Source organism: Drosophila biarmipes, chromosome 2L, assembly GCF_025231255.1.
Source record: "Drosophila biarmipes strain raj3 chromosome 2L, RU_DBia_V1.1, whole genome shotgun sequence".
Taxonomy (NCBI): Eukaryota; Metazoa; Arthropoda; class Insecta; order Diptera; family Drosophilidae; genus Drosophila; species Drosophila biarmipes.
In genome coordinates this window covers 10,475,458-10,716,142 of record NC_066612.1, presented here as the reverse complement: position 1 = coordinate 10,716,142, position 240,685 = coordinate 10,475,458, and the positions used below count along the sequence as shown (strand labels likewise).

At 43.5% G+C, this 240,685-nt stretch overlaps 34 protein-coding genes and 1 long non-coding RNA gene across 45 annotated transcripts; 18 read left to right on the top strand and 17 right to left on the bottom strand.

The window, feature by feature from the left end:
* Positions 1-10,087: 10,087 nt before the first annotated feature.
* LOC108032750 (transmembrane 9 superfamily member 4) lies at positions 10,088-12,909 on the top strand. The gene is made up of 6 exons (XM_017106740.3): positions 10,088-10,257; positions 10,374-11,608; positions 11,668-11,895; positions 11,961-12,144; positions 12,212-12,350; positions 12,408-12,909. The coding sequence occupies exons 1-6, from the start codon at positions 10,252-10,254 to the stop codon at positions 12,506-12,508; spliced, it is 1,893 nt and encodes a 630-aa protein (XP_016962229.1). The 5' UTR covers positions 10,088-10,251; the 3' UTR covers positions 12,509-12,909.
* A 51-nt stretch (positions 12,910-12,960) lies between these two features.
* On the top strand, positions 12,961-13,357 carry LOC127010625 (uncharacterized). Its single transcript, XM_050884877.1, has 2 exons — positions 12,961-13,092; positions 13,145-13,357. The coding sequence occupies exons 1-2, from the start codon at positions 13,018-13,020 to the stop codon at positions 13,301-13,303; spliced, it is 234 nt and encodes a 77-aa protein (XP_050740834.1). The 5' UTR covers positions 12,961-13,017; the 3' UTR covers positions 13,304-13,357.
* Position 13,358: 1 nt separating this feature from the next.
* Positions 13,359-20,556, bottom strand: LOC108032697 (uncharacterized). 4 transcript variants are annotated; one of them, XR_007763352.1, is made up of 8 exons: positions 20,040-20,556; positions 17,560-17,611; positions 15,510-15,568; positions 15,290-15,446; positions 14,567-14,904; positions 14,356-14,507; positions 13,929-14,304; positions 13,359-13,866 (listed from the first exon to the last, which is right to left on the bottom strand). XR_007763352.1 is itself a non-coding variant. In XM_050884876.1 (7 exons), exons 1-7 carry the CDS (start codon positions 20,125-20,127, stop codon positions 14,095-14,097), a joined length of 1,056 nt encoding a protein of 351 aa, XP_050740833.1. In that variant the 5' UTR covers positions 20,128-20,556; the 3' UTR covers positions 13,359-14,094. The 4 variants fall into 4 exon arrangements, 3 of the variants coding, with proteins under 3 accessions (XP_050740833.1, XP_016962164.1, XP_016962165.1); XM_050884876.1 differs by having other exon boundaries at positions 13,359-14,304; XM_017106675.3 differs by having other exon boundaries at positions 13,359-14,285; positions 20,040-20,555.
* A 907-nt stretch (positions 20,557-21,463) lies between these two features.
* Positions 21,464-23,431, top strand: LOC108032592 (mitogen-activated protein kinase p38b). The gene is made up of 2 exons (XM_017106505.3): positions 21,464-21,578; positions 21,683-23,431. Exon 2 carries the CDS (start codon positions 21,809-21,811, stop codon positions 22,904-22,906), a length of 1,098 nt encoding a protein of 365 aa, XP_016961994.1. The 5' UTR covers positions 21,464-21,578; positions 21,683-21,808; the 3' UTR covers positions 22,907-23,431.
* On the bottom strand, positions 23,037-24,309 carry LOC108032593 (protein FRA10AC1 homolog). The gene is made up of 2 exons (XM_017106506.3): positions 23,825-24,309; positions 23,037-23,767 (listed from the first exon to the last, which is right to left on the bottom strand). The coding sequence occupies exons 1-2, from the start codon at positions 24,263-24,265 to the stop codon at positions 23,426-23,428; spliced, it is 783 nt and encodes a 260-aa protein (XP_016961995.1). The 5' UTR covers positions 24,266-24,309; the 3' UTR covers positions 23,037-23,425.
* Positions 24,310-24,634: 325 nt separating this feature from the next.
* Positions 24,635-31,770, top strand: LOC108032591 (phospholipid-transporting ATPase ABCA3). 2 transcript variants are annotated; one of them, XM_017106503.3, is made up of 15 exons: positions 24,641-25,085; positions 25,268-25,391; positions 25,888-26,088; positions 26,161-26,631; positions 26,691-26,843; positions 26,912-27,090; positions 27,456-27,672; positions 27,734-28,034; positions 28,093-28,405; positions 28,471-28,622; positions 28,676-28,859; positions 28,975-29,212; positions 29,273-29,896; positions 29,956-30,955; positions 31,018-31,770. In XM_017106503.3, exons 1-15 carry the CDS (start codon positions 24,903-24,905, stop codon positions 31,466-31,468), a joined length of 4,791 nt encoding a protein of 1,596 aa, XP_016961992.1. In that variant the 5' UTR covers positions 24,641-24,902; the 3' UTR covers positions 31,469-31,770. The 2 variants fall into 2 exon arrangements, with proteins under 2 accessions (XP_016961993.1, XP_016961992.1); XM_017106504.3 differs by lacking the exons at positions 27,456-27,672; positions 27,734-28,034; positions 28,093-28,405; ... (4 more) ...; positions 29,956-30,955; positions 31,018-31,770 and adding an exon at positions 27,323-27,400 and having other exon boundaries at positions 24,635-25,085.
* A 228-nt stretch (positions 31,771-31,998) lies between these two features.
* LOC108032821 (uncharacterized) lies at positions 31,999-34,448 on the top strand. Its single transcript, XM_017106836.3, has 3 exons — positions 31,999-32,202; positions 32,261-32,641; positions 32,714-34,448. The coding sequence occupies exons 1-3, from the start codon at positions 32,066-32,068 to the stop codon at positions 34,203-34,205; spliced, it is 2,010 nt and encodes a 669-aa protein (XP_016962325.1). The 5' UTR covers positions 31,999-32,065; the 3' UTR covers positions 34,206-34,448.
* A 318-nt stretch (positions 34,449-34,766) lies between these two features.
* LOC108032624 (brefeldin A-inhibited guanine nucleotide-exchange protein 1) lies at positions 34,767-40,944 on the top strand. The gene is made up of 3 exons (XM_017106562.3): positions 34,767-35,853; positions 36,222-40,264; positions 40,331-40,944. Exons 1-3 carry the CDS (start codon positions 35,073-35,075, stop codon positions 40,466-40,468), a joined length of 4,962 nt encoding a protein of 1,653 aa, XP_016962051.1. The 5' UTR covers positions 34,767-35,072; the 3' UTR covers positions 40,469-40,944.
* A 4,584-nt stretch (positions 40,945-45,528) lies between these two features.
* Positions 45,529-51,655, top strand: LOC108032702 (carbonic anhydrase). The gene is made up of 3 exons (XM_017106680.3): positions 45,529-45,796; positions 50,468-50,626; positions 50,698-51,655. The coding sequence occupies exons 1-3, from the start codon at positions 45,763-45,765 to the stop codon at positions 51,315-51,317; spliced, it is 813 nt and encodes a 270-aa protein (XP_016962169.1). The 5' UTR covers positions 45,529-45,762; the 3' UTR covers positions 51,318-51,655.
* Positions 51,642-53,214, bottom strand: LOC108032703 (tRNA-specific adenosine deaminase 1). Its single transcript, XM_017106681.3, has 2 exons — positions 52,298-53,214; positions 51,642-52,237 (listed from the first exon to the last, which is right to left on the bottom strand). The coding sequence occupies exons 1-2, from the start codon at positions 53,167-53,169 to the stop codon at positions 51,925-51,927; spliced, it is 1,185 nt and encodes a 394-aa protein (XP_016962170.1). The 5' UTR covers positions 53,170-53,214; the 3' UTR covers positions 51,642-51,924.
* A 61-nt stretch (positions 53,215-53,275) lies between these two features.
* On the top strand, positions 53,276-54,431 carry LOC108032428 (STING ER exit protein). Its single transcript, XM_017106250.3, has 4 exons — positions 53,276-53,496; positions 53,566-53,720; positions 53,783-54,088; positions 54,209-54,431. The coding sequence occupies exons 1-4, from the start codon at positions 53,376-53,378 to the stop codon at positions 54,362-54,364; spliced, it is 738 nt and encodes a 245-aa protein (XP_016961739.1). The 5' UTR covers positions 53,276-53,375; the 3' UTR covers positions 54,365-54,431.
* On the bottom strand, positions 54,393-55,069 carry LOC108032465 (uncharacterized). The gene has a single exon (XM_017106290.3). The coding sequence runs from the start codon at positions 54,996-54,998 to the stop codon at positions 54,477-54,479; it is 522 nt and encodes a 173-aa protein (XP_016961779.1). The 5' UTR covers positions 54,999-55,069; the 3' UTR covers positions 54,393-54,476.
* A 911-nt stretch (positions 55,070-55,980) lies between these two features.
* On the bottom strand, positions 55,981-58,443 carry LOC108032392 (probable cytochrome P450 28a5). Its single transcript, XM_017106213.3, has 6 exons — positions 58,119-58,443; positions 57,652-57,898; positions 57,480-57,584; positions 56,861-57,410; positions 56,527-56,793; positions 55,981-56,448 (listed from the first exon to the last, which is right to left on the bottom strand). The coding sequence occupies exons 1-6, from the start codon at positions 58,304-58,306 to the stop codon at positions 56,285-56,287; spliced, it is 1,521 nt and encodes a 506-aa protein (XP_016961702.1). The 5' UTR covers positions 58,307-58,443; the 3' UTR covers positions 55,981-56,284.
* Positions 58,444-60,097: 1,654 nt separating this feature from the next.
* On the top strand, positions 60,098-65,963 carry LOC108032638 (protein son of sevenless). The gene is made up of 7 exons (XM_017106583.3): positions 60,098-61,468; positions 61,521-61,878; positions 61,941-62,863; positions 62,930-63,778; positions 63,876-64,748; positions 64,817-65,438; positions 65,499-65,963. The coding sequence occupies exons 1-7, from the start codon at positions 60,392-60,394 to the stop codon at positions 65,540-65,542; spliced, it is 4,746 nt and encodes a 1,581-aa protein (XP_016962072.1). The 5' UTR covers positions 60,098-60,391; the 3' UTR covers positions 65,543-65,963.
* Positions 65,964-67,409: 1,446 nt separating this feature from the next.
* LOC108032640 (cysteine sulfinic acid decarboxylase) lies at positions 67,410-70,332 on the top strand. The gene is made up of 3 exons (XM_017106586.3): positions 67,410-68,306; positions 69,122-69,489; positions 69,557-70,332. Exons 1-3 carry the CDS (start codon positions 67,584-67,586, stop codon positions 70,152-70,154), a joined length of 1,689 nt encoding a protein of 562 aa, XP_016962075.1. The 5' UTR covers positions 67,410-67,583; the 3' UTR covers positions 70,155-70,332.
* On the bottom strand, positions 70,306-74,305 carry LOC108032639 (DNA polymerase subunit gamma-1, mitochondrial). Its single transcript, XM_017106585.3, has 3 exons — positions 72,215-74,305; positions 71,339-72,161; positions 70,306-71,272 (listed from the first exon to the last, which is right to left on the bottom strand). The coding sequence occupies exons 1-3, from the start codon at positions 74,166-74,168 to the stop codon at positions 70,609-70,611; spliced, it is 3,441 nt and encodes a 1,146-aa protein (XP_016962074.1). The 5' UTR covers positions 74,169-74,305; the 3' UTR covers positions 70,306-70,608.
* Positions 74,306-74,493: 188 nt separating this feature from the next.
* Positions 74,494-76,342, bottom strand: LOC108032661 (actin-related protein 2/3 complex subunit 1A-B). Its single transcript, XM_017106622.3, has 3 exons — positions 76,232-76,342; positions 75,883-76,165; positions 74,494-75,820 (listed from the first exon to the last, which is right to left on the bottom strand). Exons 2-3 carry the CDS (start codon positions 75,953-75,955, stop codon positions 74,760-74,762), a joined length of 1,134 nt encoding a protein of 377 aa, XP_016962111.1. The 5' UTR covers positions 75,956-76,165; positions 76,232-76,342; the 3' UTR covers positions 74,494-74,759.
* Positions 76,343-76,375: 33 nt separating this feature from the next.
* On the top strand, positions 76,376-78,100 carry LOC108032660 (origin recognition complex subunit 5). The gene is made up of 2 exons (XM_017106621.3): positions 76,376-77,651; positions 77,716-78,100. The coding sequence occupies exons 1-2, from the start codon at positions 76,557-76,559 to the stop codon at positions 77,998-78,000; spliced, it is 1,380 nt and encodes a 459-aa protein (XP_016962110.1). The 5' UTR covers positions 76,376-76,556; the 3' UTR covers positions 78,001-78,100.
* LOC108032662 (DNA polymerase subunit gamma-2, mitochondrial) lies at positions 77,998-79,151 on the bottom strand. Its single transcript, XM_017106623.3, has 2 exons — positions 78,461-79,151; positions 77,998-78,406 (listed from the first exon to the last, which is right to left on the bottom strand). The coding sequence occupies exons 1-2, from the start codon at positions 79,149-79,151 to the stop codon at positions 78,012-78,014; spliced, it is 1,086 nt and encodes a 361-aa protein (XP_016962112.1). The 3' UTR covers positions 77,998-78,011.
* LOC108032664 (glutamyl-tRNA(Gln) amidotransferase subunit C, mitochondrial) lies at positions 79,148-79,730 on the bottom strand. The gene has a single exon (XM_017106624.3). It carries the CDS (start codon positions 79,592-79,594, stop codon positions 79,148-79,150), a length of 447 nt encoding a protein of 148 aa, XP_016962113.1. The 5' UTR covers positions 79,595-79,730.
* Positions 79,731-79,793: 63 nt separating this feature from the next.
* LOC108032796 (DNA-directed RNA polymerase II subunit RPB3) lies at positions 79,794-80,854 on the top strand. The gene has a single exon (XM_017106802.3). The coding sequence runs from the start codon at positions 79,950-79,952 to the stop codon at positions 80,775-80,777; it is 828 nt and encodes a 275-aa protein (XP_016962291.1). The 5' UTR covers positions 79,794-79,949; the 3' UTR covers positions 80,778-80,854.
* LOC108032797 (probable 28S ribosomal protein S23, mitochondrial) lies at positions 80,773-81,596 on the bottom strand. The gene is made up of 3 exons (XM_017106803.2): positions 81,461-81,596; positions 81,244-81,405; positions 80,773-81,183 (listed from the first exon to the last, which is right to left on the bottom strand). Exons 1-3 carry the CDS (start codon positions 81,502-81,504, stop codon positions 80,820-80,822), a joined length of 570 nt encoding a protein of 189 aa, XP_016962292.1. The 5' UTR covers positions 81,505-81,596; the 3' UTR covers positions 80,773-80,819.
* Positions 81,597-82,243: 647 nt separating this feature from the next.
* Positions 82,244-138,021, top strand: LOC108032546 (centaurin-gamma-1A). Of its 3 annotated transcripts, none has more exons than XM_017106423.3 (8): positions 82,244-83,038; positions 130,283-130,515; positions 134,262-134,403; positions 134,564-134,698; positions 134,763-136,037; positions 136,101-136,218; positions 136,284-136,659; positions 136,725-138,021. In XM_017106423.3, the coding sequence occupies exons 1-8, from the start codon at positions 82,687-82,689 to the stop codon at positions 137,046-137,048; spliced, it is 2,955 nt and encodes a 984-aa protein (XP_016961912.1). In that variant the 5' UTR covers positions 82,244-82,686; the 3' UTR covers positions 137,049-138,021. The 3 variants fall into 3 exon arrangements, with proteins under 3 accessions (XP_016961912.1, XP_016961913.1, XP_050740949.1); XM_017106424.3 differs by lacking the exon at positions 82,244-83,038 and adding an exon at positions 118,150-118,840; XM_050884992.1 differs by lacking the exons at positions 82,244-83,038; positions 130,283-130,515 and adding an exon at positions 133,502-133,661.
* LOC108032553 (uncharacterized) lies at positions 87,673-88,417 on the bottom strand. The gene is made up of 3 exons (XM_017106431.3): positions 88,311-88,417; positions 87,969-88,247; positions 87,673-87,903 (listed from the first exon to the last, which is right to left on the bottom strand). The coding sequence occupies exons 1-3, from the start codon at positions 88,347-88,349 to the stop codon at positions 87,703-87,705; spliced, it is 519 nt and encodes a 172-aa protein (XP_016961920.1). The 5' UTR covers positions 88,350-88,417; the 3' UTR covers positions 87,673-87,702.
* LOC108032552 (uncharacterized) lies at positions 89,800-90,670 on the bottom strand. The gene is made up of 2 exons (XM_017106430.3): positions 90,557-90,670; positions 89,800-90,496 (listed from the first exon to the last, which is right to left on the bottom strand). The coding sequence occupies exons 1-2, from the start codon at positions 90,633-90,635 to the stop codon at positions 89,841-89,843; spliced, it is 735 nt and encodes a 244-aa protein (XP_016961919.1). The 5' UTR covers positions 90,636-90,670; the 3' UTR covers positions 89,800-89,840.
* LOC108032550 (uncharacterized) lies at positions 91,340-92,283 on the bottom strand. The gene is made up of 2 exons (XM_017106427.3): positions 92,142-92,283; positions 91,340-92,086 (listed from the first exon to the last, which is right to left on the bottom strand). Exons 1-2 carry the CDS (start codon positions 92,209-92,211, stop codon positions 91,380-91,382), a joined length of 777 nt encoding a protein of 258 aa, XP_016961916.1. The 5' UTR covers positions 92,212-92,283; the 3' UTR covers positions 91,340-91,379.
* Positions 93,691-94,778, top strand: LOC108032549 (uncharacterized). The gene is made up of 3 exons (XM_017106426.3): positions 93,691-93,846; positions 93,914-94,079; positions 94,137-94,778. Exons 1-3 carry the CDS (start codon positions 93,741-93,743, stop codon positions 94,726-94,728), a joined length of 864 nt encoding a protein of 287 aa, XP_016961915.1. The 5' UTR covers positions 93,691-93,740; the 3' UTR covers positions 94,729-94,778.
* LOC108032547 (uncharacterized) lies at positions 94,915-96,182 on the top strand. The gene is made up of 2 exons (XM_017106425.3): positions 94,915-95,085; positions 95,392-96,182. The coding sequence occupies exons 1-2, from the start codon at positions 94,941-94,943 to the stop codon at positions 96,138-96,140; spliced, it is 894 nt and encodes a 297-aa protein (XP_016961914.1). The 5' UTR covers positions 94,915-94,940; the 3' UTR covers positions 96,141-96,182.
* On the top strand, positions 96,559-97,596 carry LOC108032551 (uncharacterized). The gene is made up of 2 exons (XM_017106428.3): positions 96,559-96,764; positions 96,833-97,596. The coding sequence occupies exons 1-2, from the start codon at positions 96,565-96,567 to the stop codon at positions 97,383-97,385; spliced, it is 753 nt and encodes a 250-aa protein (XP_016961917.1). The 5' UTR covers positions 96,559-96,564; the 3' UTR covers positions 97,386-97,596.
* A 189-nt stretch (positions 138,022-138,210) lies between the features above and the next one.
* LOC108032609 (nonsense-mediated mRNA decay factor SMG5) lies at positions 138,211-144,026 on the bottom strand. Its single transcript, XM_017106539.3, has 6 exons — positions 143,834-144,026; positions 143,173-143,331; positions 141,386-143,028; positions 139,961-141,319; positions 139,499-139,657; positions 138,211-139,425 (listed from the first exon to the last, which is right to left on the bottom strand). The coding sequence occupies exons 2-6, from the start codon at positions 143,310-143,312 to the stop codon at positions 139,184-139,186; spliced, it is 3,543 nt and encodes a 1,180-aa protein (XP_016962028.1). The 5' UTR covers positions 143,313-143,331; positions 143,834-144,026; the 3' UTR covers positions 138,211-139,183.
* Positions 144,027-145,788: 1,762 nt separating this feature from the next.
* Positions 145,789-149,692, top strand: LOC108032610 (angiotensin-converting enzyme). Of its 2 annotated transcripts, none has more exons than XM_017106541.3 (7): positions 145,789-145,859; positions 146,639-147,262; positions 147,829-148,192; positions 148,523-149,089; positions 149,157-149,297; positions 149,362-149,534; positions 149,597-149,692. In XM_017106541.3, exons 2-7 carry the CDS (start codon positions 146,677-146,679, stop codon positions 149,611-149,613), a joined length of 1,848 nt encoding a protein of 615 aa, XP_016962030.1. In that variant the 5' UTR covers positions 145,789-145,859; positions 146,639-146,676; the 3' UTR covers positions 149,614-149,692. The 2 variants fall into 2 exon arrangements, with proteins under 2 accessions (XP_016962030.1, XP_016962029.1); XM_017106540.3 differs by having other exon boundaries at positions 145,794-145,859; positions 146,661-147,262.
* A 725-nt stretch (positions 149,693-150,417) lies between these two features.
* LOC108032447 (mucin-2) lies at positions 150,418-151,877 on the bottom strand. Its single transcript, XM_050884982.1, has 2 exons — positions 151,872-151,877; positions 150,418-151,818 (listed from the first exon to the last, which is right to left on the bottom strand). Exons 1-2 carry the CDS (start codon positions 151,875-151,877, stop codon positions 150,418-150,420), a joined length of 1,407 nt encoding a protein of 468 aa, XP_050740939.1.
* Positions 151,878-158,870: 6,993 nt separating this feature from the next.
* On the bottom strand, positions 158,871-176,452 carry LOC108032754 (protein split ends). The gene is made up of 7 exons (XM_017106744.3): positions 175,988-176,452; positions 162,770-163,187; positions 162,569-162,708; positions 160,174-162,369; positions 159,943-160,080; positions 159,673-159,880; positions 158,871-159,611 (listed from the first exon to the last, which is right to left on the bottom strand). Exons 1-7 carry the CDS (start codon positions 176,087-176,089, stop codon positions 159,301-159,303), a joined length of 3,513 nt encoding a protein of 1,170 aa, XP_016962233.1. The 5' UTR covers positions 176,090-176,452; the 3' UTR covers positions 158,871-159,300.
* Positions 176,453-180,713: 4,261 nt separating this feature from the next.
* Positions 180,714-232,627, bottom strand: LOC108032629 (dual specificity tyrosine-phosphorylation-regulated kinase 2). 4 transcript variants are annotated; one of them, XM_017106569.3, is made up of 10 exons: positions 232,164-232,627; positions 220,590-220,653; positions 215,772-215,819; positions 195,154-195,365; positions 194,354-194,711; positions 193,111-193,283; positions 192,766-193,043; positions 185,709-185,847; positions 185,473-185,644; positions 180,714-183,453 (listed from the first exon to the last, which is right to left on the bottom strand). In XM_017106569.3, exons 4-10 carry the CDS (start codon positions 195,175-195,177, stop codon positions 182,441-182,443), a joined length of 2,157 nt encoding a protein of 718 aa, XP_016962058.1. In that variant the 5' UTR covers positions 195,178-195,365; positions 215,772-215,819; positions 220,590-220,653; positions 232,164-232,627; the 3' UTR covers positions 180,714-182,440. The 4 variants fall into 4 exon arrangements, with proteins under 4 accessions (XP_016962058.1, XP_043949888.1, XP_050740951.1 ...); XM_044093953.2 differs by lacking the exon at positions 232,164-232,627 and adding an exon at positions 228,137-228,181; XM_050884994.1 differs by lacking the exon at positions 215,772-215,819.
* LOC127010647 (uncharacterized) lies at positions 226,201-226,811 on the top strand. The gene is made up of 2 exons (XR_007763373.1): positions 226,201-226,500; positions 226,556-226,811. It is a non-coding gene; the product is annotated as an uncharacterized LOC127010647 (long non-coding RNA).
* Positions 232,628-240,685: the final 8,058 nt, after the last annotated feature.

Below are 240,685 nucleotides of genomic sequence, written 5' to 3'. Positions count from 1 at the left end.
CTGTTTCAGGCATAAAAGTCACTGCCGTAAGCCTAATTATGTTGTGCCACGAGTATTTTGTTGTTGAAAATCTTCTTTACGCCATTTAAAGTGGACGGGGTTGTAATATCTGATTTAATTTTGCATTAATTAGCCGTCATTCAGATTAAAGCACACTTTCGTAGGCAGAGGAAATATAATGCCTATTTAACTTAAGAGATTAGGCAAAGTTACATTTTTCATTGGTTTCATTAACTTGGAAGTACGACAGTTCATTTTTTATTGCATACTTTTAGACACCTTTACAAGACTAAAGATTTGGAAAGAGCGAGTATCTGCTTTTACACATTTTAAAATGCAATTATGTACATGAAAATCCCAACAAAGAAAGGGAGTAGTTGGCTTTTTATTTGGGTCACCATCAGATCAAAGGCAAAAGCCGAACTGCGGCCACATCCGCCGAAAAGCGGACTCTGAACTAGGCTAAATCGCCGCAATCCGCTGGTCGGTGGCCATTGATTTTCCCTCCATGTTTTGTGACCGATTTCCATGTAGCTCGTTTGCCATAATTAACGTACAAATCGTTTTACGCAACAAACGGAAAACTCATATCTATAATACCATGCGATGTTTTTTCCCCCGCAGTTTTCTGTCAATTTAATTACAATTTATTCGCCATTTTACTGGGCGAGCGACCAGAACAGGCATTTCGCATGTTGTGTGGTCAGCGCTTTGGCACATTGTTTAATTTATTTTAAACATATTTTGTTTTGTGGCAATTATTCGTGGAAATTCCACCCGATTCAGCCCCCATTTCCGAGTGGTTTGATTTGTGTCGTGGTTTCACGTTTGGTTTATCTGATTTTCATTGGTGAATGCAAAAAGATTCAATTTTCATTTTGGCGACCAAATAAATACAGATATTATTCTAACAGATCGATTTAGTGCCAAGCAAATGGAAAGTGCAAACAAATAAATACGAATGCTTTTATAAAAGCACGTAAATATAAATTATAAGTGAACTCAAAAGTATTTTGTTTAAGACATTTAGAAACAGATATTTCAACAGCATTGTTACTAAACAAATACCACATTTTAGTAGTTGAGGATTACTTACCTTTGGTATACGAGTATTATGTAGATTGACTGACCACACCTCAATTGCATATATAAGCAATTGAAACATTAAACATCATTGTAGTTCATATAATATTACAAAAGATATACTTGGCAAAGGAAATTACTCTATTAATATATAATGTAATCACAACGTACCCTCACTCAGTTCCTCGCTATAAAACCATAACTTCTGACCCTTAAGCACAAAAATAACATTCACACAATTTAACTGGCATAATGCCCATTGCAAAAGTTGGTATAGAACAGCTCAGCAGAGTAGTTCTGAATGCCACTACGTCTGGAGGCCTGTATTATATGCATATATCCATGCCAGAATCATCATAAACATAAATATACTTTACGAGGGCCTCTCGCCCGTCACTTTGAGACTTTGACGAACTGTCACAAACAAAACTATATATAAAAGGGAACTACAACAACTTTATGGCCACAGGACCTCGAAAAACTGTAAAACTGTTGCTGTCATTTCAAATTTATGCGACTTTTGTGACCAACTGTACCCACATGGGTCCTGGCCACGTCCTGCTGCAATTCCTTTCCGCCAGCCAGCCAGCCACGTTTATGATATGGCGATGGTGCAAATAGTTTGCTAATTTTTCCTTTTCGGAAATTAGAGCATAAACTTTTGCTGTTGCCGCTCTTAAAACTTGCAGCTCGCTGGCCCGCACCCAAAAGCGATACATTTACACAGCACAAGATTGGGGAATCTATTTATTAAAATATTTTCTTGCACACAAATAAAACTATTGAGTATATATATGGAACATATGGCTAAATGGCCCCAACTTGTAAATTTCAATTTTAGTTTTCATCATGAAATAATTACTCTTACAAAAACTTACTATGTTATTGTAGTTTTACTTTTAAATAAGAACCAGTATAACAACGATATACTTATCTCCATTTTGAATAAGTGCTAGCATTATTTTATAGTTTACAACTATCCGTATTCATCAACATTACCCATATTATTTGTTTTTGTGTATAAGCATGTCGATAAGATTCACTACATGTTTTAAATAGGACTGGAAAAGTCTTCAAAACTAAGTCGGGCTAATAACTAATAGATAAGGTTTTATTACATTTTTTAGGAACTTTTTTTTAATGTAGAAACGATAAAAATTACATAAATTCAATTCCTAAAAATCTTTTTATTTATAAATAGACATTTTTATTTTTTTTAAATTGTTATTTCAATGACTTAAGTTTCTCTCTGTGCTGGGGCACATGCACATATGGTATACCAAAAACCAACACGCTTAACACTTTGCCATAAGAATCGCAGCTGCAGCTTCAACACCAACACCAACAACTTCAGTAACACCAACAACTAGAACAACTTCAACAACAGGGGCAGCCAAAGCAATTTATTTGGTTTTCGTTAAAAGTTTCCCTTTTTTTGGTTTGGTTTATTATTAACACCACACGCATAAGAGATATGTACGTATATGTAGGGAAAGTGCTGGGTTGCTGGGGGTACGAAGAGGGGTATTTCAGTGGAGGAAAGTTGCTCTCCTTTGGGGCTATTGTTGTTGCACTTTGGCTCCGTCTCAAAGTAAAAGTTATGAGTTCGCCAGCAAAGTTTTTGGTTGCAGCACGCTTGTTTTTGTTGCCAGGCACTTGGCAGGAAGCTTTAATTACAGTTAAGCTTAAAATCATGTGCAAAACTTGTTTAATTGTTATCAATGTCAGGTTGTGGCCCGAAATTGGGAACCAGATACTAGTTGTGTGATCGCCTAAACTTCGGAACACTTAGGTTCTTAAAGAAAAAGCTTCACCATAAAAGTAAAGAGTTCTTTAAATAGATATATCTTTGTTGTTCTTATTTGAAAATGTTCTTTTTTTTAAATAATAATTTTAGTTATTGTTTTATTTAACACAGCAAACATATTTCGCTTGGTTCCATTTGAAATATCTTATTTGAAAATACAAAAAAGCTATATAGTTATCATCTCTTTTTTTTAAAGAAAAACCATAGCTAAGAGTTTTAAAAAATTAATATAATGGTGTAGTTTGTGGTATTATTTTTGATCTGATTTTAAAGCCCATGCTTATGCGGGCATAACTTATTTACGACTTAAATAGTATGCTTGCTTTTTTTAAACAACTCTTTTATTGATTCGAATGACCATGCATAATATTAGCCAAATTCATGCAATTTTCAGCGCCAAAAGGAATGACTTCGGTGAATTTAACATTCAACGTGCCTTGGCAGGAATGTGCATCCTATCCATATGTACATACATATTTCCACGTCTCGGGCTCGCGGTCACGAATGATGATCAGCCAATATGGATACAATTTTTATGGCAATCGACCGGCGAGAGTGAGTGTGTGTGTGGCAACAAAATAAATTTGAATTGTCCTTTTTCATATTTGCACACCGCGGAACAACAGCTTTAAGAGCAACAGTGCGGGCGGGCACAATGCGCATCGCAATGTGCATGCAAAATGCGCGATATGCATTCACGGGAAATTGGCATTTGTGTTACTTTATTATTTTTCATTCGGCATACCGGCAATATTTTTTCGGCTGTTATTGACCAGAAGTGGCTGAAATTTGTATGCTTCGCCCTCTTTTCACGCCCGACGGGAGAAATAAATTAATAATTGGCGAAACTCAATCAAAAGGCTGCGCATTCCGAAATAACAATAATACCAATGCACGGTAAAATATATCGAAAAAAAGTTTTTGAAGATTGAACTATGAAAAATATAGATTTTTTAATACCACTTTACAATTGTTTTATTATTTACACTTTAGAATGGAATACATATTTTTAAATTAATTGTGTTGCACTAAGAATGATACATTAAAGTTAATTTAGATTGATAGGTCAATGTAAATTTCGTACCAAATTAAATATATCTTGATAATAAATCCTGTTAAAATTATTATACAAATTGTTTTTTTCAGTGCCCACCTGCTGCAAGCACGCATAAAATTTAATAATATAAGGGTGTACTAAGTGGATTCGTCTGTTACGCCCTGTATGCAACAGTTTGTGGCCAATCCACCGATTCCTCCAGCAGGTTGGAGGCGATCAGCCAAGTTCGCACAGCACAACAAACTTTGGCACACTTTAAACTTTAAACACACTCAATTAGATAAAATAAAATGTTTAGCTAACTTTTATACTGGCCCTGCCCTGCAGTTCGTGGGGATCAGGACACAGCTTGACCCAACGGGCCAACTTTTTGACTAGCTGAAAATGTTTGAAAAGCAGCAAAAAAATCCCAACAAAATTGTGAAAAAAGAGAGCACAAAGTTTTCTACAACTTTTGGCAATTATCTTGTGAGCCAAGTCGGTCCATAATCATACAGCCTATGCCTGGTTTGTGTATGTGTATCTATGAGTTATTCGCCATCTATCTGTTGGTATCCCAGCCTGTTTTGGCCACTGCAGCCTGTCAACAACAAAATGGCCAACAGCTGCAGTTGATGCCAACTGTTTTTGTTATTTTCTGATGGACAGCAAAACAAAACTCTCGATGGCTGGGTAAACATTTACACAACGAGTATTTTTTAAAGCCCATTTTGTAATCCCTCCCCGCCGCCAGTGCGACTTTAATTGTGCCAATAATGTGTTGGCCCTAATCCTTTAAGTGCTCTTCAGAAGGCAGTCAGCCAGAGTTGGTTTTTCGCTTGCCTTTGGTATTAAACACTTTGGAAAAGCTCTGAGCTGCCGCTTAATATGCGAGTGCGACAAATAGGCTTGAGTGCAAACAGTATTTTAACTTTAAACGTAATATTTTACACATTAAAGCCTTCGAACATAGTAAGCGTATTATGGAAAGCCTCTTAGCCACTGATTTTTAGCTTGTTTAATAAATATGATCTCATGCAAGGTGTATTTAAATAGCAAACTGTTATTTCTTAAGCATTTTTAATACAAAAGATACTAAAAATGTTATATAATACTTAAAATATTGTTATAAACACTTAAAAATTTTCAATAATATTATTTGATGTTACAGATAACCACACTGCATTATTTAAATAAATAAACTTTGCAAACAATATTTTAAAGTATTATACATTTGTGTTTAACAATAGAGTCAATATTTTAGATTTACTAAAATTTACAAAACTAAATAAGACTTCATAAATAGGCTTTATGTATTGTGAAAAAAAAACATTACAATATGCATAGTTTATTTATTACATAAAAATATTTATTTTAGCTTTTTAAAATTGTGAACAATATAGATTCAACCTACAAGTGCTTGGAATATTTTAAGAGAGCGTCCTTTCGAACATTTCTCTTTGACTGGAAACTTTCACTGCGCGACAAAGAGAGTCAACTTGGGGTTCATTTTCGAACATAAACATCAGGAGGCACAAACACCAGCAGAGCCCATGGGGCCAAAAGACATGGCCAAAAGGTGCATCCAAAGCGCATAAATAACAACAACTGGAAGATAGACTGGCCCGGCAGGCAGGTGACGAAAGTAGCAATATTGTCGTAGGTAAAGGGTGAAACGGGGAGGTAAATTGGGTCACCGTGGCGTATGCTTAATGTCTTTGCCACCGGCTTTAATGAGCCCTAGCTTGCATTTTTTTCTGGCACGCACCTTGAGGACTCTGGGGGCAGGATTAAGAGGACTAAAAGCGAAAAGAACAGCCCGGGATGCCGGCAGATTCTAATCAAAGAAAGTAAGTGTCTGAGCGCTATCAAAAGAGAAATATACCATCTAAGAGGCTGCTTACTGCTTGGCGTATTTGCTCGACTCGGCACTCTTCTTCGCCTTTTTTTCCTTTTTTTTTGCTAACAAGTTTCTTACGCTATGACTTGGCCCGGCTTATACAGTCAACTTTTGTTATGCCCTGGCAAAAGGAGAAAAAAGCGCAGGGGGCAGGCAAAAAATGCAAAGGAGCGAGAGGAGTCGCATAAAAACTTGTTGAGATTTATCTTGCCACACGCGAAGAGCGCTGCAAGTTCCGCACTCGAGCACCTCCGCCGCCAGCCAACCGTCATCTAACTGCATTAGACTGCGTTTCTGCGTTTCTGCTGTTCGGCTGCTCGGCTGCTCCTGGCGTTGCATATTCACGGCGCATATGCCAGTTTATTTATGGTCCTGCCAGCGCCCTGGCAGCGAGCATTTAAGCGCCTTAAAGTAGGCAACGCCGCAGCTCCTTGCCACTTGTTGTGGCGCATGTCCTTGCCACAGCCTGATGCGTTGCATGGCTTACATTATGAAAATCCGTGGCTGCAACGACCCTCCACGGACTGAGTGGATACAATAACGAGCTTGAGTCCGGGGCAAGGAGCTGTAGATGCCAGTCATTAGACCAACCATGTGGGTCAGCGATTTTATTTTAGCAAGCTCTAGGGATGCAGGACGATTCTCTAACTTATACCTGTCTGCGAAAACGGGTTTAGCAAATATAAATAATAAACATTTAAATTGATCATATATTAAAGATTATACCATAAGTATATATATTTACTCTATTTTAGTATCCTGTTTAAATTAAAGGAATGCAGATGGCCCCGTTCATTATCCATATTCTGTATATTTCCTCAGTTTCATAAAGGGTATAAAAGGGTATAAAGGGTAGTAAATGCAACGCTCTATGTTTCTCATTTTTAGGAATTTTTTAATTAAACAAGTTTGAAGAGCCTAGAATCAAGCACTTAAAAAATTGCGCACAAACCAACAGAGGTCAGTTGTCCAATAAGCCACACGACGAAAACAATTGAGCACAAACAAAAACCCAACAATGTGCAAATGCAGAAACCAAAATCATATAAATACAATTCAAAACGGAATTTGGCAAACCATGCGTTTAAATATTTGCTATTATTAAGCGTACAGCACCGCTGCGATATTTGAAATCTATTGTGGGCAAACAAAAGAACCAGAACCATTTCCAACGCAACGAACGAGGATTGCATGCAATGTAAAGAGATTTGTTTAGAACAAATATCAAACTATATTCAAATATACCTACTCTGCCCTTTTTATTAACTTAACAGGTAAAAATATATATAGCCAACAATAAAATTGTAGAGTATTTTTCTGACTGAAGGATCTATTTTTATGCAAAAACCTATATTTACGTTAGTCAAACTTTTCTATTTTACAGGCTTAGGTAAAAAAAAAATTTTTAATGTAAATAAAAATTAATAAATAAAAAATGTTATTTTTAGGCAAATCTGTTGAACAATTTTAGATTAAGCTGTTATAAATATGAAATGTATTCTGCCTTAAATAGTTATTTTCGTAAACCCCATATTTAGTTCTAAAGAACTATTTTTTTTATAAGTTTATATAAAAAAAATCAAATGGAAATGAGGCATAAAAAATATTTATAAAAATCTAAAATAAAACAAAACAAAACAATCATTTTTCCAACCTTAAGGTATTGGTTTATTCTTTGTTAAGCGAAAACGACAATCCTCTGTTCCGAACGAAGGACACTGAAAATGGTGTCAAACAACTGTTGAGTGTGGACAGCACGGATGCGTTTAGCCCAGCAGTTTGTATTTGTTGCCATTCAAATAACCGGAAGCGATACAATGAATCCGCAACAGGACCAGCAGGGCAAAACAACAGTCTAAAATCAGCAAATGCAAAGCGGAAGGCGAAACAGCACAAATGGAACGAGCAGAACGAATGGAGCTGCCCCAGTTGAGGAGAAGCCGAGCTAAACTATCAATAACACTTAAAAGCTTTTTCAAATATTTTCCGTTCGCCTTGTTCTTTGTCTATTTGCCGCATTCTGTGTGCATTTGTAAGTTTTTGGCGCACCATATTTATTGTTTTCCCTTATTTATTACTGCAAATGTTTTTTGCTCGCCCCCCGTCTCTCGGTATATTTAAAAATGCAATTTAGCTCGTGCTGAAATGAAGAATAGGCCACGCTGGGGAGCGGAAGACCAATGTCATGATATATTTGCCGAGCAGCATAAGTATTTCAATATTTATTGATAAATATAGGTATGTGTATTAAGCGTTGCATTTTTAGTTCATGCGAACTATTTGCTCTTCGGGGAGAAAGTCATTGGGGAGCTAGCCTGATTTTCAATGTGCGGGATTTATTATTTATTGAAAGAACTTTTTAATATCTACTAGGGAAAAATATGATGCAGATAAAATGGTACAGCTTTCAACTGGTGAAGGCGATAAGAACTATGACATGTTTTTAGTAAACAATTTCAACTTGCTCGTTTAAACTTTCATTTCATCAAAAAATAAGCAGCATTCGAATCCCGTTTTAAGCCTCAAAAGCATAACAATCATAAAGATATTTAATAAACTTTTCCACATTTAATTAATATATAAATGCAACGCAATTACTTTCCCCACAAAGGCAAAAGCCGCCCGTAAGTTTAATTAGTGTTAATGGTAACAAATAGCATTTAAATAAAAACGACGGAAAAAGTACGAAAGTTTCAGCTTTAAAGGTTTAAAAAACTGTTCAAAAGCAGAAAGTTGGTACAAAAAAACACACTGTTTATAGTAAAACTGCTTTATCACAGTCAAAAAGTAATTTCCATTTAAAACGTCCTAAGTAATGTAAATTCGGTCAACAAAAGCAACAAAATATTTATCTAAAACTTAAAATCTCCTGAGAAAAGAAACTTATTATTTGTATGCAAATATTAACAAATTGATTATTATTATTGTTATTAAAAAAGTGAATCACATACATAACACATACACCAATAAAACAGAGCTTAAATTTAACTTATTATAATTGTCTTGTTGTATTGATAGATCTTTTCATCCTAAAAAACGACTTAGTAAGTACTTATAACACCTCTCAAATCGTGCATAATTTTACCTTTAACCAAAATCCATTTGGACGTTTCAAAGGATGCGTCAGCATGTAGCCCTGCTGGCAAACTATTGCAGTCCTTTGAATGCTTAGTACGCTCATGTGCACACATGGGGGATTTTACAGATATATCTTTTGTGGCAGGGTGCCTCTGCCAGACATTTTATCTGACCGAGCGGGTCAAGCATCAGTTCATTTTATTGACATAAATGTTTATGTTTATTTGTCTGTGTTTAAGCATTACTGTTTATTGTATTGTTGATCCTGCCAGCGCCGCTGTTGCTTTTGTGCCCATAAAAGCAATATCAACATGGTGCAAATACACAAAAGTCAAAATTTTACAAGTGTTCGTAGGGTGCTTCACCTAAAAAAAATGGTTTGTTTGCCCATAAGTGGGCACGGATAATGAGATTTTAAAATGGATTTAATTAGTGGATTTGTTGTCACAGTTTAAAAGCGTATTATTATTTCAATTCATAAACGTTTTTTACTTATGCCCATATAACACATGTTTAAATTAATTTCAGGCTTATTTAAAAATGTAATAGAGATCTATTGTAAACACATAAACTTTATAATGTATCTATTTATACTACCACATTTTTGGTCAGTTAGTTTATAATCTATTTCTATTCTATTTTTGTTATTGTAAGTTTCCAAACATTAAAAGTATCAGAACTATTTCCGGGCTTATACCCTTAATAATTAACATTATTTCTAAATTTTTTAAAATAATTTTATAACTACGTACATAGGTAAATATTAATAAGCTAATGGCCAGTAGTTTTATTAAGCTTTTGATTCCTTGAATGGGTTAAAAGCTACTCCTTTTTAAAGCTTTTAAAGCTACATTTTTGTTCAAAACCTTAATTGACTATCAAAAGTAAATAGATACTCAATTATTTAAGGTAAAATAACATATTATTAACTTTTACGAAAATTTACGTATAAATTTGTGTTATAAGGAAGATGTCAATTTAGGGATGAATATTTTTATGGATTCCGTTAATACTTATTATTAAGCTTTACTGATTTTCAATTGCTTAAACTAAAAATTAATTTAAAATATTTTTTAAGGTTGTTCCCCTGCTTGAATGATCGCGCCTCTTTAGCATTAATCGATATTTTCTCTTATCGATAGTCGATTATTGGTGTGACCGTTCCAGCGCCACGACTTTGCCAGCACCAGAAGTCTGAAGATTCGGGGAGAAGAAGAAGGAGAATTGCCAGCAGGGAGACGCAGAAACTATAAATTATATACACCCGAATATATAGTTTCCTGCGGAATTGCAGTCACCAAGGGTCCAGCGGGTAACCTTTTCCAGCACTCCCGAACACGTCACACAATGCAGGTGAGTGTGGCAAGACCCGGAGCAGCTGCGCTAGCAGAGGGACACGCCAGCAATTGGATTACAAAGCAGGATTGGATGGCTAGACCAGGATGTAACCACCTCTCCTTCTCTTGCAGAACGGCTCTGTGGCTAGGCTATGGCTGGCGACAGTGCTGCTGGTGGGCCTCGTCCTGGTGGCCGAATGCTTCTACGTGCCCGGCGTGGCGCCGGTCGAGTTCGTCCAGGACCAGAAGATCGACGTGAAGGCGGTGAAGATGACCAGCAGCCGCACCCAGCTGCCCTATCAGTACTACTCCCTCAAGTTCTGCTATCCCAAGAATGGCACGCTCATCTTCAAGTCGGAGAATCTGGGCGAGGTGCTGCGCGGCGACCGGATCGTCAACACACCCTACGAGGTGCGGATGAATCAGCAGGTCAACTGCCGCCTGCTGTGCAACCAGAAGGACAGGCCGCTCACCTGGAGCAAGGAGGACTCCGCTCTGGTGGCGGAGCGCATTCAGCACGAGTACTTCGTGCATTTGCTCGTGGACAACTTGCCGGTGGCCACGCGCATCGTCAGCGTTAACAATCCCGAGGAAGTGACCTACGAGCACGGCTACCGGCTGGGCCAGGTGGACGGCGATAACATCTACATCAACAACCACCTGAAGTTCATTCTGTCCTACCACATGCACTCGAAGGACAAGTACCGAGTGGTTGGCTTCGAGGTGGAAACGGTGTCGGTCAGTCACAAGGAGCTCAAGTTCCATGGGGATACGTGCAATTTCCCAGACAGCGCCCGGCCGCAGCTGGTCAATCCCAACGGGGAGACGCAGCTGTACTTCACCTACTCTGTGGAGTGGAAGGAGTCCAAGGTGAGCTGGGCCTCGCGCTGGGACATCTACCTTGGCATGCGCGACGTCCAGATCCATTGGTTCAGTATTATCAACTCGCTGGTGGTGGTCTTCTTCCTCTCTGGGATTCTCACCATGATCATGATCCGAACCCTACGTCGGGATATCGCTCGCTACAATACGGACGACAACATTGAGGATACGCTGGAGGAGACTGGCTGGAAACTGGTCCACGGCGATGTGTTCCGTCCACCCAAGAATACTAGACTGTTTTCCGCGATTATTGGCAGCGGCATTCAGATCTTCTTCATGGCCCTGATCACCATCTTCTTCGCTATGTTGGGCATGCTGTCGCCTTCGTCGCGTGGCGCCCTCATGACGTCGGGCATCTTTATGTACGTCTTCATGGGCACCATTGCAGGATACTATGCGGCGCGACTCTACAAGACTATGAAGGGTCGCGAGTGGAAGCGGGCAGCCTTCCTCACCGCCACCCTCTATCCGGGCATTGTATTTGGGTGAGCTGAGCTGAGCTATCGCATGTTCCAAAGCTAATCGGTTATTGATTTTCCCGCAGCACTGGATTCTTTTTGAACTTCTTCATCTGGGACAAGTCGTCTAGCGGTGCCGTGCCGTTTACCACCATGATCTCGCTGCTGCTGCTCTGGTTTGGTATCTCGGTGCCCCTGGTATACCTGGGCTTCTATCTGGGCTACCGCAAGCAGCCGTACCAGCACCCAGTGCGCACCAACATGATTCCGCGGCAAGTGCCCACGCAGCACTGGTACATGAATGCGATCTTGAGGTGAGCAGACTTCTTTCACTGCATCCCACTTTGCTAATCTAATTCCAACCGCATTGCGATTGCAGCACTCTGATGGCTGGCATTCTGCCCTTCGGCGCCGTCTTTATTGAGCTCTTCTTTGTGTTCACGGCCATCTGGCAGAATCAGTTCTACTACCTGTTCGGCTTTCTTTTCCTGGTGTTCTGCATCTTGGTGGTTAGCTGTGCTCAGATCTCCATAGTTATGACATACTTTCAGCTGTGTGGCGAGGTGAGATTTTTTCCTGTCCTTAAACAAGGTGAATCTTTAATAATTCAATGATATTTATTAATTATAGGACTACCGCTGGTGGTGGCGCAGCTTTATTGTTTCTGGCGGCTCGGCCGTCTACGTGCTCTTTTATAGCATCTTCTACTTTTTCACTAAGCTGGAGATAACCGAGTTTATACCCACGCTGCTCTACTTGGGCTACACGGGTAAGATCTATTGGAAATCATGGTACATCTTATGTTGATAACCTATTTTTAACACAGGTCTCATGGTGCTTACTTTCTGGCTGCTGACCGGCTCGATTGGCTTCTTCGCCGCCTACGTTTTCATTCTGAGAATCTACGGAGCTGTGAAGATCGACTAAGCTGTGTGTCACCCACTCGCCACGCTGTACACCAAACTATCCTTGCAATATCATTCGATCATAACTATATTTATAGAGCAACTGTACCAAGTCTCGTCCAGCTGCGGAAATCTAAACCAACAGAAAACGAAACTAACAAAAACTCGACGACTCAGCCAAGTGAGCTAACTTTCCCTTCTTGTCCCAGCTTCAAAGAGCACCCATTGAGTAACCACTTACTAAGTCAAAACACGATATTCAGCATGTATGTCTTGACCCCTCGGAGTGGCTCGATCTGCGAGAGCGTTGCGTTTTAGAATCAATCTAGAAATGCCTAATTTATAAATGTATGTAAAGAATCTAATCTAAGCAACTGATATAAAACAAACAAAAATCAAATAAACTAAGCTTAATGTACGACACCTGCAGGTGTGAGTTTCTTAGCGGGAAGGCGAGTTATCATAGCACACTTTGATTTTCACCTCAGTTGCATTTTGGTTTTGCTTCGCGGTAGTTCACCGCACCTTATAATGTTTCGCTTGGTGATCTTTATCCTGCTACTAATAGCATTCTTCTGTCGCCTAAGTTTTCAAATAAATCAACAAGTAAGCTTCCTTTTTTGCTAATTACTTAAACCTCACTATATTTTCCCTTCAGAGACAAAGACAGACTGTAAAGGCACGTCTAATGTCCAACATAAGCATGTCGCTCTATTGGTTGTTCCAAGGTTTCATACCATTTGATATAATCAAAAACGAAAAGGAGTGGGATGAAATCATAGGTGCTGAAGAGGTCGAAATATTCGCTTGGGATTAATATTTAAATTAATGATAAATGATTAATATATTAACAGACTGCCCAAGTGAAACGCTTTTATTTCTTAGTAACAATTACATTTACTTGCAGATTATTAATTTAATTGGTACACATAATTGCTTTTAGTATTTTACACATATTAGGTTTAAAACGTTGTGAAGTTGTCTATATTCAATCGTATACACGTTTATCATATGGGTGCTGACCAGAGCAAGTGGTGCCCATTGCTCATTAGTTTAGTTCGTCTATTTTCGCTGATTAAGTAGGTTTTCGAAGCAAAAGTGAGGTCATCACAATGAACGAAGACAACTTTTACAGTGACAAAGAAGTAGGGCTACTTCCAAAGGGCTCGTTATAAGTTTGGCAAGAGATACTAAGTTTCCGGGACCGTCACTTCCTGCTCCATAAAACCTGATTAAGTTACTACAATGCACATTTTATTTTAGGCTGGCTAGGAATGTCGAATCTGCTCGTCGACCGATTCCAAGTAGGCACAAACTAAGGATGGTAGAAGAAGTTATTAGGTGTACATTCCTTTATCATTCCTGGCACAACACATATTGCTAGAGAGGGTTGTAAGATTACTTAGGAAATAGATTAGAGTCGGGAACAACCAAACAGTTACTGTACTCTCCCTCCTCCTCCTCCTCATCCTGATCCTCCGTCTCCTCCTTCTGACGCGGATCACCATCTTGCGGGCTCATCTGCGGATCTCTGGATCCCCGGATCTCTGTGGAAAAGTGCGCTTTGACATGGTTGCGAATCGGTTTACCTCGTGGGGTTCCGATTCTTTAAACGCTAGCGATTCCGCTTGGTCTTGCGACTAACATTGCCCTCGATGATGATCTGATGGCATGCAAAGTAAAGACATTTGAATTGGAGTATGGAGATGGAAAGGGTGACGCTAGTCGAATTGAATGAAGTCGGTTAGATTGCTTCTCATCCAGTTGGATGAGTCTATAGTATAGGGACACTTGAATTGCTGGGAGCGGGGAGGAGGTCTGGTGTTAGGATGGGTTAGATTGGGGTTACTCCAGCACCGGCTGCTCTACCTGAAGGATCTGGCTGGCCTCGAAGGCGGTACCGGGCAGCAGGATTACGGGCGAGGTCACGTTGCCCGCCTCCACGCACAGCATGTTGGGGAACTCGTCGTCCCCGAAGTCGCTCATCTCGCGCGATCGGTCGATCCAAGGATTCCAGATGACTGAAGCGTATGGTATATAGGATATAGGATGTTATATTTTGTAAACCATATTTACTCACCCGTGTCGGGAAAATTGTACTTGTGCAGTCTCATCTTACGGCCGGACACCACGTTCGTTATGACGTGCTCCTGTGGCGTGTGCTGGTAGATCCTATCGGTCCACTCGTTGACCGTGACCACCTCGCGTCCCTCCTGGTAGAGCGCGTTCTCGCGCGTCTTATCGATGAAGTGGCAGCCCTGGAGACCCGTGATCTGACACCGGCGCACGTCGGGCACCTTTAGGTAGGTGTGCAGCAGCATGTTGAACGTGAAGCTCAGCTCCTTGCTGGGATTGTAGACGCCGATGTGGAAGTGCAGCTCCTTTTCGCGCAGGATCAGCCGGTAGGTGATGCGGAACCTTCAAGGGAAGCGGATTTAGTCGGGTCGTAGTTTGAAAATGTATGTTTCTGATGTTCTAAACTGTTGGTAAATCCATTAAAATTAGTTTATGTAGATATGTTCTTACAACCTTAAATAGTTCACAGTTTTAAGATCTATGAGAAACCATTATAAGGGAGGGATTTTAAAAATTGCAAAAAGCATAATTAAAAAAAAGAAAGGTTTGAAGTCTTTAAAAATTGGTACTGTCCTTTGCTGAGACAACTTTTACCATATCATAGTGTTTTATCTATTAAATTCCATTATAATAGAGTACTCGTAAGAGGTATTACCCTTGTTATATTAAATAATTATTTATAAAACACCAAATATCATACTTTTATAGGTATTTTAGTAAGACCTACTGATAGTTCCAGATGGACCGCGTGAAGTCGTTGTCCATCAGCGAGAATATGGCCTCCACATCGCCATTGTGCAGCCTGTCTGGCGGTCTCTCCAGATGCCACCTCGTAATCCTCGCAAATCCATGTTGGGGTCCGAAGGACCAGGCACCAAACTGAGCTGTAGTTGTGGGAACACATTAGCTGAGGGCCAGGAAAAGCTCCTGGATCTGGGCAAACTTACGGAAGACAAAGGGAATCCCGCCACGTATCGCCTTCTTGCCATCGAACGAGGCCAGTTTGCTGGGGAAGACGAGATGGTGGAAGGGAAGGGCTCGATTAATTCGGTTAGACGCTACTCGAAAATATGCCAGCCATAAAAACGCTTGCAGACTGAGACAGACATTCAGAAATTCAGAAATGCTATTAGCAGAAAAAAGTGTCTGGCGAAATGCTCCTTGCCCCCTTTTTGTGCCTTGTTTTTCTCCTGTCGCTGAGGATGACGTTGCCCCGAGCTGGGACCTGCCTTGGGTTTCGTCTCAGCTAATTTGCCGACGCATCCATCAAGCAGCTCCTGCTGCCCCCGGATCTACCTAAGCTGCTGATTCCGTTTGTCCTCCACTCGCTGTGCATCATTTGTAAACGCTTTCAGCTGTGGAACGCATTTGACATGGCAATTTTCATTAATATTCAGGAGATTTCAGTTCGGGATTTGACGCCAACGGGGAATTACCGAAAGCACTTGAAATAGTTTCAAATATATTTTAGAACACTGGGGATATCAACAGAACATTTAGTTTTTTACATTTATCAGGGATCGTTCGTATTTTATACTAAGAGAGGAACTTAATCCTTAAGATTTTAGATTTAAAACCTTTTCTTTGGGAATGAGTAAATGACCTTTGTTTTTTTTAAATAAATGTTGAAACAGGATTTGTATTTTCTTGTTAAACTGCGGTATGTATTTTGTAACTTATTTTAATTTGACTGTAATTTTATCAATAACTTCTCAAAATGTATGGATGCACATAATGAATTAAAATATATATCATATAATATCTTAAATTTAATAAACTTTAATACGTTGACACAGAGATTTCTGTCGTTTTTATCCGATTTAAAATTGTTCTTGAAAATTGAAAGACATTTTTTGAGTTCAAAAAGTTCTCAATGAGCTGCAATCAGGTTGAATTGGTTCTTGAATAGTTGTTTTAGTTAAATACATTTGAGTGCGTGATAAAATTAATTTAATAAATTTAAAAACTCAACAACTTTTTAAATATAAACATATTTATTTACGACTGAAATATTCAGTGCTTTAAGTGCCTTCATCTTGAGCTTCTCTATTCCCGCCTATTTCTAAATAAAGTTGCTTAAAGCAGGCAAATAATTAATTTGGTTTGCACTTCCTCGCCTTATCCGTGACCACTGCCAGTTTTTAGTGGGTTTCCGAATGCCGAATGACTGGTGGCCACAAAAACCGTCGAAAACTTTCCGGCAGACGGAGCAAAAAAGAAGTTAGGACCGACCGCCGACGACGAGGGCCCAACACACTCGACTGGTACTTCGTGCTCTGTGCCTGTGTGGGAGCTGGCCAGGAACCCGGCAATTGGCCAGGAGCTGATGGGCCGCGAACCACTGTGCGGCCAAGTGTGGAGGGCTGCCCATGTTGTGGGGATTTATCGATCTAGCTGGCCGCGCCAAAAACTCCATTCATAAAAACTTGCACATTGTTTTGCCACAGGGGGGGGTCGTGGGGCGAAAGCAGGGGAAGCCCCGAACAGAACAGCACAGGAGAGCGCCGCAGTAGGCAGCAACAGGGCGAAAAAAACGGCCATCAATGGAGGCAGCTCCTCCTGGTGCAAGTGCAATGGCTCCTAGCCCCCAAGAGGGGGCCATCCCCCCTAACCGCCGCCCCTGTGTTTTTGTGTTTTTGCCATTCGGTCGCTTTTGGTTCGGTTCGCTGGTTCGACGCCTGGAACCGCTCGGTCCCGACGTGTTTTTTGTTGGGTGTCATACAAAAACATTTTGCCGCCAAACAGAATGGCTAAGGCTGCTCCTGCCCAACCTGTCAGCCCCCATCCCCCCCTCCACCTCTGGGCGACCCCCTTCTCTCTGCCGCCGCCACTGGAAACTTTGCGAATCACTTTTTTGGTTGCATGAGCAACCAACGCAAACGCACAGCCCACCGTGGACTTGCGTAAGTTTGGGCTTAAAGTTCGGCCGACGTGGCGTATGAGCGATGCTTAAAGGGTACTGGGCAGTAACTAGCCGAGCAAGTTCGGTCCACTCACCTGACAAACAACTGCTCCTGATTGTTTACCCGCCAGGACACGACTGTGGCACCTGCAAACAGAAGGTAGGCAAATAATTGGCTTCGTTCAAAAGGTATTTGCAAAAAGTTGTAGGTGTACAAAAGTGATGGAATGCGATATATGTACAGATTATTATTATTATTGGTATGGGAACCAGGCTTCAAATAACAAGTTTAATTTTTTTTAAAACACATTTACAAATTCCCAAAGAGAATTGTTGTAGAGTGTAACATCCTCTGGTAAGTTCCCGGTAAATTAAACTGCCTTTTATTGTTTTTTATTATTATTGGTAACAAAACCATGTTTAAAATAATAAGTTTTACATTTTTGTGGTATTATTTAATAAAATAAGCAAGTAAAAATATAATTTTCTACAAAAAAACATGAATCTATAATCCTATTTTACGCTGCAGGTAATTCAAGCTCACTCGTGAGTTAAACTTATAATTATTTGTATTTAAAAGTGGGATATTATCTAAAATAAATCTATATCCATCAAGAGTAGAAAGATTTTTATAGAAGATCAATCTAATCTAGCACTTACTTATATATATATACAAAAGTAAGGAAATATTCATTATATATCAACATAATTTATATAATTTTTAGATATAATAAGATATTTTAGATATTTAGATGATTAGTAGATATTATTGGTAAAAACCTGAAAATGGTTCCGTACTTTCTGAAATATTCATTATATATCAACATAATTTATATAATTTTTAGATATTATAAGTTATTTTAGATATTTAGATGATTAGTAGATATTATTGGTAAAAACCTGAAAATGGTTCCGTACTTTCTGAGCTTTTACATCAAAGAATGTACTTTAATACCTAATCTTAGCTATCACTTAGCAAATATGAAGATTTCCATTAGGGATCCATTTAATAATATATTATTATTTATATATATTACAAAGGAAAACCTGAAGCAGTTTCCGCAACTTCCGAGCCCGTACATCAATGAATGAATTTTAAGCTGGATCAACTGTGGGAACACCACAAAAACAAGCGGCAAAGCCAAGTACATGACGCACACACTTCTAACCCACATGGCCGACACACACAGTCTTGAGCAACTGGCCTGCAAGTAAACTGGCTGAGAGCGAATCTCTGGCACAGCTAAAGACTGGGATATGGGTATGGTTACGGCTGCGGTACGGGCTCGTGGATATATGGATCTGGGCATGACGATGGCCTACGGCCAATGGGTGGGTGAGCACTTGGCCGCGTGGGAGGAGCTGCTGCTGTTCCCCAAATCTCGTTCCGTTGGCCCCAATGCAAGAGCCGCAGGTCTGATACTTTGACTATTATGACTGGAAACACTTCATGTAAAGTTTAGTTTGAGCGCACTCGAGAACTAATAATTAACAGCGTTCGAGTTACATGTGATAAGATACACTGGAAACAATCAGTCTAAGAACTAGTTATTTGTTAATTTAAATTTTTAATTATTTATTCAATTTGATTTAATGTTCCACTAAGAACTATATCTCTTAAACAAGATTGCATTAAAGTGAACCAAACCTTTTTCACCTACTTAAAAGGAGGATACAATTTTCTAGTTGACTATTCCTAATGACAAAGTAAGATTGTAAAAAATATATTATGTTCTGAATGCTCTTTCAATTCAAAAATCATGAGGATGTTCTAACATATTCTTGTTTCTTTCATATTCTTACAATATTTTCTATAAGAAACACCCGCTAGTTCCTAGTTTTAACCACTCCCTTAGAGAACTCTTTCGATTTGGGTACACCATTTTTTTGGGTGTACGATCCGCTGTCTGTGGCAAACGCTGTTGTGTCTCTGGCTGTCTGACTGTCTGACTGTTGCTCAAACGGCTGCGACTTGGAAACTAACGTGGGCAGGCCAGACACAGGCAGTCGTAATTGTTGAAAGTACGCTGGGTGCCAGCACACATAGGTGCTCGTAGAGAGGGGCCTGTATACTCGAACACCCGTATATAAGGCCATACATATACGAAACGCCTAATCGAAATGTGCTGCGAGTAGGAGCCCCATCGGCTGGGCTGGAAATGGAGCTCCCAGCTCTGAGCTGGTCCCAAACCGAACCGAACTGATCTCCGCCAAACGGTTGGAGCACAGACACATATGACGCTGAAGTGCCGCCCCCCGATCTTGGCTGATAAGATAGCCCCAGGCGCGCTGGCTGGTGCGTAGAACGCCGAAAGGTAAAAGCAAGGTTGTTTCGAGAGCACAGTGATAACCTGCAGAGGTCGCGAATCGGTCAGTTTAGGGGGCGAAACGGGTTTCGATTTCGGAAACTCCCGGGGAACGAAAGTCCAAGCTAATCATCCGCTAAAAATAACGCCACCAAACTTTGGCGAAGACTGCAAAAACTGTTGTTCTCCTTAATTATGATTAATTGAGGGTTCGTTTTGCTGTTTTTTCTTTTCTTTTCGTTTGATTATATTTTATTCGTTCGGCTCACCGTGCAAGTTGATGGTACAGGTAGTGTTGTTACCCCGATCTAGCACAACAACACTCGTGGCAGCCATTGCGGCCGCCGTCGTGGCCATTTTCGTTCAGATCGTTACGCGGCAGAGGTGTATCCGGTGGATCGCCGGAGATCCTGTGAGTTTGTGGGCGTGTGGGGGAGCGCTAGGGTGTTTGTTCCCCAAAAAAATACGAAAAAACTGTTGCTCCGTGGCACTTAAAGCAAGGCGATCTGGTTTCCTACTCGAAAACTGGCGTCGATTGAACTTTAATTTGCGCATTTACATAATGTTTGCAAAAATTATTCTGCACACAAAGCACCGCACTCACACAGGCGGCCGCTCATGCACACTCACACACACGCGGCACACACTCGCACGCACAGAGCGCAGCTTGAGTTTTTGTCAATGAACAAATACGTATGGAAAAAACTCGTGCAAAAAACGTTGGAGCGAAGGGCGTCGCAATCCGTACTTTGGATGTAGCGCCAACGACGACCGACGAGCGATTGAAACAAAACCAGCTTATGCCAACTGACCGCCTTCTGTTACCGGGCGATGTTGAGCTCTGGGAGAAGATATAACTTTATGGTCGACGGACTGATGGTCTTCCTGGGCTTTGGATTTTATACATACCAGCCACTTTTAGTGAAAATATCAGATAAATACATAGATATCGGTATTGTCGGAAAAAAAAGCTCATTAAACTATCTTAAAAAAAAATAATATTAACAATTTAGTATTTAAGTTAGTCTTATCATAAGGGAACATTTCGGGAACAGTAATTACAATAAATAAAATAAAATAAAAATAAGCCATTTCAGTTCAGCATTTTATTTTCACTATGATTTTAAAATTTTTATACTATTCTCAAAACTAATAATATTTCTCAAAACTAATAATTTTTGTATTATTATTATTTAATATTATAAAAGTAAAAAAAATAATTATTATTAATTTTTAATAGTGATTCTTTATTCAATTTTAAGATAAAACATACTGATTACAGTCTGTAAAAAAAAGTATATTTATATTTGTATTTTAAGCATTACTAATTGTATAAATAATTATAATGAAAATATTAATCATAACACTGCAAGAAAAGCTATTTTTTGATGTTATTACGACTTGAAAAACTTAAAATTAGTAAATAGTTGTTAAGTTAATACATTAATTATTTACTCCAAAATTAAAAAGCATTTGTCAAAAGCTAATAAATCTGAAAATAACAAGAATAAATTCCACAAATAAACATTTGCAATCTTAACAATCTGCAATCCGATAAATACAATCCAAACGTATCTTTGGGATACGCTCTGGACGGTACTACGCAGGAGCTTTGCAAATTTAACCGTTGCCCCGATGGACTTCGAGTTCGGCAGGGCAAGAGCTTAAAATAATCATGTTAACGCATAAACGAGCAACAGCTGATTGGAAATCGGCCCCACTGCGGCTATCGATAACCGGAGCAGCGTTGTTGTCCAATCAGAAAAAGTGTAGGCGCAGTGGATTAGCATAAATAAAATCCCAGAGATGTAAGTTACAGCCTGCCCAGGCAGATACAAATGCATCTGTGGGAAAGCACTTGCACTGGGCTACGTTTTCCACTAATCCCCCACAACGATTACTCATTCCGCAGCAATGTTGAGGCCGCGCAGTGCGAAACTGAGATAACAAATCCCACGAGCAAGAAGAAGAGCCGAAAAAGAGCCAGAGGATTAATAACATTAGAGACTAGCAACTGAGCAAAAGCAATAGCAACGCAATGTCGCGCAAAATGGCCAAGTTCTACAAGCTGGACATCAACCGCACCGAGTGGGAGATACCGGAGACGTACCAGAACCTCCAGCCAGTGGGACAGGGAGCCTACGGGCAGGTGTGCAAGGCCGTGGTCCGCGGCACGAGCACCAAGGTGGCCATCAAGAAGCTGGCCCGGCCCTTCCAGTCGGCCGTCCACGCCAAGAGAACGTATCGGGAGCTCCGGCTGCTGAAGCACATGGACCACGAGAACGTCATCGGTCTGCTGGACGTCTTTCATCCCGGACAGCCCGCCGACTCCTTGGAACAATTTCAACAGGTCTACATGGTGACCCACTTGATGGACGCCGATCTGAACAACATCATACGCACCCAGAAGCTGTCCGACGACCACGTTCAGTTCCTGATCTACCAGATCCTGCGCGGTCTGAAGTACATCCACAGCGCCGGGGTCATCCATCGCGACCTGAAGCCCTCGAACATCGCGGTGAACGAGGACTGCGAGCTGCGCATCCTGGACTTTGGGCTGGCGCGTCCCGCGGAGAGCGAGATGACCGGGTACGTGGCCACGCGATGGTACCGGGCGCCCGAGATCATGCTGAATTGGATGCACTACAACCAGACGGTGGACATTTGGTCTGTGGGCTGTATAATGGCAGAGTTGCTGACCGGGCGCACCCTCTTCCCCGGCACCGACCACATCCATCAGTTGAACCTGATCATGGAGGTGCTGGGCACGCCGGCCGACGAGTTCATGAGCCGCATCTCCTCGGAGAGTGCCCGGAACTATATCCGCTCACTGCCCGTGATGCCGCGCCGCAACTTCCGCGACCTCTTCCGCGGCGCCAATCCGCTGGCCATCGATCTGCTAGAGAAGATGCTGGAACTGGACGCCGACAAGCGCATCACGGCAGAGCAGGCGCTGGCCCATCCGTACATGGAGAAGTACCACGATCCGACCGACGAGCAGACCGCCGCGCTCTACGACCAGAGCTTCGAGGAGAACGAGCTGCCGGTGGAGAAGTGGCGGGAGATGGTCTTCACCGAGGTGACAGCCTTCAAGCCCACGGCCGCCTTCGCCGAGCTACTGCCCAAGGAGCAGTAATCCCGGCCGCTGTCCCTGTCCGTTCAATGATGCTATACATACATTTAGATCAGTCTTCTTTACGCCTAGTTCAAGCGGATGTGCTCAGTCGTGATTTCCCTACTCGTCGAGTGTAAACAATCGGAGGGTATTTATTGTAGAGCGATTTATATTTAGAAACGCTTCAGTGGCTGGTTTTAAACAATTTGTTTTGACCGCAGGGGCGCACGTAAACGTAAGGTGAAAATGTATTTTCGAACCTCCGATTCGCATTCGATGAATACAAAAATTGCGGCTGAACTAGGTGCATGCATATAATGTAGCGATTCGGAAATGTTTCCACAGATCAATCAGTCACAGCCTTAATGTCCAGTTCAACTTTAGATTTGGTGTCGGTCTTAGCACGCAGTTCTTGTGAATAATCCTGTAAATGTGAGTGTACATGTACATCCTAGTCCGTAAGCGAACGCATCTCGCGGCCAGTAACTATAAAAAGAGCACTAGTGTCTACGTTGAATCCAAATAAATGTGCTATGTATTTTAAAAGAGGAGATCCTCTAGATAGCGCTCGAACTCCTGCTCCCTGGAGGTTTGCTCCTGGCCGAGGTCGGGCTGTTGCTGCCAGATCTGATAGTCAGCCGGGCTCTGTTCCGTTGTGGGCTCCTCGTTGGTTTCTGGCTGGGACTCGGAAGCGGATTTTCCAGCCTCCTCGTCGTCTTCGTCTTCGTTCTCTGAGGAACTCTCCTGCTCGACATCCAGCCGGCGACGCTTTCGTTTTCGTTCAGCCCTGCGTTCCTCCTTGGCCCTCCTTCGCTGCTTCTTGTACTCCCTCTTCTTGGTGCGGTAGTTAAGCTGCTCCGTGTGCGTGGGACAAAGGCGCACCTAAAGATTACGTGGATTTATCAGTGACTCCAGGCAAGGTTACCTGTTCAAACCCACTTTAACCAGCGCATTCAGGGGCGCTCCCTTTTCGATGTATTTGAAGTTCACCTCCCAGCTGCGGAGATTCTCCCGCTCGCCGCAGTGCCGACTGCCGCACTGGAACTGTCCGGTTCCGGTGACCACCTCCTGCTCCGTTCGCCAGCGCAGGGCTATCTTGTTCTCCTTGTACCGCGACAGATCGGCAATGCAGTACTCCTTGAACAGCTTCTTGTAGTAGCGCAGGGCCAGCCGCTGCTCCCAGCTGAGGGAATCGGTGTCCGTCTCCTCATCATCCCAGAGGAAGCGGTGGTTCTCCCGTATCACATCGATGTCCCGCTTGTGGCGGCGGGACTCCGCCTCCGCCGGCGAGTTGAGCACGTAATGGTTGAGTATATAGTTGTGTCGCTCCTTTGCGGTCAGACTGTTCAGATTCACGGGGAATAATTGCGAGCCGCTCATTGTTATTGTTAAACAAAAATTCGATTGCCGGGGAGGGCCTATCGATATATCGACAGATATGCTGTTACTTTGTCATTTTTAAGGCTAGATTTTTAGCGGGATTTATTTTATCTAGGTCAGGCAGTATTAATAATCTGCACAGCTTGTTTTGCAGTCTTCCCTTCCACTTTTAAAGTGCAGTTCGATTTATGGTAACTGCAAAAGTATATGGCATTATTTCATCTGATTATATTTCAATGCACATATTGTTGAGTCCTAAAATTGTTCAACAAGAAGTTCTTTTTTTGGTAGCTACATAGCTAAACTCAGCCTTAGCTATACTTTTTACATATTTTTTCTATCGTTATCACTGATGCTTGGGATGAAGTGTACTCTGTGCAATATATAGAATGCATTAAATCAGAATGCGGTCATTTGTACCCTGTTGATCGCATTGCAATCGCTATTGCGCTTTCACATACATAAAATACACATATTTCCTGTTCCCCGAGGGGATGGCGGTTGCCATGACCATTTTTCGATAAGTTTTGCGGACAAACACTTGGCATTCGGCACATCACAAGCTACAGTTGACGCCTCGTCGCAACAAAGCGGAGTGAAAAGAGTAAAAGTTGGGGAAAGCTGTCGCGAATCAGAAATGGCCTGCAGCTGCAGCCCGCTGTTCTTTGTCTTTCTGCGCAAGAATCTGCTCTATCTGCGATGCAACTTTCTGCCGCTCTTCTGGATCTGCTTCGGATTCTGCGGGGTCCTCACCGCCTATCTGCACTGGTCGACCAAGCCCGGGCAGCTGCAGATGGAGGAGTTCGAGCCCAAGAATGAGGTGAGCTTGCATGAATGAATGGATTGGTCACACGCCCGTGTAAGCGGCGCACACGTAAGTGCGAAGTAACCCCATATCTACATCGAACGTATTTTGTGTAGTGCTATCTGCACTTTATATAAACAAGCACGCACCCATGACCGCAATTGAGCGCTAATCTAATTATTATCACCCTCTGGTAGATGGCGCTCAAGGAATCGTACTTCCCCGGAAACGAACAGGACTACATATACTATGCACCCGCATCCTCGAATGTGGAGGCCATCGTGGACCTCCTGCGGATGGATCTCGGCATAATACCAGACCGTGAGTGCCAAAACCAATAGATGATTATTTATAATTACAAAAAATATTCTATAGTACTTTATAACCTTTTCATATTTATATATTTAAAACAAGTATATTTAATTTTAAGACATTTTATAACGCCAAAACGTAGGTGCCAAAACCGATAGATGATCATTTATAATTACAATAATATTCCATAGTACTTTATTATCACTTTTTATATTTATATACTTAAAACAAATATATTTAATTTTAAAAAACTCGTCAGTCAAAAATATTATTTACATATGTAACGCCAGCTTAAAGATAAGTTCTCAAAGGGTGGAGCTACATTTTAATGATAAATATTTAAAAAATATATAAAAACTGTTTTTAAAATATTTTACATTGCTATGTCTCTCTTATTTAAATGACATTTTTAAAACATGTACATTTTAGTTGTTTACCTTCTCTGCGAAGGCCTTAAAGTGACCTTAAAATATCGCCTAATGACAGGAATTACTTTCTTTCCCAGGACTGCGGGCCTACAACAACAGTTTCGAGATGCAGCTGGACATGGAGCAGCAGTGCCGGGCCAACTGCTTCGCCATCAACTTCGACCAGATGCCAAACCAGGGCTCTGGCGGAAAGTTTCGATACAGCCTGAGCTCGAACCAGATGCGGATTTCGCCCAGGAAGCGCTACGTGAACGATGAGGAGATCAATCATCAGAAAGGTGCGTCTTATAATTGTCCTTTGTTTCCGTTTAACGAACCCGCGCTTTCTTTCTTTCATGCTTCTTTATCAGACGATGATGACTACATTCGAGCCGGTTTCCTGACCTTACAGCACATTTTGGACAAGCAGTACATGAAGTACCAAGGGCTGCGTACGAACTATGAAATACTGGTTAGCTCGATGCCAAATCTTGAGGTTATAAGTATGGATAGCCATCGCCTGACGTACTTTGGCACCTTGTGCAGCATCCTGTTCAATGTGGTCCTACTGAGCACCTTTGTGGTGCCCTTCGTGGAGGAGAAGCAGAACGGACTGAAGGAGTTTCTCAACCTGGTCACGCCCATGAGTTTCCTCAACGGCCTCACCTTCTTTCTCATCCGCCTCGTGTGCTATGCTGCGTTGGTTCTCATTATCCTTGTCGTTGCCTATTTGTACAAAGCCCTGGGGCTGATCTGCTTCGCTTATGTGGCGGTGTTATTTCTGCTTTACATAGTGTCCACCATGTCGTACGCATATCTGATCTCTGTTTGTTTCCACTCAGGTAAAAGCTTGTTCTTGATCGTGTTTATATTTACTATTTATTTCTTGTAAACATTGCAGTTTTCTATGCTAAGATTGGCGGCCTGGTGATGCTGATCATTCCCTATGTGTTCTCCTTTGTCCGGAGCTGGGCCACATCGCTGGCCTTTGTCTTCTTCAGCACCAATGCTTTTCTGGAGGGGTTGGACATTTTCCAGACCTTCTCTAACAAGCGTAAGATTTTCGTTTAGTAGCACAGGCTGTAACTATGTGCTGTATCTGCTACCTTGCTTTCCTTGTAGATCGCGAATTTGGGGCTGCTGATCTGTTTCGCGAAATCAAATACGATTCCTCCAGGATGTTTTGGGTCTATGCTGTTCTCGTTTTCCAATCCCTTTTGTACGCCCTGCTTTACAACTACTTGGGTTGTGTGTTTCCTGGCCCTGGCGGACTAAAGCGTCCTATTTTTTTTTTCCTAGATGTAAGTACCTGGCATAAAAAGTGTTGAATATCGGTCTCGGTTTGGACATGCGTTTCGGTACTTACAATTTTCTCTATTTTTATTGATTGATTTCGTTGTTCGGTAATCTTCGGGCTTATAAGGTTATGTTGGTTATAATTTTTAGTTCATTATTGTTTCTAGTTTACCTCGTTTATTTGCGTATAAAAATCATACTTTTTCGTACTCGCCAGATTTCCCTATTTAATTTCAGTAACTTTATCGTTTACGGTTGCACAAATCGCTTAACGTCGGGCGCGCCTCTCGGTTTCGTGTACGGTTCGAGTTATTGGTACGTTCTTCTGCCGGATTTTTTCCCCATTTTAAACCTTAATTTTCATTTTCAGCCCAAGACCTACCAAAAACGACAACGCAATGAGTACACCACTGCACCCCGCGGCACCCAGGCCATCATAATCACCGAGTTGTGCAAGAAGTTCCAGACAAGTAAGCGCGAAACGCTTATTTCGGACAACCTAAATATGACAATCAACAACAAGGAGATTACAGTCCTACTGGGCCACAATGGGGCCGGCAAAACCACAATGATGAACATGATAATGGGTGGGCAACACGCCATACCCCCTTCTTTGGGACATGATAACTGATGGTCTTACTTTTGCAGGATTGGTGCCCAAGGACTCGGGCAAGATAACTGTGTGCAGTGAGCGCGATGTGGCCTCCTATCGCCACCTGATTGGCTTCTGTCCGCAGCACAGCGTCTTCATGAGCTACATGACCTGTCACCAGCACCTGGAGTTCTTTGCCCAGCTGCGTGGAGCTCGTCGCTCCGATGCCCGTGTCTGGGCAGATGAGAAGCTACGTAAACTTGGACTAAACGAGAAGCGGGATGAATTCGGAAAGAATTTGTCGGGAGGCATGAAGAGACGCCTGTCGCTGGGCATCGCCATTGCCGGAAACACCAAGTAAGTCTTAAACTTTATTGTGGATAATCAAGCTAATGATCATTTTCTAAACTCATAGAATTGTAATCCTTGACGAGCCCTCGTCGGGATTGGACATTAACTCGCGCCGTGAGCTGTGGGACATCCTTTTGAGACTGCGCAAGGAGAAGGCCATTCTAGTCACCACCCACTACATGGAGGAGGCCGAGGTGCTGGGGGATACCATCTGCATCCTGGCCAATGGCAAGCTTCAGAGCATTGGGTCTCCTTTGCAACTGAAACGCAAATCGGGCATCGGCTACCGCTTAAAACTGGAAGTCAACGATTTTACGTATCGCGAAAACGAAATAATGGAAATAATACACAAATTTGTACCAACAGCCAGGGTCTTGGTGGGTTTCTATACACATTTAATACATTTACAGCTTGTACTTAAGTTCTGATAAACCTCAAATAGAATGTGGTGAAGCCCACTGTGTACATTTGCCTGCCGTATGCCTACAAAAAGTGCTTCGCGGAAATGCTACACAAACTGGAGACGAAAACTAATCAGCTCGGCATAAGTACAATTTCCATGACCGACACTTCCCTGGAGGATGTTTTCCTAAGGTATATATTCCTGATCCTATGTTATAATATGAAAACTAATTGGTGGCTTGCAGTTGTGCCGGGGAGCAGGATCAAGTGGACACCCCAGATGGCTCCAGAAATGATGCACCTCTACTGCCCCCCTACAAACGATTGGCCAGTCACCCGCTGCAGCCCAGTCTTCTTCAACTTTGGATGGCGGTCTTCTATAAAAAGCTGACCTTTATCACCAACGAGTGGCTATATTCTCTGATAATGGTATGCATTGTACAGTCGTAATATACAACTGTTTACTTTGAACAGCGATAAGAGTGCAATTTATTGTATTAACACTCTATATTATATTTTCCCATTTTCTCCCCTCCTCCGCCAGCTTTCCATTCCATTTGTTTGCGTTTGCGGGGCCTTGCTTGTGATGCACGCCATGTCCATAGTAGAGAACGAGGAGGCCCTGCCGCTGAAGCTCAGCCAGATGGGCACGGGCATTGTTTACATTCACAATCCGACGGGCCACCATGGTCAGGTGGAGCAGCAGCTGCGTCAGCAGATCGAGCTGAGCGGCATCGCGGTGAAAACACTGCAGCTGCGTGGGAGTAATGATGTAAAAAATGGTGAGTGTTCCATGTCGTGCTGAAAATTATAATGGTTTTACGTATACTTGTGTTCCCTAGAATCTCTCGACTTGCAACGTGACAACTTGGCTGAATACTTGGAGCAGGTGATTGGCATCATCGACATGTACGGCGGTGGGCGTGGCACCGCGGACACGCCAACCATTGAGATCTTTTACTCGGGAAATCGCTACCACAGCTCGGTGGAGCTCATCAACCTGGTGGACTCCGCAATGCTGAAGCTGGAGCGTCAGGAGGCGGACATTGATACGACCTACGTGCCCATCCGTCGTTTTATTAGCGATATAAGTCCCTCGCGCCTGGAGTACTACGCGGTCATTGTGTCCGTGGGCATGTTCTTCTTCATGTTCTACTTCATCTCGCTGCCGTTCCGGGAATACGCCAATGGATTCCGCCAACTGCAGACCATGTCGCGGTTTACCTACTGGCTATCTCATTTTGCTTTCGATACGCTGCTTCTGGTCTTTGTCTGCGTCGCACTCTTCCTTCTGCAATACTTGGTCATGCCCGCCGAGCTCTACTCCGTGGGGGATCTTAAGGTCATTGTACTGAGCATCTTCTTCTACTGCTGCAGCTATCTTCCCATTCTGTACGCCCTGGGCAACAACTTCAAGTCCATATCGACGATATCCACCTATCTGCTGTTGATGCTGATCGTGTCGGGTAATATTTTCCAGTTAAACTAATCTCACCGAATGCTAAAATACGTTAGATTCTTTCAGCCATTGCCCCACTGATCACCTCCAGCAATGCGGCGGCTATGAAACTGCACGAGACAAAGATCGCCTTCCTCTGCTTTCTGCCGGACTTCAATCTGAACCACCAGTTGCGCGTCATTAACGAGAACTTCATTGCCCGTCGTCGCTCTGGACTGGTCAAGAACCTCCTCTGCGAGGAAACCTTCTTTGTCTATGCCAGCGCCGTGTGTTTCCTGGTCATGGCATTCTTTACCATCGTCTTGGAGCACAAGTATCTGCGCCAGCGAATACACAATGGCATCTGGTACTGGTCGTTACCGCTAAAAAAGGACAACTCGACTGCTACCCACCCCGGCACTCCGCTGTCGGAGATTGATGATTGCGCAAAGGAGGAGAAGCGTGTTAAGGAGCTGATCAAGACCCCATCGACGGATTATCCGCTGATTGTGAGTAATCTCCGCAAGCGCTACCGGGACACGGTGGCTGTGGACGGACTGAGCTTTGCAGCCGAACGGGGAGAATGCTTCGGTCTCTTGGGTGTCAATGGAGCGGGCAAGACAAGCACATTCCAGATGATAGCAGCCAATTTGCCGCTGGATAGCGGCAGCATACGCATCGATGGCATTGAAATTCGGCAGGATGAGGTGGCATATCGCCATTGTTTTGGTTACTGCCCGCAGTACGATGCCCTAAACAAGTTCATGACCGCCGAGCAGTGCCTGCACTACATGGCATTGCTTCGAGGGCTGAGCAACGTAACCGAGGGGCCAACCAGCGTCAAGGAAAACGTCAAGTACTGGCTGGAGAAAATGCATCTGACCAAGTATCAGCAGGTGCAAGTACGCCACTATTCTGGCGGCACAAAGCGCAAGCTTCTGGCGGCAATGGCCATGATTGGAGCCCCCTCATTGGTGCTCCTGGACGAACCCACCACCGGCGTTGATCCCATCTCGAGGCGGTTCCTCTGGCAGTGCATCAAGGACTTTCAGGGGCAGGGCCGCACAGTAGTGCTCACGTCGCATAGGTAAGAAAAACCTTTTCGGCTCTATTCAGATTTTAAAGTATACATTTTTACCTTTCGGACAGCATGGACGAATGTGAAGAGCTGTGCAATCGCTTGGCCATCATGGCCCATGGCAAGTTCAAGTGCCTGAACAATATCTGCGCCCTTAAGCGATTGAGCGGCTTCACCATCAAACTTAAAATGAAGGAGGACACCGAAACGGAGGAGAATGTTGGCACAATCACAGGCACACTGAAACTGCAATTTACGGGCCTGGAACTGCGTGAGAACCATGCCGGCACCCTCACCTACTTCGTAGGCACCCAGGAGAACGTGGTCCTCTGGTCGGACGTGTTCAAGATAGCTGAGGACTATCTGGGCGATCGGTTAAGCGACCTCGTGGCGGACTATTCGGTGAACGAGTGCACCCTGGAGGATATTTTTCTCAAGTACGAGAAGGAGTCAAAGTCACAGGCAGTGTCACGACAAACTTCGGAGCAACGAAGTCCCCTGTCTGGAAGGGACTACGTTTGAGGTCGCGGGTAGCAATATCACTAATAACGAGTACAAGACTGCCGTCGTGGGGATAGGGCACGCCATTTCCGCGACACCATCTACCATCTGTATAAATTCCACTTAACACTTATCTAGATCAGTATTCATTTCGACTAAGAATCTCCTTTCCTTTAGAGGGCTTTCCTCTCGACGGCGGTCGATTGTGCTTGGGGGCTGTCGGCAGGATCATTGAACTTAACATATGTATTTAATATTAAATATAAAAATCAAAATAATAAACAAGACATTTTGAAATAAATAATAAATAATTTTTAAGATAATACTAGTTCCATCTTCAAATAAGTGTTTCTCATATAACTAGTAAAAAAATGAATTTTTTAATAAATTTTAAATTTACGCGGTCAATATTTTTAGTATACTTCGAAAATCCGACTTCAAAAATACTAAAAAGTCCTTAGCCGAGATGTTTTTAAAGCAAGCCAGCTGAAAACGGAACGTGTAGAGGGGCCCTAGGCGTTAGTCTAATAATGTTTGGCGGGACTGGTTCCCAGCACCTGGCCACATTAATCCGGCTACAAAATATTTTATTATTGTTAGTTTATCCTTTTTCCAATAATGTCGCGTAGTAAAATATGGAAGTACTACGACAAGTTGGACCGAAATTCTGCCCTCTGTCAGCTGTGCGAGAAGATCATCAAGACGTGCGGCAACACGTCCAACCTGATGAAGCACATGAAGACCCATCCGCTAGTGTAAGTGGAAAGGCTCTGAAACCTAAGGCTCCTTTTCTTAATTCCCCCTAAATTACAGAGATCTCTTCGACGACGATACGGCGGTAGTGCGAGGCATTTACAAGCGACGCGTGCAGGAAGACCACAAGCGGAGGATGAGAAAGTCGCTGCCCTACAAGGAGGAAAGCTCCGATTTCCACAGCGAACTGCTGTTCAAGGCGACCAGGGAGGCGGGCGATATCATTGAAGTGGAGGCTCATGGACTGGCCAAACCCGCTCTGGAGCAGCACATCTCCGTGCAGAGCGTCGATTATGCTTGGGTCACTCCGGAGGCAGCAGTTGCTGGAACAGAAACCGTCAGCGCCGAGGACATCATCGAATTTGAGCCGAAGGAAGAGTCCGACGAGCCAGATAGAACTTCAATCCACCAGGAGCATGCTGTACGAATGCCCGAAGCTGAGTAAGCCATAAGTATAATTTTTATTCTTAAGCATTTCGGGAACTAAATAGAGCTAATGTTTTTCTTTTGCAGCAACTTAAACTTGGAAGCACCCGTGCCGATCCTGCATTCCTTCCATCAGCACCTAGCCTTTTTCATCTGCCGTGATCGTCAGCCTCTGCAGGTTCTTCAGGGCGAGGGATTCCAGCACCTGTTGAAGGTACTTTGTCCCACCTACAAGCCACCAAGTGTGGCTGAACTGGAGGGCATCATCTGCCGAGAGGCTGAACTCCAGAGGTCCAAGCTCCGGCGCCAGTTGGCCGCCACCCACTCGCTCAGCCTCAGTTGCTCCATGCACACAAAAGTCGAGGGTCAAAGCTGGCTTGAACTGGTGGTCCACTTTCTGGAAGGACGGCAGCGAATCTCACGAACGCTTTCTGTGCAGAGTCTTCATGATCCCTTAACATCCAGCCAAGTAGTGGACCGCATGGAGCGCGTGTGTCAGCGCTTCGACATTTTAAAGTCCAAAATCTCCTGCGTGACAACGCGGAGCAGTAGCCTACTGGAGGAAGCGGTGACCTCGTTTCTTGGCGCCCAACATCATGTGCCATGCTTTGCCAACCACTTGAACACTGTCTTGGATGTAGTGATGAAGCGACCCGAGATCAGTGGCTTGTGTGAGAAGGTGCGCCTGTATGTGGAGTCCACCCTGGACTCTGGAAATCACTACTCACAGTACAAGCTCCAGCTGGATGCCATTCAGCGACCCCTTACCACCTATGATATGCTAGACCTGTATCTGAAACATGCGTCCGCTCATTTGGAAGAGCCTCTTCCGCTTTCCCCTGCGGAGATTGATCTGTGCCAGCAGTTGCTGGATTTGCTAAGACCCTTGACCAGCTCCATGCGCGAGCTTAGTCGAATGCATTATCCGGTGGCCAGCACAGCCCTGCCCATTGCCCACACCCTGATCAACGAACTGAAGCAGGAGAAGAGCGCGCAGCACCAAGTGATCCAGGAGATACGTATGTTCATGGTGCAGCAGATGGAGGAGAACTTCGAGGGCTTAGAGAAGAACATAGCCGTGGCCATGGCCAGTCTGCTGGACCCGCGGTTCCGGAACATTCCCTTCCAGACTGGGGCCCTGGTGGCCCAATACATGACGCAGCTGTACGACATGATGCAGGCGCATGTGGAAAGCGGAGAGGCAGTTGTCGGCGAAGATCCTGTGAGCCATGACAACTTCGACGTGTGGGCGGCTTACAAATCCTTCTCCCTCGAGAAGCAACGCCTTATTAATGGAAGTAATGGCGCCGATGCCGACGATGAGATAGCCACCTATTTTTGCGCTGGTCTGAGCACCCTGCAGGCGGAACCCATTCAGATCTGGCAGGAGCTATCGCCAGCTCATCCCTTCTTGCACAACGTGGCACAAAGGTACCTTCACATTCCATCCACCGCAGAGCCGCCGACACGACTCTTCACTGGCGAAGGAGCTGCGGTGACGGAGCATTTCGCCAAGCTGAACGCCATGGATGACGTCCTCTTCTTGGCAGATGTTCCGAAAAAAGATTGGAATTTATAGCACAGCCAAGTCCTAGTCAATTCTCAGCATAGTTGTAGCATTTATTGTTTCCCCTTTTTGGGGAATTTTTTTTTAATTTAAAATTCTTTATGAAGAACTAGTTTTTTGTCTTTACCTTTAAATGAAATTCTTGGATTTTTATTTTAAAGTTATTTTCCAAAAGTATATTTGCTATGGATTATGTACATTGTATTTACATTCCCTTAGCTCTTTAATATAATCTAACGACAATTGAAATTAAAATTGTTTTGTTTTTATATAAAAAGCTACAAACAAAATTTAAACTTGGCCCTAACATTAACCACACAGTTCGGCGGGTGCTTTAAATGCTTCAGATTGCTTTTTAATTTATATTATTGTGTAGAAAATCAAAAATTTTACAAGAAATTAAATTTTATTAGATTTTGAATACAATTTTTGTTATCACCAGGAACCGTTACCGGTTCAAAAATTGGTGGTACCAGTCAGTGGAAAGTGATAAGATAAAAATACTACATACTGAAAAATACCAGACACCTTCTAACACTGGCGACAGCCCAGTAATTTTCCCTTTCACGGTCATACTTCTGATGACGTTTTTTCGCATTGTATTTTGAAGCGTATTTTAATGTGGAAAAACTGAGAGATTTGCAACATGCAAACGGCCACGACACGCTAAAAACACGCCGAGTGCCGCCAGACGACAAACCAACCGAGAGGAGCACTCCGCGCAGCTGGCGGAGCACCCAGAAGGCAGCAGCGAAAGTTGCGTGGCTGTCGTTTCCGGAGCGTTGGGCAGAGGAGAATCCGGGGGAGGAGGAGCAGCAGTAGGAGGAGGCTTAGAAACCCACCCAGCGGAGGCGACCTTGGGAGTGGCAGCGGCCCAATATGCACAACAACTCCACGAAGACCAAGGAAATGTTCATCGTGCGTGCTCTAGAGAAGATCCTTGCCGACAAGGACATACGGCGCTCCCACCACTCGCAGCTGAAGAAGTCCTGCGACTCGGCGCTGGAGCAGATCAAGGCGGAGCTGATCAGCGCCGGCCAGATCGCGGAGGGCAACGAGCTTCCCTGCGCCGCACTCCCGCTGCCCAAGAATGATGCCTCGAGCATCATTAATGCGGAGACCTACTTCCTGCCCTTCGAGCTGGCCTGCAAGAGTCGCTCGCCCAGGATCGTGGTCACCGCTCTGGACTGCCTGCAGAAGCTTATCGCCTATGGCCATTTGACGGGCTCCATTCAGGACTCTGCGAATCCCGGACACCTGCTCATCGACCGCATTGTTGTGACCATCTACGGCTGCTTCAATGGACCCCAGACCGATGAGGGTGTCCAGCTGCAGATCATTAAGGCGCTGCTCACGGTGGTCACCTCGCAGCATGTGGAGATCCATGAGTTCACGCTGCTCCAGGCCGTGCGCACCTGCTACGACATCTACCTGTCCAGCAAGAACCTGGTCAACCAGACCACTGCCCGTGCCACGCTCACCCAGATGCTGAACGTGATCTTTGCCCGCATGGAGAACCAAGTGTACGAGCTACCACCTCCCAGTTCCAACCCCATCAACGGCAGCATCCACTCGGAAGACTGCAACGGCTCTGGAGAGGAGTCGCTGGGGGATTCCGACGAAGTCATAGCCTCGGAGCTGCTGGCGGAGATCATATCAGGTGCGTGGCACTCGTTGGAGAAGGTTTGATTGGCAGTTACAATGTTGCTCGTAAAACAAGAATGTTTTATGGTATTTTTAATCTATATTTGGATTTTAATCTAAAACAAATCTAGTAAATATTTCAATTTAGATTGATTTTCCAATCTTTAACAATTTAAAGAGCAATTTTGCATGTTGGTAGGAAATTTTTTAATTTGATCAAACCGCTGTACACTTTTTTCTCTACCCTGTCGCCTACGACAGCATTTTATTGTCTTCCATATGAGTCAGCATAGTAATTTCCACGATAAGGTGCAACATTAGCCGCCACTCCTCCCACCTACCCATTAATCATTGCGCAACAATATTGACGATTTCGTATTTCAGCCGCCTACAATGAGGCCATGAAGGATCAGGAATCGGTGGGGGAGCCCGAGCCCACAGTGAACGGAAACGATTACTCCTCGCACTCGGACCACGACAGTGTAGAGCTGCACAGCGAGAATGACGCAGTGGTCACCGCCAAGTTCACGCACATCCTGCAGAAAGATGCTTTTCTCGTCTTCCGGGCGCTCTGCAAGCTATCGATGAAGCCCCTGCCGGAGGGTCATCCGGATCCCAAGTCGCACGAGCTGCGCTCCAAGGTGCTGTCCTTGCATCTGCTGCTGCTCATCCTCCAGAATGCCGGGCCCGTCTTCCGTTCCAACGAGATGTTCATCATGGCCATCAAGCAGTACCTTTGCGTGGCCCTGTCCAACAACGGAGTGAGCCTGGTACCGGAGGTCTTCGAGCTGTCGCTCTCCATCTTTGTGGCTCTGCTATCAAACTTCAAGGTGCATCTGAAGCGTCAAATCGAGGTCTTCTTCAAGGAGATCTTCCTCAACATTCTGGAGGCCAATTCGAGCAGCTTCGAGCACAAGTGGATGGTGATCCAAGCATTGACACGGATCTGTGCCGATGCCCAGTCCGTGGTGGATATTTATGTGAACTACGATTGCGACTTTTCGGCGGCTAATCTTTTTGAGAGACTTGTCAACGATCTTTCGAAGATTGCCCAGGGTCGCCAGGCCCTCGAGCTGGGCGCCAATCCGATGCAGGAGAAATCTATGCGCATTCGCGGTCTGGAGTGTCTCGTTTCCATTCTGAAGTGCATGGTGGAGTGGAGCAAGGACTTGTATGTGAATCCCAACATGCCCGTTCCCGCACTGCAAGTGCAGTCGCCTACAACCACGGATCAGGATCAGGCGGACACCACTATTCAGACCATGCACAGCGGATCTAGCCACAGCCTAAACTCGAATCAGGAGCAGCTGCAGGACCTTCCAGAGGCGCTGGAGGAGCGCAAGATGCGAAAAGAGGTGATGGAAACTGGCATCGAATTATTCAACCGCAAGCCGCAGAAAGGAGTGCAGTTCCTGCAGGAAAAGCAGCTGCTGGGCGCCACATGCCAAGACATTGCACGTTGGCTCCACGAGGACGAACGATTGGACAAGACAGTGATTGGTAATTACTTGGGTGAGAACGACGACCACTCCAAGGAGGTGATGTGTGCCTACATCGATGCCTTTGACTTCCGTCAACTAGAGGTGGTGGCCGCGTTGAGAATTCTCCTCGAGGAGTTCCGGCTGCCAGGCGAAGCACAGAAAATTGATCGACTGATGGAGAAGTTCGCCAGCAGGTACTGCGAATGCAATCCCCAGAATCAGCTATTCCAAAGTGCCGACACCGTTTACGTGCTGGCATTCAGCATCATCATGTTGACCACGGATCTCCATTCGCCGCAGGTCAAGCACAAGATGACCAAGGAGCAATATATCAAAATGAACCGCGGCATCAGCGACAGCAAGTCAGATTTGCCCGAGGAGTACTTGTCCTCCATCTACGACGAGATTTCCGAGCACGAGATCAAGATGAAGAATAACTCCGGTATGCTTCAACAGCCGAAACCCACTGGCAAGCAGCCCTTCATCACGGAGAAGCGTCGAAAGCTGTTGTGGAACATGGAGATGGAGGTCATCTCCCTAACGGCCACCAACCTTATGCAGTCAGTGTCGCACGTCAAGTCGCCTTTCACCTCAGCAAAGCATCTGGAACATGTGCGTCCCATGTTCAAAATGGCTTGGACACCTTTTCTGGCCGCCTTCTCGGTGGGTCTTCAGGACTGCGATGATCCGGAGATTGCTACCCTCTGCTTGGATGGAATCCGTTGCGCCATTCGAATCGCGTGCATCTTCCACATGTCCCTGGAGCGGGATGCTTACGTGCAAGCCCTGGCGAGGTTCACTCTTCTAAACGCTAACTCGCCCATCAACGAGATGAAGGCCAAGAATATCGACACCATCAAAACGCTAATCATGGTGGCCCACACGGATGGCAATTATCTGGGCAGCAGTTGGCTGGATATAGTGAAGTGCATTAGCCAGCTTGAGCTGGCACAATTAATTGGTACTGGTGTGCGGCCCCAGTTCCTTTCCGGGGCACAGACCACACTCAAGGATTCGCTTAATCCCAGCGTGAAGGAGCACATCGGCGAGACGAGCAGCCAGAGCGTGGTAGTCGCTGTCGATCGTATATTCACCGGCTCCATGCGACTGGATGGTGATGCAATCGTGGACTTTGTAAAGGCCCTATGCCAGGTGTCTGTGGATGAACTGCAGCAGCAGCAGCCAAGGATGTTCTCCCTGCAGAAGATAGTGGAAATCAGTTACTACAATATGGAGCGTATTCGTCTGCAATGGTCACGTATTTGGCAAGTGCTGGGCGAGCACTTTAATGCGGTCGGATGCAACAGCAACGAGGAAATCTCCTTCTTCGCCCTGGACTCACTGCGTCAGCTGTCGATGAAGTTCATGGAGAAAGGCGAGTTTAGTAACTTCCGCTTCCAGAAGGACTTCCTGCGTCCCTTTGAGCACATAATGAAGAAAAACGCCTCGCCGGCCATACGAGACATGGTGGTGCGCTGCATCGCCCAGATGGTGAACTCACAAGCGCATAACATCCGATCTGGCTGGAAGAACATCTTCAGCATTTTCCACCTGGCAGCAGGAGATCACGAGGAGCCTATTGTGGAGCTGGCCTTCCAGACAACGGGCAAGATCATTGGTGATTTATATCAGCGTCAGTTCGCCATCATGGTGGACTCGTTCCAGGACGCGGTCAAGTGTCTGTCAGAGTTCGCCACCGCCAGGTTCCCGGACACCAGCATGGAAGCCATACGGCTGGTGCGCACTTGCGCCCAGTGCGTCCACGAGGCGCCGCAACTATTCGCGGAGCATGCCGGCATGGAGAACGATGCCTCGGTGGCGGAGGAGGATCGAGTGTGGGTGCGCGGATGGTTCCCCATGCTGTTCTCGCTTTCCTGCGTGGTTAATCGCTGCAAACTGGATGTGCGCACGCGCGCCTTGACCGTGCTCTTTGAGATTGTGAAGACGTACGGAGAGAGCTTTAAGCCCAACTGGTGGAAGGATCTGTTCAATGTGATCTTCCGCATCTTTGACAACATGAAGTTGCCCGAGCACGTCACCGAGAAGTCCGAGTGGATGACCACCACATGCAATCACGCCTTGTACGCTATCATTGATGTCTTCACGCAGTACTTTGATGTTCTGGGACACTTGCTGCTGGAGGAACTCTTCGCCCAGTTGCACTGGTGTGTCCAGCAAAGCAATGAGCAGTTGGCGCGATCTGGCACCAACTGCCTGGAGAACCTCGTCATTTCGAACGGCTTTAAGTTTAACGAGTCCACCTGGGACAAGACGTGTCAGTGCATCCTGGACATCTTCAACGCCACGTTGCCACAGGATCTGCTCAGTTGGCGCCCGAAAGCACATTCCAGTAATAATGTCCCCCAGGAGCACAACCACTTCGAGGCGCTACACATCCGTTGCGTGGTGCAGCTCGAGTTGATACAAACCATGGACAACATTGTCTTCTTCCCGGCGACGTCGCGGAAGGAGGACGCCGAAACCCTGGCCCAGGCGGCTGCTGATTTAACGGGCGGAAGGAACGGATCGCAATCGCAGCTGCTTGAGTGCCAGCGGGAGGAGCAGGGAATGTATGGCTATCTAAGGACCCGCCAGCTGCTCACCCTGGCCGACTGCCTGATGCAGTCACATCGATTCGCCAAGCGCTTCAACGCCGATCACGATCAGCGCAGTCTGCTGTGGCGGGCAGGGTTCAAGGGTTCGGTGAAGCCGAATCTGCTGAAGCAGGAGACCTCTTCACTGGCCTGCGTCCTGCGCATCTTCTTCAAGATGTACGGCGATGAGAACAGACGCAGCGACTGGCCGGGCATCGAACAGGAGCTGGTGCAGGTGTGCAAGGAGGCACTGGGCTACTATCTGAGTTTGCAGAGCGAGGCTCACCGAGATGCCTGGACATCGCTGCTGCTGCTCATCCTGACGCGCCTGCTCAAGATGTCTGATGCTAGGGTGAGTTCATTAATTGGATTCTCGTAGTGGGTGTACAATGTTAATGCTTACCATTTTCCCTTTCAGTTCGCCACCCACGTGTCCAACTACTACAGCCTGCTCTGCGAGATGATGTGCTTCGACCTCAAGCCCGAACTGAGAAGTGTCCTTAGGCGCGTGTTCATGCGCATCGGTCCAGTATTCAATATAATGAGCGTTAAATAGTCGCGGAGGAGCCTCAGCCACCTGGCTAGCTGACTCGGCCATGTTAATAGATCGATCCTCCCGAAACCCCCCTCAAATCGTAGTTCATAGAGCACCTTTGGTTCCCTCGGCTTTGTTGTTATGTTGGCACTTTATCATACATACAAGTACATATATTTTTATTATATTTATAAACAATACATAGGCAGAGTGTAATGTTTATTAGGTTTAACAAGAAATGTTGTTGTTTTTATATATACGCATACCCGTGGGTATGCTATGTAAGGCTTTAATGTGTGCGTGTGATTAGTTTCCTTCAGTTACGAATTTGGATTTGGTTTTCCCCGGTGTAACCACACTTTAACATTCACCTATTATCGTTTAGCGTGTAGGTTAATATCGATTAAACCAGCATTATGTGAAGCCTGTATATTGCTAGTGTTAATTTAAATCAAAATCTATATAAATATTTATTTCAAATATACAATATAACTCTATTACCAATGCTGGTTGCGACTCATTGATTCTGGTGGACCCATCATGCATATTAAGATCAAGTGCAGGGCATGCGATCCTATAGGTATGTGGCTTCGTTGAAATAATAAAAAATCCATCTCTCGGTTCTAAATTACCCAATTTATATTTGGCTTTTTGCCTCAATAGCAATTGAGTTTTTAAGATTGGATGCTCATTCTTTTGCTGTTTCTGAGCAAATGTCCATTGTTTTGGCAGCAGATTTATGGCATTTTTATTATATCAGCGAAATGTGCGACGAATTTGTTTAAATGATTTTTATTTGCTCGATTTCGACAGAAAAAATTGGACTTGGAAAGGCAGTGCATTTTTGTATCGAAGAACCCGCGAATGATTTGATTAATACAAATTAGCATATAATAAAAATCAGCAGTCTAATGTTTGCCTGCGAATTTATTTTTAAGAAGGAAAAAAACATACCATTCTAAATTTGTTAAATAAATATTTACAAAATTAAAAAAAATTGTATTATTTTTAAATTTACAAGGATATACCTTCTGTGCTTATAAGGAGCGTGTCTAAACACAATAAATAAATTGTATGTTTAACTATCTCTGTTACCCAATCATTGCTAATTTAGATGCTAATTAATTTCCGCGATAAACTCAGGTTATGTCTTTGGCGACACCTCCATTTTGATGGCCTTTAAAAGCAGTTTTCGCTGCAGCGAATGAGTTTTATACCTTGTTTGAGCAAGAGAGCCATTGGAATATTCCAAGCCAAGTTTATCGCTTTGTTTTTGCCAAAAATTCGTACCTCAGTCGGTGTCCGCATGACACGGAGTGATACTTTTCGTGCTGCTTTGTTTGTTCGCCGGTTAAACAAATCGATTAACACGCACCGAATGCAAAATGCCCGAAACCGAGACGAACGGGTAGGAATCAATGGGGCTTTGTGCGGAAAAGAGTACTGGGCAAAGCCACTCGTATGTACTGAAAGTGTGAGCTGGAAATTCTAAGCCACATGCTAATTGATCTCGTTAATATGTCAATTCCAGTGGAAACTTAATCACGCTCTCGATTTCTGATTCGATTTGCGAGGTATCACATTGGTAGGTGCTAATTGGGGGCGCTTACGTCCGGAGGAAGACAAATATTTTGTATGGAGAGAGTATCTCTATAAGTTCGCCCCCCCATATCCCAAAAATCTGCGCCGAATCCCAGTTGAGCCAACTACAAACTGGAGTTCAAGATCTGCGCAAAGCACGCAGTCAGCTTCTTTATATGCCCTATAAAACAGAATTATGGCGCCCAACAGTTGCTGGCAAAACAGAATAAAACGAAATCCTTAGCCACGCGTGTTACCAGCCCAGAAATAATTACGACATAAAGCTGAGCCAATTATGAAAGACATAAAGTAGACTAAGAATGCCAGATTTTGGACCTGGCTCATCGGGTCGCTCCCAAAAGTTCCTTATCGAGGCAGCTGGTTAGCTAGCAAAAGCAATGTTTGGTGTCACTGAGAAAGTTCACGACTTTCCACATTTGCCTTGAAAGTTGGTTGAACTGTCTGAAAGTTTTTCTATATCAGAGACAATTAGTCATGATGAGATTAGGCTTATCTAAGTAAATAATCCCCCAACTTTTGGGTAAATATTTATATCTACTACTGTTCTTCTTGGTGTTTTGGCTTTCTTTCTTCGGGATTCTTTTTGTAGCATCATTGTGGCTTGTGGCTTTCCCTAAGGGAACTACTTGACATGTCTAGAGGGTTGAAATGGGTTATAGGATTACTTTAAAGAATAGACAAAGTTTGACCACAGTTCAATAAAAATCACATGTGTTTAATAAAAGGAAATGTTATATGGAATTGGGTTGGTCTGCCACTAATTAAAACATAAAAGTTATGGATCTATAAATAATTTCAATTGGGAAGCCTTAAAAAATATATATCTTAGCCCAATAGATCATTAAAGTTTATTGAACAGTCGGAATACCCAATCTTGCAATCTTCATCATTTAGTGATTCCAAAACTCAATTACAACTACGCTTGGTGCAAACCAATTTAGACCAGCTCTGGAAATGCTTCTTGCTGCTTCGTTTCGTTTCGTTCTGATCTGCTCCTTCTCCAATTCAATTAGAGCGATCTAAGTGGGCCCCTTGCCGACCCAAAACTTTGCTGTCACATGGGCTCAGTTAATGCCCATTAACAATAATTACTCGACCTTGGAGTGGGCTGTCAGAGCGGGAGCTTAAATCAAATTCCCTCCAGATACATTCCCATTTCCATTTCCATTTTTGCAAAAGCGCCGAGCGCAATGCCAAAGGCGGAAGCGAGCGACTAGGAACTGCACGTGAGATGGGGTCGATGAGACGATTGGGGGTGGTGGCTATGGCCGGGGGTCTCGGGGGGCGGGGCCCACAGCAGAGCGCTGCAAAGCGCAAATAATAATGCATGGCTAATTAGAAAACAAGCTCGGTACAGGGAAAAGTGGGCGATAAGATTTAAGCCAAGTGCAAACAAATAAGATTTCACACGCGCCGCATTAATTGCGCATACGCAGTGTGGGCCCGGGGGGAGAACAGATAGCCCTGATCGAAGTCGCAGAGGATAACTAAGTTTACCCAGCCACCCAGGGCAGTGTTAGATTCTGCAGCCCATTTAGCCTATTGTGCAACGCAGGGAGAGCACAAAAACAAAGGCGGCACAGACTGGGAATTAGTGACAAATTTTGTGCTTAACTCGCTGAAGTGGCTTCGTGCTATGCGGTGACTGTGCCCAATGTACTAATGGAATAACATGAGCGCGTTGATGGAAATTATGGATCCCTTCGCCCCTGACCAGATCCGTCCGAAGCCACCTTCCCTCCCAACCAAGTCGCATGCAGAGAGAGAGAGCGGGCCCAGTTCCCCTGAAAAGTGCTGCGATTAGACCGGACCCATCCCCATTTCCCCCGCCACGATCCGTCGAATATATTGAGATATATGTGTACACTGTACGAATATGTAGATCTGTGTGCGTTGTCGAGCGCGCGATCGCGATCACGCTTTAAGTCCCACAGCACCAACAAAAACAATGCACAAAAGTTCAACAACAAAACCGAAAAAAAGAAAATTGCCGCATGTATGGGGCAATTTACAAAATGTCTACGCACAGTGGAAGCAGTGGGAGGTCTCTAAAAGTGAAAAACGCGAATTCTTCAGCACTTAGAAATCATTTCGATTTTATATGTATTAAACATCTTATGGTATCATATTATCACTGAGAATGTTTTAGACACAGATCAAAGCTAGACTAAAAACGCAAATTCTTGAGTATTTGAAGATTTTTAAGATTTAATTATTTACTAAATATCCTTATTCTTCCTATCATACCTATGCTCATTTTAACAATATATCGTATGATTAGACTTAATAACAATCTTAGAAATCATGCTGTTGTGAGATTGTTTTAAGCACAGATCTAAACTGAACTAAAAACTCGAATTCTTCAGTATTTGAAGATTATGTATTAAATATCCTTATTCGTCCATTAATCCTATATCATATTATTAGACTTAATAACAATCATATAAAACATGCTGATGTAAGATTGTTTTGAGCACAGATCTAAACTGAACGAAAAACGGGAATTCTTCAGGATTCATAAAAGTATTCGATTTTATTATGTATTAAACATTCTAAAATTTTTCCCGAAAATGCTTGAGTTCTTTAAAGGAATATATCATTTAATCATACTTAGTAAGCATATATAACACACTTTTGTAAGACTGTTTGTACAGTGCACACCAATCTAAGCGTAACTAAAAACACAAATTCTTTAGCATTTTAAATTTTTTCGATTTTATTTTGTATTAAATATCATTATTCTTCCTGGGAGCCTAGGTTCTTTACAATCATTTATCATATAATCAGTCTCAATAATAATCATACTGTTGTAAAACTGTTTTGCTTACTGCCTAACCCACTGTAGTTACACAACATCAAGTTTCAGACTTCTTAAATAGATATAGTTAATAAGTGGAGTACTTAGCTTTAATTAAAAAATGTATTCAATATCAAGCACCCGAAGATTGTGTAACTATCTATCTATCTACCTAACAGTTCGTTCCACTGAGAACTCCCAGGAATTGATCGATCTGCTCGACAGTAATCGATTAATGTTTTGCATTGTTGCCTTTCCTTACACTTCCGCTTTCTGACCACCGATCGCGTCCAGCACCCAATGCAGAGCCAAGGTCAGGCGGCTGGGTAGTGCAAAAAATAAAAAAACATTAGTGGACGGTGGACGGTGGAGTGTTTGGAATCGAACTCATTACGTATGCGCCCCATTGTGCGGACTCAAGTGCGGCCAAACTAAACTATTGAACCCGGCGGCGCTGTCAACGGTTCTAATGACGCCGCAGTCGTACCGCTCGCCCGCCTCCCCCTCCCCCTCTGGGGGGTTAAACAGTAGTTAAGTTCAGCGGCTCGGCGACTTTCACGCTCTCCGGCTCTCTCGCAAGGTGCGTGCTGTCCGCCTCGCAGTCGCGGCGCTGTCCCGCCGCCGCCGCCGCCGCCGCCGCTGCTCCAGGCGGCAGCGCTGCCCGCGACTGCCCGTCAGTCTACACTCGGCGGACTAACCCAACAGTCGGCGTTCCAACCCGCTGCGCGATTCTACTACTCGGAGATTCCACCGATTCCACCGAGTCCACCCTCCTCCCACAGTGCCTATAAAGCGAGCCGGGCGATCCCCAGCGAAAGTCAGACGCGTGCCACCTTCCGCGAGTGCAACACCCATATCCCAGTGTCCTTCAGGATCCCCCATAGGAAATAGAAAGCCAACCCCAGCAAAAATCAAGATGAGCCACCACTGGGGATACACCGAAGAGAACGGTAAGCTCTCGGCATGGTTCGAGCTTGTTTGTTTTGGCTTTTGGCAGCCTCCGGATTCCGGTTCCCGCTCTCGGTTTGTTTACCAGTCTCGTCTGGCCTTACGCCTCTAATCAGACATCGCCGTCTGCGGCGGTTCCGATTTTTGACTCACTTGCACACGCCGCGCATGCGTGTCTGCATAACCAGCTTTTCACTCCCCCTCCGAAGGGGGACTTGCACCTCTCTTATATCTCAAATCCTATGTATCTTTGGGCTGTCTGTGAGGAATTTTAACCATTTTGTTTTTATGACAAACTCGATCTATCTGGAAGTAAGCGTCACGTTCCCGAATCAGACAGCGGAGCCATTAAACGATAAGATATTGGCCAGATATAGACGCCACAAGCCTTAGCCTTGCCCAATAAAATGGCAAAACACCAAAAACAAGCCGGCTATCAGAGAAAGGTGTGAGTAAACCCTTAATAAATAGCCAATTAGTCAGATAATTCGGCGCAGAACGACGCTCTTCCCAGATTTGCCTTATCACAAAGGGCTTAGATTGCGGAGTAGGGTATTAGTGCGGCGGTAAGGCCGCGTCGGTTGCACAATGCTGTGAATTTAGATGCCCTGCACTTCGATTTCATGCCTCATAAGCTGAATCGCGCAAACAGACTTGGACATTACTCATGCATAATGGGCCTTAATTAACAGGCAGGGGAGCGGGTTTCGCGCGGCTATGGATCGGGGAGTTTCGCACGAGCTGGGTCTCGTGATCCGGTGCTTCCCACTGCCCCGCCAGTGGCCGGCGGAGGCAACCGCCTCGACTGGCAAACTAGTTCTCCGATCGATCGATTGTCTCGCCTTGTCTTCGCTGTGGGCTTCTGAGCACCCGGTGCCCCCCGCTCTTTGCCGCTCCGAAGGCTAGTCAAGTGCATGTTCTTCGTCCGCTAAGGACGCCGAGCAGACCGGTTCCAATGTCTTGGGCGTTATTTCCACACCATACAGCACCAATAACTAGAATATATAATATGCCACATATCAATTCAGAAAATTCAGAAAAAAACCTCGATTTTTGACAATTTCAATTGATTTGCTTAACTGCTTGTGATTGCTCTGATTGATTCGATGCCGATACTGATAGGTTGCGATTTTCCCGCGCCGCCCTGGTAACTTTCCAGCGCAAGAAGCGCCTTATCAGCCAGCTCTCCTCCTCCAGAGCCGAGAAACTCTGCGCCCCGCTCGTACATTCGTATTTTTAGCGGAGATTGTGCGATCAGTGCAGCCATCCAGCCATCCAGCCATCCAGCCATCCTTATCGGGGCGCACAGGTTGAGCCTAACCCCTGGGCACTGTCGGAACTGTCTGAATGGTGAGCGACACGCTTCCATCTGGACTCGGTAGATTACAACTCGCGTGTTTAGACGCGGAGATCAGTCAAGTGTCCCTCCATATCGCCTGAATAGATCGCCGGTGTCGTAACACCGCTTTTGGTTCCCCTACTTCTAAGGTCTGTATCTTTATGGAGAGCGAAATGATAAACCCATTTTTGGCAAACAAATGAATGAGTGTATCATTAGACTGTCATGGCCGCAATGATCGATGGCTTTATAATGTTCTAAAATTATATATTTCGGGTGACTTATCGGTTTCTCAGTAAGATCCAAGTTACTTGGGGTGCTTTTAGGCAAGGAAAGGTGTGTACCTAGAGCAACCATATATTTGGTTGCATCATCAAATGAACAGATAAAATCCAGGCCCCTTCATTAAGGCCAATATTTATTGGAGGGAAATCGGAAAATAGAACTGCGAAAACCATTTCTCACGCCAGGTAATCGTCAGTTTGATATTATTTTTGGCCAGCCATATTGGTATGCCATTCGCCTTGTCAACTCAGATATTTTATTGGGCGCCTGAAGAAAATTACTCGGATGATATCTGATTTTAAAAATGTACCCATAAGTAAGTGTTACTATATATGGATAGGAAATTTTCTCGGAAACACTTTAAAGTTTGGGATGTCGAGCGGGGCCTTTCATTAGGCCGCAATGCAGTTCGGTTAAGTACCCATTCCGCTTCCCCGACTTTATGGCAATTCAATTATTCCATTCGCGGTTTATTGTCACCATTTCTCACATGCAAACAAATAATTACAGGCAGAAATTTTAGCAGGTGATTGAGGGCTGGACGGGCGGCCCTTAGATAAACGCTGTGGAGGTGCCAGGCAGCCCAAGGGTAGGGCCATTTCTGGGGCTTCTTTCGGCCAAGGTGGAGGGTAAAAATAGAAGGGGTTGCTGCTTTTGGCCCGCTCAATTGAGTGGCTATAAAAAGCAATATGGCCCGGAGACAAGTGCCCCGGACTGCAGGCAGTTATATATCACCAGATACTGACTCAGAAATTCGTAATTCCGAGGTGGGGGCACTTTCCCCAAACCGGTCTGGGCCAGCACTTCCTTACGATCGTCCCCGGGAAAGGCACAAAACACGCGACACACTCATGCCTCCCTGCAGTTCGGACGATTCCCCTGTAGATATTATCATGCAAACCCCGCTTAGAATCGCTCAGCTCGTAAATTCGTAAATGCTAATTGCTAAATTTTATTTTGTCGTGTTTTTAAAGCCTTTTCGGGGCTGTCGTAACGAGCATTTCTTTATTCGTCTCTCGGGCCTTATATAAGCTCTTTCCTTATTTTAATTTTGAAATGTTTTTTGTTTCAAGATGAATACAATGTAGTTTTGTTCTGTTCTCTGGTTCATCGGGTTTTTGTGGAAAATGGGGAAACTGAGACTGCATTGCTTAGGGAAAATGCTAAATAGTTCCTAGAACTAAACGTTTCCGGAACAAGTTCTAGCAGACAGCTTTGGGTTTTTGCTTTTCCGTTTGCAGTAATTCAATTAAAAAATCGTTTCGATTTTATCACAGCATTAATGGTCACAATTAAGCTGTTTTCTGTGTTTTGTGATCTAAATTGAAACGAAATTGGCTGGGAAACGATGATATATGGTCTGGGGAGTGTGCGAAAGATAAGCTTGCCGTTAGTAAATGGCAGAGTTGAATGGGTGGAACAAAGGCCGTTTGATCAGCTTTTAGGGATCCGCTGTGTTTGAGCAAGTGCTCCGTTTCCTAGTATTTGTTTACTTTCTCTTACTTTTTCCAGTCTGCCAATTGTTATCACAGGCACTGCTAAAACGCCGCCGCCGCCAGGTGATCTTAAAGTATTTACAGCCAATGTCAGCAGCAAACTTGTTGGGCAAACAAAGACCTCAAGCCTGGACATTTAAATGAACAAAAGCCACCGCATTTCATATATGTTGATTTATATAAGTCTCCGAGCTTGGTGATATCTTTACTTGATGATTATAAAAGGCAGAGTGTTAAGTATGGCCGGAGCTGTGCGCCTGCCTGCTAAGTTATGAAAGGATCGTGCAGCGCCACTCTTCTCCAGCCATTGTGTGCCCCACACGGCGTATACGTGACTTTCATACGACATGTGGGCCCATGCCTCTTGGCAGTCACATGCATAAACCGTTTGCACCGAGATGGCGAGCAAAGAACTTGATTCCAGCTCCGATAAATGATAAATGCACTGCACCTGACTTTGCTATTCACTATCAGTTTTATGGCGGACTTTGGGAGTCGCTGAAATAAATATGGGAAGCTACAAAGCGGCTGACACCTTGAGCTCGGTGATCTATCAAATGACAAATGAGGCTTTGGCTCGGTGTCTTCGGGTTCGATAAGGCTGCCCGCTAGCCATCTAGCCAGCTAATATCACTGCAGTGGGGGTTCATTGCTATTTTTTTCGCTCTGGTTTAGACTAACAATAACAACCCCACCCCAGGCCCAAGTCAGCCCCCAGCTCTGCGGTTAATCTGCAGCGATCCTATCACATGACTCTTGGGCGTGCGGTCTTCGGAGTGATTCCACTGGCACGTGACGTGGTTCTCTGTGCCAATGTTTGCCCTGACTTTGCACACCACCGCCAGTAATTAAAAAGAGTCCATCGTAAAATGCAGCAAACAGGGGAGCAGCAAATACTTGTATTGCCTCAGCGGGTTGGTCAGATAAAGGCCTATGCAAATATTATTACTCCCAGTTGAGCAAACGATTACGCTGGCGACATGTTCCTAAGTAAATAGCAGTATATATCATGCCATAAATATGTTAAATATCTTGAAAAGTAAATATCTTCCCATTCTTAGGTTTAAATGAAAAGCCAACTCAAGATAACGAACCCTTTACTTCAGTTATATAGTAATAAACACACCTTAAATAAATGATTTATTACAAAAATGTAATAATGCAATATAAAAAAAGCTTTATTGTAGCATTACTCTTGACCTTTCTTGGTAGGATTGTTAAAGAACTTTGTTATTTACAGATAAATTATACTGAAGTACTCCTGGATTGCAAATGATTGAAATAAATTATTGAGTTTTGCCTAAGATCAATTAGCTTTGACAATAGTTTGATAGCTTTCTTGGGGATTAATCAAACGCCTCCATCAAGATTTGACTGGCTAGCCTAATGAGATATAAATTACCCCCAAAGGAACCTCGAATGAATTGATTTTACTTGATTTATTGTTTCTTATCGACGGATTAGCACGTGCCTAAGGCGGTTAATTTGGGAGAACAACCTAATGAGTTTACTGGCTGTGTACTTACCCGCCCCTTTCAATGTTCGTCTTTCAGGACCCGCCCACTGGGCCAAGGACTACCCACAGGCGTCGGGACATCGCCAGTCACCCGTGGACATCACTCCCTCCAGCGCCAAGAAGGGCAGCGACCTGAAGGTTGCTCCGCTCAAGTGGAAGTATGTGCCAGAGCACACCAAGAGCCTGGTCAATCCTGGTAAGGAATCTCAATCTTCCGCACCCGAATGTTCAAATGTGTTTACAATGAGTGATGGTTACTCATTCCAGGATACTGCTGGCGCGTGGATGTGAACGGCGCTGAGTCGGAGCTGACTGGCGGACCCCTGGGCGATCAGATCTTCAAGCTGGAGCAGTTCCACTGCCACTGGGGCTGCACGGACTCCAAGGGCTCCGAGCACACCGTCGATGGAGTGTCCTATGCCGGCGAACTGCACCTGGTGCACTGGAACACCACCAAGTACAAGTCTTTTGGCGAGGCAGCCGCCGCTCCCGATGGCCTGGCCGTCCTGGGCGTGTTCCTGCAGGCTGGCGATCACCACGCCGAGCTGGACAAGGTCAGCAGCCTGCTGCAGTTCGTGCTGCACAAGGGCGACCGCGTCACCCTGCCCCAGGGCTGTGATCCCGGCAAGCTGCTGCCCGATGTGCACACCTACTGGACCTACGAGGGTTCTCTGACCACGCCGCCCTGCTCTGAGTGCGTCATCTGGATCGTGTTCAAGACGCCCATCGAGGTGTCCGATGACCAGCTGAACGCCATGCGCAATCTCAACGCTTACGACGTGAAGGAGGAGTGCCCCTGCAACGAGTTCAACGGCAAGGTCATCAACAACTTCCGCCCTCCGTTGCCGCTGGGCAAGCGTGAGCTGCGCGAGATCGGGGGCCACTAAGTCCCGTAGGAATATGGTCGCCACTCCTTGGATAGTCAACGGATTCGAGTCGTATAATTAGTTGTTCGCACCCACATATCACATCCGTACGCCTCGAGCTGGAGCGGCTCATCCCACTGTTCAATTCTCGTCTTTAGTTCGTACTCCCTGCAAGCATACCTCCTACATGTGCATCCGTATCCGTATTCGCATCAGTGGATGTGTAGCTGTAACCTTAATTGTAATCGTACGTCTGTTCGTTTGTTTGTTCGTTAAACGTTTGCAAAATGACAATTAGATTAATGTTATTATGGTATTATAAACTAAATATAACACGCTTAGATGTTGCATATGATGAACCAGTTGCCCTTTAATTCGATGGCAAGGGGTTGCTTTACAGAAATTGTACTTTCATGCAACACTTCCTTTGGTTTTGATCGCCTTTAAAACGATATCCTTTGTGATGTCCTTTTTTCAAAATGGATAATTGGAGTGAGACATCAGCGGATTTATTTTTACCATTGCTTATTAAGATCGCCTTCCAATCCAATGGAATATTGATTGCAGCTCTTAAGCCAAGAAGTCACCAGCATATAAACATTTATTGTTTCACCCTCATTAGTCGCTGTCATTCATTGGGTACTGAAGAAAAGTTCAGCAATTCAGGCGGCTTTTTGGTCCATTGAAGGAAGTATTTAGCTTTTACTTGACGCCATGCCAACTGGTAATCTTCGGCCAATTCCTTACAAGCGGCATATGTCAACAGATCAATATCTGATAGGTTTTGATCAAACTTTTCGCTGAGCTTCGGATTGAATCTGAGTAGCTCCTTAAAAGTGAGGAACAGCTTGTACTTGCTGATTGCCAACGCAGCTTGTGGCGTGTTCACCTTTTTTTTGGTCACCCCCTGACGCTTTCCGTTTACAGAAATTTCATAGGGTCTGGAAATGATATAATTATTATGTTTTCAAGGTATATTATACGATTTATTAAGAACTTACCTTAAGACCTCCGGCACTTGGGACCAAGCCAAGCCAGTGGGCGAGGGTTGCCAGTCGGAGCGTTGCGAAAACTCAAAGGATACGCTAGAATCTATGCGTATCTGTGATTTTTGAGGCTGGAACCGCAGATTTTCGAAGGACTTGTTTTCCCAACGCTTAAAGATGGCTCTTTCTAGCGATTCCAGTTGCGCATCGGCACAACAAAAGTTCAGACTGCTGAAGTAAATGGGTTTGGAGATCAGGGAATCCAGTAGGGCACCCTGCACACCTAACACATTCCATCGGGCCATCTTATCGCTACAGGACATTGATAGGGTGCGCTCTCCACGACCTGGTTTGGTTCGCAAAGCTCCGGGTGTCTGCTGCATAGGATCGTTGTTCAAGTCACCCATTAACTTGGCGCCGGTATAGACCATGTCGGCTCCCTCATCCAATCGCTGGCGCTTGGCCAGTTGCTCTGATTCTCCTTCATTCTGGATGCACGCATCTCCGCAGGGCGTCTGAGTGCTCAGAAAGTGGAACTCCACGTGCTCATCCATGTCGTAGCTCCTAAGCTTACTGTTCCAGTGGAAGATCCTCTCCTGCTTCAGCTCCTGGTACAAGAAGCGGAGGAAGGCTCGACGGGCCAACACCTCGGCGTGGGAATCGTTGAGGACGAGACCACGGGAACAAAGTTTGGATTGCCCTATGCACTTGGTTCCGCATCCAAGGGCCACCAGTTGACTGGCCCCCGTTTGCCGGTTGAACTCTACTATGCCCGCCAAAACGGTCCATTGATTAGCAGAGGGTTTTCCTGTCTTTGGCAAGGACTCGAATTTTTGGAAACACAGCTCGGCGATATCCTGAACAGACGGTTTGTTTCTATCACACATTTTTGTTTATTTTCCCAAGGCACGAACCGATAACTTTGGTAATCGAGTGCAGCAATATATTGGCCCGTATTTACCGATAAATTCTGTTATCGAATGCAGAAATCAATTGCGGTATTTAAGTATTTCTTGCAACATATGTTTGTTGGCTTTGAATCGGAATTACAAATTATTTTGTAAACAAAAAGTAAACTTGGGATAATTGAACCATGCCCAAAGTAGTATCTCGATCGATTGTCTGCTCGGATACCAAGGACCAGGAGGAGTACAATGAGGAGAAGCCGCTGAACATATACTACTGCCTGTGCAACAAGATGGCTTTGATTCTGGGTAAGATTAGGTGGAACACCATTTCATAAAGTGAGGTTTCACAGATTCGAGTAATACCACTATTCACAGACTGCACTCTGGACCAGTTGCCCCTTCGGGAGGTGGACAACGCCCGCGTGATAAATGCCAACGACCATGCCAACAAACTCACCTACAACCCCACTCCAAAGATGATCTACATTAGGCGGAAAAGCAGGGGCATTGAGAAGCAGTACCGCTATAAGGTGAGCCACCCGCTCAGTATGCTCCAAATATAACATATTGTACATTGCTTACGATCCTCCAGTGCCGCAGCTGCAATCTCCCGCTGTACTACCGCCACAGCCCCGACTCCCATGTGACCTTTGTCATGTTCAACGCCCTGGTCCGCAACAAGGGCGAGAGTCCCCTCACCCAACTGCTGAACTCCGAGGCCTTGGGCAGTGCCAAAACATCGGCTGCCAAGCCAACACCTTCCACAGGCCCCGATGACTCGGGCATAGTGGATGCCAGTGGCAAGAAGGTCATGGTCACCAGGCACACCAAGAACATGGGCAAGTTCAGCTCGGTCACGGTGTCCACCATCGACGAGGAGGAGGACGAAATCGAGGCGGTAAGCTGATCACCGAAGTTCGTTGTAAATGGTGCACTGGCCTTCCTTAGAATCTAAAAGGACCTTTTCATCATTTACAAAAGGCTAACATTATTAATTTATTTTTTTATTTACTCTCAGCGCGAGATTGCCGACAGCTATGCGAACAATGCAAGGATCATCGAGAAGCAGCTGCAGCGTAAGGGCGGAAAGCTGAGCGACGTGGGTATCAAAAGCAAAACAGAGGAGGCACCACCGCCCCAGAAAAAGCAACGCGGAACGCTGCTGGAAAGATAATTTCCTTGCTCTTTTCAAATACAAACAATTAGTACAGGATTGTACTTATTATTAATTTCAACTTAAACACCTTGAATGCTACCTCTTCCTTGGAAAACGTTTACTATTTTAGTTATAGCACACGCAAATACCTCGGCCACTTTCTATTCCGTCCTTTGGGAAGCAAGCAGGGATGCTGCTCAAACAACTTTTGAAGTCTACTCTCGGCGTGTTCGTGATTGAAAACCGAATCCTTGACAAGGCCGCATTGGGGACACAAGTTGTACTGCGATTCGGACTCCTTAATTTTGGCGGGTCGCATTAGGGTCTCGAGAACTTGCTTCATCCGGCTGGTGGTACGTGGCGAGTTGTGCATATCTGTGAGGGGACGGCGGCTGCGTTTCGGAGTGGAGGGGCCCTGCTTTACGACTGCCTTTTGCTTGCCCCTGACCAAATCAAGGGCTCGATCCGCCCGAGCTTTGGCCAGCTGCAATTCGAAAGGCGTCTTGGGAAGGCTAAGGATATAATCGCTCCAATGATCGCGCAGCTGCTTCATTGCCTCCTCGTCCAGTAATAAGCTGGAGCGGTTGGATGCCGTGGGATCCAGCTCTGAACTCTTGATGCTGTTATTTTTAAAGGACATTTTTACAGACATTTTGTGGAAATCAGATTATTACACACTGAAAATTTAACAACAAACTGATTGCCTATACGTGGCGTGAAAATCCCATCCCAAGTTATAATTTATAAACATAAAATTAAAATAAAGAAAAAATAAGGAAACTAAAATCCTATTTTAAGTATTCTTTGGGACGGCTTACACTTTTTATACCAGTTACTCATAGAGTAAAAGGGTATACTAGATTCGTCGCAAAGTATGTAGCAGGCAGAGGAAGCGTTTCCGAACCCATAAAGTATCTATATTTTTGATCAGGATCACTAGCCGAGTCCGTCTGTCCGTATGAACGCTTAGATCTAGGAAATTATAAGAGCTAGAAACGCTAGACTTGGCATGCAGATTCCTGGGCTTTCTGCGCACGTTTGTTGTGCATTGTGGCACGTGTTGTGCCACGCCCACTCTAACGCCCAAAATATGCGAAACAAGCTACTTGTAAAATGCCCGGCCTATTATATAGTAATTGATCGAAGCAGTTCGGATCAGCTCATTTGCTGTTACCGTTCAAGATAAATAAATGAAACAATACTTTCAGTTTCGTATATTATTTTTATTATTAATCGTATGTTATTATTATTAATAATCGAATATTGTTAATATTTTATGTGTAATAATGTAATAATGATAAATGAATAGTGAAATTTAAAAGATGGCCTCGAATTTAGTTTTTATAAACAGTGTTTTAATTATGTTGATTGGTCAAATAACAACATCTCAACGAACTAAGGGTAGTGGCAATCGAACCTTCAACATACTAAAGTTTTGATATCAAAGTTTGTAACGAAAAGTGTTCTTAAATTTGACTAAATAAATACCCTTTGTAAATGTCTAAAATCTACCCACCAAAAAAATTTATTTAAACTTCTTACAATGGGATTTTATATTGCAATGCGCCGAATGAGATATTGTATACTTTTTTGGAATGGAATCCCCAGTGATATAAAGAAGTTAACAATATATATATATACAACAAAATCGGTTTTATTTGAAAAACAAAAATGTTTAGTTATTTAGACAATTTCAAATTAAACATTTATTTTATATTTAGCAAGAACATATGTGTTAATGATTATTTATGATACAAGTCGAGTGGATCTGGATAAGTAAAGTATTTGATCTGGTGCAATTTTACCTTGGGATTACTTATGGAATTGGAGTAAGGTTTTAAAATATCAAACTATGGATTTTTAAGCTAAAGTAAACTTTCCCACTTCTAGGGTTTTGATTTCCAAGATATCAGGGCTCGTACGGACGGGCGTGACTATCTAGAGTTTTTCCAAGTCCAACCAAATGCCGCCGTGCAGAGTAATGAAGAATTGGACTGGATCGAACTGATTGTCCTGGCGGGTTTTGGGGTTTATCTTTACGTTGAACTTTGAGATCAGTTCCACAATGGCTGCCTTGATCTGGGCTGTGGCAAATCGCATTCCTAGAAAGGACATATAAAATGAAGTAATTAATTATGTTATAAATTATGTGCCATAGAATCCTATTTTTAATCACTTACCAATGCACACGCGAGGCCCGTCTCCGAAGCCCATGTAGACACCCCGCTCCCTGAACGTTTTCACCGCATCGGGCTCCATGAAGCGTTCCGGCTGGAAGGACTGGGGATCGGGAAAGAACTCCTCATCCACCATGAAGGAGTAGTGGGGTATGACAACGGTGGTGCCCTTCTCCACCACGAAGTTGGGGCCGTCCCTGTTGGGCAGCTCGATGGATTCGGTGCATAGCTTGTTGGACGTGAAGGCGGGCGGGAAGAGGCGGATGGTTTCTGCAAGTGCACGGAGATCCAAGTACTTATAAACACGAACTATGGCCGCAGGCAGGACTAGACTCACCCTGCAGACACGCGTCCAAGTAAGGCAAGTTGTTGAGCTTGTCGAAGTCAACGAAGCCGTCCTGCAAGTGGGCGCGGATCTCCTCGCGTAGCAGCTCCTGGGCCCGCGCATTGCGTCCCAGGTTGAGGAGCATGTGGGCCAGCACCGTGGCCGTCGTCTCGAATCCGTCCAGCAGGAAGGTCATGGAATAGGCCAGCAACTGGCGGTTGTCCAGCTGCTGCCTCTCGCCGAGCTGCAGGATGTAGTCCAGGAAGTCGGACCTCTCGAAGTGCTCGCCGCCAGCCGATTGCTGGGCGCGACGGGCCTCCACGGCGCTGGCCATCAGGTCGAGGAAGAAGCGTTCCACCTTGAGCGGTATGAAGCGCAGTTTGAGCAAGTTGCTCAGCGACGGAAAGGTGCTGGTCAGCATGAAGAAGAGCACGAAGGTCAGGGGCTGGTTGAACAGGTCCTTGGTGTTCGCCAGTATGGGGGTGGGCTTGTCCGAAAAGCTTTCGGCGCTCAGGCCCAGGACGCAGTCGGTGACCGTTTCCGAGGTGAAGCAGAGACTCATCTGTGGGCAGCGGAGTAAAATTAAAAATTAAATTAAATTAAATTACAAATATTTGTATATTTATCTCACATGCTTGGCATTGATGCCCTCGGGGGAGCCCAGTCGCAGTTGCCTTTCCACCCACTCGCTCAGCTTCTGGCACACCTTCTTCGTCACCGGGTAGACAGTCTTCACCTGGGAAGGTACAAGGAGCATTCATTTATAGACGATCTGCGCGCCTGTGGATGATGCACTGCCTCACCCGTCCCAAGGTCAGACCAGGAGTCACGTCGGCCCGCCTGCTCTTCCACTTCTCGCCGGTTAGCGTCAACGGGTTGTTGGCGAAAATAAAGTCGCTCCTCTCATCCACGGTCTTGGACAGCTCGTTGTCGTGGAAGTTCGAGAAGTTGGACACCAGTACGCGTCGCGCCAGTTGGGGATTCAGCACCAGCAGCTGTGGAGTTCGGGAGCCAAAAATGCCCACGGCGTCGTACTTGTGCTTGTACTGCCTAAGAATAGCAGGTTAGTTAGGGCAAATTACTAAATAAATTTAAAAATATATAATAATATAAAAATAAAAAATATTATAATAGATTATATTAATCTTAGATTTTAAGTATATCTTTGTTACATAATAGAATTCTGTTTATGTAGTTTGTGGTAATAAAACAGAGAATAATTTTTCACACCTCTGGTAATTTAAACTAAAACACCTAAGGTGAATCCTACCTGTAGATGTCGGTCAGGTCGTAGATGGCATGTCGCCTCATGGCGAACATGTTGGGGTAGTTGCCGCACAGAAGCTGCGGCTTGGGACCCGGCACGCCCCGCTTTCTCCAGTAGTCGTGGTTCCACACCAGAACAGCGTACAGCAGTGCCGCCGCCAAGAAAACCAGGATCAAGGTAAGCAGAAGCATTCTCCACTCCGTTGGACTCTGCCCTCGCACGCGAAGAACTCCGTGTGGCGTCTGCAGCAGTCCCAGAAGCGGAGCTCTATTTGTACCTGCCGTCGGATGCGATCCTCAATCCCCGGTAGGAGATTGTCAAATGGGTTGATCCAGCAGAAAGCTTTGCTGGTCGTAGGGCAAGCGACAGTGGGATAGCAGGTTGCTCCAAATACTACTTCCATATTTTTGATAAGAGCCAGGCAGTATTGCAGCGGTCAATCGCCGTATCATTTGTTTGGTGGCGGAAAACATTTGGTGGCGAAATAGGCCAAACAAAGCTTTTGTGCACTTGAAGAAATTGCACGTTTTTGGAAGGTATAAGTAAAGTTGAGGGGCCTTTAAAAAACTAGTACCTGTATTAAGATAGTTGAGCTAGTTAGTTTAGTTAGTTAGTTTGAAATGAATTGATATGTCTAGCATTAAGGTGGTCAGCCTTGGGTGACGAAATTCATTAAAGAAAGCTTTTTACATTTACAAAAATTTCTTTTGTCGAATTTCCCGTGTTCTTTACACAAATTTGTATCTATTGGAATTTGTATACCTTGCAGAGGGTATAATGGTTTCAGTCAGAAGTTTGCAACGCAGTGGAGGAAACGTATATACATATATATTCTAGATCATTAATAGACGAGACGATCTAACCATGTCTGTCTGTCTGTCCGTCCGTCTGTCCGTCCGTTTTGAAGCTTTCAGGCTGAAATATTCCCAAAAGACTTCATTCTCTTGCAGGTGGTATATAAGTCGGAAACAGCCAGATTGAACCATGTCTTATATCTCCCATACGAATAATGGAAAAAATATTTTTAAAAAATTATATATTTGGTGTTTTTTAACAAATAAACTTCTACGCTTGGAAACTTGTATAATTAGTTTTTAATTCCGAATTATATTTAATTAAAATCGAACGACTATATCATATAGCTGTCATAGGAAAGATGGGAAAAGGGTGGGAAACTAATATGAAGCAAATTACAGTTTTGACTTTTTTTTATTTTTTAATAATAATAAATTAAATTTAGGTAAATAATTTTAATAATTATGAGTATCTATTGGGGGTTTCTGATCCTATTCCAGATTGATTTGAACTGCACATTAATTTGCAATTGACTTTCGGATGTCCGTCTGCAAGGACTGTACATATATGTAAGCTATAAGTTTCTCCGCGATGTCCTCTAGAAGGAGTTTTTATGATTTTAGAAAAAATGACTATTTAGTTTAACAAATCTTGGTTAGATCATCAGAAACATGGCTTTGCTTCGCAATATGATCGATGACAGCAATGGTAACATTTCTAGCATCAAGTCGTCATTGAACTATTTAGTCTGACATCCATATAAAATCAAAGAAATTATTGCAATTGTATATATAATTTCATGAAAAACATTATTTTAGCTGCCCAGGAATTCCACAGTTAAGCACTGGCATGAAATCATCGCGCAGCCAGTGATGATTTTGATCAGTGATGAATCGCAGGAACTGCCTATGTGAAAATCATCATTACTTTTATTTAAAGCAGCGCTGATTGGACACTCTGTTAAGATGCCTAAAAAGCGATGAAGAGTACTGCAGAGCAGATGTTAAATCTTAACAGTGACACTTAACATAGTACACGCTTCTGGCATAGCAGATACACCCACCCGACGGCCGGTACACAACCCCGACGTTTCAGCGTGACCGTTTTTGTATATGTAACTAGGGGAAATGGTATTAAATGGTATTTTTCTGAGCGGCGGACTGTGTGTGTATCGGTAATTCCGTGGTAATTCCACACTGAAGAAGATACATATTCTGATCTGAAAACAAGTGCTTAAAACAGCAAATTGCAAACGAACGGCTGCCGAGCCGAAAAAGAGCATAGAACGCGTCTCGAGTGTGTGCGATTGAGTGTGTGACTGCCATGCGAGGCTCGCCCGGGTGATCCGGCTGTGCCAGGTGCCGAGGTTCCAGGTTCCGCTCCACTCCACTCCACTCGTCGCTCGACCAATACAAACAACGGGCGGGGAGGCGGGGGCAAGGCGGCCAACGAAGGTGCTCCACTGTTCCACGGCGCACAGGATGTTCTCGGGACCCAGCGGCCATGCCCACACCATTAGCTACGGGGGCGGGATCGGTCTGGGCGGCGGAGCCAGCGGAGGTGCTGGCTCCCACGGCGGAAGCGGAGGTGCTGGCATCGGCGGAGGGGGCGTGGCTGGGCTGCAGGACTGCGATGGCTATGACTTCACCAAGTGCGAGAACGCGGCCAGGTGGAGGGGATTGTTTACGCCCTCGCTGAAGAAGGTGCTCGAGCAAGTGCATCCACGGGTAACCGCCAAGGAGGATGCCCTGCTGTATGTGGAGAAACTCTGCCTCCGGCTGCTGGCCATGCTGTGCGCCAAGCCGCTGCCTCACTCCGTCCAGGATGTGGAGGAGAAGGTCAACAAGTCCTTCCCGGCGCCCATCGACCAGTGGGCCCTCAATGAGGCCAAGGAGGTGATCAACTCGAAGAAACGCAAGTCGGTCCTGCCCACGGAACGTGTGCACACGCTGCTCCAGAAGGATGTGCTGCAGTACAAGATCGACAGCTCCGTGTCCGCCTTCTTGGTGGCCGTGCTCGAGTACATCTCCGCCGACATCCTCAAGATGGCCGGCGACTATGTGATCAAGATCGCCCACTGCGAGATTACCAAGGAGGACATCGAGGTGGTGATGAACGCCGACCGCGTTCTGATGGACATGCTCAACCAGAGCGAGGCCCACATCCTGCCAAGCCCGCTGTCACTGCCCGCCCAAAGGGCGAGTGCCACCTACGAGGAGACGGTCAAGGAGCTGATCCACGACGAGAAGCAGTACCAACGCGACCTGCACATGATCATACGCGTCTTTCGCGAGGAGCTGGTGAAGATTGTGTCGGATCCACGGGAACTGGAACCGATTTTCTCCAACATCATGGATATTTACGAGGTGACGGTGACTCTGCTCGGCTCCCTCGAGGACGTGATTGAGATGTCCCAGGAGCAGAGTGCCCCCTGCGTGGGCAGCTGCTTTGAGGAACTGGCCGAGGCCGAGGAGTTCGACGTGTACAAGAAGTACGCTCATGATGTTACTTCACAGGCCGCCTGGGATGCCCTCAGCAACCTCCTTTCCAAGCCAGGGGTAAGTTTGCATCTTTCCACCTGAGAATCTCCACTAAAATCTCTTTACTTAGGCCTCATCCCTGACAACGGCTGGCCACGGCTTCCGCGATGCTGTGAAGTACTATCTGCCCAAGCTGCTCCTGGTGCCCATTTGCCATGCCTTCGTTTATTTTGACTACATTAAGCATCTCAAGGATCTCAGCTCGTCGCAGGACGACATCGAGAGCTTCGAACAGGTCCAGGGCTTGTTGCATCCACTGCACTGCGATCTCGAGAAGGTCATGGCGAACCTTTCCAAGGACCGACTGGTCCCCGTCAGCGGCCGAGTTCGCCGCCAACTGGCCATCGAGCGGACGCGGGAGCTGCAAATGAAAGTGGAGCACTGGGAGGACAAGGACGTGGGTCAAAACTGCAATGAATTTATTCGCGGTATTTAGCAAAAAAGATCTATGTATTTATCGTAATACTTAACAAAATGTTTTTGTTTGCAGAGGATTCGCTGAGCAAGCTGGGTTCGGGCAAACGAATCTGGAGCGAGCGCAAGGTATTCCTCTTCGACGGTCTCATGGTGCTGTGCAAGGCAAACACCAAGAAGCAAACACCATCGGCAGGAGCAACGGCCTACGACTACCGCCTGAAGGAGAAGTACTTTATGCGGCGCGTTGATATCAACGACCGGCCGGACAGCGACGATCTGAAGAACAGCTTCGAGCTGGTTTCCAGGATGCAGCCGCCCATTGTTCTGACGGCCAAGAATGCTCAGCACAAGCACGATTGGATGGCGGACCTGCTGATGGTGATCACAAAGTCGATGCTAGACCGACATTTAGACAGCATATTGCAAGACATCGAGCGCAAGCACCCGCTGCGCATGCCCAGCCCGGAGATCTACAAGTTTGCGGTGCCGGACAGCGGGGACAATATCGTTTTGGAGGAGCGCGAAAGCGCAGGAGTACCGATGATCAAGGGGGCGACGCTGTGCAAACTGATTGAGCGCCTAACCTATCACATCTACGCCGATCCGACCTTCGTGCGCACCTTCCTCACCACATATCGTTACTTCTGCTCGCCCCAGCAACTGCTGCAGCTGCTGGTGGAACGCTTTAACATACCGGATCCTAGCTTGGTCTATCAGGACACCGGCGCGACAGGTGCCGGAGGAATCGGCGGCGTTGGCGGTGACAAAGAGCACAAGAACACGCATCGCGAGGACTGGAAGCGCTACCGCAAGGAGTACGTGCAACCAGTGCAGTTCCGAGTGCTCAATGTGCTGCGTCATTGGGTGGATCATCATTTCTACGATTTCGAGAAGGATCCCATGCTTCTGGAGAAGCTGCTCAACTTTCTGGAGCACGTGAATGGCAAATCGATGCGCAAGTGGGTGGATTCGGTGCTAAAGATTGTTCAGAGAAAGGTGAGTCATCTAATATAAGCAAAATGTTGATTTTAATAATATTTCTTGCTTTCGAATTCCTTGCAGAACGAACAGGAGAAAAGCAATAAGAAGATTGTATACGCCTATGGCCACGATCCGCCGCCCATTGAGCATCACCTGAGTGTCCCCAATGACGAGATTACGCTCCTCACCCTGCACCCACTGGAGCTGGCACGCCAGCTCACCTTGCTGGAGTTCGAGATGTACAAGAATGTGAAACCCTCGGAGCTTGTCGGTTCGCCCTGGACGAAAAAGGACAAGGAGGTGAAGAGCCCAAATTTACTGAAAATCATGAAGCACACCACAAACGTGACCCGCTGGATTGAGAAATCCATTACCGAGGCGGAGAACTACGAGGAGCGTCTGGCAATCATGCAAAGAGCCATCGAAGTGATGATGGTGATGCTGGAATTGAACAACTTTAATGGTATCCTGTCGATTGTTGCGGCGATGGGCACGGCATCAGTGTATCGACTACGGTGGACATTCCAGGGTCTACCAGAGCGCTACAGAAAATTCCTGGAAGAATGCCGCGAACTAAGTGACGATCATCTTAAAAAGTATCAGGAACGATTGCGATCTATCAATCCGCCTTGTGTGCCATTTTTTGGTCGCTACTTGACCAACATACTACACTTGGAAGAGGGTAATCCAGACCTGCTGGCCAACACGGAGCTAATCAACTTCTCAAAACGACGGAAAGTGGCCGAGATTATTGGCGAAATCCAACAGTACCAGAACCAGCCATACTGCCTCAACGAGGAGTCCACCATTCGACAATTCTTTGAGCAACTGGATCCGTTCAACGGCATGTCCGATAAGCAGATGTCTGACTATCTCTATAACGAAAGCCTGCGCATTGAGCCTAGGGGCTGCAAGACGGTACCCAAATTTGTAAGTGTCTCAGTTGGTGGTTTACCATTAGAATACAGATAATTTTTTAATCATAATTTCACAATTCATATAACAAATTGTTCATTTCCCCCTCTAGCCCCGCAAATGGCCGCACATTCCGCTCAAATCGCCGGGCATCAAACCGCGTCGCCAGAATCAGACCAACAGCAGCAGCAAGGTGTCCAACAACACCTCGTCAGCCGCGGCGGCAGCATCGTCGACGGCCACCACAATAGCCACAGCTGCTGCTCCATCTGCGCACCCGGCCAGCACAGTGGATCCGTTGACAGCGACGTCTGGAAGTCTGGCCGGCGAACAAAGTCCGCAGCACAATCCGCACGCGTTCTCCGTCTTCGCCCCTGTCATCATTCCCGGAAGGAATACTAGCAGCTGGAGTGGAACGCCACAGCACACTCGCACGGATCAGAGCAACGGGGAGGTTTCGGTGCCGGCGCCACATCTCCCTCGGAAACCGGGCGCACATGTTTGGGCAAACAACGCGGCACTGGCCAATGCGTCAACGATGGATGTGTTCAGTCCAGCGCTGCCCGAGCACCTTCCGCCTCAGTCGCTTCCGGACAGCAATCCATTTAGCATGTCGGACACGGATGCCCCACCCTCGCCGCTGCCCAAGCTAGTGGTCAGTCCGCGACATGAGACCGGCAGTCGATCACCATTCCATGGGCGACCGCAGTACAGCCCGACGCATAGCATTGCCAGTACGGTGACTCTCACGGGGATGGCTGGAGCGGCTATGACCGGGGAGGAGTTCTGCTCGGGCGGTTTCTACTTCAACAGCGCCCACCAGGGACAACCTGCGGCAGTGCCCATCTCGCCGCATGTCAACGTCCCGACGGCCTCCAACCTGGAGTACCGAGCAGTGCCGCCACCACTGCCACCGCGACGCAAGGAGCGTACGGAGAGCTGTGCGGACATGGCGCAAAAGCGACAGGCGCCGGACGCACCAACAGTAAGTCTTCCTGCGTTTATTTGCCTCCCAAAATATGCGTTACTTAACCATTTTATTCGACCCTACAGCTACCCCCGCGTGATGGCGAACTCAGTCCGCCCCCTATACCGCCACGGCTCAACCATTCCATGGGCATGAGCTACTTGCGCCACAGCCACGGCAAGAGCAAGGAGTTTGTGGGCAAGAGCAGTCTGCTCCTGCCCAACACCAGCAGTATTATGATACGCCGCAACTCGGCGATCGAGAAGCGGGCAGCGGCAGTTACCCAGCAGCCGGAGCCGGCGACGGGTGGTTCCATTAGCACAACGCTAGTGACAGTGTCGCAGGCGGTGCCAACTGATGAACAGCCGCCGCAATCGATCTCGCCCGCTGCTAGCTCCTCGACGACCACATCACCGCTGACACCCGCCACGCCCATGTCCCCGAACATTCCCAGCCATCCGGTGGAGAGCACGTCGAGCAGCTATGCCCACCAACTGCGAATGCGGCAGCAGCAGACGCATCCGGCGATCTACTCGCAGCACCATCATGCTCCCCATCTGCCGCACCATCACCACCAGCACCAGCATTCGAATCCGACGCAATCGCGCTCGTCCCCGAAGGAGTTCTTTCCGATTGCCACGAGCCTCGAGGGCACGCCCAAACTTCCACCAAAACCTAGTCTAAGCGCTAACTTCTACAACAATCCAGGTGAGTAGGAGCCGCAAATTCTCCTCTGAGCCAAATCCTAACCAAGTTTCTTACATTCAGATAAAGGTACGATGTTTCTTTACCCAAGTACAAACCAAGAATAATTTAAATTGCCTGGCGATGTGATAGGACAAACAACTACGAGTATGATCCGTAAGATTCAGAGTTGAGAGTACTGCCGGCGTGCAGAGATATATGAGGGGAGCGTGAGATATAGACGTAGGCACAGTTTATGTATTCTAGTTGGCATACATATGCCTATTTGGACCGAGTTGGATCTGATGAATTTTATTATTCGAAACTGATTAAGGAAGGTAAAACGAGGCAGAACACACACTCTCATTTACACACAGGAAGCACAGCATATACATACACGCGAATGCAGACACACAGAAACCAACAAGAAATGCAAAAGAGAAATTATGTTATTATATAATTACTATTATAAATATTTGTAAATATCGAGAACATTGTATTGATCGTAGAACGTAAAACAATAAAATATAACCCTATTGTTAGACAGTCGCCGATGTGTTTGATGGTTATGATAGGGTTTCCTATTATATTATCGAATATCAAGGTAATCTGATGGGTTTCTTGGATTTACAACTAAGCCTAGAACCGGTTGTGTTATCAAGGCCTCTCTAATGCAGACGTTCTTTCTTCAATTGCCCACCAATTTCAGAGACTTCATGCTTTTTTATAGGCCCAATGACCTTAGGCAAACCGCAACACCTCCGATTGGGAGCTATTAAACACCTGGCATATCCAGCAATGTAGCCACCATTAACATATATTGCTAATTAGTTTCGGTAGGAAAGAAAAACTAGAGCGACTGTAGAGGCGCGCTAATTGTTGAGTCGCTGCATTAGGTGCAATTAAATTGGAAACACACAAGACTACACCTGGGTTTACTTTCGCTTTTCTAACGTCATGATCGTTGAGCAAATGCTTCCTGAAATTTGGGGCTGATCGCTGGAACAGGTTTTTGTTTTTGAATTATTTTTGTATATGCTGGACACACGCCCCTTATTGCCAAGATATTGGCGCAGTAATGGGTGCATCCGATAAATCCCCCCAGTTGGCCCAGCACAAACCCCAAAACCGATGTGTCACTCTTAAAACGAACCGATTCGGATCTTCGGTAAAGCACCGCGTCGGTCCGGTTGCCAAGGTGAATAAACCGCCGAAAAACGTCACGAGTGCATCGAAGGAATCTCTGGGGGCATAATGGAGGGAAACCAAATCGGTTGAGCAATCTCTCATACGTCCTATGAAAACACTTCGATATATCATTGCAGACATTTGGGAAATTTCCGTTGAATGATCACTTTTATTTATAGAGCGCCGTGCACTCCATACCCTATAGCCAAGGCCATTGGCCAGAAGAGTTAGGGGTCTAGAACACGATGGTAATTTCGCTTTTCTTCCAAACTTGACCAACATAAGGAGGTGGCAATTATCGGAAGCTGGGCGACGACCGACGACCTACACCAACTTGTTTCCCCGGTATCACGTTTCAGTTGCGCAATTTGCACAACAATTGGCCAAAGAATTATTCAATGAATTTGCATTTAATGCATACTTGATTGCGGCTAATGAGAGAGAAACCCCCACGGAAAATTGCTGGAGAAGATTGTGGCAGCCGGCGGCGAGCGAGACCTCTGCGCATAATCATTTCCACATAATTGTATTACATGAGCATATCAATTAGCCAGCCAATTACCAGCAATATCTCGCCCTTCTCCGCCGGCGATTCGGCTGACTCTGGGATCCGAGTGGATCGGGGAAATCCCTGCCCAGAGAGAGCGCTCTGCGCTGGGACACCAGGTGGTCCGGCCAGAACGCAGCCACGAGAGATCGCTCGAGACCCGAGCGGAGCGGCATTGTCTTTATGTAAGCGGCGTTCGGTCTCGGATTCTGAATCGCCGAGTCGTCGAGCCGCTTTTATAAAAGCAGCAACAACAGCGCCAGTTCATTCAGTTCGCCAGCAGATCATTCAGAATCATTGTCAAGTGCAACGCCGCAGCCGCAGCAGCAGCCACAGGACCAGGAACACCAGCAACATCCACCAATCGCACAGAGCACACACCACAGTGCTAGCCAAGTCTTCTACAGTATAAACAGCAGACGAGAGCCAACAAAATGCTGGCCAGCGAGAACTTTCCCACACATCACTTCAAGGAATCTATATTTAAGCCCTACAGTACGGGCGGCGATGATTTGGCAGCGGTTAACTCATTGGCGGCGACCACGTCGTCAGCGAGTGATTCCGCCTCCGCAGTCGCATTCGAGACGGCCAGCAAAATGTTGGCCACCAATGGCAGTAGCAGCATCACGGATCTGAAGGATGATCTGTCCAGCTTTGTGGCCAGCCACCCGGCGGCCGAGTTCGAGGGCTTCATCCGGGCCTGCGTGGACGAGATCATCAAGTTGGCCGTCTTCCAGGGCACCAATCGCGCCTCCAAGGTTGTGGAATGGCACGAGCCAGCCGAGCTGCGTCAGCTCTTTGACTTCCAGCTGCGGGAGAAGGGTGAGTCGCAGGACAAGCTGCGCGAGCTCCTGCGGGAGACCATCCGATTCTCGGTCAAGACGGGCCACCCGTACTTCATCAATCAGTTGTACTCGGGCGTGGATCCGTACGCCCTGGTGGGCCAGTGGCTGACCGATGCCCTCAATCCCAGCGTGTACACGTACGAGGTGGCTCCACTGTTCACCCTGATGGAGGAGCAAGTGCTGGCCGAGATGCGACGCATCGTGGGCTTCCCCAACGGCGGCCAGGGCGATGGCATCTTCTGTCCTGGCGGCTCGATAGCCAACGGTTATGCAATCAGCTGCGCCCGCTACAGACACTCGCCCGAGTCCAAGGTGAGTGCCCGATCGGAGCCGAGTGGTTCACCGCCAGTCCACGCGGAAGTCCAACCCGCTTCCACCGTGTGCCAAGTGACGGGCGCCACAGTGCAGGCCCAAACGTTAGGCATGCCTGTCATATGTAAGAGCAAGTGAAACCGAAAGTTCCCAAAGACATAATAGTGATGATGAAAGAATCAAAATATAAACATGTTCTACGAATTGCTTATAATAGTGCTGATTAAACCCAAGTGAAAGTGAAGTTCTGATAGGTTTTAGTTCCTGATCCTTGCAATCCTTAGGCAAGAGATAGTTTTCCAAAAGAAACTTTAAGAAATATTGATTTCGAGTGTGAAATTAGCTGAAGTGAAGTGAATAATATATGGTCGTAAAATATAAAAATATTTCTTATAATATAACCAGCTGAAATAACTTGAAGATCGGTCCAAAAAAGAGGCGAAATAAAGCAAATGATAAATTTCCTGAGCAATAGAATATCAAGATGGATGCATTTAGGGATTTCAAACTGAGCTAGATAATGAAATTTTCTTATTGAGGTACAACACAAAATGTATTCTTTATATGTCAGTCTTCTAGTAAATCACATTTTTAACAAAGCTATTATTTTACTGATGTTATAGTTTAACCAATTTCGCAAGTTCGCATCAAATAGTTAGTGTATAGTAACTTTTTTAAACGTTCGCTTCTCATCATTCAATAAAATACAGATGTCATAAAATTTTTTTAACTTTTGTATGCGTTATTCTTAATAATTTAAAAAAAAAGTAAAAGTAAATAAGTAAAATCCCTACCTTCACTGCTTTAATCTCCAGAAAAGCGGACTTTTCAACGCTAAGCCCTTGATCATCTTCACCTCTGAGGATGCCCACTACTCGGTGGAGAAGCTGGCCATGTTCATGGGCTTCGGCAGCGAGCATGTGCGCAAGATAGCCACCAACGAGGTGGGCAAGATGCGCCTGAGCGACCTGGAGGATCAGGTGAAGCTGTGCCTGGAGAACAACTGGCAGCCCCTGATGGTCTCGGCCACGGCCGGCACCACTGTGCTGGGCGCCTTCGATGATCTGGCCGGGATCTCGGAGATCTGCAAGAAGTACAACATGTGGATGCACGTGGATGCGGCTTGGGGTGGCGGTGCCCTCATGTCCAAGAAGTATCGCCATCTGCTCAGTGGCATAGAACGGTGAGTTTAATCTTCAGGCAGATTTTGGGTGCAGGAGTTGATGATGGGTTTGTTTTTATCCCGGCAGCGCCGATTCGGTGACTTGGAATCCGCACAAGCTGCTGGCCGCCTCACAGCAGTGCTCCACCTTCCTGACGCGCCATCAACAGGTGTTGGCCCAGTGCCACTCGACCAATGCGACCTATCTGTTCCAGAAGGACAAGTTCTATGACACCTCCTTCGACACCGGCGACAAGCACATCCAGTGCGGTCGGCGCGCGGATGTCTTCAAGTTCTGGTTCATGTGGAAGGCCAAGGGCACCCAGGGACTGGAGGCGCATGTCGAGAAGGTCTTCCGCATGGCCGAGTTCTTCACCGCCAAGGTGAGGGAGCGCCCTGGGTTCGAGCTGGTCCTCGAGAGCCCCGAGTGCACCAACATCAGCTTCTGGTATGTACCGCCCGGTCTGCGGAAAATGGAGCGCAACCGGGAGTTCTACGACCGGCTGCACAAGGTGGCGCCGAAGGTGAAGGAGGGCATGATCAAGAAGGGCTCCATGATGATCACGTACCAGCCGCTGCGTCAGTTGCCCAACTTCTTCCGCCTGGTGCTGCAGAACTCCTGTTTGGAGGAGGCGGACATGACCTACTTCCTGGACGAGATCGAGTCGCTGGCCCAGAATTTGTAAAGCGAAGCGAAAGTATGTTATGAGGTTAAGTGTTGACAACATTCTTCTTAGGCTTACGCCGACTATATATTCTAGTGTATGGTTAACTCTCACGTTTGTATATTTTTTTCGGATGTTAAGTATTACCTAAAACAAAGAACAAAAATACATATTTATAGGTCATTTGATTTAGACTAAATGATCGTCTTTTATTGGAAACTGGAAAATAACTAACAGGTCAACAACATTAACTTAGGCAATGGATTAATTCAATGAGGGAGATGGTATCTACAAGATATCATAAGATAAAGGAATCTGTCTGAAGTTCAGATTACTCTTTTGAAACAAATGAAATCCTTTTCTCCTTAGCGGGAAACTTTCTCATCTAACCATTTTAAAATTTAATCTTAGTTGTCTTACAAAGCACTTAAGAGGAACTCGTAACCATACTTAACTTAATCACATCCGAATCTCTTCAAAGCTCACTCTGTTTAATCCAAGACCACTGGCTGACATCATTACCGCCGGCCTTCTCGATTGCCTCCGCCACGCTCAGGCTCTGACCCGGTTGAACCCCATAGCCGATGCGCAGGCCATGCGGATTCGAGGGTGTCTTGCAATCCATGGTGCACTCCTTGCGCAGCACCGTATCCACTTCCACGGACGAAAAGAAGGCCACCGACATGGGCAGATCCTTAAGTCCAATGCGGGAAACGCAAAAGGACCGCGTCATTAGATTGGTGATGTGCATGGCCAGCGCGGCCTTGGGCGACAGCTCCTCCTTCACCAAGTAGCGCAACTCGTCGTGGAAGCTCAGGCAGAAACGAACGTGCGGCCCCATCAGCCATCGCATGCTGACCAGCATCAGGTGAAGGAAGTCCACGGCTCCACTTTGCACTACCCAGTTAATGCGAGTGGGCAGGAAACGTTGCTCCTGATCGGGGCCGACATCCGCCTCCAATGCCCGACTCAGGCGTCCTCCCAGAAATGGCGTTTGCGGCTGGGCCCCCGTGGCTATCTCCTCCAAACGATTGAACATGGCGCTCTCGGTGCCACCCTGCCAGTTGGGACGATGGAATACCTCGGAAGTGGAGCGATTGCGCTGGATGGCGAGACGGGAAGCCTCGTAGCTGCTGTATCTGTATAAGATGGTGGAGCAATTTTAATGTCACCTTATTGAAGTGGGTTTTGTTTATAATACATACGCCCTGTCCTCCAGTTCGTCGTGGAACTCCTCTCGCAGCCGATACACCCGCTTGCCCTTGGTGATGGAGAACATTTTCATAGCTTTCGCCTTGGCCTCGGAAGCACTGAATGTGGGATTGAACTGGCGAAGCAGTGTCTCCGCAAACAGCTGTCCAGCTCCGTAGATCCGGGCATAGTTAATAACCTTGGCATGATCTCGGGAAATGCCGACTGCCTTTGCGGTGATGGAGTGCATGTCGCTGCCATTGGATTTACTACCACTGAGAGTCATCCAGCCAAAGGGCGTGGCCCCATGCTCACCACAGGCATAGGCATCGCCCAGCACGGAAGCGATCCACAGTTCTTGCGAGTCGACATCGGCACCTACCAGTCTGTAGCCCGGCGGAGCCTGTACCATTGAACGCAGCTCCGATCCCAGTCGATCAGGCCGCGAGTTAGAGGCCGTCATCCATGTGGGCTCCATGGCACGACGTGTCAATGTGCCACAGGCCACAACCTGGGGACATATGGCTCCGTAGGACAAGTGCTGGACATTTTCCCCAGAGAGTTCCTTAGGCAATTGGTGGCCATCCAACCAAACCACCATCTGGCCCATGATCCTATCGCGATTGTTCCGCCAGTACGACATCATGCGAGCAATTTCGATGACTCGGGCAGCAGCTTGACAGGCAGGATCTCCGCTGCTCAGGACGTTTTCGGAGAACTTATTAAGGAAGTCTCTGGACAGAGGGTTCCCCACGCGGAAGGAGGGTCCATTCTTGTGGGGCAGCTTGAGGAAGAAGCAGCAATCCTCCAGAACCTTGTTACACCAGACTCCAGAACCTTAAACAGAAGTAAATTAGCTTCCTAGCAAGGTACTATTTTCCAAAACTCACCTTGGTACTGCGTCTCCAGACGTTGCTGTTTCTGAGACAACTTTTTGTAGTGCTCCCGCTTTCCCAGATGCTGTTCCACCTGACCGGGGAGCATATCAAAGGCCAGATCACTCTCTGCCTTTGAGGCGCACTGCCGAGCAAACTCCGGCACTGGGCAACGGGCCAAGAGTTCAGCCATGGGCAGGCGATCTACTCCTTCCGCATCGCTGCGAAAGGGAACCAGGAAACCCCATCCTTGTTCCCTCTCGTAGTGCAGTGGATATCCCTCCCAGCAGAGGGAGAGCAGCTTTGGGGCTATTTGCATGCCGGTGCTGATCTCAGTGGCTCCCGGGGACCACGACTCTTCCTCGTCCTCCAGGATTTCGTCGTTCTTCTTGCTCGGTGGCTTGCGGCACAGTTTGCGATACCATAGGGGATAGCCGGGAAGCAGTGGTCTTCGAGCTGGGAGCAGAGACTTTTGATCGTAGAGGTGCTGGAACTTGGCTTGCGGGCGACGCTGCTCTGCGGTATTTCCAGGATCTTTGCGCTCCTCCCTTGGCAAAGGCTTGCGTTTCGGCGGCTGTTTTAACTTCAACTCCTGTACACTCCAGTCCTCGTCCCACAACCAGAGATTCTGCCGATACTGATCGTCTAGCAGTAGGGAACAGGCTTCCTCTGCTCTGCGCCCCAAATGATACTTGGCCTCGATGCTCAGATCCTCGTACGTTAGCTGCGCCTCACGGATGTAACGCTCCCAGTTGGAATTCACGGGCAAATAGGCGGAGCCCATCTCCAACATGCCAGCCAGCGATGCAGGATGCGGAAATCTCTCGGCGTACAAGGGATATAGGACTTGTAGCACCCGATGCGTGGCCTCCACATCGCCAGCGCAGTAGTTGGTCAGGGACTGGAAGCTCTGGCGCACTTGATCGAGAGTTCCCTCCACAAAAATGTTCCTAGGCTCCTTGGAGAGTGGCTCTCCGCCGCAATACAGACGATGTACCTCCACCAAACTGTTGAGGGAGCTCTGCTCAAGCCACCCCAGATCCTCGGGAGCCGGCTCCTTCTTGGACTTGAGCATGGCTCGCTGGTAGCTGGTCACTCCACTGACGCACATGTGCAGCGACATGGTGTCCACGAATCGGGTGCCCGTGTCCTCGATCAAATACTGCTCTTTGAGGCGGGCTCTGTCATAGGACACATTGTGACCGACTACCAGACCGGGTCCATTGGTGCCCAGAGGTATCAGTTCATCGGTGGAGTAGTGAGGTCGCTCGAAGTCCGTGTCCACATCCAGAGGCTCCGCCTTCGCAATACTCAAGCGGTGTTTCGTGAGCTTAGGACTCACCCAGGAGTACCATCTCTTGGTGCTGACGGCAGTGGCCAAAACAGGAGCGTGTCCTTCGCTGACGCACACCTCCACATCGAAGATGAGTCCCTTTTCCAGTGGCTGATCCACTGGGGTAGCTGTTCCATCATTGGGATCGTATGCTGTCCAACCGGCAAAGAACGCCCATCGTTTAGGGCGCTTTGGTAGCTCCTGGCACTGGACCAGAGGGAGGAGGAGCTCCTCGTACGGCTGCACTTGCTCTTTGGCTATGTTAAGAAAGTGCTCCTCGATATTGGCGCCCCTCAAGGGAGGCAGTTTCAGCTGGACATCCGGAACAGGAGCACTGCTTTCGATATCGACGCCGTGCCGGCGCAACTCATCCTTGAACACCTTGGCGGAGGCCACCTGCTGCTCCGAAATGCTTCTGGGTGATTGGGGGAATAGCTGCGCATGCAGGTTTCGCGAGATCATCTGCACCCTGACCAGATTCTCAGCATATTCCGATTGCCCCTCAACATTCTCCGGCTTCTTTGGTTTGTTTACCTTTGGCAGAGGCTTCACCCGGCGATAGATCTTCACGTTGCTGCTGGCATAGTGCTCCCGGGCGACCCTGCTGGCGTACTTTCTAATCAGGTGAAGCTGCATCCTAGTTTATCCGGAAGAAACATCCTTTCGAGCAAAACAAGTCCAGCCGGTGGCCACTCACTCCTCCAAAATACTGCCGGAAACTTGGGTATTTTTATGCGCCTGCGCGGCGGTCACATTGAAATATTTTCGAAACTCATTTCCGTTAAAATCAAAATATGTTTTTGAAATTTAAATAAAAACATAGTTTGGGCGCATAATACCTAACTTATTTTTAGCAAGATGATATGAGAATAGAGTATAATAAATGTTTGGAGCGCCACAAAATGTTTAAATAATGTTTACCTCACTAAAAAATATCTAAATATTAAATAACAGCCCTGAATTTGATTTTGGCGAATAAAAACATTTTATTCAGTTTGCTATAAAGGTGAAACACTTTAAAACACACACACAGACTTTCGGAACCATTATGGAAGTGGGGGAAAAGTACAATCTCTTCGGTTAATTTATGTAAAAAGGCTTTCGCACGGTACAGAACAATGGGAAAAGCGATTTTGGAAAACATTTTGGCAAATACTGCGCTCCTGGCCAGGCCAACACACTCGCTAACAGACAATAACACGTAACGCTGGACCGTTGCGGGCCGAACTAGATCTGCAGATTGCGCATGCCTCCGTTGATGCCGCCCTGCTCCACGTTCCAGATGACCAGCTGCCCGTCGACGCCTGAGGTGGACACCTTGGTGGCGCTGTCCTTGTCGCCGGCGTACAACCGCACGCTGGTGATGGCGTTCTGGTGGATCGAGTCGACCACCGTGTCCGTGTTCTCCGTGCGCATGTTGCGGTCCATCGACTGGAAGATCCTCATGGCGGTGATGCCGCTCGACTCCTTCTTCTGCGACTTGTCTAGTTTGCCACTCAGCACCAGCTTTCCGTCGCCAGTCAGGCTATACAGCAGTGGCACGCAGCTGTAGCCGGCCACGACGACGGATGTGGGCGAAACCCACTCGCAGGACAGGAAGGGCAGATAGCCGGTGCGGCAGCGAATGACCGTGTTGCCATTGGTGGCGTCCGCGATGCTCACACAGCTGTCGTGGCCCACCCAGCAAACCTTATTGCCGTCGCTGGAGAAGCTCACGCTGTTGATCCAACCACCGCCAGAGGTCTGCGAGTTCCGGAACTCGGCCATCATCTGGCCAAGGGGCTTACGGTTGCCCCACGGCGTCGGCGTGGGCGGCTCCTCAATGTCCTTGATAAAGGCCGAGAAGACGCGCACCTTGTAATCCGTCGAGCCGGCCAACAGCAGGACGTTGTTTGGATGCCAGTCCAGCGACGTGACCGTCGAGCGGATCGGCTTCTTGATGTGCTTAGACACCCACCAGTCGTTCTCCGACTCGAAGTAGCACACAGAGATCAATCGGGCGCCCGATCCTACGGCGAACTTGTTCTCCGCCGGCGACCACTTGACGCAGGTGGCCGCTCGGTTGATGCGCAGCAGCACCAGCGTCGGCTTCCACTTGCCATCCTCGCCCTGCGTCCAGACATAGGCGTTCCGGTCGGCGGCACAGCTCACGATCCGGTTGGTATTCTTGGCCCAGTCGATGCCCATGACGCGCAGATCGTGCTGGTTGAGCACGTCCGCCAGCTTCCAGTCGCTGCCCTCCCGGCTGTATATGTGGATCTCATGGTTGTTGGGCGATAAGGCAATCTCTGCGGGGTGGGTGAGGTGGGTGAGTCACAGAGTTCCGGGTGAGTAATGTGCGGGCACTTACGGGTACGGTCCTTGTTCCACGCGTGGCAGGTGATGGAGGCCAGCGAGGTGCCAAAGGTGTAGGTCTCGGCCATCGTGGGTGGCTAAATGCGCTCGGAATGCAGTGTGTTCGTCCAACCACACACGTAGCTGCTTCGGTTTGGTTCGCCGGATTTCGGACTTCACTTCGCTGGGGACCAAGTGGGCGTTGTTTCCGCTGGCTGCGCTTCGCTCTCGTTTTAATCGCGGACTCTGGGCCGTCAACACGATTAAGCAGGCGTTGCTAGGATGGATTCTGGGTTTCCCTGGGCAGAAGGAGCAGAGCGTTATGGAAAAAACTCTTTGGAAAAGTAATGCACAAAATTAATCACCCGAAATTAGAGCTGGAACAAAAATCGATGATTGATAAATCGATATGTGTTTCAATCGCTGAAGGTCTATCGAAATAATACCAGAAAAGTACCAAAAGTAGTAGATAAATATACCACAGCTGATCGTTTGGCGCCCTTTTCTCTGGTCATACTGAACTGCGCTTGTAAACAATTTTGCATTAACAAATTGGGTCTTAATTATATCAGGGAATCAAAAGTTAAGCCTTAAAATAAATTGGCCTTGTTTAAATACACTTAGCAATTGCCTCTGCGGAAGGCCGGCCAAATAATAGCATTCTACATACAAAGGAAGCACCAATTTTCAATGGAATCCATTTGCTCCTCCTTGGAAACTTTGTTTCCCTGTCGGGAGGCGGCTATTGGCACCTTGGGCGAACTGATAGGAGACTCCAGGGAGGCCTATCCCGCGGCCATTTACCTATTCGGACACAGTGGAACCGGGAAAACTGCTCTGACCAGAGCTTTCCTTAGAGAATGCGCGAAAAAGCAAAAGGTCCGGACCGCACATTTGAATGCCATCGAGTGCTACACCACGAAGATCATGTTGGAGATCCTGCTTGATTCGCTGGCACCGGAGCAAGGCGATTCCCTTAAGGCGGACAACATGCTGGATTTCGTGGAGCAACTGCGAGGCTGGCATAGCGCTTCGTATTCAAAGTCCTTTCTCATCGCCGTGGATAATGCCGAACGCTTGCGAGACATGGATGCCAATGTGCTGCCCGTTCTCCTCCAGCTGCAGCAGCTAACTAGCCTCAATCTGTGCGTTATCCTCCTCTCCCAACTTCCCTTCGAGAAGTTTTACAACAAGACCGGCCTGAGTGAGGTAATCAGTTTGCATTTGGCCCAGTACAACAAGGCGGAAACGCAGCGCATTCTGGGATCCGACTTCGCCCAGGTGCGCAGTCAGTTACTGAATCAGTTTGGCCAAGATAGCAAACGCCTGGAGATTTGCAAGGAAGCCGTGACGGAGGAATTCTACAACAACTACCTGAATCTCTTTCTCAGCGTCTTTTACAAAGCCTGTCGCGATGTTCCGGAGCTCCAGTTGACGGCCAGGAAGTGCCTATCCATTTACCTAGAACCCGTACTGGATGGCTCTGTGGAGCCCACGGATGTGTCTCGACTTTGGCGACATATAGCCGGCCCTCTGCGTTCCGCGCTTACTCAGATTTATATGCGTATAGAGAAGCCGCCGGAGGAGGCTGACGATTTAGCCGCCATTGAGGATCAAAGCGTTCGCAAGCTGGCGCAGTCGCTGGAGCTTCCCTACTATGCCAAATACCTGCTGATCGCGGCCTTTCTGGCCAGCCACAATGCCGCCAATCAGGACAAGCGGTTGTTCGTCAAGCATCACGGCAAGCAGCGCAAGCGGATGCAGACGGTCAACGCCAAAGCCAATGTGGGTTCAAGTCAGCAAGGATCTCGTTTTGCACCTTAGTTTTAACTTTACCAACCCTTTGCAGACCTCGGACAAAATGTCCACCACGCTGGGACCTAAATCCTTCAGCATCGACCGATTGCTGGCCATTTTCTACGCCATTCTCGAGGAGAAAGTCGGGCTGACCTGCAATCTGCTCTCCCAGATCTCAACGCTAGTGCACCTCAAGCTGCTCAGCTTCGTCTCCGGCGAACAGAATATCATGGACGGCTCTGCTCGGCTGCAGTGCACCATTGGGCTGGAGTTTGTCTTGCAGATTGGTAAGGTGGTGGGCTTCAATGTACGCCAGTATCTCTGCGACTTTATGTAGCTCGGTTGTTTTTAGTTTTTAAATATATTTAATAAATAGTCCGGTACATCGCTTATGTGTATGGTCTCCGCCAGTCTGGTGTCCCGGCTGCGCAACTGCATCAGTCCGTTCTTCAGCGTTTTTTCGTTTAAAACTAGTGTATAGGGTACGCCCAGCATATCCGATTCCAGCAGGTGTTCAGCTAGGTGAGCAGCATCCTTGGTCGAAGCAAATCCACTGCCTTGACAGAGTCGCAGACCCGCGTGGTTGATAACATGCTTAAGGTGCAGGCAAAGATCGGCTAAGTCCTCCGACAGCTCGGAATCGCTTTCTACACAGGCAATTCCACATTGGTACGGCGCCAGGAGACGATGCAACAACAGGGATTGCTCATTTCGACCATGATCACAGCCATCCAAGAGAAGAGCTAAGATATAAAGTTCATATAGTGATGTTCAAAGAGTTAATAATTAAGACCTACAGCAGGTGGCAGTTTCCAGCTCAATCACAGATCTTATGACAGTCGGCTGCACAGACTCTCCCGTTCGCGCATCGGGGAGAAGGAAGTCTTTGTCGTCCTCCATCCTTACCAGACTGAGGTGCTCCACGGTCACTTCTCCCGCTTCCGCGTAGCTCGATCGAATGTCGATGGCTTGATAGTTTTTAGGATTGAGCTCCTCGCCCACATCGCAGGGAACAATGCGGTAGCGACTGGGGTTCGACGAGAGCCGCATCCACCAGATCTTGCTCTCGCGCTGCATGTTGTAAAAGTGCTCCAGAGCGCGATGTGGTTCCACTAGGAAGTCTGTGGTTAGGAGTACCGAAGGCGACTTTATCTCGAAGAGTGGATTGCCAGGGCCAGAGGAGCACGAGCTCTGGTGCTTGATTAGAGTGGGGCATTTGGCCTTCCGCGGATGATCTTTAAGGAGTCTTCGAAAATTCGTTAGGAATTGCTGGCTTTGGGGGAAGGAAAAACGATGCTGGTTGGATGTGGAACTGGATTCGCTGGAGTCCCCCAAGTAAGCAGCCAGAGGACGCAGTCGCAGCCAGTGCTGTTGTAGCAAGTTAGCATATTCCCTCCCATGAGAGAGTAGTTCCAATTTGTTGTCGTCCTGACTGCGAAAGAAGCCAGCGGAGGCCAGAGACTTGAAGCACCGTTGTATCCGGCTCATTGCTCAAGCGGAATGTTGCCCGGCGGTGAGACGTAGTAGTCCTCGTCCGTAACCTTGGCGTTTCGGAGCACCTCCGCCCGGCAGTCGCCCTCGGTCACCTGGTCGTTGCGTAACTGGAGCTGCTGCTGCTCCAGCACCGTGTACAGTGGACGCACGTGCTCCGTGTCGATGTGGGCTATCTTGTCCGCGAACTGGATGCTGCTCTTGAGAGTGGCCAATGCCCGTTCGCTATCCAGATTCACCAGGGACAGCCGCTCCAGCAATTGTATGGTTTTCGTGTCGATCTCGATCTCGGAGGAGCTGGTGTCGGGGAACTGCGTATCCACTGGCGTCTGAGGCACCTTGGTGGGATGCGTCAGCTGCTTAAAGTCCAATTTGGAGGCCTTTTCATTCGCTTTTGTTGCTACTTTGCAATAAAAACGTTTACTAAACAGGCGCAACATTTTTACAGGCTGACATTAGTGATGGAACTAATGATTCTTATTGAAAAGTAGCAATAATTTGTATTTTTTAATGGTCTGGTTTCCTTAAGTAAACTTTTTGAATTTTGTTATTTTAAAACTAACTCTAAAATAATTTTTAGTAACATATGCACATTTGACTTAAAATTTATAACATAAACAGATATTTTCGTGTATAATCAGTTAGATATACAGACTTGCCAGCACTGGCTAAGGACAGGAATCGATATCGCCTGACTTAACGCCGGCTGTTATCGCCGCACTCCCATCACTGCTTCTCGGCGAGCATTTTCGCCTCTCTGTGGTTTTTCTTTTACTTTACCAATATAAAGCCACAATGCCGTACGCCAACCAGCCGTCCGTGCAAATAACCGAGCTGACCGACGACAACGTAAAGTTCGTGTTGGAGGACACGGAGCTGAGCGTGGCCAATAGCCTGCGGCGCGTGTTCATCGCAGAGACGCCGACGCTGGCCATCGACTGGGTGCAACTGGAGGCCAACTCCACGGTGCTCTCGGACGAGTTCCTGGCCCACCGCATCGGCCTGATCCCGCTGATCTCCGACGACGTGGTCGAGCGGTTGCAGTACACACGCGACTGCATCTGCCTGGACTTCTGCCCCGAGTGCAGCGTGGAGTTCACCCTGGACGTGAAGTGCAGCGAGGAGCAGACTCGCCACGTGACCACCGCCGATCTTAAGTCGAGCAACGCCAAGGTCCTGCCGGTGACGTCGCGCAACCAAGGTGAGGAGGACAACGAGTACGGCGAGAGCAACGACGAGATCCTGATCATCAAGCTGCGAAAGGGCCAGGAGCTGAAGCTGCGTGCCTACGCCAAGAAGGGATTCGGCAAGGAGCACGCCAAGTGGAACCCCACGGCGGGCGTGTGCTTCGAGTACGACCCGGACAACTCCATGCGACACACTCTGTACCCCAAACCAGATGAGTGGCCCAAGAGCGAGCACACCGAGCTGGAGGACGATCAGTACGAGGCGCCCTACAATTGGGAGGCCAAGCCAAACAAGTTCTTCTTCAACGTCGAATCATCTGGCGCCCTTAAGCCCGAGAACATTGTGGTCATGGGTGTGCAGGTGCTGAAGAACAAACTTTCCAACCTGCAAACGCAGCTCAGCCACGAATCCCAGAACGACGCACTGGCCGTTTGATACATAACAAGTTTATTTTTAAGTTTATAAAAGATTGTACGCCTAATCCTTGAACAAGCTGTCTATGTTAATGCCCACGCCAGCGTCCTTTTTTGCTTTGGGTGAAGCAGGAGAAGATGGCGACTTGGCCGGCTGGCTTTCCACAACCTCCTTAAAGTCGCTCAGTAGCTGGGTCTTTGATTCGGCGTCCTGCTCGGGCAGGGAATCCTCCGGGGAGGCCTCCAGTCGGGATTGCTGGCGCTGCTCGGCCAGAAGGTCCAAAGCGGTCTCGTAGATCCTTTGCTCATCCAGGGCGCCCTGTTTCTTCAAGTCCTGGTAGATCTGCACAAACTGCTGCGACTGCGTGCTGCGCTTATGATCAAACAGAGATATCGTTTCCTGTGGCCTATTTTGCTTATGCAGCTTCCTGTCACGATATATAGAAACATTAGTAATTGGCAAAGCCGGCACTTAGTTGGTTACATACGCTCGCACCACATCCTCAGCATAGAATATGTTGCGCACTGGGATCTCGGGAGCGGGTCTGTCGAATCGGGGCTCCAGCTTCGGCGGAAAGGCGGCGTAAACATCGTACCAAATGGGTTTATCCTCTGTTTTCATGGCCCCACCACGAAGCAGACCCTGAACTCTGCAAAAAATCAGGTGTTTAGAGCAGGAATGGTGCTTAGCAAATGGTCTAGTACCTGGTGAAGATGGTGCCGATCTTTTCCAGCCTACTTTGAGCCATTTTAACAAAGTTTTAATTGATTTTAAGGGAATTTTTAACAAATTACGATTACGACATGCGTTGTATGAGCTTATCGATAATCAGATGGTTTGAAATCGATAGCATTAGGGTTGCCAAGGAAAGCATTTGCTTATCATTTAAAACGGTAGTGTTGTTAAACATGTGGATAAAAGCTAAAGTATTTGAACTCAATGTATTAAAAATAGATCATACATTTTTAATGAACTTAAAAATGAGAATGGCTTCTCTTAGTGAACCTCCATTTTTAAGCACAGGAATTTTCACCAAAATGAGAAATGTTTTAACTGTGATTACCCAAAATTTTAAAAATAAAAGTTAATTATAATTTTATAAATATATATTTCAATTCTTAGTATTTTGTGTACAGTTTATAAAGTTTGAATTAATGAGTTTATATCTTAAACCCTATAGCAACTACAAATATTTGGTATATACGTAACTGAGGGATTTTCGTACTTGGCGTTTTTGGCATTTTCTAGTAAGTTAAGTGTACAGTGCTCACTCGTTAAGGGTAAAAGAATTTAAAATGTGGTAAAAACATGTTGTCTATTGTCATGCCTACACGAAATACTATCTAAAAAGTGACTTTACTTTGACGACCTAACATAACATTATTTTTAAATTTACCAAGTACTTTAAGTGCTAGAAGGTTTGCTCTCCCGGGTGACCACTGTTTCTGCTCTCTCGCTCGGTTTGTTGTGCCTTGTAGCTACATACTTCTACATACTCGGCTGCGCTAGACTTAAATTCTCGCACTTTTCTGTTGGTTTCGTAGTAAATGTTCGCTGTTCGCTCTTAAATCAAAGCAAAACAATCGGAAAAAACGAGAAAAAACACCTAATTGGAAAACAAATCGAATAAAGTTAAAATGCCATCATATTGTGCCCTTTAACATCGTAAACAAAAGTGTTTTGATTGTTTGTGCAGGTGCAAAATCGATCTGGTGAACTGAAAACTGCCCCCGAAATCGGCCGAGTTAGCGCATTATTGCCCCGATTGTTGTTATTGGAAAATGTTGTGCGCTTGGGAAAATTGTGCCATCGCTTCTTCGTAGTGTGTGCGTGCGCGTGTGTTAGTGCGTGTGTGTGTGTGTCGCGTGTGTGTGCCAGTAAATTAAGTTAATTAAAAACTTAGCTAACTCTCGGTTTTGCCGCCCCCGCCATGAGTAACTACCATCCACACGCGCTGTCGCATCCGCATCCGCAGCAGGTCCAGAATCAGCTGCTCAATCCTCTCCAGAACCAGTTGCCGCCCCCGCAGCGGCACAACCATGCCACGCCCACCCCCGGGGCAGCCTCCGCCTCCGGAGCCTCATCGTCGTCATCGGCATCCGTCCTGATGGCCCATCCTCCCCAGCCGCTCATCAGCAACTCGCTGGCCATCCGCCAGGAGATCCAGCGATTCGAGAGCGTCCACCCATCGATCTATGCCATATACGATATGATCGATCTGCTGCCGCTGGCCGATGCCCGGATAGCCCAGTCCATCCGAGATCATGTGGTCTGCATTGAAGGTGAGTGCCTCTATAAGTAGGACTACTCTTAATTAAGATGAGCTATCCTTTACCTCTGAAGTTCTCTACAGAACTCCTACTTCGCGTTATAGAGCGCTTTTAGATATAGAATTTTGAATGTATGACTATATTGATTGGCTTTTATGGCAACACATTTCTCGCCAATCAGAGTGCTCTTATTTATCCACCTGTTTATACTACCTTTTGCATACAATATAGATGGAAAAATGTTCTATTAAACGCCCTTAAACTGTTTTTAATACTTTTATGATACCATTTTGAATCATGAAGATTTATCTACACATAATATACACATGATAGGATTTGCCATAATATTTCTTATATCTTTTTGCTCTTCCTCAACTTAACATACAGATATCCAAAAAAATCTATAAGGTGTTTATAAATTGATTACAAAAGTTTAACACAAGTGTTTTAAAAACATGTAATATCAATAAGTTATAGCTTTGAATGTTTGTAAATGGAATTCTAATAAACAATCTATAGAATTTTATTTTTTATCATTCGCCTTTTATAAAAGCGACTCATAACACACTCATGCTATGAATACTTTAAGTGACAATCAATTCACATATCAGCACTTTATTATTATACTGAGCATTACAAATTCTCGTGTGGTAAGCTCTAGCTTTGCATTTAATTCAAGTGTAGATGGTTTTCAGAGGCGTGTCTCTGAAAACATTAGCGAATAAATTTGCTATACAAGCAGAGATATAGATTTCGAAGTCGGGAAATGGTAGGGAGGCATGACTTTGGGAGGACTGACTGGAACTCTTTGAATGCCAGGTCGGGAAGGAGGGAACGGGAATCCTTTGATTAAACATGTTTATCGCGGCAATTGTATCCACACCTCCATTGTTGTTCCTTATCGGCAGCGTCTGGACTTGTGGTCGCCTTTGTTGGGAGTGCTTTATGCTAATCTCTGGCCGAAAATCTATGAGGCAACCTCATCATCAACCCCCGTGCGAGGGGATTATTGTTGCCAAAATGCCCATTCAAGCGGACCGGGGCCCATTGAAAGTGTTGTCGCTCGGGCCGTTCCGTTGTTGTTCTGTTCCCCGGGAGAAAGAGCCTCGCTTTTTGTTTAAAACAAGCTTTTCTGCCCAATTTCCAGCGTTTACGTGTGTGCCCGGTGTGTCGGTGTGTGCATGCGGGGCCTGAAATTTGATGCCCTCTTCCTCTTTGTGGCAGCCACCAAAACTGAAAACAGAAAACCGTTCACGAAATCAAACCCGAAAACCGGTTCCGAAATGGTTTATTAGAAAATCTCTTGCAGAGGCAGCAACAACAAAAGGCTCACCAAAAATGTAAACAAAATTGTCAGAGCCAGAGGCAGCGGCAGAGGCCTCATGCTCATGAATACACCGTGCCGTGGAGCACATTCTGTATCGTGCAAACCAGATATGAAACCCGAGAATACGATCTCGTAAACCGTCTTGCACGCGACTTTCTTATTGGCATTGACCCGCAACACGAGCATTTTCGATCGACTGGGAATATATACTCGTATATCTAACTAAACAGAGTACCGAATACCGATTCTAATTCGCTGTCAGCGTGATGAATGATGTTTTCGTTGGACTCGTATTGCCGTCTTCCCGTTCCAAATGCTTATTTATACGCCTCGCTAACGGTCTCTAGCGAATCGAGAAGGTCAAAAGTATCTTTGGGTGCTCTCTGTTCGTTAACCCCTTGCGATTGATGTCGCCTCTATAAAGTTTATGATATAAAGAAGAGCAGCTTATCGTTAACAGATAAAAGGTTTAAGGAGTAATAAGCCTGAGGACAGAATCGACATCCTCTCAAAACTCGTTATCGTTTTTGGTCAAGAACTTGAACTAAATGGTTACATTCATATTTTTGTAGCTGGTGACTCATTTATATCAGTTCGAGTTTTAATCCACATTTGAGTGCTCGAAAAGTCAACGAACTTTGGCAAATCAAAGTTTATGCATAAGTTACAGCTTTAAGTATGTTATTTTGGGGGATTCCTGAAATGAGTGTGATTTTAAATAAATCAGTGATAAAAGGAACTGTGCACATGCTTGATTTTGATGTTTCTAGGAAGAGGGTTAAGGTCTCGGTATTTATAGACGAATTTCAGCAACAATAGATGCTCAGATATTTGTGTAATCTGATGGCTACATGTGCCAGCTAAAATTAGCATATGAAGCTACGAATTGGGATCTATAAACAATAGACATGCTGTGCATTCAGATTCGCTTCCACTATTCTTTCGGATGCGGCGGAACATAAATAGTAAATTGATTACACGATATCAGCATATCAATGGCGATATTACTACAAATTGATAATTGCATTGGGGGGTGTTTAATAGCCGCTGGACATAAATAACCCACCTGGAATGCTCGTTCGCCTTTCCGCGGTGTTTACCCAAACACAAAGGCGTGTTGTCTGTTTGTTTGTAAATAGCCAAGTAATAGTCGGCCCTACATACAACAAAAAACAGGCGCAATAACAACAGTCAACTGAAATGCCGCTGGCGGCAGTGAAAAACAAATTTCCTCTCTTATCTCAAATGGCTTGCGACTCCCCATTAAAGCGATTGCAATTAGCCCCAAACGAAGTTTTGTCGGTCTACCCTTTCGAAGAGAGGGTCCACTTCTTCGTTCTCAAGATGACCCATCTTTCTATTCATTATGTTGTCATTTAAATATTAATTCTTTAATAATTTAATAATGACACTAAGAGTGGAATTCTTAGCTGATTTTTTAACGTTCCCGACCCAGTTATTCATGGGTTCCTTCTGATTTTTAACTATTTCGCACTTGATTATGATCTAATAACTTGGTGTTGTAGAATACCCTCACCTATAGAGTATTTTTTGATAGGTTTTTATAGTTTTTTATTTATTTGTTGCCATTAGCGTTCTTATCTTCCTCTGACTTTAATTGCGTTGCCATTGTCAATAAACTCATTCATTAATATTTTAAAGGTATAACTGCTGGCTTACTTAATAATAGAGCTTCCTTATCTTGCTCTGAATATTTATAGCTTGGAGCTGAAAGCTCAGACAGGTTAATCGAAACTTTGGTACCTGCCCTCCTATTTTAAACTGAACAATCTCATCTCAACTTGTGACCTCTTATCTGTCGGCGGTTTAGCTCGCTGTCTTTATTGCCTTTTCGCTTTGGGCAACGTTTGTTTATGTTCTTTTAATTGTTAAATAATATTGACAGGCGGACTTTTGAGGGAACTGTTTGCCACTGTCATTGGCATTACCTTTTCCTTTTTATTCACATTTTTCTCGTATTTTTGAATTTCTGTTTGATACGGCTTTTTGTCTGTGTCATTCGGAAGTGGAAATTGTTTGCGTCGATACGCTCGAGAGCGTGACATGGAGATGCCATTGGGGCCACAAGTACATGTATTAACCCACACAAACATGCTGCCGGTACACTGGAGAAAAATAACACTTAAAGCCTGACTTAATCATTAGCTGTTGAATTAAATAATATATAATATAATATAGCTGGTGAACTGATGTTTTTTAGTTCAATAATAAAACTTGTTTAACAAGTTGGTTTAAAATCCGTATTAAATAATAACATGTTATTATATTAAAATAAATAATAACTTATATATAAATCAGACCCTAAACCTAATTTTTTCTCCAGAAGAGTATGAAAATGAATATTTTAAAATATGTTTTTATCTTAACAAAAGAAAAACGTTGTATAAATTTAAATTAAAAGGAGGATTTTTTTTTATATCATTAAACTTGCAAAACTCCGGGTAAAAAATGCATAACAAAAGATTACGCATTTAAATGTCCAGATTTTTTATAAGTTCTTTGAAATCTGTTAGGAAAAATGGTTCTGATAGGTTTTTGAAAATTGAATAAAATCCAATCGAACTCAATGATATTTTTCTCAGTGCGCAAGAGCGGATTGTCAAATATCAGCGACACATGTGCAACCGGCGGAGTGGAAGGCATGCGTGTCCGTCGTCTGCCCCTTCCACACTGCCATCCCCCGCTGTTCCCCGCCTCTTAACCCATCAAGTACCCGTTTATTTTTAAGGCAAATTGCATTAAAAATATCTTGCACTTTGCTTGCATTTGCTATTTCAATTGCAATTGCACAACACCTGGTTGTTGCTGTTATTCCGCAAAATTATTTGCGTTCTCAATTGACAGCAAAAAATCGAGACAAAAGAAATGCCAAATCGGAAGAGTTTTTGCGTTTTTGCAATTAAGTCATAATATCTCCCAATTTGGTTGTCGCTTGTCGAATGATTCACGAATTCGTGATGGGTGTATAGGAATTTATCATTTCGTTTGACTGCAGGCGTCTCCATTGTAATACACTGGGTAAAAAAAAACTAAAAAGCACTTTAAAGTATAAGATAAATAAACAAAGAGATAAAACGATCTGAAGAGCCCTACGGTTTTGTTTAACAACTGAAATGAACCCAAAATAATCTGTGATAATGGTTTGCGGAAAGCCGTTAAAGCTTGAAATTTCCGCTATTTCCAGCACAATATTTCTTCCAAAAAAAGTATGTCAAACCAAAACTTAAATTTGGAAATTAAAGTGTGTCGATTCTTTATGGTTTGCGGGCATAATTAATATGCGAAATAAGATATACAGTTTGATTAAGTCACTATTGGTTTATTGTATTTACGACTGAACACCGTTCGATAAGCCATTACCAACTACTTTACCGCTGAGCTTGGCCATTTTCCAGAAGTAATCAGCCACATCGGTTACGAACTTGGTGGATATGTCCTGCAGTTTTTGACCAGTAAGCAGGGTCTTGTATTGCGAGTCCGTGAGACCAGTCTCGGTTTCCCTGTTCAGTAGTAAGGGGGAGTCCTTGAACTGCAAATACGATTTGTAAGATTTAAGTTGATATTTAATTCAAATAAAATAACCAAGAACATTACCTCTTCGAAGACGCCCATCCACACTTGATCCTTTTTGTCCAAATCCTTCTCAGCAATGGCCTGATTTAGGCGTGTAATATAAACACTAATGTCCTGGAATCGCTTTGTTTGCGGATTCAGAGCGGTCTTCACCTCGGTGAAGTAGGCAATCTGAGAACGGAACAGGGAATCCAGCAGGTGGACTGTCTCATCCTTGGCCTGCCTCTCCAAATCCCTTTGCAATGAATCATTGGAACTAAGCAGTTCAGGACTAGTTGGTTTAGCAGTCGCTACGTAAAGCTTAAAAATAAAGTATTTTGTTGTATTAACTCATTCTAAGTGAGGCTTTTTAGCTTTTCTCACCTGAACCAACAAAAGCAAAGGAATGTATTTCAGCAGCATTTTCAAGAGAATATGTATTTCAAACCTCCGAGCTGAATGAATGGTATTTTTAAACTAATTGAAAATAATCATCTTGCTTTTATTGGCAGTGGGATGTTCGAAACACTCGGCTAGGTGATAAGCTCCCGAGGGTTTCTCTTGCCTGGGATTTTCGTAGTGCTCTCTGATCGCTCTATTGATAATAATCTTTTCCCCAGCGATTTTGAGAAATCCAAGTCGTTCAAATTGCGACTTAGCTAACATTTTAAAGGCACGTTTTTGGAAACAGGGAGAGTATATTTCTGAATGATCTATCTTTTTTGTCAAGGCCTGTCTAGCTGCCTGGGTGGTATAGCATTCGCATGATTCCATTATCAGCTAGCTAACAAACATTGGTACAACCTTGCCAAGGGTATGGTTATAAAAACATATATAAGTTGGCAATACACAAAACAAATATTTGTTTGTGATCATCATTTAATATATTGAATTATTTTAAAAAATGTATTGTTCTTTTGAGATTTTTTTATTAAAATAAAAGTGCATTTTTTACATAAAAAATTATATATTATTATTTTTTTAAGTATAACAAAATTTAATAAAAGTAATCTTGAATAAGATGGGCACAATTTAAAATTGAATTCGGGATTTATTGAAAATAGTTTAATACTTAACATTTTTTTTTATAAATACTAATCGGTCAACGAACCCTTTCAAAATTCTACATTTTCTTCTTTGTAACATTAAATTTAAGACCTTTTATAAAAATTAAACACCAAAAAGTATGCAGCATCATTTAAAAATTTCTCCTCTTATAGAACTCAGCCCTAAGTCAGGCAACAAAACTCTGTTTTTTTTTATTTAATTAACATCTTTATTTAATATAATCCAGGAACAGATCTAATTAAAGCCTTTAACCTAAATGTTTTCTTAAGTAAATAATCTCTTAATTATAAATTATAATTAGTTTTCAACTTGGTATATAGGAGTAGCTCAAATTACGACTAGTTTCAAGTAAATAATATATTCATATTAGTCTCTTAGGAGCAGCCCAAAACTCTGTTAAACTTAAAACAACTCAAATTTTATGTAGCCAAAAAGTATGCCACAGTTTTAATGATAAGAAATTTAGGAACAAGGGATTACAAAGTTAACACCCTATTAAAGGCGAAAAATATTGAGTAGCATGACAAAAAATTGTGTTCCAGTAGTAATAATATATTATAAATTTATAACCTTTGCAAATATACCAAAAAAATCTATAATTGGCAGAGGTGCTTTATAAAACGTGAACCGCTAGTTGCTCTAATCAATTTCAGCCAAAGGAAATGCTATTATAAGCTTAATCTGTGTGATTAGATTAATCAAATTGGTGGAGTGTTTTTGCGTGTTTTCCACCTGCTCAGTAATAAACCGATCGCACAGGGTTTATGGCTCCCACGTTTTTAACCACCGCCAATTGGATGCAGTATTTAAATTGAAAAATACAGTCTACTTTATTGAGCAATATTATTAGTTTCCTCCCGTAATAATAGCAATGATATCACTCAAAGTCCGATCTCCGATCAGTTCGTTGCAAATGGGAGTGACCTGCTCATTGATCCAGGAGGCCACGAAGTCCGTGTTGTCGTTGATCGTCAGGGTGACGAACTCCTCGACGACCTCGTTCAGTTTGCGGTTGAAGATGCGGTACTTGGACAGGTTCTCGATCTGCGAGTTGACATTGCCCACCGACACGTAGATCAGGATATCCTTCACGCGCAGCTGGGAACTGAGGACACCCAGCGAGTAGTTGATCCTGCCCTGAATGTTCAGATTCTCGAGGGCAAAGAAGGCGCCACCATTGCGCTGCACGCGATAGCCGCTGCCCATGTCCAGGTCGTAGTTGGTGGTGGCATTTACGCTGGGAAACAAGAACTCAAAGCTAAGACGACTCCTGAGCACTTCCATGCGCATTGAGATGACCTCGTACTGATCGAGGCCCTGCAGCACAAAGTCTTCGACCCCAAGGGTGCCACTGAACTCGCCGGAGTTGAAATTGAGGGCCCTTTGGGCCAACTTCATGGGGGCCATCACGGGAATTCCATACTGAGGGCTTCCATTTTGCAGGACTCCCCTAAAAGCCTCCACTCCTTCCAATATCACGCTGGAAAATGAGCGGTCCTGGGCTGTAAACAGATACGGGATTACTAACTTCTCGAAGTTTAGCTATTGGCTTAAAACCTCACCTGACAGAGATTCGGCCACTTCGGCAGCCTGACAGCTGCCCAGAGCCAAGATAAGTGCAATCAGGAACACAGACTTCATATTTAAGCACTGCACACTAGTTAGCCCCTTCAGCAAACGAAAACCACTAGTCGAAGCTTAGCGAAGCCATTCCTCTTATATAGGGATACGTCCATTGAGATAAACTATCTGTACACCGAAAAAAAATGTAGTGATTGGGGTTGATTTTAATGATTTTGTTGAAACCAAACTGTAATTGGTTTACAAATTTTATTTCCCTATATATTTATATAAAAATAACAACAAATATTACCATAAAGAGATTTATATTTAATAACAAATAATTTCAAATTTATAGATTTAATCAAAAATATTAGGGGTATTCCTATCCCCCCTAAAAATATTGCCTTCAACGTTCTAAAAATTGTATAAAATAGCTTTATGAAATAATCAACTTTATCAAGCGATCAAAATATTTTGTCAACATAATTAGGCTCTTAAGAACCCAAAGGTCTATTAAGTACCCATCATTTTGACTATTATTTATGTTAGGGCCCAAATTTTGTTTCGGTGTCTCTGAAGTAGCCTCATTAATCGGCAAATAATTTGGCAAAGTGTTTTATGGCAGATAAGACACAACTTGAGATTAGACCGCCTTTGAAATAGTACGTTAAATGATAGGTGTTGTAAATATTTAGGTTTATTAAAACTTTACTTAACTATATGGTTAGATGCATATAACCCGCTGGAAAACCCCCCGCAAGCAAAAAAGGCCAGATGACGAATTCTTGATTCAAAACGGTTGTTTAATGACCGGCGATTTGTTTACCACTCGAACTCGGGGGGAATGCACACCTCCTTCTCACCGCCCTCACCACCGGCGCCGGAGATGACATCGGCAATGCTGATCTCGTCCAGAACGCTGTTGACCGCGGGCAGGGCAATGCTCTCGATGGTGTCGGCAAGCAGATCCTCGTTCTCATTGATGGCCAGCTCCACGGCCTCGGCGAGGTATTCGTTCATCTTCTCGTTGATGGTGCCATCGCCCAGGATGCCCTCGATCTCGGAGTCGACCTCACCCAAGTGGGTGCGCACCTCCAGGGACTTGAGCTTCAGGTTGCCGCTGAGCATGCCCAGGGAGTACTTGAGGGTGCCCCAGATAACCATATCCTTGATGGCGAACTTGGCGTGACCGGCACCGATCAACTTGATGGTGAATCCGTACTTCTTCAGCAGCACACTCAGATCGTACTGGGTGTCCACGTTGACGTCGCGGAAGGTGAACTTGTAGGTGACCTTGCTGGTCAGGGCGTTGACCTTCATCTCATCGATGTCGAAGTCATTCAGACCATTTAGGCGGAAGTGGTCGATGGTTCCCTCGGCCTTCAGCACACTGGTGTCGATGTTGACATTCTGGTGGTCAATTCGGAGAGGCGCCAATGGCGGAACGCCGAGCCCGGCGAAGCCACAGGGCATCTGCTCCTGGACTCCCTCGATCACATCCACAATCGTGCTGGAGATCGAGTGGGTATCTGGGGTATGGATCACATAAATAACTGAGCAAAACCCATCATCTGGAGTACTCACCAATGGGCTCGCCCACGGAAGCCGCACTGGCAACGGCCACAACAGCCAACAGAGCCACGAAGATTTTCATTTTTGCTTTGACAAAGAGTCCTACCAACTGATCGTAGTACCCACGGTATTTATACTACTCAGACTTCGGGTCGCACGAGCAGCTTTTTATAGACGATCCACCGTACAGGTGGGGTGGTGATAAGGGGCATTCGCACCCGAGAACGATTTGATTAGCCACCGCGCATTCGATCGATGGCCTATTGCTGTCTTATCTGGGCCAGCGATTTCCCGGTTGGCGCATTTTTTAATTTTCATGATTAGTTATATATACATTGGGGTACTTATCCCGAGGAAATGTGCAGATCTGCAGGGGGATAACAAACTATCTATTTCGCTCAAACAAAAACATACCCTGATCAAAGTCTGTTTGGGGTGTGTCCCGATTGGAAATGGTTCATCGTTGAATTATAATAGTGTTTGGTTTGGTAAAGCCTTTTTGAAGATTATTTTCGAACAAGTCTGTTAGTCTGTTTCCAAGCCAAGTAATCTCAGACACTTTTCGGCTATATAACATTGTTTCAAATTAATATTTGTTTGCCGATTCTATGGTACTTAAAAGCTATCTTTAATTGCAAGGTGTGATTCTTTAATAATCTTCCATTCTTATTTAGTTTAAGGACACACAGGTGTTCGGAGCAAATAAGAATATTTTTGAGGTATCAGTACCGAGGTCATGCAGGTGTTAGATCTGAAGAAAAATTATTTTGAATAGAACCTGATAGTGACAAACGCTCATAAGTTTGTTTTGTATTGAAATAATCCGTGCACTTCTGTGAATCTAAAGTCTGCTTAAAGTTAGATTTTTGATTTACAATCTGTTTTCGAGTGTGTTGAGTGATTTATTGCCTATAAGTCCAATGCCTTATTTAAAGGACTTACTGTTGGATCTATTATTAAAAACCATACCAGACGGTCACGACCAGATGGCTAGCCAAATACTCTCTAAATGAATTATGGGCCCTAAAGTTTCCGCCAGTCCTAGCCCAACACAACGATATAATAGCGATTAGGCACCTGGGCTAGCTCGTAATATAAAATCTTAATCAAAGCGGTAATAAATTACTTTATGAGAAGCCTTAAAGGTTTTGAAGAGTACCAATCAAGTCTATGAAGCTTCGATGACAACTGGCTTTACCCCCAATCGAGTGATTGAAATCAGTCAACAAGGTAATCCGCGGACACCTGCATTGACGCAGTTTTACCCCCGGTAGTCTGGTTATTTGCCTATAATCCCGGCAAAGATAGCCTATATATGTTTGGAAAATGATTTTGACACTCGATTGGCCAATTGGCCGTCGAGATTAGGCCAAAACAAGGCACTTGAGCGATACAAGTGTGCATTTTGCTTTGTGTTCTGACAAACCAATTGCCGAGTGATTCGGAAGCCTATCATGAATCGCGTGTTACGAGCATTTCAGCTAATCAGTACAAGACGATTAGCATGTGTGAACCCGGCTAAGTGATTCCCGCCTCCTTGCCCACCCAAGTGCCCAAGTTTTGCTATAAAAGCCAGTGACTTGCTGTGAGAATTAACAAGGTGGCCATACAATGAAAGCTATCGTTTGTGTTTTTGTGGCCCTTGTGGCCTGTGTAGCAGCCTACGACATCCAGCTGCTCAGCGAGGAGCAGTGGAACCAGCTGGTGGAGCGTAATCGTAAGTGCTGCAAAGCCATGTCTTCACCAGTTAATCCCCTAATTAAGATATAATCCCCCGCAAATAGCTGCCAAGCCCGATACTCAGGGTCTGATCTTGAATGGATCGGCCAAGAAGGCCATCAAGGGTCTGATTAACCAAATGCCCTGCGGCTGGCCCCAGTATGGAATCCCCCCACTGGCCCCCTATACCAATGCTGATCTGCGCATCCATTTGGCCGAGTCGGTGGTCGAGTGAGTATCAGAATTTATAGAACCAAATCTATCATACTATCTAATTTGCATCCTTAGTTCCCTCTTGCAGTTCCTCCGCTTCCGCTTCGATGGCCTGGAGAACATGGAGATCAAGCAGCTGAAGATCAGCTACACCTTCAGCAAGAAGGTCAAGTTCCACATTAAACTACCCCTGCTGAAGGCCAGCGCCCACTACTTGGACACCGATACCCTGGTGGACATGCTGAAGCAACTGGGATTGTCGGTGCGCTACGAGAGCTCGGGTCCGCTGTCCTTCAGCCTGGAGGATCTGTCGATTCAGGGCGAGTTCAAGTACAAGATGCCCTTCATCTTCGGCTCCATCAAGATCTACAAGTTCAGCTGTGTGGTCGGCCTGGGTGGTGTGTCCTCGAACATAGGCGGAGTCATGGGAAGCGGAAGGATCAACGAGTACATCAACGAAATGATCGACAAGGAGGTGCCGGCCTTCATCAATGGCAACCAGAAGCAGATCAGCGCCAAGATCGAGGAGATCTTTGTGCCGCTGGTGAATGCTCATCTTACGGGTCACAAGATCTGGTATCTGTTCAGCCTGCTGAGCGCCACCACTGGCACCTGCAATCCCACTCCCGCCCCCTGGCTGGCCGTGGAGTCCAGGAAGATAGACTAGGGCGGACAAACACCACCACCATCATCATGAATAAAAAGCAATTCAAGCGAGTCCACCATCTACGTTTTAATTAGTCCCCCATTCTGCCTGCTATCTCCGCTCAGTATCACCTTTTCGGCCTTATCGTCCGGGATGGATTCCGGTATATAAGACTCTGGCCGGGGGTTAGTCAATTCAGTAGCAAGTCTAGTTGCTAAAAGCCACAATCGAGTATGCGTTTCCTGGTAGTCTTGGCCTGCCTGGTGGCCGTCTGTGCCGCCGGCACTCTGCCCAACAGGGTGGAGCAGCGTCTTCTGGAGCTGGCGGATCAGAATGGTGACATCGATCTGTTCGCGGAGCCCCAGGAGGGTGTTGAAGGTGAGACTAGGTCGAGATGTAGGGAAATTTGTACAGTAAATGATAATAAATAATATTCACACTAAACTTATGAAAAAAGTAATCAAAACTAAATGTATATTTAGTAACTTTTACAATTGATTCAAGTTTTATAATAAACATTTTTTTTTAAGATATTGTATTTCCAAGATAGACGGTAATCAAATAAATAAATACAGTTTATAGTCAAATGTAAATTTAAAGTTGGTTCACAAGATTAATTTTAGAAGTATTAAAGTTTTACCATTAACAAGAGATACTGACTTAAATTCGAAAACCATTTATTAGTTGCCCCCCAGTTCATTGTGTCCTGGCAGGCGCGTCGCTTCATCCGCAAGCTCCAGAAGCAGATGGAGTGCGGATGGCCCCAGTACGGCATTCCAGTGCTGGCCCCTCTGCGCATCAACGAGATTGACCTGGACTTCAAGAAGGGCATCTTCGAGACCGTGAACAACGTGTTCCACCTCAAGATCGCCGGACTGGATGACTTCAAGATCAATAAGTTCAAGCTGAACGTGATCACCAGCAAGGTGACCTTTGACTTCATCTTCAAAAATATCGACACCACCGCCCAGAAGTACAGCACCGACACCCTGATCGATGCCCTGCGCCAGTTGGGTCTGTCCGTGGAGTACGAGGGATCCGGAGAGCTGTTGTTCGACCTGGTCAACCTGCGCATTGCCGGCACCCTGAAGTACAAGCTGCCCATGCTGTGGGGCTCGGCCAAGATCACCTCGCTGAAGACCACCATCTCGCTGGAGTCCGTCACCTCGGACATCTCCGGATTCATGGGCAACGGCCAGATCAACCGCGCCATCAACAGCCAGCTGGAGAACATCGTGGTGAAGGCCATCAATGGCAACCAGGATACCATTTCCGAGACCATTGAGAATGCCATCGTGCCGCGAGTGAACAAGGCGCTCAAGGGCAAGGACTTCTGGACCGTCGTGGACCTGATCCTGTCCAGCAGCGATGGTGAGAGCGAGGACGATCCGATTGTCGTCGATTGCGATCCCGCTGCCGATCCCTGGGCCTAAGTTCAGAGGCGGAAGTGAATAAACACTGGTCGATATCATCAATTCTTGGTCTACTTTTGGGGGTTCTATTTTTTCTGGGGCTACCATCATTTGAGTTCCATTTCCTGCCCCCGATTTCGATATTTTTATAGAAATATTGGTATCAAAAAGCTACGAATTTTGATGGGACAGATCAATTATAAATCCCACTTCCCAGCAATTATAATATTTCTTTAAGTATTATCGCATAGATTTTATTTTTAAATATGGTTACATTTTTTATTCCAAACGAATTTGGGAACACACAAGTTTATCTCCTTTGCACCTGGCTAATCCAATCTTATCGATTTTTGCCACTTAAGTGGCTAATCGTTATTGCTGATTAGTACCTGAAAAAACTACCTGGTTCTGTTGAATCATTAGTAGTTTCCATTTGGCATTCGTGATGAGAGCTTCCTGTGCAGTTTTTGTGGCCCTTCTTTGCTGCTCCTTGGGCTCCGCCAAGCTTTTCGATGATGAGCTGCGCGAACTGACGGAGTTTGTGCGTTTGCAGATGCGATGTGGTTATCCGGCCAGAGGGGTTCCCATTTTGGCCCCGGCTCAGATAGCTTTCCAGGAAATCGCCATTGGCACCGAGAACTTTGGGTAATTAAATCAATGATGTACAAATGAGTTTAGCAATTCATTTCAATATTTAAAATATTAAACCCTAGTTGCAATGGAAACTTCACTGAACTGATTATTGAGGGACTTGATGGCTACGAGTTCTCCAAGCTGGAGTGGAGCAACATTTTGCATACCATTAAGTTTGACATTAACTTCCCCAAGATTTCCCTGAAAAGTTCGAACTATAAACTAAATCTCCTGGCTCGCCTGTTTGGCGGCGACATCTCCCTGTGGGGCGATGGTGTCTTCAATCTGGAGCTGATCAACTTCCGAGCTAATGGCAGCTTTGTGATTCGCCCAAAGTCGTCCACCAGTGGGGTGTACGTAAAAAGCTGGAAGGTCGACTGGGAGTTGGAGGAGGCCAAGTCGCAGACCACGGGCTTTATGAACAGCCGCCTGTACACCAAATTCGTCAATGACATGATCAAGGAATATCTGGATATCTTGATCAACGACAATCCCACGGAAGTTTCCCAGTTTATGGAGGAGCTCATTGTGCCGCCGATGAACCTAGTGCTGGATAATGTAGCCTGGTACGAGATTACCGCTATCATTTTGGGCCTGGTCGAGGGCATTCTGCCGGTGGAGCCAATTTGCTGAAGTGCTGCCGTCGAGGAAGTCGACTGCCAGGTGTTTCAAGTGATTAAATGTGAATAAATAGCTTAGACAACAGTTGATAACAAATTAATGGGAATTATTTCTGGTATTTTTGGCTCTTGACTGGTTGTACTTCTGTACATTTACTAAGAAAAGTCTTGTAATTATATAGTTCTGAAGAAGTTATATAAAATATAGAGGTTTATACTTTTAACCTTTCCCTGCTTGTCTTTCATTACAATCTTTAAATTATATATTTTCTTTATTTGGGGTTCACTTGAATATTTACGAGAGATTCTGTATAGTTGCAGCCTTTATTTATATTCTTTATTCTAAAAGCATAATCTTTTGAATAACCCACTTTCTAATTATAATAAAGTACTAATAAGTAATTTCATCTTGATTTCTATTTGCAGGTAAGCTCGATTAGATTTCCCGTTTATTGGCAGTGAGTATATGAAATATTCCTGGCCTTCATCATTAATTTCTATTTTTGGGGACCTCCATTTGGTGCTCTAATCGTTTCGACCATAAATTAATGTTGATCTTTGTGCGTTGAGGGGAGGCGAAAGCAAAGTCCATAATCGGATTGGGAAATGTGGAAAAACGCTGCCGAGCAGCACCAGTAGGACATCTCAATCGCCGGGCTCGAACCGAAGCACGAGTCCTCTCGCAGCAGGACATCGACGGGTGGTCCTGCGAGTTTCGGTCCAACACTTTCTAGGCTCAGATTTGCGAGTGGCTTTGCCAGCAGCTGTTTTTCTCTTTTTATACATCCTTTCACAGATTTCGTCGGGGTTATTTTTTAGATTGCGGTCTAATGTCATCATTTGTTGTTAATTAGTTCAGAGTTCTGTCGAGCGTCTCCTTGATCTCTGGCCCTCTCTAAAACTCTATTTTATTCCAAACTCTCGCTTTCTTTCGCCGCAATGGAATTCGTTTTGGCTCATTTCATTTGCAATTTACGAGCCATCTTTCTTCCTGTCTTTTTCCTATTTCGGGGCACACCTTGCGTCTCCTCGAGAGAGATTGTCATAATGCAAAAATAAACAAAAAGCCGTTGTGGGTTTTTGTCACGAGTACGTGCTCAGTGCCCATCTGTGAGATGTCCTGCTGTTTGCGGCATTGTCTTGAAGGAAGTTTTACGACCTACCGGACAGTCTGTTGCATTGTGCATTGTCCTTGCCGACCAACAGACTTTTTGGCCACAATCCGAACCCAAGGCAGCCAAGCCAGAGGAAGGAGCAGAAACTGCATGGGAAAAGCAAGCCAACCCAACCCCATCCCGTCCATTTGTTGACATTTACGAGGCAATTTTCCAAAAGCCATTAAATTCCTTTAGCTGAATATACCGCCAACCCGACCCACTGCTCGGGGCAGCTCGTTGGCCTAGTTTGATTAGCCTCGATTTGTGTATGACCACAAAGAATCTACTGAACTCATCTCATCCTCAATGGGAGACACTTAAGTGTGGGTTTTTGCATATGCCATCGGCTCCCTGGGTGGCTGCTCGAGGATCTCTGCTGGAGGCATGGAAATGTTCTCAAAAGATCTCAAGCATCCATTATCGGCAGCTCATAAAGGAAGGAGCTCATGGGTTGCTCTTGGATTTAAGTTACCTTTTCTGACCTGAATGTAGTGAATTTAAAATTTAAAAATAACTTATTCTGAAAGAACATAGAACATTCAAAGGAATTTTAAAGTTACAAAATCAACAAGGCATTCGAATTTCCAAAAGGGAAAAAAATCCATTTTAGGTGTATTAGGATTTAAATCTTTTATTTACTTTAAAGAGCTTTAGGATTTTCTATATGTTTAGATATTGTTGAATTGCTGGCTTATCTTTTTAATTAGTTTATTCTTCCTTAACTTTTTTGGGCTCTTTTAAGTGTTCAAGATAATTAGTTGGTATCCCTTTCATAGTTTCATCTTGCCTTTTTAACCAACCCCTTGAAGCGAGTTTTACCACTTAACTGGCTCGTAAAATCCCCTCTTTGAAGTGGCCCACCTCTTTGGATCCCACCTTAGAGCAACTTTAATTGCCTACGCTTGTTTTTGGGCCTTCTAAGGGCTTTCAGGCCGCAGCTCACCTGCTACCACCAGTTCAGCCACAAGGCTAATTGAAAGAGCGAGTGCAAAGCTTTGCTTTTCATTTTCCACACTGGTGAAAGACGTAAATATTTGCATTCTGGGCCACCCCCTTTGCGCCAAGGATTGAGTGCCAGAAATTGGGGTTAATTTAAAATTTATGATGCCCTGAATTGTTGAACACTCGAATTAGGATTCATTAGAGAGCCAGTTCTGAAGGGGGCAAATAAATCATAGAGACTCGGGACGACCGAGATAAGATACAAAATGGGTTGCGACAGAAGGTCGGGCCTCCATATGGAACATCCTTTTGTTTACTCAACGAAACTGACGTCGTTGTTTTCCCTCTTGTTGCGCATTAAATGGGTTTTAATTTGAAACGTAGTAAGATCGCGACTTTCCTCGTCCTTTGCCCTCTCCTTTTTTCGCGGCAATTGTCCTGGCCAAGTCAACGGTGAAAACGAGATGAGAAAATTCAAAATACCTAGCGCAGAGATTCGCTGTAATTGAGCATCGCAATTTCCTGAAAATCGCACGCGAAGAAAAGGTGCGCTGTCCTGTAAATGAACAACCGCCACCGTAAAAAAAGAAATATAGGAGCAGGAAAGGATGCGGCAGAAGGTTGTGCAAGGATGCGGCTCGGTTTCGTGCGCCTTACTTTTTATTTTTTCAATTAAGGTTGACATGCCCCTGCGAGTGTACTCATCTCGAATTTGTTTCATGGGCCCAGTCAAGCTGAAAATTGCGCATTTGCCGCGAGTTGCAGATGGGTTGCCATGGAACTTCGTCCTGCAGGCCTGTCGAAAGTTTTGCCTAACAGGATTACATCCTCAACTTGCAGTCTGTTGCCTGCCTCGTCTGCAACTTGGGCTTATCTGCCTGCTTAAGTCCCACCTCACTCGGTCTCCTGAGATGCTGGGAGTGATGGAAATCAATCAATTTGTTGCTCTGCTGGCTGCTCTAATTGAGAAATTCCTTGACACTGGGATGCGGAGGGTCTTAATCAATTAAACACCCAAGGGGAGAGCAAGTTTCTGAGGCTAAATATTAAGTTTACTGCATTAAATAAACTTTAATATAAGTCCTTTGAAAGCAAACTGGAAAATCTGCAGGGAAATGTTTAGCAAACTGTCATAAAATAACCATTTTTGTTATAAGGTTTATTCAAAATTATTACAAAATTTTTATTATATTCTGAATTGTTAGCATTTTTATTTATATTATTTAAGAGATATATATCATTCTAACATTTAGTTACCCATTATCATTCTCGAACCACGTATTTTTATATCGACTGCATATCAACGTATCGTATCACTTCCATATCTGCTGGTACCGCTAATGAAGCCGGCCCACATGTGCGGAGCTCTACTCTTTCGCACTCCGGCTTTCCATCAATCAATCAATCAGTGATTTCAATTACACTCCTTAATCCTGGCCTGGCACGCACAAGGAGGCACTCGCAAACACTGAATATGACTTATTGGCATATTGACAGCTGTCAAACCAAGAAATGCAGACACTTGCAGTTGGTTGCGATTGTGATTCCTATACCAAAGCGATTCCATATCCAAATCAGATCTCGGGCAAGCTGCTAGATTAACATGACAAAGGGGGAGGTGTCCTGGCGTTCTCCTTTCGGGTCCTACCACCATCTGAAGTTCCAGCAATGGACAGCTGTTGCAGGGCAAACTCTCGTATCTTTGATGTGACACTTTTGTCAAATGTTTACACCTTTAACCCTTTGGCGCCATTGTCTTACAAGACCTGGGGTTAAGACCCTCGAGCAGGAAAACGCTACAAAGTACAATCTGTGTTCGAATTGTTTACGATGCTTTGTTAATTTTATGTTTCATTAGGGGCATTTGTTAGGATTTTATGGGATTGGAAAAATAACTTGCAATGAGAATTGTTGAATGCGAAAGGTATGTAGAGCAGCAGACCTATATGAGTATCCTTCAGATAATTTCAGTGGAAGGAACTTTAAGAAACTATAAAAAATTTGTTTCATTTCCTTTGTTTCATCATCAAAGTATTATTTTTGGTATTTAATAGTATTCCTGTGAAAATTAATGTTCCCAAGCGAGTTCCATATCCCAAGTTTGCCAAACTCATTTGCAATATCACGCAGCCATGACGAAATAGAGTTATCCTCGCATGTCAGCAGCTTTGGCAACAATCTCAAACCTAGCCCGAGTCATTCATCAAAATTATGTCAAATCATGCAAGCGGCTGTAAAAAATTCCCGAAAATCCTCCACGAGGATAAACAAAAAATTGATGAAAAAAAAAGGAAAGCCGAAAATGCTAATGAAAATCAATGCAAAAGTGCACAAATATTCGTGCAACCGCCAAGACATCGACTCATCAGCCACGGCGCATGCGCAGCTGCCTCGGGACGACCGGGCACGCCGCACACATGAAGCTGTCATGTTTCTGGGCAGGCCTCACCGCAGTCGTACCCATCCCCATCCTCGACCGACAGACAACAATTACAATATCCCTCCGCCCAACTGCAACGTCATTCCTTGTCCTCGTCCTCTGGACTCTTCATATTTTCCTTGCGGCTGCCTTCAGCTGATTTGCATTTTTAATCTCATAAGGATGTGCTGCCAGGCATTGTCCTGCGAATTGTGATGTATTTTTTTTCCACCGTGCGGTTACTCAAGCTGCAAGCCAAGATGGAAAAAAATTGTAAGACAGCTAGGAAGGAAAAAAAAAGCCCCCTGGCAGGGTCTTCCCTTCTGATCTACATATGTTTAATCCTGGATTTCTGACACGACAGACGAATAGCTGTCCGTCCTGTCCGGGATTGTGTGAGAGTGTCTGTAATCCTCGCCGTCTTGGGACGCCTCATCCCGTCACGTTACGCTTGAATAATTAGAAGTAATTAAAGTTCCTTTCACTGCACTATTCCCAGTTTAGCTTTCGTGTTGTCGGGATTAGGAGTCAAGCCGATTCCTCGCCAGCATCTAATGTCTGCCGACAGATCCTGCGGATGCTGAGGAAGTATAGTACATGGCCGCGGAATCACATCTGCGAGGTGTGAAAGGAAGTTTGAGCAACGAATTTAATTGAATTTTCTGTGGGTACACTGATTTCTAATTAAATTGTACTTTTCTTTATAAAGAAAAAAAAATTTCATTCACTTTTTATTACGGTTTTAAGAAAAAAACTTAAGCACTGAACGTTACTTTCGCTGTATAGGTAGGTATTCATCACCAAAAATGTATATATATTATAATTTTCTTTGTTCAAATTTTGTCTTTGTTGATAACTTGAGAACATTTTAACTTTCATTTTAAAATGATCAAGTTTCCTTTATTAAGATTTGTATTACTTCTTTAATTCTTTCTGAAATATATTGAGATAGATGATCAATACTTTTTACCCATTTCGATACGTCTAATTGCTCTCCTTAATGACCCTTTGATGCCCTTGATCTCAGATATTTTTTGTGGTTGTGGTTGATTACTCATCTCGCCATCAGATTTCAGGAGTTTAACTTTGTATTGTGTCACTGAAGTTTCCATTACGAGCGAGTAGTCTTCAAGGGTTTTGTAATCCTTTGCGGTTGGTTGTAGCTGATCCGATTACGCTTCGCCCAAGACAAAACGGTAATCGATCTGTTTTATCTCCGCAGGGGGATGAGGACAATCCAAAAGAAAGGAAATAAATCATACAAAACTTAACAAAATCGATCGGCGAGATGACAACACAAATTATGTGAAAGTAATTTCTTAGATGAGAGCACATGGATAAAAGATACAAAGAAACCGCACTAAGAAGCAAAAAGTATGGGTAAAAAATCAAAAGACAGCTCGGAAAATATAGAAACTGTTTCCGAATGTCATCAAACTTCGATCAATTTGCGGTTTCGGATATGATTTATTTGAAACGGTTCGGTGGTTTGCACTTGAGTGTTGCACTCCTGGCCCAGGACCAAGGATCATTAATCATCCTTCATGTGTCGAGTTTTTGGCTAATGATGGGGATCTTTTCTCTTTTTGGCACTAATGGAGTGGACAGGCAGGCAAAAAATGTTCGAACACGGATCAGGGTGCTGGTAAATGCAGACCATTAATGGGCAAATTTTGGTCAATGGATTGAACTTACATTCACGGGGTTCACAGTTTAGTGTGGATTTGATCATCATTAATCACGCAACGAGAGCTATGGTATTGCAAATTCGCAAGGATGGAGTTCATTGTTAGGATATGCAGAATGGAAGATGAAAATTTAAATTAAAATGAATATCTTCCTGGATGGGTGTCTTTCTTGCATATTATTTGGAATATCAGAAAATATTTAAATACATTAATTTACTGGAGATCTATTTTCCATAATATCTACTTACATTCATGGAATTCATAGTTAAGTGTGGATTGAATCATCATTAATCACGCAATGATAGCTATAGTAGTACAAGGATGGATTTTATTAGAGTATTCAGAATGAAAGATGGACATTTGATCAGGTAAAATTCCATTTTTTATTCCATATCTTAAAGGAAATCCATTTTACACTCCATTTGCACGTATTTAAAATATCAGCTAAAAACATTACATTTAAAATAAGATAAGTGAGATTTATTTTTTTAGTACTTAATTATGGGTTTTCCCATAAATTATCTTTCATATATTTCATCCTTAAAGAAATATTCCCTAACCCTTTCCTATTACCACAAATTACGATAATTCATACCTATCCTGAGGTCCCGAAATGTAAATATTCCGCCTCTAGATCAGATCTCGGTTATTATGCGTTTGAGATCGACAAAGTTTGCTCAAATTGACTGGGTGGAGTTGTCGCTCTTTCCCCTATAAAGTGCAGATCCTTAGAGCGTTTAGCAGTGGGAAGTCTTGAAAAAGGTCTTGGGTTCAAGTTTTTTCGTCCTATCCCCTTCTTAACCCACGGCGACCGCCAACTGTGCGAGGGCACAATTATTAGCACTTAGGCGACACATTCAGGCCTACTCCTCGTCCTGCGGCACTGTGGCCTGGATGCTCCTTCCTTCCACCGATCCTGTTCCGGTTCTGCAATCCAGTTCCCCTGCCCGCGAGGGGGCACAACCCTTAAGGCAGCAGCACAAGTGTCGATGACACTTGGAGGGATTTTTCGGTTGCCGCTCACCGCAGCCATTGCAACGCTGCAAGGTAGCGTTGGGCAGAAGCCAGAAGGTAAAGGGGTTCTCGTCCTGGCACGTCCTGGCAAACACTTAAGCCAAAGTTAAACGCTTCGAGTGCTGTATTTTTGTTTTTGTTTGCGTGTTTGTTTCCCCCTTAGCTTGCTCTGTTTTCTTCAATGTATGTAGGTATAAATTCTTTTTTGTTGCTTAAGCCACAGCAGGAGATGTCTTCGTCCTTTGGCTGGGTATTTCGATTCATTTTTTTTTGTGTTACGTTGCCGAGCCAAAACCTAAATCAATACGAACTCCGTTTTAATTCGCTTAAATTGCCGGCAGGACATGTCCCGGGGATGCTGCTTTGTGCGAAATCCCGAAAGGATTGCTTCCTTCGGCTGCGCGATTGTTTGCCCCGCTGTTGTCACAGCTCTAAGCGCTTTAATTTTGATTGCATTCGATTTGTTGCTGCTCTTGTTTTCGGCTACCCACCCGTTCCCCCGAATGTTTGCACAACTCTTTGACAAATTCACAGGCTCGTACAGGGACTGGGATCTGGTATCCCCTTCCACCGGCTCTCACATCCTTCGGCATCCTTGGCCTGCGCCTTCGGGCGATTTTCGCAATCTTCTTGCGGGCCCAGAAAAAAGGAAAAGGATTAACTATTTAGGTTTTTATGTCCGTGTCAAGGAAGTAGTCTGCCTTTGGATTCCCTCCCGGCAGTTCCTGTTCCCAGTCGTCCTGACAACGACTGCAGTTGAGGCTGCAAATGTTTTCCCATTTTGCAACGAGCTCATTTCATTTACAATTCTCTTGGACGGATTCTGTTTTTTTGGAGTCCTAAAAACGGCAGTGGTGCCTGTGTGATGGACAGCTCACAATGGGTTTTCGGTTGGGAACGTTCTGTTGGGAGTGTATTTTTGGGGGTTTAAGTTGGATTTTGCGGGTTTCTGCGGGTTACAATGGTTCTTAAGTTACAAGAAGATAAAAAGGAATTAACTAAGTTTATTTATGTAATTTATGTAAAGAGAACGAATAAAGGCGGCAGGTTCTTAACAAATTTGTCAGAAATTACTAACTTATTGTTGGATTATGTTCTTCCAAAAATTGTGTTATAATAAGCATCCATAACTTATGTAAAGTGGCTAAACGAATATTTCATTAAGAAGATATTTCCTTACTAACTTAGTGCTGAACTCTCCCAAGTCCTGAATAAAAACTAAGACTTTACCTTACTTTATGATCTTGGCACCCTTACCTCTATTCCTACAAAAACGTTAGAGTTCTACGCCCAATAATACCAAATCGATCGTCACAGATCTTCAAATTGATCTAAGCCAATTACACAGACAGCTGAGTGAGCCTGGGCGATTGTGGCTGTCTCGTAAATCAGAGCAGAAGGTGTGAGATGAGGGACAAAAGCCCAGACGCGTTAAAGCTAATTTGTTCTGACGTCGCCTGCGACGTGACGGGATTGCTGATTCCCTATTCCGGCGATGGAGGATGCAGGATGGAAGATGGAAGAGTTCCATCTTTTATGTGTGTCAGGGCATTGTGAGCTGCGCTTTGAACAGGCGACAGTTTTGCGAAAACAAACCGCCGACCCACTTTGGCTCACAATGGATATGCAGCAGGAGGCAGGATAAAGAGGAGCATCTCGGCATCGGCTTCAATGCAGGGCAAAACTCATTTAGTGGCTGGCTGCCGTTGATGCTGATGTTGATGTGTTTACTGTGTTATCCTTTTTATGCAGTCGGTAAACGGGGGCAGAGCCCACTTCTGGCCCACATGGCACATAATGGAGGAGCTGCACAGCACATGGCGATTTCTCATTTGGCACAGACGACGTTCCATCAAATGTAGGTCGTTCCCTGGAAGGAAGGGGAAACTGTCGCACATTGTTGCCTTTTGCCGCTGATAGATTACGCCTGCCGCAGGTCATTCGAGCAGCGCTTTTGTGTGTGCGCAGGTGGCAAATCCCGGCCAGGATCCTAAGTCGCAGCACAAACCAAACGCTGACAGGCGACTAATTACTTGGCAGAGCAGAGCTAAAGGGATTTCAGCAGCATCAACAGGATCAAATTCCGAAAATGGCAAACGCTACGGAATTTCCCGCATTCGGACAAGTCCATGAATGACAGTCGTCGCATGTTGTTCTACCTTTTATTTGCGATTTTTTTTTTACTGTTCGTAGCTCGGCCTACCTGCCAGGACATAAATCCTGGCCTGACATTCTGTCAACGTGAATGTGGAAAATTCTTCTGGCCTGCCAACGTAGGCCAAAATAGAGCACGCCCTGTTTTGGAAACTCGAAACGAAAAATTGCAAAGCAAAAACATTGAATCGATTGGGTTTAACGGGGTTTAAGGACTCACCAGAGATTAAAGGTCTTAAAACAAACATTGTTTAGATAAGCTATTGCGAAAAATATATGAACCAAATATTTGAAAAATATCTGAAACTCAAACTACTACTAATAGTATACATAGTTTAGTGTAAACTCCAATTTTAACTCTGTATAAAATACTATGGTAATATTTCTTTGTATTGTATTTCCTGTTGTTATACAACTTAACTGAACATTATATCCATTTCTAGACCTCATAAAATTCCCCTATATTAACTTCGTTCGGTACCACATTCCTCGCATTTTTATAGACCTTATAAAGACCATGAACTCCTTGTTTGCCCAACGCTTAAACTTCTGATCTACTTAGCGCTCTGTTTGGAACCCCTCTTAAAGTTAATACAATCATTTCGATTCCCCCTGTCAGAGTAATCCGAAATGCATGCAAATGAGACCGAAGTGCAATTGACAAATGGCATTAGCCCTTGATGACCATTAAGTCCACTCAACGGTCAGTTGAGTAATCAATCAAACTCTCTGAAACCGACTTGTTCGTCAACCCCTCGTAACTTGCGCTGGACATGACCGTTGGTCAACTGGCTGCAACCCCGAAAAGCGTGCTGCACTTAAACTGTCTGCGCCTGCGCGTCGCTTAAAATCCCGCACAGGATACGCGGCGCAGGACACGCGACTCGCGCAGTTCATTAAAATAAATGCAAGCCTTGTAATGAGGAAAATGCACCGTAATGAAATTAATGCGAGCACGCAAGGTCCAACATAAAGGAGAGCTATGGCGGGGGTTATGTGTAGTACAGCCAAAGGACTTTAGGGCCATGGTGCATTGATAGGGGAGAGACTGGACTGCCCGCTGCTCAGGCATGTGCAATGCTCGCCGATCGCGAGTCGAAATGCCCATCATCCCTCCGAACCACTGGGCATTTGTCAAGTGCCGCGCTATTTTTTGCACCTTGACTCGAACGGCCCGCATAATTGGAACATTTTCGCAAAAATGTTACCACTCAGCGTGCAGAAAGTGCACTCATTAGTTCTAGTTTGTTTAGCCAGGACAATGCTTCCGGCATATGTGTATGCAAAAAAAAAAAAAGGGAATTCGTATTATAAACGGGAGCATTGAGCATATTGCGGTCTATGGAACGTGCCGGTTGTATAAAAATGTGGGCTTTACCCATTAAAACCCGAAAAAAATCTACTAAATAATAAGCCCACACATAGGGCACGCGGAAATATGGTGACCAGCTTAGACAATCAAGGTGTCAAATAAAAATGTCAAGTTTATGGACCACGCGGCGATCGCCACTAATCTGTCAACAAAGGTGAGTCGAGGCATTTCCGGTTTCCGCGCCGAGGTTAGCTCCGATCAACCCCTTTTTGTGTGCCAGTGTGAGTTTCTATGGGTGTGTGTGTACCGCTGTTGCGTGTCCTTGCTTCGGACCGACTGACTGACTTACTGACCGGCGGACGGCAGGACACGGCGATACGCCCCGACAGGAGGAGGACAGGAGTCCTTTGGTCGGCTGTCATAATTAAAATATGACGCGTGTCTCGTGCGCAGGACAATTGCACCGCGGGTATGTTGGTGCTGGTATGTCCTGGCAGTTGCCTCTCCATTCGACACGCAAGCCAACAGCCACAGAAGCCGTCTGCCGACCTGGTCAATGCTTCCAAATATGAATATGGTCGGGCAGACTCACATACACATGCTTTTGGTAGGACCCACGGGTCAGTCATTGTCCTGCAACTGGAACAACTGCAGCAAATCGCTTTTAGCATGCGCCAATTATACAGATTGTAAACGGAAATTGCCTCAAATCAGAATTATTGCCTAGAAAATAGCTGAAGAAATTGTACCTTTTTGTAAACGGAGCCGAAGAATGTCATGGATGCATATGGAGCCATATGTATGCGGCAAAGGACAAAGTTGATGGCGGTAATTTAGATGTCGCCCGACTTGGCATACCAGAGGTAGACCGGGGTTTGGATAGGTCATAATTGGACTTGCAAATGAGGTGTGATTCATAAAATGTATACGAGGTTGAAATGGACAGCTAAGCATGTCCAGGAAGTCAATGGAAACCTCACTCATGTTGATTTAAACTATTTCTTGAAGTACATTTTCATAATCCCAAGGCAGTACATAACCGAAAGATAATAAATGTAATATTTTTGGAGATCCCAAACTTTGACCGTGGGGATTAAACATTAATAATAATCATCCTCTTAGCAAGCTAACAAGTTAGAACCTGCTACTTTATCCCAACTGTACGTGACCGAACCACAAGCATTAAATGTAGCCACATCCCATTAAAGCGTGCCAGAAATATCTGCGAGATAATGTTTCTCATGGCACACTTTTGGGACATAAACAATTAGTTTGCATAATGCGTGTTTTACTTACCAATCGAGCAGGACAAAGGACCTCCTCGCCCTGGTCAACAGCAGCTGTAGTAATCATAACAAACCCAAAATGGCCTATCCGTGGACTCATCTGCATACGCTTTTTTTATCCATCACTTTCACCGGCACTTTCCACACCAGCAGACCAGCGATGAGATGCTTTCCAGCCAACAGCTGCCGACCCAAATACCATATAACCCATAAGGCATAATCCCACCACCCATCCAGGCCCTTTGAAGTAGGTGACGTTTGGGCAAACATTAAAAGGGAAACGGAGTGATGGAATCGGGTTGGACGGATGCTGGGCAGTTCTAATGATGATGCTTTTCCATAACTGCCCTGCGGTGGACATGAAATTTCATAACATCAAGATATGAGTTTTGAATTATCTCACATCGCCCGAAAGGGATGAGCTGGGCGATGGAACGTGTCTCTTTGATAAGAAAAAAAAAGTGGAAAATAAATAATTCCGAGGCAAAAACGTGCACTGCATTTGATAAGGATAAGCTGCGAGTTAGGGGTGTTCCAACCCTTCCCTTGCTAATGAGCACACTTGAGCGAGTCACGGCTGCATTGTTTGCCCAGTCCGCTAATGAAGAGCGTTTTGGTACTGGTACTGATATCCGTTTGCAGGACTTTCATTGTCCTTCGGCGACAAAAGCGACGCATGTCCATCAAGTTAAATCACGCAAAACGACTGAAAGCGGGGGTTGCTAGCCATCCGGGGCACCGAATCCGAATCCGAATCCCAAAACCAGAACTCAACCCGCTCATCCAGTGGTCCTTTGTCCCGAACCAGGATACTTACCCTAACTTTCCGGCGGACAGCTTTAAATGATGTTTTTCTGTTGGTGTTTGGCTGCATTTTTAATGCCGTGTAAACTTTATTGTTTAATTGCCTTTTTTGTGGGTTTTTTCGTCCTCCCTTGGCGATTCCACTTTCAATTTCAATTATTGTAATTACGCCGCGAGGGAATTTGTGCGTTTCGTGGATATAATTAACTAATTTCCAGCGATTTGTCAGTGGAACCCACAATTATGCATTAGGATGACGGGGCGAAAAGGGACACGCGTCATGTGTCCCGCGGACGGTAGCAGGGAAAACCTTTCTTGTGGTAGTTTTTCTCCTCCTTTTTTAGGGGTAAAAGTATCAATTGCATGTCTTTTTTTTAGTTTGGGATCTCTGGTATCGCAAAACCTTATCGCATGTCCGAGAAGTCAACTGAAAAGCCGCAAGATGAATGTCCTGGCTTAGGGGGTTGCATAATACTCCTCAGATGTCCCGCAAGATCTTGACAGTGAATAATTCTACGCAGAAATGATCCCCCGATCGCAGGCCTCGTTCCTCTCGGCTGTTTGATTGATTTGGCAAACAAATTTCCAGCATTTTTGGCACTGAAAATTCCACTTTCTGGCCTGGGGTTTTCGCATGAAAAATGGCTTTCCTTTTGGCAGAAATTGAAATTTTTCTTTTTTCGGGCAATTTGTTTGCAATTTTCATTGTTGATTTAGGTTACTGCGGGGTGGCTACGGAAAATGGTAAATCGGCAATGGTTTTCTTCTCGAATGCCGGATATTGAATAATTTACTGGAATTTATTATAGCCCAAAGATTCCCATGAGTTAAATACATTTTTTCTTCTTTTTGCAGGTAAGCTCGATTGCATCAATTACTTACTCAGAGACTCGAGGATTTTAAGTCACCGCGTGACTCACATCACTTATGAATTTGCAACCGACTTTCTTAAATTCTGATATCATTGCTTGAGCTGACTCAAAGGTTGTATTTATTGTGTGAAATCACCCATTATCCATAGACAATTTTACTTACATAAATTCTGAGGCAAAAATTATATTTGTAAGACAGCCGCAACAAATCCTCTGAGAACTACGAAACACGAAAAGAAGTGAACAACTTGGGATACTTTAGTGCTCTGGTAATGCGATCATAAAACCGTCATCTGATCTCACAACACCACATAAAAAACCCTGAAGGAAAGAAGAGAATTCGCATCAAAATGTCAGAATCATTTTTTCAATATTAAATTTTGCACGCCTTTAAGAATCTCACCCCAAGATTGCCAATCGGAACCTTGAAAGATCTGCCGAAAAGGATTTTCCGTTCCACCCCTCAAAATTATTGGGCCAAAAAAATAATAAAAGAAGAGGGAAATTCAATTTATGTCCTAAAATATTGGAAACATTTTTATTTGATCTTCTTTCTTGCGAAATTCTTACCCCTACTTAGTTCGCTTCCCATTTGAACTTTGACCGTGTCCTGGAGAAGAAAAATCACTCGAGCGTGCCCTGATTTCGGTTTGGCCCACCAAGATCTGGCAGAGAAACACCCTGAAAAAACTATACATGTGAAATTTTAATTAATTTTCTTGCGATCGACATTCGAACTGGGAACTATTTGTTGCCTAAAAGTAGAAAAGAGAAAGGTCATTCATATGGGATAGCTTATTTAATAGTTTATAGTATGTTCTATAGATGTTCTAAAGAATGAAAATGAGTTCGCTACCGTCAATTACAGTTGCACTATAAATAGAACCAGTAACAAAGGGAAAGATCACGAAGTACTAAAAACAATGACATTTATCCAAAGAATTTTAAGCGAATTAAATGCCTTACCCTGTGCTCTCTATGCATATTCATGTAACCCAATTCGTTAAACTCCATTACCATTGGCCATATTCAATTATCATATTCGCATCTAATTTTAGAAGCCTCTTTTGGAAACGAGTATGATGTATCGCATATCGCGTCTTACACAATATACTTCAATATTTAGCCCCCTAAAGAGCTCAACAAACAGTATTTGAAAGACATTTCGCGGCCTGAAACAATTGTGATGCGTTATTTACAGAAATAAAATAAACAGAAAATAAGTAAAAATACAGAGCAAATACAAGGGCCAAAGCACAGCAGTCCCCCAGTTCTCCTCACCCACTGACCCTGAATAAGAATACAATTTATGGTCACCCCCTTTCCACACCTCCACTACATGATTTCAGTATTTCAGTTCAGTCGAGTTCAGTTTCTGGCCACTTGCGTCAGCTGTGCTCTTGCCGAATTTACGTATGTAAATAATTGCATCTGCATATGAAAGCGAAAATAATTTAATTGTTTCAAGAAACGCCAGAATAAAAACAGGAACACACTCACTTGCAGTTTATAATTATATTTCTTGATATTTCGCCATGAATTGGCAGCGGGTCGCTTTTGTCCCCTCTTGGGGAAAGTCGCCGCGAGGCGAAAAGCAGAGCGAAAAAAGCAAACGAGGAAAATTATATTTAATATTTGAATGGAGTTTACTTCAAACGGGAGCGCCTAAAATGAATACCCTACGGAGTTTTGGAATCCCTTAAAATTTGAGAGATTTTTCGACATTTTTACATACTTTTAAAAGGTATTTCTTTCTTTCTTTCTTTCTTTCAAAACGTTTACGTTTATCTTATTTCAAAAGTATTTCCTTGAAATAAAAATCCAATTAAATATTTTTAACATACCAATAATTTATAATGTAGAAATACACAGACTTAAGGTTTTTTTTTATTTTTAAAAGCAACTTAAAGTATACAACATATACAACTTTATTTTCAAGAACATTTCCTTACTTCTAAGAGTATCTGCTGCTTCCACTTTTACATCTTGGTACTTCTTTAAAAATATTTTTTGGAGCTGCAAATTGAATTTGGCTGCCTTTCGCCTCGGGCAACTCCCCAACTAAGTTTTCCTTCTTTTCGCATAAGAGCTCCTGGAGTTGCGGAGCTGGGAACGAAGTTTAGGGGCTGGCGCAAAGATACAGATGATGGTGCTCCACCAAAGCTCCCTCGTCTTCTTCCCCACCGTTCCAACGGTACTTAACATATTTGCATTAACAAGCGGCCTCTCATACAGATGCACAGGTACAGATACAGATACAGATACTTGTACATTCGAAATGTACATGTTTTTTTAGGTATTCGGTATTCATATGTCTGCACTTGATGGAGCAGGGTTTTGGGATTTGGGGGCAGGCCATTAAAATTATTGATTTTCTGCCGTCTGCAATTCTGCCCTTTGGCCAACTCAGTTAACCCGCCAGTCCCCGCAAAGTCCCCCATTTGCCGCCACATTTAAATTAATCAACTCAATTTGCGTAAAAGTGCAATATGAAGAGAGGAGCGACAACGGCGAACGTTGATTATATCAGAAGAGACGGGCAGCGATGCCAACTTGAACGAAGGGGGAAGTTATCCGTACTTTTTCCTCCACACTTCATCGCCCCGTAACTCTTCTTACCCTAATAATTATGTCATGTTTCAGGAAAAATCGCCGTGCTCCTGTTCCCTGGGCAATTTCATGGATCTCAGAAAATGTTCGCTAATGTTTCTTTCACGCTTCATTATTAGGGCTCGTAAAAAATTGGCAAATGCAGGAACTTGCCAAAACCTCGAGGAATATTTTCGAGGAAATTATGAATTATTAATTATGGCAAGGGTTTTCGCAGAGGGAGACAGGACAGCCTCCACTTCACCCCTTTTGCGGCCCATGTCCAATGTGTAAGCGCATTTGGGCGTGAGAACTAATTCGCTTGTAATTGCAGCCAAGGAAAATGGAAAACGTGAGGTCTAACCCCAGGGTTAAAAACTGTAAATGACTTTCCATGCGAATTATGAAAATTATGAATACGAAATTAGTTTTGGATGATGAGTATTGAATGTAATTTTGCAAGAGATCCGCAGTAGCTGAGACTTTTGTAATCCCTTCTTGTAATTGTCTTCAGCCTTTTATAAAAACTATTTTTAGCTTAGTCAACATTTTAATTCAGTTAGGTTATAGCGAAGCATTTTATTTATGTCTCTGGGTAGGGAATATTACGCATGAACTGGCGAAATATTTTGGAATAAATCATGAATCATATTTTCGCCCCCGCAAAGACATGTGTGAACCGACTGCTGACCCACTAAAAAAATCGCTCGTAAAACATTTATTTCCATTGCAAATGAGGCATAGTTTCCTCCCTTTTTGTTTTGAAATCTTCTTCCTTTTTTGCATAGCCATCAGAATATTAAACATAATCAAATAACGTTCAAATGCGCTCAGCTAAATCAAATAAATGGGTTGTCATACATCATGACAAATCGTATGCTTCCGCCTCCAACCCTCTGAGGACCTTTTCTTTTTGGGATGGGAGGGTGTCAAAGTCACCACAATGAACTTTGCTAAGCCCGGCAAATATTGGCCCAACAAGCTCCGAGTGGGTGGACTACTGCAAAGTATCAAATTTCAGTGCAGGGGTGCAGGATTCGTGGTTGGCCACTGCCACGGAGGGAAGTCTAATTTGTTTGCAGCAGGGTAGTAGTTTACAGTTCTCTAAAGGGGGTTTTTATCCTCTGGAAATAGTTGCCAAACTATAGATTTTTGATAAAAAAAGGAGTCGTTCTATTACGAAAACAAATCTGGTTGTATTGTATCTAAAATATTTTGTATCTTTTATTATATAATATAGCAGTAAGCATAGTTTTAATAAAAGAAGTCTTAATAATTAATTTATGAATTTTTTAAAATTAATACAATACTCCAAAGTTCAATTCAAATGTATTTTTTAGAGGAATCCCTTAAAACCACGACTACACCCTTGACCGAAACATTTGCAGGCAATTAAAAGCACTAACGAATTGCTCTTGTGTGAAAGGGGATCTGGGCAGGAGTTGGAGGAACCAGGAACACCCTAAAGCCACATCGACCTTAGCACCCTCAGGTTATAATTAGCCCTCGGTGTTTTTTCAGAGGGGGTGCACAAGTTAGCACTAGATTGAAAGTTTTTAACCCTTAAAGCACAAATAGCAGTTTTATTAACGTCATTAAAGTTACTTTTTTTTGGTCTTTTTATCTCGATGATTTCATTCCGGGCGATGGCAAACCGAGCTGAACTGGGACAATTGAAATGGAAAGTGTCGCACATGCCGAAGGGCAGACTGTGACCCACCCACAAGTGCAACCCCCTGGCGTATACTGTGCGTGGCTTCGTGCAACATTCTTCAATGAAATCTGGGCAAGTCGTCGACTCCGGGGGAAAGCCTCGCGGGGTGCGACCCAGACGGGCGCTCCCTTTTGCCTGCCGCGTCTTGTGCCGCAGGTTGATTAGAAATTCCATTAAAATTCCATAAAAAAGAATGTACGTACAGTAGCTGCCGCACCCAGCTCCTGCTTTCATTACACTTATAAACATAACTAAATAACTTTAAGGGTTTGTGTTTGACGAAATAGTAAGGTTTTTTGATACTTACTTTATTATATATACAAGGCTTTAAACGTTATCAAATCGGTTGTTTTATAGTTAGTAAAATCAGAACTTAATAAAAAGATTAAATATATTTTAATAGTAAGTTGTATTACTTTTATTTGACAATAAACTTTTTCGTGAACAGCTACTTCTCATAAAGCATAGATTTCATATCACAACTAAAGTTCCTTTCCTTTTTTATGATTTTTAAGTTAGTTTTTTCTCAGTGCCTAGTTTTCCTCCGAGGGTGGTTTGTATCTGAAGAACCCACCCATCCCCAAGTTCCTCTGGAAGCGCATGCAATGGCTGTGCCTCCCCCTTCGGTTTACTTCTCTAACTCCCACTTCCTCCGCTGATTTGTATTTCAATGTCGCTTGCCGTCGATGTCGTCTAATTAAGTCGCAAAGTGTGTCCCTGCTTGGGATTCGGATCGGGTTGGTTAGTCGGTTGGTTGTTGGTTGGATGGTTGAATGGCTGCTCCGCTTCTCTAAGGTCCCCGTAAAGTGCGGAGTGTGGCCCCGATAAGTGAGTCGAGCAAAAGTGGCGAGCGTGTCCAATTATCGAGCATATAATGCAGTTCACGTGTCGCTGGCTGCTTTCGGGATTCGCGTTTTGTTTGAGATGTAATCTGAAAGCGAACTGCAGTTTGTTGTTCAACAAAAGGTAATAATTTATATGGCTTTATCGCGCAGTTCGCTTAGCTTCAGCTAAACTGGGGCAGCAAAGATGATCTTGGTATTGAGATAAAACGACCCTGGCCTTGGGTATTTCATGGGATTTGGGCTTAGTTTGGGGTATTAAATAAGGAAGTAAAGCTAGTTATATAACAAACATTTTATATCAATTATGCAAATCAGTCTGCACCACTAATTCGACAATTCGCACTCGATTGCACTTACACGTTTAATACCTGTACCTCACTGGCAGCCTCCTCTAAATTTCAATTTGCACCTTGTGCACTCGGCCATTGCATAAAGCAACAATCGACAAATTATTGTGCATGATAAAATACTGCGAGCACATGTTGCCCATGAATCCCCGCCAGCATCTCGCTCGATAGGAAGTGAATTCGCATCATAACAACAACAACAACAAGGCGGGGACCCCCAGCGGCCCACTAACCGAAACCCCAACTAAAAACAATAACCACAGAGCGCTGTCTGCACAGTTTCCACGGGGCGGAAGTTGGAGGGGGCGGTGGCGTTGGGAGGTGGGAGTGCACAGGTCTGCCAGCAGTTTCCCCCGGGCGGTGTTATCTCCGTCTTCATCATCATCCAAATGTTTATTATTGCATTTTGATTTCCGTATGATGTTTTCCTTATAGCTACTCTTCTGCGTCACTACTTTCTCTTCGGCGCTCTCTTCTGCGTCATCATCCCCAAAGTGGAAAAGCAGTCCCCTCTCTCTTAAAAACTTTACATAGCTCTGCAGAACCAGAGCTATTGATATTGATCCTATATTATTTTACACCGCCTATCTGGGATTTTATTACCGGCAATTATTTACTTTTCTTGGTCTTATCTGCGAATAACCCCTACGATAATTAAGCGTGTAAGCAAGCATTTATTTTTGCCAGCGCTGAATCAGTCACAAATTGCGCTGCAGCCAAATTAAATTGCGGCTTTTTATAAATTTATACACGGTATTTGTTGATGACAAGGTATACTGGATTTCGTTTTGCAATTTTACAATTGTATTAGAGATAGGAATCTTTAAAGTGGTATAAAAAAAATCTGCTTTACGATTTTTATATTTTCTAGGTATGTTTGTTCTTAAAACCAGTTTAAAAAAATTTAAATATTTATGCTAGAAATTATAGAAATAGGAAAACTGGACCCAAAGAAAAAACAGAATTTTTAGAGACAGCATTGAAATTGAATTGTATGAAGTCAATACCTTAAAATATGATTTCTGTTGAATAGTGGAGGTCTTGAACTTGATGATTTTTTTGTTTCTCAAATTAATACTAAATTTCATTTTTAAAGCATTTATTTCATACTCCTCCTATCGACACCAAATGGATACTCAATATTTTAGAACATGACTATTTACTATAACTTTAATATGACTATTTGTTTCAGTGTAGAACTTTGAGCTGCCATTTAGTGCATCAAAAAATATATTTTCATAGTCTATTAATCTTTACTAAAAACAGTAAAATTGTATTTTTATAACAATTATTATCCACCTACAAATGTTATGCCGAGTGTTAAGTTTTTAAGAGACAATTTGGTTCCTAATTTATAAAAAGTTTCGGAAACTATAAAACGCATCAACAAGCGACGCAAAGTCCCTGGGTGGCTTCCGGAAGCATAGGTATTATGTTTCGAGTGCCAGCAACAAGCGGACGGGGATCTCGAGTTTGGAGTGGGAACTTACCTGCTGATTACCTCTGCAGCTGCTAACAGCACGTGGCAACAGCAACAGCTGCTGTTGGCTAACAGAGCCCTGTTATGCGTTAACCCTCCACCAGCTCGCTGGGGTGAGAGCCCCTCGACGCTGTCTCTCGCACTCAGTTGTGTTTCGACCAGCACTCGATGTAGACGTATTCGACGGATACTCGATTCGCCAGTTTTATCTGCGTGTTAGGGCCCTCGCGTAACTTTTCGCGTAATATTTTCGGCTTGACAATTTTTTGGATACTTGATGAAATAACGTCATCCCGCAGTTGTGCAAATACCGCAAATAAACAAGTATATAAACCCAAAGTTTTTGTGGTTCCGATGCAAAGTGGCCAAATGTGTTAGTCATACAGTTTATTTATGTGCAAAAATGCAAATTCAAACTCACAAGACCAAACAAGTTGCTAAAATGTGGCAGAGGAAGCCAATAAGTGCAAATAAAAATAAATAAATAAGGGAAGCGCGGCGAGGCAGGGCACACAAAAAGGATTACACCAGGCAAATAAGACTGAAGCGGCGTAAAAATAGCAAAAACGCAAAAACACTTTTCATTGCCAACACGCGCAAAAAAGCAGCAACAAATAGAAAAGAGGGCCTAGAAAAGCCGCCAAGGGAGAAAAGCAACAGTTGGAGCAGCAGAATGTTGGCGGTTAAGAACTTCTTCCTGCCCGAGAGGGCCAAAGCTCCGGAGACTCCGCAGCGATTCTCCCGGATGCCGGAAGCCTTTCTTCGCTCCATCCGAAGAAGATCTCTGAGGGTTAAGAGGGCCAAGAGCCTGGTGGTGCCCGATCGCAGCGAGAAACGTAAATCAGGTGAGGTACAGTGTCGATGTAAAGCGACCAATATGGGAAACAAGGGGTTAAGGCTCACAATATCATTAAAAGATATCCTAAAAAATAATGTTTAAATTCTGGGATGTCTAGACCTTTCAGAAAACCTTCCACTTAAACTAAAACCTTTAAGTATTTAAAGTATACCTCACTTGCTCTATGCTAGACCTCATAAAAAAGTAATTTATACTTAACACCACTCAACAGATTTTCCCACAGTCCCACCTTAAGTACTCCCCTTTTGCAGACCTTGCCACCCAATCACCTTCAACCATTTCTCACACATTTATTTCGCCACTCACTAGCCATTAAAATATTTGATAATTAGTTTATTTTAGCTTAAAAATCATTTAAGTTTTTATGCAATTTCGTTAATTACATCAGTCGAAACAAGAAAAATCCTAAAGCGATGGCCTTGCGCAAGCCTAATTATTAAAATTTAATGTGCAACTGTCGAAATAACTTTTTGTTTAACTCCAGTAAAGTGCACAAAAAAATAGAGAGAAAAAAGTTACAACCTTTTGAATATGGCACATCGCGTGTCATGTGTCAAAGTGTGAGGCAAACTTTGGGTGTTGTAAGCAGCCACAACGAAAATAATGCAATTTGGCATAGTTTCACTCCGATACTTCCTCAGTTCCGACTCAAGCTGTGGGCTTTATTATGCCAAGTTATGACAGCATTAAGTCTTACTTTTCAAGCTCTTTTGCATGAAAATTGCATGTAAACAAAAGTTTGCCAAACTTCTTTGTTTCTCTCAAAAGCTGGCGGAGTGAAAGGTCGATAAAAAGTAGAGAGCGAAAGTAAGGGAGTTAATATAGAAAAAAGGGAAGTTCATTTGGGGGAAGGTCTGCGAATCAGTGCTTTGTAACACTGACTCGCATTCGGATTGTTCGACATTGACTCTACCAGTAGCCGTGACAACCGAGCGAGGAAAGTTTGTCTACCTCTCGCTGTGGCACTTAGCATGCAATTATCGATTCTCGAAAATGCGGGTCGGTCCAAGAAGCCAAACGAAGGTGGCATTGACACGTTGCAATCAATGCCACTTAATGACGTCAGTGGGAGGCAGGATGGGTGGAAGGTGCCAAGTGCTGGGGCGTTGCGATGTCCCCGCCTTATCGCGGACATCAGTCGGGTGGCTTGTTAGGTATCCACCTCTTCGAGGGGCTTAAAGATGGGATACAAGCTAAAGAACCGACAAGAAGCTGGTTCGTTCTTGGGGCTTTAAGAATATGTGTCAACTGGTTCTGCCGCCAGAGATCTGGGCGAGAGATTATATTGATTGATCTGTACGAGATTATCGATGGTTACACTCTAATACATCATCTGTTCAGGCCATGAATCACAGCGAGTGCATATATAAACTCTTCTCTGTTGGACTGGTCTTAAGTAAATATTTATGCAAATTTTATGGTGAAATGCTTAACTTTTAATGTCTTACAATACGGAATCTGCCTATGATTCTAGGAAACTTTCCAAGCTTTTTATACAGCTTGCATCATAGTTTTTTGCGATGGCTCATCAATATCGAAATCTCTTCGTCATGACTTCTAGTAAAACCTGCCTCTCCCCGTTCCCTGAAATAAAAAACGCATACCTTGGGTAACATTAAGTTAAATTCTATCCCTTTGCCGATCATTTGCTATTTTCAACGCTATACCATTATTTCTTTGCTTCATTGCAATTTTTCATGCTGCAACGCATTCTTGCATGTGTGCAGATATTTTTTCCCTGATCGCCTCATTAATTTCCACTCAAATTGCAAATTCCATTCGGAATCCCATTACTGTAGAGTGTTTCAGCTTGTGTTCTATTCTTCGATGTGTGTTTTTGCTGCCCCTATTGGAGCCTCAAGTCGCGCCACGTATTGATAAGATAAGAAGTGGACGGTCTAGCCTATATGCATGATTTATAAATAAGTTAAATGTGTTGCTATTTACTTCCGTTCATTCACTCTGTTTAATTAAAAAGAGTCTCTATCCCATCCCCCGCCAACTGATAGGTTGGGTTGACCGAGATAAGTTACCTGAGATCCAGAGATACTCAAGCCCAGGTGCTCCAATTTCCTATTCAACAGACACTTCTTTGACTTTTAAAGACCTTGACAGGCTTTCGGTTTCGATATTGTTTGCTCAGGAATACCGAAGTATCACGTCAAACGTTGGACATATCTCTATATCCAAAGTTATATGGGGGACTAGCCAATTTCATAGACGCATTTTATGACGATCACCTCACAATCTGTTCCACGCAACACTTTGTTTTGTATATTTTTTTATTTGTTTGGCTCTTTTTTTCCTGTTTTTGTATACTTAAACTTTTTATTTCTTTAGCCGCTCGTGCACTCAACGCTTAAACAAGATAAATAAAGAGTCAACAACAAGAGCGAAATAATACGCTCAACACATTTTGTGCGAAAGGCAAATATAGCCAGCAAAATTTAGAATATTTCAACGAAAATAAGAAGCCAGAACACATACGATTAAAATTAAAACGCAATTGTATTTGCTGGGGGCAAACATGAGTGTGCGAATGGGTTTCGGTAGCTATACACAGCCCCACATCCAAGCGAGTAGTATCTGCATATTGTATCTACGCGGAGATGGCAATCATTTTGATGAGATCATGGCACGATAGCTCTGCGACTGGGACAAATGACCCCAACTAGCGTGTAGATTTTTGTGGGAAAATATAGTGGCTCGGTTTAATCTGGTTAAAGAAAGTATTTAATTGTTTTTGAACAATTTTTGATACTCAGCCCACTTGTTGACCTTTGCAAAGAGCCACAGAGATGCGGAAACTCTCACGCGTGCCCTTAATTAGTCCCCGCAAGTTGTGAGTTTTATGAGTGATGAAGTCGCAGTCGCAGCATTTGCCAGTTGAATTAACGACCTGCCCACATTAATTAACCAAACGCCCACCAAGCGAACATAGATCAGTATTTGGCCAGCCTTAAAAGGAAGTACTTTTGGTTTTATCGCTGATTTTGGTCAGAACAACAAGTTGAGTCATCGGCGCATGGCTTGGCTTATACTTATTGTTCGAGGTGTCACTCTTAGATGGTGTCAATCTTGGAGAGACTCTCGATCGGGAGTTCATCGATCGGTTCTACGGCCGGCCATCCATTAATCATTCGCCACTTCACGGTCGCCGACTTGGGATGCTTGTCTCTATATGGTCCCCTCTCTAAATGGTGCCGCAACGCACGCGCCACCTTTAAACTCTTGGTAAAATGCACCTTTTCTTTTTTGGTATCTTTTTAACGGCCCTACACGCCTTATAATTATCTTACCAATTTTCCTCTTTATTTTCCACATTGTCTCTGAAAAGTGAAACCTTACGCTAACGTGTAATTAATGAAATTTTATGATCTCTCGCAGTAATCATAAAAATATGATAATTTCATAGCGTATATTGTTTATGATGTCTCTATCTTGGATGATAATATCGTATTATTAATAGTTGAAATTTGAGGCATTTCTTACTCGCAGCAAGTCATGGTTGAGGCAGATGGAAATGTATTTCTTTAATTTACCAAATGATGAGTTTTGTAATTTCTTAAAGACAAAGTGCTTAGGGCATTTACTGGCTTTGTCTTTTCATTTTTTAGCTTCCCAGAGATCATTTCAACTGGAACCCCATAAAACACTTCATATTTCTCCCCCACTTCTCCTCCAGCTAATTTCGAGTATCAATTTAATTTGTTGATCTAAGCCTGGGAAAAGTAAAACATACACAGAAGCTGTCGACCATGACGAAGGGCATCCAATCCTAGAAAACTTTTAAAAGAAAATATTCCCAGCTAAACTCTAGAAACTATTCAAATTTATTTCGACACTTCTTCCAGCAACAGCCTGAAATAAATTTGCGTATTTTCAATTAAATCATATGAAGACCCCTGCCTCAAGGAGACCTGTCAAATGCCAAAGAAAAGCGGGGGAAATTTGAATGCATTTGCCTGTAATGAGAAAATAGCTGGAAAAATATGCAAATTAGATGAAAACCGACACGTTTAAAACGCCGCTTCCGCCTCAAACAGTGGGACACTTGTTGGGAAAACAAAAATACCCATCCAACCACCACCGAAATGCGTCAATCGTCGGTGGAGTTTTCTCCCCAAATAGAGTTGGGTTAGGAAAGTCGGCAGGTTTATTGGTCAAACTCCGCTCAGAATGCAAAGTGTATCTGGTATCTGAACGAAGCGATCGAAAATTGAATTTTGAATAGCATAGGCTGACCATAGAGGGATTGCATTTTCGTTTTGCTTTGCGCGGCCCTTTGTTTTCATTACAAATCCCCAAAGCCCCGTCGAAACCTACGCTTTGCTATATGGTTTTTCCTATATGGCGAACGCATTCAGCGGCGGAAGTTCTTATTTAGGTTTGCTTCCCGCTCCGCTTCAATCTAAGGTTTAATGCCCATTGAAATTCTAATGTGGCGTTGACACCGCCAAATTGTTGATGGCGATGGGGCGCTCCCTTCTGGCTGCACACAACGATTATAATAAAATTCCAACATAATTTTTACAATGGCAATTCCAAGGCTCACATGATCATTAAGTTGGGCTTTGTGCGGCCCAATTTGGGAGGAGTGCCCTTCATTATTGCATTGATTTCCTTTCGACTTGGCTGAAAGTTCAGTCACACTCAAGTGATTCTCTTCTCGGAAACTTACATGAGTCTTACATAACCGGTTCGGGCTTGTATCTCCTTCGTTTTTTCGTATTTTTTGTATTTTCCTCATCTTATTCGCATTTTCGGTTGCTTTGTGGGTAGTTATGATCTGTCTGCTGCTGCTGGAAACTTATCTCAACACTGGCCTGCAGTTTGCTGCGGGTTTTCTCGTAAGATTACAATCGTAAGAGTCATAAAGTATACATTTTAATTAAAGGTTTGATATGTGGGATAGGGCTGTAAAAAGGTGTTTAAAGGGTGAGGATATTGGAGATAAGAATTGGGTTGTGGCTTGGAATCTAAGGGTATGTCAAGGTTAGCTTAGAGAATACCTTGGAACTATGAGAAAAGATTGCACTGACATGCAATAAGAGCCTATACTGCAGATTCTGACAAAGTTTACTAGAACTATTTGGCAAACTTTCACGACCGTTTGGCGCACTTTAGCTAGAAGTTTTTCCTAAAACTTTACCCTGCTGGCGAGTGTAATTCAATAGCCTTCCCATACGGAGTATTGCATTGGCGTCTGACTGATAGCAGTGAGTTTCCACCGGTTGGTGTATCTTGGCAGAAACACCAACAACAGCTAATGGCCAGCAAGTCGTTGAACCGCAAAAAGACAGTGGGACAAGGAGACTCGGATCGCTGGCACCCACGGGTACAAACTCTTTCGCCACAAACTAAGAAGAATTTAATTCAGTTCTGGCAGCCCGAGAAAATGCTGGAATAGTGCCACATCTTTGCGAACGCACACGATGTCTGCTTAGGTGACACTCTCTCGAGCAACGAAAAACACCCATAAATAAGATTGTAATGGATGGCAGCCTCGTGCGAACAATGGTCATCATAATTTTTTCATGTGCTCTGGAAAGAAAAGATGTAAACGAGCTGCTCGGACAATGGCAGATGAGATGAGATTTCTGGGTAACTGGCCAGGAGGAAAACTACCGCTAAGCAGGCTGCCAGGGCCAGGAGCGGGGAATAGCTCGTGTAGAACGAGGAAAAGTAAAAGTAAGCAATTTAATAATTTGTTGCGCCTGAGCGACTGGGAAAGCGGAAAAGAAAAGGAAAAAGTCAGCTGGTCAGTTGGTCAGTGGCCGAAGATCGTAGCTCGAAGATCGCAGTGGATCGTGGAGTATTATTGGCCAGCTGCCTCTGCTCTAATGAGGCGCCTGACCATTCCGAATCGATTTAATTGAAGTCGAATTTATGGGACACAAATGGCATACGGAAATCTGCTTGCCACATTTGTATTTTTAGCGAAGACCCAACCGCAAACGGGAAAACCTCAAAATCGCAGGACAATCAAATGCTCATCATTGACAATCTCACCGCATAAATATTAAACACAAATACGATTCCAATTTTATATTATTTGATTTTATGACCGACCATCAGCCCGGGGAGCAGCTGACAATAATAACAGGAATCCCAGGAAAAATCCCATTTCCCACTGCACTTTCCTTTCATTTTTTCGATGCTTTCTTCCCCAGATTTTCGCCGGTCCATTGTCTTCGGGACTGACACTTCATAAATATGTCATATTTAATAGAGTACAGTGAGCTACCGAGGAAACGGCAAGGAGAGAGTATGTGAAAGAAGCCACCACCCGGAGAAAGGTGTCCTGCGCTGTCCTTGGGCGCTCTCACTTGCCTTCCCCCGGGCCATTGTCAACTTTGATTGACTCGCACGAGCTCAAAAGATCCTTCAGCCGGGTGTCCTTTTTTTGCGCTGTTCTTGATTGAAAAAAATCATATTTGGGGTGGAGAAAATATTTTTTAAGGGACAAATTAAAAGAAAAAATATCGTTTTTCCCCGATCATTGTAAGATGATCTTGGGACAGAGTCATGTCGTAAATTTGACATTTAATCGTCTTGGGATGGGAAGGGAAAAATTTACATTTCCCCAAACTCTCCATAGAGGTCGGGGAAATTCGTCACGATTCAATTCTTATTTAGTAAGCCCATTGAGTAAGGTTAAAATATCCGCTCTGATGTCATAAACAAGATTCACCCAATTCAAATGAAAAGTTTACGCTGCAGATTAGATTGCCTTTGATAAGATTGGGTTGAGAAAATAAAAGAACTCGAAGAATAAGAACGCATATTTCAATTATGACGAAGTTATTCCTCAGCAAAAGAAGGCGCAATATCACTAAAAAGTACTTTGTTATGATGTTAGGACAAGTAATGAATTTTTTAGAAACTATTTTTCCATTTAAAAAGCTAATTAAATTAAATTGCTTTCGGTTTTCGAGTGCATAACTAGCTAATTGCTCTACAACCTCAACTTGCTGTTTGGGAAATTGATTTTACAAATACTTTCGGACTGATAAGACATTACTGTGTACTCTGCACTCCCCTCATTATGGGCTTTTCTCTGTCGAACGATAAGAAATCATAGCTTACTTCTTTATTTGCTTTCTGTTATTATTTTTTATTTTATTACTGCCGCGTGTTTTGCAATTTACTCTTCGTGTGCTGGCATGATAAATGAGTTTCCACACAAGAAACCAATTCAATTCGGCCCCAAAGCTGATAAACGACCCAAAAAGTAACAAAAAGCGTCAACAAAGAAGTCGTCATGTCTATGTATATATTTTTTTTGGTGAAAATAAGAACAAGTTTGGCGAGGAGTAAAAATGGAGTATGGAGATCTGAAGAACTGGCATGAGGATGCTTTATTACCTGAGCGCATAAATCCTTCAGCCAATGACAGCATCCTAAGCAGAGCATCCTTAAGGGATCGTTTAACCCTTTCCCTGGCCGCGGGGCGTGGTCTTTTGAGGGTATGCTTAACCTTCAACTGTGTTTGGACAGTGAATTGAATGAAATTGCTCCTCAATCTAATTTATCAAAATCCCGCACATGTTCCATGCCGAAAGAACGACGAGAATGAGGCAGATCTTCCCATTTACCCATTGGCCGCCATCTGCTCGTCTGCTTGTTTGGATGTTCGCGCATTTGCTAATGATCCGTGAATTTCTGTGTCAATTTGAATTGTTTGTTTTTATTGTTTTATTCCGCCCCCCAAGAGGGAATATTCATACGGATATATATGTGCCTGCACGTGACACTGGGGGAATGCCTAGTACACATTTGACAGATACAGTTTCAGGTACACACCCATCCCATGCCGTACTATACCTTCGTTTTCCATCCCATCTCGGGTTGCGTGACGCTGATGATGATGCCCCAGGGCGAACCTTGAGGTGTCGCAATCATTCGTGCAGAACTTCTCTATGGGTCTCCTCTCCAAAACAGACAACAGTTGGACGAGTGGGTTACTTACCCCTCAGGTGTACAAGTTATTGTTTTGTTTGTTGTGACTGGTAATTAATCGGTAGAGGTAACTGTTTGCCGTAGTTTGTGGGAGTGTTAGGCAAATAATTTGTTTACAAAAGTTCAGGTTTATGGCGCGGTAAATGATTTATTAGGAAAATAAATACGTGATTTTATACCTCTTTTCCCAAACATTTTAGAACATATTATCTCTTAACCTTTCCAACTGCCTCTCCCTTTACTTATTCCCCATTTTAGTTACCTTTTCCTGTCTGCAGCATCCTCCTCCTCTGGTAATCTTGTTTGTGCCATCGCCCTTTTTGCCTTCGAATCATTTGTGGGCTTTGCTAATTTTCTTTGCCTTTGTTGGCCCTGCTCGGGCAGGGGATCAGCAGGAATCGGAAAAGAAAACCATTCTTGTGCAGGCTACTTTTTGCTGGTTGCTGCCAGCAACTTTGCCACCAGTCGCCGTGATCTTCTTTCACCGATCTCTGGGCAAACACAAACGGCGAGCGGGACAAAAAGAAAGTAAATCTCGTTTTTGGAGCAGATGTGCAGAAACGCCAACACCAAGAACAGTCGGGAAGAACAGGAAGAAAGAGGGAATCAAGGAGAGATATATGTATAATAGAGAGGGGGGATCCTGAGATTTATGGCCTGTTGTCCTCCAGATCTCCGGGACTGGACACTGTCGACACGGTCAGCCTACCTAAATATTTTCATAGGTTTTCGTGGGCCAATGCAAATAAGCCACTCGGATCCAAGGGATCCCAACTCGTATCCCAAATATCTGGCTATTCATATTTCTATGAAGGGCGAGGCAAATGGTAAAATATTCCTTTATTTTGGTTATGGCTTATTAAAATCACATTATTTGACCATTAACGGGCATGCCCAAAGTATCAAAACATCCATGAACTGTTTGCCATTTGTGGGATCTAATTAGCGTAAACTGAGGATCGGGGTTGCTTTAAACTGCACTCAAGGTTGGACATGGCAGCTGGTTACATGGTTTTAAGGTTTTACTATTCATATTCAATGATTACACTAAGCCCAGTTGATGTTTTTATCAATTTTCTGGTGGTTTTATGGTGTTGCCAACCATTTGCGGTCATCTTTCAGCTGTATTTGAGTCAAAGGATGGTCGTAAAATCGTATAGGCGATGACATTTCTAACTGCTCCTGGCTGTGGCTACCGTAAACAACTGAATGGCTATAAACATTTTTACGACATTCCGCCGACAATCCTTGGCGCCTCCTGGTCAAATAGAACTGAGGCATACATTTTTCTGGGATGCCTGGCACGCTTCTGGGTGATAAAACTCGGCCTGGTTATTCGGTTGGGTTCAGTTCGGTTACAGCTGCTGTCAGTCATAAAACTAAGCTATCTATATCTTCAAGTTTTGGGTCATAAGGTCACCTGGTGTGCTGTTGGGAAAACATGTTTCCGAGGAGGCTCTCTCCTCTCCGAAAGAAAGGCTGGAAAGGGAAATGAATATTTCATATTGTTCGCTAATTAAAATGCTTAACCCACATCAAGAGCTGTAAGTCCCAAGCCTTCTTATCGCCTCAATGGCAAGAGTGTATAAACACAAACAAACAGAGCTCACACAAAAATAAAGGCAAAACAAATCCCGACCGAAGTGAAAAACCCCTTCGACCAACAAACACGGACACTTTCTCTCCCCTCCGATTTTTGTCGCGGCCCAGAACAAGAAATGCAAATGGAAAAGCCTACGAAATCGAATGTCTTTCGGGTTCCAGCTAGTTTGCATACGTAATTACTTCGGGAATTTTGACAACGATGGCGACATTTGACATGAGTTTGAGTTACGATCCCAACGAGCGATAAAGATAGGATGGTAGTTACAGCGAAGGAAAGGGTTGCCCCGAGGCTGGCGGTTTGAACTTCACACATAAGCCGATCGCCCTGGATCCCTAGTCCCAGGCCGATCGCTATTCCAAACCCTCAGGTGAGACAGTTAACCCCCAGCCCAGTGTCAGACATTTGACATCATTAGTCAAACTTAAAGACGCATTTGTAACTGGCTTGTAACTCCTAAGCGCTTTAGGCTAATGACGAGCCATTAATTAGGCGGGATTGCCCGAGATGTGGCCGGCAATTTGTTACAATTCGAAAGAAACTCCGGGAACCAGTCCACACCGCCATCTTTGATCCGAAAACCATTTCCATTATTCTCCTCCCGGGGCGGAAAAAAAGGCATGCAAATTGCAAAACCGCGCTAATTTTTTACTGCCCATATCGCTTTCAATTGGTCTCAACAGTTCTCTTGCCGGGATTTATTTCGGTGTTTCCAGTATTATATAACAAAAGGCATATTTATTTCGTTTTAATTTGTAATTTTGCGCTCTGGTCAGCAAGGCAAGAGTGCAAACCAGTTGAACTTGTCTGCTCTGGCTGTCCATTTCCACAGCCATCGCCTTGAGACGATTAACAAGCGGCAGGAAAACAAGTTCCCAGCCCTGCGACAAACCCTTGAGACCATATCCATGTCCATGTCCATGGCCATGTCCCTGTCGTTTTCGCTGTCGTTGTCCAGCGGCAGAAGTCCTCGGTGTTTACTTAAGCAACTCTTAACAACTCATAATAGAGCAATTTTCACGTATCCCTCTGCCTGGATCCAGTAAATCATCATTGCCGAGCGAGCGGGAAGCAACCATTCAACTGGTCAGCCATTGTCACTCCTTCTACCCTAAGTTCCCTGGCAATCTGGGTTGCATGAAAGGAGTACGCCACCCGAGAACCCCCTCTTCCCGAAGTGAAATCGATCGTGGGCACTTGGAAATCTAATGGCTCGGGCATGGGTGGCCCTCTCTGCTCTTGGGAAAAGATTTATGGTGGCACCTTAATGGTGTTTTCATTCCGGGCTTAGAAGATAGTTCAACTTGGGCGTGATGTGTGTACACAGAGGTCCTCTGTAGAATCTGCAAAAGCTCAACAGCTGGCCTGGCTTGATATCAAGTTGCCAGGCATTTCAATTAGCTACCCATTTATGGACCATTTCGTAGCCTTGAAGCCCCGAATACCTTAAGTCTGATGGAGTGACTGCGACTTGACAATGAGCTAATTTAAATCAGAAAAGTGTTCGAGCAAACTGACAACTTAAAGGTTCCCTTTACCAAAAAGCAACAGACAATTGCCGAAAATTGAAAAGGAAGCTTCCTGGCAAACATTTGGGCTGTCAATCAAGCGGGAAGGCTAAACATACGCTCGAAGGATGATGTATGTGTTCCCTGCCGAAGGATACATTTGCATAATGATGGGAGGATGGGTTCTCGAGAGCGGGAAACTTTTGGCCGCGACATGTAGGTCAAAGGAAACGGGTTCGTCCCTGCCAAGGGAGATCGCTAATTACGCTGCGTGAACTTGTTTTTTTGTCTCTTAAAATATAACAAACTGAAAGTAAAACCGTTTGGCTAATGACGATTTGATGTTTTCTTACAGATTCCTTTGTGAACAGCCAGGAGTGGACGATTTCCCGATCGGTGCCAGACTTGAGGCTGGGAATCGTGGGTTCCCTGAACTCGGGAAAGTCGGCCCTGGTGCATCGCTACCTCACGGGATCCTACATGCAGGAGGAGTCGCCCGAGGGCGGTCGCTTCAAGAAGGAGGTCTTCATCGATGGCCAGAGCTACTTGCTGCTCATTCGCGACGAGGGTGGAGCTCCCGAAATGCAGGTAAGCCAACTCCTTGGGGTTTGCTTTTTACTCACGGCTGTTCCCCAATGCCTTGAAATATTCATGGGAATGGTAAAATGATGTATTTGCCGGGGGTAGCACTTTGACGGGAAAGTTTCCTGTGCCGTAGACAAATAAATTTTCCCTTATCATCTTGTAAATATTTGAATTGAGGTCAACGTGGGATCAACTGGGAGAAATTCTGGGGGTTGTTGCTGGGCTAAGTTGCCCTCTACTGGGTTTTTATTTATCAATATAATGTGATTGAAACGCTGAGAACTCGAGCCCAGAACTTTCCTTTGTGGCTCGCAGTCATATTCACAGTTCCTGGCAACCAATTACCCAAGTTTGGGCCACTCCACTTTCCTTTAGTAGCAATTTTCCTCTCTTTTTGCGCCAAAGTTTGCCTTGACTGGACGTTGGGGAGTTGGAGTTTGGCCGGGTCACCAGGCATGAGTCAACGGCAATCGAACTCCGACCTTTGGCAGCCGAGACTTTGTCGCAATGCCAGATAAGCGATTACAACGTGTCTAGTTTTTGCTGGTAGTTGGCCATTATGTCAGAACGTGATGCAGCATCCTCGGCAGCGTCATCATCTCCTGGCCGACGGCCAGGACTCGATGGACCCCAGAGCAAAATACTCGTGCACAAAACACACAATGCCGGCGAGCTCTCAGTAGATTGCCAACCCTTGGGCAATCAAAAAGTTCCTCCAGCCCCCCGGATTCGCAACCGAATGCAATTGAATTCGTCTTTTGTCAATACGTATATGTATTTATACCCGAGATTGGGTAGCGTAATTAAAGGCAACTTAACCACGGGCTATTTACATTTGAACACGGGGCCTTGACTCATTGATTCCCCCGAGGCCTCTGCGGCTCAAGGAGCTTTTGTTCGGCCCTCGGCTTTGATATATGTATGTGCAAGTTGTACTTTCGCATTTGCATTTTCGCAATTGCAATTTTCGCTACCCCCGAACCCCTGCTCTCGATGGCCAAAGTTCCCCAGGCCCTGTGCGCCTGCGGCTTAAAGGGTGAAAGTGAGGATTATAAATTTTAAGCTGCTTTTGCTTTTCACTAGTCTCTCTCGTTTTTTATTTGCGGTTCTATTTACAGGACTTTCGGATGGCGTAGGGCGGGGTGGTCTAGCCGTAGCTAGGGGGTTGCTTAGAAAAAATGTGCCTGACACGCGACCCTCGAAATCCCAATAATATCCCTATAATCCTCGCTTTAGCCCCGCTGACTGACAGTCTTTCACTATTTGCCATATCCCGTTGTTAGCGATTCTTATTCAAATTTGCTTTTTTTATTTTCATTCTTTTTAATTATAAGTTTGGAGAATTTTCGCAAGTCAAGCAGATGATTGACCTAAATTATCGTCGGGATGAATAACAAAGGATTATGGCTTAAAAGGTTCCAGGGAACAGTTGGCTGGGAACGGTTTGGGAGTAACTGTTTTAGAGTCACTGCGTTTTGAGGGAACACTTTGAAGCTAGCAAAGTTTGACATTACCATGATTACAGTTTGAGAGCCACTTGGAGTGACACATTCCATAAAGAATGTTTTCCACTTCACTGCTCTATATTCTCGCGTAATGCAACTTTCTCCCGATGCATATTACACAATCGCTGCATGTCAAACTGTCAATCAGCCCTTTCACTTCAGTGCACAAAACTCCAGTGGAACACCCACTTTCGATTCTTTCGTAATTCTTTCCAATTCACAAAATCAACTAATTCTATACCACTTTCCTTGGCCATCTCGTGTCAGTCACATCTTTATGGAACATAATAAACCCATATTTCACAGGCGAAATAACCCTCATTTGTGTCGGACTCGGCACAGAAGTTACGCCAAAAGTAACCGAAACAGGGGGAACCCACCCAGAATGGGAACCACCCGGAAAGTCCCACCCTCGCAGGAAAAGCAGTCGCCCGACTTTGGATGAAATCACTCATTCAATGGTCGACTCGTCGCCACTCTGTCGCATTTGTAGTTGCTTTTTTCGGTCTCCCCAGCGAAGGATATCATTACCATAAACGAGACGCGAGACGACGACAAGAGCGACAACAATATTGCATACGACCAGGAATGGTCGATTTCTTATTGTTACAGCCAGCGAAAAGGGGGCTGTACACTCGCGGCCAGGGAGTTAGGAAAATTTGCTGGAATAAAATGTTTATTATTATAAGTAGATGTGGATTATACGTAAAATATCTATTATGATTATGATTAATATAAAAATTTGATTCAGTTAATAAAAACAAAAAAAATCTTGAAAACACGGATTTAAAAAAATATTTCACATGTAAATCGATGTCTAGTTTTAATAGCTTTTATAGTTAAAATTTAAAAATGTTTAAAATTGTATTTTAAAAAATTCCACACCTTTTACTGCTAAGATAATGAAAATACCTTAAAAACCGTTTAGTATTATGTATCATATTTATGATATTTCATTTGAAGACTGCCTTAAAAGTAGTTAAATAAAATAGCTATAATACAAATAGCTTCAGAAGACTTTCAAGGATACTTTTAAAATATTAATTTAACTCTAAAAATTGTATAGTAAATATTAGCATTTTACTATTTTGTTGACCCTCGATGTCCTGCTTACATCTGCAGTTGTTTTTCTTCGTCATCAGCATACACATGTGCAGTGAGGACCCCCACCACACACACACACACCCCCCCTATCGAGTATCTGTGTGAGCTCGAGCCTTTCGTCGCCATTTGGTGCAACTTTTTTGCGCTGCTGCTTCGTTTTTGCTTTCCTGTTTCCTCTGCATACATTTTCACAACAAATCATAAAAAGTGGCAATGATGGCGGCGCCAAGGGGTGCCGGGGGTGGCTTTTTTGGGGGGCAGCCAGCCCAACCACCCACCACAACACAACACAATGCACACAGCAACACAGACACAGTCACAGGCACAGACACAGGCACAGACGAGTGTCCTCGTTGCCAGGACATTCTAGCAGCCAGTTGTTTGTCGACTGGCGTCGCGTGCGGGCGGCTTTTTTTCACTACTGCTGGCGGACTGCTGCTCCTGTCACACAGGATAACAGGCTAACCACCGGAGTCGAAAGCCCCAGCAACAACGCCTCCATGAGAGAGTTACATAAATAATTCAGGCACTTTGTCACAGGTAAAATGCCTGCTATGCCCTGCATTATTAATTGATTCGAACCGAAGGACAGTGCAATCAATATTAACTGGAAAACTCCATTTACTGCCGTCGCCTTCGATGGGAATCCTGCGCAGAAACGGCCAAAGCCTGTTTACATCCCATATAAAAGTTCATTATCCTGCCGAACTGTTTGTATGTGTATCGGGGGGCATACAAAAATCATTAAAAAGTTTAACACACGCCTGCCTGGCGAGCGGAGTGAAAAGAAGGCTTCAAGTGCTTCATTAGCGACTTTCTCAAGTGTTTGTGTCGAGTCCTTCGCAGTCCCGGCTGAAATGTGAAAACAACTCTAAAGCAAACTCCTTCGAAGAGGCGGTACTGGCTATATGCGAGGCCATTGTTTTGCGCGCTTCCGCCAGACGCCGTATTTTGTTTACTCCCCATCCCGTCGCAGCCGAGTCCAAGTCATTCCTCCCCAGAATCCCTCGCAAAGTCAAGGACTCCAGGCGTCCCAAAACGCTGTGTGCTTTCGCAGGACTCTCTTTGTTTTCAGCTTCCCAAGGCAACCCCTTCCTTATTTCATCCTATAATATGGTATTTTTTCGCTTTTTCTTACAGTTCGCTGGCTGGGTGGATGCGGTAATCTTCGTGTTCAGTCTGGAGAACGAGGGCAGCTTCAACACCGTCTACAACTACTATACGAAAATGGCGCATTTTCGGAATGGCCAGGAAATACCCATGATACTGGTGGGGACGCAAGGTAGGTCAACTAGTTTAAATATTGTATAATATTGAGTATTATTAGGTGCCACATGTCTACTGCCCCTGTTGACAGAGGTGCGGCATAACCTTTTTATAATTCATTCAATTCAATTCAATTTTTTTATAATTATTAATTTTTTCCCTTCTCTATCTTTTAGATGCCATCAGTGAGCGCAATCCCCGCGTGATTGACGACACCCGCGCCCGGAAATTGGCCAGCGATCTGAAGCGCTGCTCCTACTACGAGACCTGCGCCACCTATGGCCTGAATGTGGAGCGTGTCTTTCAGGATGGTGAGTCACCCAGTCCATAATCTGATTCCCAAATAGCTAACACACTTTCCTTCACCTCTTACAGCCTGTCAAAAGATCCTCTCGCAGCGCCTGCCCTTGCCACCACAAGTGCAACCGGCGAGACCGACAACTCCGCAGGGCAATCGCCTGGGATTGGCTCCTTACCAGGCGCCCACCAATGGACAACGTGGCCAGCAGCAGCTGCCACTGCGAATGAGCGCCGACTTCGCCCAGGCGGAGCAGAAGCTTTGGTCCCTGCAAGCGTCCAGCAGTTCCACCACCAACGAGAACAACAACATCACCAAATACAATCCCGGAGCGGCCAGTTCGCTGCAGGGCGACTGCTCCCAGGTGCAGCTGCGGGATCCACGTGATCTGGCGCCACCGCCGGGCAAGGAACTGCCCACACCCACCTCCACGCCCACGACGAGCCGCAAGAGCCGGCGGCGATCTAACCTGTTCATCCCATCCTCGTCGAAGAAGGCGGACAAGGAGAAGGAGCCGAAGAGCAGCGAGTTGGGCAGTGGACGGTCCATTCCCATCAAGCAGGGCTACCTGTACAAGCGCTCCAGCAAGTCCCTGAACAAGGAGTGGAAGAAGAAGTATGTGACGCTGTGCGATGACGGCAGGCTCACCTATCATCCCTCGCTGCACGACTACATGGACGATGTGCACGGCAAGGAAATCCCGCTGCAGTACGTCACCGTGAAGGTGCCGGGACAGAAGCCTCGTGGCTCCAAAAGCATCATCACGAACAGTGCGCTCACCAGCTCCCTGATGGTCAATGGCCAAAGGGCCCAGAACACGCTGAGCGATGGCATCGGTTGCCTCACCCTGGCCAAGGACAATCAGCGCAAGCTGAGCGAGAAACTCTCCCTACTGGGAGCCGGATCCGGAGCAGCTGGCGGCGGTGGGGAGCCACTGAAGTCGAACAGCTCACAGCAGACGAGCGGGGACGAGGGCATAGCCATGTCCAATTCAAATTCGCAGACTTTTATCGCCGGCGAGGCGGCCAATAAGCTGGAGGCGCAGACGCCGAATGTCAAGAAGCGACATCGCCGCATGAAGAGCAGCAGTGTGAAGGCCAACGAGGCGGACGACAACGATGGCTACGAGTTCTACATCGTATCGCTGGACTCCAAGCAGTGGCACTTCGAGGCAGCCAATTCGGAGGAGCGCGACGAGTGGGTGGCGGCCGTCGAGCAGGAGATCTTCAAGAGCCTGCAGAGCATCGAGAGCAGCAAGACCAAGCAGGCCACCAGCACGGATCTGGCCGCCATGCTGGCCATCCGCCAGCGGGTTCCCGGCAACGGACTCTGCGTCGACTGCGGAGCGCCAAGTGAGTTTACCCCCTATGCTCTTACTTTTATTATTACTAATTATTAATTTGTTATTTCTCCAGATCCTGAATGGGCTAGTTTGAACCTGGGCGTACTCATGTGCATCGAGTGCTCGGGCGTGCATCGTAATCTTGGCTCGCATATATCCAAGGTTCGCTCTCTGGGCCTGGATGACTGGCCGTAAGTATATTTAGATATGGTAATCTTCTTCAATCATTCTACAATATGGTTTTCTCTACCACCAGATCCCCGCATCTCAGTGTGATGCTGGCCATTGGCAACAGTCTGGCTAACTCCGTGTGGGAATCGAACACGAGGCAACGGGTCAAGCCCACTTCGCAGGCCAGTCGCGAGGAGAAGGAGCGATGGGTGCGCAGCAAGTACGAGGGCAAGGAGTTCCTCACCCCGCTGGGCAATGGATCCTCAGCGCATCCCAGCCCGAGTCCGGGTCAGCAGCTGATCGAGGCTGTGATTAGGGCGGACATCAAGTCGATTGTTTCGATCTTGGCCAACTGCCCGTCGGAGGTGACCAATGCGAATGTGAGCGCCAGGGATGTGCGCACTCCCCTGCTACTGGCCTGCGCCATAGGCAATCTGGCCATAGCACAGCTGCTCATCTGGGTAAGTTAACCGGGCAACCATAAAAATTGGATTGGTTAATAATGAATTCTCCTTCCCTTTTCCAGAACGGCGCCAACATCAAGCACACGGATCACGAGGGTCGCACCTGCCTGGCCTACGCTCGAGCGGCACAATCTCTGGCCACCGCCAAGTCCATCAAGGCCGCTGCGGCTGCGCAGGCAGGCACCACGATTCCGGCGCCCGCTCCGCCCACAAACGGTGGCATTCCTGCGCCCCAGTACAACGTGGAGGACACGACGGCGCTGGTGGAGCTGCTCGAGGGACTGGGCTGCCCGGAGGCGGCTCCCCTGACGGCCAGCGGCACCTTGCCGAGGAGACGCGACACGCTGGGCACGCCCTACGAGAAGTCCGTGTCGGGTGTGATCTGAATTAGTTAAAATTAAAATAAGAATAACGTGAATTTTTGTAGCAATTGTACAATTCATTAGATTTTGTTGTTCGTAACGGAATTAGTTTAAATTCGACGAAAAATTGTAGAGCGTTTAGTGTGTTAGGTTTTAGGAATGTTGTGCAAATGTGTTTTATATTATTATTATTTGGCAGGCGTTGAATGGAAATTCACAAGTTTTATTTATGTTTTTTTAGTTTGTTTAGTTTGTAAGCCAACAAAAAACCTGTACAGCCTTGTTGTAATCTCAAGTGTATAATTTATTATTTTCGTAATACGTATTACCTACTATTATTATTGTTTTTATCATGTGCAGGTTTTTATATCGTTTGCAAAACAATTATTTAGTAATATTATCTAGTAACTCTGGATAACCATCAGCAGATTACAAAAAGACTTCACGAAAAAAGAAAAAAACATACTTATACACCCTTAACAATAGATAAAAGCTGATGCAAATTATACGTAAAAACGAAATGAATCTAAGATTAAAGCCAAAAACAAACTTATGCTAAACAATATACACGAACATATATCTATTATATACATAAATAGTTGAAATTGCTTGATAATCGGTTTAAACAAATGAACACGCCCAAAATGTAGCTTATGCTGAACCAACCTCACAAAATTCTTTGCTATATAAATTCCGACAAAAAAGAACTCGTTTAACGGATTGTACTAAAGAAAGTAAGCTTCTGATGGTATAAAATTTGAGTAGACAAAAAATTAATTGAAAGTATTTCAAACCTATTATACAAATAGTTATAAATCAATCTATAAATATTACTATATGTATACACCCCCCTATATTGTGTACGCTATTTGTACGAATTACAAACCACACAACGTGACAAACTCAATTTAATTGGAAGGAAAAGTAGCACACAAAAATCACAAAAAAAAAAACAAAAGAAAAACCCTTCAATAAAAATCTATTAAAAATTTTAAAATTGTGGTTTCAAGATAACTTGGGGCCTGTTTTGGCCAGGGTAGAGCAATAGAGTTATTGGGTCAACTCGTTTTTTACAATAATATCGTGATTTTACAAACCTCTTTGTTTATTGGAAACAACAATATTTTTTATCGGAAACATCGATGATTTTTTTTTTAGAATTTTCCCATTTACAAAGACAACATAGTTTTGGTCGGGCGCTTTATTTATCAAACAAAATCTAACAAGCTTTCAAATTTGGAAACATTTAAATGTTGTAGAATTTTGTTACATACGTGCGGCATTTTTCCTTTATTCTTTGCGGGAAATTGCAATGTGTGTCCCACAAGATATACTTTAGTATAGACTGCATTAAAATGTAAGTTTATATATATATTTATATACCATGTAGTTTGTTTTTGTAGAGAAGATCACGCGGATTGCCTAGTCAGAAGCGTGAAAATTTAAATTTACTCTGTCTGCCAAACCGAGAACGAAACACAATTGTAGGAAATTCCGAGCGGGTTTTGGAACCGTGTTCCAGCTCGACGCAGGAAAGGCGAAGTCTTGAATGCGGGTTGGTACATCAAGCAATTAGCGGACTATAATGTTGATCCGTCCTGTTCGCCGTCTCTTCATTCCGCTCACCCTTCTTCTAGCTGCTCCACGAAGGTCTCCTGTCCGTGAACCGCTCAGGCCTCGCCTGCTGTTATCCTGAAAAATTGTTTTTTTTCGGTTTTTTCCATTAGTTTTTTTTTGTGGTGTTGCCGTTGCCATTTGTCCATTTAAAATTAGCTGGGAGGTCGTCATCATTTTAGCCATCGAGTTGAAAGTGAACGATTTTGATTGGTATTTTGTTTTAGTTTGGTCTAAACACAACAAGCAAATTCCACGCAATGCTGTTGCTGCATGGGCTGGGCTGGGGGATCATGCTCCCGCTGATGGTAACAGTTTCACTTTGTTTTTGGGGAAAACACGGCCACAACCGAGGCTGCAGCAGCGATTGCTGGTTTGGTTTTGCCGTCGTCCACGGCTTTCGTTAACTTTGGAACTCCATGTCGATTTGTGATTGTACAGAGAGAACACGCTCGCACCCTTTTCTTTAGCTTGCATTGCATCTGGTCTGCAGTTGCCTTTGCCGCCTTAGCGCCCGCTACCGTTGCCACTCCTCTTGGACCCGTTCATTTTTTGTGGGCCTTGAATTTGGCGTAGAAGCTCTGGATCTGGGCATAGCGGACGGGTATAGAGTCCAGGATGCCGGTGTAGCTGAAGTTCTGCTGCTGGCGGTTCTTCTCGTGCAGATTATCGCCGGACAAGTACGTGACCACGCTCTTCTGCAGCTCGCTTACGTGCGGATCGGCATGATTGGCCACCAGGTGATTGCAGAACTGAGCAATTTGAAGGAAAACCGAGGCGTCACGATCTGGGAGGGGGAAAGGCAATTAAAAGAACATTAGTTAGCACATTCTTTTGCGATAAACATTCGCTAAACTCACCCATCTTGCGAGATATCTTCAGCAGGGAGAGCGGCTGGCTTTCGTTATCGCGCTGGGCACGCAAGTGCCTATTGCCCTGCTTAAACTCCTGTTCCAGCCAACGGATGACATGGCGGACGTTCTCGCTGCGTTTCTTCAAGTCATCCAGCTCATTGAGCACTAAGTGGTAAAAGATAATCGATTAGCATGTGGAATTTCTCCTTGGGTGTAGGTTGTTTTGACACAAAAGAAAACAACAAATTAAGGAGATAAAAGTATAATAACAAAAATGACCTTGCAGAAAAAAAAAATTTGATACATATAATACATCTGATAGTAAAATAATTTGACATCTCCGGTTTGATTGTTATACAAATGTCACTTTCTTTAAGGCGACATTTCCTAGCATTGTGCAATTGTTGCCTTCCACTTCGATGATTTTGTGTCAAACCAATCGACCCACCTTGCGGTTGGCGCACTCACCTGCATTCGGTATGAGGACAATGCACTTCTTGGTCCTCACCAACGACTTGACTATGCCATTGTATTCGGTCAATGCCTTCGAATCGACCACAACGAATGGGGACATCACCACGTGTGCGGGACTGTCCCGCAGCTCCTCCTCCAAAGTCTCCACCTCGTTCTGCAGCCAGAGTTTGCCCATGAGCTCGCACTTCTTTGACTTGGCCTCCGAGCGCTCCTCATCCGCCCCCGAGCTGGACTGCACATTCAGTTTCTCGATGACGCTGTTTGTGGTTGTGGAGGCGGATGTTCCTCCGGCTACAGAGGTTCCGGTGGCGCTGGCTATGACCGCAGCCGCCTTCTCGGCATTACGATTTCGTAGGTAACCCTTGCGCGGCACCTTGCGACATTCCTCCACGGTGTCCTTCTCCTCATTGCTGGTGTAGCTCTTGCGGACGATGCCGTTCTTGCGATCTGAGTAGCGTCGAGTGCGTCCTTCATTCCGCTTTGTGCGGTTGGTTTTCGGAGCGGTACGACGCTCACGGCGTCGGGATCCACCGCCCTTCTTCTCCTCGCGCTGTTTCTTCTTCTGGGTCTCGGTGAAACGACGTGTCTTGACGCAGAATCTGTAGTTAAACTTCTTCTGCTTGCAAATGAAAAAGCCGAAGTCGACCATCTTGAAAATACGGAGTATGGATTCCTCATGGGAAGTAACGCGCTCCCGAATAATGGTTTCCCAGTCCAGAGTGATCTGGGTGCTCTGGAAAATGTCGAAATTCTTGAAAGCAAAGTCCTCGGTTAGAGGAACATTGGCCCGCACATCGAATAACTCGACCAGGGAGTCACGCACATTGGCGGTGGTTAGGAGCTCGCGCTCAAAGTAAACCTTTCTGGTAAAGACGTCGATGTTGCAATAATTGAGCAGCTTCATTATCTTGTGCACAAACTCCGGATTTGAGTGGTAGCAGCCGATGAGAATCTCCGGGTTGATGCGAAGCCAGTCGAAGAGCATTTTCAGGGCTCTTATAGTGGGCTCATTGTGCAAACAGTCGATTATTATGTTCGGATTGATCTTCGTGTACTTGTTGCGGTACACCAACTTCTTGGGCGGTTCTGAGAAGCTGACGGGCGGAGGCGCAATCTGCACGCCTTCGACCGGCTTGGTTTGGGCCTCCTCGGCGCTCTTAAAGTTCAGCTGCAGCACCTCGAAGCTACGAAGCAGCTCCTCGGAGTCCACCTCCTGTGAGTTGGATCTACGCTCTGCTTCCTCCGGATACACGATTTTCTCCTCCTCGATAACGATGTCTTCGTTGTCAGAGTACACTACTCCGCTGACTCCTCCACCGCCGCCAGATTTGCGCTCCTTCTTGTTGTAAGAAGCTGAAAGGCAAGGTCAATTATTATTATTATTATTCGGGACAAAAGTAATAAGCTATAATGGCTCACCTGCTTCATAGTGCTCCTCGGCACAAGGCTCGCCAGGATCAGCCGCATCGATGTCACTGAAGTCGGTGTCGAAGTTCGAGCTAAGATCAGTGTAGTCCTCCTCGTCGCTATAGAAGTCCGTGTCCAGTTCGCTCTCGCTGTCATAGCAGGAGCTGTCGTCCGACTGGGCGATCTTGCGACGCCTTCGGCGCAGACGCATTCCACGTCGCTTGCTCTTGCAGGACAGCGGTGTCTTAAGGTCCGACTCCTTGGCTTCATCGCTGGAGCGCGTGGAGACAGCCTCACCATTCTTGTCGACGTCAGCCACCTCTTGGGTCTTCGCCTCCTCGCCAGAGTGCTGGCTGTCGCGGGAATCGGAGCTGCAGTCCTTGAGGGAATGCGGACGCGGAATCACCTTCTTGTCCTTTCGCTCACACTCGCCAACTGCTGCCAGCCAGTTCTTGTACTCGTTCCGAGACTTGCGCACCACCGTGTCAAACTCCTGGAAGCGCTGCTCGTACTCCGCCTGGAAGCGCTCGTTGTCTTGGGCGCGGGCCAGGATGGTCTGCTCGATGCTGACAATGCAGGCGTCCATCAGATCGGAGCAGGCGGCCACCAGGAAGGCGTGCAGAGAGTACACCTTTGGTGAGTTGATCATCTTTAGCTTGGACAGGCAGAAGAACAGAATGGAGACAATCTTGAAGATGCTCGGCTCTGGAACGCGCAGCTGCTGGGAGCAAAGGATCTTGCGCAGATCGATCAGCACGCAGTGGCATAGGGCGTTGAAGTCCGGCACCTCCTTGTCGAAGAAGAAAATGTCTACTATCAAGTAAAATCGAGCGAAGAAGTCTTCGATGCTGAAGTCCAGCTTCTCGGGATCCATCTGCTCCAGATATTCGGTGTGCTTGGCAAACAGCTTGTTCAGATTATTCTCGCTCAGTTCGAATGGTATGATGCACACGAGGGAGTACAAATAGTGGTAAGTGGAGTCCAAATCATGGTTCTGCCCATAGTACAGCGTTCCCAGCTGGTTCTGGGCCATGCCAATAGCCGGATTGAGCTTAAAGGCCTCCAGATAATACTTGGCTACCTGCTCCTTGCTGATGCTCAGCTTGCTGTCGATGCGAAAGTCTAGGAAATAGCGATGCAGATCGCCCAGGCTGAGCAGCGATGAGTGTATGGTGTCCAGGGCGAAGGACACTGCCTCCAGGCTCTTGTCAACGGCCTGAGTGCCCGAGTGCGACAACTCCTTGTTCTCGCCGATCATGTCGCTTATGTAGCCATCACTAATGATGGAGAAATCAATCAAATACTTGAGGTCCAGGTCGTAGATCTCCTCCATGCGTGCCGAGAGACGCTTGTAGTTGAAGATGCCGGCGCAAAGGAAGCGCTCCAGCTTCTGCATGTTCTCCTGGACGGTGGCCGCATCCTGGCCCTGCTTGTGCCAGCTCTTCTTGACGAAGGCGATGAACTCGTAGTAGCCACGTCGCCACATCACCTCGCGCACCTTCTTGCCCACCGACTGGTAGTCCTTGAAGATGATCTGCTTGCACAGCTGCACGAGCAGCGAGCGCTTCTCCTCGATTTCGTGCTGGAACAGCTGGCCCACCGTCTGGACATTCTTCTTGGCGTCGTCCAGCTGCTTGGAGGCGGTGTACAGGGATCTGAATGGTGGGATTCAGATATGGAAGTTAGTGGTGTCTCTTACAGAGAAGCTGGTGACATGCAGAAACATGATTTCCTGCAGGGTTAGCCATGACTCCTGGCAGGTATAGTAACCGCATGGCTTGCAAAGTGCGTTTTCTTACCTGTAGAGATCCTTTACCTCCTGGCTGAGGGTGCAGGTGCCATTGCCGGGTTCCAGGCCGCGACATCGATTCGTGCCGCCATCCATGGCGCACTCGCTTGAGGCATTCGACGATCCGCCCGAGCTGAGTGTCGCCTCCATTTCCAGAGGTTCTGAGATACTACGAGAGAGATGTGTAAATATATTACTATCCACAAGAAATGTATTCTGACTTCGCACAGCTGGCAGCTCTTGGGGAGAGTAGACGAAATCGCGCCCACTAGATGCTTGTATTCTCCAGCTGTTTCTGGAACTGAGATCCCCCAACTTTTTGCTGACGAATTGTTTTTCGAAATAAATTTCTCGACTTTATGGCACGGCTGCCTGTTGTTATTGTTGTTGTTTTTGTTTTCCTTTCAACTGGTGACGCACACGAACACATGCGCATTTGGGGTTTTTCAGAGTGTGTGGGAGTGTTCGCCTGTGTTTGTATGTCGCAGTTTCGTTTTATTGAATAATCAATTAAACACACACGCACGCACACCTCTTGCCACTGCTCTGGTATTTTCGATACTGCAGCTGCGGTTGCGAAATTGCGGATGCACTTTTGCTCCTCCTGGGATTCTGCACTCAGGTAGCATGCGGTGACGTTGCTGCGCTGTTTACCTGTCCCATTTCCTTACCTTTTACTCGATTCAGTGGCTGTTGCGTTGTGTGTCGTTCTGCAGAATTTCACGTTTTCGCTCTTCCTTTGTTGAACAACAAAATGGCGCGTGCACGGTCAGACTGCGCAGCCCGAAGTGCCCCACCGCGTGGTATGATGGAATGCCCTTCAATGAGGTTTATAAAGCAGGAATGCTGCTCGAATGAGCGCGGAATATTTTAGTTTTAAATTCTAAAAAAGGGAACAGCAAAAATTTCAAGTGAAACTCAGCTGGTAACCTTTGTTTTGGCATTTTTTGAATTGAACAACTTTCATGCGGTCTGATCGTGTACTTCTGCTCACACTTTTCAGTGTTGGCTAACGAGCTATCGATGACTGCGAAATATCGATTACGTTCCTATCGGAGGGCTTTTTGAATTGAATTTTACATTTTACATTTCGTCATGTAAATAAGCCGTCTTCGTTTTTCACTAAAAAATTTTATAATAAATACAAGTTAAAACTAATATGTGATATCAACACCAATAAAAGTTGTATTTATGTTTATGTTTAAATTTTTCAAATAATTTAAAAACTGTAAAAATTTAGTATGATGAAGAAACTGCCTTGTTCTTAAAAAAACATATTTAATTATTTTCCTTTGTTGTGGGATGAGAAAAAAAGTTTTTTATAAATGAATATAAATAATATATCTTAAAACAAATTAATAAAAGAATAATAAAGAATAAATAAGTGTCAATCTATGTGGCTGCCGTTTTCTCTTTTTAAGAAACAAGTTGTAGTCTTTGGCCCAACACTGTTTACTAAATGGAAGAGTAAATATATACATATTAATTTAGTAATTTGGAAAGAGCATTGTCCGACCCTTTTAATAACTTGTTCTGTAACCGAAGAAAGATTTGTTTATGTTCAAAATTATCACTTCTTTCCCATTGTTTTTTTTAAGGCGCCTTCAAAATTTGCCAATGCAGCCGCCAAATGTGAGGAAATGTGTCAAGCATATTAATGATCTTCCATATGTCGGCTTATCTTCGATTCGTTCCTACCTGGCCGAGAACCTCCAATCCAAGCCGTCTGGAAGCCTCAGCTGCGACTAAGCCGATCTCGCATTAAAAATAAATAATGCTCGCGTTTATCGGACATTTCTCTCGGCGACGTCGAGTCGTTTGGACACACGATTTGCGTTGGGCACGTCGAGGGACAGATACAAACATGTCACACTGAAAAATAATATAGCTGTCATTATAAATAAAAACTATTTTTAAAATTAAAAATAAAGGAAAACAGCTGTTTAAAAATAAGCAGTTTAACTGAATTTTGAATTTTCATCTTTCTAAAAAATAATGTATTTCGTAGGATTTCAAATGGGTATCAGTTACTAAAAATGTATAAATTGGAAATCTGTTATCGCTTAACCATTTTCTATAAGTGCCTCTGGAGATTAATTAAACTAAATTTGAATCGCTTGGAAATAGCATGACTCCCTTGCGTTTATTGGTATCGAAGTAAGTTTACTCAGGGGAAACACTGACAAAAAATGAGTGCCCCACAAAATATATGATTTGTAGGTTTCCTTAAAAGATAATAACACGAAATTCTAAATTATATTTTACCACTAAATCTATAGATCTATCTTAAAATCTATAATCTATTTATATAAATAAATATGTATGATAGTTTTTAGACCAAGTAAGTTTACTGAGGAGAAACACTGACAAAATATATTAAATATATATAAATATTCCACAAAATAAAAGAATAACTTAACACCAAAATCTTAACTTTATTTTACCACTAACTCAATAGATCCATCCAAAAATCTATCACCTATTTATAAAAATAAATATCTCTTAGTTTCTAGCACCAATGCACTAAATGGGATATAACATTTTCTTTAAGTGCTCAATGCCGGCCGATTCTCCAGCGACTTCTCTGCTCTTGGCTATATAACTCACGCAATCTTGCCCAAGCGTTCTCAGTTTTAGTTCAGACCGCTGGCGAACCGGTCACGTTCGATACGCTACAAAAATATAGTCGGACACAACGTAAGTTTCTCTTTCGAATTTAAGTTTTGAGATCTTGAACAAAGTCGTTCCCCTTAATTAGCTGATTTGTAAATAACCTTTAGTGGCATTTAATTGGGCATTGCAATTAATTTGCAATTACTTCGTGAACTGTTCCGTGGTTTATGGCCATCGATAGCCAAAAGTTCGATCCTACCAGTCACTATAATCCCTTGATAAGCTTATCGGGATCATGCAATACAGCCATTGGATCACTAATAAGTATTTGCCGCAGTCATTTCGCTGGACACGGCCATAAATTCTTAAATATCTCACACACTTACTGGTTACTCGATCTAATCGGGGTTATTTATGATCTTGATAGTTTGTTTACTGCTTTCTCTGCACCAACAGCATTTTACATTTGTATAGCTTGGTTACAAGATAGGTTCTGTAAATATGTATATTAGATTATATTTACTACATGTCTGAAGTGCCGTAAATGATAAGCTCTAAGTTTAGTTTTTACAATTTAATATTTAGAAGATTGATTTGTCATCGATTACGAGAACCCAATCAGTGGGAATCTTATCTCTTGCTGAACTCGTTCAGTTGAAGTGAATTCAGGCGAATTGTAAAGAATAAGTGCGATTAATTGGGATGCATATATAGTATAAAGCGTGTCGATCTGACCCCAGAGTCATTTGAAAATGAAACATTTTTATTAATTACGCGAGAGACTCGCGTTGACACACTGAAATATCATATCAGATATATACGTCATCAGAATTAGCATTGAACCGAGTCTAATCAAAATTCAGAAATGCTCACTATAATTTCCAGGAAGTTGTAACTCAATATGAGACTGTTTCTGGTGGTGCTGCTGGCCACTGTGGCGCTGTCCCAGGCATTGGTCAAGGAGGAAATCGCGGCCAAGGAGTACCTGGAGAACCTGAACAAGGAGCTGGCCAAGCGGACCAATGTGGAAACAGAGGCGGCCTGGGCCTACGGCTCCAACATCACCGATGAGAACGAGAAGAAAAAGAACGAGATCTCCGCCGAGCTGGCCAAGTTCATGAAGGAGGTGGCCAGCGACACGGCCAAGTTCCAGTGGCGCTCCTTCCAGTCGGAGGACCTCAAGCGCCAGTTCAAGGCTCTGACCAAGCTGGGCTATGCCGCCCTCCCCGAAGCCGATTACGCCGAGCTGCTCGAAACGCTCTCCTCCATGGAGTCGAATTTCGCCAAGGTTAAGGTCTGCGACTACAAGGACAGCACCAAGTGCGACCTGGCCCTCGACCCGGACATCGAGGAGGTCATCAGCAAGAGCCGCGACCACGAGGAGCTGGCCTACTACTGGCGCGAGTTCTACGACAAGGCCGGCACCGCCGTGCGGTCCCAGTTCGAGCGCTACGTGGAGCTCAACACCAAGGCTGCCAAACTGAACAGTAAGTTGATATTTACTTTTAGACCACTAATACATTTTAGGGAATTTTGTAAATATTATATTCTAAAAAAATATTTAGCCAAGTTTCAAAAGGTATTCTATATTAAAATGCTCCATACAATGTACAATTTTAGGTGATAAGTAATAATTACAGTGCTATTAGAGGTTCGCTAAAAATAACTAATGGCAGTTCGGTTTTTGTCAAATATTATCACACACAAAAAAATATTGGGGAAACGTGTAATGCATTTGTAAGTGAATATATTACATATTTTATTATACCACCGATCAATTCGATTGAAGTAATAATTTTCGGAATATTAAAATCAACAAAATATTATAGCTTTTTAAATTGCATTCGGCATTCAACACAAGCTGTAGAGATATAAGTACTGCAATTAGTGCAATTTTTAGTTCGCTCGAAATAACTTAAAGCTAATTAGTTAAGTATGACACAAAAAATATCGGGGGAAAAGTGAGTTGTCATCTAAGAGCTGATTATAATAACGAGTATATTAAAAAGGTTGAAACTAAAATTTTCCGTAATTACCACCTTTTTACCACCAGACTTCACCTCTGGCGCTGAGGCTTGGCTGGATGAGTACGAGGACGAGACCTTCGAGCAGCAACTGGAGGACATCTTCGCCGAGATTCGACCCCTCTACCAGCAGATCCATGGCTACGTGCGCTTCCGCCTGCGCAAACACTACGGCGATTCGGTGGTCTCCGAGACGGGACCCATCCCCATGCACCTTTTGGGCAACATGTGGGCGCAGCAGTGGTCGGAGATCGCGGACATTGTCTCGCCATTCCCCGAGAAGCCCCTGGTCGATGTCAGCGAAGAGATGGAGAAGCAGGGATACACAGCCCTCAAAATGTTCCAGATGGGCGACGACTTCTTTACCTCCATGAACCTCACCAAGTTGCCCCAGTAAGTAGAGATTGATAAACAAAGTTTATCAGATATATTACCTACGTGGATAAATATTGGTTTTGAATTGCCTCTTGAAAACTCGATACCCTCTTAACATCACAAAGTCCTACAAACATAATTATCTTAGCGTATGTGCACCTCAAGAAATATATCAAGAATCTTAAGATTCTCCTTAAAAAGCGGTTTACCAAATAATTATTCGACTATTCTATATCTTTACTATTTGTACTCTTTCAAGTAAAATTTAATTTTAATCAGGAGTTCAATAGAGATTTTTAGCGTAATTGTTAATATATATTATTTAATTTAATGCTTTAATTTTTCTAGGGACTTCTGGGACAAGTCGATCATTGAGAAGCCCACCGATGGCCGCGATCTCGTCTGCCACGCTAGTGCCTGGGACTTCTACCTCACCGATGATGTGCGCATCAAGCAGTGCACCCGGGTTACCCAGGATCAGCTCTTCACCGTCCACCATGAGCTGGGACACATTCAGTATTTCCTCCAGTACCAGCACCTGCCGTTCGTCTACCGCACTGGTGCCAATCCTGGATTCCATGAGGCCGTCGGCGATGTCCTTTCCCTGTCCGTCTCAACCCCCAAGCATCTTGAAAAGATCGGCCTGCTGAAGGACTATGTTCGCGACGAAGAGGCTCGCATCAACCAGCTGTTCCTCACCGCTCTGGACAAGATCGTGTTCCTGCCCTTCGCCTTCACCATGGACAAGTACCGCTGGTCGCTGTTCCGCGGTGAAGTGGACAAGGCTAACTGGAACTGCGCCTTCTGGAAGTTGAGGGACGAATACTCCGGCATTGAGCCACCAGTAGTGCGAAGCGAGAAGGATTTCGATGCCCCGGCCAAATATCATGTGTCCGCGGATGTCGAGTATCTGAGGTTGGTATTAAATGATTGATGTTCTTATTACTTAAGGGTGTTTAATTATTTTGGTTGCTTCTTGCAGGTACCTGGTCTCCTTCATCATTCAGTTCCAGTTCTACAAGTCCGCCTGCATTAAGGCTGGCCAATATGATGCCAACAATGCTGAGCTCCCTCTGGACAACTGCGATATTTATGGCAGTGCTGCGGCAGGAGCTGCTTTCCAGTAAGACCAGAAAAATATAGTGTATTTCCATTTTTTTATATATTATAATATTTAAAAACCTTAGCAACATGCTGTCCATGGGCGCCTCGAAACCCTGGCCCGATGCTCTGGAAGCCTTCAACGGAGAGCGGATCATGTCCGGAAAGGCCATAGCCGAATACTTTGAGCCCCTGCGCGTCTGGTTGGAGGCCGAGAACATCAAGAACAATGTCCACATTGGCTGGACTACTTCAGATAGTAAGTTGGCAGTACCTAAAAAACAAGAAAAAGCTGATTTAATATTGTTTTCCCCATTTCAGAGTGTGTGTCTTCTTAATGGAATAATTTCCGCGTTGCCACACAGTTTTTTGCTCAATAAAGTTCTACAATGCTTTTCTGGTTTTAATATCTTAAAATTTGTTTTTTATTAGTGGGTACTAATATTGGAAATTTATTGCTTTTGTAAAAAATTAATTAAGTAGTTCATAGGTGGTTGAACACAATGCATTAAGATACATAAAAATACTTCCTTATAACACAACTAAGATAAGAGGGAGGAGAAAACCTCGACTATCACAATTCCGTTACTGTGCTTCCTAATTAAATTATTAAATATAAATTCACAAACTTTTGCGCAATTGTTTTGTGATTAGCAAAACATGTGGGCGGCAAATTTGAGCACACCACATTGGAAAAACAAACTTTCTCTAAACGCTAAGAATAGGGAATAGTCATTTAAATAATTATAATTATAATAATATAATATATATAAATTTGTGGTTATCTCTTTTTTTTTAACTAAAAGTGTAGTCTTGGGTGGCACTGTGATATTTTTCAGCTAATCGACGGCTATCCTTCACTAAAAAATCTGACGTAGCTCTCGAGCATGGATGGTATTTTATTTGGGCACGACTCAGGGTGAAACTTAATAGGCAATCCAAATATGCCAGTATAATGCGGCATTGGAAAATAATTTTTAATAAAAAGCCAAGACATCATCGGTACTTTTCCCAATTTATTTATTTGTTTGCAAGATTTTCTTTCTAAATTGATAAAATAATACAATAGAAGAATTAGCAGAGTTTTTATTTATATTGAGGAACATAGGTAGTTACACTTGCCAAAGAGCGTAAATGCTAATTTATTTTCCGTAAAAGTTTCCGAAAGGAAGTGGTAAGGGTGGAGGACGAGGAAATGCTTGAGCAGAAGGAGGAGGAGGTACTATAGCAATCACAGCTGAATTAGAATTAGGCAAGGATCCAAGAAACGGAAATGGTGGAAACTGTATCGGTGGTGGAAAGACTGGGCCAATTACTTGGTGGTGATGATGGTGATGGTGGTGAGCGTGTGAATTTGCAATTGTGGTTGGGGCGCCAGTGGTTGTTGTAGGAGCGTTAGATGTTCTTGTATTGGTCGTAGAAGCGACTGTGGTTGTTGTAGGAGCGACAGTGGTCGTTGTAGGAGTGATAGTAGTTGTTGTTTTAGTCGTAGGAGCCATAGTGGTCACTGGAGTGACAGTGGTTGTTGTAGAAGCGACAGTGGTTGTAGGAACGACTGTGGTTGTTGTAGGCGCGACAGTGGTCGTGGTTGTTGTAGAAGCGATAGTAGTTGTTGTAAAAGCGATAGTAGTTGTTGTAGGCGCGACAGTGGTCGTAGGAGCGATTGTGGTTGTTGTAGGCGCGACAGTGGGCGTTGGAGCGATTGTGGTTGTTGCAGGCGCGACAGTGGTTGTTGTAGGAGCGACAGTGGTTGCTGTAGGAGCGATAGTGGTTGTTGTATTGGTCGTAGGAGCGTCAGTGGTTGTTGTAGGAGCGACAGTGGTTGTTGTAGGCGCGACAGTGGTCGTTGGAGCGATTGTGGTTGTTGTAGAAGCGGCAGTGGTTGTTGTAGGAGCGATAGTGGTTGTTGTACTGGTCGTAGGAGCGATAGTGGTTGTTGTAGGAGCGACTGTGGTCGTAGGAGCGACTGTGGTCGTAGGAGCGACAGTGGTTGTTGTAGGAGCGATAGTGGTTGTTGTAGGCGCGACAGTGGTCGTAGGAGCGATTGTGGTTGTTGTAGGCGCGACAGTGGTCGTTGGAGCGATTGTGGTTGTTGTAGGCGCGGCAGTGGTTGTTGTAGGAGCGACAGTGGTTGTTGTAGGAGCGATAGTGGTTGTTGTGTTGGTCGTAGGAGCGACTGTGGTTGTAGGAGCGATAGTGGTTGTTGTAGGAGCGACCGTGGTCGTAGGGGCGACTGTGGTTGTTGTAGGAGCGATAGGGGTTGTTGTATTGGTCGTAGGAGCGACTGTGGTTGTAGGAGCGATTGTGGTTGTTGTAGGAGCGACAGTGGTTGTTATAGGAGCAACAGTGGTCGTAGGAGCGGTAGCGGTTATTGTAGAAGCGATGGTAGTCGTTAATTCTTCCGTCGTGGTAGTGCGCTTACATATTGGCAGTTCGGGAAAAAGTATGCAATTAATGGAATCATCTGCGGTTGTGGTTTGAGTTGTGGAAGGGGTAATTGTAAGCGCAGTCCAAAGACAAAAAAGCAATATTATGCGATCGATCTAAAAAATTTTTGTTTGTAAATCATTTAAAAATTGTGAAGGACCGTTCTTACCATCATGAGTTCTTTCAAATCACTAAAACCTTGAAATTTGTGGCAACTATTTATATTAAACCTGCTCTTCAGTTTTCTTTGTTGCATTTGAGATAACAAAATGGACAGCACTTCCGCTTCACCCTTGTCAAGTGAAAATTGTAAAAGAAGTGCACCCAAAATAATACTAAGATAACACCAAAGGGCATAGAGGCTTAATTAGTTATTTTTAACAAAACGAATAACTTAAAACAGTAATTCAGTCAAAGATACCAAGGAAGAAACATTAATTTTTTCGATTTAATTTGGGAAAACAAAATATTTTTTGCATAATTTTGTAAGTTTTTTTGCATTAGAGTTAATGTCAAATCTGATTTGCCCAATCAAATTTTTGTTAACATATTGTCTTAAACTCGCACAAGTTCTATAAAAGATTGTAATATTTCAAGTCTTGTCAAGAACTTTGGAAAGATTTCGCTTTCTATATCTTAAGGTATAAAAAAGAAAAGTGCTTGAAAAAGGCACGCTACGGGCTCCGTCAGCTTTAATCTATTTACGCTAGGACGCTATCCAAAAATGTCTAAACTTTTATAAATTATGTAACATTTGCAATACATAGTGTAATGTGACAAGGTAATATAATCAAAATATGTCTTTCGCTCGAAATAACTAATGGACATTTAGTTTTTTCCTTCAAATATCATAGAGAAAATGGCGAAAAAAGTGAATTTTTTTTTAATATAAGAACAAAAAGGTTAAAGTATCTATAGTAATTTATATGAAAAACTTTAAGCAAAAGTAAATGTGTACGAGGACGAGATCTTCGAGCACCAACTGGAAGATATCTTCGCCGAGATTCGAGCCTTCTACCAATCCACTAATGCTCCTTTCGGGCAATGTGGCGCAGCAGTAGTCGTAGATCGATTTCAATGACAAGATGTTTTTAAGTTAGGTTACAAAACTAAGTGAAGGTGACTTGTACATCAACATCACATGCTACATTTAAACCTTTAGCAACATGCTGTTCATGGGCGTCTAGAAACCTTTAAACGAGAGCGCATCTTGCACGGAAACCCATTAGCTAAATACTTTGAGCCCCTGGACATCAAAAACAATGTCCACGTTGGCTAGACCACTTTAAATAGCAAGTTAGCAGCACTTAAAAAATCACAATAATAATAATTATTAAAATAATAATAATAATAATAATTTAAATAATTTCCGTGTGGCCATACAAAGTTTTCTCAATAAAGTTTTGCTAAGCTTTATTGGGCTTAATAACTTAAAAACAGCTTTTTACCTTGAAGGTAAACTTAAAATTCCACCATTACATTGAGTTGGGATCAAAATTTAAGCACAATTAATCAATAAATCATAAGCTTAGGAATATATTGGAAATAAAAACTACAAAACATTACTATAATTTTTTTTATTATTCAAATGTATTTGTTGTTTTTCTTTTTTGGGGCATTAAATTAAATATATTACTATAGTAGAACAACTATTTACGAAGTGTTCATGTACATTGCTTTTTTAGTTCTTGGGCAAATAAATAGAATTAACACTCGCAGCAATTTCGTTGGCCTGCTCAACCAACATAAACTGCGTTTAAAAAAACTTCCGCTGTTTTTATCAACTGCATAATACAATTTCTAGACATTATAAGATAACTACAGCTTAAATCTAAAAATACTCTGGGGCATGTGTTGCTTGTAGCTTCATAGTACAATTAGACCCACAGTTTTTCCACAATAATAGCTTTTTTCTGATTTATTTTCCGAACAAATTTCCGAAAAGTGGTGGTAATGGTGGTGGCCGAGGAAAAACTGGAACCGGAGGAGGGGGCGGTATAGGTAATATAGCAATCACAGCTGAATCAGAATTAGGCAAGGACCCAAGAAATGGAAATGGTGGTAACGGTGGCGGAGGAGGAAGGGGAAGAGGAAACGATGGGCCAATAATATTGTGATGATGATGATGATAATGGTGGTGGGCGTGTGAATTTGCAACTGTGATTGTTGTTAATTTTTCGGTGGTATTAGGAGGGACAATGGTTGTAGGAGCGAAAGTCGTAGTTGTAGGAGCGACAGTGGTTGTTGTAGGAGCAAGAGTAGTTGTTGTTGGAGCGACAGTGGTCGTAGGAGCGACAGTGGTGGTTGTTGGAGCGACAGTGGTTGTTGTAGGTGCGACATGGGTCGTAGGAGCGACAGTGGTCGTAGGAGTGACAGTGGTCGTTGTAGGAGCGACAGTGGTTGTTGTAGGAGCGATTGTGGTCGTTGTAGGAGCGATAGTGGTTGTAGGAGCGACAGTGGTGGTTGTAGGAGCGACAGTGGTCGTTGTAGGAGGGACAGTGGTTGTTGTAGAAGCAAGAGTAGTTGTTTTTGGAGCGACAGTGGTCGTAGGAGCGACAGTGGTGGTAGGAGCGATTGTGGTCGTTGTAGGAGCGACAGTGGTTGTTGTAGGAGCAAGAGTAGTTGTTGTTGGAGCGACAGTGGTCGTAGGAGCGACAGTGGTGGTTGTAGGAGCGACAGTGGTTGTTGTAGGAGCGATTGTGGTCGTTGTAGGAGCGACAGTGGTTGTTGTAGGTACAAGAGTAGATGTTGTTGGACCGACAGTGGTCGTAGGAGCGACAGTGGTCGTTGTAGGAGCGACAGTGGTTGTTGTAGGAGCGATTGTGGTCGTTGTAGGAGCGATAATGGTTGTTGTAGGAACAAGAGTAGATGTTGTTGGAGCGACAGTGGTCGAAGGAGCGACAGTGGTTGTTGTAGGAGCGAAAGTGGTTGTTGTAGGAACAAGAGTAGATGTTGTTGGACCGAGAGTGGTCGTAGGAGCGACAGTGGTCGTTGTAGGAGCGACAGTGGTTGTTGTGGGAGCGATTGTGGTCGTTGTAGGAGCGACAGTGGTTGTTGTAGGAGCAAGAGTAGATGTTGTTGGAGCGACAGTGGTCGTAGGAGCGACAGTGGTGGTTGTAGGAGAGAAAGTGGTTGTTGTAGGTACAAGAGTAGATGTTGTTGGACCGAGAGTGGTCGTAGGAGCGACAGTGGTCGTTGTAGGAGCGACAGTGGTTGTTGTGGGAGCGATTGTGGTCGTTGTAGGAGCGACAGTGGTTGTTGTAGGAGCAAGAGTAGATGTTTTTGGAGCGACAGTGGTCGTAGGAGCGACAGGGGTTGTTGTAGGAGCGACAGTGGTTGTTGTAGGAGCGATTGTGGACGTTGTAGGAGCGACAGTGGTTGTTGTAGGAGAAAGAGTAGATGTTGTTGGAGCGACAGTGGTTGCAGGAGCGACCGTGGTCGTTGTAGGAGCGACAGTGGTTGTTGTGGAAGCGATTGTGGTCGTTGTAGGAGCGAAAGCGGTTGTTGTAGGAGCAAGAGAAGATGTTATTGGAGCGACAGTGGTGGTTGTTGGAGCGACAGTGGTCGTTGTAGGAGCGACAGTGGTTGTTGTAGGAGCAAGAGTAGATGTTGTTGGAGCGACAGTGGTTGTTGTAGGAGCAGGAGTAGATGTTGTAGGAGCGACAGTGGTTATTGTGGGAGTAAGAGTAGATGTTGTAGGAGCGACAGTGGTGGTTGTAGGAGCGCCAGTGGTTGTTGTAGGAGTAAGAGTAGATGTTGTTGGAGCGACAGTGGTGGTTGTAGGAGCAGGAGTAGATGTTGTAGGAGCGACAGTGGTTATTGTGGGAGTAAGAGTAGATGTTGTAGGAGCGACAGTGGTGGTTGTAGGAGCGCCAGTGGTTGTTGTAGGAGTAAGAGTAGATGTTGTTGGAGCGACAGTGGTGGTTGTAGGAGCGATTGTGGTCGTTGTAGGAGCGACAGTGGTTAATGTAGGAGTAAGAGTAGATGTTGTTGGAGCGACAGTGGTCGTAGGAGCGACAGTGGTGGTTGTAGGAGTGATTGTGGTCGTTGTGGGAGCAACAGTGGTTGTTGTAGGAGTAAGAGTTGATGTTGTAGGAGCGACAGTGGTGGTTGTAGGAGTGATTGTGGTCGTTGTGGGAGCGACAGTGGTTGTTGTAGGAGTAAGAGTAGATGTTGTTGGAGCGACAGTGGTGGTTGTAGGAGGGACAGTGGTTGTTGTAGGAGCGATTGTTGTGGTTGTAGGAGCGAAAGTGGTTGTTGTAGGAACAAGAGTAGATGTTGTTGGACCGAGAGTGGTCGTAGGAGCGACAGTGGTCGTTGTAGGAGCGACAGTGGTTGTTGTGGGAGCGATTGTGGTCGTTGTAGGAGCGACAGTGGTTGTTGTAGGAGCAAGAGTAGATGTTGTTGGAGCGACAGTGGTCGTAGGAGCGACAGTGGTGGTTGTAGGAGCGATTGTGGTCGTTGTGGGAGCGACAGTGGTTGTTGTAGGAGTAAGAGTTGATGTTGTAGGAGCGACAGTGGTGGTTGTAGGAGTGATTGTGGTCGTTGTGGGAGCGACAGTGGTTGTTGTAGGAGTAAGAGTAGATGTTGTTGGAGCGACAGTGGTGGTTGTAGGAGGGACAGTGGTTGTTGTAGGAGCGATTGTTGTGGTTGTAGGAGCGAAAGTGGTTGTTGTAGGAACAAGAGTAGATGTTGTTGGACCGAGAGTGGTCGTAGGAGCGACAGTGGTCGTTGTAGGAGCGACAGTGGTTGTTGTGGGAGCGATTGTGGTCGTTGTAGGAGCGACAGTGGTTGTTGTAGGAGCAAGAGTAGATGTTGTTGGAGCGACAGTGGTCGTAGGAGCGACAGTGGTGGTTGTAGGAGCGATTGTGGTCGTTGTGGGAGCGACAGTGGTTGTTGTAGGAGTAAGAGTAGATGTTGTTGGAGCGACAGTGGTGGTTGTAGGAGCGATTGTGGTCGTTGTAGGAGCGACAGTGGTTAATGTAGGAGTAAGAGTAGATGTTGTTGGAGCGACAGTGGTCGTAGGAGCGACAGTGGTGGTTGTAGGAGTGATTGTGGTCGTTGAGGGAGCGACAGTGGTTGTTGTAGGAGTAAGAGTTGATGTTGTAGGAGTGACAGTGGTGGTTGTAGGAGGGACAGTGGTTGTTGTAGGAGCGATTGTGGTCGTTGTAGGAGCGACAGTGGTTGTTGTAGGAGAAAGACTAGATGTTGTTGGACCGACAGTGGTCGTAGGAGCGACAGTGGTCGTTGTAGGAGCGACAGTGGTTGTTGTAGGAGCAAGAGTAGATGTTGTTGGAGCGACAGTGGTCGTTGTAGGAGCGGTTGTGGTCGTTGTTGGAGCGACAGTGGTTGTTGTAGGAGCAACAGTGGTTGTTGTAGGAATAAGAGTAGATGTTGTTGGAGCGTTAGTGGTCGTAGGAGCGACAGTGGTCGTTGTGGGAGCGATAGTGGTTGTTGTAGGAGTAAGAGTAGATGTTGTTGGAGCGACAGTGGTGGTTGTAGGAGCAAGAGAAGATGTTGTTGGAGCGACAGTGGTGGTTGTAGCAGCGATTGTGGTCGTTGTTGGAGCGACAGTGGTTGTTGTAGGAGCAACAGTTGTTGTTGTAGGAATAAGAGTAGATGTTGTTGGAGCGTTAGTGGTCGTAGGAGCGACAGTGGTCGTTGTGGGAGCGACAATGGTTGTTGTAGGAATAAGAGTAGATGTTGTTGGAGCGACAGTGGTGGTTGTAGGAGCAAGAGAAGATGTTGTTGGAGCGACAGTGGTGGTTGTAGGAGCGATTGTGGTCGTTGTTGGAGCGACAGTGGTTGTTGTAGGAGCAACAGTGGTTGTTGTAGGAATAAGAGTAGATATTGTTGGTGCGTTAGTGGTCGTAGGAGCGACAGTGGTCGTTGTGGGAGCGATAGTGGTTGTTGTAGGAGTAAGAGTAGATGTTGTTGGAGCGACAGTGGTGGTTGTAGGAGCGACAGTGGTGGTTGTAGGAGTGATTGTGGTCGTTGTGGGAGCGACAGTGGTTGTTGTAGGAGTAAGAGTAGATGTTGTTGGAGCGACAGTGGTGGTTGTAGGAGGGACAGTGGTTGTTGTAGGAGCGATTGTTGTGGTTGTAGGAGCGACAGTGGTGGTTGTAGGAACAAGAGTAGATGTTGTTGAAGCGACAGTGGTCGTAGGAGCGAAAGTGGTCGTTGTAGGAGCGACAGTTGTTGTTGTAGGACTGATTGTGGTCGTTGTAGAAGCGACAGTGGTTGTTGTAGGAGCAGGAGTAGATGTTGTAGGAGCGACAGTGGTTATTGTGGGAGTAAGAGTAGATGTTGTAGGAGCGACAGTGGTTGTTGTAGAAGCGACAGTGGTCGTTGCAGCAATAGTTGTCGTAGGAGCTATGGTGGTTGTTGTACGACCGACAGTGGTTGTAGGAGCGACAGTGGTTACAGGAGCTGTAGTGGTTGTTGAAGAAGCGGTGGTGATGGTGGTTGTTGAGGTAGGCTCCATTGTGGTAGTTGTTGGTGTTAAAGTGGTGCTTTCAACTTCTTTTATGGTTGTTGATAGTTTTTTAGTAGTTGTTGGAGCGATAGTAGTTGTCGTTAATCCTTCCGTCGTTGTAGTGCGCTTACATATTGGCAGTTCGGGAAATATTGTGCAATTAATGGATTCATCTTCTTTTGTTGTTTGCGTTTTAGAAGAGGTTATTGTAAGTGCAGTCCAAAGACAAACGACCAATGTTATGCGATTGATCTAAAAAATATTTCAATTTATAAAGCATTTTAAAATCATGCAGTACCGTTCTTACCATCATGAGTTCTTTAAAATCACTGAAACCTTGAAATTTTGGGCAACTATTTATATTTAACCTGCACTTCAGTTTTCTTTGTTGCTTTCAAGATAACCAAATCGACAGCGCTTCCGCTGCACCCTTGTCAATTGCAAGAAAATTGTAAAAATAAGTTCACCTAAAATAGTATTTAGATAACGGCAAAAGGAAGAAGCTTTGAATTGATTTGATTTCTTATTTGCGTAAAGGTATTGTACGTAAATTTTAAATGCTTAAAATAAATGTAATATATTACAAATAAATAAATAAATATAATGGTTATTTGCTCAAAGAAAACAACGCAATCGCAATGCAATTAAATAAAATGTTTCGTTACCATTGAAATAAAGAAAACGACTATCAAATTATTTCTAACTATATTTAATTTATTATACAGAATTTTGTAAATTTACTTGCATTTAATTTAATGCCAAAATAAATTATATGTGAACTTAGCTTAGATCCCAATCAGATTCCATCTCTCTTGCTTTTTTTTATACATTCTCTGCTCACTTCTTAAATTGAACTATTTATAATGACTGTTTTATGAAGGCGAAAAAGAAACAATACAGAATAGTTTATGGAAGCACCAAATCGTTGCGCATTTGTCTTACACTCGCACCAGTTCTATTAAAGATTGTAATTTCTGAAGTCCTCTTAAGGACTTTGGCAAGATTTCACTAACAATTTTGGATGTGGTTGATGAAACTCCTCCTCGCTTAAACTAAATCTTAAGGTTTAAACCAAAAACTGCTTGAAAAAGGCCCGCAGAGGGCCCCGGCAGCTCTAATCTCTTCACGCTAGGACTCCATCCAATGCATGAATCACTCCATTGGTGGCCGGAATGTTTGAAGTGACCATCTGGGCATCGTTAACCTTAATCTTGCCGGCGGATGTCTTCTGCAGGATCACGGTTTTGCCCGTAGACAGGGAGTCCTTGACCTGGTAAAAACGCATGCCAGCGGAGAAGAGAGCGCCGGGAACAATGTGCTTCATGGCAAACTGCTCGGCGGCATCTTTGTCGTTGTAGAGCTTCTCCAGAGTGTCGGAATCCAGTTCGCTGAAGCTCTTGTCCACAGGAGCAAAAACTGTGTATGTCTTAACACCTGCAAAATTTAAGCGAAAATAAAATATATTTGACTTTTATTGGGAAGTAATTTTTCTTACCCTTGCTCTGCAGTTTCTCAGAGAGTCCAGAGGTATACAGAATCTTCAGGAAATTGCTAAAGCGACCCTCGCGATCAGACTGTAGAGTCTGCAGAATATCTCCAACAGGTAGTGGGAACATCACGCGATCAACGGCGTGAGCCACTCCCTGCGGGATTTTGATGTCCTTCTTGTTCAGCACAACCATGGCTCCGTTGATGGTGGTGAGCTGTAAAATATATTTATAAAATGTTAGTTTTTCAATTAAAGGAGGGTCAAAGTTTATCTTACAGTCACATCGTTCCATTCCTGGTCATGCATGTTGTACTGATTAACTCGCAACTGAGTTCCAGCCAGGGACACGCCAGTCATCTCGTCCTGCAGGGTGGCAATTTCAAAGGCTCCGGGAATCACATGGTGGAGCAGCAGCTGTGGAGAAATTAAACCGTAAAAAATTGTTAATTTTTTATTGTTCTAAAAAATATAGGAAAATTCGCCATTTATATTAAAGTTTCAACATACCCCGCTCAGCAATCTGGGATTGGACTGGAATTTCTCCTCAGCCCTTTCTGGTCCGCCCAATTGCACCAGGAGATTCTTGAAAGCCTTGTCCGTGGGCACGAAGATGGTGTAGGGTCCAGTTTCGTTGAGGATGCTGTCCAGGCCCGACTGCCTTAGATACTTGGCCATGGCGAAGAGTCCATTGGACTTGAGGATCTGAATAAGATCCTCACTGGGATTCGACAGTACGGAACCGGTTGAAGGGCTGGCCTTCTCAGTGTTCTCCGTCTCCTGGACGAGGGCATCGGCATATTGGGGCACAGGAGGCAGCAACTCGGGGTTGCTGGCCACATCAGACAGCCGCTCGGTGACCACTGGCAGATGGGTGGAGACACCCTCCAGATATGGAGAAGCCGACACCGTGGATCCACCGTAAATGGGAGCTGACGTAGTGCGGATAAGACTAGCCGCGTTTCCGATGCTGGTGCTGCTCTCGAAGATCAAATTGTGGCGCGCCGTTGTGGGGGCACTGGTTGTGGTGGTTGTTGTCGAGGTCCTCGATGGGTGGTACTGCCGGTGGTTGCTCGGAGTTCCGCGGGAAACAAAAGGTGTGGGAGTAGTAGTCGTCGTAGTGGTGGTTGTGGTGCTCGTGGAGGTTGTGGTTGGCGCCCGGGTGGTCTGGATGATTTTCCCGCTCTTGATCTCGACCAGCTCATCGTTGGGCAGGGTCAGGCGGGACACGGAGGGCGGCAGCTTGATCTCCCCGCTTCTGATACGCTCCAGAATGCTTTCAACTTCGGATCCAGTTTGCTTGGTCTCCTTCTCTCCATTGGCCTTGACTCCTTGGATCTTGAAGCTGCCATCGGCCTGCTCCTCGAGATACACATAGGTGGCCTTCTTTTTGGGCGGTAGAGTTGGTGGTGGAGCAGCTGTGGCCGGAGCCTGTGACTTCGAGCTCAGTCCCTCGATCTCGTAGCCATCGGGAATGAGGCCTCGCTTGGCCAGCTCCTCCAGAGACGGCGGCTCATCCGAGTCCGAGGTAATGACTGCGGAACTGGCAATACTGTTTGCTCCACTAGTGACGCCTTGGATGTCACCGGCTCCACCGCCATAGAGGGCCGCCAAGCTGGAGAGATCCACACCACCGGGTAAGGAACCAGAGGGCAGCGTGTCCGACTCCTGCGGATCGGGTGATCGCAGAATCTGGACCTTTCCGCCGCCGGGCAGCTCGAGATCCTTGCTCTTGCTGGGCGCCACATCACTCAAACTGAGCTTGGCATCGCCACCCAACGCCTGTTGGGCCAACAGTGTTTGGAGTTGCTCCTGCGAGTACGCCTTCTGTCCCTGAACCAAGTTGGGATCCGTGGTGCGGATCACCTGAACGCGCTGGCCGTTGGGCAGCACCAAGTCCATCTCATCGTAGGTCTTGTTGCCGGTGAGTGGTTGCTGCGGCGCCTCTGACAAGGCGGCCTTCAGCTGCTTGAGCAGATCATCCCGGGCAATGGTCTTCACCGGTTTCTTACTCTTCTGGCTCGGATATTTGCCGAGTTCTGATTTCACCTGAGCGTAGATATTCTGCTTTGGCGTGGTGGTGGCCTCAGTGGTTGTGGTTGTCGTCGTGGTCGTTGTTGTCGTCGTCGGGTGCTCCTTGTAGTACTGTTGCAGGGCACTGTTGAACTGATTGTACTCCGTGGGATGGGCCACGGGTCTTCCACGAGCTGGGGCCGCCACATAGGGTGAGTTCTGGTAGTTTCCATTGTGCTGGGTCACAATGGTCGGCAGGATGTGCTGCTTGATCTGGTGCTGCTTGAGCAGGAACTCCTCGTGCTGCTGACGCACCTTGTGCTGCGACTTTTCGTACTGCTTGGCCACGAATTGCTCATGCTTCTGAATCAGCTTTTGTTTGTACTCCTGGTCAGCTGATTGGGCCTGGGGTTGAACTGGAGAAGGAGCATTTACGAATTGGTGCTGGAACTGGGGAGGTTGTTGCTGAGGCTGCTGCTGCTGCTGGAAGGTTCCCCTGGTAGGCTCTGGGAAAGGTGTGGCCTGCACATTGCTGAAGATCTGCGGCACTGGCAGTCCCAACTGGGGAGTCAGTTGATATTGCTGCTGGCTGGGCTGTGGCTGGTAGTTGAACTGGCTCTGCTGCTGGGGAATCGTCTGGAAGGTGGGCACTGGCGCCTGGCTGGGCAGCTTCTGGAGGAGGCCAGTCGTAGGCTTTAGGAGGAAGAAAGGTTTCATGTTAAAACGACTTATAAATAATAAAGCTTTGCAGTTAATAATACATTAAAAACATTTTGTGGAGCTATCCTCTCGCATACCCAAGAGATCCAGCAAATCAGTGTTATTTAAGGACTCTAATCCTTTCAGGACAAAAGGAAGTTCTCTATTGTTTTCATGCTTATCTGTTATTTACCTTTTTCTGGGGCAGACCTTGGGGTCCGAACTGCTGGGGTTGCTGGAAGGCAAACTGTTGCTGCTGCTGCTGCAATTGCTGTTGCTGGTAGATTTCCTGAGACGGTTGTGGTGGGAAAGCCGTGGACTGCAGGCGGGAATCTGAGGGATATATAAAGTGGGTTAATGGTTAAGATCAAAAGAGATCTCTAGGTTTGCGTACCGAATTGCTGGTGGCGCTGTTGCTGGGGAGGCTGCTGCTGCTGATGTTGCTGCTGGGAGCCGGCAAAGTTGCGCAAGTCCAAGAAGTTTTGATGATGCAGATCTAAGCCGGAGGCGGACGGGGACAACTGCTGTTGCTGCTGGGGGAATTGCGGAGCCGTCTGCAGTTGGTTTTGGGTCGAACGTTGGAACTGTTGATTGTTGTGGAGCTGCTGCTGCTGCGGCTGATGTTGCTGCTGCAGTTGCTGCTGCTGTGTGAACTGCCCGAAGCGATGTTGCTGCGGTGGCTGCTGGTGGTGCAGGTGCTGGCCATGTTGGGCGCGGTGGGGAATGGGCAGCTCCACGCCCGCCTGGACAAAGTTTTGCTGATTGTACTGCTGCAGATTCAGCTGACGGCGCTGTGAGTTGTGAAAGGGCGGCTGCAATGAGGGCAACAGGTGAGTTACAACTTTCCACGGTGATCATTGCGTCAGAGCAGAAAACCAGCTTCGGCTCGAGATCCCTCGACAGCTAAGAGATAAGTCAAACAGACTAAATGAACGCGCCTAAAATAGGCATGAACCAGTTTTCCAGGCGCTTGTAATAGCAAACTACGCTCCAATTTTGCAGGCTTAAACTAGACCGAGTGGCTGGTTTGGCTTGGGGTCCTTATTGGCGGGCAGTCGGTCAAGTTGAAGTCCATAAAAAATGCCAGACTTGTTTCGAGTATACACCGTATTACGGAAGATGAAAGTGCAGTAAGCCTGGCCTTTTCTCATTTAAATGATTGTAATCTCGGCCATAAGAAATGATTGCCCAAGAAAGTTAATACCTATCATGCCAAAGATTCGAAATCCGAGCTCAGCATAAATTTAAGCGGTGAATAATCTGGCTAGATAATGACGGTCTCATGCTTCCTCCCAATTGAAGTCTGCCCTATTCACTCGGTAACCCACTTGTATTGTTTTCCATCTGCAGTTGTCATTAGTGTGTATCTCTCTCACTGAGCGACCTGCTTATACAATCTTTCAGTGAGGACCGCCCTGGCCGAACTACCCGTATATACCTCATATAACTCCTGTACCTCATACACCTCTTATGGCCAATTGAGGGACCAGGCAAATGGTCAGGCATCAGGCAATTGTTTAACAACAGTTATCCAACACAGTTTCCAAAGGAGAAGATATTGTGTGTTTTTTTGGCTTATGGCTAAACTGCTGTATGTATAATTTAATTGCCTATGCAATAAATCTTCTTTTTTCCAAGCTCTGTCGATGCCAGATTGAGGCGTTATCAGGCTACCCGAACCCTGACTCTTTCTTTTCGCATGGCAATTATGTTGTTGCCGCTAATGCCGCACCTCATCATGACGCGATGTTGTTGTCTGATGTCTGATGATGCCGGCTCTGGATTATGCAACCTAATCGGAGGGGGGAATGATTAGATTGGATAAAAGTTCAGGGGGCTCGGGGTTTGAGCAGGTGAATGAAAGAGTTAAGGTGCTTGATTGTAATGGAATAAAAGCTTACTCAATTACAAACTCAGTCATTCTTGGCTTAGCTATATTTTCCCCGCCCAAGCCTATGCCTTGTCATGCATCTTCATCGTAAATTTTCATTTTTTCTCCAACCACAATTTTCTTTATTTTCGAAGATGAGTTTTCCCTACAAATTGCCTGGCTGGTGAAAACGTCAATCAGTCATCAATCAAGTGCCAAAGCAATCAGCATCCCCGTCCCAAAAGCCACTGAACCCCAGTCCTCGTCCTCATAGGGCTAAACGTACATATTTCTCTTTCAATTTCTATCTATCCGCCAGTGTGTGTACTGCATGTGTTCAACATGTCAATTTCGTGGTTTAGCGTATTCATTCACCATTTTCACGGCGCTGGCATGCAAAACGCTTTCGTTTTTAAACGTCAGACATCGATGGGCAACTGTTAATACGCTGCGCATGCGCACAGACGTTAACCCATTGATCGCAAGTGGCTGAAGCTGTCACCAGATGCCACCGCAGCCCACGTGCTTGATACCCAATTGTTTGCCACTGGTCTGAATGTGTCAAATGATAGACATCCGTAGGGTGGGTGTTAATCGATTGCCAGAAATCAGGAAAGTGACTAAATAAATATTGTCAAGAAACATTAATCATCAAAAGCACTATTTTGGTGTGCTTTGTGAATAATGGCATTTTTAAGATTAAATTAATTTTTTACTTCTATCGTTTTAAATCTGGTCCTATGATCTTTCTTTATGATTGGACAAGTAAAATATCTTGCTTCTACATATAATCCTTTGCTTTATTATGATCTTTTATAAGAAATTCATCCAATACCTATGTAGCAACTGTTGGAGAAGACCTGTATCAAAAGAGGTGCAGGAAAATCTTAACCTAATGCCATTCCCCATATCAAATGCAGACCCAAAAGTAACCTCAATTTGTTAACAACTAAAATATTGCCTTAGATAAACAAAGAAAGTTCCATTAAAGCAACAAATGGGGCTGGGCTCCCACAACCAACTCCACTTCGTTACGTAAACTCTTCCATTTGAGGGCTGTCAAATCAAATGAGCATTATGCTAATCGGAGATGATATGCCATGAGATAGCCGGCAACAGGTAGAAGTCGCTGCATTCCACCGGATCGAAACCAGTTTATAGAAACATTTTTCACATGTTCACTGGGGCGTTGTGATCCCTGATGTATCTGTCAGTTACATGACTCCAGCTGCCGGCTAATTTGTTAATAATTCATAATTGATTTCTCATCACCGATCGGGTCGAGGTGGATATTACGACGTTCCGGCCAGACGAGATACAAAATGAAAGCGAAATTTTGGAAATTTCATTTCGGACTCTCGGTTTCGTTTCGCAGTGAAAGTGATTTGCTTGATGTTTAGTAAGCATTTAAGCCGTTTATGTTAATTAGAATTTAATAGACTGCGCCGCAAGACCTTCAAGCCTTCAAGAAATGGTGCGCTAATTAATAGTCACCCGAAATCAGAGGCCGTAAATTCTTCAAATCCCCAGTTGCGCAACCGCCAGAGGTATCTGCCAGATGCTTTGAGAGTCACACAATTTACAAGTTTTCCACTCGTTTTTCGGTCATGTCAATGGCCAATGGCATCCGAGCTGACCTCGTTTTCCCCGATTGCCTTTCGGATTTCCTGTCTTCCCCGCAGTCAAGCAGAGAAAAACCAAATGCATTGCCTTCCAGTTTTGCACTGGATCTTGGTTGTTCTTTTTACCACTCTTGGTCGTTTGTTTTGGAGTTTTTGGTTACTAGTTTTTGGTGATTCACAGAGTTTCAAGGTTGTTTTGAGATCTGAGGATCTTTTTTACAGAGGCGATCGAAAACATGTTGTGTAATTTGTGTTCTGACCATAAAAAGAGCTGCACATGTCAGACGTCAGCTTGGGCATCAATCTAGCGACTAATGAGGCTCTATGTTTTTGGGATAATCAGAGATTCTTGAATCTTGGGAGAATAAAAATGCAGGTTACATGTGAAAAATGTAATAAGTGGGGCAATTAAAATTTATTCGCTTTGCACTAGACTTTATTTTAATGCCACTAATTTTTTTTAAAGATAAATCTAAATTTAAATTTTGCATCTTGCTACCAAGCCTTTGAAGCATTACCACATCCTGCTACCAAAAATTGAAGGCTTTCAGTAACTGGGAGTAATAATAGCTTAAAATAGATTTATTAGTTGGCTGTCATCCACATTCAACGGCTCATTAAATTGTTTGTCTAGCTTATCGTCGCAGTTCATCTTGATCTCAGTTAAATCTAAGAAATCGTGCTCACATTATTGCCACATCAGCCTCTCAAATCAATAAAGTCCAGAACTGAGTGCCCAGCCAGCTTCGATCTTGTGGCACTTACTTACAAGAACTGGTTAACTTGGGGGGCAACCTCTTACATTCCCCCTGTTGACAGTTTCCAGATGACGGCAAATGTGCATAATAAGCTCTTGATGGCAGTTGATGGCTTCGTTTTGTGCGGCGGCTGCGCGGCTTCGTTTTTAACATTTTTTTGAGAATTGGTCAATCCATAGATTTGGCAATTCCCTTTCACTTTTCCGGACTATCGAGAAATGACTGCAATTTGCAAAGATGGCCCAAAAAACAAAATAGGCGAACAAAATATTAAAGCATTGGGTTTCCTAAAGGCATTTTACTTGCCAACAAAATAGCTAGCTGGCTGGGCAAATAAGTAATTAATTTGCGGCCGCACAAAAGAATGCCCGGTAACAATAGCAACAGCAAAAAGTGAAATTTACATAAAATTGTGTAATTAACTGAGGTAAATAAGAAATTGCCTCAAGCGGCTCTTTGGCCAACACCTACAAGTGCCCAGAAAAAGGGGGCCAGCCACATGAAAGCGAAAGAAGCCACCGGCCAAATCAGAAAAACAGTACAGCCAACAATGAAAAGATTCCAGGCAAAAGCCGCCAGCGGTTGAAAAACAGCCGAATTGAAACAAAAACAAATATTATTTAACCATTTCTTGAGAGCCCCACAAGAAAAGGCAAAAAGAAACTTGGTCAGCTCGGTAACTCCTCGCGTACCTATCTGCAGATATTATCGCTGGAAATGCTTCACTCTCACAAGAGCAAGGGAAAAGTGCTTGAAAAACGGTCTACAAATAAGGCAATTTAGCGTAAGACCCCAAAATTGTTCAACTTTGCGACCTATGAGATCTATAAGATGATAAGCTTATGTATGAAATGTATCTTTACTAAAATCAGTACAATTCTGATCACTTAATTACCTAAATCGACAAAGAGGAAATTTGAGCACTTAGTCAACCATCTGCTTTGGCTGCCAAGGAGTCAATCAACTCGTTAAATCACTCTCATATTTAATTTCGCAACTTCTGCTGTCTTTTGATACTCCAACAACTGTTTATCCCAGTTAATTTGAGACTTTGCATCCACAAAGCTCTTCAAGGATTGCATAACCGCTTGCAGCGGGACAAAGTTGTGAGTTAATGCAATTGCAAGTATCTTGGCGCTTCAAAACTTGAGTGGCATACAAATTTAATTTAATTGAATTGAAGAAGCAGGCAAATGAGTTTGTGAATTAGGCAGACTGCCAATGGCAAAAGTTGCATAAATTCGCTTCCTGTTGTGTAGTCGTTTGTGTATCTGTATCTCAACGCCTACACAGCCCACACAGGTAGCTTAAATCCAACAGATGCATCCGACGACACTCCACTAAGGTTGTGCTTGGAAATGGAAGCACTGTTCATATACTTAATTTGACACACTCTGACACTTTTTACGAGCAGCCAAGATTTATTATATCATTAGCTTGGCCAGGGGCACCATCTGCAGCCTCTGTGACTGCGGGGTATCTGCCAGATACTAAACTGAACTAACCAAATGTAATTTAAATAAACCCACTTCTTTTTTGTTTTGGTCTCGGTTTGGGGCATGAGAAAATTTGGGTTTATGGGCCATCTGTTTTTGGGTAATTAACATGTTCATATGGCTAATTGCAGCGAGCTGAATTTTTATTGTGCACTTTAGTGGAGTCTTATGATTTTCGGATGTCGGTCTTGGAGGCAGACGACTAGATGAGAAATCTTGGCCAAAACTGGAAGGCTACTCGTTAAATAGAAAGTGAGATATTCTGTCCAGACTAGACCTGAACGACTCTGATAAATTTTAAAATTACTTTATTTTCGTATGGCTGTCAATCGATCACTATCAAGAGCCACATCTTTTTTAAACAAATAACTCAATTTGCAACCTCAACACACTTTCAATTTTTTGAAACCACAATATCAGCCGACTAATATCATGACACAATTATTATTTGCAAGACAATCGCCTGAAAAATCCTCGTAATTATCAAAGGCAAATTGCGTGCTAGTCCGACATAAAACACAAACCTCTAAAAATCATATTATTGCTGGAAATAAATTTAAATAAGCTGCAATTTTTACTTTCCAATTCAATAAGTTTGGCGCACGCAGCTAAGCGAATTGCGTGCCATATATCTTTTATCTTTAGCCATGGCCAAGATACTTTTGCAGGTAGGAGTGTGGCGCCCACATCGTCGAGTCCAGAGATTTATATACTTCGCTTTGTTGATGGACAGTAGCGAACAATCAAGAGAACCGCCGTAAAATACTAAAATTTCGCTTTTGAAGAAAGGCGTACCAGAGATTTGCATTCGTCGGATTGCGTTACTCAACTTTACCGCGAAATTTCATTTACATGACTGCCACACCCCCAGAAACCTTTCCACGCTCATCAGCCGTCAAAGTTGGGAGCCTTTGTTGAACTCCTCATCCCAAGCTCTTGTAATTTTTGTGCAATTTTTCTCCTTTTTTCGTAGCTGTCACTGGGTATTTCAATGGCGCCAATATAGCAATACATACAATAGCCTCAAAAGCGCGTATATATACCAACTCTTGTATTTACTTTAGTGACTTTAGAGCCATCGAGTTGGGATTGTTTGTCTACTCATTTCCATGGGCTGTCACTTGAATTGAGCGCCTCGATTTCAATTGATGCGAAGTCTTAAGGTTTTGTCGCGTTTCTTTGAGTTATATGGGTCCGGCCAGTGTTTGGTGGCTCTTCTCTGGGTTTCGACCTTGGTTAACAATTCAGTTTGCCAAATTATGGGAAAAGTGTGAAGCTATAAGGTCGCGATGGGCTGAGGTGACTGTCTTGACAGATGAAATTTTGGTGCTTTGGTAATATGCCGTCACTCAACTCCCTCTAATTAGTCTCTCGTACCACCCTTAGATCTTTCTAGCGATGCAACTTAACGCTTGTCTAATGCTTTAATTAGATATTAGCATTGCCAGAGATTCCCAGACATGCGATTGCATTTGGAGCCACCAAGCAGACTTCCCCACCATTTCATTTGTCAAAGGGGGCGCCATTGTTTGCGCAGTGGAATGGAATGTAAAACTTTTGATTTTCTTCCTTGCCGTGTTCAGTTGGAATTCATAATTTATGGGTTAGCAGTGCGCCATGCCTTGGATTCGAAAGTGAAGTTCTTATAGTTTTAATTACATTTACCAGGCGGAGGAACCAATTAAGTCATTTTCAGATTTCCAGATTGTATCGCAGCCAGCTCGTTGGTCTTCACTCGCCAAATGCTCACATTGCTGGGTCTCGTGCCCGGTTTTTTGGTCACGCAAGCTCAGTCATTCCGAGAAAGAGACCCCATGCAAATTATGGTCGCGGGGTCTTGGGTCTACGGTCTATGGTCTGGCAAATGTTTCAAATTGCCACCGGCTCGGAATAGTGGTAGCCGGAGTCGGTAAACTGTGTTTGCTGCAGTTCGTGACAGTTTTTAGCAATTACCCGGATGGGCCGGAACGCGACAAAGTGCAGACCCATCTGGGAGGTCGACTGACCATTGTTTAGCGGTTACTAACCCCACATGTAGTTCACCAGCGGATCTTAGGGTTGCTAAAAATCTCTGTACTGATCAATGGACATTCCAAAATTTCTACACCCCTACCAGACCTATTTCTGTTTTTATTTCATATTTTTTCCACCGTTTTTCTCAAAGAAATCGAAAGCTCAATGCATTTCGGTTTGCATGCCCATCTGATGCACTCAAATGCGCAGGCCAAGCCGCAGCGAAATGAGAAGAAAACGTTCCGAAAACCGACGAGCAAATTAAAATTTATTATTTGCAACAAAACGAAACACTTTGGGTGCCGCGAAGAAGCGAATGGAAAATGCAACTGAAATGCCAGCCATGGAACTTCTGCGGTGCACAAAATCACCGAAGCTTGCGAAAAGTGTTTTTCTTTTACTGCATTTTACTGCAACTCTTGTTGGGTTTTCTTCACTCCATGCCGCCAATGCATTGAAAGTGGCTGACAGAGGCTGCGGGAGTTGGGCCCCCCGAATGCCGTATACGTTTACTCAAATACTTAATACTGCTTAGGGTACCGTACTGGGGTATTCGGTCTGGTCTGTCGGCGGCGATAATGTGGCATGAAGCAGCCAACTGAAGTGCGAAGTGGGTTGCCGCAAGTTGGGGGCGTGTTCGGACCTGACAGGTACTAAGCAGAGTATCTCCCTCTCCGGGGGCTTTGACTTCCTGCCCAGGGAACCTTTAAGGTGGTGGAAAGTGCCCAAGGAGTTGCATCAGCGATGGGTAAATATGACAGCCTTGGATGCAATATTTACCATGATCGTTAAATTTTAATATTTGCTTTGGAAATTGCAGAGGAAAGCGCTGCGCGTTCCGCCTTTCTATGCGATTCTCAAAAAGGTTTCCTGGTGATTTTTTGCAATATCCAAATTTTTTCTTTCAATTTCCTCTTTGAGTTGGGTTTCGCCTCTCTATGCGATTCTCAAAGAGGTTTCCTTACTAATCACAGCAAATGTTTTCATAAAAAGAAGAAATGTGTTAAATTCATGATTTGTAAGCAATATGTTAATACACCCTAAAATTACTTCCCTATTTAAGATATTATCGGGCTCCTTTAAATATTTCTCATAACCTCTGACCTTTTGCGCCTCACCCGAGAAATTTCTGCTTGCATACCAGACCAAGTAAAATTGTTATCTGCACTTTTCCATTACACCATGCCGAACCGCAGAAATGTCATTAAATAATTTCGCTGCGCATTTGCAGAGAAATAAAGTGCAAATCGATGGACAAGTTTTCGGTGCTTTGGGGCGAAGCAAGCGCCTCAAAAACTGTGACTCCCACCTCGCCAGGCAAAAAGGAAAACACACACAAATTATGCAACTCTTCGTCGGCCTGGCTTGCAACATCTTTGAAGAGACCAACCCGAACCGATCCGTTCCGATCCGATCCCAGCCGACCCAACCGTCCAACAGTTGCAGATGCCATTGCGGCAACTGCAGCGGCAGCATCATCGGCTTGTTGTTGCAAATCTTGTTTTGGGAACTGTGAGGCAGACGCAGCAGCAGCCACTGCAACAAGCGCTTCTTCATTTTCGCGCAATAAACATTTCGCCCCAGACACAAAGCCGCGGCAAGAAAACGAAAGTGCAGCAACATCGGGCCATAACGGGTTGCCCAGTTTGAACCGCCGTTGGGCTTGGCTATTTCTTTTCAGCCATTGCTATTGCCTTGGCTATTACTATAGCATTACGTGCGGTTCCTCGGTTCCTCGCCGAGGATCGTTTGACTTTTGGCCATATTTGCGTTGAGTTATGGCGAAAAAGAAGATGATGCAGCTGATGCAAAACCCGTTTCACGTGGCGTATGAGTAACGCGGAAGTTGACACTTGCTGCACTTGGTACTGTCGGTACGGCAAATGTTGGTAGGTGGTGGGTGAATATTGCCTTGATATATTTACTGTTCACCGCTTACTGCCACATACCACGACTAATTGCGGCATTCGTCGTCAGGCGACTCGCCACTTCCAATTCCAATTCCTCGTCGCATGCAATTAGGCAACAAAACAAAAAGAGGTCTTTGAAAAATCCCATTTGGTTTTCTGCATCTCGGTTGGCCAATCCAAGCGACTTTTAATGGCCTGGCAGAAGAGAAGCCATGGCCATAAACATCCATCCGGCCGAACTGTCAATATCCAGCGATGAGTTATGTCGCCGAGCCCTTTTACTTTCTTTTCCCCCAACTCGGACGACGTTTTAACGATCCCACCGGTTGGCATGTGAAATGATTGTTTATAAGCAATGCCATTTTTATTTTTCACTGAGCTAATTTCTTACGATCGTTTCCAAGAAATTATGCGGAACCAAGCCCGCGGTTTACTGACCATGTTAATGGCTTAATAATTGAGAAGTTCGCTTGGGGTTATGAGGAACTATAGAAAGCGGAAGATGCCCTGGAAGACCCCCATATATGACGACGGGAGACCCGAAATTCTCGGAAAAAGCTTGACTTTAGCTTTTATTTATTTATGTTCTAGTTTTTCATAATGTGGGTCAGAGATTTTGGAAAGGTCAAGTTGTAAGAGCTGCAAAGCATCAAACTTTTACAACGCGAATTCTTTAGATGCGTACTAAGTAAAGTGAATGAAACTCAATCCTTCGTTATAGCGTATTTTCTCTACTTTACATTTTGCAAGGTGGGAAATTGTAACTCTGAAAATTTCGTAATGCCGCTTATATCACAGATGCAATTGCATTTCAATTTTGTTTACCAAACAGCCCTTTCGCCCTCCTCTGCCCAATCAGGCATGACACTTCGGTTTCATTCACTTTTCAGGCAATTTTCCCCTCATTCAAAAGCGAAATTGATTTAATTCTCAATCGCTTCGAAGCCACTTGGGTGCAGAGCCAATCAAATTAAACCAGACCAGACAAAAACACCGAAATAAAGAAATAAATCAGACCGAACCGGGCACTCACTGTCCCGTTGTGATTAGTGTTCAATTATTTTATTTGTTTGTGGTTAGCAGCTGGAAAGCGATCTCAATGGGATTACTTTAGATGCGATTCGACTTAATGTGGCGCCTGGCTAATGGAAGCTCGTTACTTTCCTGAAGTGAGAAAAATCGAGGGCCTCAATCAAAGGCGATTGAGGTGCGATGATGAGGCCCTGAGCCTGATTAGCTCTTCAGCACCGGCAAGTGCTATCATCACATTCCCTGTCTCTTTTTCACCGCTCGTTGACACTTTCCTGTTCTTTCACAAAAACAACTTTCATTTTTCAAGCTTAATCCATTAAGAGTTTGTCACCTCTCCGCTTGGATGCCGAAATATCTTTCAAATAAATATGCAACCGAACAACCGTATTTATAAAGATCTCTCGATTGACCCACTTTCCATGCCTCGAAAACGGACAGAACGAACCCAGCTCGCAAAAAAGAAAAAGAAATTACATTGAAATGCGGCTTCTTATTATGATTTTTGCTTCATTTTTTTTCCTCATGGTGGATGTTGTGCGACAACAAAAACCGAACCCAAAGTGAACAGGTTGTAGGGCGCCCGTCAGAAAATACGAAATTATTGCCCGACGTAAGTCGATGGGAAATGTCTGTTGTATTTATTACTGGCTCGGGGCAACATTTAATCGAAAATGATAAGCGGGTTATACCATGGGAAGCTTAATGTGGGGGCATTTGTAAGTTGCCTTCGAAACAGAGAGAGTGAATTTATGTGATGAGCAGCAATTCAGCATCGATTTGCTAACAAGCCAGGTTTATAGACACGTTAAGAGCTTTGGTAATGGTGTGTGGCATTAACATGTTGTTAGTGGCGTTAGAAAGGAGTTACTTAATATTTTTAATAAACCGTAGAGTTCTTTTAAAGCACCTAGGATGCATGTTTCATGCAGCCAAACAAAAGTGAAAGCAAGGCGAGTAAAATAAACATAAATATGTTAAGTAAAAGCCAGAAACAAACAAAATAAAAAACGAAACAGCCTGGCAACAATTTGGCAGGCCCAGAAAAACATGTTCGCGGACAGCAAATCGTTGTTTCTGCCGGGATGCGGATTTTTGCTCGGAACTGCAGCTTTTGCGCCTGCGCCGTGAACTGTGGAACTGCGGATGGACACGGACGATGGGCAACAGATGGTACTGACTTCCAGTTGACTGCCCGGCTGCCAAGTTTACACGACACAAAGACACAACTGCAGGCGCTACGTGAGGCAATATATACAAAATAATAAAAGTTCAAATTAAGCAATAGCAAAAACAAAGGCTGAAAAGAAATTGCACAGCCACCAATAAGCCGACGAATCCCGAAAACAACAAAAGTCTCTCAGGCCACTGCAACGGCGACCAGTTCCTGTTCATTGCCAGACAAAAGGAAGATGATGGTACTCTTTTCTTGTTTTGGCCAAATAAAAAAAATTGTTAAGATGCAATCGCAGGCCATTGCCACAGCTTATGTCAATAGTGAGAGATGATGTTGGCAGAAATCTGGTTCGAACACGTTTTTCTTTAGTTATGGTAAAAATTGTGCAAGTTGCCGGAAAGGAAATTGGCCAGCCAACCACGAAAAGGTTAAGGACAAAGCTAGGCGACAGATGAATAAACCTCAAATTTCTTATAGAAAATATAGTTGACTTCTTTTGTTCGCTAATTGACTCACGTACTCACGGTGCCCAAGTAGTTTGCGATGATCGGGGCCCTATAATCTGTCCCTCCATCCAAACATAATCCCATATCAAAACACTGCCCGCAGCACAATTCAACATCAAAATAAATCTTTTACGTAATCCAAACCTCAATTATAGGCATTAGTTCATCCAAAAAATAAAGCTTAACAACGAAGAAAAAAGAGGAGACAACAGAGCTGTTGATTTCACATCATAAATTGCTGTGGCTTTTGGCCAAATCTTTTTGGACCTCAGCTTAAGCCGCGAAAGTGAAAACTGTAACAGAGGCTGCCAAACATGATCCGATTACATCAACATGGAAAAATCACTAAATCTTGTTAGGGTAATCAATTATCTAAGAGACCTTAAACTTGGCACGAACCCATGGGAAGTTCTCAAAAAACCCAAATGACTTGGCGATTTTATTTTGGGTTTTTAAATAAATTTTGTTTTCAAGATGTTGAGAGATGGGTTTTCTTTTGGATACTTCGTTTCTTGACCACTCCAAGCGAACAGGTTTAAACGTTGTCCCATGACTTTACGACTTTTACTCCTCCTTTGCATCTTCATTTAATCGAATTCCCCCACCCCCGACGGCTCGGCGAAAGATAAAAATATTTTTGTGAAAAGGGAAAGTTCATTGAGGCGTTGAAAATCGTTTTCGTTTTCAGTTGCGGTCCTAAATGTTTCCACAACTAATATTGAAATTCCAAAACAAATATTTAAATAATTGAATTTTTAATAGGCTGGGAAATCCCACTGCGATCAGCTGGGGGTTACCTTGCTTGGGTAGAAAGTCTTACGCAAGTCTGGGGAATTTCTAAGATAGGCGCACTCCAAAAAAATATTTGGCTGTTTGACATATTTATGCGAGTACTACCCAAAGCCTGGCAACTTTCTTCGGTCAGACTCGAACAGATCTAAAAACTGTGTCAATTTGGTCGGGACAAACGAAGAGGCCACAAAGCCAGATTTAACAATGTGTATTTGCATACGGTTCAATGGAAATGCAAATTAAGTGATAAACATTTTTTCATTTCATTTTTATGACTATTTGGCACATATTTGGAATGACGTTTATGAGGCATTGCCTTTGTCTGATGGAATGGGGAACACCAGCGAAGGGGCTCAAATTGGAACAGCCCATTTTCGACACATGAATATATTTAAAAAAATTTTTTTTTAATTTTAGTATTACTTATTTTTCAACTTACCCCATTGTGAGGCCCCACATTGGGTGGTGGTATAAATCCTTGTGCATTCGCAGCGACCACCCACAGGCACAAAGTGCCCCACAGTGCCAATGAGACTCGCATGGCTCTCGAGGGAATTCCAATTCGTTGAACTATTATTGTTTTTTCAATTGATCAGATATCAATGCACTATTTTCTTTCGAAACAAACACGATACCGCTGGAACTATGTATATCCAAGGGATAAAGAGGGCGCGCGAAAAATGTCAGTTATGCGACACGAAATAACAACACTAAATCCAAATCAACTGGGAAGCAAGTTATTTTCGTTACGTTTTCTATTTGCTTTATGCAAATGATGCAGTTTTCTGTTTTCTTGGCCCTCGATTTTAAAATTCCGTTAACGTTTGAGCCGCGTTTGGGGACTCTTCAAGAGGCAGTCGGTCTCTGTAAAGTGGCAGCCGCAGACACGACTTGCCTGGCAAAAGTTCGAAGCTTAACTGAAGATCATTAAACGTTTGGTAACAATTTAAGCCAAGCTCGCAGCGAAGATGCCAAAAAGCAGTCGCAGTGGCTACGAAGACGCCAGCAACATGTTGCACGAAGAGTCGGACAAAAAACGCCGAAGAGAAAGCAACGAGCAAAGAGTTGAGACGCCGGGCGAAAGAGAAAGTGTTGCGGGGCTGTTCGTTGGCAACATGAGGAAATGGCTGGCATCTTATCAATTTACCCTGAATCGCTGGCTTATCGAATCCAGAAGTGGCTTCGCCGAAACTTGAATCTCTGATAGCCAATTTCCACATGGCCAGCGATTGGGGCCACAACCACGTAGCTTACTCGGAAGTGGCGATAAGATCTCGGATCGGGGGCGTCCGAGAATTTGAGCTTTACTCAAAATTATTTTATTGCATGGCACCATTTAAGCCAAAGACGTGCAGGTCTCACATCTCCGGCCATGTAACCACAGAAGCCGGCAATTTCATGCTCATTGGCGCATTTAACACTGTGTTATTTGTGCACTATAGACTGATTCATATTTTTATGATTCGGGCATGATTAATAACGCTGAGCTGGAAGTTGGCTTGAGTAATGTGTCTGGCGATTCCCGCTGAGATCGCAAAGGCGATCCACGGAACAGCACCCTCATACCTTACATCACAGCCACTTGGCTGTGAATCTACATGTTACGCCTGATTCGATGTCTTAATGGAGAGGCAGCGTGCGAGCTCGAGATCATCGGATTAGTAGGATACATTTATCATATAACTTAAAGTTTGGGAGCGACGGAGCTAAATTTGAAAGATTGACTTCCCAATGAAGTAATACGAGGCAGGATGAGCTTTCTATAAACCCTTTAGAGCAAGTTCAAACTATTTAATTTGTTTTTTCTTAAATAACAGCTAACCGTTTTTAAGTTTGAGAAAACAAAGGAATTAAAAGAGATTGACCGATTTATAAGATTAGTCTTAACAATACTTCAACAATACCGAAGGCTTGTGCAGTGTTATCCTTAGAATTGCCTTGTGACTTAAATATATGATATCTGATATTTTCTAGCACTCCTTTAGAGATAAGCTACATTTAATTGATAACTCAATTTCCTCTTGAGCAACCAACTATCCCTAAGAAAAAACGTACTTCATATCAGAGAACCATCTACACATAATTCCATTTCCAGCTTTCCACTCAATTATTTTCAGGTCGCCAGCAATTGGGCGGCGACTAATCAACTAATCCATCAATCAACTCCCCAAACAGTCGTTTCATCGCCGGTTTTCATAAATAACTTTTCACTTTCCGGACGCCGCGGAAAACAAAGTGCAGTTCCAAGGCCAATTATCGGGGGCCCAAATGCAATTCTACGAGACCCGAACGCAGGTATCTTTAAGTGGCGATTGCATAAGTGGCAAGCGCCAGGCAGCTTATCAGGTTTTGGCTTCTTTGTTCCATTCACAAGCCCTGATAATGACCCATGATGATACTAAAGATCGGGGCCCTCCGTTGGCCCAGTCATCTCTCTTCGGGTCTTTTGTGGTGCGTGCTTAAATTTTATTTGATGACTTTCTTTGTTGACCGATCGGGCTGTGAGAAAAGACTGTCTGCGCAATCCCAAAAATCGGTGGAAAATATTTTCACCTGTTGTTCGATTGAATCGTTTGCTCAATCCGTAGAAAATATTAGCAGGAAGTTAGCCCCCTGTCAAATCAATTTCTAATTACCTGATTTTAATTTCTTTCTACTTATTTTTTGACCATTCCGCTCTTTCTCTCTGTATATCCCCCGGCGTGCTCGTGTTTCTGTAATTACTTCCCACACACGGCGAAAACTGTGAGTTATAATTGCCAATTTCGCTTGTTTGCTAATGGTTCCCCATTAAATTTTTGACTACCAGGGTCAGAGACAGGGCGATCCAAGCGCTTCATTATGAAATATCCAGTGGCAGTCGGGATCTTGTCTTCGATCAATTACAAACCATCGCAATCGGCGCGACAAAGAAATTGTGTTTTCAAGTGTTGAATTGAATATTTGTATATTTATTCAGTTGAATATTGTATTATTTTTTAAAAACAATTCACCAAGGGTGTGTTTAATTACTACAGCCTTGCCTAAACCCCACTGACCTTTGATAAAGACATTTATGGTTTTCGCAATTTAGTTTTATGCCAAAAAATAAACATAAATCTCTTGGGCAGGCGCTCCTTTAGCCATAAAAAATCATAGTTTTTGTATACAATATATATTTTGAGCATTACGCAAAGATTAAGATGATCAAGGCCTACAGAACAGTTCTAAACTGACCTGAGCAATTGCAGAGATACTTTGCCCTTTCAAAGTCTAGTTACAAATCTTGATGAATGGGTAACCATATACAGTTGATGTATCTGCCCGAGATTAACAAAAAACAAAAGCCATTGCCATGCAGACGGACGGCAAAAACTGAAACACCGAAAAAAGACTAAATGCTTTACAAATACCCAACAACAAAACGCTCGGGGGGAAAGACTTTCACCTGGCGACGAATGATCAAAAGAAAGAGGCAAAGAAGTGTGTGCGGAGGGGCAAAAACAAAAAGCCAAGAAAAAGGCAGGCAACTTAAGGCAGAAGCGGCCTTCGAGACAGATGCCATGGACCCGAAACCCAAACCGAAAAAACCGAAAACCGAGCCCGACCTGCCACGGCCTCCACCTGGCAACAACAAGTGGGCAACCCGCCGATCATGATCATGATCAGCGGCATAGGCATCGGCCTCGGCATGGGCATCGGCACCAGCAGGCGCTGAAGAAGCCACCATCGTACGTCAATAAACCTTTGACTCAATGGGGCTTACGGCTGCCGCTGCCCGCGCTTATCACTCGATCCCAGACCCTCGCAGGGAGCTCATCCGGATTGTGGTCGGTGTGAACTGCGAGCGTGAGCTGGCAACTTTTACTTTTCATTCAAGAATGGGCCGGGCCTTGGGATTAAGTCATATTTTCATAGCCGATCCGCTGCGTGTACTTAGAATTCTACTTTCCCCGAAATCTTCCGACTCGCTAACCCCCACGCAGGCACTTGGGAACAAAAAGTGAAAACAAAGCTCTGAACACTATTTGAAGCTGTCAAGTTTTAGGACAGGTTGAGATCTTCCACTCAGTTCAGTCAGTCTCATTCGCCTCTAAAAACCACCAAGTCATTTAGGATAATCGTCGACAATTTATTAAGCAACTATTGACACCATCAACTAATGGTTTAAGCAGATACAGTTATTATTAGGGGCCCTATTTAAGGGCAATCAAACACTCAATCTACAAAACACACAAATATTAACATCGCACAAAAAAATGGCCAACTTTGTTTTCTTTTCAGATGTTGTCGGAAATTGCATAATTCATGCGAGCGTCCAAAGATTCGATGAATTAATAATAAAAACTAAAAACTAAATGATTGCACAGGCCTGGGGGCAAACTCAAATGGTGTCACGTGGATCATTATGCCCAACACCGAAATTGGGAAAGAGGAAGAGGTCGTGCCGACAAGATTAGATTGAAAATAAAGGTAGTATTTTTTGGTAAGATGTAAGCGCTTCCGGTCGGGGTAATGGACAATTTAGATAAAATGAAGGTTTTTTTACTTAGAAAAAATCATATAAAATAATTGGTTTATATAAAAACAAGAGCTACGTGTAAAATTATACTGATTAATTTGAAGAACGAATTTGTAACAACCAATAGCAAAAAAAAAGATATTAATTGAGATCAACTGAGGCGCCCTCTAGCGTTCAAGTTACAGAAGATATGCAGATATATAGAAAGGAGATAGTTGTTTCTTGAATGCGACATGTACATTACGTATGCTAAGTTATTAGTTAGTTTCAGAAAACGTAGATTTATACCCGATGAATTCCTTAGATATCATAGCAGACATCATTATACAAATGTCTTCATAACCGAACAATAAAATCTTTTCAACGTCTTTTATTTTACTTGACTCAGTTTCTACAACACGCCTCTAAGTATGCAGTATTTTATTATTTTAGGAGGCACTATTAAGGTTAATTAAATTATTCCTAATTTTAAATAAACTTAGTAAAAAAGACAAAAATAAATATATTAGTAATAACATTATATAAATATAATAATATAAAATATTTTTTATATTAATATAATTTATGATGTGGAGAGAGTAAACCTACCTCTTTACCTATCGTGTTTATCCACAAACATATATTCGGCGGAGTCGAATCAAGTAAAGAAATAAAACAAGCACAGTTTTTGAGTACATAGTTTTTTTTCATTTATTCGTTTTTTTTTTTCGTGTTGTAATTCTTGTAATTGTAATTGATTACATGTTGTTTTTCTTGATCTATACAATTAATATGCGTCATTAATTTAAAATTGATATATCTGTACGTATATTTTTATAATTATAGATTTATCATTGTTTTTAATTAATACTAAACGTTAAATTCGAACACACTTTGTAAAACAAGTTTTGCAATTGGATTTGTTTTTGTTTTTTTTTGTCAAAATTTGTAATAAAACACATACAGAAAGTATAAGAGACGATTACGACGAGTGGCAGAGAAAACATTTACAAATAATACGAAAGAAGCTCAAAAGGATCGCAGCTGTTTATATATAGGCTTAGGTATTGTAGTCCTATGTGATATATATCCAAAAGTCATGAGCAAAAATTGCATTTTGTGTACAGTGATATCTAACTTACAGGATTACAGGTTACAAACTTCGTTCAAATTACAGTCTGGATTCGGTAAGCGTTCTTACCCAGCTCAAGTTCCTACTAAACTGTCTGCCGTCTTGTTACTTGTCAATACACAAACTTTAATTTGAATAAAACATTATTTATTTGTTTTGTTTTTGCCTCCACTAATACGGTTTACATAGACGTGGGGCACTACAATTATTGTATATTGGGTTGCTTCATTATTCGGTTGTGATATTGGCCATATTTTGCTTCTCTATCCGTCTAGTTTAATAGATTTATAGTTCATTAAATATATGTGTTTTCTTTAAATTATGACATGTATTCCGTGTGGATAGGGTTGATGGGGGATAGTTCATTCGTTTCCATGCGGAATTCAAACCTATCTTGCATTGGTAGACTAAAGAGTTGATTTGCTTCAGTGTGATGTATGATGTTGGCCATCGAACCTCCAAGATCTTAAACTACAAATACAATTACAGTTAAGATATAGATACATTTCGGTTTCGCATATGTAACTAATAACAGCCTTGATACTGTTGCAAAAGACATGGAAGCTGTATGAAATTGTTACAGATTTGAGTCGTAACCCTATAAATATGTATGTATCTTTGAGTTCGGGTGAGTGGGATGCGTTGGGTGAATCGTTACAAATGTTGTCTACAACTATGTTTAGTATATGCAGTATCTAATCAACTATATCTAGGTTATCTTGTTCCTTTGAGCTGGCTTCTGTTTAGTTCTGTATTTTTCGTTTTTTTGTTTTCATCTTTCAAGTGTTGTTCATGTTGAATACGGTGTAAAAGGATGACTTGCAACACCTTGGTAGTTGGAGGGAAGAGAATACTTTTTGGGGATAGGTTTGTGGGTGTGAATACAATTGGGAATACCTTTAGCTATGGCAGTAGCGAAATAAAATAGGGGTTCAGGAAAACTGAGAATACTGCAAAGTGCTGCAAGAAAGGACTCCCTCTCAGCTGTATGCAACTATTTCGAGTGGGCAGGGATTTTCAGGAGCAAGTGGGTGCACAACAGCAATGCGCTCGCATTCAAATACAATTCACACACGTCTATAATTCCTATATAGCTTACATATAACAATAACTACAGCTAGGTGCGAGGAGGTCCATCCCTGGGCCATCGCGTACGCCTACTCCTCCTCCCGCTCCTTCACATCAGCGCAGTGCTGTGGACGCCACTTCTAGCTCCAGAAGTCCATCATGTTGACCAGCTTGCACTTCTTCAGCTCCAGCTTGGTTGGCCTTGCCCTAAGTCAAGCCCGTCCAAAGATGGCTCTGTCGGAGACATCGCCGGTGGACTGTGAGTGCGACATGGCCATGGTGGATGCTCCCGACGACGACTGCTGCTGCTGCTGCTGGCCACCCGCTCCGTGGTGGTGATGGTGGTGCGTGGTCGTGGCAATCGTGGCCGTCGACGCATTGTGGTGCGTCACATTGTGATGGTTGTGCGCCAGCGTCGAGCTGCCATACTTGGAGGTCATGGCACCCACAATGCCACTTCCGGTGCCATTCAGATGCTTTCTGGTGGCCGTCGACGAGACGTGATGGGTGCTGCCACTGCCGACACCCCCATAGATGCGGTGCAGCGAGTACTGCTGCACGGACTCCAGGTCCGAGACGCTCGACGTGATCTTCGAGCGCACCGCCACCTTCTGCATGCTGTTGTACTTGTCGCTGGCACTCAGCTTGATGTCGGGCAGGTGTCCATTGGACTGGGCATGAGCCGGCGGCTGCTGTCTGGACTTGTTGGTGGTGGCTATGGCGGCATTGTGCACCGCCGTGGTGCTGGTGATGGAGGCCACCACGGGCCCGTTGGTGCCCGGCGAGATCTCCGAAAAGCTGTAGCAGGAAGACTTCTGGGAAACACTGTTCAGACCGGAGCTGGACGAGCTGCTCGACATGCGGCAGCTGCGATGGCGACTGGAGGTGGAGGGCTGCAGAAACTCGTGATGGGCCGCCTCGTCTGGCGTCATCCGCTCCGCGGGATCCCACTCCAGGCAGCGCTGCAGGAAGTCGATGAAGTAGCGGTCCTGGCAGTGCAAAATCTGTGACAGTGACTTGCTGCCCGGCGTCCTCTTTCGGCCCTTGGTGTTCGTAATGCAGCGTGGGGCATCGCGGGAGTCGAAGAACAGGCGGCGCCTCCTGGCCACCGAGATGAGCACCTTGGGCGGCAGACCTAGCACCTCCATGATGCAGGCGAGCTGCTCCACCTCGTTCTCGCCGGGGAAGAGTGGGAAGCCCGTGTACAGCTCGGCCAAAATGCAGCCTGTAATAAATCGGAGAGGAGAGAGGTTGAAATGTAATTAGTATTGATTTTCGGTGCTTGATGGGGGGCAGCAATTGCTGCAGTCCTTTCCGGCGGTCAGACAGGCGCATTGACCTTGACTTTGTGGCCAACACGTGTCCTGTTCCGCTCGGGATTATTTATTTTCTACTGCACTTTGTAATGGACTTTGAGACTCTGAGTGTACTGCCAGGATGGTCAGTCAAGGAGAGATGTCACAGCCAGATGGAGGAATCAAGGCCTCCGACTGACACATGGTGACTCAATAGTTTTCCTTTGACCTGTGGCTATTCATCTCGTTTTCAGTAAATGGAATTGAATGGCAGAACTGAAAGGTGAATAAGCTATTAGGGCTTTTCACTTTCAGTCAAACGAACTACGTTTTGATTTGGGTAGAGTTTAAGAAATTTGTGAAATAAACCCTGATCAAGCTTAAAGATGACCATGCGAAGTAATTCTTAGTATTATGAGGTATGATAGCTAGCAGAAATGCTATATTTAGTTACTCAAACTGTACTTCTTAGCCCACCACAAGCCATCTTAAATTCAATTTATCAGAAACTACTTACTGCATAACCTGCATCTGGGACTCAACCTCTCCCCCAGATCTCATTTACCTAATGAAGCTGAAAGCAATCAAACCCACACGTATCTATTGCAGATGCCCCACTCTGTGGGGGAGTCGAGTTTGCAAAGAGCTCACATCATTCAACACGTAACCCATTTCCATTGCCCAGCACACTTACTGCTCAGTGCACAGTAACTCAAATAAGTAGAGCCACACATGACGAAGCCCAAGACGGGGGATAAAAATAAACCGAGCGAGCTTTTATTAGGGCCCAGAAATAACAACCTGCCACCGCAGGACCTCACGTCCGTGCGCACATTTAATGAGTCCTTTGTTGTCGAAGGAGCTCACGATATTTTGCCGCTGCTCCTGCTGCTGCTTCTGCTGACCGGATGTGGCTGTGGTCGGAAATGGGCGCTAAAAGGATGTGCACGATGAGGCCGGGAGTGGCCAAAGGTCCGGACTGGGCAGAGCAAAATTATTGTATACATAAACTTCAAGTGGGGCGGCGGCACTTGTTGAGTGTGCCCCTTGACCCGCGCACCTCCGTCGATATCTCATTGTTCGTTCGGATGGAGGAGGTCCTTTTCCGCCATCGCCTTTGCCTTTGCCTGTTGCTACTAATTGGCCTAGTGCGTGTTCTTACACTTGGCTGAGCTTTTCGGCTTGGGCTAGGTCAATTGAACGGGCAAAGTGGAAGCTCTTTACCGAGCGAAAAAAATAACCTGAGCGGAAGAACTTAGTAGTTTTCTTTGGGTTATTTAAAGAAAATGAAATGTTGAGCAAAAGCCTTTTTTAAGGCTTAAGTTGCTTCGTATTTAAGAGAGGCAAAGATTGGAAAAACTTGCTTTAAATGTAGTAAGCTGCCTTGAAATTGAGCTGATTTGATCCATGCTCAGAAAATATAAATTTAGCATTTTACAAAGATTTATGAAACTTGAAATTGGGAACAGATTGTACTTGAATTTCCTCATATTGAGTGAAAATTCTCTCAATTCAAAAGAGAGAGAAAGGGGCGCAATCCGAATAAACTTACTCTGACTATTTTTAAACCCTCCGAGTAAGGAAGAAGTGCCAAAAAGCTACATATATGGTGAGAATATCTAATTTAACCTGATGGTTATTACTTCTTCTTAATTTTTTTCTTGTGTAGTTTGCTTTTCTTCACTCCCTTTCCCCAAAATACACCTTACTGTATGTCCCACAAACGCAGAACTCGTCCACGTGCCATAAAACCCACAAATGTTTAATATTTAATCCGTCCCACCATTGCCGGGGATATTTATAGGGCCAACGTGTGTGGGCCATAAATTTGCCTGGCAAATGCAGGGCAAGCATTTAAAATTTCATTGCAACCTGCACATGTTTGCCAGCCCACTTGGGAACCCAACTGGACAGGATGTTTTTAATTAAAAGTGGGCGCACACACTCACCCAAGCTCCACATATCGATGGCGGTGCCGTATTGCAGGCCAAGAATCACCTCCGGGGAGCGATAGAACCTCGATTGGATGTAGGTGTAGATTTTGCGATCCACGTAGCATGAGCTGCCAAAGTCGATGACCTTAATGGAGCTGCTACCACGCTGTTTGAGCAAGATGTTTTCCTAGCATTCCAAATAAAAATTATTAGTTTTGGGGTAAGTATTCAGCTAAATCCATTGCACTAACCGGCTTGAGATCACAGTGAATGATGTTTTCCTTGTAGAGCAAACGCAGGCACTTCACAATCGAGTTGCAGAAGCGTCGTATGAGACTCATGCTGAATCCATTGTAGTTGTTCTTCTTTATCAATTCGTACAGGTTCAAGCTGCAAGTACAAAGGGCAGAAATGTTGTATTAGTAGTGCCGGTGCAACCCTTTCTGCAACAGCGACTCTAACATGAGTCAGCGACAAGCCCCCTGGGAATCGGATAGGAATCGGTATCGGAACATCGTTGACAAAACAAGAGATACTCCGGCGAATGGAGAACAAAACAAGGAGCCAACTCGGATGCCGGCCGCTTTAAGCCCTTCCATTCTGATGTGTTCTATGAAATACCGGCAACATGCACTGAATTAATTCCCATTGCATGTCGGGCACAAATTTGGGCACACAACGATAACGTCCTACGTCAGCAACAACAATGTCGCCAATGTCAGCCATGAGCAGTCAGTCGGCAGACGACAATAGAACGATACCGAAATGGTGGCAAATCAAGCCAAAAGAGCTGCCAAGCGCTGACAACAGTGGGACAAGAAACTGGCTCAATTGCAAACTCAAAAGAGTCAAGTTAAGGAAGAAATCTGATTGGTCTAAAGATGCAAGGAATATGTTTCAACTCATATCAGAACGTCATTAAAGTGACCCTAATAAAATGTAGATATATCCGTGAGATAGGTTACAACTAGTTAGATGTCTTATCTCAAAATTAATTCTCTATAAAGATAGTTGGTTTTTAAGAGACAAGGAACACATCATATTAAACTATTCTAGATTCTGGTAGATCTAGTTTGAGTTCCTATCTTACAAAAACATAATAAAACCAATAAATGATTTAGCTAGCATCTACATCTAAAGGTTTGATTAACTTGCTTCAATCAAACTTCTTTAAAATGTGACAGTCTTTACCTAAGTAATTTGAACAACAGTTTCCTCTAAGAGTTTTCCTTTTAACGAAGACCACTGTTCAAACACCCCTTCCAGGATTCCAAAACTGTCCCCTGACATTGTCAACCCTTTCGCTGTGTTTTGTTTATTTTGCGATTTCTGTGCCATGTTTACTGCATTCGCAGTTTATGCGATGGCTGTCGATTAATTAACTGATAACAAAGGAGTTTCATTCCCTCAATGTCAATGCAACCTCAAAAGGGGCAAAAAGCCCAAGATTACAGCCGGTGGGTGTAATATACTCGTTGATCAAAGTTTGGTCAATTGTTGTTGCCAGTCTTTTTTGGCAATCGATGTTTGATGACTCTTGGTGGCACGGACAGAAGGAAAGATATTAACCTCCTTGGTCTATCTGTCCAAGGGATTTCCTCCCGTTCATCATCATAAAGATCTCAATTTATTGAACTCGCTCTCATTTCCGATTTTCCCCATCTAAGCTCTTATATACACACAGCTATCAATAACTTTTTCGCCTGCTCTTGAGTGGTGCTTTGACATGTGTGACCTATATAAAAGAGATAAGAAGATGGCCAAAAGGAATAACTGCTACCGGCCAAAAAGGACTCAGGACTTTTGTGTGGGAGCAGATGAATTACTAAAGGATGAAAGTTAAAGCTCAGCATATGGGAATATGAAAATAAATAGAATGGAATATACTATGTTAATATACCTATTAAAAATCTCAACTCAGTATTACAAGTAGTTAAAATTTATGAGAATTTAAGACTTTATTTAATAAAGATTTCTAATAGTTTAAAGAACCTTTGTGTCCCAACTTGTTTGCTCTTTTATATCTTCACAGTGCGAGTGACTTTCAACATTTTAATCGAGTCTTGAGGCTTTGAGCCATGTTTTACAGCTCGTACATGCCGTAATCCAATTTAAATTTATGTCAGCACACGGAAAGGCCAACACTCACTCACTCCCAAAACCGCTAAGAGTGTTTAAAAGCGCGCTAAGCTGATTGAGCTAACAGAGTGTCAAGGACGTTTTCTCGTCTTTTTACCCCGGCCAAAGCCACATAATGGCATGGATGACTGTCAAATCGCTGGGAAACACTCAGGCCAGAGTGGGGTGAATGGGGATGCACCCAACCTCCGGCACCCAGACCACAAAGGTCACGCGGCTTTTAATTTGAAAACTTTCACATTGCAACTGGCGCCTGTGAAAATGCCAAAATAGCAGGCCTTAAAGTGACGGGCTTTAAGGCACAGGCTGAAATATTGATTTTACAGCCAGCCAAAATAGATGACGAGCGGCTGCGGAAGGCATACAATATAGTATATTCTTTCGGCAAACAGACGAGTCTATAACAAACCAATAAGAAAATCATCAAAATGTCATAATTTCAATCGGCGAATCGGGACAGTGTACATGTGTATGCTCCGAAGTCTGCATATTATAACTGCATTATGACATGCCACAGCCAATGCCAAAAGTCCATGAGTCTGCCATGAACTTGAGAATGGTTTTTTTCTATTTTTTCTTTCTTTGGGACTGCCTGGGGCGTCTTTTTCCGGCCCGCTTTTCCGTGCCGAAAAATTCCGCTGGTAATTTGATTGATTATTTGCCCCTGCGACGATGCAACTGCAACATGCAATTGTAACGAGCCACTAATGCCTTGCATTTAGCACACCAGAAATGGAACAAAATATTGCCGGGAGCTAGTGAAAGTGAATTCGGATAAACAAAAATAGGAAAATCGGATGACGCCCCCAATAAACAAGAAGTACAGAGATAAGCTTGAAGGTCTTTTACTACTTTTATTCCCATATCATGAGTTTTCTTAATCTTTGTATTTACTTCACAAATATGTTTTTAAGAATTTTTAGTTTAATGAAAAGGCATAAGTTTATAAGGCCAAAGTTCAGAGACTTAAATTGTCAGAATTTCGTAAAAATAAACTTGTCTCCGTGCTGAGAATGGTGTCACTTTCTTTGTGTGAGACGAAAAGTAAAGTTTTTCGGGCAACTTTTTGCATAAATTTGAAATTGGTTTCCCTGCTGGTGGAAAGCGAAAAGGAAATGCCATTGATTGACAAGGAAAAGTGGTGAGGAAAAACTCTCCTGTCTACATTTGCATACAGAATTTCAACGAGTGATTGGATTTATAGGCGGAATTAATTTTATGCTGCGGTTATCGATTACAAAATGCCATCATTCATGTAGTATAAACCAGGTTTTTCCAAATAAGTTAGAGCCCTGAGGTGCTCTGCCACGTTCTCCCGCTAATTTCTTCTTAAATATCCATAAATATTCAGAGTTAGGCGGCTCAAGCGTAATGCTGGCAGAAAGCTGCCTTTGAATTAATGATGCTGCCCCTGGCTGGGACATTTGCGACCTTGCTTTTCATCCCAGTCCCAAGGCCCTGGCTAAATTTCTCCGCAAAATATCCTTTTTCTGCCCGTCGACGTTGTGGCATTTTAATTAGTCGACGACTGGTATGACAGCCAGCTACGTATTCGAACCGTAAATAATCACAGAAATGCAGAAAAACGTCCTGACACCGAGGGGAATGGCGGGTTGGAAGGGACCTGGAGGCAAATTTACCTTTTAGCAGATGATAAATGACTTGGCCTTGGCCATGTTAACTGGCTTCTATCTGCCAGCGCGACGGACGAGCAGCAAAACAAACTTAATGCCCGGGAAATGTCAATTAGCAGTAATTACTGTGCCCTGGCACGGCATAATAATAACCTACATCAACATCCGCGGAGCAGCTGACACCGACACTAATGTTTATTCTACTGGCAACTCAATCCGCGAACTCGGATCGTCCTTGCGTCGTCCCCCTAATTGCAATTTACACGCGTTGAGTGCAAAAATTAATTAAAAAGTATAAGCTCGCAGGACCTGCTCATTTGCATGGCCACGCCCACTGCCCACGCACGCGGCATGTTGCATTTTAATTAAAAATCATTTCGTCCTGTGGACCCTTCGTCCCATTCCCTTTCCTCACATGACTAGTGGCAGCGGATTGGCGACGACATCCCGTCAGATGTCTGCGTCTATGTCACTTGCACGTTGTCGTTGGCCATGTCTGGAATAGTCAATTACACGCCTGATGACAGGCGGTCACATGCTGCATCTGTTTGACATTGATTGGCTTTGAAATGGAGAGAGTTGTGCTCCTGAAGTGGGTCACCAGGTACACAAAAGTCTATTACTTTTTTCTAGGTTTTATAAATTAAATGAGGGTCGGTTTACCACTGAAAATAATACCTATCCGATTTTTATAATCTAGTTTTTTATGATTATTACAATTATGGAATTTGATCTACAAAAAATTAAAAGAAAGTATTCAAAATATTCTAGATTCAAGTTAAGATATAATATTTAATTTACTATTCTAAAATTTTTATAATTTTTAGAATCTTTACATATATTTATATTTTATTTATAAGACTTCAAATTTTAAAATGCTAAATATAACATGTAGTATAACATGTGTATAGAAATAGAAACAGGCAAAATATGTGATATACTCAAAATCAAGATTTTATTCCTCAGATTAATGTCTTTAATCGATCCAAATGTTTGTCCTATTAATTCCCTGTTAATATACAATGCATCACAAGACCAAGATCTCGTTAATTCTTAAAATTAAGTACCATACGATTATCGCTAACATGATCTCGTTATGAGCCATAAAAATTGAAATTAAATCATGACACATGGCACGGCGAAAGCCCGCCGAGTTGAGGAGGGGAACTTTGTGACATTGGAAACCTAGGAGGAGGATGCCCTCCCGGGCAACATTATCTGAAATTTATGTGCTTGACACACACCCACAGACGCGGGCTCTCACACAGAGCCAAACTTGGCCCGAAGCCGAAGCTTTTGGCCAAAAAGGAGCAGCGTCATTCTCGACGGGACAATATGCTGCATAATTATGAGGGCCCGGAATGTGTTGGCTGTCTTTGGCACTTTGGCAGCACTCATTTTATCGCTGTCGCTGTAAATTATGTGGCTCATAATGCTAGAACAAGACCAGAACAGCCCAACGAGAATGCCACCTGCCAGGGTCGAGTGTGGAAAGGCAGCCAAATACGGTAGCTCTGTTGGACGTGCGAAATGTGTCACTTGGCGTCAATTTAGCTCCTCCCATCCCAGGATGTGCTTTTTGCGAAATAGAGTCCTTGAACGGGCCGGGCTTTGTGTGGAGGTGAAATAAGTGTGTCACTTTGGGGACACCGGATTAGGTTTCATATTTGCAGGCACACAGTGGTGTCCGCTTGCTAATTAGCTAATCAGATTGTGGGCCAGGCTCGCCACCCAAATTCGGTTCTCCTCATTTGCAGAGCAGAATTCAGGAGAAGATATTAGGGCACCCGGAGTGTTGATCTCATTTTCAGTTCTCTCTTTGGATTTAATTACTTTTCCAATTTCTTTCAATTTGGTTTTTTCAGGCCCGGCGAAGCCTATCAGCAAATTGAAACATTACGGCGGAGAACATTTTAACCCCCCTTCGCATGGGCATGCAAATTAAATTGCGTGCACGTAAATTTAATTACGTAAACTTGCCATACAATTTGTTTACTCGTTCAAAACAAACTTTAAAATTTGCCGCTGAGTTGTCAATGCGGTTCGGTTCCCCGATTTCCCCCTGGTCACTTGCAGGCTAAAACTTTGTCCGCCGCAGGGAAAACTTCTTTAAAGCTGGGAAAACACTAAGTGCGCACTCAAAGCAAGAAACGGAAACGAAAAACAATTTTGCGGCTAATTAGTCGCAGAGCAAATAATTAATTAAATTTGTGTAGCTGCCCTGAAGGGGGTTAAAGCGATTTAATTTTGTCTAGCCATCGATTTTTGACACTCGCCTGCAAATGAGGATTACTTGGGATGGCGTGCCACCAGCCCATTTGAATCTAGGGACCCGAAATCAGTTCTCAAAAATGTCAACTCGCAAAAATGTTAGCTGGTATTTTTTTTTGGCCTGCAATTAAGACAAATTAGTCGTCCGTCGGCTGACGGAAATGTCAAGCTCAATGGGAGGATTGCTGAGCATTTGTTTTGGGGATGGGGTAGTTATAAAGAAAACAACTTACAAGTCCGCCGACCTTCACCGTTCGCTTTCTTTCTGTTCGACTTTGACTGTTGCATCGCGTGCCGCTTCCGCCTTCTTGGGGATTTATTTTTACCATATTTGCGTTGCCTGCTGTCTAAACTTTGACATATGCAGTCAGTTCTTATGCCTCCCCCAGTGCTGCCCCCCATATATTTTAGTCAACACCTGAGCTGCTCAGCGGATTTCAGTGCTGCCAATCAATTAGAATTCTGCCTATACACACACCAAAAGTACTGCCAGCACAACAGGTTTTCCTCCGGGCAAAAAATGCCCTAAGGCTTACCCATAACATACGTGTGGAAAACCAGGGGGTGTGGAAATGCATTTTCCTGCGCCTGCAAGTAGGCCACACAACATTCAACATTTAAATTGAAATTGATGGCCAAGCGGCGTTTGCGGTCTGTTGCTGTTTCGATTGTGTCTGCGTCTGTCAGTTGTTTGCGCTTTTGTGGCAAGTAAATTACTACCCCTATGGTGCAGGAAATTTTATAGATATTTATATTGGTTACCAGGAAAACGTTCTTATATCGGCAAATTCAACCACAGTCCCCCATCCTGACACTCATTAATAAATTAATTTGAAAAACTCGTAAAAAGAATTATGAAAACCACTTGAGAGCATGGCGCAGGCAGAATTTATGGGCTTATGAAATGGCAAACCGTAGCCATTTGATACGCAGCCCAGACCAATAAAACTTAACTGGGAGACAATGGAAAACCTGCGGAAAACGCACATATGTGTGTGCTTGAGCGGCAACTTCTCATATCGCAATGCGTGCTAGGTACTTGGAACATGGAAATTAATAATAGCCAAATTTTATGGCCAAGAATCACGCAACGAAAGTTGGCGAGCCATAATTGGCAGAATGTTAATAGAAATGCGAGTTATACGCGCATTTAATTGAAGACAGTAAAAGCCGGCTTCACTTTTCCCGTGACTGGCAAAAACAAAACCCGCAGTGACGTCAATTAAGTTAAGAAACTATAAGTTTAGCAGCATATCGCACTAACCTCATCAGCTCAAAGGTGATGCACAAATGCTTGCGGAAATATGTGTAGTCGAGCATGTGTATGACATTGTGAGATCCATCCGCATCCTTTTCACGCAGCTCATCGAGGATATTGAGTTCGACGACGGCCTGGTTGAGGAAACGCTTCTTGTTCCTTATGATCTTGATGGCCACGTGTGTGTTGGTCTTGTGATCCAGCGCCCTGATGACCTGGCCAAAACTGCCTTTACCAATTACCTCCAGGATCTCGTAACGGAAGGCTATGTGATCGTGTTCGATCTGCAAAGTACATGAAGGCGCATTTACATACTACTCAGCTTTAAGAATATTTATAGACTAGACTTACGATCTTGTAGTTGCCATTATCATCGTCATAGCCCATGTTGGTGGTATTGGCTGTGGGGGCGGGTTTGTTGTAGTTCTTGCTGGCGTGCTGGCCAAAGTACCAGACCTCCTTGTACACCTTAAGTTCCTCGAATTCCAGATCGGTTAGGTAATTGCGGAACTTCTTTACCAGCTCTGTTTAAAAATGGTAAAGAAAAAAATGTATCAGTAATCAAATTAAGTACAAATCTTAAATATAATATAATAATATTATTAAATCTAATTTCACAATGCTGTGTATTTAACTCACTCTTTTGATAGAGTACATTAAAAAATGTAAAAGCTTTTTTTGTGTATTTGCATCCCAAGCTGTAAGTTAATTTCCGTCATGGCTAAAAGCATTTTCGTGCTTACTACTCTCCGCTGAAACAACTCGTCCTTTTACGCTTTTTGTAACCAAGTGAACAGGTATTTGAGAATTTTCCCATGTGGCAACTGCCACTCTAAAACCCTATTGACCCTGACCTCAAAATGCCATTTCACTCGTTTTTTTTACAGTATATAAAATTAATTAGAGAGCTGTGGAATGATGGAGTGCGGCCACCAAACGCCTGGAGGGTGTGCTCAACTAATTGGCATTGGACTGCAGCGATGCAAACCAGCAAACGCACAAAGCATCGCCAGGCTTTGGTTTGGCCCCAGTTGGGCAGCCTCCCTATCCAACTTTGTAAAGGGTGGACCTAAACCACTGAGGGCAGCTACACGATATTTAAATTTCGCATTTTGCGTTGTTAAACTGACTATTTGATACATTACATAAACGAAACGAATATTTATACATTTTTTCCGATTTTTCTATATTTAAACCAATAATAAAAATTTTAAAACTGATAATAAATATACTTTTCTTTTAATATATTTGTTTAAGAAATTAACATTACTGAGGTAGATACTAAGGTCTTTCTTATATATATATTTTGATATAAAATATATTACCTTCGTAATTTTGACAGTGTCTTACATATTAAGTAATTTTCTCTTCATATAGCTTGTACATAAAAAAAAACTTTACAATATTATATCTTTTCTCAGATTTTAAAGTTTTCCAGAATGCTCCGAAAAATAACAGAGCTTAGAAAGGATAATGAACCTGCCAAAAGGGCATTGTGGCTTTTGGTTTTGTGGCGTTTGACTAACTACAACATCAAGTGAAAATAGGATCTCCACCCGGCAAACACGGGGTTAATGGAGGTGGGTTTACTAACCAGATGGCGTCATGGGCGTGTTGCACTTGAGCTCGGCACTTCCTGTGCTGCTGGCCGAGTTTCCCGAGCTGCCGCTGCCACTGCTGCTGTTGGACTTTGTGGAGGAGCCGCGCTCGTTGCCGCCATTACTGCTGTTGGTTGTCGATGAGGAGACGGGTGATCCAATGTTGTTGTTGTTGCTGTTGCCATTGCTGTTCCCGTTTCCATTCAGGGATGTCGTTGTCACCGCGGTCTCATTGGCAGCCACATGGTTGTTGTGGCCGTCCAATCGCCGCGAGCCATTGCAGAGTTGTGGCAAGTCCAGTCGGGAGCCCGACAGCCGAACATCCCGTCGCAGCTTCTCGTTGTCCAGCTGGATCTGCAGGGGGAAAAATAAGATCACTAAGTAAGCACTCTAAAGCTGAGGAATCACTGCTTATAGCCTACTCCCGGGCAGCTCAAGAGGTCTGATTGAAGAAGCTGATAGCCCGTGACTCTGCGCCGAAAAAACAAGCCTACTTTCTGGCTGAAATGCCTCTTGGAAATTCGTTTGCGTATCTTATTCCATTGCATATTGTATATTGTTTTGGTAGACTTCGTTGGGATGCTACTCTCTCTTATATTTGTGGATAGAATATAGTTTTTGTACAAATATATCAAATTGACAACAAACTCTTAAAGAGTAACTCTCTTCTCCAAAATTTGGAAAATATTAAAACATCTTTTAAATCCACTTGGATGCTGAATGTATAATCCAGTTTTAGAAATCTCAGCCTGTTAACGACTTGTTTACCTAGCCTTCTTATAGAGACGATACTTACCGGCATTTCGCATCGATCCAACATTGTGTCGACTTCGCTGTGTTGTCGATTTTATCCAAAAGAGAAACGTATCCACAAAGAACAGTCACCCTGAGCCCGGTGCTTAGCTGGTTGAGTTGTATCTCCTCTTCCGGCAAACAATTATTGATAACTTTCGGGGTAATATGTCTTTGGGGCGCACATTTGCATTTGTTTTGGTTGTTGGCTGCCAACTGCAAAGAGGTAAACAGGTAAAGGTCTATTAGAAACGGACGTCGTAAGTCTTTAAACCCTTGACTTTTAACCCTTTTCCCGGTAACTAACCGAAAAAGAGAAAAGGCAGTCAAAGAAATATAATAGTAATCATAAATAATATAGAATTAGCGGCGCGGCGCATTCCAAGTGCACACCATAAATAAAACGATAAATGGTAAACAGCAACGCCCCCCAAATATCAATGACAGGCCGCAGGGCATGGGCCATAACTAACTCAAAATGCCGGCGACAAGAACGCCAGTCCGTCAGTTGCCAGTTAGCAGTTAGCAGTTTTCATTGTCAAGACGGGGCGACGACAAGCGGCCCCATCAAAAGAGCCGAAAACTTTATTCATATTTTCTCCACAAGGGTCGTAAAGAACCAGTCGACCCCCGAAAACCCTACCCAGTTCCACAAGACCCATTCCCCCAATTGCTAGGGCCGGTTTGGCTGACAGGCATAAAAACTCGGAAACCAAAGTCATGGCCAATTATTGGCCTTTTTCTCTTGCCGTGTTTTTTCTCCTTTTTGGCCCGTTGTGCATTTGACAGTTTGAACGTTTGTTGTAAGGGATCCCGGGCTCGAACTCGCACTCAATATGCATAATAATCCTAACCCTTTTCCCGAGACCAAAGCCACCCCAAGTGCAGCGGGTGGTTCGGTTTGTTTGGGAAGTTTCCTCATGAATAGAGGCATAATGAAAGCACTTTCTCGGATATGCACTGTAATGAAGTTATGAATGTTTGTGGCCTTGGTAAACACAAGTTTTATAGGAGTATCATACCCAAATAAAACATATTTGTTGTAATATCATTGCCATTTTCTCTCACTGCACCCTGAACGAGGTCCCAAAAAATTTGTGGTACCCCTGACAGTGGTTTCCACTCGACCAGTATCTATTTTACTTAACCATTTTGTCTAGCATTTTTATTTTTATTTTGGCCGTCTCTCTCTGTATATCTTTGCGGTTTGGCATGCTCAGTTGAATTTATTGGCTTTTAAAACTTTTGTGTCATAAAATCATAATTTACAGCATTCGTTTTCTTCATCAAACTGACAGTTACTGGGAGTTTTGAAGGAGTACAACGGCTGGGGGTTGAGTTCGAGGCTTTCCTATAGATTTCGGCGTTGTCTGCTTGTTAAGTCGTTAGCTCTAGTTGTTTCTTTTCCCTACTTTTGCCGAAGTTCGGTGGAGTTGAATGCCAACAGCTTTTTCGGGCTGTCATTAAATGCACTTTTGGGGTTCCATTTGGCCATTTTTCGACTCTTTGACTTGGGACTTTTGTGCAGATATACCAGAGCAGCTTGAAGACCAGTTTCACATAGTGTCTGTTCGCAGTTTGATAAGCGAAAGTTTTTTGAACCCAACTTGGAGCCTAAGCTCCTGGCAAGGTTGAGCATTGTGACTAAATTTAGAGACCCTTGAAAAGGTGTCGTTGCTGACGGTCAAAAGCGCGCTTTGTTCTGCCAGATTCAAATGACAAATCAATTGAAAGCGAGCGGACAGTCAATTGTAAGTATCTCCAACAATTACACGCCCCAGCAATCGAACCATTTATCGACAGTTTATGACGGCGTTTTTGCTTTTGCATTGATTCCAATTGAGAAACGCCAAGATCACCGGGGATCGTTTGTCATTGCTTTGACACCCACCCGAAGTCTGCAATTTCTATTAATGACACTGAATTTCAAATGTCAGTCTCAATGCTGTGCTCTTTTTGCTATTTTTTGGAAGATGTCTTTGGCTTGATTTGGCATTGAGGTTTTGCATTGAACGAGTCAAATCAGACTTCAGAAAATTGAGAAACCTCCAAGCGACAGATCGATATCGTATCCGATTTCAAATCGAAGTGGTCAATTCAAAGCGAAACCGCTCTGATTTATGTCCATTGCCTTGATCGTCCTAATCCAACTGCGGCATTTTGTTAAAGGTTTAAATGTTTAAAGGAAAGTGGACAACCTCTGAACCTCCTTGGGAGGGGAAAGAAGACTCGTCCTAATTTGGTAAGCGCCCAATTTATTTCTCCTCATTGCATAATCCACTCAGAGTCCGCTCAGCTAATTTCGCCTTTGATGATGATGCTGCTGACCCAAAGCATTAAAACAAAATATTAAGCCATTAATTTGAAATTTCTACGCCAAGTGTCGGCAGACACCAGAAAAAATAAAAAACAAGAGGAAAATTGGCCACTCAAAGTAATTGAGTTGCACTAAGTTAACATTTCGTTGCCTGTCTCCGAAATTAACAATCTCTCAAGAGAAACAAAAAAAAAGGAGAGAAGATGGCTTGGCAGTTTTGGTGGCAATAAAAATGTCAAGAAATTTATGTGAATAATTTGTCAATTTATTACCCAGACTTATTTTGACGAGTGCGGGAAAATCATTTCAATCTAAAAAAGCCGTAAAAAAGTAACCGAAATTGCGGATGCACTCACCGAGTGCATTTCGCTTTTGGGCAAACCAACTTCGCAGTCTGCCGGGGCTTTTATCTTCACTTTTTTAATGTTTAATAAATGTCAATTGCTGAGGCGGTGAATTTGTTTGTGCTTTGCCGTTCGTCAGCGAGGCAAACACTGGCGAGGGGAACAATAAATAAAAACAAAACAACAAAACGTGACATTTGGTTGTTGACTTTTGACACTTGCCATCATTTTGGGCAGACCGAAGCGAGATTTATATGCAAACCCGTTGACTCGACAGATCTTCATGTAAAGTAAGTTCTTCTCCTACAGTTTTTATTTATTTTTCTGCAGCATTGGAAAAACCTTCGATGGCAGCTGCAAAATGTCAGACATTGTTAAAGGAGTGCTGCCATTTGTAAGCTTCGTTTTGGGGCAGTGTCAAAGAAGAGGATGCCACCGAATTTGGTCTTACCCGGCGGAATGCCAGCGGAAATTCTAGCCACTCTCGGCTTTAGAATCTCGATGACCTCAGCGTGTCAATAAGCTGTCAAAAAAATTGTGCCCCATTGTCTGGTTTGATTTATTGAAATGTTACTTTTGATTTCTTGACGCCTCAAGTGCCGCCTGCCAAAAAAAAACCCTGTCCATGCGCATACAAAACAGAAAAGTTTACATTATAAAAATATTTTTACAAATTTTTATCGATTGCCCGAGGTACTGCCTGTCCGTAATGAGACTTGAAGACATCACGTCTAGGGTTTTCATTTTATAGTCTTAAAAGCGGCACATGCATGAAATCGAAAACGACTCGAATCTATTGTTCAATCAGATTTTATTGATTTGTCTGTCTGTGGCCCAAAAATGCCAAACAATTTTTGACACTTTGAAGCTTTGGGGGTAAGAAACACATTATAGGGCTTTGATCTTTGGGTTTCACGGAAAGCCTTCGGGGATTCTGAAAAACAGATGTGGGAAACAGGCAACGTTCTGAATTTTTATGCTGTTATAAACAATCAAAAGTCTATGATAGGCTATTAGTGAAATTATGAACTCATAAGATTTTTCTCTGATAATAAATTTGAATACATCTTCAAGAGGTAATATATTTAGTTAGATAATATTTAATGACTCTCTTTTTCTCCTTTTGTTTTTTAACTGGCCATTATAAGCCTTTAACATTTGCGAAAATTAATCTCCAAGATAATTTCGCAATCACTTGCACTCACGTAAAGCCCTCTTTAAAGCTACAACCAGTAGTCTGCTTAAGTGCCTCAAAAGGGCATGCATGTCTGCTCCTAGCATGCCCCTCATAATGTGCAACAATTTTATATACATTTTTTATGGCCCAGCGCTAGACATGCATGTTAGGCTCGAATTTTTCAAGAAATTCGCAATGGTTTCAATGGTTTCGATTCGATTCGCTCGGATATTTGGCACACGTGACCCAAATGGGCGTTACTCCATTTAATTATGTGGCACACACCAAGAGACGGGAAAATACATAAAGCATCATTTGTCAACCGGCAAAATTTCGGTTAACTATTACCTCGCGTGGCCCAGAAAGCCAAAGAGCCAGCCCACGAAAATAGAAAATAAATAAATGCAAAAAAAAGGAGGAAAGAAAAGAGCGCCAGCCCAGCCAGGCGACATGCTATAAACATTTTTGTTCATTTAATTTCGCGCAGACATGAAACATAAGTGAAATTCATTTAGTTTTCATTATTACGCTTATTTTTGTACGCCGAAAGCAGGCCACAAATTGCATGCCACCTAATTTGGTTAGGGCCCCGGAATGGAATGCCTCTTCAGCCGGGCATTAACCAGCCAACTAGCCGTGCACGGGCCCCCTAAATGTGACCTCATAAACCATTGACCCACTAACCCCCACCCTAAGTAATGACCCCGGGCGCAGAATGTCAACAAATCCATATGGATTTCAGCTTGCGGGAGTCGTCCGAGTGGGGAGCGGAAGTGGCAGCGATTCCAGTCGGTTGGTTGGATGGATGGATGGTGCGCTGGGTCACCGGAGGGGAACCACTCGGTGGTCAGTGCCACAGTTGGCATAGGTGGTCGGGCTTCGGTGATCTAATTCCATCTTTAACTCTACAAGCTGTAAACAATTTCAGCTCCGAAGGTAAATAACTAATTTAAAAGGTAAACGCAATTTTAATTTATTATAAATAATATAATCTAATGTTGGTTTCATACAAAATAACATATCATATGAAATATCTTTGATATGAAAGTTAAACATATCCTATTAAAATTCGTATGAATTAAAGAAAAATATTAAAAAAAGTATTTAAATATTATATCAGATGGCATGAAATTACAAAATAAAAATATGAAATAAGATATCAAATGATATTAATCTAAAATACCATATCATAAAATATCCCGTAATATCACAGTTACTTTAAATTCATTTAACTTTTTAAAACTATGTAATATTGATTTGTAAAATACTTGATGTTACTTTAATATTTTAGATATATAATATTAAAACGAAATGCTTTAGCAGACTTAAAACAAGTTCTCAAATCAAATTTCCACTTACAACTATTATTATCACTGCAGGAACTGAAGCTCCAATTCCATTTATAGCCCCCACAAAAACCCCAAGCAACAGATGTCATAAGGCCTGCTTGAGCGAGGTGTGCGCCTGACATATAAACCCTAATACCGCAACACCGACAACCGACAATGGCCAACCCCCGACTGTGAAAAGGGCCAACGCTGCGTATGGGGAATGTAAAGGTGGTCAATGCACTGTTTAAATCGGAAGAGCTCCCCAGCCGTAACCCCCAGGCTGGGGCGCTCAGTGGAAAAATAAAAACAGCCATCGCCAGGAATCCAGATAGGCAAAAAACAATAACCATTTTAATAACTTCCGTTCTAGAAACACTTTTCACTGGCCATCGAATGCACAAAGACAATGGTTCGAAATGGGGGCTTTTGGGGCTTGGGGATCGGGAACTGGAGGGCAAAACAAGTGCAGCGGGCTAACGGATTTTATTGCCCATGTTTCTGGGCATTATGCTTTAGTGGACCCAACTGTGAGGCAGCGGCGGCAATCGTGAAATCGCTGCAAGTGGCAACTGCCCCTTTTTGGGTGGAACAAAGTGGACCGGCGGCGGAGTTTGTCGCTTTTGTTGTCGGAAAATGACAATTAGCCGTGTGTTTTCCTCCATTTCTTTCGACTCGCTCATTTGACAGTTGACTGCATTTCTCTTTGCCCACAAATGCAAATGGGTATGGATACAAAGTACGAGATACAAAAGAAATAAGCGCACAAATATAGATGCATAGATGCATTCGATGGGGATTTTTCGTAGCTCGTCGCGGAAGTCTTCGAATGTAATTCCAGATTGAGTAATAAACATCCAAGTACGAGTATCTGTGTGTAACAGCTGCAAGCGCATTGCAGATTTTGGTTAATGGGTCCGTCGACGTCGAGATGGAAAGAGCAGGAAGCGAAGTGAAACTGTTACAATCCGAATCGAAATTAGCCACGGGGGATTATTTGTTTTCAAAATAGAGTTAACAATGATGAGAGCAGCAACGAGCTGCCAAAGACGGGGAAATCGGGCGGAGACTGAGATCCCCAGTAACCTTTCGACTTTGATTGATAAGTGGATGTTGGAAATGGATGGGGGAGCTTTTCACCACTCTTTTCGGTTAGTGATCTCATAAATTCCTTTTGGGATAGAAAACTTGAAAGGCCACTTTTATGAGCTGTTTAATACTGGCACTTTAGCTTTAATGGAGACTGGTTTAATTAAATATGTCAATATATGTAATTATAATAACTAAATCTCATAATCTCTCAAGTTGCGAAAAATTGAAGATAAGCAAGTCTTGTAAAATAAATTACAAAATTAATTTAGTTAACAATTTACGTGCCTGTGCTTATATGCCTCCACTTTTATCACCCTTTTAATGCCCTCTTTTACAACCCGAGACAATAATTACTCCACACACATTTCCATATGGTGGTCATAATTTAAAAGACACCCCAAAAAGAATCTTTGCCACTTATTCAATTCTCGGTTAATGGGCCTCGCAACCTTGATGTTCATTAACCCCACAGAGCGCCTCAAGTTCAATCACAAAGCCTCAGGGTAGGCAAAAAAATAAAAGAAAACCATCAGAAAACAAAGTATATGAACTAATCAAAACGTCACACTTTCCATACAGAAAGCGGAGAAAAAATCTGCTGACAGCTGACAAAACCAAAGCAACCAAAACCAAAAGCCAGCAACTACAAACTACGGGTTTTGGTTTGCTGTGTACTTTTTTTGGGGGCGGGGAAACGGGCGTTGGCGCTTTACAATGGGCCATGGAATACTCGAGCAACTGCTGGTGGGTCTGGCGGTGGGTCCGCCGGGTGGTGCAGGGTGCTGGCGCTCAGATTACAGCGGACGGGGGACCGGGAAAACAGCCGAGCGACGCTGACGACTCGCGACAATTGCCTCAACTTTGGCGTTAATGAACATGAGCACACTTTGCCAAAGCGAGACGAGAGTTTTTCATGGCTCAAGAGGCCCCCTGAACGCCCCTCCACTCGCTCCATAACCATCCCATTTCAGGCCCGATTCCAAGATAGCGTAATGAATTGATGTGGCTACTTGCCATAGCGATGATGGCTATGATGGGGCCGGGATGGGAGGCAGGCAGCGGGATGGAAGGAGAGTAGCGAACAAAAAGCTTTTTATGCTTAACATTTAATAATTTGAAAATTATTGAAGCAATTATTAAGAGCACATACGCGAGTGACAGAGTGAAGGCACGATCAACACAATTAACCATATTGTAGTTTCTTTATGCGACAATTGTTATATAAAAAGTCAGGGAGAGATCGTGTGAGCCACGGCATCCATAGGTAAATCTCATGCTGAAACACTTCGGTAGTCAGATATACTCGTACCTGTCAAAGCTACCCATTGATTTTAAACCATCTCTGTTTTCCCCCATACCATGTGATCTGCAATGTGTGTCACCGATACCCTCTTCTACACTGATTCGGCCCTTTGTCTGCCCTTCGGTTAATGATATTACCCTGTCACTTGCTTTTGTGGCCGATTAGTTAACCAGCTCGACTTACCTGCCTTTAAACTAGCTCAATCACAGATTTCCACCCTTTTCCCCTTCAATCTCCCGTTCTTGCAGTTACTACTTACTGGAAAAAGCAGAAAACCAAACCGAGCAAATGAAATAAAAACCACCAGCAGAAACAATTGGCATTTGATTGACTGACAGTTGTTTGTCAGTTTTTTGACAATTAGGCGTCAAAGTGAAATTGCTTTCGATTTCATATGAAAACAGAGACAAATTGCCTTGAACATTGATTGGGAAATTCTGGGACTAGCCTTGATTGCCGTGGAGCTATTTTTAACACAAACGGTGTTCGGTTTACTATTTTTGCTGCCAGCCAAAGGCAAAAGTCAGAGAGAATGCCTGCCGAAATTGGGTCAAAATTCTCCCACTTGGCATGTGAAATGGCAAAAATGACGACGAGCCGACAAAGAGAAAGAAAAATGGTCTAAATTTGAATACAAAACTAATTAGGGGTTGGACGCGCAACAGTCTTCTAATAAAATTATCAAGTGGTCGGCGATCTTTCATCGGTCATCATGATTACCCTCATAGCTGGAGAATGGGGATTCTCGTAAGCTCAGCGGGAAGTGGGGATTCTACTAAGACTACCCAGAGTCCACATGGCATTGAACCAGTTTTTGTTTGGCCCCAGATCGCAAAATTCGAAGATAAACCCATCAATCGGCCAAATTTAATAGTATTTATTTGATCTTCCTATTTTTATTGCTAATTTTCACAGCTTGTGCTTTGCTTTATTACATTTGCGGGCAATAAGTATAGCAAAAATATTGCTGGGATGACAAACAACATTGGATCGTGTGAGTTGGCTCTCGTTTATAATGCCAAATTTAGGGGTTCACTGAACTGAGCCGCGTGTCGCGTGGATGCTGCGCGGGGTAATTAGTGGTGATGGCATCTGGTCTGAATTCTCCTCATGCCAATCGATCGATCGAACTAGTTTGTTTTCCCGAATCCAGACGAGTGCTGGTGTACAGATAAATGAGACACATCGAGAGACTCGGCTTCAAAGGCATCGATTACGTGCGGAGCATCCGTAACGAGCTCTCAGACAAAGTGGAAGCCACAAATTGCACGGCTTGCACACTAAAACCATTCACTGCACATATAAAGTGGTGGGTGGTTTTTCTTTTCGGGGGTTGGGGTGGAGAACAAACAGCTTCTCGAGTGCCGCTGCACCTGAGCCAAAAAACCCACACGAAAAACTATTTGGGGAGTGTTTTTTATGGCACTCTTCAAGGCACCCGGTGCGGTGGTAAGCTCATGTGCTCAAATATTCAGGGACAAAATAAAAATGCTTTCTGGGGGATTTCATTTTAAGCATCCCGGTTCCATTGTTTCTGATCAGTTTTCCTTCGGTTTTTTTACCCGCTTTTGATTTTTATGTTTTGTGTACGCTTGCGGCCATTAAAATGCGCTTTTATATCGCGGTTTATGGCTAAATTTTATTTAAAATCTCGACCGTTTCCGAGAGTTTCTCGTTGAGGCTGGGCAAGGTTTTGTTTTTATGCAACAGCAGCCGGAGAACAGGCGAATTTCTTTGTTTACTTTTCGTGTGCGCAGAGAATCATTAAAAACTTGACCCAGTTTCTCGAGTGAGTCAAGCCCGTGCCAATTTCTTGAACTTTGGCTATTTCGGTTGCATAACTCGCACCTGGCGTGCACCGATAACGATTGAAAATTCCTATATCCATGCCGATGACCAACCGCTTAGCTCCGAGTTCCAAGCTCCAGCTTAGAAAACCGACTTTGCCTTTGTTTCCCAGCCAAGGCTGTGGCAAATCCATTCACTCGCTTCGCCTTTGCAGTTCCAGTTGCAGTTCGGGTTTCAGTTTTTCGTTCATCTTACATCTTTCAAACAATGAAAAATTGGCAATCGTCATGAAAACAGAAAATACGAAAACCAAAAAAAAATGCCAAAAAGCCCGCGAAGCGCAAAGCAATTAGACATGCAATTCTCGAAAGCTCAAGTAATGTCAAAGTTGTAATTAAAACACGTTCGTAGGTAAAGTGTTTACAATTTGAACAGATCATTGAGGTGAGGCAACCATAAAAATAAATATAACTGCTACTTTACACGGTCCTTAACGGTTGAGCTTCAATTGTGGTCTATTACGGCACTCGAGATGAGCTGCCTTATACAACCACCGAAAGTGACATTATTATGCTGGCAGACTATTCATACCATTTAGGCTAAAGTCAGGCCGTATATCATTTTTGGAGTCGGGCCACTCAACACGCAGTGCAGCATCATCAGAAAACCACCGACAAAGTCAGCTCACAAAAGAAATATGAGAAAACTCGTAAATAAGAAATGTCACAAAATTTCCATTTGAAAGGCTTTCCTTGGGTAGGCAGTAAGGGAAAAGGGGAAAACAGTCGGAAATATAAGAGCGGGCTAAAAGTCAAGGTCTGTCAACTCTTCACCGCTGGAACATTTAAAGCGGAATAAATAAATTACGAAAGGAAACCAATGAAAAGCCGAGCCAAAATGGAAAGTAAATGAGTCGGGAAATGTCTGTCGATAAAGCCCAAAATTTCCACAACCGAAAGTGCAAGTTAAAGGTCTGGATATTGATTGAGTTTGGGGGAGAGTAAATACCTAACGAGACTCAAAATCTGTCAAACAATTTGTGGAAATTCATAATGAAGTTGTCAATCAGGGGAGGAGAAACCTTTGCCAAGTTGCTAAATCAGCCAAAGTTTTGCTAATTGAACTTGAGTTGGGGGGAGTTTGGAGCGGGGCTCTGCTAAGGTCCCTAACAAGTTGCTGGCCAAAGACGCAGACCTGAACTCCTGGGGTCCGAAACTTGCTAAACTGGCTTCGGAGGCTTTAGCTTCTTTCACATGGTCTTCGATTGCAGGTTTTTGAAGATCATGGTCCAGCGAGCTAACAACTTGTTGTTCCCCCTGTTGTGGCCGTTGTTGTTGTCGCCAAACGCACGGCTCTCGGTTGTTGTTTTTGTTTGTCGGTGTTGGCGTTGCACTTAAGTGGCTAAAGATTTTTTAAGGTTAATGCACTCGAGTTCGTTGTCGCTTCTTTGCTGACCAAACTCGGCTGCCCGGTTGCAGTTGCAGTTGCAGCAGTCTCTGCAGTTTAGTAACTCCTTTCGTGATCTTGTCGCAATTTACATTTTCATGCACCAATAAATGCGTAAATAATAATTATCCGTTAGGCTCTGCCACATGAATTGCCATCAATTTGCTTTTGGATCTTGTTTTCGTGTTTTCTCCCATGATCATTTCTTCGCGGCTTTTGATTTTGACAAATATTACGCATACGCAACGTTGCACGATGCGACACATGCCACATGCAATTCGGCACTTTCACTTGCTCACATTGGTTGGGTTAATTTAGTAGACAGATGATTTAACTGACAAATCTGTTATGAAAAAGTGAGAGAAGGCGGTCCGGCGGCGAGTGACAAAGTCAAGTTTAACGACACTGATCAGCGATGCAAAAAAGGCAGGTTTACCAATTTAAAATAGCTTATCTATGAGTCAAATTATTTGGAAATGTGTCTTAAAACATATTTCCCTTGTTAAGTTTCTGCCGAAAATAAAACAAGTTATACTTTTCAAAGTAAACAACAGAATGTTTAGCATGAAATCGTTTTGCATTAATTTTGCATCCCTTGTGGCTGTTTATTCATACAAATCGTATAATAAAAACCACCGAGTCGCGATTTTATATGCATATAAAAAGCGATTTTTGGATTTTGCTGGCCAAATGGGTCAGTGCTGTCAGCAACCGTTTGATTTGGGTCAAATGTGCCCACGGAATATTAAACAAACAGTTCTTTTTCGGCAAAGGAAGAAGGAAAAAAGAACAATAATTATTATTACCATTCGCATGGCAATAAAAACATGAGATTGTAGAGGCCCGAGAGGAAGTGGTTAATTAATACTCAAGACAAGAGAGTTGGAAAAACTGCTGGGGAGCTCCGCTGCTCGGATCTGGCAAGTCGGGTTTTTTAATTAAAAACTGGAACCGCTTGGTTCTTCGTTTTTATGTGTGGCCACAATTCTTTTTTATGCACGGGTAATTTGGTTACATTCGAGCTACTCCCTCGAGGGTCATCTACGAACTTCTTGTGGATGCCACATAAGAAGGGAATTGATGGGCCATTGTCGGACTCTTCGCTGGGTGAGAATGGCTTGGTAAATATTTTCTGGTGGCACATAAAAGCCAAAAGAAGTCTAAATTGTGCACTAAATATTCCTTAAGCACTTACATAAACCATATTTTTTAAGCAATGCATATATTTCCTAGTTTGCTTACCTGAAATTAAAAGAAAATCGAAAGTTCAATTAGTAAAATTGTATTTATTTTCAGTTTATCTAAATCTATTTATTTTGTATTCCCATTGAAAAGAATTTACCATTTCCGTCATTGAACTCATTGGGAAGTCAGTTTGTCAGGTACTTTCTATCGATTAACCCGTTCAGATACACTTCCGCCCATTTCCTGTTTCGATGCATCTTTTAGCTCGAACTGTATCCCAAAAGTTGCCTATCTGTCTGGCCGCATAACTTGAAAACATCCAAGAAACCAGGCAGAGCGTACTGCCGGCATTTTAAGGGCAGCCAGGGTCGTCATGGCTATTTTTAAGTACCTGTGCGTATTTCTGCCCAAGTTTCTAGTTCTTTTTCGCTTTGTTTTCCTTTTGGCATGCAATAAATTTGTGTTTTCTGGTCACTTGCAAAAAAAAAAAGAAAAGGAAACACTCTGACAGCTGTCAGTGTCTGTATCGCGCCGTCGAAAAGCATCTCAAAGATACACACATAGTTGAATCTGAGAGATTCGCACTAGTTTGAATTGATTTCCCTGCCTTATATCCGCTACAAATCAAACAGCAACTTTCCAGCGATTGCGACAAATGTTTTCACTTTCCATTTTCCAAACTAACAGCCAACGCATTTGACAGCCACGCCCATTTCCTTGGCAATTCAATCCAGCTGCAATTGATTGATTGATGCACTGGCGCGAGGTAATCAATTAAATATTAACTGCCATTGTCAATCAGTCGGGCTTACATCATTCGGAGTCGCATTAATTACCAAGACGAGCCGTGACTTTAATCAATCTGCAGTTGCATCAGTGGAGGCTAAGTCAACGAACCAACCCAATTTCCTATCAATTGCAGCCAGTTTCCTTTTTTTTTTGTATTTCCCATAACAACAAAAGCAGCTCTTTAATATATAATAGACAAGATCGAGTTGGAAAAATAAGACCAGAAAAAATATTGAAAAAGTGGCAGCCTTTGATTTAACCACTGCCTGCAGCCACGAGCATGGCCAATCAATTTTTCTGTTTTTGTTTTTATTACTGCTGCTGACCATTGACCAGCACCTCGACATCATCGACTCGAAGCCGCTGCTTAATCATAGTGGAGCAGAGCCAAAATCCCATCCCAATCCGACCAATCTACTCCACTCGAAGACCAAAACCGAAACCAAGTCCGCTGGCTTCATTGTGCCAGCAGCAGCAGTTTTTTGCAGTCCAAGATGCATGCAGAGAAAATATTTGAAATGATACGATGATCATTTGGATGAAATTCATTTTCAATTCGAATGAAATCAATTGATGAGATTGCCATTTTTCTTTTCTCTTTTATTATTTCGGTGATTTTCGGATATCGCTGTCTTGCTCCAGCTTATAGAAATTTTAAGCGCTATCTGTTCCTTTTTTTTAAAGAGAGAAAATCCTAGGAAGTTTGGTTCTCAATAAATTCAACTGTTTTTTTCTGTGTAGCAATAGTTGCCTGTTGTCGCTGCTCCGACCATTGGCAATCATTGAATCATTTCACCCTTTCCCCGATCCTCCTCCTCCCACCAAACCCATCTATCTATCTTTCGTGCCATCTATCTGAACGCCTGCTTTCGGTACGATTCACTGGCTCTGACCTACGATAAGTTTCGCTCTGCGCCTGATTATACTGGCAAAACTTTCGTATCTTTCAGCCAGGGCATGCATAATTGTCTGCTTCGGCATTTTGGTTAGCATCTGAGGTCTCGTTTGTCCATAAACCTTTTCTTTTGTAGGTCGTCGGGGTTGAATTTGGCTGAGATACGGCTGATTTGGTGGAGCACCGCATACATTTTGCATTTGTAATTGCAATTAGATGCAAATATGGGCGGGTAGCGGAACATTTTTTGATCACAGATCGCTTTGGTTAAGTTTACATTAAAATAAATTGGAAAGTCTAACAGGACTTGTGTCTTGTGAACTGCTGAGGTTAGAATATAAGATTATGAGGGAAATTAGTTCAAGGAATTTATAAACCATATTATAAGTTCGGTTGTTGTAGCATCTCTTCATTAAATGCAATCTTTGTGTAAGACACATTTTCTTGCGTGGCGTTTTCCATTTCGAGTTTCCTCAACCATTTCCTTTCAATTGCACAGCAATTAGCCCACTTAGAAACCGCCACCTGTTAACCACAGGCCAACATTTCTCAATAATCTGAATAAATTGCTCAAGCACTATGAAAATATTCAGCCAAAAGAATCGTCCGCATTGACTAAGCGCTGGAGCATCTAAATAGGTAAAAATAGATACAAATCACAGGCGGACTGGATTTTCCAGGGGGCAGGCCGAATTAGTAAACAACCGGGGAGGTGGCACCGCCGGACGTGGGGTTACCTGATGTCTAAGTAAATAAATACGAGTGCGGCAAAAGCAGCGGGAAGGAGTTAAGATCGTGCGGTGGCCCCCAAAAGATCGGCAGTTCGAACCCCACACACAAGCTATGTAAGCCAGACGCCAGCGAGACCGACCCAGTGACCAAGATATACGCTGGTCTAGAGAGGATGAGGCTGAAAACGAGGTGGAGAAAGGAATCCACATTCCCCGCAGTGTAAAGAATTTATGAGAATTTCGTTTTGCCTCCCGACGAACACGTAACTCGACGATAATGAACGATCATCGTTCATAACAGATCTGATATCTAGAACGTGCGATTAATGGGAACAGTTGGCAGCCTGGCTGCCTGGGTGCCGTGAGTGCGGTGTGGCGCCCCCTGCCGTTCAGATTGTCATTGCATTGAAAATGAAAAGCGCCTGCGCGAACGAGTTTCGGGTTTTCCATAGTTTTCCTGCCTGCCTGCCTGCCGGTTTTTGCTTTCCTATTTTCGCAGTGAAATCGATATCGACAATGTGTGTGTACGTTTTATAATTTTCCCAGTGAAATTTTCTTCTTGGATTGATGCATCTTCTGCAACTGCAATGTTGCTTTTATTTTGCTTGCAACGAGTTTGCTTTGTTTCTGTTCGCTAATTAGCGCTTCTTTCTGTCTATTTGAACTGCTTTCCAATTGAATTTTATTTTTTCATCAAACGAAACAATTTTCACGCGCCAATTCCTGGCATTGTTTAAGCGGCACGTAAGTAAAAAGTTTTTGTATTTTTAGAAATAAAATGCGAACAGCAATGTTAAACACCAAAGGGGATTTGGGGGATTACAGAGGAGTTCGGTGCGAAAACCTGCAAGCTTAAAAGGAAAGAATTGAAAATAAATAATCTGACAAACGTTAATGGAAATAGGCTAACTGATTAGCTTTTATCTATAATCTATTAAAATATTTTTTAATGACTTATATTTTAACTTCAGAAAATTCCATTGGTTCTGCAAATTGCTTCCTTAGGACCACCACTTCCTTTGGGTCAGCATCACCATCTGGCTTCTTCATTTCTTCAAAAAATGTAGACAACACTGCCATCTATCAGCAGTAGTCAAGTTGTAAATTTTCAAAAATTTGTCAAAAATGCCATTAAGTTGCTTAAGGGGCTCGCAACACATTTGCATTCAAAAAGAACTTAAACAGCATGTGGGTCAAAAAAGAAACCCGGAGGGGCCACACACAGTACCAGCAACAGCCCAAGCAGAAACATAAACAAAACCGCCGCCAATTTATGACACTCCACAAAACACTGACGAACAAAAAAAAAGATTTCCCAATGCAGAGAGTGAACCCCCCAAACTAATTGCATTTCCTGTCGGATTCTGGGGACGGGGTACTTCCACAAAAACGCATAATTTAACAACAAGCGCAACTTCCGATAGACAATAGAACAAAATAGCGTGGAATAAAATGGAACAAATGAAGCAGAAGAGGAATAACAATCAAATAGGGGAGAACCATTCGAATTCCATTCATCCCAAAGTGGGGCCAGGGAGTTCTATTTGGAACACATTCCTGTCAACCCGAGGGGAGTTGTCAGAGCCGTTAAAGCGTGACGAACGGAGTTTTGACTGCAGTTCTGCCCCCCATCGGTTTCGATCGTAAATGACCGTCAGAACAGGGGCGTACGTGGGGGAAAATGAGAAGGGGTCCGACTTTCCCTTAATAATCATTTATTTTATCGCATAATTATGACGGGAAATGGGATTGTTAACTATAAAATATAGTATTTGTGATATTATAATAGTAACAGTTAGGAGGTTTAGTTTTGTGAGTAGTTTTGAACATTAAATAGGTACGACTTCCCTTTAATAAACATTTCTTTTATCGCATTTAAAAGACAGGAAATGGTATGTAAAGTATAAAAATACTGTACTTTTGATATAATGCTAATAGGTAGGTTCTTTGAGTATTTTCCAAACATTATTTATGATCCACTATTTAGATTCGAGCCTTCTTCAAAAATCATATATTTTATCGCATTATTATGACAGGAAATGGTATTTTACTATAAAAAATAATTTTTGATATTTTAGTAATATAGTTAGAAGCTTTCCTCCTGTGAGTATTTTTTGAAAATTTTTTAAAATCCCCTAATTAGAACTCTGAACCCCCTCAGCGGTTCTGCACTCTGGACATCCCCACATGCTGCACAACTCCATTGGATCCCAACGAAAGGGGAATGTTAATTAGTTCTGCTTTGGCTTGTTTATGTTGTTGTCTGTAGTTTATGTTGCTTAATTTTAATGCGCAGTGTAATTACATTCCTGACCAGCGTTGAACCCCTGACAGCTGTACCACCAAACTCCTTCGCAGCAATAAAACTAGACGAGTGTATAAGACTCAAGACCATTTTTTACAGCCTTCTAGGCTGCTCAATGACATTCAGAATGGATGCTTTAACATTACAACGGTTTTCTAGTTAAAATCCATTAAACAAAGAATACTTTCGAATTGAGAGTCATTAGAAGTCGCTGAAGCGTGTAAAAATTCAAAATTTGCATAAATTATACGTTGTAATTGGGAAAGGAAGGAATAAAGATTCATTAAGATTCGTTTACACTTATGAGCAGTGAAGCGGTTAAGACGAGTTATGGAGTTTTGTAATAAAATGTACACTTTTAAGACTACAATGAACCAGAGATTGTCAATGCGGTTAAATATAATACAATACTCTATAGATATTTTATTTGGAATCGTCATAGCTTATTAGTAATTCAGCATGTTTTGCGCCTTTTGTTTGCAAACACTTGATAGCAATAGGCGTTACTTTTCCTGCCTCGATTTGCAATTTCCTGTTTATTCTCCCAACAATAATAATAAACAAACATAAATTTATTGCAATAAAAGAAAAAGACGCATATATCTGTGGATTTTTATGTGTTTTTTTACTAGTCATGACTTGAGAATCGAAAGCCTTGACCACTTGCCAGTCGAGGAGACCTTCGAATGCAATCGCAACGTCATTTTGCAGCTATTAGCTAACAATTCGATGCATGCAAAAGGTATATATCTCGAAGTATTTATAGTGTTTGCCTCCGCCTTATCTAACCCAGTCGAATCCGTTCTATATAGAATTACGCGTGGCGCATTCACAGCATTCGGCACATCGGCCAACGGATTTCGTAATCTCCTGACAAAAGTGGGTTGACTTGGGTTGGTTACGATTCAGTCGTCTGCCTTTCGCTTAGTGTGTCAGTCTAAATTTATATGCTCGTTCATTGTTTCGCTGCATTTCAATTGTGCATTTCATTTGGGCACTGCAATCTCAAGAGATCTATGCCAATTGATCTAGAGATGGACGGGCAGGTGGGAGAACTTTGTATAGCCAAACGTCGAAATATTTTAAAAATGGGTTCTTATCGTTTTGGATATCTTCCCATGTGGATTTGCATTAGTTGGTGGGAATAAAATGGGTAGCATTGTGAGTTGATGATTTTTCGGGGGTGAACTGAAAAACAGCACACACAGCAACAAGTTTCTTACATTGTGGAATATTAAAATACATTTTTTTAATGAAAAAGAAGCGTTCTTTTTATCAATACTTTGAGTGCTTTAAAGAAGGCGTTCTTTATATCTATACTTTGAATGCTATAAGAAGCGTTCTTTAAATCAATACTTTAAATCGTATTTATTTAAAAAACGCTTACTTTTAGTTGTAAGTTTTGTAGGGTTCGTAATACAAAAAGAAGCGTTCTTTGTAGCCATACTTTAAATGCTATTAATATAAAGAACGCTTCTTTTACAAAAATACCTTATAGAGCATCCCAGCTTCGCTATCCCAGCACTTGGCTCAATGACGATTTCCATGTGATATCTTTTAGCTTAATTGTTGCTACGTGTATTTTGAGAAAAATGTTTGTTGTCTTGGGGTAATTGTTGCTTATTTGCCTGCTTGCCGCTGCCTGCCTGCCAGTCTGCTGATCGTTTGACCGATCCGTTGCGCTTGGCTGTTGTATAATGTCAATTACTTGTGATTTACGACAGTTTAATGATAGACGGCGATATAAACTCATAGGTTGCATGCGTCGAGGGTTTTCCAAAGGAGAGGAAGGACGTGGGGCCGCGCCGAATCGCATTCACATAATAGTTGCTACATGATGCGAGCCTAGCATGTGATGGATGTGATATTTCAGCGCTCGAATGGTGTGTTCTTGTGCCCAGTGTTGCATGTAATTGGCTCATAAAACTTTGCCCAAGTAAAAAAATAATGGAGAGAGCGGATAGCCTTTGATGGACGCAGGAAACCGCAACTTTCAAAAGGGCAAATCGATTAGGTGGCCAGGCGCACTTACATACTTGGATGTCAATAACTTTCCTCATCAGTTAAGAGCCGAAGAACGTGTGTGACGCAATAATGTTAGATGATCCTGAACTAAGCCCAAGCATGAATATGCAGCGATGCCTCATCATTTGATTATTCATGAGACAAGTCCAAAACTTCAGGTGTTGGTGGCTCTGCCAGTCGCACTAAATAACAATTAGCTATATAAGGGTAGAGCTCTTTGTTTTATTTTGCTTTTCAAAGCTTAGCCAAGTCACCTATTTGGATAACAAGTTTTTGAAGAGGGGGCGCCGAAATTTCACTTTGAGATACTGCCAAAGGCAATCAATTCATCGAAAGCTTAAGGCCACTAATCAAGTGGAAAATTAAATGGTAGGTAGTCCGACATATGAATGCAACCAACTCAATACATTTTCTAGCAATACAAAAAGTTTATTAATGAACTTATACGGGTGGAGCTATCTATTGCCCCGAAAGTCATTATCATAAATTCATATAATATGATTATTCAATATTCATTATAACACTTTAGTGTTATAAAAAATATTGCCATAAAACGTAAAGTATTTGATAAGATAGGCATCTATGGGTTTATTATTTCTTTCTATGAAATACATAGCTACAACATGAGTATGCCAACAGGTTCTGTTTTTGCAAGGTGTTTTACCTTGTTCATTTTTTCCCGTATTTCTATGGTAGTCTTTTTTTGGTTCTAAGCTGAGAGACCAACCACCGACTACCGAAAGGGAAACGAACTCATTGAAATTCTTGACAGGTTAGAGGCGCGAATTGTGAGGCATAACAAAAGATATACATCAAGCCCATCTCTAGTAGAATAAAATGGAGAGGGGAGACATAAGTTCCTAGGATCTATCAACTCCACATGTGGCCCCCGCCCCCCACTTTTTCCGCCCCCTGACGCTTTCCCTGTTTTCTATTAAAGGCGCCGCCAATAAGCCCACTAAGTCCATCGGAAAGTTAATTTCCAACTGGCTTGACACAGCGGGTCACTAATAAAGGCAAAACATTGCCAAGTGTTGAGCCCCATAAAGCAGAAAAGTTTTAATTATAAAAAAATATCATCGCATTATACGGGGGAAAAACTTTTAGAGAAGAAACTTTAAAGCTTGCGAAATGCTTGGGCGTGGGCGGGGCTCTGAAAGGACCAAGGACCTGGGGACAAAAGATAGAGTTTGTGGCAAGTATCTGCCAGTCGGCAGACAATAAAGTTGGCACATATTGGAGTGCATTCATTGTGTTTTATCGCATACAGGAAGCCGGGAGAACTCCACTCGGGGTTATTACACTCCCCAGCTGAAAGCTTCTGTCAGCCAGTGCACTGATTTGTAGTTCTTCTGTTTTTATGTCGATTCCCTTTCCATCTACGAACCATGTGTTTATCAAGCCGCAAAGTTGCTGGCTGATTAGAGAGTCGCGTCGCGTTGTCGTTGCCACTCAGAAGTGGGTCACCGATTTGTTGACTCTAAAGAGGCGGCACTATAAAAAGTATCACTTTGCGGCACATGTATTGATAAATCTTTGGGTTGCATTATGCATTTGGTTTCTTTGTCGTCGCTGGGTTTGTGGAGGAATTTACGATAGTTGTAGGAGTGCTGATTCCATATCAATCAATCGTTTTCGTACCACTAGGTTAGTAGAGCAATTGGGGCAGAGGCACCTCGAACATACTATATAGATAACGTAGGCTTCGAATGGAGGCTAATGGGAGATTATTGACTCGGCGACCAATGACCCTTGCTGGGGATTTCATAATACCCGCTTGCGCAAGAACTTTATTAGCCATTCGATACGCCCCGCAACAAAATTCAATTAATTATTATTTCTGTGTTCCCTTTCGGGCAACATGACACTCCAGTCGGACTGCCAAAGTTCAACTCACCTTGTCCACAAACAAAAAGGTTTACTCTGGCGCAATTTCTCAAGACGTCTGCAAAAGAAGCGGGAAAAAAACAGCATACAGACTATGGTTAGATAAATGCCAGACAGAATTACCAATCTAATAATAATAATTATTAATTACAGTCGTCGAGACAACTTGTTTTAGCCAGGCTATTAAAATTAATCAAAGTCGTTACGATACAACGCAGTGCCATGTAGGAGATAATAAATTGTGGTACTTATTCTACCTGAACCGCATAAACAAGGTGCCACCAACAACCACCGGCAACACCCACCACCGACCAGGCAAAACTTGTCAACTGTAACGCAAGACAATCAACAGAGAATGCATAAATTAATATGCAGACAAAACCGTGAAAAAAAGAGTCTATAATATGCCTCGCAATGATATCGACTGCGATGACGGGCCATGTAACTGCTGCAAATTGTCATAAAAGTCGGGCTTGTTGCGGGTGGGTTTATAAGTACTTGTGCGTAGAGCAGGGAGTTTTGTTCTTTGTGCAGACTAATTTCATGCTCGGTGGCGCAGTATCTTTTATAATTGATAGGGCTTGGGGCACGGCCAGTAAAGGCGACTTTAACCGAAAGTGGTTACACGATATCGCAGCAATCACAACTTGTCAAGTGCCAGACAGAATTTCACAGACTGAAGGAAAAGTTTGGAAAGCTCGGTACCAGTTAACTTTTACTTTTTAACGGAAAGGATGTGACACTCAATTAACTATGCTTTGGATACAATGGTTCTTGATGTCCTTTACTTGTGTTTATTTAAGAGCGATTAACAAAGTGTAGTGTAAAATATAATATCTTATGTTCTCTTTTCTCCAACTTCATAGCTGTATAAAAATGTTCTTTGAATCTCTATATAGTTGTGTTGCGTAAACCCAAACAAGCGCACAAAAAACCACCATTAAGATATCTATTTTATGATCTCCATAACAATCACTTACGCATTATCGCTCCTCTGACTCACCCACACTACATCTTTCTCCCTTTCTCCAGCCGTAACCTCAAGTTCATTAGCACCCATAGAACCCCGCCTATTAAACTAAACTTGGGTAGTTACTACAACAAATTGCCAATCAACGTTGTCGTTGTCGTTGTCCTCGTCGTTGTCGTTGTCGTTGTCGTTCGTTGGCCCCAAAAAGGCGGACCAACCACCACCCACAACCCACTATCCGTGGTGGTGTAACAGCTGATGACACGCACTTTGCGTGTTTATTTAATAAATAAAAATTTGCATAAATTTGCCAATGCGAGCGAGCGAATTGCAGAAGCCTCGTTGACATTTCTCCCTCGTTTGCGAAGCGTTGACGCAAAGTCGAATAGAAATGCAAACAAATTTATTCAGCCATTCTTCTGGGTCTTGTAAAAAAAGCAAAGGATTCACTGGGGTGGAAAATCAAAATACAAAAGAGTTCTGGGCTACAATAAGTCATAAATGCAAAATGGTTATATTTATGGGCAGCTAAAATGAGTTAAAGCTCAGCTTAACGACAAGAGATTTATTTTTATGATGCTTTGACATTTTGAGATAATTTAAGCATAATAACTCAAATGAATAATAGTAATTTAAATCATTATTACTCCTCTATCCAAAAGATATGATTCAATCTCTCTTAAGAGCTTTTGCCCAGACATATGTGTACCTATCGAATTAATCTCGACTTAGTGGAGCACTTCCCACAATCCATTAGCTCCATGGGTCTGTTCTTAGGCCTTGAACCCAGCCAAGCCCCGAGTCTTCTGTCAGCTCAGGTTTCTGCGCAGCCAGCCGGGCCACTCATCATGTAAGCGATCAATCCCCAACTGCTTTGCATCATAACTCAGGCGAACTAATAAACCGCCATCAGATTTCTCGGCGCCCCGCTAAAGTGTAACTAATATGCGATCTTCGCGATGGCTAGACCGTAGTGCCTTTTGATTAATGGTCGCCGCTACTGTTTTTGGGAAGGGGGAAGAGCGGTTGGGACTTACAAAAGCATAGAAATTTATGCGCGTTTTGATTCGAGACGCACGACGATCGCAACAACGGATCGGATCTCAAAACAAAGAGCAGAGCCAGAGGCGCAAACTGCAAAATTATAGAAGATCGAGTTCTCGATCTCATTCGCGTTCGGTGTGGGCTTTCATTTGGCTGTGGAGTTAATCGACATCAAGTGTGTGTGAGTGTGCCTTAAACGGCCAATCTACAATGTTGAGCCAAATCATTTATCTGCCCCTCGATATCTAAAGTTAGAACCAAGCTGGTTTCCTTTCCCCTGGTCAAACCCAAGCCACAATTAGCGACAATCATTTTTCATTTGCCAGCAATCAGATGGCAGAGTCATACAAACAAATTATGACCGGTTAACTGGTCATTATCTCAGACTCAGCCTCAATGTCAAGTCAAGCCGGACCAAAAACATAGTTCTGCTTGCCCAATTCCCAGTGCACTTTTGTATCTTACAGATACACATTATAGCTGGGCCTTCGCTGGTCTTGCGAAATATTCGTTATTATATAACGGGTTTCGCTCTTTTGTTTCTTGTTGCTGGCTGCGGCATAGTTATGCCAAATATTCAAATAAATTATCAACTAGAACAATTGCCGAGGTGGCGAGCTCGAAGTGGGGAGGCTGGCTGAACAGCTGCACAGTAGCTGCAATTTGGCAGCTTTTGTTGCTCAGATTGTTGCACAAAAGTTTTACATGATAATAAATTTAGGTATGCGAGGGTGAGTTGGAGCTGGAAATGCCTGTTCTTTCCTTCCTTATAGAGGGGATTCGAGATGAGGGGCTATTGTTCGGCGGCTTGGCTTACAATAAAGTTAGACTATGCATTTTGCAGGGTGTCGGCTTGTCAAATGACAAAAGCGCACAGAATGCGTACTAATGGATATAAATTAGATTACAGAGGAATTCAGAACGAATAAACTGAGTGGCTTTAAATGGATTAGTGAAGAACAAAAAATAAAAATAAATTTAAAAATAAATAAAAAGTTTGCTAAACATATATATTTTTGTATGTATCTTCCATGCCTAACGAAACCAGAAACCTCTTCGGAGATATTTAGCCATGCCCATTTCCGGATATTATCTTTTGCATATTGAAGAGCCTTCGAGACACGATATTAGCGTGCATAATAATTCATATTCATTATGGCCATTAGCCATAAAGCCGGTGAGTGGAATAGTTTACACTTGTCTACCTCTGATTTTTCCTTGTCTTTCCCGCACTTTCCCCATTTACGGCTTGGAATTTTTCCGTCAGGGGGCCAAAAAGAAAATGCAAATGCCCGGCGAATGCCAAGCTGTCGCCTTGGGATTGGAGGTGTTTTCTTGGCACTTGGTTAAAATGCAGCGACTGCATTTCGATGGCCATAAGTGCCACTGCAACTGCGGTCTATGGGCGTTGCACTTGAGATAATTCTGGATCCGGGAATTGGCGGAAGTTTCGCCTTGCTCAACCAGCAGCTGGAGGGTGCGGTCTGAGAACTGTATCTCTATTGCACATGTGCAAACCTCTTTACTCGATTCCCCCGGCTTTTGTAGTTTGCCGACCAGCTGACATATCAAATATTTAATTATCGCATGTTTTGCCTTAAAATTTATTCTTTTGCGGTTTGTTTATATATGTTTTATTTCTTTATTTTTTGCTTTACGAGCGCTTCTCGTGTGCAATAACCTTGCCAGCAAAAGCTCAACAAACTTGACATGGAAGCATTTCACACAAAAAACACAGCCAGTTCGCAGCAAAAAAGGAATAACAAGAGTCACAAGCGCCATCTAAGATAAGTTCGAATTGGCTTTACTTCTGATGTTTTTCGTTTTTTAAACCGATCCTAAACAGCGCGGCGAGCATGAAAATTTTATTGTGCTCACATACAATATGTTCGTACTCGTACTTTACGATGTTTACATTTCACTTTGTTTGTTTGTTGCGATTTATTTCGCTTCCTAGCCGCACAAGGCTGAGGTTGACTTTCACGCATCATGAAAACGTCCGTCTCGTGTTGAATCCCATTTCATTACCTCCATTTACAGTTCTGTAGTATTTTGTAATTCGAAATCGATTTCGCTTGGCAGTTTGTGTGGAAATGCCTGAGCAACAAGGTTGTTCGACTACTCATCGAATGTGTAGCTTTATGGTTTCGTTTTACAAAAGATCTTATCGCAAAGGGGTATCAAATGATACCATGTAATAGGCTGCCATTTCAAGTGGAAGGCACTTTAAACGAAAACTTTTAAACAAAGAAATAATCTAGAGTTCTTAAGATTGTTTAGTTTTTATTACTACTCAGGTATAGAAATATTCTTTAGGCGTGTGTTTAGGCCATATTGTGGGGTTTATTTTCTGAAAGAGTTCTTTCTGAAATAATACTTCCGCCCCATCAAACACCATTTCCTTGAATTTTTCTTATCGCTACCACCCGTTTCCAGCTGTTCTCGCATTTTATTGATATCGAAAAATGGTCACAAAGCAATAAACAAAGCTGTGATTCCATATTATCGTCCGCGAAACATATTGCGCCGCCAGCAAGTCATAGAAATGCGTTTTTACTTCCACATTAGTAGGAATTATCTAAAAATGCAATAAATTGCAATTATTTATGCATACATTTCAGAAACCCAAGCTAAAGTCAGATTGAGAAAAATGAGTCTGGTCTGAATGGATTCACTTGTTATTCACTGCGCAGCCATTTGAATTTCATTAACGCGCAGTAATGCTTCAAAAGCAGTTTAATCTTCGACAGTTCATTTGCATAAAAACTGAAGCCAGTGAGGCGGAAAATATGTTAGAATATGTAAACGACTTACCTAAATTACATACGTTTGTAGGAAATTGTTTCTCACAATATGTTCTTATCAAACATAAAGATTTCTGTAAATATAAGGGGGGAATTTGGTATTAAGTATAAAAGAATTAATCAATCAAAAATTGTATAATTATAATCTCTTGCCACCCAAATTCACGACCCAGTTATGTCACTTCTATGCTGACAATGTTCTACCAGAAAATACCCATCTTATCTTCAACAAATGTTACCTTACCCAATAAACCCCAAAATAAACAATTGTAAAATAAGCCTGCATTCTAATTACGAAATAAAACCCGTAGAAATTCCCTATATGTACCCAATTCCATCTGCACCTTATCGAGGTGCGTGTCTGCAGCGTAAATATTTAACTGATAAGCAAGGGGGTAAATCAAATCTGCGGAATACCAGCCCGCCTAATCAGTAATTGGGGGCGTTTGTGAGTCAGTGCTTGATAGCATGTGGGAATCCAATTTGTTATCACATTCGTAACATTATTCACTACATCAAATATGCGTTTTTGATACAAGCTAACTAGTTATTATTCAGAAAGGAAATAAAGTATCTGAGAAATCCACAAAATGTAATCTGAATAATTTGTATTTATTATTACTAAATACTTTAAGCAAGCTACGTAAATATCTTGTTTTTGCTTTATTAGTAAAATAAGCGTATTTATTACATTTCGAAGAAACCCACAATGTACGTTAATCAAAAACTGATTAAGAAACATAAGTACAACAAAGGAAGAGCTAAAGACAAGCAATAAATTTAAGGCTTAACTGCAGAGATAGCCCCTCCTTATAAAAGGCAAAAATCGAAAGTGTCGACGGACTGGGAAACATTTTGCAAGGCTCATAAATCTGAAGATCGTGTTGGGTCCGGTGTTTATTTGCTTGGCTGTGAATCACGTCGGAGATTCAATATATTGCGTTTTGCTTCTCTTAATAATTTGCATGCTCGGGCAATTTTTCATTTTATATTTACTGAGCTTCTTCGGTTTTCACGTATTGTTTATGTTTCGAATGCAGCTGGCAAAGTCCACCAAGCCCCCAAAAAACCCGATTCAAATACTCAATAAATTTGCGATATCCTGTCGTTATAAATAAATAACTAATATATAAAAAAAAAAATATAATGAAATAGAGCTCAAAAAGTTTGCAATGCATTAAATAACTATGGAAAACTACGAAAAACTGTCTGTATTTATACTTTTTAGCCAATGTGGGCTCATAAAACTCACAGAAAAAATTGGCAAGTGAAAGCGGCAAGCAAAAAATGGCACAAAATAATACAATTCGAATGATAATATTGCTCAGCTGGTGAAGCATCTCGGCAGCTGTTTCAGTTTATTTTGATTTTGAATCTATTTTATGGTCCACCGAATGGATATTTCTATTGGTTTGACTGAGCGCGTAGAGTAAGGCACGTAAATAAATTCGATTTGAGAGCCACTCCGATTGCTGGTCGTAAAAATAATAATAAATCATTGCCATCCATCGAAGACGTAATCAACAGTGCGAAGATCATTAAATGAATATTATTATTTTGATTTTAAATGGCTCGCCGACACTTTCACACTTGCACTGAAAGATATCGGTTACGAAACAGTTCTCAAATCCAATTGACACTTTGGACAATGCCAAATCAGAGCACACTCAAAACAGACGTGGCAACAGTGAGTGCCAAGACGGAAAATCCAATTAGTAAAATCACATAGAGTCAGCAAAGCGCGTAAAACCAAAAAGACCCCAGCAAAAATATGGCCAAGCAGAAGCGTCACTTATCTACCGAGCGCCAGAGACCAAGAAAAAACCCGAAAAATAAAAGGAAAACGTATAAACAAATCTCGTACGTTCGTTTTGCGTACTGAAGTATCCTGCAGATACGAAAAAAGTATATGTGCAGCTGTTAATTTAACAACAGACAGACGGGGAGAAATATGATTAACCGCAGAGTAACGATTCAAAATGGGTGTTGCAACTCCCAGGCCAAGTGTGCAACTGGCAGGCCAAGAAAACCAAGCCGAAATTGCATGATTTTTCCACTCATAATGAAACCGAAAGCAGACAACAACTGCTGCGCAAAATCTCCTCAACACTTTTGGCGTAAATTAACGTAAAATACTCGAAAGCTGTTAGGCCAAGACAGCGGACACACAGCTCAGCCCCCGTGGAGAGTGAGTTTGGAGTGCGGATTGGAGTTTAGCCGGCTGGCAGCACACCTTGATTTACCTGCGCACAGTAGTCCGCAGCTCTAAAGCTCTAGCTGTACCCCAACCTCCATCGCAATCTCCGGCTACCGATCCCCCAAATCTGGCCAGCACGATCATTATGAGGAGTGAGCAGCATCTAAGCGATTATGGGCTGCACTGGCGACTGGCAGTAGTTAAATTTGTCGCTGGCCTATCTACCATCTAAAAGGTATCCTAAGGTGTCCAAAGCACGTGCAAGCTGGAGATCATTGTGACGCAGATAGCCAAGGCAAGAGAAGGGATACAGTGTGCAGTGAAACCCCTTAATACTCTTTTTATCAAATTAAACATTTGATTTTGTTAAGTGTCTTAAGCAATTTCATTAAATAAAATAAACTTTTTTTTTACTAACGGCTAGTTATTATATTATATTACCATTTACAACATTTTTATACAAAATTATCTCTTTGTATTTGACCTGCTTTAATCTAAATTATTTAATTACGATAATATTTCTTTTTGTCCAACCTTTATTTTATAAACAACACTATTAAACTATAAAAAAAACCTATTTTTGGTGTTTCCTAATCATTTTCTATAAGCTCCACATTAAAAAATACCGTTGAAAGTGGTTTAAAAGTATACGCTCATTAATAAACTATTTGATTCCTCATTACCAGCGACCAACGAAATCGAACAAAGATTGCCTAAAGTGGCAAAAAAATGAAATGCAATGAAATAAAACACTTTGTTGCCTGCCTTTCTGCAATTTCCAAAACATATTTTTAGCCAAAAAGAAACTGAAGAAATAAATGTTAAAAATTATGGTGCGCAGCAAAAACAATTTTTGTGTAATTATTTTATAGTTTGAATTTCTTTGGCTGTCCCTCCGCCCCCATTGCCACCCACTTCGACGCCTATCGGCGAGGTGAATTGCGAGTACGCCTACTTTTTACATCATTTATTATGTGGGCAAACTAATAACGAATGCGTTCGGGACCAAAGGGGGTAGATTTTCGTTATTTGGGGGGAACTGACTGGCAATATTGCATGTTTTCCAGTGGCACGCTTCGTTGATTACTCCTGCGTTTGTCGAAGCACTCGGCTGCAACCGAAACACCGAATGTATGATTCAATAAATCTCTCTTTGAGTCTTTGTTTCGGCTTAAGTAGCCAACTTATGGTTACCATTTCTAGCCCACAGATACACTTGTGTATGCCGAGTATCTGTGGGCGTCTCTGCCATTTCGTGAGCTCCGATGAGTGTCAAGAACTTGTCTTGGCCATAAAGAGAAACCGGCAGAAATGTGCACCAAATGCAACAGTCAAACAATTTTGATTTTAGTTTCGTTTTTTCTTTTTTGCAAAAAGTTTAACCAGTTTCCCCACTAGTTGACAGTTGGCAATTGAAGCCTTTTTATGGCAACTTGCAGAATGAGGAATACGTTAACTGGCTGACAGCCAAATGAAAGAGTAGGCCGCAGCTCAGCCAAAGGTTGCGATCATGGACCATGAGCAGTTGGTGCTTGCTAGCTCGGTAAAATAATAAAAACACGATCTTTTATATTCTCGAAAAGAACACCAAACCATAGACAATGTCAATAAACTTTGGATCAGGTTGGCCATCCCACAATAAAAGCACTGCAACCATAAATCCCGCTCTAAGAACGAGTTATAACTGATTCTGCGCCACGATCTCCAACTGATAACCCCCACAATGGCAATTGCAGGTAAAAATTCTGCGCCAGAACACAAACAAATCAAGACTAGAAGTGCAGCAATAAATGAGAGAGATATATACAAAGGCTGTAGTCGCAGACTGAGGCATCGCCTATGAACCTGGCAACCGGTTTGGCTCCTCCATATAGCCAACAAGCAAATAGTGTAAAAAGCACAACCTGAGAGGCCATAAAGCAAACGAGCGGATCGCAAAGGGCAGGCCACACAGTACAGAGATCTAAAAAGCTGAGCTTACACATACCAATGACTTAATATCATACGATTTTGATAACATAATCAGGAGACTTTAATATTTTGACATATATTTTACACACGTAATGCTGATATAATATCACACGACATTGCTTAAGCTATTTTAATAGCATAATCATGTGGTTTTCATATTTTTTACTACTGATTCAATATCTAACATTTCTTTAAAGTTATTTCGATAGCATAATCCTTCAATCATGAAAAATATGACATCACATAGGCATAATACTTTTTCTCTGTGCACGTACTGAGAACTGCGACCGAGACTGGAGCCAGACTTCAGATACTCGCACTTTTGGGGTAGATACAAAATCGAGTTTCTCCCGCTCCAAAAGCAGAAATCCAGGAGCTTCGGCGGCGGAGGCCCGGGCCTTTTGGTCAATGACTGCCGGAGAACCTCGGCTGCCCCCTCCGCTGAAAACAGTTGACTTGACCATCATTATCATCATTCATTTTTCATGGCTGAGTGCCTGGCAGGCAGTTAGCTCTGATTGTTTACAGCTGCCGTAGTACAAGTTAAAATCTAAACTGGTTTTCCGCCCAGCTGTTAGCTGCGAGCCAGGGTCCAGAAACTCAAGAAACCCCAGAGACCCGAGAAACCCAATATGCCCAGCGCACACAGGATGCAGACGGTCGTCGTCAAGTGGCTTGGCTCTTGCCTGGTTGACCAAGGAGTCCAATGAGCCGATTTGCGAGCGGGTGCGGTTGGCTTTTTGACTTGACCCAAAACGCTTCTCGAAGACACCGGTCTGCGGGCAAGAAAATGATGAAACTCTCGGGTCTTGTCTTTGTTCTGCCTTTTTTACATTTTTTTTTTTGTTTTTTGGGCTGTTGCAACTCATTATTTTGCGGTTGAAGAACCAACTTTTGTTATGGCGTTCAAGTGCATAAACATCTTCCTCTTGGCCTTTTTAAACGGTAAACGATATACGCTGATGTTGTTGTCATGGCACAATCTGCGAGGCATTAATACAAGTCCGCAGTCTTAGTCAGCGATCTCCAGGGAGATGAAAGCGGTGTGGTTCTGGTGGGTGATGAAATGTGATGATCGTATTTGCGGTCACCGGCGGAGTGGGGCAGTAAAAAAGAACCTAACGGAACGCAGTTTTTTAACTGATGGATGAGTATGCCAAAAGCGGAAGGTACAAATACGGTACATTAAAAAAAAAAGTTGAAAGTATCTTCGATTCCAAGTATAACTATAGTATAGATGCTGAACAAAATGAAAAGTTGGCAAAATTATTTATAACATTTTTAAGAATGTTCGGTAAGGGAATACATAAATTTAAGTACACTTATTGCTTGACCCCTTAAATAAACTTTTATAAAAACCAGTATTATATGCAATGTCTTCAGATGATAAATTATAAAAACGTTTCTTTTTCTGTTCCCTTTTAATTGAAGTTTGGCTCAGACGAGGGACTTCGTTTCTTCCCTTCAGCGTCATTTCCATTTCTGTCAGTTATAATTAAAGTTCATTTAATACCCCGAAAAAGTAAAGTCAAAATTTCAATTAATTATGAAAAGCCATGATAACGAAGTAGAATGAAGTTTAATTACACAATCGGCTAATCAAATCACAAAGCTGAGTCACGGTTTTCGAGGAGTTTCTCTGCGGCGTGGAAATACCAATTACACTTTCTTGAAACTCGTTGAGAAAATCAAATCCATACCAGGCACTCAATCATATCATTGCCAGCCCACAGGCCCGGCTTCAAATATGCAAGTTTTTCAATTTACTGCGATTTCCATATTCTTTGACAAATTTCGTTGCCAGGCAGGGGAAAAACTTAATTAGGCGTCTCTCTCTTGTTTGCCAGTGGGCAGTGTGCGGCTCACCTGCCTCCTCACCTGGTTTTCCTCCATCGAAAACGCCTCGTCGAATGTTTGAGCAGGTTGTGCAATCTTAAAAAAGCAAACTTGGACCTGACACCGTACTTTGATGCAAATGCTAATTTGAAAATAACACACGTAATAGCTGAGAAAATAGTTACACATTATAGGAACATTTCATAACTGCAATTTTTATTTTAGTAATATTTGTAATATATACAATACAATGCTCATATCTCAAGACTCTTAAGGTTAAGCCCGACTTTTAACAACTCTGTAAAACACAACTAATGAAGTATACCTCGCCCCGTCTAGACAAAAACCAATGCCAATCGGCATTATTATCTTGCCAAGGTGTTAACATTAGAAAAACTGCAAATAAATAAATAATTAAACAGTATTTATGACATCCAATCGGGTGGCAGGGAGAAAATGCAAATCACCAGCTGCGACATGGAAAAAAATGTTGACTAATTACAAAGATTCTTGCGACAAAAGTGTAAGTGATAATTAGAAAGGGGGAGAGCGGGCAGAGCAGCCAACAAAGCGACGATGATTACGAGTTAATTACGGCTTTTAAAAACATTTTGCGATTTCACTTTTTCAAATGCAGAAATAAAAGGAAAAACGCTTCGGACTTGACCCACTTATCGGCAGAGTGAGTAGTCCGCAGAGAACCGAGAATTAAGTAAAATCGAAAACCGAAAACCGAAATATCCAAAGTGTGGCACTTGGCGCAGAGTTGAGTTCACTCATCAAGTGCGTTCCGCCCTCGTGCGTACTGCTCTCACGACCAAGACCCAATTTTCGATGACAAAAAGAAAACGAATTCTCATTGAGACCGCAGATTGAATGTCTCTGCGTGGTCTCGATTACAAAGGCAGCCAGAAGATCTAACAAAGATCCGGGCGACAATTATACGAACAATATTTTGAACACGAGTATGTTTCTATAAAAAACACTGGCCTCAAACACGCAAATCTCGATGGACTTTTGCCCATGTATCTGCCCACTGAAATGGCACTGCACTTGAAGTAGTTCATCACGGTGTTCCACCCACGAGACTATGGGTATTTTCAACATGGAAAGTCCATCGAAGGTCTCCTTTCCCTTGTCAAAATCTTGTGCTGTTTAGCATTGGGGGAAATTCCTAGAAATCTTTTATGAAAATACAAATTTAACATTGAGATTTAGACACTTAACCGTGTTAAAACATAATTGGTTGTCAAGTCAAAGTCTTTGTTTTTTTTCTGGGGGGCTTTTGTTAATTAAATAAGTGCGTGGATGATGTCGTCTCCATAATCAATTTCAATTGAAGGTGTCAGGCTGGGCCCAACTGAAATAGAGACTTACGTAGGCGGGCTTAATTGTTTGCCAGTTGGAAATTCGCCCAGGGAAGGTTATCTGTGCGATAGAATTTCCCAGAGTGGGCGGAAAATCAAGGGAGCTCATTTAGCCGAAATTAGGGCAATCAAACAATGCTCTGATTTGCCCGAATTCCAAGGGCAATTGTTATTTAGAACGCTTACCCGATTGGAAGGAATTTAACTATTATCCCATCGTCCGAAGCTTAATCACTGTTGAATAGACAGATTGACTCACCGAAACTGCAAATAGAAATGGAAAAGGGAAGTTAAGATCTTTTTCTCGGTACCTTGTGATTAATTGTTTTAACAAGTTATTCAAGGGCTATAGGAAATGCCAATTTCTTTATTTGCCTGAGACATATTGGTAACGAGTCACGGGTTTACTTAAACTAGTAAAAAGTGCTAGCTGTGTGTGTAAAATGGTAACACACCAATCTTCTAGGTGACTTACTCTATAAATCACTGTTGATCTAGCTCGTTTATCTATCTAATCATTCCAGATACCTTATGGAAATGATGGTTTCAATTTGCATAGCCAGTTTCTGGGTATGCATAGAATATTCGCCCGCAAATTCATTCCCAGCGACACATGCTACTAGCAATTAACAAATGTTTCTATTTATTTATCGCTATCAAGCCTAGAGATAAAGAAAAACTATGAACTGATAAGAGCGTTGAGTGTTTGAGAAAAAGAAGGCAAAGAAACTAGTTTTGAACGTATAGCAACAATCAGCTGATTTTTTCCGAGCCTGAGCTTAGGCTAGATCAAGAAACCCTATGAATACATGCGCAGAAACCCAACGTGCTCGGCGTTTACTAACTACACCTCAATCTTTTCTATAGAAATTCTCAGAGAACTGTGACGCACTCCTCTCCGCATTCTGAATGCTAAATTTAACAATAGAGAAAAGCTAAAGTGTGTAGGAAACCATTTATTATTTTGCGTGAGTCTCTCCCCACAAGTTTTTGTTGAATAATCAGCTGATCGTATAGCCTCTCAGAGACACCTGCTCTGACTTCTTTGGGATTTTCTCGTGGGATTCATCTCGAAATTCGTTGGAATCATAAAGTTTGTCACCCAATTTAGGCAGAAGTTGGAAACGACTTTGCCTTCGGCTTTCTTCGACATGGTTAAGTGTCTTTCGCTTGATAACAAACCTGATTTCTCATTAATGACGTCGACAGATTAATCGGATTCGTGGTATAGGACTGCGCTGTTGGGTGGCGATAAGACGTGTTTATCTGCTGTACTCAAGCTCAATCAATCCCCGACTACAAACAAGTGTTCTTTTTGTGACTTTCAGTAGTCTATCAAATTGCCGTCAATAAAGTGGTCATATGGCAGTTAGAACTTTGGCACTCCAGTTCAGAAATGATTTTCTATTTTGTTCTGATAACCACAAGGGTGTGTTGTATTTGGGCATTTGGCTTGTGGGCATGAGTGTTAAAATTTAAACGTTTGTACTTGAAAGTCGAGTATCTAAGGACGGAATTTTTCTTGTTTACTTAAGGGGCTAAAATTATTTCAAGTAGCCGACTTAGAGTCGGGAACATCAGATTGCGGCAATGACCCGAAAACTAAACATTCTTCGGGTAGGTCCGTTGGCTCTCAACATAAACAACATAAAATAGCATAGGATATAAGACAAGCTAATGGAACTGTTCAATCGGATCTTATGAATTGATGCACAGACCCATATGTTAGGGTTTTTAGATCGCTTTGTAAACTTTCCACCTTCATCTCATCCGGCATGCTTCACTTATTCTGGGTTCTTGGTTCTTAACAGCCACTCAGCATTTTCAGTTTGATAGTTTTTCTTTTTCTTTATTGCCACATTTCATGCAAATTGGTTTGGCCCCTCGAGGTTTGGCTGGGGTCACCTAACGGCTCTTCCATCGCTGTTTATTCGCCCAGGCCCCAAAAACTTACTCGACTTCTCTTGAGCCGAGGCCGCATAAACTTTTGCGCACTCCATAAAAAAATTGCGCAAAACAAGGTAAACAATGAGGGAGACTACAAAATAAATACTTATAATAATAACATTTTTAGGGTCCGTTAGGAAACCCCTTGTGGGGCCAATGTGGGTTACTTTTTTATGACACTTCACCCGGGTCTGGCGAGAGGTACATATGTAGGCATGAAGATCCCTATGCAAATTTTGCTACCAGTCCGAATCACACCTGAGGGCATCGCATAATTGTGTCACTGTGAGTGAATTTCATTAGAATTTCTGAGCAGGTTTTCATCGGAGGGAGCCGGAACAAAAAAATTCATTTAATTTTCTGCCTCGAATTTGCATAAGCTGATGAGTTTTGCTTCTTTGTTAGTAAGTAGAGAGAAGTTTAAGAAACACAGACAGTACTTTATAAGGAACTGCCTAATCAACTATTATAAACATAATATAATACCAAGTGATCTCGAATAATTTAGTTTTCAAAACCTTGAAACAATCCTATTTTCTATAAACCAAAGAGTTCCAGCGCCTTCAGCTTTTGAACATAATTAATTGCGTTTCTCAAATCCAATTAGCACCCAAAGTAAACTTTCGAATGCTGAAATGTAAAGATCATTCGATAACCTTCTCATGGAAATGAGAGATGGGTTTCGGAAACCCAAATGGATGGTTTTTCGGGGCTGCGGGCGAAGACAGAACATCACCTGGCTGAAATGGAAAGCTAAAAGCAAAACAAAAACCCTCAAAACGTGTTGCAAATTGTATGCAGGCCAAGAAAAATAAAAAAAAGAGCTCTCTGGAGATGATTAACAAAACCGAAAAGATTATTAACAGTGGCTAAGAGAGCTGAGACAACCACGCGTTGATTAGCCGGCCCTAGGGTAACAAAAAATGAGGAAAGTATCTGACATTTCACTGCATCGTGTTTTTCTTGGCTGGCATCTCAATCCGAACTCGTGAGTTTGGTCAGCTTAAATGCGAGCCATCCGATTTTAATCTTCAATTATGGTTTGGTACTATAAATTGGTCTTAAAGCTCTTAATTTTGTGTTTTTTACTTGGCTACCAGCCTATGTTCTTCTCTGTTTTGTTTTCCTCTCGTCGATTGTTCTTGAAATGTGTTTGACTTTGAAAAGCAGGGGCAAAAACAAAATTAGAATACGAAATCCGTTTATGTCTATCCTCGAGCAAAATCTTCGAGTAGCTACTCAGGGCAAAAGGTCATAAAATCGATATTGGCTTTTAAAAATACCATTTTTATGGCACTTTAAGTTCATAAGCGTGGGATACGAGAGATTCTAAAATAGCTATAGCTTGGCAGATTTCCCCACAGCTGATAACAGGTGTCATAAGCAAAGCTGTATAGTATTGGTAGTGTACTTAAAACTAATCTCATCTGCCGGCTGGGGTGATACAGTTTTGTTTATAAACATTCGAGAGCCTTTTCAGGGAGATTAGCGAAATTCGAGCGGGCGCAAACATTTGTCGAAAAGTGTGATATAATACTAATTTTAATTGTACATGATTGTACATTAACTCATGCGATAATGTGCACCTAATGTCAATGCACTCGGCGAATGTGTAAGGCAGAAATTAATTTATATTGTTTTAAATGAGACAAGCAGCATCCGCTGAGATCGCTACTAGAGATAAGCGACTTGCTAACAAAATGGAAATAAATTGTATAGAGGTATATTTCCATTAAGGAACCCTTAATATTTTAATTGAAGAGTATGCCTAATTTTTTAATTTTATCATTGAAGACTATCAGAACGAAGTTTGATTTCCTTGTACTATGCAGTTTTATAATGGCCCATAATTTTATTTAATATTTGCCATTCGTTTTTAAGCTTAAATTGACAATTTTGTATTTTATTCATTCATTTTAATCCCCTAACTACTCAATCTCGTTTGATTTCCGCCACTTTTGTGCGCCGATTTCAATGGTTGCCGCTCTCATCGCAACTTCTACTTATTGCCAAGGACATTATTGCGAAAGTTCTCATGCACACACACACACACTCGCAGACCCGCATCCTTGATGCTGCACAACTCTCGCGCTCTCACTCTAATTTCTCTGGCCCTCTCTCGCGTGTGCGACAAAAACTTCGTTTTCGGAGTTGGTACATAGATCTCTCGCATCTTGCTTTTTTACGGGGGTTGGGGCACCGAACACTCCACGAATGTGTATACCTTTATGACAGACCCAAAGCGAAATTCACACACAATTCGTACCTTCTTTCGCCAGTATTCTTCGGATCTCTGTTTTGGTTTTTGGTTTTCTCAACTTATTGCACGCCAAATCACCGATTTTGCTGTTACTCCTGTTGAACTGTTAAACACTTTAGCAATGCTAATTATTGGGATCAGAGAACTTCAAGCGGTCACTATACAATTTGCAATTGAATTTGATTAATTTAGCGGGATTTGTGTTTGCTGGCTACTCCATTCAAAAAATCGCGTTTGCCTTTGCTTCACCGTTGCTGCGACGAATTTCACTTTCGACTCGCGAGCGTTATGAGTTGGATGTATTTTGGCTGGGTTTGCTTTTTACTCGACTCCGATTCCGAGTTTTGAACGCCTGCAGTGCTCCAAGCGAGCCTCAAACAATGCGCCCGAACTGAAAAATTGAACCTCGCTGGTCTTCCCACTCGTCCGCTCCGCAACCGCACAAGCGCGATAATTTCAACCGAATGAACGACTGGCGACTCGAGCTGCAGAGCAAAACCAGAAAGCAAACGCACCCCAAACAGCAGTGATGACGAGTCATCTGGCTATGGATGAGATATTCCAAGCGAGCAGTCCAAAATTTTTATTTTACGCGCAAAATTTGCATATCTTTTAACATATCTTCCTCCCAAAAGCATATTTCGGAATATATATACTTATTTACTTGTTTTGCTTTAAATTAAATTAGAAAATTTTTAATTGCTTTTGATCAAGATAAATTGTTGATTAAAACAGAAAATTAAAGTTTCCGGAGATATTAAAGGATACCATTAAGAATTACTTAAAAAACCAGATCTTTAAAAAAATTTAATATTTATAAGGAAGTATTTTGTAAAACTTTCTTATTACATATCTTCTCTAGTGTAACAAGTTACACTGGTTTTTTTTATTTTTTATTTCCTAACTTATTAATAATACTTTTATCCATTGTTTCAATACAAACCTTTATCTGTTAGGTTTTTCTTATTAGGCTCTAGCTTGTTACCGCTAGAAATATTGCCATCACTGCGAAGCAACAACACAAAGAGAGCGGAGAGAGAGAGAGAGCCGCAAAGTAATAAAGTGAGAGAGGGAGAGAGAATGGAGAGCGCCCTGTGTTTTTGTTTATTGTTGTTGCCTTTGCTGCTAGCGGGTTTACTTTTGTTGCTGTTTCAAACGACACGGCATTGAGAACAAAGCACAGTGGGTCATATTGGGAAATATAAAAGCAAAGCTGAGCTTTTAAGATAAATCAAACAATTTTATTTGTTTATATCATAAATATACGTTGAAATAGAGTATATTTTAAGCAAATTATAGAAGGAAACTCGATTGAAGGGACTATTTTGATATATATATTTAATTAAGGATAGCGTGTTATCTTAAATTGGGGAGGGGATGTTATATGTCCTCCTCCCCTGGTTCCTTGTCTTATTCGAAAAACTCAAATTTATTGAAGTGGTGGAGAAGTCGGTTGCCATATGTGCATCTTTCATCTGCGGCAGTTCTCACTAACTTCCCCATTAGAAGTTCCACCCCTGCAGCCAATTCCCAATTCCGTCCACAAACCACAACAAACATGACAAAGCCCACATTAAATATGAATTACCATTAAGTAGATCGATCATGTTGCATGCCGCAATCTCCAAAGAAACCACCCCCATGGGCGTGCGTAATGACAGCTCATTACTTGGTTATTTCAGGGGAAATGGGAATGCGAAACATGAAACTTGAAACATGACAAGATACCCGCATTGGACCGATGGCCATTGAAATTGCATTATTACGAGGCTGATTGGCCTTCGAATTCCAATTCCACCCCACGGCTATTGACAATTTTCATTTTCCAAGGAAAATCGGTGATCTACAAAACCCAAAAGACACCGACAGTCTGGCAACTCCAAATGTAAAAGACAAAATGCAAACACAACTTCATCTGCAGACTCTCCCAAACTAAGCAAACACAGAAAGTAAAAGCAAACAAGCAAAGTCGCTCTCTCTCCCTCTCCTGCTGTTAACAGCGCTGCGGGTGGTAAGTCACACTGTTAACTCAACAGGGCTGCTGGTATCAACAGCTTTTGTTTACATTTATTCCAAAATAATAAATAATATAAATAACATAATTAATTACCTAAATTGATACAAAGCCGGAACTGCTTTGGTTCGACATTTAGCAATCGGCACTGATAAGGCGTCAAGAAGAAAAAAACTGGGGGTCTCGCAATCTTCTGCGGCACATTTCAGTTCTTATCAGAAAAAAGAAGAAAAACCCAGAAAAAACAACCAGCGATCGCAATAACAAAAACGTTTTATTTATTCGAGTTACAACATATGTACCAACAGCTGGGTCTAAAAACCTAAAGTGATAGGGGAAATCCAATTAGTTTATACCCTTTTTTATATTATATGAACAAAATAATACAAATATACTTTATTATGAAATAATAAAGAACAAATTAATTAGTATACAATATCCAAAAGATTTTCTTTTACATCTACTTAGTATTTTCCCAACGACTAATAAAAATTAGAACTCCCTTTGGAAGTGTATGGGAAAGCAGGCCCCAAGAAAACAAGAAACCAAAACAAACCCACAACTTCACAAGAGGAAAGATCAGCAGTGAAATTATTGAGGATGCGCCTGGAATATTTATCGTACAAAATCGATGATAAAACGCGATGAAGACATATGGTTTGGCCGACTTGCTGTCGACATGATGGATCGACACGCCCACATAGCGAAATGAGGTCTGTCTTAAAGTCTGGGAAAGTCAAGAAAACTAATCAAGCATAAGAAATTGGTATAGAAATTTCTGGGGGAGAAAAGATGAATATAATCTCAGCATTTACTAATAACTAAAAATCAAAAAAAAAAAAAGTTTAAAGAGTTTGAAGATATAACACTTTAAATTCAAAATTGTTAAAAAAAAAGCTGTATTTTTGATATATTTTCTTAGGATTTCAAAGACAAACCAATGTTTATTTTCTAGTGACACAATTCTCAGCCATTTTTTACCACCTCCCGAATGCAGCTAAACATCCTATCCCATTCGCATTGCCTTCCAGGCAGAACTCTCCCACAATTCATAATTGTGGTCACACCACCAACTGGGGGGTGCCAGAGACCTGAATCTTTGCACATCAACAGATCCAGCCGGGCCAAAAACGCAACTCGAGTGATAAGTCAAAACGGCAGAAAATGAGTAGGAAAAACTTAAAGACAAGCAACCACTTCCATGGGGGGGATACTCGTACTGAGGGAGCTGCAGGCCCCAGAGCAGCGTTGAACGTTTTGGACATATCTTTTGCTTACAACATTTACGACAGGAAGAAATCCATCAACACGATTCTTTTGGCCTAGGCCTGCCCTCGGGCCAAGAGACTTTCCACAAGAAAAGGCCAAGAGAGAGAGAAAAAAGCATTAAATAAAAGTTGCATTCAACACTCGCTTTCTTTGCGAGTCATGTTGTAATGGTCGCCGGAGAGCCCGCAGACGACCAGTCGACCAGTCGACCCTTTAGCATTAGTTAAACACTGCACTTTAAGAAATTGGACCACAAAATATCATTTATACCTAAGAAAATAAACTTTAATTTATTAAACATAAACCGTTGCATTTAAATGTATTATTATTATTTATTAACTAAAGAAATACCCTTAGGGATGTTATCTTATATTTCTTAAAGTAGACAGTCTCATCAAAACATTTGTAATATAAGGAAAGTTTTAATAATATTTCGACAGATTATTTTTCCAGGTGCACCTACGCCCCATCCTTAACCCCCTGAAGCACATTTTACACTGTCACGGGAAATTGTTTGTTTAACATGCGCGGCGCGTTTAAAATTACATGATGAGCAGCGTTTATCAAAAAAACATAAAGAAATCAAAACAACCGAATGGGTGTGATGAAACGGAGGGGCCTGTGCGGCTGCATTGTCTGGGCCTGATCTTGCAGATCCTACGCAACTTGGTGCCTCCACTTCATTTCTTCCTCGATTACAAGTATATTTAGCCGCCCGTCTGGGGTCGTCGTCGGGGTCTTGATTCAATCGAACGAACGACGGGACAACGATCCCCCTTTTGCTCCCCGCCGAAGACCCACGCCCCTGGGCAATCATTGGCGCTGCGATCCAAGTCTGGGCTGGCGACCTATGCTGATTTCTCGGAAAGGAATTATGATATTTCTTGCGGTCACTCGATGATGAGTTGCTTCTTGAAGCGAAGACAAGAACTTCTGGCTTCTGTTGATTCTTCCACGGATACCTCCCACTCTCTCGAAATTAATGGTAGACAGGCAGTTTATTACTTAATTGGAGCAATCGGAAGAAATATTATAATTGGACCAGACTGCAGTTTGAAATCCTCAGTTGAAAAGGTGAAGAAGGAGGAACTCTGAAACTAACAATTAGCATTCATCGTTCTTTACTTAATAATCTTCTTGTTAAGTCACCCAATTATAAATCTATTTATACCTAGTGAATCCATTTGTATCAAGCTACCAGTTAGACTTTAAATTACCAAGCCATTTAAAACAATCTTCCAGTACTAGAGTAATAATTCACAGTTAGGAGTGAAATAATTTAGAAACACTAATTACATTTTACATCACTGATTCCGTTTCAGTGAGTCAGGTCTCCGCCTGATGTGCACTAAAATTATAATGGGATAATTAAAGCTCATTACGATCAGCGAGTGGGAAAAACTTTGCCAAAAGAGTCCGTCTCCAGACAGTGTTCCACTTCCTTGGCTCCGGCTCCATAAATATCCGAGTCGGCTGCGGCACGTAAATCTTCATTTAGTCTGGCTTGTTCCGAACTTTCCCTTTCCCCAGCTCCTTTCCGACTCCCCCATGCCGTGAGTTACGCCCTTTGTGGATAGTTGCCTGAGCCCAAGTAAAAATGTGTTTCCTCGCCACACCGCAAATGTTGACAATTAATCACAATGAGTATGGCTACGGGTGTATGTGATTATACAGTGCGTTTCGAGGCGATAAGGTCAGCTTTGAACATTTTAATCAGTGGGGTATGAAGTGTTATTATCCATATTTGAACAGTTTTTTAAGCCGTTTTATATTACACAATTTTTTTAAAGAAACCAAAGTAAAAGTTTCCTAATTTGGTAGTTGGAACTGTAAAGTATCTTTGGCCTCTCAGCCCCGAAACGCACTGTATATGACTGGTCCGATCCATAATTACAAGACCCGAGCTCCCCTCCATGGGCCCCTCCCCCTCGAACTTGCAGACACACCCATGCCCCCCATCCTCACTCGAAGACTTGAACTTAATCGGCTCTGAAAGCGGAGATAAGACCTCCAAGTCCCCCCGTAGATCCCCGGTTCTCATTATCAAGTAACGGTTGATGCACGCATAAATTAATTATTTCACAGGGCAATCAAATCCGAAACTCGTACCCAGTCAGAATGTTAATTGCCAGATACAGAAGCCAAACAGAAATAGAAGTGAAATCGGGAAGAGTAGCTCAGCGAAGAAATGTGTTGGTAATGTAAACAGCGATCAAAGTGTAAGATACCCATTCCCCATGTTCGATTCTTGAATTCGAAATCCGAAATCTTAAATCTTAGTTCTATATTCCCTAACGAATCTCAAGTGCCCAGAACCGGTTAGGTTGCAAGTTCATGACAGCCACGCATCAGACATCAACGCCCTGGTCAAAGTCCAACCATGGGAAATTAGTGAAATAAATCAAAGCGGAAAATGGTTTTTAGGATGAAATATGTAAAAGTTCTCTGGGGGTAATGAGCTTGGTGGGAAATGCTCAGAGGGCAATAAAAGGAATTCCCTTATGCGCGGCAAGTTGATTAATTGGCAGTCAACTCTAGCCCCTTCAAAATGGCAATCAAAAAATGCTCCATCTCTGACTGCAACTGCTCTTCAAGTAGCTATTCAACCCGTAATTCGATATCATGCTTTGCGCACATCAAGAGGAATGGGGAAGTGAGTTTCCCCACAAAAAAATGTGCATCGTTGATATGATTTTTTACGACTCGTTGCTGTCACAAATTGGGCGAAAAGGAAAATATAACGATTTTATTGGGCGAAATAGGATTGGGGATGTATAAAAAGGCAAGTTGGTGAAGGAAAAGTGTTCGTTATGGGGTCAATATACTAATGTTAAAGTGTAATTAACAACCAGGAATTAACTATTAAAATCTGTCATTTCAACCTTCAAAATATTCCTGATCTTGAAAATCTCGTATTCAAATACACACAAGTGGGGGCGCAAAAATAGTCTTCACCACTTGACCTACATGTGTGCAATTGGCGTAATTAAAACCTTCGAATAGAGGTCTCCGGTTCACAGTCCAGAAGGCACGAACAACAAGTGCGACCCAGACATAGACCTTACACAATCTGCGGGGAGATCAACCAAGCGATCCCCGAGCACCGACCCACATACCATTAAGAGGCCGAAAATATGAAAATAGGAAAATTACTACATTTTCTCGGTACGTATACGAACCACATAATCGCAAAGTAAGTGAAATTTTTCAGTTTGCCCGAGATGATTTGCGTCATCCGCAAAGGTCGCTTTCTGCACACCCTAATGGGTTAATTACGGCCCAAGGGTTAAGCTGGCAAAGGTTTTAAGCTTGCAAAACACATCACAGGTTGTTTTTTGCCTTGCATTTTTAAATATTTGGCTTTTTGCCTGATGACTGACTGGCGTAAACATTAGGAAAATAGAACGCATCGTAAAGTATTCTAACTTTGGGGTTGCATTCTTCTGCTCTAGAACGGCGTAAAATTAGCCCAAAAGCGCATAGAAGCCTTCACTCCCACGGTTCGTTCACTCAACAACTCCTAAACTATAAAATGCACGCGTTGCAGTCGAAGCAAAAAAACAAAAGATTTTTCCACTAGCTCGTGCAGCGCGAGCAGCGAGGGCAAAATACATTTTTAAGGCACGCACTCGGATGAGCCAGATGGTTCGAAAACTTTTCCGAGGCTGGAAAAGTGTGAAAATAATGGCGCCATATAGGGGCTGGCGATTATGATCTAAGCAAACTTGGAAGAATGTAAAAAGTGCAAAAATAAACACGGAAGCGGCGAATATTTTCGGGGGCTTTCTTTGGATTGGCATAATAAAGCTCTCTCATCTCGGGTTTATTATACGCATTTATTCCATTAAGTGTGGAGCTATAAATTGCAGGTGAATAATACATTTTGATTAGAGGAAATTTTAGAACATAGCTACACTGATGAAAAACTAGTAAATTAAAGGATTTAATAATCAGTATAAATATTCATTGCTTAGAGATATTTCCATTGCAGTTTTTTGTTTATTTTAAATATATGAAAACAATTTATTTAACAAGTATAGTTTGTGCTTTAGGAAAATAAATGATTTATTACTTTTGAACCAGGATCCGTATTTTCCTACTACTCAATAAGACTATTATTTTTTGTCTCTAAGTTCAGATATTTAATATGAAATTAATTATAATTTTATCCTTTCAATTTTTTATCAGTGAGCAAATGCAATTTCGTAGTCTTCAAGTAAAATATTCCAGTAATTTAGGTCGCTTTGGAAAAAGGGACAGAGAGTAGTTGTAAACAAATGAGAAAAAAGTCCAAGCCAAATGTTAGCCCACTAAATTTATGTGCATTTTGCGAGCTTTGTATATCAATTGCAGAGTGGGAAATTGAAATGCGAAATTCACTCGAGAAATTTAGCAACAAATAACGACTTGGAGAAAATTCTTGCGAAATGTATTTGTGAGTTGATTCAATCCACCTTCTTATATGTGTGTGCGCTGGGCAACCTTGAACTTTTGCTAGTGGCAGCCGGAGAATCAACTGAAAGTGACCCAACCTCCAGCCCCTAATGAATACCCATTAATTTTAATGTGCACTCATTTGGGGGCTTTTCGGAAGGGAAGGCGAGTGAAGGAAAGGCTTAGCAGCACCTCATCTGGAATTAATGAGTTGCTACTGATGCATCATCAGATGCCAGAGGCGGAGTCTCCCCTCCATACACGATATCCATCTTACGATTTAGCTCCAGTTAGCCCGTCTCTCTGTCCCACGGTGTTTGCAAATGTCAGACACTCAATCACGTGCGGATTGCCAAGATGCGACAGACTAAAAGTGGGCAAATCGAGGGACAAGCCAGCAGGACAGGCCTATTTTCTGTCCTCCCTAGGGATTCATCTGTCAGATGCAGACTACTGGCTGTGTAGATATAGTAGAGATATGCAAAGCCAGCTACTGATGGATGCACAGAGATTGGATATAAAAGAAGTGCGAATGTGGCAAAGAAAAGGATAAATGGCTTAAGTTATTAATAATATGGTTCCTTTGTCAATGATATTATAATTAATAATTAATCATTAATTTAGCCTTTAGTTTATAACCGTCAAATAAATCTTGTAAGTTGAGAGGCATAAGAAACTTAATTGTTAAATATAAGAAGTTATGAGATTTCATTGCAATTATGAATACAGCTGAGCTTAAATGTAAATATTTATATGGTCTTTATGGATTTTATTCCACATAAACTCATCTTAAACTTATAGGTCTTTAATG

What these genes read in the sequence shown, in the direction of transcription:
- LOC108032546 (XM_017106423.3), top strand. Translation starts at nt 82,687, where the DNA reads ATGAGTAACTACCATCCACACGCGCTGTCGCATCCGCATCCGCAGCAG. An exon ending in TCATGTGGTCTGCATTGAAG is followed by an intron (nt 83,039 to 130,282) that starts GTGAGTGCCTCT and finishes GTTTTCTTACAG; the next exon opens with ATTCCTTTGTGAACAGCCAG. An exon ending in CTGGGCCTGGATGACTGGCC is followed by an intron (nt 136,219 to 136,283) that starts GTAAGTATATTT and finishes CTCTACCACCAG; the next exon opens with ATCCCCGCATCTCAGTGTGA.
- LOC108032591 (XM_017106503.3), top strand. Translation starts at nt 24,903, where the DNA reads ATGGCCTGCAGCTGCAGCCCGCTGTTCTTTGTCTTTCTGCGCAAGAAT. An exon ending in CTGGAGGATGTTTTCCTAAG is followed by an intron (nt 28,623 to 28,675) that starts GTATATATTCCT and finishes GGTGGCTTGCAG; the next exon opens with TTGTGCCGGGGAGCAGGATC. An exon ending in GTTGATGCTGATCGTGTCGG is followed by an intron (nt 29,897 to 29,955) that starts GTAATATTTTCC and finishes AGATTCTTTCAG; the next exon opens with CCATTGCCCCACTGATCACC.
- LOC127010625 (XM_050884877.1), top strand. Translation starts at nt 13,018, where the DNA reads ATGTTTCGCTTGGTGATCTTTATCCTGCTACTAATAGCATTCTTCTGT. An exon ending in GTTTTCAAATAAATCAACAA is followed by an intron (nt 13,093 to 13,144) that starts GTAAGCTTCCTT and finishes TTTTCCCTTCAG; the next exon opens with AGACAAAGACAGACTGTAAA.
- LOC108032610 (XM_017106541.3), top strand. Translation starts at nt 146,677, where the DNA reads ATGAGACTGTTTCTGGTGGTGCTGCTGGCCACTGTGGCGCTGTCCCAG. An exon ending in CAAGGCTGCCAAACTGAACA is followed by an intron (nt 147,263 to 147,828) that starts GTAAGTTGATAT and finishes TTTTACCACCAG; the next exon opens with ACTTCACCTCTGGCGCTGAG. An exon ending in GCGGCAGGAGCTGCTTTCCA is followed by an intron (nt 149,298 to 149,361) that starts GTAAGACCAGAA and finishes TAAAAACCTTAG; the next exon opens with CAACATGCTGTCCATGGGCG.
- LOC108032552 (XM_017106430.3), bottom strand. Translation starts at nt 90,635, where the DNA reads ATGAAGTCTGTGTTCCTGATTGCACTTATCTTGGCTCTGGGCAGCTGT. An exon ending in AGTGGCCGAATCTCTGTCAG is followed by an intron (nt 90,497 to 90,556) that starts GTGAGGTTTTAA and finishes ATCTGTTTACAG; the next exon opens with CCCAGGACCGCTCATTTTCC.
- LOC108032796 (XM_017106802.3), top strand. Translation starts at nt 79,950, where the DNA reads ATGCCGTACGCCAACCAGCCGTCCGTGCAAATAACCGAGCTGACCGAC.
- LOC108032551 (XM_017106428.3), top strand. Translation starts at nt 96,565, where the DNA reads ATGAGAGCTTCCTGTGCAGTTTTTGTGGCCCTTCTTTGCTGCTCCTTG. An exon ending in ATTGGCACCGAGAACTTTGG is followed by an intron (nt 96,765 to 96,832) that starts GTAATTAAATCA and finishes ATTAAACCCTAG; the next exon opens with TTGCAATGGAAACTTCACTG.
- LOC108032660 (XM_017106621.3), top strand. Translation starts at nt 76,557, where the DNA reads ATGGAATCCATTTGCTCCTCCTTGGAAACTTTGTTTCCCTGTCGGGAG. An exon ending in CGGTCAACGCCAAAGCCAAT is followed by an intron (nt 77,652 to 77,715) that starts GTGGGTTCAAGT and finishes AACCCTTTGCAG; the next exon opens with ACCTCGGACAAAATGTCCAC.
- LOC108032797 (XM_017106803.2), bottom strand. Translation starts at nt 81,504, where the DNA reads ATGGCTCAAAGTAGGCTGGAAAAGATCGGCACCATCTTCACCAG. An exon ending in ATCGGCACCATCTTCACCAG is followed by an intron (nt 81,406 to 81,460) that starts GTACTAGACCAT and finishes GATTTTTTGCAG; the next exon opens with AGTTCAGGGTCTGCTTCGTG. An exon ending in GCTGAGGATGTGGTGCGAGC is followed by an intron (nt 81,184 to 81,243) that starts GTATGTAACCAA and finishes ATATCGTGACAG; the next exon opens with GAAGCTGCATAAGCAAAATA.
- LOC108032549 (XM_017106426.3), top strand. Translation starts at nt 93,741, where the DNA reads ATGAAAGCTATCGTTTGTGTTTTTGTGGCCCTTGTGGCCTGTGTAGCA. An exon ending in CCAGCTGGTGGAGCGTAATC is followed by an intron (nt 93,847 to 93,913) that starts GTAAGTGCTGCA and finishes CCCCGCAAATAG; the next exon opens with CTGCCAAGCCCGATACTCAG. An exon ending in TTGGCCGAGTCGGTGGTCGA is followed by an intron (nt 94,080 to 94,136) that starts GTGAGTATCAGA and finishes TTGCATCCTTAG; the next exon opens with TTCCCTCTTGCAGTTCCTCC.
- LOC108032661 (XM_017106622.3), bottom strand. Translation starts at nt 75,955, where the DNA reads ATGGCCGAGACCTACACCTTTGGCACCTCGCTGGCCTCCATCACCTGC. An exon ending in GTGGAACAAGGACCGTACCC is followed by an intron (nt 75,821 to 75,882) that starts GTAAGTGCCCGC and finishes CCCACCCCGCAG; the next exon opens with AGATTGCCTTATCGCCCAAC.
- LOC108032702 (XM_017106680.3), top strand. Translation starts at nt 45,763, where the DNA reads ATGAGCCACCACTGGGGATACACCGAAGAGAACG. An exon ending in GGGATACACCGAAGAGAACG is followed by an intron (nt 45,797 to 50,467) that starts GTAAGCTCTCGG and finishes TTCGTCTTTCAG; the next exon opens with GACCCGCCCACTGGGCCAAG. An exon ending in CAAGAGCCTGGTCAATCCTG is followed by an intron (nt 50,627 to 50,697) that starts GTAAGGAATCTC and finishes TACTCATTCCAG; the next exon opens with GATACTGCTGGCGCGTGGAT.
- LOC108032638 (XM_017106583.3), top strand. Translation starts at nt 60,392, where the DNA reads ATGTTCTCGGGACCCAGCGGCCATGCCCACACCATTAGCTACGGGGGC. An exon ending in CTGCAATGAATTTATTCGCG is followed by an intron (nt 61,879 to 61,940) that starts GTATTTAGCAAA and finishes TTTTGTTTGCAG; the next exon opens with AGGATTCGCTGAGCAAGCTG. An exon ending in GCAAGACGGTACCCAAATTT is followed by an intron (nt 63,779 to 63,875) that starts GTAAGTGTCTCA and finishes TTCCCCCTCTAG; the next exon opens with CCCCGCAAATGGCCGCACAT.
- LOC108032750 (XM_017106740.3), top strand. An exon ending in TATCCGGGCATTGTATTTGG is followed by an intron (nt 11,609 to 11,667) that starts GTGAGCTGAGCT and finishes ATTTTCCCGCAG; the next exon opens with CACTGGATTCTTTTTGAACT. An exon ending in GCTCTACTTGGGCTACACGG is followed by an intron (nt 12,351 to 12,407) that starts GTAAGATCTATT and finishes TTTTTAACACAG; the next exon opens with GTCTCATGGTGCTTACTTTC.
- LOC108032821 (XM_017106836.3), top strand. Translation starts at nt 32,066, where the DNA reads ATGTCGCGTAGTAAAATATGGAAGTACTACGACAAGTTGGACCGAAAT. An exon ending in ATGAAGACCCATCCGCTAGT is followed by an intron (nt 32,203 to 32,260) that starts GTAAGTGGAAAG and finishes CCTAAATTACAG; the next exon opens with AGATCTCTTCGACGACGATA. An exon ending in GTACGAATGCCCGAAGCTGA is followed by an intron (nt 32,642 to 32,713) that starts GTAAGCCATAAG and finishes TTTCTTTTGCAG; the next exon opens with CAACTTAAACTTGGAAGCAC.
- LOC108032550 (XM_017106427.3), bottom strand. Translation starts at nt 92,211, where the DNA reads ATGAAAATCTTCGTGGCTCTGTTGGCTGTTGTGGCCGTTGCCAGTGCG. An exon ending in TTCCGTGGGCGAGCCCATTG is followed by an intron (nt 92,087 to 92,141) that starts GTGAGTACTCCA and finishes TCCATACCCCAG; the next exon opens with ATACCCACTCGATCTCCAGC.
- LOC108032754 (XM_017106744.3), bottom strand. Translation starts at nt 176,089, where the DNA reads ATGCGAGTCTCATTGGCACTGTGGGGCACTTTGTGCCTGTGGGTGGTC. An exon ending in ATGTGGGGCCTCACAATGGG is followed by an intron (nt 163,188 to 175,987) that starts GTAAGTTGAAAA and finishes CCCTCATTGCAG; the next exon opens with CCGCCCTTTCACAACTCACA. An exon ending in AGGAATGGAACGATGTGACT is followed by an intron (nt 159,881 to 159,942) that starts GTAAGATAAACT and finishes TATATTTTACAG; the next exon opens with CTCACCACCATCAACGGAGC.
- LOC108032640 (XM_017106586.3), top strand. Translation starts at nt 67,584, where the DNA reads ATGCTGGCCAGCGAGAACTTTCCCACACATCACTTCAAGGAATCTATA. An exon ending in GACACTCGCCCGAGTCCAAG is followed by an intron (nt 68,307 to 69,121) that starts GTGAGTGCCCGA and finishes TTTAATCTCCAG; the next exon opens with AAAAGCGGACTTTTCAACGC. An exon ending in CTGCTCAGTGGCATAGAACG is followed by an intron (nt 69,490 to 69,556) that starts GTGAGTTTAATC and finishes TTATCCCGGCAG; the next exon opens with CGCCGATTCGGTGACTTGGA.
- LOC108032703 (XM_017106681.3), bottom strand. Translation starts at nt 53,169, where the DNA reads ATGTGTGATAGAAACAAACCGTCTGTTCAGGATATCGCCGAGCTGTGT. An exon ending in CAAGTGCCGGAGGTCTTAAG is followed by an intron (nt 52,238 to 52,297) that starts GTAAGTTCTTAA and finishes TATCATTTCCAG; the next exon opens with ACCCTATGAAATTTCTGTAA.
- LOC108032592 (XM_017106505.3), top strand. Translation starts at nt 21,809, where the DNA reads ATGTCGCGCAAAATGGCCAAGTTCTACAAGCTGGACATCAACCGCACC.
- LOC108032593 (XM_017106506.3), bottom strand. Translation starts at nt 24,265, where the DNA reads ATGAGCGGCTCGCAATTATTCCCCGTGAATCTGAACAGTCTGACCGCA. An exon ending in CCCTGAATGCGCTGGTTAAA is followed by an intron (nt 23,768 to 23,824) that starts GTGGGTTTGAAC and finishes CGTAATCTTTAG; the next exon opens with GTGCGCCTTTGTCCCACGCA.
- LOC108032664 (XM_017106624.3), bottom strand. Translation starts at nt 79,594, where the DNA reads ATGTTGCGCCTGTTTAGTAAACGTTTTTATTGCAAAGTAGCAACAAAA.
- LOC108032547 (XM_017106425.3), top strand. Translation starts at nt 94,941, where the DNA reads ATGCGTTTCCTGGTAGTCTTGGCCTGCCTGGTGGCCGTCTGTGCCGCC. An exon ending in GCCCCAGGAGGGTGTTGAAG is followed by an intron (nt 95,086 to 95,391) that starts GTGAGACTAGGT and finishes ACCATTTATTAG; the next exon opens with TTGCCCCCCAGTTCATTGTG.
- LOC108032662 (XM_017106623.3), bottom strand. Translation starts at nt 79,151, where the DNA reads ATGAGCCGGATACAACGGTGCTTCAAGTCTCTGGCCTCCGCTGGCTTC. An exon ending in GCTGGAAACTGCCACCTGCT is followed by an intron (nt 78,407 to 78,460) that starts GTAGGTCTTAAT and finishes TTTATATCTTAG; the next exon opens with CTCTTCTCTTGGATGGCTGT.
- LOC108032624 (XM_017106562.3), top strand. Translation starts at nt 35,073, where the DNA reads ATGCACAACAACTCCACGAAGACCAAGGAAATGTTCATCGTGCGTGCT. An exon ending in GCTGGCGGAGATCATATCAG is followed by an intron (nt 35,854 to 36,221) that starts GTGCGTGGCACT and finishes TTCGTATTTCAG; the next exon opens with CCGCCTACAATGAGGCCATG. An exon ending in TCAAGATGTCTGATGCTAGG is followed by an intron (nt 40,265 to 40,330) that starts GTGAGTTCATTA and finishes TTTCCCTTTCAG; the next exon opens with TTCGCCACCCACGTGTCCAA.
- LOC108032465 (XM_017106290.3), bottom strand. Translation starts at nt 54,998, where the DNA reads ATGTCTGTAAAAATGTCCTTTAAAAATAACAGCATCAAGAGTTCAGAG.
- LOC108032392 (XM_017106213.3), bottom strand. Translation starts at nt 58,306, where the DNA reads ATGCTTCTGCTTACCTTGATCCTGGTTTTCTTGGCGGCGGCACTGCTG. An exon ending in GACCTGACCGACATCTACAG is followed by an intron (nt 57,899 to 58,118) that starts GTAGGATTCACC and finishes TGCTATTCTTAG; the next exon opens with GCAGTACAAGCACAAGTACG. An exon ending in CGGGCCTCGCGTGTGCATTG is followed by an intron (nt 56,449 to 56,526) that starts GTAAGTGATTAA and finishes TGTCCTTTCTAG; the next exon opens with GAATGCGATTTGCCACAGCC.
- LOC108032697 (XM_050884876.1), bottom strand. Translation starts at nt 20,127, where the DNA reads ATGGCCACGACGGCGGCCGCAATGGCTGCCACGAGTGTTGTTGTGCTA. An exon ending in CAGGAGCAGTTGTTTGTCAG is followed by an intron (nt 15,569 to 17,559) that starts GTGAGTGGACCG and finishes CGTCTTCCCCAG; the next exon opens with CAAACTGGCCTCGTTCGATG. An exon ending in CGGGATTCCCTTTGTCTTCC is followed by an intron (nt 15,447 to 15,509) that starts GTAAGTTTGCCC and finishes CCACAACTACAG; the next exon opens with CTCAGTTTGGTGCCTGGTCC.
- LOC108032609 (XM_017106539.3), bottom strand. Translation starts at nt 143,312, where the DNA reads ATGGAGGCGACACTCAGCTCGGGCGGATCGTCGAATGCCTCAAGCGAG. An exon ending in GAGGTAAAGGATCTCTACAG is followed by an intron (nt 143,029 to 143,172) that starts GTAAGAAAACGC and finishes CCCACCATTCAG; the next exon opens with ATCCCTGTACACCGCCTCCA. An exon ending in GAAGATATCTCGCAAGATGG is followed by an intron (nt 139,426 to 139,498) that starts GTGAGTTTAGCG and finishes TCCCCCTCCCAG; the next exon opens with ATCGTGACGCCTCGGTTTTC.
- LOC108032629 (XM_050884993.1), bottom strand. Translation starts at nt 194,905, where the DNA reads ATGCAATGGAATAAGATACGCAAACGAATTTCCAAGAGGCATTTCAGC. An exon ending in ACCTCTTGAGCTGCCCGGGA is followed by an intron (nt 194,712 to 194,779) that starts GTAGGCTATAAG and finishes TTCCCCCTGCAG; the next exon opens with ATCCAGCTGGACAACGAGAA. An exon ending in TTCACTGTGATCTCAAGCCG is followed by an intron (nt 185,645 to 185,708) that starts GTTAGTGCAATG and finishes TTGGAATGCTAG; the next exon opens with GAAAACATCTTGCTCAAACA.
- LOC108032639 (XM_017106585.3), bottom strand. Translation starts at nt 74,168, where the DNA reads ATGCAGCTTCACCTGATTAGAAAGTACGCCAGCAGGGTCGCCCGGGAG. An exon ending in TCTGGAGACGCAGTACCAAG is followed by an intron (nt 72,162 to 72,214) that starts GTGAGTTTTGGA and finishes CTTCTGTTTAAG; the next exon opens with GTTCTGGAGTCTGGTGTAAC. An exon ending in GACGAACTGGAGGACAGGGC is followed by an intron (nt 71,273 to 71,338) that starts GTATGTATTATA and finishes CATCTTATACAG; the next exon opens with ATACAGCAGCTACGAGGCTT.
- LOC108032553 (XM_017106431.3), bottom strand. Translation starts at nt 88,349, where the DNA reads ATGCTGCTGAAATACATTCCTTTGCTTTTGTTGGTTCAG. An exon ending in CTTTGCTTTTGTTGGTTCAG is followed by an intron (nt 88,248 to 88,310) that starts GTGAGAAAAGCT and finishes TTTATTTTTAAG; the next exon opens with CTTTACGTAGCGACTGCTAA. An exon ending in GGATGGGCGTCTTCGAAGAG is followed by an intron (nt 87,904 to 87,968) that starts GTAATGTTCTTG and finishes TCGTATTTGCAG; the next exon opens with TTCAAGGACTCCCCCTTACT.
- LOC108032428 (XM_017106250.3), top strand. Translation starts at nt 53,376, where the DNA reads ATGCCCAAAGTAGTATCTCGATCGATTGTCTGCTCGGATACCAAGGAC. An exon ending in CAAGATGGCTTTGATTCTGG is followed by an intron (nt 53,497 to 53,565) that starts GTAAGATTAGGT and finishes CACTATTCACAG; the next exon opens with ACTGCACTCTGGACCAGTTG. An exon ending in AGAAGCAGTACCGCTATAAG is followed by an intron (nt 53,721 to 53,782) that starts GTGAGCCACCCG and finishes ACGATCCTCCAG; the next exon opens with TGCCGCAGCTGCAATCTCCC.